The sequence below is a fragment of the Bos mutus genome, chromosome 28, assembly GCF_027580195.1.
Source record: "Bos mutus isolate GX-2022 chromosome 28, NWIPB_WYAK_1.1, whole genome shotgun sequence".
In the NCBI taxonomy this organism is placed as follows: domain Eukaryota; kingdom Metazoa; phylum Chordata; class Mammalia; order Artiodactyla; family Bovidae; genus Bos; species Bos mutus.
The window spans coordinates 20,600,777-20,849,242 of NC_091644.1; the positions used below are offsets into that span (position 1 = coordinate 20,600,777).

A 248,466-nucleotide genomic window follows, 5' to 3' on the forward strand; every position below is an offset into this window, starting at 1 on the left:
ACATACAAAACTATAGTGGAACAACTTTCTTTCCTAGAACCCACAGACACAGCAACTGCAGTTCAATTACACTGTGAAGTTTGCTGCCCACCACATGTCCTAGGAAGGGGCCTTTTTTGGTGCCTCTAGTTACCATGCTCACTTCAATCCATTGCCTAAAATCAAGACTTATTTTTTGTACCTACTTTGACTTCACATCACTGGGAACAAACCTACATGGCTTCTATCAATGAAACCATTACAACTTCAGGCTATCTCAGACCCACAAAAAGATTCATTCAATGCCATCCCAGCATTAACTTGTGGACTTGCAAAGGTCTAATGTGTTTAAGTGTATGCTGGGCTAGAAGGGCCATATAGGAGGAAGCAGGAACAAGTGCCCCTTCTACACTATTAATATGACTAGCACAATGTTCTGAAAGCCCTTCAGTATTATGTCAAACCCTATAGTTTCCACAGTAATATTTCTGATGAATTCTAGTCACCACTTACAGATCTAAGCAGCTAAGACAATTCAGGCTCTCAGTAGCCTCTCAAGGGTCAATTATCACCTGGATGAGAGAAAACTCACTAAGGTTAGCCTGGTCTCTTCCAACCACTGAAGATACAGCTTTTCTGCTGGACTTGTCAGCTGTTCTACTTAGGTATCTAAACAAAATGTCTTTATTATTTGCTACGTACAATTAACATTATCTTTTTCCACCAAATTCTTTAATGCCTGTGAGAACAGATATCCACAGGTAAATTCCCTAATACAGTTACAATAAATTTCACCCATATTTTAATAAGCAAACTCATCCATGTTTTAATGTATTTCAAATGTCTTCCTTTAGCAGAAAATTAGAAATTTCCAAACTTTTTATTTTGTTCTCTAAACAAATGCTGCTTTTCTGACCAGAAAAGAAGTGACTGCCTCTGGATTACAGCACAACACAATTGTCACTGTGGCAGAAATTCCTGTTTTTCCTCCTTTTCTCAGCTAAGAACCTGTGGCTCATAAAACAAAGGCACGCAATATTTTCCTCTCACCTGAAGCACAGGCAAGGTACCCGAGAGGTAAGACTCTTCGGATTGTCATGTTCTTTGCTCCTGTGTAAAAGTTCACGTCTTCAATGGTGCTGAAAACGGATCCTAAGATTTACCAGAAATGTAAAAGCATCTTCAAATGTCTTTCCTCCTGAGTCTACTTTTGACCAAAGTCCCTAAAGCTTGGTCCCTTAGCAAAGGTACAACTCTATATCCTGGCCACTCTTGTGGTTTTAAGAGAGGATGATTTGCTCAGGGGTACACAACTGATGAATTGTTCTCTGCAAGTCATATACTTGTACAAGGGGTGAGGTGCAGATGTATGGTAACAGGTGAAATGCTACAGAGAAGCCCTTAGGGTACACAGCATGGGCACATGAAAAGGGCATCAGCTAATCTGTCCCACCTACTCCAGCCTACCCAGTTCAGGGTCTTTACATGTTTCTTATGGGAGTGAGAAGTGTATAAAATCTAACTATTGCTATAATTATCTTTAAAGGATTTTTTGTGCTATTACATTTTGAGGAGTAATTTCTAGGACGTAGGGAAATTCAGAAAAAAATATTAAAATCTTAGTGTCTTAAAATGACTGAACCAAGCATTACAAATGCAAAAACAGGTATCCAGAACATAAAAAAGATGGAAAAACAAAATTAAATGTTATCACAGACTTATTTTGTTACCTGATTAATTTTTTTGGCTTGGTCAATGTTGGTTGGTAGAATTTAAGAATAGATTGCATGTCTCCCTCTGATCAAAAACCCACAAGAGTTTAGAAAGACAGAAACAAGTTCCCTTTACCTCATTTTCACTAGACAATTTCTCACTTTCCACTTCCAGTTTACCTTTAAGCAATAATATAATGCAAAGATTTATAGTTTTTTCTCCATTCTTCCATTATTATTTTCAATTAACTATCTCTGATAAACAGACTTTATGATTTTTCTTTCAAAATCATACTGTATTAAAGAACTATATTCTTCACTGTCTTTTAGTTAAAAATTATCTCCAAGATTTCCACCTGAGAAAAACTTTCTATTCTATAATGATTAATCTTACTGTAAAGAAACAGAACCACTTATAGAATAACTGTACAGTTACAGATCAATCAGTGGTTCAACTTCACAGAAGTTCAACCAACCATTAAGAGAGGAAAGAGTAATATATGGTTAAAAAAAAATTAGTTTGAAAGAACTTCAGGTATTTTAATCTATTTCTTAGTGAGAGCTATGTGGATTACACTTAGCTTAATATGTGTGTAACAAGGTACTTACATTCTCATATTAAACTGTAGGAACACCAAATCATCATTCTAGCAAAAAAAACATAAAAACTCTAGTATATATTTCTATGCCAGTGAAACATTCCAGGAACGGTTATTCATATACAAATAAACTGATTATTTGCTAAAGCTGCAATTCAGCTTTTAGTGTTACTTCAAAGACATGTCATTTTGGGACTTCCCTGACAGTCCAGGAGTTAAGACTCTGTACTCCCAATGCAGGGGCAAAGGGTTTGATCCCTGTTCAGGAAAACTAAGATCCCACACACTGTATGGCATGCCCTCTCCCAAGCAAAAGACCAGAATTTATCCCTACATTCCTTTAGACCTAAGTTTTTTTCAACTACTGACATTTTGGGCTGCATAGTCTTTGCTGGGGTGGGGCGGGCAGCAGTGGCAGGCAGGATATGCAAAGTAGGATATTTATCAAAGTTCTTGGCCTCTAACAAGTAGATGCCAGTAGCACTCACCCAGCTGGGCCAGGTACAAATGTCTCCAGACATAGCTAAATGTCTTTTGGGGGCAAATTAACCCCCTGTTGAGTACCATTGCTTTAGAGTGTATCACATTTCCTACCTTTTCACTGAATTAGTTAATAAACTCTTATGTATCTAAAATTCTGAAGGAGGTACACAGACTAATAAAAATAATATTTTTAATTAAATAAGACTTAAGGTATCATACTGACATCCACTGGCTCGATACTAAATTGTACATGTGACATATACTGCATTAAAAAAAAAAAACCTCAAAATTAAAAGTAATATACATGCTATTCTGGGAAACTAAAACAGTTAACATTAACATCAAAACTATGTTTTATGTAAAGCCTAACATATATAATAACATAATTATTATTTTCTCAGTTTTCAATGTACTGTCTTTTGGATGAATTAAATTTTTAATAAATGTTTTTACAGTCTAGTTAGGATTTTAGAACAAGTAAAAAAAAAAAAGCGTGCTCCAAAAAACTTGCAAAATTGAAGCACCACGCTATTTTCTGACTTATATTGAGGTTTTAAAAGGCTAGTATCTTTCGTAAAAACTAGTAATGATAATGTTATAAATAAAATCACAACTTTCCAGGTTTTTAATAAATGACATCTGTAATTAAATACTATTGTCAATTAAACTGATGAACTTTATTGGGGTTAAAACTATAACAAAGTTCATCCTAAAACATTTTGCAATGCAAAATTATCTCACTCAAGGAGTGTTTAATAATTTGGATGCCAGGAATTACAAGCAATTTTCAAAAACAAAGACTCACATTCATAAAACTTTATACATCATTTGAACTGACAGATATTTATACTACTAGGATCAAACGTGCATCACTTTCATTCTAGTATCATGATTTTATATATTACATTATTCATCACCATTCTTTGTCACTACATGTATTTTATCATACATTTGCACCATTCTCCTTAGATTTCTGATCTTTATCTTCATTCTTCCCATTATCCTATAAAATATACAAAGAAAAAGTATATTTTATTAGGTTCTCTTAGATGTAACTTTAAAAAAATACCATCAATAAACAGAGATACTCCAGATAGCCCATTTCACCATCTATGGAAAAATGAACCCTTGGGGAACTATTTGAAAGAAATCTCGCAGTTCTGTGCAGAATGACTTTTAGTATTTGAGAAAGCCATATAAGTCCTAAGAAATCAGAGGTTCTCAGGAATACATTACTAACAATAATACAGTCCTTGAAGTGGAGACTTTTTCCCCCCTTGTTCTCTGAGGGAGACCCAGGCTAAAGAAGGTCTCTCAATTACTAAAGTTAGTTTACAACGGCACTAAGTTACTAGATTAGTAAATCTTGTTTATAAAGAAGTCTGCAAACATAAATCATGTTGACATCTGAAGTAAGCTCTAGGAAAATACTATCTTTGGAGAAAAGGACAGAATACTACCACTAGTTTCTGTTAGAAAAGCCACTAAGAGCTTAATAATATTAAATTTTCCAGAGATAGGCTTTTCTGAAAAAGAATAAACTATGAAAATGTTGAAGGTAAACAATAGCTAACCTTCTTAAGAACAGTGTGGATTTCATCCATTACTGTGGATAAGTTTCTGATTGTCTTATTCAGTTGGTTTTCAAATTGCAAATTCATGTTTTCTGAAATCTTTAAGTTTTCTTGTAACTGACTAAGGTCCTTTTTAACTTCTCTAAGTTCACCAGAAAGGTTTTTGTTAGAAATCTCCAAATTTAATATGGTTTTTTCATCTTTATCTGTCAAAAAAAAAAAAAAAGAAATCAAGTTCAAAATTCACCATCTTACCACTTAATATTTCCAATTTAACCTTGAGGTTAAAAATATTTAAAGTCAGAAGACTTAAATAATAATAAGTGTATGATTAGACTTAATAAGCGTATATAATTCCTTAAACTGGCCATAAGTGTCAATTTCAATAGCATAGCACAATGCAATGCTTCTTTGTAAAGAATCCGGCTACAATGTAGGAGACCTGGGTTCAATCCCTGGGTTGGGAAGATCCCCTGGTGAAAGGAATGGCTACACACTCCAGTATTCTTACCTGGAGAATTCCATGGACTGTATAATCCATGGGTCACAAAGAGTGAGACATGACTGAGTGACTTTCACTTTCACTCACAATCAGTTCAGTTCAGTTGCTCATGCCAGGCTTCCCTGTCTATCACCAACTCCCAGAGTTAACCCCAACTCATGTTCATCGAGTTGGTGATGCCATCCAGCCATCTCATCCTCTGTTGTCCCCTTCTCCTCCTGCCCCCAATCCCTCCCAGCATCAGCCTTTTCCAATGAGTCAACTCTCCACATGAAGACTTACAATACTCAGTTAAATTAAGCTTTACCTAAGTATTACTTCTAAAACCAAGTTCCATTTTTTAGATGATTGCACAGACTAGAAAAAGTAGCAGGAAGTGGTGAAAACTAAGCAGAACTACGGGAGGAATTAAAGGATACAACAGAACAATCAAACCTGAGAATACACATGAAGATCTAAGATTAATTCTCATTATTATGCTAAGCAATTTTACAACCTTTAACAGAAATAGTCAAATGTAAAGTTACATTATGTATCTACACTATAAAGTATGGATGGATATGCATGTGTACAGGTGTGCATATATGTGTGCCCACATATATACCCCAGTAGAGTGTTAAAAGTACCAACATACCAATGCTTTCCCTTACCTGTCTTTTCTTCTAGTAACTGCAGCTTTTGTTCCACTTCAGCTCGTACTTTTTCACTCTTTTCCAATTTTTGCAAGAGGCTTCCTACATCAACCATTGCACCGTTGTACACAATAAGGCCAACATTTTCTTCTACGTCTTTTGACTCCTGTTTTACTACTGGTGTTGGAAGTAACAATCTGTTTCCTATAATATAAAAGATACTTTTATTTTACAGCATGTGGGGTCACAGTTCTCTGACAAGGGATTGAAACCGTAACCCCTGCAGTGGAAGCATGAAGTGCCAACCATTGGACCTCCAAGAAATCCCTAAAAGATACCATACTTAAAAAAAAAAAAAGATACCATAGTTTATTATGTTATTTTCTTTTTAAATTAATAATACAGTTATAAAATGGCATGATCTTAAAGTAATATACTCAAACCTAGCATATCTTCCTGCAAAGCTTCAGATTCTTCATGGTTTTCTTCATCTTTTGAGGTGTCTGTTAATTTCCGGTAAAAGCAAGATTCACGGAGTACTACTTTATTAAGAAGCTTCTTTACCTGTTATGCAAGAAAGTAACCATATTTAAAAGATGAAAATAAGTTTTTGATTCTCCTTGAACTATGTTCTAATTTTCACATATGATGAACATTAATACCATTTCTCAGGTATCCACTAAAATTCAATTTGAGCACTTACGTTTTTAACTGTCTTCTCTAGAAACCTAAATTTCAAATTATCACTTGAAAAAAATTTTCTAAAAAAAAAAAAGCAACACTGAAAGAAACGCTAACACATACATTAAAGTTTATGTACAAACACACATATTACAGCATAGCCTGTGGTTCTAAAAAATGAGAGCCGTTCAGCAACTGGGGCCTAGTTAAGGCAATAAAAGGCACACCTATACCATGGAATACTATGCAGTAATAAAAAGAACAAAATGGGTCTCTATTTTCATGGCAGAATGCTGATGATACATTATTAAATGAAAAAAAGTCTCAGATATCACCAGAATGATTTCATGTATTGTTTATAAAACTGGAACTATCATATATAAACACATATGAGTTGCTTAAAAAAGATCTAGAAGTTTATATACTAGGCCAAAGGCATAGAATTAGACAGAGAGGAGACTTTTAACTGCTTACATGTTATTTCAATACTGTATTATTATGAGCCTGTATTTGCATTTATATTTCAAAAAGTCAAAGATACTAAAAAGAGAGTTATTTAAAAATGCTTTTCATTTCAAATATTTTAAGATAGATTACCTGAGCCCGAGAAAGATGTAGTCCAAGAGTATAAAATATTTCTTCCAAATCCTTTTCAAGAAGGTAACCACAATGGCTTTGATCAAAGTAAACAAATGCCATTAATAGATCTCTGTTAATTGTGATCATCTGAGTCTTCTCTTTTTCCTAAAGAAAATGCAGAAAATATAGTACATAATTTTAACCCCTGAAAAGTGACAAAATTTGACTTATTAAGTCATTGTCCATAATATACAAAAATATGAAAAGACCTTTGTCTCATCTTAGCTAAACTGAGTTGATCTAGTTACGTGTATGAAGAAATAAATAAAACATATTGATTATCTGTTGTTGCTGTTTACTCGCCAAGTTGTGACTTTTTTGCGATCCCAAGAACCATAACCCACCAGTCTCCTCTGTCCATGGGATTTTCCAGGCAAGAATACTGGAATGGGCTGCCATTTCCTTCTCCAGGGAATCTTCCCAACCCAGGGATCCAACCCACATCTCCTGCATTGGCAGGCAGATTTTTTACCACTGACCACTTAGGAAGCCCACTGATTATCTGACATATCTTTTCTCATTTAAAAAGACCCTGATGCTGGGAAAGATTGAGGGCAGGAGCAGAAGGGGACAACAGAGGATGAGATGGTTGGATGGCATCATTGACTTAATGAACATGAGTTTGGGTAAATTCCGGGAGTTGGTGATGGACAGGGAGACCTGGTGTGCTGCGGTTCAGGGGGTTGCAAAAGTCAGACACAACTGAGCAACTAAACTGAATACCAAAATACAACTGACTGAATTCTGCTGAGTGGTACTATAAAGATATACAAGCATCAATAAAGTTCATCACTGTGTTACATTTAGTAATAAGTATGTTTTATGTAAAAAATGGAAATCGTTGTGTTGTACATAAGAAACCAATAATGTATGTCAAACACACTTCAGTATTTAATACATACCTTATCTTTAGAGGGCCTCTCCTTGCAGTACCTATTAATATCTCTTTTGTCATCTCGTTTGTTTTCTTCCTCATCTCGATCTATACAGTAAATACAACAGGAGCAAAAGACTCATTTAGTAGATAAATTTCCAACTATCACACAGATTGAAAATACTTTTCTATTAATGATCAGTTTTCATAAGATACAACAGCAAAGAAATATATAAATAAAAATAGTTTGGATTTTATAAGAAACAATTATAGCCCTGAACAGGAAGAAACTTATAAGGAGACCAGAGGGAAGAAGAAAGTGGATTTTACTGATTTAAATACAAGGACTTAATTCAATAAGTATTGGGGGGATTTAGTTTCCAAAAATGAATGTATTTAATACAAAAAGATTGAAACTTAAAATTTTTTTTAAAAAAGAGCAAGTATATTTTCTTAAAGGAGAAACACCAATATAGGAATTCTAACTGCAGATGCATTATTGCAGAATAAAAGTGTATGTGAGAATTGAAACGTTTTTTCATAATTAAGAAGACCTAACAATGTTAATATCCAGATTTGCATAATAAAAGATAGGAAATCAGGTGAAAGTTAAAGCTCAGTTGTATCCAACTCTTTGCAACCCCATGGATGTAGCCTGCCAGGCTCCTCTGTCCATGGAATTCTCCAGGCAAAAACACTGGAGAGGGTTGCAATTCCCTTCCTTCTTCAGGGGATCTTCCTTACCTAGGGATCAAATCTGGTCTCCACACTGCAGGCAGATTCTTTACCATCTGAGCTACCATGGAAGCCCAGGAAATTGGATAAATTATTCTTAATAAATAAATAAACAGAAAACTGACAAAAAAGTAAACTCCTTTCTCTTACCTATCCATAGGCTACCCAGTTTTTGAAGACCTTGGCCACCACCCTCAGGTAAATACCATTACCACCTTGAAATTCAGCTAATATTAAACAATAAATCTGCTTATGGATTCAGTCCTTACCTCCTAAAATGCCTAGTTGAAGTCCTAAGCCCCTAATACTTCAGAATTTTTCCTTATTTGGAAAAATGGTCTATGCAGAGATAATCAAAATGAGATTATCAGAGAGGGCTCTAACTCAATGACTGGTGTTCCTAAAGAAAGGAGAAATTTGTATGCAGACACATGCAGACAGAAGACAATATATGAGAATATGGGGAAAAGATAGCCATCTAGAAGCTGATCAAAGTTGCCTAGAATAGAACCTTTCCTCACAGCCCTCAGAAGAAACTAACCCAGCCAACTCTTTCATCTTAGATTTAGCCTTCTAAATTAGAGGGGATTTTTTTGCAGATATTTAATGATCAACAATTTTAAAAGAAAATTTTAGTTCTAGAGGTTTCTGGATCTTTCAAATGGATCTCCATCAGAAAGCCCAGAGTAACAAAGGGTTTGTTGGTAAAATACAAGATACAGTAAACACAAGAAGTTGATTAGTCCTTAAGATACTACAGAGCTTATATTCATAAATAATTCACACTATATTCCCTTCTTGAACATTCACAATATAAATAAGCAGCTAAGAAATTCTATAGTAAAACGTGTTAACCTTTACTTTTAGCCCAAGTTTCCCAAATTTATTTGACCCTAGAATATTTTAGTAACCTTAATACCAGTTAATATTTTGGAACACTCTGGGAAGGACTGTCTTAAGTGAGAAGTTGTATGCAAACAGTAACAATGTAGAAAAATCTTTGTATTAAATAGAATACACATGCGAAAACACACATGAACCTTGATAACATTATGCTAAGTGAAAAGAAGCCCGTCACCAAAAAAAACCCCCACATACTGCATGATTATATTTATACAAAATGTTGTCTAAAATTGTGTATATATCAAAAACCAGTGAGTTGCATGTTTATAAGTGGGTGAAATGATTGATATATAAATTACATCTTAAGGTGTTATTAAAAAAAAAAGAAAACAGTGGGCTTTTCTGGTGGTCTAGTGGTTAAGAATCCGCCTTGCAATACAGGGACACTGGTTCAATCCCTGGTTCAGGGAAGACCCCATGTTCTGTGGAGCAATTAGGCCTGTGAGCCACAACTACTAACCTGACACACTGCAACTACCAAAGCCTGTGTGCAGAGACCCTGTGCTCCACAAGAGAAGCCACCGCGATACAACCGCACACTGCTCACCACTAGACAAAGCCCATGCGTAGCAATAAAAACACACCACAGCCAAAAAACAAATGAAAAATAAATGAAGAAATCTTAAATAAATAAAGGGAAACAGACAAATGTTCTAAAACTACTGGATTGTGGTGATGGTTTCCAATTCTATAAAGTTACTAGAAATTATTATATTGTTAAATTATTAAACTAAATTACATACATTTAAAATGAGTGAGTTTGTGATATATATCTTAGAACAGCAATTGCTAAGTCGCTTCAGTCGTGTCCAACTCTGTGTGATCCCACAGACAGCAGCCCACCAGGCTCCCCCGTCTTTGGGATTCTCCAGGCAAGAACACTGGAGTGGGTTGCCATTTCCTTCTCCGATGCATGAAAGGGAAAAGTGAAAGTGTAGTCGCTCAGTCATGTCCAACTCTTAGTGATCGCATGGACCGCACCAGGCTCCTCTGTCCATGGGATTTTCCAGGCAAGCGTACTGGAGTGGGGTGCCATTGCCTTCTCCAAGAACAGTAATAAGCAGTATTAAAAAAGAGAAAGACTATGTGTGTTTTTTTTTTTTTTTTTTAAGACTATGTGTTTTAAACCTAATTATTTCATACAAAGTACAGAGTGGTTCAATTGCTTGTTTTATTACCATGGATAAATTAATTTACTGCTAAGAGCTGCAGTTTCCTCAATTATGAAATGGTTAAGTATTCACTTTCATTTGTTCACATTTTACAGACATGACCCATTTTGAGTGTTTAACTTGAAAGGTGTCACTTTCGTAACCATCTCTCCAGAAACCTAATTTTAAAACATTTTTTAAAATTCCAAGTAATCACTGCTCAAATCTTAGAACATGCTGCGTATAAAAACTATCTGGTAATCTTTTCCACATCACTATCCCCTACCTACTTTTTCAATGACTACACAGAATTTAACTGCATGTCTATGTCAAAATGCATTTAAATAACTCCCTATTGTTTTACATAAGTTATTCTAGCAACTGTACTGAAAAGAGACTTTAGAGGAAGGGTATAGGGAGGGAAACCAGATAGGGGGCTATTAAAATAATCTAGGTATGGGCTGCCTTAGGGCTACACCAGTGAAAAAAACAGAAGTGAAACTGACAATGTTAGTTACTCAGTCATGTACGACTGTGACCCCAGTGACTGTAGCCCGCTAGGCTCCTCTGTCCACGGAGTTCTCCAGGCAAGAATACTGGAGTGGGTAGGGTGGCCTTTCCCTTCTCCAGGGGATCTTCCCAATTCAGGGATCAAACCCAGGCCTCCTGCACTGCAGATGGGATTCTTTACCATCTGATTCATCAAGGAAGTCTATAAAGTTGGTGACAAATGGTCTGATTCTGGGTATATTTTGAAGACAGAGGCAATATGACCTCCTGATAGTATGGAAATGGAATATGACCAAAAAAAAAACAAGGATGACTCCTAGATTTTAGCTTAATCAACTATAAGGATGAGACAGCCATCAAGAGTCAGAGGTCAGAGGATTTGTTTGTTTTCATATGGTGAAGAGGAAAAGCAGAAGTTCAGGATTAAGACATGTTTATTTTGAAATGTCAGGTAAGTGGAGATGACAAATAGGCAGTTGATATGGAAGAATAAGAGAAGCCTGATTTGAGATATAAATTTGAGAACTATCAATACAGGTAGATAGTATTTTAAGTCAGGAGAATGGAAAAGAACACCACTAAGGGAGTTACACAGCAGAAAAGGAATAAAGAAAACAACTAAAGAGAGCCAGGACATTCTGACACAAAAGAAAATGAGAACAATGTTCAGTGATTTAAGTAAAGCAGTGATTAAAACAATACTGGGAGAATGGGGGAGAAAAAAATGGGATTGTAAAAAGGGTTCATCTTCATTGAGCAAAGCAGGTAATGAAGATAAAAGAAACAGTGATATATGTATATCATATCACTGCTACTGAGTTGAATGTCTTTTCTTAGGCAACTTGAAGAATTTCTACTTTCAAATGAATCAGAAACACATACAAACACAAAGACAATATAAATAAGATAAAATATTAACTAATGAATCAACTGTTGGGTATAAGCTGTTCAACTTCTTTTGTGTTCCATTCTTTCAGCTTCTTGTATGTTTGAATATTTTCACCAATTAGAAGAAAATTAAAATGCTAGGCTAAAAAAAAAAAAATAGAGAGGCAAACCAAAAATACCTTAAGTAGTAATAATTCTCAGAGATAGGTATTACAAAGAAAACGTAATGATTTTCTCATTTGAGAAAAAAAAATTTTTTTTTTAAACGCCGCAAATCTACATTGAAACCAATAATCAGTGGTACTCCATATGTACTATAGAACTGGCATATATGATTAGTCAAGACATCTACTATAAAGCCTTTTGAGTTTCATTACTACCAGTGAAAGTCTATTATTTAAAACCTGGATAATAGATATGCAAGTGTTTCTTATTAGTCTTTAAACTCAATCTGAATGTGAGATATACTCTTTTGCTTAGATGATAGCCTTCATAATTTAAAAAAATACTAGAGTTAGTTTTCAGAGAAGGCAATGGCACCCCACTCAAGTACTCTTGCCTGGAAAATCCCATGGACGGAGGGCCTGGTGGGCTGTAGTCCATGGGGTCGCTAAGAGTTGGACACGACTGAGCGATTTCACTTTCACTTTTCCCTTTCATGCATTGGAGAAGGAAATGGCAAACCCACTCCAGTGTTCTTGCCTGGAGAATCCCAGGGACAGGGGAGCCTCATGGGCTGCCATCTATGGGGTCGCACAGAGTCAGACATGACTGAAGAGACTTAGCAGCAGCAGCAGAGTTAGTTTTCTAAGGAAGATTATAACCTTTTCATGACACACTTTAATACAGTTTTTAGGGAAAATTTTACTCAAGGTGAATAAGCATTAATTATATGTGGAACATATGACAGTCAAAACTAAACATTTCTTAAAACAATCCTCTCACCTAAAAATTACTAAAATAGTAGTTAATATATTAACAGTACTTAATATAACATACTCTCACCAGAGAATATTTTACCTTTCCTATTCTAAAAATTACCATAATCATGCATTTCAGTGATATGAAGTCACCAAACAAAAATTGTAGTTTTCACCCTAAGGGGAAATAAGTGAATCGTACCATCTTCTTCATCCTCAGCTTCTTCTGCTTCCATTGGATCATATTCATCTTGATTATTATCCTCTTCAGTTTCATCATCATCTTTAGAATCATCTTTTCTTTTATCTTCTTTCTGTAATTTAAAATGTCTTAAAATTAAGCAGGATCTCAAAATAACTAAATTCACCAAATTTACTTGAAATAGTATATTATAAATATCTTATAATAATGTACTTTTATCATTCACAACATACATAAATAAGCCATCATGCTATATACCTTAGACTTAAAAATAGAATAAACAAAACTAGTTATATATGCTTATGTAGGCTTAATTCAAAAGACTTAAATTTCTAATAATACACTAAAACTTTTTAGTTTGACTTTTATATTTCATTATTCTGATGAAATTTATTGTTCTATGTTACACTACAGAAGACTAATTAGAAAACTAAATCAATTGCTGGTCATACAAATAATTACAGACCTTCCTTTCATCCCTATCTTCTTTTTTATCTTTATCATCGCCTGATTTTCTCCGTTTGGGTTTTGGTTCATCAGTTTCATCATCTCTTTCTTCTTTTTTATCTTTTCTCTCATCTTTTTTGCTTTTCTTTTCCTTTTCTTTTTTATCCTCTTTCTCAGGAAGAGACAATAATGATTTGTATATTCTGACACCAAAATCTCTTTGAAGCATTTCATTGAAAAGCTCTGCAAATAATGAAACCTATAAAAAGACAAAACAGTAACCCAGCCAACTTAGTGAACAAATCCAGCAAATCAGTAATTTATCATACGATGACTTATCACATCCAAGAACTAATGGGCGCTAACAATAAATAATTAATGTTGATGATGCCAAGAAGCCTCAAAATCCTCAAAAACTCTTCTGAAGATATAAATACTGTGTTTAGTGTACTTTTGACCAAATAGTATAAAAAAATAATTGCATGACTTTATCATGTGTATCAACAAGATGTACTCTACAAGTTTTTATGAAATGCCTACGATGTATCAGGACTGTTCTTTAGCAATGTGAATACAGAAGTGAAGAAAGCAGATAAAAATCCTAACTCTCATAAGATAACTAATCTAGGGGGACAAAGTATGAAATAATAAAATCAGTATCAAATTATAATAAAAACAAGCAGGGTAAGAGCATAGAGAGTAATAAGAGTCCAGCCGGAGATGGCCTTTCTGATCAAGTGACATTTGAAAACTAATGTTAAATTCACATACAAAAATGACTTACATTCTAATGTTAGATTAAAAGGAAATTAAGGGGATATGTTAGATGGAGAGGAAAAAAATAAAGCAACATTTTGCTAGCAGATGTCTGTTTCTCAAATCAGTGTTTTCCACTGTATGGCATTAATTTGAGATCCTCTTACAGCATCCTTTAGATATATAGTGTATACATTATAAGTAGAGATATCAAAGACTATTTTTTTCATTAATTTATTTTTTAATGACTACTGCAGGAGAGGCACTATTAAGAGTTACATTTATGGCAACTGGTAATAAAAATAAAATCATATAACATATGATGTTTAAGGACACTGATTTACTGGAATTTTCAGTGTTTCAAAAACTGTAAACACTTTAATATTTGTTACATACTTTGCATCAAGATGAATAAGAATGCACTTCATGTTTAATAAGCTCAGAAGCCCTCTTTATTTGTTTATAAACATCACTTTTATCTTACCATCTGGTGGACAACGAATGACCTTCTGGGTCAAGTAGGTATGACTGATTTTTACAGTATAATTTATCAAATGAAACAATGTGAAATTTGTTGATAAGATACAATAATTGTACACAATTATAATTTCATATAGGCTATTTACAAAAGCCATATTTTACACCGTTTTGTTTAAAGAATGAACCAATCACTAACACAGAAAGAGAAGTGCATTTCAACTATTTTGAAAAATGACAAATTATGTTGTAAAGCTGCTCTAGAGTAATGATACAAAGGAACAGATTCACCTTGAAAAGATAAACATCAATTATTTTATCTCACACCAAGATCAGTCAGATGTAAAAGTTTCAATCCCACAAAATGGTATTTTAAATTCTACAGTAAATAATAAAGTGCTGCTACATTCCCAAGAGCAGTAGTTAGACATTATTGTATTATATGACCCCTGATATCCTGATAAAAAACAAAAAACAAACCACTACTTGTGAAGCAGTCGAAGAAAAACAATGATTGAACCTGCCGGACTGAGACTTTAGATCCAAGTATCAATTTATGGGAAACAGAGAAGGCAAACATTTAAACCATACCACAGGAATGCAATCAGCAAAACTGAGTTTGTAGGAAATGTCACCTGGTTGTTTTTCCCATAAAAAAATACACTGTAAGGAAAATTTTAAAAACAGAAACAATGAAGGAGGCCCTCAAAAGAGATTTGAGATATACTGACCAATCAAAATATATGAACCTTATTTGGACCCCAATTCAAATGTAAAACATTACCTCAAATGAATGTTCTTTATTATCCTCTAATCTGTAGTCCAAAAGTACACTCAAAGACATGATGCTACAATCAAACTTGCCACTTTTTGCAGCCCAGTTTGGATGTACAACGATAGCCGGCTCATCAGGCAAAATATATCTTCTTTCCCGACGCTGGCGTTCCAGTTCCTCTTGACGTTTTCTTTCTTCTTCCTACATATTTGAAATTTTAAATAATGGTTAAACTTCCACATACATTATGTATCATACCAAAAGAAAAAGGGTGAATTTCTAACAATGATAATACCAACTTTAAGGGCTAAGAAGAGAGTGAAGTTCAAATTTACTAAAGAAGATAGCCACTTTTACGGCTCCTAATTCTCTTTTTCATTTTCCAGGGTAAGCTGCTGCCTTCTAAAGAGGGAAAAGACACCACAAACCTGTATTACCATCATATAAATCAGGATATTCTGGGAAAATGGTGGCAATCCCCACATTTAAAAAAGAGACAGTATAATCTAGATACCAAAATCAAAATCCATGTATATTCATAACAAAATGAAATGACAAAGGTATTTCCACAAACCCCAATATACAAGTAGGAGGGGAAAAGTCACAAGATCTAAAACATCTATGTGTTACTGACATCTGTGTAGAGGGGAAGCAGAGGAAGCAATGAGGTTACCTGCTGAATCTAAGAATAGGAAAACCATAAAACAGGCAGTGGAAAGCACAGCAGGTAAATTTAAAAATAGTAGCTGAAACTAGGAAAAGGTGAGTGAGTACAAAGGGTCAGTGTTAAGATCTAAAATGGCCAAGGCATTCTAGGCCCACTTGCAAAGCTGATTTATCAAGGCACCCTTTCAGCACAGGCCAAACTGAGGAGAAACTTCTGGGAGCAGAATCAACAGTGAACAGTGCAAGAATAAAAGAGAGAGAATAGAGACGTGGGAGGAAAAGGTCCAGATAAAATCTCAGCAAGACACCACATATTTTTTGGCAGAACAAGAAAATAACAGAACATAGAGCTCTATAAAGTCAGAAAAGCTATCTGAAGCAACCTCCTTCTAACAAACTTTAGAGAAACCACATTCACATAAAAATTAGCAACAGAAATGTACTTTGGTCAAATTCCATGCAAAGTTATTACTGGAAAAAAAAAAAGGGGGTGAGAGAATAAGGAGCAGAATCCCGTCTCTGGCAGACAATGAAAGTGGACCAGAAGACATGGCCAAAAGACAGATAAAAAAAACCTTAACTGACTATTTTAAAGTGTGCTAAAAGACATAGAGAAAATGTTACAACATATGAAAGAACAACATGAGTAAATATTTTATTTTATTTTATGAGTAAATATTTAAAAGTAGAAAATGAGGTGACAGAATTTAGGGAACAATCAGAAAAGAGAGTTCCAGAAATTTAAGAATAAAGTAAAGGAATAAAAAAGCAAATGAACTCAACAGGTAATGCCTTATTTCCTCTAAAATCAGGAACAAGACAAGGGTGACCACTTTCACCACTACTATTCAACACAGTTTTGGAAGTCCTAGCCACAGCAATCAGAGAAGAAAGAAATAAAAGGAATCCACATTGGAAAAGAAATAAAACTCTCACTGTTAGAAGATGACATGATCCTCTACATAGAAAACCCTAAAGACTCCACCAGAAAATTGCTAGAGCTAATCAATGAATATAGTAAAGTTGCAGGATATAAAATCAATACACAGAAATCCCCTGCATTCCTATACACTAACAATGAGAAAACAAACAGAAATTAAGGAAACAATCCCATTTCAATGCAAAGAATAAAATACTTATGAATAAACTTACCTAAAGAAACAAAAGACCTATATGTAGAAAACTATAAAACACTGATGAAAGAAATCAAAATGACACAAACAGATGGAGAAATATACCATGTTCTGGGATTGGAAGAATCAATATAGTGAAAATGAGTATACTACCCAAAGCAAACTACAGATTCAACGCAATCCCTATCAAGCTACCAATGGTATTTTTCACAGAACTAGAACAAATAATTTCACAATTTGTATGGAAAAACAAAGAAAAAACCTTGAATATACAATGGAGAAAAGACAATCTCTTTAAGAAGTAGTGCTGGGAAAACTGGTCAACCACCTGTAAAAGAATGAAACTAGAACACTTTCTAACACCATACACAAAAATAAACTCAAAATGTATTAAAGATCTAAATTTAAGACAAGAAACTATAAAATGCTTAGTGGAAAACATAGGCAGAACATTCTCTTGACGTAAATCAGAAGATCCTCTATGACCCACCTCTCAGAGTAATGGAAATAAAAACAAAAAAAACCAAATGGGACCTAATTAAACTTAAACGCTTTTGCACAACAAAGGAAATGATAAGCAAGGTGAAAATATAGCCTTCAGAATGGGAGAAAATAATAGCAAATGAAGCAACTGACAAAGAATTGATCTCAAAAATATACAACAGCTCATGCAGCTCAATACCAGAAAAATAAACAACCTAATCAAAAAGTGGGCTGAAGAACTAAACAGACATTTCTCCCAAGAAGACATACAAATGGCTAACAAACACATGAAGAGACGCTCAACATCACTCATTATCAGAGAAATGCAAATCAAAACCACAATGAGGTACCATTTCATGCCAGTCAGAATGGCTGCCATCAAAAAGTCAACAAACAATAAATGCTGGAGAGGGTGTACAGAAAAGGGAACCCTCTTACACTGTTGGTGGGAATGCAAACTAGCACAGCTACTATGGAGAACAGCATGGAGATTCGGTAAAAAACAGGAAATAGAACTCCCATATGACCTAGCAATCCCACTGCTGGGCATACACACCAAGGAAACCAGAACTGAAAGAAATACATGAACTTCAATGTTCATTGCAGCACTGTTTACAATAGCTAGGACATGGAAGCAACCTAGATGTCCATCAGCAGATGAACGGATAAGAAGTTGTGGTACACATACACAAAGGATTATTACTCAGGTATAAAAAGAACTCATTTGAGTCAGTTCTAATAATGAGGGGGATGAAACTGGAGCCTATTATACAGAGTGAAGTAAGTCAGAAAGAGAAACACCAATACAGTATATTAAAACATATATATGGAATTTATAAAGACAATAATAACGACCCTATATGCAAGACAGCAAAAGAGACACAGATATAAAGAAGAGACTTTAAGACTGTGTGAGAGAAAGCGAGGGTGGGACGACCTGAGAGAATAGCACTGAAACACACATATTACCACATGTAAAATAGATGACCAGTGTGATGCATGAAACAGGGCACTCAAAATCAGTGCTCTGGGACAACCCAGAGAGATGGGGTGGGGAGGGAGGTATGAGGGGGGTTCAAGATGGGGGGACACATGTACACCCATGGCTGATTCATGTCAATGTATGGCAAAAACCACAATATTATAAAGTAATTAGCCTCTAATTAAATTTATTAAAAAACCAAATAAGATAATGTCTTAAAGAGAAAGGGAGGTAATATGGAAATGTTAAAAATCAAAGAGAAATGAAAAAGTGAACAATATTGAGGAAGCAAAAAACGTAAACACAAGACATCAGAATTCCTTAAAGAAAACAAAAGTGAACAGAACAAATAAAAAATTATTACTTGACACAACTTGTTTGTTCATAGCACTATTATTCACAACAGTCAAGAGACAAAACCAAGTATTTTTGCTACCATGAGCTCTGAGGTATCTACTAGAGATGAGCTTCAGGTACAACGACAAAAGGATTAGTTGTAAGCATTAGGTATATAGTAGTAAAACCAAAATTAAGTGAGCATTAAAAGAGAGTACAGTATGTATGCTAAATGCTAGGACAATATATTTATAGGACATTTTTTAAATGGGGAGAAAGCAGGTATAGGAATAGGAAATTCAAAAATATACTTAAAGTAAGCAAGACTTTAATACTGGTGGTGGGGCTACTAATATTTTATTTGTATTGTGTATCTGTATATATATTCACAAGCACTGGCAAAAAAAAAAAAGTTGACAATTTGAGCTTCAAAAGGAGAAGAATCACAAGGAATTGAAACCCATTAAAAATGTTCAAATCCATGTATTCATAATGTTTAAAAACAAACAGGTAACCATCTGAAGATGCGGGGAACCAATTCACTATTGTAAAAACTGGATAAACAACAACAGAAAAATAGTGCTTGATGGAGCAGCATATATACTACATTAGTATGGCAGAGGAATGCTGCAAATTCCTGAAACCTTTTTTTTATGCCACTGTGCCATATATGGGATCTTAGTTCCCCAACTAGGGATTGAACCCATGCCCTGTGCAGTGGAAGCGCAGGATCTTAACCTTTGAACCACCAGAGAAATCCCAACATTCTATATTTTAAAAAGAAAGAAAACAATCAAGTACTGATCCTGCCTTTTTCTGCATGAATTTACCAAAAGGCAAATACCACTGCATAACCAAAAGAGCAGATGAGAGGAATATGTGAAAACAAAATAAGAATTATAATACCACCATTTTTAACCTCAATAAATCAATGGATTTAGGATTTGAGCACTACTGCCCACTAACATCAAAAAGTGAAAATCTGCTTTCTTCTGTTGCTGTTCTGAACAATTCAATTCTAAAGCAATTCCTACAAGCAAAGTAGGTGTCTACAACAGGATTGAGGTTGATGAGAAAAGTTTAGAGCTACAATGGCCCCGAGTAGAAGAGCTGCCCAGTTATCAGGCACTGATATCCAAATGAAGCAAGGAGGGCATCCATACAGAGAAAGTATAGGACAAGAAATAAGACTAAAGTGGAATAAGGAGGATACACAGATTGGAGAGGGAGTGTGATATATAACTAAGGAAATAAGCAAATCCATTAAGTATAATAGAAGGTATGTTTCTCATTATTGGGGAAAGGAGTTAAAATATATAGAAAGAGAAAACCAGAACGAAGTCTGTGATGTTGGAGTAGGACTAGAGTTATTAGTGTAAGCTCTTCACTTTCAACGTACACACCACAGTAAATACGATGTACCACTCTTCACTAAAAGGTACCAAGGCTTCCGGGGGAAATGGGTGACTTCAGAAACAGTGCAGAGATAGTAATCAATGAGACTAAAACACTTTATATCATAATGCAAAATAAGCGAAGTCCTCAAAAGATGACACAAGGCTATTTGGAAGAACACAGAAGTCAACCTGAAATGCCTCCTGCTGGCCAACTCTGAGATAATTCCACTATCAAATCTACTATTACATCCATAATCAAATTTCTCCAATTATCTCAAAAATACTGTTAATGGCTTCCCCTCCTCCCACCCTGATCCAGGGTCCAGTCAAGTTTCACTCAATGCATTCAGTTGTCATTATTAACCTTCTTTAAACCATTTTTCTACTTTCATCACATGAACATTTATGAAACGTTCCGACAAGCTGCTCTGTAAAATTTCATACATTCTAAATCTGTTTCCTTACAATTAGATGAAGGTAAAACATTTTTGGTAGGAAGACTTAATAAATAATGATGTGTACTTTCACAATACATTCCATTAGTACACACATAATGTTGGTTTATCCAATTACTGTTGGTGTAACACACTTCTGACAGCCCCATGTTTCAAATTCAGAAAACACCCGGAAGTTATTCTTCTGGGCATATAAGACTGAGGCACAAACAAGAGTGAATAAACTGTCTCTGAGTCTTAAGAACTGTGATGCAATCAAGCACACAGCTTTAAAGCAGCAAAATTCTCAGACAAGCACTTCATCAAAACTCAATCTCTGAACTTAATAGCTCTGTCAAGCAAATTTTCTTTGATTTTTTAATATCTAAAACATTATTATTCATTAAGAGGAAGGATTGAAAACACCTGACTTATAGAAATCATTCAAATGTCTCTCAAGTGAAGAATGAATAAACACTGATACACTGATGCTGTGGAATATTATTTAGCAACTAACAAGAACTACAGAAACACACAATAAAAATGGGTGAATCTCTAACGCATTATGTTAAATTAAAGAGGTCAGACTCAAAAGGTTATATAATTCCATTTAAATGATACACTTGAAAAGGCAAAACTATAGGAAAACAAATCAGTGGCTTCCAGAGGCTGACCAGGTAGGAGAAGAAAATGCTTACAAAGAGGTATTAATATAAGTTATTTTTAGGGGATGACAGACCTTTTTTATATATATGATGACTGTGATGGTGGTTAAACGGCCATATGTATGTGTCAAAACTTGCACAACTTTTCACTAAAAGGATCGATTTTACTATTATGTAAATTATATCTTAATAGAAGTATATACACATACATATTCAAAGAACCCTATAAACCAATATTAAGTGTAATAGTATTGAAATGATTTAGTATATACCTCTTTATCATCTTCAGATTTTCTATCATCCTCCTCTTCCTCTTCTTTCTCAGATTTCTCTAATTCCTTTTGTTCTTCTTTTTGCTCTTCTACTTTAAGCTGTTTTGTCAGTCGGGCTATTAACTGGGATTTTAAGCCTTTGGAACTAAGAGCTCGACTTTCTAATTCTTTTCGGAGATCATTTACCTAAACATACACAGCATAAAAACACAGAAAATGGAAATAGGATCATGAAACAAGGAATCATGCAATTATCTTCTGTATGAGTTTTTTAAAAGTTTTGGTGAAAGGGACCCTTGTACAGCTCATAAAATATTTGTAAAAATGCAAACTGACAGAATTATTTTTTTAAGTAATTTGCAACATATTTTAAGATGCTTTCAAAGAAGTTAATGCTCTTTGACCTAGAAATTCTAGTCTCTGGGAATTTACTCTAAGGAAATAATTTATAGACAAGAAAAAAAATTTGTTATACATTCTTTGTCATAATCCCTCCATCCAAAAATGTGAAGAAACAAAATATCCAATAAGAGTATTAATACATAAGGAAAAAACAGTACATCATTTGAATGGAACAGTATAAAACATTTAAAAATAAATTACATGGGAAACACTATTATTAATTGAAAAGGATGAGATGGAAACTTTTTGATACATTATTAGAGCCAAGCAAACACTTTATACCCAGAAAAAATAACAGAAGATAATACATCTAATTTTTAAGAAAGGTTGCTCTGTTTGAGTGACAGGCTTGAGTCATTTTTCTTCAATATTTTATGTATACACTAATTTTTAAAATAAGCATGCATAATATTTATAGTCAAAGAAATACAAATGTTTTAAACTAAGAAACAATAGAGAAGCCATCAGTTAGACAAAAATTTCTTTGGGCTGCAGGCTTAATCTAATCTTCTGAATCTATAGGATTCTATATCAAACCTGATGTTGAGGAAAACTGATGTTGAGGAGTAGTGCAAGAGTGTCAAAATTATGATATATATTCTCTACTAACTAAAAATCAATGTTGGCTTAAAAACTATAGTTTCATAAGAAAAACTCTGATTTTGCTGAGGACAGAAGTTAACCAAAAGGTCAGCTTTTATATGTTAATAAACAGAAAGCTGCAAAAGCAATCAAGTTTCTGATCTACGTAGAATTTATATATGTGACTCTCTAGATCTACATCCACAGTACAGACTCAGAGATGCAAAACGGTCAAAAGATAACAGGTCCAAAGACCTTGGGAAGCAAAGAAAAACTCGTTAAGTATCAATCAAAGATTTTCAAAACAGGGTCTTATATTACCTTCCTCCTAGTTCAGATGCATTTTGAATCCACATTTTACTTTTAAATTCATTTAAGAACTGGATAATCTTTTTCTATGTTTCATTCCTTCTCCTGGAATTTAAGTAAATTAAATGCAGAAATTCCAACTCTTGGTCAGTTTCCAAATCAGAAAACAATATTGCTCACACCATACACATATGCGTATTACATTCACCAGATACTGGCTGAACTATTTAATTTTTGCACACACAAACACAACACAGAATTTTATATTTAACGAGTGGACTTCATTTTTAATGACTTATATCTGAAAAACTATTGTCTACAATATCCTCTATTCCTGTTCATAGATTTCTAATTAAATATCATTACTTTCAAAGTTACCTTCATTGTCTTTGGGTCAAGTTTAGACCAATGGGTAGGAGTGGAAATTTCTTTAGCTTCACCATCATCCTTCTCTTCTTCATCCTGATATACAAAGTTAAGAACAGAATTACTATTCTGAAACCTTAAAATAAAGGTTAATTAATTTTTAAAAGTCTGTTGCTGATCTGTGCAAGGTCACAAATGTTTCAGATTGTCTTCTCCTAAAGTTATTATTTAGGCAAGTCCACGTACATACATTCTACCACTTTTAACTGATCACAAAGACATTCATCAGCCAATCAAAGCCAGATCTGTGAAACACAAAAGGGTGATAAATTACAACACAAAGGATATCAGGGATGCACAAACACTGCCGGTTCTCCACTAACCACACAGTGTGTGATCTTGCCCCAATTTTCAAACCACCCAAAGTTAAGACTGATTTAGTCAGACCTTTCAAATGTACCAAAGATGCCGCCACATAGCCTGAAATTTCAAATCTCTCAGACTTGTGGTTGTCCAATTTCAAATATCCATGACTAGAAATGATGACCGTGAAAGAGAAAATTTTTTAAATTTTAGAAAATGGCAAAATGTTTAAAATGGCTTAATACTGAATCTTGCTCAACAACTGGTCCCAGATTCCAGCAACTAGACCTATGATAAAAACAAAATTCTGTGCAATTTAAGCACAACTTATTTTCCTTTGAGGTCTCAGCACTCTTAAAGTTAGCATAATAGACAAATTTTTTTAAGAGAAAAGAACATACAACTATACTGCTGAAAGCTGGATTACCAGTCGCTGTTACCAGTTATGTTCCTCCATGTGTGTTTGTTATGTAGTGTGTGGTGTGCATTTGTGCCTGTGTTCCTGTGCCTGTGAGAAGCGGAAATAGAAAAAGGGATTAGCGTTCAGTGCCTGTTCTCCATCAGCCTCCTTGCGTTCACCCTGAAGCTTCTCGACCAGCTGCTGCTTGTATCCTCGGGAGAGGGTTTCCCACTCTGAGCGGGTGGGAAGGCAATGCCAAACATCCGGGAAAAATAAAACCACTGTCTCCACATGAGCTGGAACTGTACGCCCCTTGTGGGTCTCCTCAGGGCGATGGTAGCGAATCTCTGCAAAACGGTACCTGTTGCAAGGGAAGAAGCATGTTGGAAAAAAAATTCTAAAATACATTTTAAAGACCCTAGTTCACTTGTAGCACATCAAGTAAAGAAATTTTGCTGCAAGAACTTGAGGTTGGTCTAAAGAAAAAAAAATTATAGAAGCCATAGTTCCTCTTTTGGTACATTTGTACAATATTTTATGGTTAAAAGAATATGTTCCCCAAGGCATTGTCAAGTTTGATTACAGAGCTACCCATATTTTAGAGAATACCTGAAGAAGCTGGATAGCTGTTCAGATTTCATGTGCTAAAAAAAGAATGTTCTCAATTAAATCACAAGAAATACACTAAAATACACAAGACAAATAAGCCTCAAGAGAAAATATGGCTGAACAAAAATAATCAGCAACTACATCATTTTATAACAAAAGAATTATAATGAAATGAAGTTCTCTCTTGACGATCTTCTCCAGCTATGCATGAAATGAAAAATATTTTCAACATACATCCAACTTCCAAAGTACAGCGTAACAAAACATTAATATTTTCAGTTTATTTTGATTAGTTCTTAATCCTTTTCCCCCAAACATTTTTGGCACCAAATAAACTTTTGCTACAAACGAGCATTTTCCTTTGAGATTATCTGCATGATCAAGATTGCTAAAATACGGGAGGGTGGGGGTGGGAGAAGGCTGATGGACAAGAACATCTACATAAACTATTAGAAAAACCGTTCTAATCAAGAAATGAATTAGTACTTACCATTGTGTGCACACACTTAGATCAATGCCTGTCAGAGCCTTACAACAACGAATAGCAGTCTTAATCAACACAAAGGGGTCTTTTTCTGGGTCTGGTCCATCCAACGAAGGAGACCAATGGCCTCCAATGGCCATGGCTTCATCCTTGCCTTTCATGCCCACTAAAAACTAATTTAAAACAAAGAATCATTTACATGTATTATGTAACCTGTCAAATTACAAATTAAATACTTGAAAAGGAAAGGAACAAACCTTTCCAATACCATTTTTACTACCTCTGGTATCTGTCAGTCAAGGAAGAGTTCAGTTCATCATGTTCCACACTGCATTTCAGCAATGGAATAGGATTTATACATCATAACTCATCCTTCTAAAATATTTCCTCAGATAAAAAGTTCTTTTAAAGAAAACAAGCTATAATTCACACTTTAAGAGCATCCAGATACACTAAATCCACTAAGATTTTATTATGCTTCAAATATATAGTATCAAAACGACAGCTGAACTAGCGACATATAAATAAGATACAGCCATAATCTGCAATGAGAAAAACACCTCCATCATTTACTGCTGTAACTATATTAAAATAAATTATAAAACAAATCAACAAAATTTAAAAGGTAGTATTTTTAAATTTTATATATGGACAGAACTAAGCAAAGTAAATATACACCTAAAGTTAAAGTAAATCTTTCAGTTTACCTTAACGAGTCTAGCAGGATGCTGAAATCCATCTCGAAGTTCTTGTGGGTCTTCAGCAAGAGCACATGACTTATGATACAAATCTTCCATACTAGGGCTAGCCATCAGCATTACCTATTACAGTCAAATAATTCAATCCTGTCAAAAGTCTAAAGTAATGTAAAAAAATGAGAAGCACTACTAATTATCCTTCCATAACATTTAGCTGAAGTTTTTTTTTTTTGTAAAAAATGGAAAATGCTACAGCAGAAATGGTATTGGATATCTTATAATTATATAGGTAACTTTGGAAGAAAAGGCGTTTTGATCTATGTTTATCAAATAGCAGAAAACTACTGACCATAAGCAATATACTCAATGTTATCCCAAAGACTAAAATATGGTGCATTTACCCAACAAAACATTTTATCTGGATCTATCAGAAGCCATAGAACATTTCAAAAAGCTCAATAAAATGAACTTCATCTTCACATTTTATAAGGTTCAAAATGTTGACGCAGTATCACAGTTTTACAGCTCAAGAATTAAAGCAAAAAAGAGGTTAAATTACTTTAACAACCAAACAATCAGGCAGACAAGAAGAAAACACAGGCTTTCAGGTCTTAAAACATAATACTTTCTGAAGATTAACTTCACATACACTCTTAATACAAATAACTGCTCAGAAATTTTAGCCGTGTATCACAGAATACAAACCTTTGCACTGTATAAATGATCAGCATCTGGTGGATCAAGAATGGCCATATTTTTTTCTAAGGACTCTACTTCTCTGTGCATTACATAGAAATTGCAGTAATTTCCCAGCTGAAATGGTCTTGACAAAGGGAAAGCATCCACCCATGTAAACTGAGCATCAAAAAAGTCACTAGGTATATATAAATTCTGATAACGGCGCCTTAGTTCCATCATGTCACAACTAGGACTGAAAAACAGACATAAGTAGTGAATAAAGTGCCTCTAACACCAAAGATTATGCAAAGATTCACTCAATTCTAAAGCTATAAATATATAATTTGACACAGTTAAAAGCCAGTTGAAAATGAATAGTCAACTATTAACGAGCTTTACATTTATATAGAAGCATATGAAAATGTCATTTTCAAATACATTTATTTACAGTTTTGAATAAATAGCACCTACGTGTTACCTTCTTTATTATTTGTGTATAGCTTAAAATTCACTTAGAGAAGACCCTTTGAAATAACTTCAAACCAAGTTCCAGAGCAGATCTGAACAAAATCAATTCTGTTTCAGTTGAAGCTGTATTTTTGAGAAAATTATGGTTCATACAGAATGAATACAAAGAAGGGATAAGAATAGCACCAATGAGTATGACAGCTCCTCCATCAGGCTTATACAGTATAGAAAAAAATAAAATCTTTATTTCTTCGCATCTCTATACCTCTCTATTTAATGATTAAGATCCATACCTGATTTATTATGTAAAGAGAGGATAAGTTTCTTGTCTTTTAAATGTAACATACTGTATTTATTTTTAAAGGATGATTTCCTTTTTCCTAAGAAACAGAACATTTAAAGGAGAGACACTCAAAAGTAAATCAATCTAGTAAAAAGGCTGAGAGATAAGTTAAAAACATAATGAAAAGTGGAAAATACCAATAGTGTGTAAGATAAGATTAACTACACTGTCCTTTTAAAAAACAGAAAGTACAAAATGTGAGCTCTATGTATCCACAAGGATGTCTTTTCATTTGAAACCTAAAATATAGAATTATAAGCTTGTTACTACAGTTGTTGACATATTTGGATAAAATTTTGCTGTCAAAATATAAAAAATGTGGTTATCTGAGTGTTGTTATTGTTTTTTAAAAGAAGTGTTACAAACAAAAACTGTAATAGTTTTAGTTTTCCATCACTAGAATCTCTGAAGTCATGTTTTATCCCACAGGAATAAAATCTATAAATGAATGAAACATCACCACTTCTTGGCATATATCCCCTATTATAACCACATTACTACAAGAAAATCTTGATTTCCACAACTACCGATGAGAAGAAAAATAGCAACTCTAAAATAACTTTTATTTGTAATGTGTTCCTCTGATATCTGGGAATTTACTTCAAAGTGAGGAAGTGATACCATGAAGATTTAACTTGGAAGGATAAAGACAGCTGCTCAAATTACATCCTAAGTATCAATTCCTCCCAGAATAGCAATTGAGCTAGGAACAGATGAGTTTAAAAGCAGAGCTGCTCTAGTTAATCTGGACATGTGGTTTTGTTTCAAATGAATTCCTCTGAAATATGCAGACATATTTTTAAAATATACAAGTAAACAGGAGTAACAAGAAAACTAATAAAATTAAGAATCGTTAGTGATTTTACCACATGCAAAAGTAAATGAACATCATCTACCTAACAACTAAGCAAAGTCATCAAGCAAGACTTTGGGGGCATGGAGTAGCTTAAACACTACCCTGGTTTACTCAATATAAAACTGAATAAGTAGAAATTTTAATTTTTGTAGGTCAGTATTATGAACACTTTGTCAAATGGAGCAATACCCTCTCAAGACACTGAACTACATAGTTATTTGTTCCTATGTCAAACAGTTTTAAACACTTTCACTGATTCATTTCTTATTTTACTGTAAATTTGCTTTTACCACCTGTTAATTTATCTTATACACAATTATCAGTTCCAAGGCTTTGAGAGGATTCTTCCCTTCCTTTAGAGTAGATTAGTCATTTATCAATTTGCCTCTTTATGAATTACAATTTTGCACCTATTACCTAGTTGGCCACCACATCCCAGCCATCACTATCTACAACTGCCAAACAATGGATTAAGTGCTTTACTTACATGAAATCAGCCCAACCTCACAATTAGTTCTGGATAGTTAATATAATTTCCATTTCACAAGTGAAGGTTAAAAATTCTTGCTAACTTTCCAGTTACTTCTGATTTCAAAAGCTAAAATACGTATATATGTATACACACATATGTGTATATGTTATATGTCTGTTAAGTACATACACAGAACCATGTTTCTATTACACTGCACAGCCACAGAGAACTTGAAGTAACTGGTCAGTACTGTATCATTACTTCATCATACACAATGAACTACGCATGACCTTAATAAAGTCATCAATAAACTAGAATCTTAAATAATTTCACTTTTAAGGAACAACTTCATTACAGAGGGGCTGCCTTTTTCAATAGCTAGTACCTATAATGAGTGTATGAAAATAATGCAATCTTGCAAAGAACATAAATGCTAATTCAAATTGCCTTTCTGCTCTTATGTAACTAAGAACTAAATGTTATGAAATCAAAATCATACAGAAAAAAAATTCTCTAAATGTAACACATTCCTCCAAATTACAAAAAGTACAAAATTAGTAATTTAAGAAAACAATGGGGAAAAAAAGAACTTACCAATCTAAAGAAAACTTTGAAAACTGAACTGTGTAACGTGGGACAACACGTCGGACTCTCCGAGGTGACCGTTCTCTCTCTCTCCGAGGAGATCTCTCGCGGGAACGTTTTCTCTGAGGAGATCTTTCTCTGGATCTACGTCTTTCTCTTTCTCTTTCACGACTTAAAGCAAATTTTTCTAAAATTACTTTTTCTAGCATTATCAAGGAGTTCTTTAATGAAGTAAATTTAATATGTATAAGCATACGTATAAATATAAGCAACATTTCACGGTGTACATTTTAAAATAACTTCTTGAACACTGTGGTAAAATACACACAATATAATAATCTATTTTAATCATTTTGAGGTTTACAGTTCAGTGGCATTAAGTGCATTCGTTCACACTGTACAACCATCACCACTATCAAAAGTATACTTCTAAAAACATACCTTCGGTCATCTTTTCTGTTGGGCACTTGATCCCCTCTGTCATTTCTTCCTGAAAATCTGGATGGTGGATCTAACCTTCGTGCTGGTTGTGGCTGTGAAACTATACGAACAGGAGGCTGCAATAAACCAGCTTTAAAAGATACAGAAAAATATATTTTAACTTATTTAAATGAAGTTTAAAAGCATCACTGGGTTAAATTTTATATAGAAAAATTTGGCTTTTAGGTTTTGTGACCCATAAATGGTAAATGCCAGGGATGATTTGCACATTTATATATTTTTAAACTATCATTTAAAAGTGTAGAAACCATTTTCAGCTCAGGGACCATACAAAACCAGGCCACAGACCAAATCATAGGGCTACAATGTGCCAATCTCTGACCTACAGATATTAAAGCAAAGACATTAAAAAACAACAAACCCTTGTTGTTGGCTACACAAGACATTTTCGCAGCACCAGAGTGTCATCCAGACATTTTCAACACAGAGAAAAACCTTTATAAAAAGAGATCTACGACCATCACTTTGACCAAGTAATCCACCACCTATAATACTGGAAGACTCTAACAACATTCCCCTCCTAGTATGATGCAGTACGAATTAGAAAACATCACCTAAAATGTGCCAGAAGCCTTTAGACCTAACTTTTACTTTATAGTTTATATGGCAGAAAGAGGAACAAGGTAAAAATCCCACAAGGAATCCACACAATTCAGAATAAAACATTATAAGAGAATTTACAAGTCAACTAGACCAGTATTTTAAAAAGTCAATGCTATAAAGGAAGAAAGAAAAAATGGAAAACTATTTTGGAATAAAAAGACTAAAGAAACACTGTTGTTGCTACTGTTTAGTTCCTCTTTTGCAACCCCATGGATTACAGCCTGCCAGGCTCCCTTATCCATGGGATTTTCTAGGCAAGAATACTGGAGTGGGTTGCCATTTCCTTCTCTAGAGAATCTTGCTGATTCAGGGACTGAACCGGCTGTCTCCTGCACTGCAGGAGGATTCTTTAATTACTGAGCCACCTGGAAAGCCCAAAGTAACATAACCAGATACAACACATGAAACGTGACTGCCTTTTCATTCAGGAAACAAAGAACAACCTTTTTAAAAGAAATCTGCGAGACAACTGGGGGTGTCTAAATATAAATAAAGTATTTAAATGCTTTTTTTAGAAGTGACAATAGATTGTGGTAATAATAGGAAAAGATTCTCTTTAAGGAAAGGCACACTTACGTTAATGGGTGAAATGTCAAAATGCCTACATCATGAACATACACTGCAATGTTTTCAGAAAACAAAAACTAGAAACAGTACATTTACCAAAGAAAAACATAAATTGTACAATATTCATACAATGGAACATTATCCAATAATGAAAACAAAGAAATTAGAGCCACATAAAACAAGAAAGTATGAAAAACTTTAAAATATAATGAACAAAATTCTTATAAAAAAGACTATATAGACAATCACATATGTAAAATTCAAAAACAGGCAAGGCTGAAGTATATTACGAGCATACATACTTAGAGTAAAACTGTTAAAAAAGAAAAGGAGTTAACTAATAATGTACTTTTTTACCCAAGTAATGATTACATGGGTGTTTATTCAATAATAATTAATTAACTGCAATCAGTTTTATAAATGTTATGTTTGTGCCAATTTACAAAACAGAAAATGCCACAATTACATTTAAAAAAATACCAATTAAGTAGACTTCTGCAAAAGTTAAGACTATCATTTTTAGTATTTTTGGGTAAGAAAACTGGATGCTACTGCTGCTGCTGCTAAGTCGCTTCAGTCGTGTCTGACTGTGTGACCCCAGAGACAGCAGCCCACTAGGCTCCCCCGTCCCTGGGATTCTCCAGGTAAGAACACTGGAGTGGGTTGCCATTTCCAAGAAACTGTATAGAGTTACAAATTATCAATTTGCTTCAGAAAATTTAAAACAGTTCATTTGTTTGATACACTATTGTTCAATGAGTGAGGTGCTGCCACCAGACTCTACATACATATACAATGTCATGTTTTTAAGAAGTCTCGATACATTTTCCTCTATAAAAACACTTCCTGATCGCTATACAAGTAGAAATTCTCTACAAAAGATATTTAACTTTATTTTTAGGTATTCTACTAGTCCCTGCTTTTTTTTGTAATTAGTAGCATACTCTCATTATTTTAATAACTGAACAGCTAGGTTTTAGTCTGTAATACCTTTCTGCTGTGGTTGCTGTAATAAAGGCTGCGGCTGAGTCTGCAACAGTGGTGTAATAGAAGCCGCTGAAATCTGTGCCTGCAGCAGTGACTGGGGCTGGGGCTGAGCCTGAACACCAAATGTTGTCTGTGGTGCAATTGGCTGAAGTACGGCAGGAGGAGTCTTCAGTAAAGGTTGAGTTTGGGACTGATTCTTAACAAAAAGAAATAACATTTTAAAAAACAAAGAAAAATCTGTGTAAATTGGAAGACTCAATAACCAAGTTTTTAGAATACTATTTTATATACCTGGTTTGGTAGTGTTTGAATTCTTTGTGCATTCCATTTAAAAGGCATATTGGGATTATACGTAGCTTCAACCAATACTCTGTCACCCACTTGGGGGGTTTTCCCTTTGACAGCACTGAAAAAAAATTAAGTTAAATACAAACACTATTAGAATAAATTCTACCAAAAGATTTATATGTTAATACTAAACACTGTAAAGTACACCAGAAATAGGAAGCCTGAAAATCTCTTTTGAAAAGTAGATACACCTCTGAGACTTAAGCAGAAAAATATAGAAAACAGGAGACCCACTTAAACAGAAAAATCTTACACAGCAATTAAACTTAATATTTCAAAGCACTTCTAAGAAGTTCATTAGAAGTAATTTGAAATATCAAAGGAAATACATATTTCCTGCAACCACCACTACATGAACAGAATAATAATTCAAATCCATTAGTTTATCAATCATTTAATCCTATTTTTTTTTTCAACTAAGTAAAGTGAAAGTGAAGTCGCTCAGTCATATCCGACTCTTTGCAACCCCATGGACTGTAGCCCACAAGGCTCCTCCATCCAATGGGATTTTTCAGGCAAGAATACTGGAGTAGGTTGCCATTTTCTTCTCCAGGGGATCTTCCCAACCCAGGGATTGAACCTGGGTCTCCTGCATTGCAGGCAGATGCTTTACAGTCTGAGCCACCAGGGAAGCTACAACATTTTACATATATGTTATCATGAGGTATGTCAAACAGAAGATTAAATTTTAAAAAGTATATGATTATTTTAATCTTAAACCTTACTGTAAGTCTGTTCATTAACAGCTAGAAATGTAAACTCACCCCTATAAAACATTTATAAAGAATTCACAAGGACTAGAGCATTCAATAATCAAAAGAGATCTTTCATCACGTTCTCCATCAAAAAATGCCACAGGTACAGGTTGAATTATTAAAGCAGAAAACTATAGCTAAACCACAATTCCATGCCCCAGCTAAGCAGGTGTCTTATCAAAATACTTAACGCTAGATACAAGCAGCCATCTGCCAACAACTAATTAAGTTTACCTAAGCTGAAAGAATACATCTTCATCCACAAATCCAAACGTATCGTGTAGTTTTGTGACAGCCCCTGTAAAAACACGCTGTTTCTGAGGTTGTGTTTGTTGCTGACTGGACCTTGGTGTTGGATATGATACAGTTATCTGAGCTGCAGGTTGAGGAGTTGACAAGCTAAGGCTTGTAGGCAGTCCAACAGCTGGCTATAAAACAAAATCAACATCAAATTAAGGTAAGGATTACAAGTAGTCTAGAAATAAAAAATGACTACTTAAAACTAACTCAAAATTCTAAAAACAATTTAATACGTAGGTACACCTTGAAGACGCAACTCAAGTCTGAAAAAAAAATTTTTTTTTTAATCAATTTCATGATTAAGTTCCCTCAGATGAGTGCTTTTACAGGGAAGTTTCAGGGGAAAAAAGCCACCATAGTGTAATGAGTTTTAAAAAACACTGCTTATTCTAGCCCCCTCTTAGAAACTCAAAATCCATAATAGCACAACAAAGACTCAGGAAAGTCCTAGATAAGTGAAATGAGGCAGAGAGAGAGATACAATTACGTATGATCTCACTTTTATACATGCAATCTAGAAAAACCAAAGAACTCATAAAAACAGAAAACAGACTGGTAGCTGCCAGAGGCGAGTCTGCTGGGACAAATGACAGTACAACCTTCCAGTTAAACGTAAGTTCTGGAGATGTACGGAATGGTAACTATGGTTAACAATACTGTATCATACATTTGAAATTTGTTAAGAGAGTAGATTTTGAAAGTTCTCATCACAAGAAAAAGAAAAATTCACTTATGTGAGGTGATACATGTTAACTGATTGTGAAGATCATCTCACTATACATATATATGATATTAAATCATGCTGTACACCTTACACTAATACAATGTCATACGTCAATTATAACTCAATAAAACTTGAGGGAAAAGGTAACAGTTTCATTGGTCTTTTCTGGCATAATCAAGCATGAATAACAACATATTATTAAAATTTCTATATATAAACAGAAATAAAATCATTAAAAATAAAGGAATAATCATGATTCGACTCAAATTCCATAATTCATTTTACACTTTCCCAATAAAGCAAGTCTCGACGTTCTACAATTGAAAAATAATAGGTGAGTCCAGTTCTATAATTAGTAAAGGAACTCGGCATCTCTTAAAACTACAGCCATGAAATTCTCATGACATTTCTTTAACATCCTAAGACATATTTTTTTTCTTTCAAAACTGTGCCATTCAGTTTGTGTGACTGCAGTTCCTTGAACAAGGATCAAAACCTGAACTCTCAACAGTGAGAGCACAGAGTCCTAACCACTGGACAAAGGGAATTCCTGGTTTTTGCACCTTTAAAGAATTATATACAAGGAAAAAAAAAATACGGGTACACTTTGGAAAATGCTATTCTAAGAAAAGGCTTCCCTGGTGGCTCAAACGGTAAGAAGTCTGCCTGCAATGCTGGAGACCTGGGTTCGATCCCTAGGTTGGGAAGATTCCCTGGAGAAGGGTATGGCAACCTACTCCAGCATCCTTTGCCTAGAGAATCCCCACGGACAGAGGAGACTGGTGAGCTACTGTCCCTGGGGTCACAAAGAGTCACACAACTGAGCAAGTAAGCACAGCATTCTAAGAGGCTAACTTTTATACCTTTTCTATTTAGTCTGGAAATCCTACTATTGAAGACTGAAAATAGGATATATGTGTTAATCAATTTTAGCTGTGTTTTTCCTTTTTCTAACTGCACTGCAGGGCATGTGGGATCTTAGTTCCCAGACCAGGGATCAAACTCGTAACCTCTGAAGTAGAAGCTCAACTTAACTACTGGACCACCAGGGAAGTCCCAATTTTAGCTTCTTTATAAAAACAAAATGAGGCTGATTTCTCAACCGAAGTGTACTTTCTTAAAAGTAACAGATTCAACATTGTGAAAGGTACAAAAGGTTACAGAGTAAAAAGTTTCTCTGCTCCTTTGCCATCTAGTTCCCTATCCATGGGGCAATCACTGTCCTCAGGTATTATTACAGGTTCTGCTTTCTTAACAGCTGCGTACATCAGGGGCCACTGAACCGAAATTCAAGGACCAAATCCAGCCCACAGCTTATGATGTTTATACAACTTACTAGCCAAAAATGGGTTTTACATTTTTTATTTCTTTCAAAACTGTGCCATGCAGTCTGTAGGATTGTAGTTCCTCGAACACGGATCAAAACCTGAGCTCTCAACAGTGAAAGCATGGAGTCCTAACCACTGGACAAAGGGAATTCCTGGTTTTTGCACTTTTAAAGAATTATATAAAAGGAAAAAAAATATGCAACATAGACCGTAAGTGGTCCACAAAGCCTAAAGTAGCATTATGTATCAAAAGTTAACAAAATTTTTAATGCTGCTGAAAAATTAAGTTGATAATGCATTACAATAACTTTCCTATAATAAAGTCAAATGAAGATATAACATATACAAAAAAATCCCTAAAAATAATTTAAGCTACAAAGAAAATGTAAAAGCCAAAAAATCAGTATTAAATTTAAAATAAGGCCTCATATTTATTCAAACTAGATCATAGTAGGATCAGCAATCAAATAGCATAAAAGAAAAAGCAAAACAATGCTTTATTCAACATTATTTTGCTAAACTATTATGTGACTCCAACAAATATTCATTTTTAAATACTGAAAGAAAACCCAGAATAGGAATAAAACTTTAGTCTACTCTGCATTCAGATATTCAAAAGAAATAAAGTAATGCCAAACTAACCTGTGTTAAAAGGGTCTGCTGAGGTTGCTGTAACTAAAAATAAAACAAAAACCAAACAAAAACAGGAGAGAAAAAAGATAAGGATCAATTGGAATTGCTGTTTCACAGATGCTTTACAAAAGGAAAAATTTCTATTAAATGATTATTCTAACTAAGAAACAGATAAAAAGTAACAGAAGTCATCAGAGTGAGGTTTCCTACAAGTATTTGTAACAACTGCAGAAGACCTTAAATATAACTCATTCAATAAGGATCAAGGTATTATTTTTGCTATTTCATAGGAATAACATCCAGAAAAAAACCCACAAGTCCCTAGTGGGGGAAACCTCCGGTTATGTCCCACATTAATTACCATGCTACAGAAATGATTCAATATCATCAGTATGCTATCTATATCAAAAATATTACTTGCTAGATGTCTAATTAATATATATATAAAACTCCATAAAATGAGAAGCACTTCCTCACAGTCAGATTTGCCAAAGATAAAGGACCACACATTCTGACAGAGTTTTGACAGCAATAACAAAACAGAACATTACCAGAAAGCAAAAGGAATTGCTAGGAAGGGAGAAATTTTAAATTTTTCTTCTGTGGAAGAAAAGTAACTTTATGAAGTTTCAGCACTGTGTTTTTTATTCACCATCAGGAGGGTCTCCAAAGAAATACTTATCCTTGGTGCTCCTTCTCCCTGTCACGTTTCAACATTCTTAAGCTGCCCAGCCTGGAGTTTTCTTATCATGCTCTAGTGCCCCAACAGTACTAAAGAGTATATAGCTAGGAGAGCAGGCATCTCCTGATGATGCTTAATAACTTGAGGAAAAGGTCTTTTTTCCTACTGGTTAGGTAAGCAGTCTGAGGAAGGCATGGGCATCATTTCTGAGCTGTGGACATCCTGAGCAGGGTAAGATTTGGGCTTAAGTAAGATTTCTCTTGGGACATCATTAATGTTTATTAGCTTCTAACTAGTGTTTTAAGCCCAATGGTAGAATCTGAAGATCTCAGTTCTATTCATGACTTTTTATTCACTGTGACTAATAATCTTCCAAATAAATCCTTACTAGACTTAAAAAGCTAGGATAAAACAATCTATATGACATTTTAACTCAAAACAGTATAAACGTTAAATCTATCAAATTTCTTTTTCTGAAAGTTAAGAATGGATAAGTAATGGCAGTTTTTAGGGCAAAACATTTGAGTATTGCCATTTTGATGTGGTTCAAAACAACACATAGGCTTTGATAATGTATTTCCTAACTACTAAAGTAAGTCTAAAGGCAGACTTTCTACTTTGCTTGATATGTTTTTCCTTGGGTTCTGTTTTTCTTACCATCATAGATATAATAACCCTCGAAGATGATGATTAGAGTATGAGCTTGGGGAAAAGGAGCCAAAGAAACTTATTTTAGTCCAAGTAAGGTGCTTTCAAATTGTTCAACTGTGCCCTGGGAATAGGGGAACTACAACGGGAGGCTTCCTCCCATTTCCAACACTATTTTTATATTTTACATACTGGATTTCAATATACAATTTGATTGGGGGTGGGGGAAGTAGGGCTCCATTGCTTTAAATAAATAAAGGCTGAAAGTCAATGGTCTGTCTAGGGTTTAGGCTTCAAATGGGAAAAAGGAGCTTTTCATTTTGACATGTAGTCTAGTACAGGACACAGGCCTGAAGGCTTCAAACAGGAGTATTGGGCCAAAGATTCATTCAGAGTGATTCATTCAGAGTGACTCTTTCCAGATTATCTTCTACATGCTTTCATAAAAACATGTGACAAAGACTGGCTGCTGGTTTAGGATTTGAGTTTTCAGGACCTCTCTCCTAGCTTCCTCTCCCTTGGAGACATTTCTTTATACCTACCACATTTCTTCCACTCCAGAAGAATTCAAATCACACATTAAGGTTACTGAGGGGAACTAAAATCTGTGTAAGTTTAGTTGCAACAAATGACTTTTTAAAAATCAGTTTTTAACATGGAAAATATAAACTAACCTGTTGTTGCACACTATACAAGGCCTGCTGAGGTTGTGAGTATTGCTGGAAAAAAGATTTAAAAAAAAAAAAAAAAGGATATTAGTTTTAGTCATTCTCAAAAAGCAATATACACACACATACATTCAAATATATAACCAGCATTACACTAAAAAGGAATTTTCTAAACAGCTACACTTCATCTAAAATAAACAAAATAGTGATTATTTATACTTTCAGATTCATCAAGAATGAAATTTTATTCAAATAACTAAGCTATACGGACTTTAGAATTTTGACTCTGCAGCTACACTTCTGTTATGTCCTGAGCATAAATAATTCTTATCATGAGAAAAAAATAAGCATAATGTAACTCCACAATTACTCACTCCTTAAAATGTACAAGTACCTACCCTTGGCTACTCAGATTTGAAAGTTTTCTATGTCACATTTTAAAACCTAAACATTCACCTGTTGCAACGCAGCTGCTGCAGCTGCGGCTTGTTGCTGCAATGCTGCAGTTTGAGTTAACTGATAGTTTGCTGGGGTTTGTGTAGTAAGGCCTGCTGCTGCCAAGGCAGTTTGCTGTGTATAAATGGTAGGAGATGCTCCAAGGAGAGATGGCTGCTGAACACCCAATGCAGCTAAAATGAGATTAAAAAAGGGGGGAAGGAAAAAAAAAAGTCAAGATTATTTGAATCCTTTCCAGGAATTTTCAATGAGTGCTTAGTTATGCATTACAGTCTGCCACTGCTTAGTGAAGGAAAAAAAAAAAAACTAAAGAAAAATTTCAGTAATGCCTCACCTCAGATTCCAATGGCTTTAAATATTTGTTCAAGTCATGATAAATACAAGAAAAACTTAATCTATAAAATTAAACTACAGAATGAACCCAACCAACCTCAGCTAGACCAAGAGGCTAAAGTACCCTCAAGAAATATTTTCAGGAAGAGCAAAAAATATATTATCTTATTTTACTCATCTAGAATGTACAGTTTTACCCTCAAGCAGATTAGAATCATACATTAAGGACAGTGTTGCTGGAAGTGATCCACCCTTAAAACATCCTACTATCAAGGATGTTTTCATGTATTTCTTGTACTTCAACTCTGTATTAAAAAACTGTAAAACTAGCCAACAGACGATAGGAACAGTTTAAACACAAAGCTAAACTGCAGTCTAGCACTGCCCTTCCCAAAACTTTATCTCCTAGAATGATGACTTGCTCCCCAGGACATTAAGTTTGGAAAAAAGGGGTCCAAGGTTTTAAAAGTTAACGCAACAGCAAAGTACATGTTTTTACTGCAAGAATCCTCAGAACATTTAATATGCCACTAAGCACTGTGAATCTCAAAAGAGGTCACCATAAAACAGTATTTGCTCATGGAACACTCCCTTTTCCAAAGCATCTTGCTTGTATCTTAGAGTAACCTGAAAAAAGTGCTGCTCAACAGCTATTAGTTAGTAACTGTACAGAAAGAACAATACTGTGTCTTACAGGAACAGAACAGAGACCATTTATGAATTAACCAAAGCACCTAGTCTAGAATCTACCAGAGAATCTTTAGACCTGTGATGCTCATCATCAATCTTGTTTAAAGTGTCCAGATTAATTCTATTTAAAAATAAAGCAAACGAACAACAAAGTGAGGCAAAAACAAGCAAATCCCAGAAATCATGTTTGGAATTCATATAAATTACACATTACTCCTTGATAAAACATGCTTTTTAAAAATTAAAAAAGAATGAAGCAGGTGGGGGAAAAAACCTACTGCATGTCCTGAATACACCATCCTAAACCCTTACAACATTAATATTTTATTCTCTTTGTTTTTAAGATAAGTCAGATGCCATAGATGGGTAAAAAGGAGAAACCAAGACTAACAAAATAAAGAGAAGTGGGGAATGTCTTAACACCAATGCAAATTCAAAATGAGGTTAACTGCACTGAGAATGGAAAGAAACGTACAAAACTACAGCACAGGTTCTAACCAGTAGACCCTGTTAACTTCTGGAACTGTACATAAAAGTGCAGATAAGAAAGTGTAAAGTTTTAATCAGATTTTCAAAAGGGTAAGAAACCCCAACAAGCTTAAGAACCACTTTTCTAGGATAACAGAAGCAAAATTCTCATGTAAACACAAGAAAGGTAGAGAACAAAGGAAAAATTAAAAATTCAATTTGATGTTCTGTATTTGACAAAAGTAACCTCTTGTGATTCAAATCATACCTGCATCTCCTTCCCCTACGTGAGCTCTGACCTCTGATTTACTGTTTCACTCTGCTAGTACCAATGTCCAGAACACTGGAAAGTATCAATAACTATCACAGTAAAAGGGCTCACAGCCAGTATCTCACAAACAGCTCTTTTTCCTACAGCTTTTCTAGGTGTTCTAGACTCTGACAACATATAGCAGCCCAGCATTAAGTAGGTGGGATGATAGCTGATATCCGTAATCTCTTTCCACTGTTGACAGTCAATGTGATGAATTAGAAACTACAATGCAGACTGACAGGTACCGAAAGGCTCAAATGCTGAGAGAAATTTATGGGAAGAAAATTTACATTCTAGTAGCTGCTGCACACTACTAGCTAGTTAATTCAAACTTTGTGAAATCATTGTGCATAGGTTGTGGCTTTTATATGTCTATATAATATTGCTCTTTTTAAAATCGTTTGAGATTTTAAGCTCAATAAAGTACATTTCATTAAAATGTATTAATCCTCCTCTCTTTTGTAGCTAGATCTAAGAAGCTATCCTTGAATATTTTTTGTATATAGCATTCGCTACTCTTCTGAATTGAATAAAATCAATATTCTGCATGATAATTCTACAGCTTGCAAAGAACAAAGGTATGAATCTCTGACTTAATCTTTCTCTCTCCATAAGTGGCCTAACACTTATCAGTTGGAGATTTTTTCCAATTATCCACATTGGAACAGTCTGTTCATTTATCTGTACCTGATTCAAAATGACTGTTGAGGTCTCATGATACATCTGAAACAGATACACTTATAACCATGTATCAATACTTCCACAGACCTATGAAATAAGCCCTAAATGACCGAAGGTTACCAGAAGTTAATAACAAGGACAAATGTAAAATATATTATTTTTTTAAATGTAAAATCAGTTTCATATGATGGAAGTATTCATTTTATGACATACCAGTAGTTATCATATATTGAATACCTGGGAACACACCATTAAAACACATAAGAGAAACCTGTCCTGTTTGCTGTCCCTTTATCTTATCAAACTCACAAATTTAAAAAATTCTTATTATCTTTATACCTATCTTTACTAAGATGAGTCACCCTTCCGAAATAGTAAAATTCAAAACTTCATATGTGAATATACACATATACACATATACACATAACGGAATCACTTTGCAATACATCTGAAACAACACAACACTGTATATTAACTATACGTCAATTAAAAAAATAATTTGGAGTAACCTTAAAAAAAAAAAAAAAAAACCTTAATAAATTGCATTAAAGAAACAAACAAAAAAACTTCAAACTGATCCAAGAAACTTCACTTTCTATCACCTTCTGCAAAATTATTTAAGGCACTGGTCAAGCAATGCTTTATCCTTTGAAATTACCATATATCAATATATGTTCAAAAGCGATCTTACACCTTATGGAGAGAAAAAGCAATGTGGGAGAAGACATGGAAGATTCTTCTTATAACTTGTAGATTTACTAAAACAATATAAACCCAAATTTTAAATCATGTGAACAAGTCTGCTAAATGTCATCTTCAACTCAACATCCTTCCTAAGACGTGATCCTCACAGAAATCACAAACCTTTTTGATGCCTCCATGCACAGATACTCACTGGTCGATGTATTGCTGTTGCTTCTGAGACTCTATTCTAAGCCCATAACGTACCCAAGTAACTGGAAATATTCATTACCTTTTTTCCCCCTTCATTATCTTTTAAGAATTAGAAGGCATTAAGAATAAGAAATTAAGACAGTGAAAGGTACAAACTTCCAGTTATAAATAAGCCATGAGCATATTTTAAAAACTGAGGCATAAAATAGTATTTTAAATGTAATATATTCTAAATGTTGTAATCTTCTATACTAATCACATTTTCAATAAGCAGCCACCAGCCATACATGTCTATTTCAATTTAAATTAGGGAAAATTAAACAAAATGAGAAATTCAGTCTCTCAGTCACATTAACCACATTTCAAGGAGCAAGGGCTCAACAGCTACATGTGGTTAGTGGCCACCATATTAGATAACGAAGACATATAATGTATCCATCATCACAGAACAACCCTCTCAGGAAGTTAAAGACACTATATGCAATGTCACATGTCCATCCTTGAACGACTCTGAAATTTAGTTTTCAACTCCATTCCTTTCAAAGAGTTTTCTATTACCCAAAGTTAGTACTCAAACTTTCAAAGTCACTTCTGAAACATTTTCAGCTGTAAGAGACCAAAATTATTTCCCAGATCATAAAACAAATAGTTCAAGCAAAGTCACTAATGCATAAACATGAGTTGCCCACTCAATTTAGGATAGAAGGATGGAGTACTCACTGGTGTGTAGCTTATAGTATGTTAATAAAAATACTCACTGGATGAGAGTACAAGTCATGCTCAGAGATGAAGGAAAAAAAACATACTAATGAGCCTAAGAGTTTATGTACATTTTTTTACTCTTAGAACAATGTTTTAGAGACAATTTCCTATTACATAGCATTAGCAGTGTTTAAAAAGGGCTAGCCCACACCAACGGCAATCTTCCCTTTTTTTCAGGGGGTGGGGGGAAAGCATGCTGGCTTGTAGAATCTTAGTTCCCCAGTCAGGAATCAAACTGGGGAGTGAAATCACTGAGTTCTAACCACTGGACAGCCAGGGAATTCCTTCAATCTTCAATTTGTACCAAATGAGTTGGATATATCCAACTCTATCAAGAGATAACTAATGTAAGTATACATAGCACATCAGCCATTATTTGTTTGAAAAAGACCATGAATCTTGCAATTTAACAATGTGAGCTCCTGACTCAAGAGATGGGGATTTTAAGACAACCAATGGGTCAGATTAAAAAGGAAGAAAAAATGAGGTCATATTTATAACAACATCGTAAGTGTTTATTAACAGATGAACAGATAAAGATGTGTGGTACATATACATACACAATAGAATATTACTTAGCCATAAAAAAACCCAAAATCTTGCCTTTTCAGCAATATGGACAGACTCGAAAGGTATTATGCTAAGTGAAAAAAAGGCAGAAGAAAAAATACTGTATATCACATATATGTGGAATCTAAAAAATAAAACTAGTGAATGTAATAAAAAAGCAGAGTCACAGATACAGAGACTAGTATCTAGTTCTGAGGAGAGGGAGGGAGGGGCAAGACAGGGCAGGGGAGGGGGAGATGCAACCACTGGGTGTAAGGTAACACACTGCAGCACAAGAAACAAAGTCAGTATTTTGAAGTAACTTTAAATGGAGTGTGATCTTAATAAAATTTGTAGAGGGGGGACTTCCTGGGGGTCCAATGGTCAATACTCATGATTCCAATGCATGGGTTCAATCCCAGGTTGGGGAACTAAGACCCACAAGCTATGTGGCCCAGCATAAATAATAGTTTGTACAAAAAAATGTGTTTAAATGCAGTCACCTTCAAAACAACTGTATTACTTCACTTGTTAGAGCACCACATAATCACCATGACTTCATCACCATACACATGGTCAAAGAAATGGGTGAGAAAATATGTCCTGGAATTGGCTAAATCCACCCAAACGTCTTAATACTGTTGCAATCATATACATATACACATACAAATACTTTGAGTCAAATATACTGAAGATACTCCTATATCACTATAATTTATCTAAGGGATATTTAGAGATTCAATCAGTGACTTACCAGCTATCCCTCTCAATGTCCCTTGACACAATAGAAATTGTTTAACTTTCAAACCTAAAAGCTCTGGCCCCAGTTATAACTGTCACTGAATATGTAACACAGCACTTCAACTACAAAATGGAAAAATAGGGTAAATTTTAAAGACAAGGGTAAATATTAAAAAACAAGTATTTCAGAATAGGAAATTTAGAAACGAGGCTGGAAATGAGCTGACTCATTTGAAAAGACCCTGATGCTGGGAAAGACTGAGGGCAAGAGGAGAAAGGGACAACAGACGATGAGATGGTTGGATGTCATCACCGACTCAATGGACGTGGGTTTGGGTGAACCCGGGAGTTGGTGATGGACAGGGAGGCCTGGCGTGCTGTGGTTCACGGGGTCGCAAAGAGTCGGACGCGACTGAACTGAACTGAAAAGAACAGAATAATGGAAGAAGCAATGAACCACATTCTGAGGTCCTAACAGCAGACTCTTCTGTGACTTTCTCCTGATAAACTTCATCACTCTTCTAGGCCTCAAATTCTTTATCTGTTAGAGAAAGATGCTGAGACAGAATCTAGTTCAGGGCCCATTCTGTAATTTAGATAGAAATCATGCTTTAGGAATAATTATCACATCTGACAGATACACTGGAGGTAGGGGGGAAAATAGTTAACTATCATATCTAGTAAAAGAGGAAAGCAAATTAAAGCAATTAGAACTTAATGAAGAATAATAAATATAGAGTATGACCAAATGACAGATGGGGAAAAGAGCATCCTGACTTAAGTGAATGTTATGGTAAATCATGTGCTTAGTCACTCAGTCGTCTGATTCTTTGAGACCCTATGAACAGGGGCCCTCCAGAGTCTTCCGTCCATGAGATTCTCCAGGCAAGAATACTGGAGTGGACAGCCATTTCCTTCTTCAGGGGATCTTCCCAACCCAGGGATCGAACCTGCATCTCTTACGTCTGCTCTATTGGCAGGCAGGTTCTTTACCACTAGTGCCACCCGGGAAGCCCACATCACAGATCAGGGTATAAAGTTTGGGGAAGGGTATGGAAGAGCCTGAAAGTCAGGTGAGAGACCTTGGCATAGCTTATGTAAGCAAGAGAAAGCAGTTATGGATCAGTCATCCAAATGTGAAGTACAGAGAGCCTAAAAGTAAAAGAGAGGAATACATGTGAGGCATTTCAAAGGAGAAGTCAAAGTTTGATATATGTTTGAATATGGGGAGTAAAGGAAAAGAAAATTAAAGATGACAAACTTGAAATTATTAACTCCTTAACTGAACAGCTTCCTAGGTGGCTCAGATGGTAAAGAATCTGCCTGCAATGCAGGAGACTGGGGTTCAATCCTAAAGTTAGGAAGATCCACAGGAGAAGGGAATGGCAATCCACTCCAGTATTCTTGCCTAGGAAATCTCATGGACAGAGGAGTGGGCTACAGTACATGGGGTTGCAAACAGTCATACACGACTGAGCGAATAGTACAGACACAATTGAAAAACAGCATCAAAATTAATCAGAAATAATTCAAATACTGAGCTTCAACTTTATGACAGATTTTAGCAATTAAGTGCTAGTGTACATACTTTTACTGAAGTTTTTAATCTTAGATATGTCATCTGTCGGAGAAGGCAATGGCACCCTACTCCAGTACTCTTGCCTAGAAAATCCCATGGATGGAGGAGCCTGGAAGGCTGTAGTCCATGGGGTCGCTGAGGGTCGAACATGACTGAGAGACTTCACTTTCACGCGTTGGAGAAGGAAATGGCAACCCACTCCTGTGTTCTTGCCTGGAGAATCCCAGGGATGGGGAAGCCTGGTGGGCTGCCGTCCATGGGGTCACACAGTCGGACATGACTGAAGTGACTTAGCAATGTCATCTGTGTGAATGCACTGAAATGTTCAAATCACTGTTAGCTGATTCCAGAGTTAAGTACAAATGCAAGACAATCTTGCTAGAAAATGGAATAGCAAAGCCATTAACTGAACATAACCTTAAGTCATATACTAAAAAAAAATAGCAGTAATTTTTTTATATTGCTTTCAGGAGAAAATGAGTCAGATACACAGGCACAAAGATCAAAATATTTTCATTTGAATTGAATTTTCAGTTAACCTTTTTCTGTTGTGTGACCACGATTTGATTGACATTGACCTCTGATACTAATATATCTGGCATATTTCAATGCATGCATTTTTTTTTAACTAGAATAAAATAGGCACCTACACTACTATCCTGATTAAGTTCTTCTGATGCCCTCTCTGCTGAAATTGTTTTTTATCAAATTGCATTTGAAGCTTACAGGAGAAAATGTAAAGCCTTATATATATATACTGGGCTGAAATTCTCCATTGAAATGAGGTGTAAATAAAACCATAATTGCCTTATAGTTGAAAAAAGTTCAACTTAGAAATTAGCTTGACTCTGAGAATCAATTCTAATAAGATAATGATTAGTCACAAAGGCTTGAAAATGAAGGCTAGAAAATATCAAGCTTTCAGGAAACAGCTCAAAATATGAAAGTGAAAGTCACTCAGTCGTGTCCAATTCTATTCGACCTCATGGACTCTCCATGGAATTCTCCAGGCCAGAATGCTGGAGTGGGTAGCTTTTCCCTTCTCCAGGGGATCTTCCCAACCCAGATCGAACCCAGGTCTCCCACATTGCAGGTGGATTCTTTACAATTGAGCCACAAGGGAAGGCCAAGAATGCTGGAGTAGGTAGCCTATCCCTTCTCCAGGGGATCTTCCCAACCCAGGAATTGAACTGGGGTCTCCTGCATTGCAGACAGATTCTTTACCAACTACAGAACATAAAAATTTCAATAGTTTAATAAAAACATTTAATAAAAACACTCACTAGAGAACCTACTCCAGGATTTTTGCAGGAAAACTAAACATAGATGCTAACAAAATACTTGCCTAGTTAGTTACTAAAGTCATGATGCATCAATAAAATATCAGACTTTGAAAAACTATGATTAATGACAGGTCCCAGAAAAATCCATAATTTCTTAGAGCACAAACTGTTTACACAAATCCCATTATTTACATTTGAAATCTCTACTGTCAAATATGGAAAAGGAGGTCTATAATTACTACTGACTTTGACAAGTTTTAAAACCTTTATAGTCTCTCCTTTGCTCAGTTTCAAAATAAAAACAAAAGCACAGCGCATATTTAAGTAATTACAATATAGATGTTAAGAACTATAGACAATAGAAATTCACCATAACAGCTATTCTATAGGAACAATACAGATAAGAAATTAAAGCAAATTGTACACAGGAAATCAGGTAAACATGTTCTTTACCAAAATACCAGTACACATCACTTGTTTCTGGACACACAGTATTTGGTAATAATTCCTGTTTTATCAAACTTAAGTCATTATCAGGTTCCCCACTGTTTAACACAGAGAAGAAACACTTGGATACCAATTATAACCATTATTTCATATTATATTCAGTTGCTCATTTAATCTCTCAAATCAACTGTTGCTCCTTTAATATTTCAAATCAAAAGTAACTAAAATAAAAACCCTAATATATTCATTTCCTTAAAGAGAAAGGTCACCTACACAGCAAGATAATCATGTCGATCCAATTTAGAACATCAGAGTTAGAAGATCACAGTGTCTCTGCAACTGACCTCAAATAACAAAAATTTAAGTAAAATGCAGCAAAAACTAGTATCAAGTATATCATAAGTAAAATATATTCAAATTAACAGAATAAGCTGCAACTTTTCTGGGTACTCAGAGAAACTCAAAATTTCATTTTGTAAACTGAAGACTCAACCATAAGTCAAGAAATTGCAAAAAAAAAAAAGTAAGTCCTCCCAAAAACAATAGGAAGAAATGCTGAAATAAACACTTTTAATGACGTATTTTGTTACTTATTTTGAAAATGACATTTCGTAGGCTTTATTTTGAATACGTAAATACTTGCTCTTTTCCTTTACATCTATTTATTCTTTTCCTTTGCTTCATAAATTCTTTAGAGTTGGTTTTTTCACTTAAAATTCAAATACCTGAAAACCAGTCTTATAATTTTTCATAAAGTATGAATACATTTAATTTTAAATATAACTTATGAATACTGACACCTTAACATGCCAAATGAGGTAAACTAGAATGAATGAGTGGCTGCTAACCTCTAACATAACTAAACCAATTTAACGTTTAAAAGACTACATATAACTGTCCAAACTGCTGTGCAAAGCAGGTATTTCGCTAGCTGGTCTATCAATTTTTAAAAGAAGCTTCACAGATAATCTTAAAAGATACATCATTTGCAAATTTATATTAACAGTATTATGCACAGATTAATGCACACAGTTAAAACATATCCCAAATCCGGCATCTATAGCACATGTGTTCAGAGGAAGCCTGACCTGGCTGAGATACCGCAGTGGCTGTAAACTGAGTAGCCCATGGCGGATTCTTCTGTCCTCCAAACTGAGCCATGACAAAAGGGGAGGGGGGGACCTTCGCTTGTTAGTCTTCTACAGCAGCGATCTATTAAGAAAGGATCCACAGTTTAAAGTTCAACCAAACTACAACCATCACAAAAGTCTTATTTTAAAGAAATGTTTAATTTGTCAAGGACATCTTCGTAGACCAACTATAAATAACAAAGGGCACCTGAATGTCCGATATGCAGCAAAAACATTTTACATCAAATTAGTTCTCGAAAGTAGCCAATTTCAATACATGACATTAGAGGTTGACTTACAAGAAACGCACTTCCCTCATCGACTACAAACTGTCACATTTAAACAGAAGACCATCTGCCGTTTTCTTACCCAATTCTTAACAATAAAAAATACACAGCTTTACATTCAACAGAAAAATAGCCTGCTTGTTTCTTTTGGCAAAGGGCTGGGGGCTAAAAGTGGAAAAACCAATAACGGAAATTGGGACGAGACATCGAAGAAAGGTATTCAAGAGCATCATTTAAATAACGAACATTTCCTTACTTTGCAGACTAGGGAAAAAACTGGGGGCTCCTCTTCTCTCCCCTTCCTCGAGGAGAAAGACAGTTGAAACAACGGACGCCCCTTAAAGAACCATCCCGAAGACCCCTCCCCCCCCCAAATCCAGCCAGAAGAAGCGAAGATCTCAGCCCGCGCACTCCCTTCCCCCCACACCTCGGAGGGGCCAGAGCTGTGCCATCCATCTTCCTCCAGCCCCAGCTCCTCGCGGGCCGCAGACCAAGGGAGAGGGAATCCTCCGTCCCGGAGACTAGGCGAAATGCAAAGAAGGGAATACCGAGAGCTCCGGTACACATAAGCCCCCAGCGGTGCGGAGAAGCCTCCACTCCCCAAAACCCGTGCCGCCGGGCAAGGCTCCGACCCGAAGCCAGGAGGCTAAAGCCTCACCGGCTGGAGAGCGAGGAACGGCGGCCCGCAGCCCCTTCGAGCCTGCCAAGCAGAGGCCGAGGCCGAGGGTTGCCGGGGGCACCGGAGGGGCCGCCGGAAAAAAAAAAAAAAACCCGAGGCGGTGGGGGAGGGGCCGGCCGCGCCGGGCCTGCTCCGACCCGCACAAAAGGGACTGTGTTTCTCCCGTCCCAGTCCCACGAGAGCCCCACCGTCGCCGGCCTACGGACGCCGTGCTACCAAAACGGCCGCTCCCGGCGCTTCAGAGGATCCGACAGGACGTTAGGAACCCCGGCTCGGCCGCCTGCCGCTCCAACCGCGAGGACCAAACCTTCACCTGAATCCGATCCCAGTTAACACCGAAGCCATTTCAAACCCATCAGGCTTAAGCGCATGCGCCAACCTCCCCGTCTTCCTCCGCGCCTCTGCCCCCTCCCCAATCTCTCTGAGGAACGGCGCACACGGGCTTACGTTCTACGTGCGCGCTCCCGAGGTAGCCGTCAATGCGCTCACCCCTTTCACTACGCAACTGGAATCGGAGCTTGCCTAAGACGGGTTACCTTGCCACTTGTATGACAATGAGCCAACTGTCTGTATCTCTGCGCAAGCTCAAAGGAAGAAGCTTCGCCGAGTGTGGGAAGGAAAGAATCGGGAGTCATGTGATCCATGAGCTCGCCGCCATTTTCGGGGGTTTTTTTTTTTTGTAGTTCAGGTACGTGGGAGAATGACTATATCCAGTGACATCTTCCTAACTTTGAAAAAATTGAGATGAAATTCACTTAACATATAATCCCATCGGTTAAGTATTTTATTGTACAATTCAGAGGCTTTTAGCATTTACATAAAGCTGTGCAACCACCATGCGTCCAACACTTGAAAAGAACTCCTACCCATTTCGCAGTTCCTCCTTAATCCCAGCGCTCTCCAGCTCCAGGCAACTACTAATCAGCTTTCTATGGATTAGCATGTCCTAGACATTTCCTGTTAATAGAATCATACTGGGACTTGCCTGGTGCTTCAGTGGCTAACATTCCAAGCTACCCATGCTGGGGTCCCGGCGTTCGATCCCAGGTGAGAGAAATAGAGCTTACACGCCAGAAGACCCATTACAAAAAAAAAAAATTATACAGGCTTTTTGTGTGATTACTGTATGGTGTCCAAGGTTCCTCTTGTAGCGTGCCTTAGTACTTCATTTTATAGCTAAAACGATTACTTTATATGAACAGTACCATATTTTGTTTATCCATTTGTCAGTTGATCTTTGGGGTTGCCTCCACTTTGGGGCTACTATGAATAATGACGCTGTGAACATTCATGTAGAGTGTTTGTTTAAACTCCTGTTTTCAATTCTCTTAGATTATACCTAGTAGTGCGATTCTGGGTTATCTGGTAAATTCTATGCCTAACTTGTTGAGGAGTTGCAAACTTGTTTTCACAGTGACTACACACATTCACATTCCCACGATTAACAACGTTGAGTATCCATTCTTTCCAATTATTTAGGTCTTCTTTTAGCATGTATTACAGATATCACAGTTCAATTTCTCACACTTTTCCCCGCTTTTTTAACTGCACTCTGCAGCTTGATGTAGCTTAGTCCCCCAACCAGAGATCAACCAGCGGTGGAGGCATAAGAGTCCTAACCACTGGACCACCAGGAAATTCCCTTGCATCTCCTTGAGTAAATGAAAGTTATTCACCAACTATTTCATTGTTCTTCACACTTGGTAAATGACCAAGTAAGGAGTGTGCTTTCATACTAAGTACAGGGGAAGTCACTGGGATGTTTTAAGCTGGGGAATGTCATGACCCAAGATTTTTGTTTTGTTGTTTGTTTTCTGGCCGCACTGTGCAACTTATGGGATCTGTTCCCCTACCAGGGAATCAAACCCATGAACCCTGATGTGGAAGTATGGAACCCTAAAACTGGACTGTCAAGGAATTACCCACAAGATCTGTTATTAAAAGATAACTGTTTTAAAGGATTATTCAGGTTGTTGTCTCAAAGAGCATCAATTAAGATAAAGGAGGGCATTCTCTGGCAGTCGTGGTTAGGAATTAGTGCTTTCACTGCCCAGGTTTCAATCCCTGGTCACTGGTCAGGGAACTAAGATTAAGGATCTAGAACCCGTTTCACTAAAGAAATAGTGACGAAGTGTCTATTTGGCCTAGAGAAGACTCAAAAAACCTGATAGTTGTCTTGTAGGGTACCTGTCGAGTTAGGATATTAGCTGAGCTATTTATTCTTCCATCCCCTAGAGTGTTGTTCAGGTCTGTCTGTACGTTCAGCATCTCTAATGTCTCCCTTTTAACCAGTCAGGAAGGAGGTAATAAATGTAGTCTCTAGCTGCCTGGAGAGGAAGTGGAGAAGGGGAGGTGGGCCAGTGGAGTAGTTTCTATCACTAGAAGGAAGACTGCTGGGATGCTACAGAGAAATAGGTTTCTAACAAGATGAATTTAAAGTAACTTATTTTTCTATAATATTTGCTGGAATATCACTAAAAACGTATTTGTTTTTTGTGTGTGTGTTTTGTTTTCTTTTGTTTTGTTTTGTTTTCATTTCGGATGGTAGAGAATCTGCCTGCAATGAGGGAGACCCGGTTTCCTTCCCTGGGTCAGGAAGATCGCCTGGAGAAGAGAATGGCTAGCTACTCCACTATTCTTGCTTGGAGAATTCCATGGATAGAGGAGTGGCAGGCTTCAGTCCCTTGGTTGCAGAGTCAGACATGACTGAGCTACTAACTTTTTAGGATGTCAAATTTAAAATAATGTTAGCATTCTGTGTTCAGAATTAAGTTTTATTAAAATAATGATAAATCCAAGGGAGGGCATGAGTCAATATAGAACAAGGTTGATTAACAGCTTTGCTAATTACTAGGGGTGTCAGCTTAACCACTTTAAGTTCCTGAATTCATCTGTAAAGTGGGGTTAGTAAGAGCCCTTACTTAATAGCATCACTGTGGGGATTAAATGGTTTAAAACGCAAGGGTTCTGCTACAGCCATCCTGATTTGGTTTTGAACCCAATGCATATATTTGGTTATCTCCAAATAAATCGTATAGTCCTGTGTAGTTAAAAATATGTGACTTTTATTGGATAGTAAATGTAAAAAATATGATTTTGAAGAGGAAAGAAAAATTAGACCACCAGGTGCAAAATAGAAGTATAAAATTTATTTAAAACCACCCACAAAGTTCTGTGTAATCAGGAATGATACAATTTGCAATAGTTTTTTTTTTTTTAAAAACTCATGACAAAGATTTAAAATATAATTTCAATTACAGTATTCATTTAGCCTTATTCAGTTAGAACAACTAAAAAAGAAACTTTATGCTCTAAATAAATGAGACACACAGGAAAATATAATAGACAATTTTCACAACTATCTTTACATGTATTTTTCAAAACTAGTACATTTCAAAGCATTTTGCTACATAAACATGAAATCATGTACAACTGCTGTGCACCAAAATTTAGCTTAATTAGGTCTTTCAAGTAACATGCAATCCCAACTCACAAGTCTTCAAGTACTGCTGGTAAGTGTTCCCTTGTTTGCAGAGTCACTACCTATTGATCCTGAATTGAAATCATCATAATGAAGATTATCTTTCCCTTCTACATGTTGAAGTGCTTTTATAAAAACTGTTCCCCCCATGTGTTAAGAGCCAAAAATGGATATTTGTGGGGTTTTAAAATCTTTACTAACCTATTTCATTGTATGGGATATTTAATACAGTAGGACAGCAATAGGTAAAATCTTCCAAAGAAAAAGATCAAAGATACAAAATAAATAGTAAATACACCCCAAAGAGAGGAAAACGTCAGCTGGAGACATAAATATTATTTTGTAAAATCGATAATTCTCTATTGGGAATTTAGTACTACTCTACTTCACCATGGTGAAGAATCTGAATATTTTGTTCCCACTAATGATAAGCATAATCGGTATCCTCCAAACAGATATTGATACACCTGTGAATCTATTTGGTAGGTCACCACATAGCATAAGAGAAAATGAAGAAACCGATAATCAATACTTTTCTTTCTGCTGAGCAGATTTTTGAGCTTCTCTTTAGGGAACACTACATGATTTCTTAGTAACCGAAAGATGACTATCCACCCAGACATGACAATACAAAAGCTGCCCTTTACTTTTACTACAAAATCATTCTGGAAAAATATTTCTCTTAAAGCACCTATCACAATGTTAGCTCATAAAAGTTAAAAAAAAAAAAAAAAAAAGACCGTATATCTGTTTTTTTTTTTTTAAAGAGCTCTTTTTGTAAAGTCATCAGGGATTTATTTAGCAATATCACAGAGAAGCATTAGGGTAGGCAATTATGGAACTGAATCACAAAAAATGTTATTTGACTATTTTTAGAACAGTCTGGACTATGTTTTTTGTTAGTAGCCCATAATATACTGATGAAGTAGCCCAACTTTCCTCTTTATAAAGAGCTTACTAAAAACTAGTACATCTTATTATTTTTCTTAACTCTCTGAACAAAGGTATATTTAACCTTTGACACAGATTTTACATGGCTGGAAAAGTAGAAAAAAAAAAGCAAATTCAAATAACTGGGAGACAGAGCTATTTCTGAGAGATGTCAACAATTTTACATGTTTACCATGAACGCCTGGGAACTAAAATAATCAGTTTACCCAGCACATTCCCTTCAACCATTTCAAATTACAAAACCATTGAATTTTGATTATGAGTTGTTGACCTTGTTTCCCTTTGTTTCAGTAGTATGGGGACATTCTTTAAACAAAACAACAACAAAAAAAACTTTTACAGGGGTAAAAATAAAGCTTCATTAATCTAAGCCCTAATACACAAGTCCTATGAATCTGACCGGACCTTCCAATATATGCATAAGAAAATAGCTGGCTAAAATAAATAGTGGAAACAAAATACTTCGGAAGCGTATTTTCTGTACAATAAGTAGACTTTGTATTATTCTTAGATTAGATCGGACAAAATATTCACTCAGTAACACTCTCTAAGTCATAGTTTATGGCAAAGAAATCTGTTCAGCAGTCTGCAATTATTACCTTAGTCTCAAATGAGTTGACTTGCTTTGTGATTAGGAGAAAGTCATTTGTTTTTCTTGCCAATCTGCAGCTTTATCACCGATAAGAAGGGAACATTGTTCTCTGTCCAACCATCAGCATTATGGAGAAAAAAGTGGCAGATAGGAAAGAGTTTGATAGCCTAAAACATTATAAAGTACAAGTATTATAATTCTTACTTCCATATTTTCTTTCAAAAGGGTTCCTCATTTTGAGTTGCTATTTTTTTGGAAAGAAACTGGTATGGAGTGAGGAGTAGAATCATTATAACGTGGTTTTGAGCTGGTAGGTGAACCCACAGGCTGCTTATAGGAACACAGTTCTTCCTTTCTGCCCCTTAACTTCCTCCACCTGTGCTCAGAAGAAAGCACTTCTGATGACTGAATTAAGAACTCTTCAGATTACTTTCAGTCCATTTAAAAAAAAACTTTTCGCATCCAGGTTATAAAACAGTTCCTATTATTGCCAACAACCAAATTCCAAAGGAATAAATCTACCTTAGAAAACAGAAACCATCCACAAAATTGAGCTGTGAGATAAGGAAGAAAACAGGCCAAAAAAAGAGAGAAGATACTATCTAGTCTATAGATCACACCCACTAATTCAAAGTCACTGGTCAGAAAATTGATAATTAGTATGATGTGTTACAGAGAAATAGCAAAGCTGGAGTGCTAGAATATCTAACTTCTCAAGCAACTTTTTGTAAAACATTCAAACACTAACAAATGAATTGAGGGTCAAACATCACTGGGATAGGTAAAGAGCACTTGATGCTAATCTGGGGGTTCCTAAAAACTGAATTTGCCTCTTAACCAAAAGGGCTGACTAAAAGCTTTTAATTCTTTTTGATATTATCCCAAAAAGAATTGATTGATGAAGTGATTTTAAAAGACAGGAAAAGACAACTGACCAAGTTCACTGCTATTCTTAAAATGAACCATGTGTATCTGTGTAAGGGACATACATGGGGGAATGAAGATAGAACAGAGAGAGTGGAAGCAACAGTCTTAAAGAAAATCAGAGGAAAGGACTAAAAACTGTAAAAAGAATGAAAGTACACTTGCTGACAATGTAGCTTCAGCAGTAAAATGAGAAAAGAAAAATAATACCAGAGTTTCTGCTCAAAGATGCAAGTTTATACCTAGCCAGATGGAGAAGAAACCAAATTACTTTCCAATATTATTTCTCCAAAAATGAAAATGTTTCTGAGAGTTGAGGTTTTTTGTTTTCTTTTTTTTTTTTTTTTTTTTTGTGGTGATTGAGAGAATGCTTTTCGTAACAGCTACTAGGACTTTTTTTTTTTAGGAAAACTAGGTTTATACTCTTAACCAAGGGTTTCCAAAGTTGCACTCAGACATAAAGGGGTTAAATCCGTTTATATATAACATTTACCTTAGACTAAGATTTATTTTAATTTAAGGGACATCTATGGCTGAGCAAACTAGAAGAAAATTTATGATCCAAGGAAGATCATGAACATCACAGTAGGGATGGGAAAGGAGTACAAACAAAAGAGAAATGATTAATGTTAGACTTTTACAGCTAGAGATATTAAACAGTGCAAAAGACAAACACAAGGTGAGACCCTCACAGAAGGGAAAATAAGCAGTGACAAATACACCTGGATTACCTGAAGGAACAAAACACATGCCCTTTGAAGTCAACAATGGTATTTAATTCGATACTGAGAAGAAACAGGCATTGAAGGGAAGTCGTCCAGATGCCGGAATGCAGACAATTAGTTTGTCAAGTTCATTATGGACAAGAAGAGTGATGTACTGCATTAAAACCAGCTCCACCATCTCCAAAATTAACATAAGAACTCACACTCTTATTTTATACACTAGAGAAAAGCAAAGATTCCAATGATTCTCAATATATTCCAAGAAAATACACAAATTCCACTTCTGATAAAGAACATACTGATTCTTTCCAAATTCTTTATTTCAGAGCCATAGATGGCATCTTTTTTTTTTCACTTGCCAAGTTAAGAATTATGTTTTATTCAGCGAAACTTCTAAGGACTTCAAGCCCATGAGGCGGTCTCTCAGATAGTTCTGAGGGACGGCTCCTGGCATCATTTTGTAAACCATTAGAAGAAAGCTCAACACGGAGCCTAATTTGGTTTAAATAAATCCAGACTTCTTCAGAAATCAGGGCACTGAATTCTATTTTGGTTAAGTGTGCCATATCACTGACATCAAAGTTACACAAGTTCAGTACATTTACGGGCAAGTTTAGGAGCTGTGCACAAAACAGTATTCTAACACACATAGACAGTCCCATCAAAATAACTAGTCTAGGACTCTGTTGTGAGGCCAACTATGCAAGAATGTGGATAGACTGTACAACTATGGCTAGGGAATATATACAATGGAAATATACTTTCCCCAATTATTCCAACCATTCAGTCTTTTATAACTCCCTTTATATGCCAAACACTTGTTCCAGGGGAAATAAAAACCTGTACTCTATCAGTACTTGATTTTCATTTATTGAAATAGCAAATAGGACAATTGCCACATTTTGTGAGATGAATTAACAGGACAGCTTCATAGGTAAAAGTCAGCTAGATTTCCCACAAAAGGCCCACAAAACTCTACAGGCAGGGAAATCTTGATTCAATTTCACTTCTTACCCTGAATTGCTCAGAAAAAGAACCCAAAAGCCATTTTATTTTGACTTGTACCAAAGATAAGATTACTTTATAGTGATAAAGTCCCCTGTGGGTGAGCAGATCAAATTTTCCTATAGTCCTCCTAACCAAAAAGTGGCCTTCATTTGACTGTTTAAATTTTATTTCCAAACATAATTGAACACCAACACTGACATCTGTCTGGGCCCCAGTGACTGGACTGTATGACTTCTAAGGTATCTTCCAGGGCTGTGAGGCCACTACTTTACCTTATTTCACAACTCTCATCATAAATTTCTACAAGAGATCAAAATTCCCAGTTGTACTAAATCTAGACAAAAAGGATTTCCATGCATCAGGAAGTTGTGAAATAGAAGGTAGCTATATATTAAAGGTCACATACAGCTACTGATTTACTGGGCACATTCAAAGGAAATGCTGTGCCCATTATTGGTGGAAGTTGTCATGCAATGTCATAAGTTCGTCCAAGATAAAAGATATAATTTAAGAATACTAAACTTAAATAGATTGGGGTTATTTTCATACATGCTGTTGTGAAATAAATGATAATCAGTAGGAATCCACTGAAGTAGTAACATTAGAAAGTAGGTTACTTCATATGAATTCGGTACCTCATTTACACAGCGGTATGCATTCAATTAACTATGTATTGGGGTTATGTCTTAAGTAAATTGCTTATGAATCTCATCTAGTTGAAATTCTATATTTAACAAATGAAATTATTTCATCCACATGCAGACTGCATAATAAGGAATGTGGAAGCGTATTTAAGACGCAAACATTTTGCAAAACTTTACCTATAGCTATACATTTTCAGCTAGCCTCAATTTTCAATATGTTTCAATCAGGTTTATGATATGATCTATTTGATACTTTGTGGATGAATTGAAAATATGAAGATGAGGCTGACAGGCACAAGAGAAAACTGTTTTCATCAATGGCCTGAGAGCCATTAAAGAGACATTGAAGGGCAACATGACATTTTGTAGGGTTCTACATCAAGTAGGAGTTATTCTCTCATTATAATTGGTAACTTTGAGACTATGATGAACAGGTTGGGCTAACTTAAGGGCCAAGTATAAATGAATTCAATTATCACACCATGAACAAAGGCAGAAGATGAAACATAAGGCTATAAAAGAGGTAAAGCAAAAGGTTTTACAGTAAAACGTAAGTGTAGAAATAATGTTAGATGACCAGTTTTCTGAGTGAAAATGTCATTTCAAACAAATTTATTTCCTTGCTTCATGATAAAGAGAATTCTAAAAACAGTAAAGCCAGCATACAATCACAATCCTGCAGGACATATAATAAGCATGAGCTTTGAAAAAAAATCACAGGGCACACAATGGGATGGTACACTGTGAAACCTGGGAAATAAAGAGTTCAACAAGGCAGGAATCATATGTGGTTCCCACCAAGGGGTTATCAGTAGAGGCAAGCCATTCATGGTGCTACTTACAATAAGAGAATGGAAATATTTTAGTTGAGATAGGGTATTTTCATGTATTCGTTTTGGTAAATTGCAACTAACTTCACAGATCTGAATGTTCCCCTACGTCAACAATGGTGTTTCAAGTTTAGATTGTTAAGGAATTTATTCAAACTTAGTGACAAACTGATTTAAGTAACTGCAGATGTATTACAGTGGATTGTTTTGAAGGAAATTTGCTGTTTTTGGAAAAAAAAAAAAAAACAGTACCTTTTGGGATTTTAATTCTTTAAGTTTACTACGTCAGGGTGGTGACTTAAAGAAAAACAAAGCTAATACTTAAATTTGGCAGACATTCAATGAGAACTGAATAGAGAATGGATAGACGGATGGATGGATAAAGGTTCTTACAACTTTATCCATTAAATCTGTTGAGGAAATAATTTCTGGTGGGACCTAAGGCCTAAAGTCTAAAACAAAATATCACAAGGGTGTATTCCTGATAGTCTAATACTAGTAACATCTTATTGAAGCAGCGGAAACAATAAACAATCACTTATTTATATACTTATATGTATAAGAAACCTTAGGCTCACAAAAATATACATGTTTTAAAACAGAAATCTAAGGCACACAAAATACTAAAACAAGTCAATGATTTACTCTATTTTACATATTCAAGAAGCAGAAATCTACTTGACAAGATGATGGTCAATCAATGGACATTTTGTTATTTACAATCCCTTCATATTCCTTTAGTCAAAATCAGTCAAAAGCTTGAAACTGATACTTTGCACCATATATTATTTTAATATAAGTTACAATGAGTTTTCCTTTAGATAGCTTGTTGGAACTGTTTGCTTTTGCACCAGAAATGTGAGTGTTAGCGGTTGTGAGCTTCCTATGGCATTTCCAAGGGAGAAGCACCAGTAGGTTTTCCATACTCCCAAGGAATCTGACACTTTGAATGTTGTAGCACCTCTGCATTTTAACAGAATCAAGTATTTCATTGAAATTTCTTCTTGTTCTAAACATTTTAATTGGGAAATCACTTTTGCTTTGCTATAAGTTGAGTCAATAAAGCAATGGGAAAAATAATGGGAGAGCTAAAATAACTGGAATGCCTATTTTCCTGTTACCTAGAAAAAGATAAGTTAACATTTCCCCAAAACAATATACTTAGATAAACTACTTTGGATTAGCTGTTAACGGACAAACCATGTTTAGGATACCATCCCTACTGTTTATTTAGAGTGTGTGTGTGTGTGTGTGTGTGTGTGTGTGTGAGGGGGGCAATGTGTGATGATGATGATGATAGGAAATTTACTATCAAAAAAATTTCTACAGGAATTTTATTTGTCTTCTGAACCAGAATGACTTTCAGAATGAATAAGGGGTAGATAAGGTTCTTGCCACATAATTTTTTAATTTTATCACCTTGAAACTTTAGAAGCATTTGACTCTTCAGAATCATCTTATGTCTCATCTCCTTTTGGAAACATCTTTTACGGATTATATTACAAAAGCTGGGGTAAAAGTAAATCAGGGCCATTGTTGCTCAATCAGAAGAGATCACTCTTATTTAGTTCCAAAGAAAAGTTAATCAATATTGGTGATATGCTTCCTAATTCCAATTTTACAGAGAATTAACAATTTTTGCATGATCTAACTATTTTATATAAGTAGCTAACCTTTGAATGAGAAAGGACACATTTAAAAAACACAAACCATATACATGATTAGGATACACATTGCAGTTAACAAGATGGAACTCTACACAGCAAGAATAAATGATTTCTCTTGTATGCAAGTATGCACAAACAATAGACAATAGGATTCTTATACTATACTATTTCAAGTTACTTTTAAAAATAGAAAGTGCTTTTAAAATATATATTTACAATTTATGAACAGCCTCCAACCATTACTAACAATAATGAATTATTTTATACAGGAGAAATATTTTAAGAGAGAAAACACTTCATTGGTTTATTTCAAAGGAATATGCCGATTTCCTAGCAATGATTGGAAGATGTTGGAACAATGGCACCATGAAATAATAAATCAGCTTATTTTTGTGTCGATGTGGTTAAGCACCAGGAGCTGTGTAGAGTTAACACTGTGTGTCTTAATTTTACATCATAGCACATGAACCTGTTAAAATCCTCTAAAAATGACTCGTTTCATAGTAAACAATTTAAAGCACCAAACTGAGTGATTCTATCAAGGTTAACACCTAACCAAAACATTTCTTTATGTATTTAAAACTATAAAACTTTAATTTTTGCTTAAAATGTGCACCTTCTACCAATTGTCAAAATATAGTCACAGTTAAGAAATACCCACCCCCAATTTTTTTTTAACCTCAGCCTTCAAATGGGTGAGATGAAGCTATAGTAAACGACAACATGACTTTCTTTTAAGAGCACCTTGAAAAAATACACTGCACTCGCAAAGGCATTAAGAAGGGGAGAAAAGCCTTCAGACCCAATGGTTATAGGGCCCCGCAACGTGTGTGAGAGCATAAGGGGACACAGTGACAACATTGTCATGGGTTAATGTTAACGCTTTGTGAGAAGGAATCTGGCTAAATTCATTAACTTCTGTGGACAGTTCAATACCCTCGTTAGCTGCCTGGTCTTTCTGTTCGGAGGCTTTAGTTTTCTTATTCTTAGCTTCTTTTGCCTCAAATTTAATCTTGTTTAGTTCGAAACCGTGTTGGGGCTTATTCAGGTTTTTGTGCTGGTAGAAGACAAGAGAGAGGCGCGTAGGGTGATTTCGGTTGGGGTGTTCAACAGGAGTCGTGGCGTGAAGCTCCCGCCGGGCGCACTCGATCAGAACCGAGCCGTGGGAAGGCGCTATAGCCACGCCGCCAACATTGGCATCCAGGAAGATGTGCTCACTGTCTGACCAATACTCAACAATGTGGGGCAGTTTATCCTCAGCAGGTGACAAGGGGTCGTCTGACAGGGGGTCGTCTGATGGAGGCTCATCTGCTTCAGAAGGCTGCTCGTCTTCTTCCACCAGAGAGGAAGCAAGCTCATGAGGAGAAGTAATGAATGGAGGCTGCTGGTTTGGCTGATTGGAAGTTAGCTGCTCAGATGGGCCAATGGGAGGCTCAGAATAACCCAGGGAATTTGTCATAGGAGTAGACAAGGTGGGAAGAGGAACCACTTCACTAGGCTGTGCAATTTCAGCGCATTCCCCAGCAGCTACATTAGCACCACTGTGTCTCGCAGAAGGCATTACGCAGTGGGGATTGCTTCCTCTTTCTGAAAACCCGTACGAAAGTGATCCATCATTCTTAAAAGGAGCTGTTGTGACCAAAGCAGTCTTAGAGGACCAGGAGAAGGCTGGAGCGAAGTTTGCCTCTTTCCCTGGGTGAGGAATGGACGGGGTTGGTGAGTAGCTTTTAGTGTTGTCCGAACCTTTGAAGATAAGATGGGGTTCAGTTTCACTTTTTATTTCAGGTTGCGCAGGCTCTGTTTTATTTCCTAAACAGAGAAAAGGACACCAAATGTAAAGATAAACATAAACTAATTTGGTAGTTGTTGTCTTTTAAAGATAAATACAAAGATGAATAGAATAAAACCAGATGATGGCAATGATGGTCAGTTTTGTTCTATTTAAAGTCTGACATATGCACACATTAAAAATTATAGGTGGTTTGGGTATGCTTTTTCATTCAATACATTTTTACTTAGAATTGATTACTTTGGAAATAATCATTTAAAAAGTCCACAAATTTAGCAGGATGTCCATTGTCTAAAATGGTACGATACTAGAAATGACCCTAATTGGCTATGAAGTAAATATTAAAACTATACATCAGAATGCAGTGCAGATGATAATATGGGGACAGCAGGTTTTCACTACCCAAAGAACTGTTTAGATACATTTTAGATATTGCATGATCAAATTTCTGAAAAAATTAAAGTAAGTAACAATTGATAAAGATTTCTAGATAGCAAAAGCATCATAACTGGCAAAGTTTATTGTTAAGCAAAAGGAAGTAACATAAATAAGCTATTTGTAACCTCAAAACAAGTGTATTTAAGCTGCATTTCTTTCTCACAAAGTAGGTAGCAATTTATTATGATGATGATATTGGCCAAAATGTGGGCCATCCACTCTGACATATCCATGCAAATCTCATATCAAATGGAAACATTTTTCTTGAGGACGTTCTCCTTTTCAGAAGTTCTAGCAAAATGCTTGAAAGGTGGAGCTTCCCTGGTGGCTCAGTGGTAGAGAACCTGCCTGTTCCTATCCATGGGTCGGGAAGATCCCTTGGACAAAGAAATGGAAACCCACTTCAGTATTCTGACCTGGGAAATCCCATGGACAGAGGAGCCTGGTGGGCTAGAGTTCATGGGGTCACAAAAGGAAAAAAAAAAAGTTTGAAAGGCAAAAGCAGTAGATCTTAAGAATCAAAAAACAGCAAAAGTAAAGTGGTGCTGTTTTAAAACAATAAAAAAAGAAGAAGAAAAAGCTCTCATGGGTTATATTACAAAAGAACAAGAAGTTATAGGGCAAATATTGTACATTTGGCTACTAATAGAGTACATATTTTAAAAGAATAACATGTAAAGATGCAATTGGGAAATGACAGAAAGGTGAAAATGTTATGACTGTCTTAAACAAGCAGCATGGAACCAGATATGTGAATCTTAAAATAAACCTAAGTATCTGTAAAGTGGAGCTACCAGCATAAAGGAATGATAATTCTTCCTCGCCTCTTCCCTAACTCTGTTGAATCTTTCCCAGTGTTATATAAAGTCTGCACTATCAGTTCTCTCATCTTAAAAAAAAACAAACAACTTTTCTTAAAAATACAAAAATCGAAGAAGTTAAAGAATACCTTGTAGCTCTGACTTTGAGTATCAGTTTAAATTCATAGTATTAGTTTTTTAGGCTCCCTAGAGGAATGGCTGATTTTAGATATGGGGCAGGATTATATAAGAGGAGCCTAGAACATCTTGTCAGCACAGAAAATTAAGGAAGTTATCAAAGACAATCAGGGTCACGACAAAAGAATCATCTTCTCTGAATAACACTCTTATTCAACTGCTTTCCTAACACCTCAACTTGAATGTCTGACAGGTATCTTGAACTTTTACCATGTCCAAAAGTGAGCTTCAGATTTCATCAGGGTAAACCTTTACACTTTTTTGGTCCACACTCCAGATTTAAATCTATCAGAAATCCCATTGATTCTACCTCAAAACATCTAGAATCAGACATTTCTCATGTCCTCCTCATTAGCCACTCTGATCCAAGCCTCATTGCCTCTTTCTTAAGTTGTTAATGGATAGCTTGTTTATCAACACCTTAATATTTCTCTGCCCCATCTGACTCTAGCTACAATCCAATAACTAGAATGTTATTTTTGAATCGGATCATAGCCCCTCTCTATGATGAAATATCCAGAAACCTTCCTCTCCCTCACAATACAGGCCAAAGTTTTACAGCAATCTACAAAGCCCAGGGTGAACTGCTCAGATGTCCCTCTTACCTCTCTGATCTCATATCCTGCTGTTCTACCCATTTCACACCTTGCTCCAACCATACATGTGCTCAGTCGTGTCTGACCCTTTGCAACCTCATGGACTGTATCCTGCCAGGCTCCTCTGCCCATGGAATTTTCCAAGAAAGAATACTGGAGCAGATTGCCATTTCCTATTCCAGAGGATCTTCCTGCCCCAGGGACTGAACCACATCTGTTGAGTCTCCTGCATTGGCAGGTGGATTTCTTACCACTGCGGTACCTGGGAAGCCCTCTGTGCGCCAATTATAATGGCTTTTTTGCTTATATCAAGTATTCAAGGTAAATTCCTCTCTCCTAAACTTTGCATTTGCCACGTCTGCTACCTGGAATGCTATTTCTCCAAATAAAAACATTGCGGATTCTCATATTCTTTAGGACTTTACACAAATTCCTCAGTCAATCCTTTTATGACAACCCTGTTCAAATGGAATTCTTTCAGAGCACTATCTCCCCTCTTATTCACTGCTACAGTACCTAGAACAGTCCAAAGTAGTGCTCAGTAATATTTATTGAATGAACTACTTAAACTGATGCTGAAGCTGACGAAGTAAGACTTCAAGGAAGTGATGTCATTTTATCTGTGTTGAGACAGCTTATTGGTTCACAATAGCTGGGGAACAAACAATAGGAACATGCTTTGGTTTTGTACTTTTTTTTAAGTATAAATAGAGGGGAAAAAATACCAAGAAATACTGATAGGTCACTTTCTGGTTGACTTTTAATTCTGGTAAGAATATGGAAATATACTGTGTCTTCCTTTGAATTCTAAATGAACTATATAAAAATAATTAGCTAGTTGGATTGACTGGTATCTGATCTAAAGTTTTCTTTCATAATGCCTCATTCTCAAAAGAGTAGCAAAGATGAAGCTGCAAAGGCCAAGTGCAAATGCAACTGCCAATGGAAGTTGCGCACAGAAGATTATCAGAGTCCATAAACCTTACCTAAAAGGGGCAGTGATGAAGCCTTACTATTGTTTGCCATTGAATTATTCTTCCGCTTGATTCGAGGAATAAATTTCTTTTCCACAGCCCTTATCTTATGTGCCAGAACCTCTGTCATCATCGCTGCTCTCTTCTTCCCAGAACGAGGAACAGGTTGAGTAAATCGCATTCTTTTTCTCTGGCGGGGTGCAAGGACCATGATGGCCCCAGATTTGATCTTGGCTTCCATTCCTTCCCTTGATCCAAACTCATCTGTGTCTGAAAGTTTATAAAGAGGAAGCACATGCAGCTGCTCATCTTGAGGAATAACACCAAATGAGCGGTTATCTTCTCGTGTTAAAGTGCAGACCTGATAGGAAGAAAACATGAAATGGGAACCAGAGATCCTGCACATTCATCACAGTTATTCCTACCTTCTTAGTGATTCCTACCTATTTATTGTTGCCATTGTGAAAGGGAACTATTTTCAATTGGTTACTGTGATAAGTTAATTCATTTTGGAAAAATATTTTATATATCAAGTTACTCAATGCTATTCAATATGAGTAACTTATCAATTGTTTTTAAGCAGACCAGTGTAATTTTGAGTTGATTTTCTAAGTACATATTATATGTGTTTATGCATTTTATAATATTTTCAATATGAAGGCTTCTTTGTTCTATTCCATCTTGTTCCACAGTTAATAGTTACTGAATTGTTCACTATCATCATATTAAATAGCAATGAATAAAAGATATTACTTCAGGCTACAAATCACACTATTTCTTACTATTTGAATAATGTCACATTCCTTGGTTAAAGGTGGCTAAATCATGAGGAATTTTCTAATTTGCTGTGATTTTCTCTATGATTTTTTTCACTTCTGCTTCTAAGTGAAATTCATCTACACATATATTACCCTGTCCTGTTTGTCAAGGTGAGTTTTTTTTCTCTTCTTCATTAAAAAATTTGGCAGATATTAATGAAGCAAAAGAAGCCCAGATTTCATTTTCTAACAGGACTTATATACCCCAATACTTTTAAAAATAAATTCGCTGAAATATTTTATCTGGATAAATAATTGTTCTGCTCCATTTTGATTTTAGTTAGGAGTATAACAGTAAGTCTGTCTTTTTCTTGGATGTAATATAGGACTTTTTAAGAAAACTTTGTCTTGGACTTCCCCAATGGTGCAGTGGATAAGAAGCCACCTGCCAATGTAGAGGACACCTTCTTCGATCCCTGGTCCAGGAAGATTCCAGACACCAAGCAGAAACTAAGCCCGTGTGCTTAGAGCCTATGCTCCACAACAAAAAAAGCCACTGCAATGAGAAGCCCACACTCTGCAATCAAGAACAGCCAATGACCATAACTAGAGAAAGCCAGCGCAAAGCAACGAAGACCAGCACAGCCAAAAATCAATAAATTTTAAAAATAAAAATTTTGTCTTGAATATAGCCAATCTCAGCCTTCTCTTTACTTTATAAGTTATTTTTGAGGTGGGAGGGAGGTTCAATAGGAAAAGGACATATGTTTACTTATGGCTGATTCGTGTTGCTGTATGGCAGAAACCAACACAATATTGTAAAGCAATTATACTCCAATGGAAAAAAAATTTTTTTCTAAATTATTTCTATTCATTGTAGAGAAATGAAAATACAGGGAAATGTATGAAATTCCTGATGTTGACACATAAAATTATATTTATCATAAATTAATATTTTAATGGTAATTAATTTTCAAATGTCATTAAAGAGCCATCAAAAATATACCCAATGATCTCAAAACAAAAATTTATCCAATGATCTCATTATTTTTCATTAAAACATTTCTTCCACAACTAAGATCTCTTCCTAAGACAGCAAAGTATTTTAAGACTGGAAACTGCAAGATTTGATTTCTCCAAGTTGATAGAACTTGATGGATACAGATAATGAAGTATGTTAAAGGTTTTTAAAGTCACATGCCTTTCTAAACATCTACTGCCACATTTACCATCAAGGCCTGAAACACTGAACTCTTTACGGTGTAATTTGTTAATAATTTTAAAATAATAATCTTTAGAATTGGAATATTTCATTTATAAATGTTTACTTCAATTTATTTGGTCACAGGGAGACTAAGAAGGGGACAAAGACAAGAGCATAATTACAAAGACCAGGGAAATAAGGAGGAAGAAAAGTTGGCAGAAAACTTTCAGTTCACGTTTTCAGAGGTGGGGAAATCTAGCATCACGCCAAGTTCTAGGCATGTGCCTCATTGCATAAGCAATAAGAGAAGTGCAAAGAACAAGCACTGAATAATACATAAGAAGAGAAGGGGAACCAAAACTTAGTTTGATTCTCAACCTAATCTAACCTGATCACTAATAATTATCTCTAATGAAGGAACTCATGGAAAATGTACTAGCCAAGCAAGATGTTGAATTACTCTTCAGCTAAGATTCATCTGGATGGATTCGTAAAATTTCAACATTTGAAAATAACATTAGTCTCAGAGACCAGAGTCAACATCAGTGAAAAGGCATGATACACCAAAAAAAAGTTATTTTTGCTCCTTAATCTGTTGCTGATAGACCGCACAGACCAAAGAAGGAAGGAAGACTGCATTTTGATGGATCAGACGGTACACTTTCAATCAAAGTGGAACAATCATAGCTCTGTCTTCAAAGAGGCCAAACTGGTATAGTTCAGAAATAGAGGCAATCACTCTCTGTTTTACTGGGTAAGAAGATATCTACTTAAAGCAAACTCATTTCCCTTATAAAAGGACTATTGCATGATCTCTCCTGAGATCTTCTCCTTACTTCAAATATATTTTGATTGATTTCATGCTAGAAGCATGTGATTGTTTTCCATGGCTGTAAACATAACAACCACATATATGTGCAAATATTTCTTCTAAATATTCCTACAAACTAGTATTAAGAACCAACATTAAAATTTTGGCACACAGTTCCCTCACAAAACCCCTGAAATACAGGGGAATTCCTTGGTGGTCCAGTGGTTAAGACTCCACGTTTCCAGTGCAAGGGAGATGGGGTCCTATCCCTGGTCAGTGAACTAAGATCCTGCAGCCCATGATGTGGGGCAACAAACAAACAAAAACCCATGAAGTACAGATGGCAAAAAAAGAAACATTAACTAGCTTAACTTCCTACCTACCAGTTTGATAGCCAAGAGTGGTAGCTTTGAATAACCATGTAGTCCTCCATCCCAACAAACCTACCACAATATATAATTTGAAACATTCAAAAAAATATTTCAGGCTGGTTCTATAACTTTTGGGGAGCACTGTTGATATCAGGATCTCAGCTTGAGACTATGTTGATGGAATCTTTAGAATTAAAAGCTACCCAGGTACATACCACTGTGCTCCCATTATTCATGTTGTGAATGTCCCTGTGGGGATGGGCACAGAAGTCTAGGCAAGCAGTGACCCCAGAGAAAGGACGACCTTCTTTCTTCCCAAGCCGACATTCTCGGGCAATATGTTCAAGCGCCACCTGAAGAGTAATGAATTACCCACAGTTTTAAGAGACAAAAAGAATCACCTTCAATAAAGATAAAAAATCACTTTATGACAAGTTTATAACTTAGTTACACTTATTATTTCAGAGATTTAGATTATCACAGTGATTGTGTAGTTTAGTAATATTCAAGGTAAAGAATTTGAGGCTATATGAATTAAAATGACAATCACTGAAGGCAACAGGAGGACACTGATACTTGGTGGCGGGTAAATAAGAAGAGTAGCCTGAAATATTTCATTAGGAGAAAAGACTAATATAGTGCTTTGATCATGCATCCAGTGTTCAAGGTCTATAACAACAGTATAGAAAGTCAATTTGTAACCGTTTAAAATGAAAGGTTAGAGAAGCACCCTGGTGGTCCAGTGGCTAAGACTCCAGGCTCCCAGTGCAGGGAGACCAGGTTTGATCCCTGGTCAGGGAATTATATCCTACATGCTGCAACTAAGACCAAAGATCCCATGTGCTGCAACCAGCACCCAGCCTAGCTAAATAAATAAATAAAATGGAATTGGAAAGAGACCTTGTTATTCATGATAATACAAATAAATATTTAATTTTTATCATATATTTTAAAAATATGCACCCCTGGTTATGTTTTTCATTTTTGTTTGTTTTTGGCATAGTTGCTCTGTTTGCAGGATCTTATTTCCCTGATCAGAGATAAACCTTTGCCCTCAGCAGTGAAAGTGAGGAATCTTAACCACTGGACCACCAAGGAATTCCCTGGTTACATTTAAAAGGTATTTTACACTTATTTCTACTTTGTCTGCTATATGATTTACCATTATTTTCTCCCAATGTATGGTTATCCTTTTCTTTTCTTTAAAAAATGTTTTCCCACCTCACTTTGATTGATTTTACTGACATACATAACATATGTAAGATTAAGGTGTACAATGTGATCACTAGAGACATGTATATGTTACAAAATGATTACCATAATAAGGTTAAACATAATTACAATTTTTTGGTGTGTAGAGGTAACATTTAAGACATAATTAAAACTTTTAAGTATAATACAATATTATTAAATATAACCAACAAGCTGTGCACCAGGTCTTATTTATCTTATTGCTGGGAGTTTGTACCCTGTGGCTAATATCTCCTGATCTCCCCCACTTCCTAATTGAATTAAATCTCATTGTGGATATTTAATTCAATTGCCATGAAAAGAAAGTGAAAGTGAAGTCGCTCAGTCCTTTCCTACTCTTTGCAACCCCAAGGACGGTAGCCTTCCAGAGTCCTCCGGCCCTGGGATTTTCCAGGCAAGAGTACTGGAGTGGGTTGCCATTTCCTTCTCCAGGGGATCTTCTCAACCCATGGATCAAACCCAGATCTCTTTTTTTGCAGGTAGACACTTTACCATCTGAGCCATCAGGGAAGTCCTCAATTGCCCTAATACTGTTTAAAAAAAACACTAGATAATTTTTAAAACTGTCAATAAAAGATCTACATTGAGGTAAAATTTGCAAAACAATTTCTGTTAACAAGGACATTGTTTAGATGTAAATTTCAACCATGTTTAAAAGCTCTATATAAGGTCCCAAAACATACCTGGTTTTGATAAGCAGCTGGAGCATACTGCTTATAAATTGGAGCTAATTCTGTAGCCAAACTCTGTAAATTATCTTCAAGGTTTTTTTCCTATAGGAAAAGACAGTCCATAAAAGTTGTTTCATAATTACATATGAGTGATGAATTTATATAACATATGAAAATGAATTATACCTCACTGCTGATATGTTCGTTATTGGTGCACAGTTCATACTTACCCTGATAAGCTACCAAAGAAAATGACATGATTGCTACCATAAATCTAAATTATTAGTCACTGTTATGCTTAGATTTAGTCTTTTGAAATTAGAAGTCTATGTTATCAGCTAATGAGAAATCTAACTGGTGTTAGAGGTAAGTTACAAAGCTGCTCATGTCACAACAAGAACCACATTTTATATTTATTCAATAGTAGAGGTCACTTGAAGTAAATCAAGACAACTTTCCTGGTGGCAAGTGGAGATGTGGAAGAATTCTCACAGTGAAACAAGGTTCTATAACAGAGATGGGAGAGCAACGCATATAAGGCACATACTGTGTATCAGATCCCCGTGCTAAGAGCTTCAAATATAATAAGTAGGCAATAGGCTGTCTAAATCCAGTGTTTTATTTTCTACACAGTAATGTCTACAAACTGAGGAAGATTTGATAGAACTGTGGAGAAGCCTTAACACTTTATCAAGATTCTGGGGTCTAATGATAGTAGAAACATGTAAGACTTTTTTCGAAGGACAACTGTCATGACAAGAGTAGTAAAAATGCCACTGATGACAGTATGAGGTATGGAGGAGAGGAAGGAGCCTTTAGTAACACTAGCTGGAAAAACATTGTGATAGTTTTTCAGAGATGATTGTATCCTAAATCAAATCAGAGATTGATAAATGATCAGTCACAAAAGACAAGTGATGAAGAACTGACAGCAATGAAGGGCTTCAGCGGTTTGAAGGTTTCTGTCTCATTTGTGATCTGGTAGATGAGGAAGGAAAACCTTCCTGAGGATCAGTTCACCTCTGGTATACAGCAAACTATTATAAAAGCCAAAGCCACATAGCAATGTAGACATAGGAAGTTAATTCTTGAGTGCTTTATAACAAGACCCAGTCTTGGCAACTGCAAAGCACCAGTGATAATCCTTTTAGTTTCCTACTCATTTCGGTTGGTGTGTTCATTGAAAAGGAAATTTATATACATAGGGTCTATATCTAAATTGCTCTCTTCTATTCATCTGTCTACTTATATATCTGTTACTTAATGTAGCTTAATAAATACAGTCAAGGAGGTCAGACCACTGACCAAAAAAAAAAAAAAAATCCTTCCTGGCTATATTGACACATAATTTGAGGAAAACTTCAGAATTACTACTTAAATGGCTAGTTAAAAGACTTTATTACATTTTATTGCACTTGGATATTGGGTAGGGTAAATTGTGTTTTACTGCTAGAAGAATGTTACGAATCATTCAGTGTCACTAGTCAGGTTGGGCAATTTTTTATCTTATGAAGTAACATTTCTTGTATACAAATGAAATAAAGCACGTAAATAGAAAAAATTAAAACATTTAAAGATGATTATTATTGAATGCAGGTTCTTTATCCATATTATAAAAATCCTTACTAACTGTTTCATTAGAGTAAGTGGGTGTATGGAGATTTCTTATTAGATCTTTACACAATGGGGCTCACACCCTACATCCCTCTGCCCTTCTCACCCTGTACCTTATCTCTCGGGTCATCATCTCCACATCAGTGCCTACAACTACCCACCTGCATCACATATTAACCCTGAGGTTCTTATTAATGACCAGACAGCCTCATTTGGATTTCTCTTAAGAATCTCCAAGCCAGGGCATCCAAACTGAATCGATAATCTGTCTTCTATAAACCTAGTCTTGTTTCACCACACCCTTTGTCAAGGAATAGCACCTAGTTTTAACAACCTGTCCAGAACTACTACTTATCATTTCTTCTCTCACAACCACATTCTAAGTCACTACTATCGCTTCTTTGGACTATTCTAAGGCAATGGCACCCCACTCCAGTACTCTTGCCTGGAAAATCCCATGGATGGAGGAGCCTGGTGGGCTTGCTAAGAGTCGGACACGACTGAGCGACTTCACTTCACTTCACTTCAATAGCTAGCCTATCTTGCTAAATGAACTCTTGGCCAACTCCAGTCCACAGAGCAGCCAGAGACATTCCATTAAAAAAAAAAAAAGGTATCATTTTATTACTCTCTGCTTTAACATTCTTCAATGATCTTCCCATATTCTTAAAGGCCACTCTATGCACCTCACTTTCCCTAGCCTGCTGAGCCTCACACTGGTCTTTTCTCAGTTCCGGAAAAGAGGAATGCTTCTTCCTGTATTATAAACACTACATAAACATTACTCATTGTTAATAATAACCATAAGCAAAAACTGATCGTCCATTTATTATATGAGTGTTATAGAATATGGCAGCTTCATCAGATAATTATTTAGAAAAAAATTAACTTTAATTTTAAGGTTTATTTTAAGGAAGAATTCACATCTCATTATCCAATATTCTGATCTTTGAACATGTTACCTTCTCATTATCAGGTATTTTATATGTCCTTTTAGTATAGTTTTCTCCCTAAAGGTCTGATAAACTTCTTGTTAGACTTCTTCTAAGGTATTTTATCTGCAAAAGACAGTGCTCTCTAGAGTGATTTCCCTCTTTTATTATAGTAGATGGGAACAAATAATTTTGATTAATCTTTAAAGGGATTATTTACTTATTCTGAGCTTTCCTGAAAGATGTTACATTCCTTGTATTATAGATACAATTAGAGTAATTCCTGTTGCTTTATTTTGTGTTTCCTATTTATCTTATATCCCAATTAGATATTATCTTATATCTCAGTTACATTTTTTAAACTAACCTTGCTGACTGAAGAATGGGTTTTTTCCCACAACTAGTTCAAAGCTTATAAATTATATTTGTATTCATCTAAAAATTTTTAAATATACACTTCTCAAATACATATTTCTGACAACATTTAGAGCAGTATTTTCCAAGCTGTGGGTCATGACTCTTTAGTGGGCTAAGAATTCAGTTTGGTAGGTCAAAACTAGAATTTAAAGAAATGAAATTTTATTTAAAAAATGTTTTGCTGCATCAGTGATCCTCAGCAATAACTATCAGATATTAACTTTTTAATATTTAAATATTATCTTTGTTATATGTAGTAAGGCTAAATGTTATTTTGTGATAGTTTTATCTATTCATTTCAAGATATATTTTTCCAAATAGTTACTTGTAGTATAAAATGTTTTTACACTCTTGGTCACAGCACAAAGCTTGAAAAACACTGATCTTGGAGTTAATCATTATCTAAATTCTCCCCACTCCAAACAAATCATAAAACATTGCCACACTTAATTTATATAGGTGCCCCACCCCCTCCCATTGCCTACCCACCCCTGATTTGAGAAGAGTATTGAATTATACTTATAGGTTGTTATTTCAATTAAAAAATGTAAGTACTCAACTTATTTAATTTAAACTTAACAATAAGGTTGACTAATTTCTTTGCTCACCATGGCCTCGTGTTCCGGACAGATTGGTTCCGGTTTCATATATCTTCTTTCTGGATTACGTCCTTTAGTAATTCTTTCATAGTAGTGCTGTGGGTAGTAAACTTACTGAGTCTTTGAAATGTTGGCAAATAGCTTTATTCATTGTTCCTACTTTGGCTGGGTATAAAATTCTAGGTTTTTTTTTAACAGTGAATTCTCTTTAGGGTGAGGGAAGGAGGGAGTCAGGGACAATTGGAATTTGGGTTGATAATTAAAGATTTTACCTACATTATTTAGAATTTTAAACTATTTTCTTATATATACATATACACACACATATAGTTACTATTTTGTCACTACGTTCTAATATTAATTTTTTACAATTTAAAAAAATTTAAAGAAATGTACTTATATATTAATAAGTATAATTCATAAGTAAAAAGGACACTTACATGTAAGGGAGAACTTGGATCAATTCTAAATCTTCTAGGACTTGGGCTTCTACCAAATTTGCAGCCATTGAAATACATACTCCATGAACAGCCAAAAGAGAAGGAAGCTCCACAAGTCTCTGGATCAATTCCTTGACATGTACAGGTACGACTGTAAGATGATAATTGCAAGGGAATGAACTGATAATGTAGGATAATACCTCAAACAGAACATTTCAGGTTCATATATATATAGAAGCAAGGATGGATAATGAAATTATTTTAACATATCTATTTCATTACTTATTTTATCTAAGGTAGTGTTAACAACACTAAGCTAATAATACTTGAACGTAACTAAAGCTTCAATTAAAATGTTTGTTCAAGATTATAAATCCAATAAAAGGCAAGAAACCATACAGATCTGGAATATATATAACCTTGTTTGATTTGGAGATATCCAAGGTAAGAAATAAAAAGCCTGGATTTTAATCATAGATCAGTTTCCTATCAGAATTTGAAAATTATAGCACCTCATTGGACTTAAAAATACATTTTTGAAAAATGATAAATAAAAGAATATAGAAATTTGATTTTGATCAAAACTATATTTGATTGTGAAAGTCAGGAAAATGCTGAATATGAAGAAGGAATAGTTCAATTATTCTAATTTTCACAAAGATAAAACATATACTTTAAAGGGAGCAAAAGATTACAATTACTTGAAAAGAAAAAAAATAAGATACAAAGAGTATCAAAGAAGAGAAACTTTAAATTGCAGAATTTCAAAGAAGTCAAAAAAGTAGAAAAATGTACTGTGTTTAGTCGCTCCATCACGCCCAACTCTTTGTGACCCCATGGACTGTAGGCCACCAAGCTCCTCTGTCCATTGGGATTCTCCAGGTAAGAATACTGGAGTGGGTTGCCATGCCTTCTTCCAGAGGATTTTCCCAACCCAGGGATCAAACCCAGGTATCCTGCACTGCAAGCGGATTCTTTACGTCTGAACCACCAGGAAAACAGGAATACTGGCTTCCCTGAGGATCTCCCAGGGATCTTCCCGAACTGAGAATGTAGTTTAGCTATTAACTATGAGACCTAAAATTGTCTCCTAAATAGTCAACATCACCAATGATGAGACAAAAAGACTTTAATATAGCTCTTAATATTATGAACCGAGTGTAATATTCTTGCCAATAATTCCTGAATTGAATTGAATCAGGAAGACAATCAAAAATTGAGCAACAGTTTGCAAAATTACCTTGTCCCTTTCAAAAACACAGTGCTATGAAACACTGAAAAAATATAGATAAAAGTACCAAGGAACCCAAAAGACAAAATAACTTATTCCATCAAAGCCTGGGTGGGAGAAAATTAGTATGCAGTACCTCATAGGAAAGTAGATGATATTTGAATTAGAGAATAGCATTTTATCCAAGTGAAATAGCCTGGTTTTGATAATTGTACTGGTACCTGGTACCTGATTTTGATAATTGTACTGATAATTGTACTGTACCTCATTCTCTGAAGTATTATTTAGAACTAAAAGTTTGCAACTACTTCACAAATTATCCAGAAGAAAGTATAGAAAAGAGCAGTAATGATAATGACATGTAAGCTTATGTGTATTGTGTGATTATTTGTGGAATTAGAAATAATGATGCCACAAATAGGTAAGGTAAGGGGTATATAAGAATTCATTGAAGTATTCTTGCCTCATTTCTGCAACTATAAATTAAAAAAAATAGGCTTGATCTACATTGAGTAAAATAGCATAAAACTTATTTATGAATTATTGGGAAAAATAAGCTTATATGTACACAATTTACAACAGTTTCTTTATATTAGAGGTATTACTATTATTATGAAGCCACACAATAAAGTAGATATATTAAAATTATATATACATATTTATTGGTATTAAAAAATAATAAAAAGCATAATGAAATGATTTTAAGCATTAAAAAAGTACTCTGGAAGATATACAAACAATCCTATGAGGAGGTTAGAGAGGGGATATTTTATAATTTGTATAACAACATTTCTTTTTTAAAAAAAGAGAACTTTTTGAGGAAAATCATACAAAACACTGTTGAAGAACACAAACACTTGAACAAATGAAAAGAAAAATCTTTTAATGGGATTGTAAGATTCAATATCAGAATAATGTCAGTTTATTCTAATTTAATCTAATCCCATTAAAAATACCATTAGATTTATCTTAAAACTAGACAAATTGATTATGAAGTTCATTTGAAAGCAGAAACATTTTTTAAAAAGCCTTGAAAAAACAAGAATGGTGAGCTAGTATAATGCCTCTATAATATACAGAATTCATAAGAAAAAGGATTTGATTTTTGTATAAACTTGGTATTTTGAGTCAAGGGGGAAAGAGGAACTCTTTAGCAAGTAGAGTTGTGATAAAAGGAAAAAAGAATAGAAATGAATCCCTTCTTCTCACTTCTGTCCAGCATAAATCTTAAATGATTTCTGTTTTAAAAATTTCTGATTTCAACAAGAAATAAAAGAAAATATGGGTGAATTATTCTAGAGCTCATGTGAAAGAAAAATGGTCTTAAATATCACAAAAAATTCAGATACAGTAAGGGAAAAGAGATATAATAAGTTACATTAAAAAAAAGTCCCTGAGACTGCAAGGAGATCCAACCTATCAGTCCTAAAGGAAATCAATCCTGAATATTCATTAGAAGGACTGATGCTGAAGGTGAAACTCCAATACTTTGTCCACCTGATGCAAAGAACTGACTCATTTGAAAAGACCCTGATGCTGGGAAAGATTGAAGGTGGGAGGAGAAGGGAACAGCAGAAGATGAGATGGTTGGATGGCGTCACCAACTGAATGGACATGAATTTTGAGTCAACTCCGGGAGTTGGTGAAAGACAGGGGGGCCTGGCGTGCTGCAGTCCATAGTGTTACAAAGAGTCAGACACAACTGAGCGACTGAACTGAACTGAACATACAAAACAAAGTCAATTTGCTGTACAGTTGAAATGAACAAATATTGTGAATCAACCATACTTCAATGAAATTAAAAAACTAAAACACAAACGGCAGATGCTCTTACCATATGAAAAAATATTCAGTCATAATATGAAATATGCAAATCAAAAGAAATTGAAGACATTTATCGGAGAAGGCAATGGCAACCCACTCCAGTACTTTTGCCTGGAGAATCCCATGGACGGAGGAACCTGATAGGCTATATAGTCCATGGGGTCTCGAAGAGCCGGTCGGACACGACTGAGCGACTTCACTTTCACTTTTCACTTTCACGCATTGGAGAAGGAAATGGCAACCCATTCCAGTGTTCTTGCCTGGAGAATCCCAGGGACAGAGGAGCCTGGTGGGCTGCCGTCTATGGGGTCGCACAGAGTCGGAACGACTGACGCGACTTAGCAGCAGCAGCATCCCCTATTAAATGGGCAAAATTCAAGTTTGACTACAATGAAAGCTATAGAAAAATGGATATTCTTTTACACTGCTAGAGAAAAATGGAAAATGGTACAATTCCTATGGAGAAGCTGATCCTTTATAGAAAAATCTCTCTCTTTCAGACTCCAGGGCTAAGAAGGATCAGGTGTCAAAACGGAAACAAGGGAAGAATTAAAGAGAATATCCTAAAATGGCCTTAACTCACTATGAAATAAAGTCTCCCTTCTAAGCAATGTTCATTCTTTTCAGTTGCATAATACCTAAAATTCTGTTCTCACCTATAATATATATATGTCTATTACTTGGTAGTCAATTTAACAAGATATAAAACTGATGTTAAAACAGTACAAAACAGATTTGATTACTTTTCATTGAGCGTGCATCTTCGGTCTGTGGGATGACCATTGTATGACTTGAGACTCTCGGTAAGCTGTGAGTACAATTTGTCAGCCATCGGGAGAGGAATGCCGTCCCATACCATGATGAGCACCACCATCACAGCTGTTGGGCAGTGGTGGCCTGTACGCTGTCGAACCAGACAAAGAACTTTCTCTTCGTCGCTGCTTCTTCTTAAAACCTGCCAAAACAGAATGTATACATTTATGGAAAACAAGAAACCTAATGTCAAACGCAGTGGATATTGCTTTTAAAGCGCTTCATCACTACATTCTAGTTTTTTAAACTTACTATTTCTTAAAGAATTGACGCCTATTAGGCCTTTAGCTGTTAGACTAGCTGCCTCCAAACAACTCATCACAGGGTATCCAAGGTTACTTGACTAACAAACAACAGGCTGAACAGAAATCTGTGGAAACAGTTTGTGTTTTATTTCACTGTTAACACAGTATTGCAAAACAGACAACAGAGAATCCCATGGAAAAGAGCCTAATTAACTCATCTGCTCTTCCATAATTGTCACAATAGGACAAATCTAGCTAAATGGAAATAACCTAGTACTCCCAACATTAAAAATAAACTCTGAGCACTGATATTTAGCATCTGAGGAAAACTGTGGATATTTGCCTTGGGCAAATGGTTTTGCCATATAAAAAACAATTCATATGTACATAAAGCAATATTCCTGCAATTTTTTTCCATGCTGCCACAGATAGTTATCATACCCATCTTAAGATTAAGATGTTCCAGCTGACAGACAATACAAATTATAAGTAATTGTGAATTTATCTTACACTGCATCATACACATGGGTAGCTAAAAAAAGATTCATAAGTATTTAAAATACTGTCCAGTGGTCCTAGTGTTTACTTTTGTTAATTACATTTAATTACTATGCTTAAAACTCCTTCCATATATCACATATTACAGACAGACTAATTAGATCAATCAGTATGTACTCAGTAAATGATGAAACTGCCCACCCCTGTGACGACAATGGAGCACCCAATAGCATAATTAATATTCCATTTTTGTTGCTATAATATTACAAAAACTTGAGATGAAACTTCTTAAGATGTTAGTTACCCAATATCACTTTCTTCTGTCACTCCAGATGGTTAACAATCATTGCTACCAAGGCATCCCTTGAGTAGAGTTGGCTTTAGGACCTTCCCCCTAAACACAATTATTTACATTAAAAAAATTTTCTATGTTTTTATGTCCTTTTACAGCCAAAAAATACATTTGCTTCCAAATAAGCTCAAATGCAAAATGATATTGTATCAAACAAAGTCACACCAGATAAACTTCATGCTGTCAAACCAAAAAGTTATAGTGCTAGAGTCTTTGTGTAGGAAATGCTAAAATGCTATTTATTCATTGTATTCATGCCTTTTCTAGATCTGTCATAGCTCTTTCAGTGAATAAAAGAAAATTAAGCAAAATGAGTCTGTAAAAGTTTCAATAAGCTGCTTAAGTATCACTATCTTATGGATATTTATGTTCACTCAAAATTCATATAATGAATGCCAAATCTAAACAATGGTATCAATAGAGCCTTTGGGAGATGCAGATGATTAGGTCATGAGGAGGAAGCCCTCACTAATGGCATCAGTGTTCTTATAAAAGAGACCCCTTTCTCTCTTTAGCTTCTTCTACCATTTGAAGACACAGGGAGAAAAAGGACCCACCAATCATGCTGGCACCCTGATCCTCAACTTAAAAACCACAGAACTGTGAGAACTGAATTTGCTGTTTATAAGCCATCCATTCTGGTATTTTCTCTAGTACTCTAATCAGAGTAGGACAAATATTAAACTTCTATGAAATGTTTGAAAATTATAGAAATATTATTGAAAGAAATTAAAGAAGACCTAAATAAATGGATATACTATTTTCATGGAATAGTAATTATTATAATGATGTTAATTTCCCCAAAGTTTGTTGCTAGATTTGATACAATTCCAATCAAAGCCCTACTAGAATTAGTTTTGTTTGGGCATGGAAATGGACAAAGGTTTTGCAAAGTTTATATGGAAATGCAAAGGACCAAGAAGTGGAAAAAAAGGAACAAAGACAGAAAAAATGGTTAATCAAGTATCAAGACTGATTGCAAAGATATGATAATTAAAACAGTTTAGTATTGGTGCAATAACAGATAAGGAGATCAATGGAATAAAACAGAATGCAGGAGAGCCATATATATGTGGTCACTTGACTATGACAAATGATACTGCAGTCCAATGCAAAAAGTAATCTTTTCCACAAACTGTAGTGGACAGACATCCATATGGGGGGAAAAAATGAATCTTGATGCCTAATTCACACCAGTAACAAATTATACTGTGGATCTAATAAGTTTTTAGAAGAAAATACCTTCATGACCTTGGAGTGGCTATAATATTTTAAAACAGATCACCAAATTTAATAATTCTAAAGGAAAATGTTAAGAAATTGGAATATACTAAGAACTCCTGTTTATCATAAATATTAACTAATAAAGGATTAAGAAAGCATAAAAGCAATCAGTACAATGGGAGACATATCTGCAATATATATAAACAACAAACTATTTTTACCCAAAATATATAAAGAACTTCCTCAAATGAGCAATAAAAGCAAAACAGAAAATTGGCCAAGAAAGTTAAACAAACAAACACAACATCCAAACAGATGATGAGCATATGAAAATATGCTCAACATTATTAGTCATCTAAGCACTACATATGTGAATGGGGTTTTAAAATGGTTTAACTGCCAAGCAAAACAGTATGAAGTTCCTCAAAAAATTAAAAATAGAACCGGCAGTCATATGATCCAGCAATCCCACTTCTGAATATATACCAGAAAGAAATGAAAATAAAGTCTGAAACAAATCTTTGCATTCCCATGTCCATTTCATCACTATTCACAAGAGCCCTGAGGTAAAAGTGATACCCAAATGGTCATCAATAGATGAAAGGATAAACAAAATATTGTATATGCACACAAAGAATAGACACAAAAAGGAAGGAAATCCTGTCACACACTGCAAATGAATGAACCTTGAGGACATAAGTCAAAATGAAATAAAACAGTCATGAAAAACCAAACATTTTAGGAGTTATCTAAAGTAGTCAAATTCATAGAAACATAAACTAGAATGGTGTTAGGGGCAAGGGTGACAGACAAATAGAGAATTGTTTAATGGGGACAGAATTTCTTATTCGCAAGAAAATGTTTGGGAGATCTGTTTCAGAACAATGTGAATATATAATACTACTGAACTGTACACTCAAAAATGATTAAGATGGTACATTTTTTATTATTGCTATTTTACCACAATTTTTTTTTAAAAAAAAAGGAAAGGAAAGGAATGAAAAAGAAAATGTCATGTTGAGAAAGATGTACATTATTGCAACTTGTACATTATTCATGAGAATGCAAAAACAGATAACCATTTTGGAAAACTGTATTGACCCAAGCTGCACATAGGCAACACCCCCACTATCTCCTAGCAATTCCACTTCTAGGTATAAAACAAACAGAAATATATTTTTGTATTTCCCAAAGACAGCACCACTATTCATGACTACCTCAAACTGATAACAACACAAACATTAATCACCAGAGAACAGCTCAATAAGATGAGAATTCTCTAACAATGCTTAGTCTCACAATTATACTGCTATGAGATAGTTGATATATGCAGAAGACCACATACTGCAAGACTGCATTTACATAAGGTTCAAATTAGACAGGATTAATCAATAACAGTAGGGGGCAGGAGAGTGATTCAGAGGGGCAAGTAATATTGACTGCTGGTTACACAAGTTTGTGCACTTTAGAAAACTTGTGATTGAAGAATTTCTGAAGTCTTCTGCATGTATGATATACTAAAATAATGTACTTAAATCTAAATTTAAAACAAAAACCCAAAACTGCTTAGTCACTTACTGGCTCATGACACTGTAGCAAGTTTCTTAACTTTGCTATAGTAGCACAGACATAGGATCTAATAAATATTAGCCACTAACTTTTTTTGCTTTTTTAATGCATACTTGGCTCCTGAGAACAGAACTCAGCTCATGGAAGACTCTCATTAAATATTTGTTGAACGAATGGTTAAAAACCACAAAAACCCAATGTGGTTGGATTTTATAAAACTTTCAAAAACAAGTTATGCTATTAATAAGACAGAATCTCTCATTTCAGAAACAGTCCAACAAACAGTCCAAATTTTAAAACATTTGGCAAAAATCACATTTTTTGGTAACTGGAACAAAATATTAATTGGTGAGTGGTTGAAGCCAGGGTCTCACAACAGATTCACTTTACTTTTTATTTATTTACCGTGGCCAAGCACCATGTGGGATCTTAGTTCTCTGTCTAGGGATGGAATCCTGTGCCACCTGCATTGGAAGCATGGAATCTTAATGACTGGACCTCCAAGGGAGTCCCCAGAATCACTTTAGATGGTAAATGATGTGTCCAAAATCTGAGTAATGTAATGTTCATGACTACTGTCCTGTCATTTTTAATAGTCTTATTTTATGACATGCAAGTGTTATATCTTATGAAACATCATACATTCTTTTAGTACTTGTGCTAAAAACATACCCCATACTGAATACTGCCACTTCCCTTTCACTTCTCACTTTCATGCATTGGAGAAGGAAACGGCAACCCACTCCAGTGTTCTTGCCTGGAGAATCCCAGGGACGGGAGAGCCTGGTGGGCTGCCGTCTATGGGGTCACACAGAGTCGGACACGACTGAAGTGACTTAGCAGCAGCAGCAGCAGCCATTTCCTACTCCAGGGGATCTTCCTGACCCAGGGATTAAACCAGCGTCTCTTGAGTCTCCTGTATTGGCGGGCGGATTCTTTACCACTGCACCACCTGGAAAGCCCTCATGGATATTACCCTTCGTAAAAAACTGAAAAAATAGTTTGCCACCAGAAATAAGCTAGTATTGGATTGGCAAAAAAAAAAAAAAAAAATCATTCAGGTTTATCTGTAAGATTACATGGAAAAACCTGAAAGAACTTTTTTGGCCAAGCCAATACAATGGCAATTCTAAGATTTTTGGAAAACCGGTCTACAAAGTAAAGGTGTTATTTAAGGAAGAATTCTGCCACTTGCAGTCATATCAAGTGGACCCTGTGATTATAAACCTCCCTTCATTAAATTAATATACATAATTGGTTCAATTTCTGAGATAACTTCTTGCTCAGTTTTTAAGATGTAGCTCAAAGGTCAACAGCTCATTAAAGTCCTTCCTGTACCCACCAAAAGTTGCTCTCAGCTACTTCCCTCTCTGCTCCCTCTAAAAGCCATTCTCAAGCAGGCGAGTGATAGGGGATTAACTAGCACACATGTAGTCATGAACAAGATCACCTAAGAGGGTATATTATAGACAGCCTGACGTGAGCTGGTGAAGAGTGATGGGGGAGACCTGTTTTTCCCCTAGAAACCAGGCGAAACTTCCCAGAAGAGGGAGTAGAACCAATAGTTTGAACTGCTTCAGAAAGGTTCTGAGGATTTAGACTTTCTTTGGCAGATAAAGTATCAGTAGTAATCATTGGGATAGTGCTGAATAGCTCCAGAAGTGGCGATAAAAGATCAGTCTGATGATCATTAGGAAAAGATTTCCTAGCTATTTCTATGATGGAGTCCCCTTCTTCTGGATTATCAATTATTCTGCTTCAATAGCCTATCTATGTACAGCTCTGAAATGCACATTCTAAACTATTTCTGTTAACTTGGTCTGGATGGGATAACCTATTTAAATTCTAAACTGTGAGCTTTTGAGGCATGATAGACCATGATCAAGAATAATAATCTCAGATAGTCTAAATAACCTCTGACCATCTAGTAGGTTTAAGGCCACTCTGGAGAGAGAAGACTGCTCTGAGAAACAAAGTTACTGTTGTAATTTATGAGAAAGCAGCTGTAGGTAACAATTTTTTTATATTCTTAAGACATAGAAGAAAACAAAAAATATGGAAAGAAAAATCTCAAAAATGGAGGGCAGTTTCTACATAGCAGTCAAGCTTGACTTCTAGCCATAGTACATTTACATGGGTAATAGAATTACTTAAGTAGTTTTTTATTCCCCTGACTCCAAAATCCAGAGAATTATATACACACTCTTGCTTTGCACAAACAATAAAATAATAATAATGTTGATGAATAGTATGCTTGCATTTAATTATCTTCCATTATAATCATTGGAGAAGGAAATGGCAACCCACTCCAGTGTTCTTGCCTGGAGAATCCCAGGGACGGGGGAGCCTGGTGGGCTGCCGTCTGTGGGGTCACACAGAGTCGGACACGACTGAAGTGACTTAGCAGCAGCAGCATAATCATTAATTTACCTTATAGTATAGCCTAATAATTATATAACTGTTCTTTTGGAAACACAGCATCTTGTTTGTTGGGTCAGAATTACAACATTTACTGGTACCTGCAGATATCTGAACAAAGGCTAATCAAACTATTGTTTCTGAAAACTAGAATTAAAGGTGATTTTTTAAACATACTTTAAAAACAAGTATTATTATAATTGGGAGACAATTATTTTTTATACATTTGAGTCCTCCTAGGAAACTCAACAGAGGGCTTCCCTGTGGCTCAGACGGTAAGTAAACTCCAGAGAAGCAAAACTTTACTGGATTTTTAAAGAGAATAACACAGGTGGCTACTTATAAATTTTGAAGACTCAAAGGTTTAATATATACCAGCAATAATCAAATAGAAATTTGGTTTACAGCTTCAATTAAACATTAAATTAAATATAGCTGTGAGGATTATCTTAAGGGAAATGCATGTAAGTAAATCTTAATTAAGTTGTTCCTAGATGGAAGGTCAGACATTAAAAGATTTTTTAGTCACCCATCTATTCCCTATTGTACATATACTTAGTTTCTGAAAGTTCATAGGAAAGAATAAATGAACATTAAGTCATGAAAAAGACTTTTTACATATGAAAGATAAATGTCCTTTTAAATTTAAAAGTTTTCTGCAAAGCTATAACAAAAAACATAGTACCAGCCTAGGAATGGTATTCCCTAATGGGTCAATGACCAACAGCAGAAAACAGGGGCAAATTTCCTGGTGGTCCAGTGGTTAGGACGCCAAGTTTCCACTGCAGAGGACACAAGATCAATCCCTGGTCTGGGAAGTAAGACTCTGCATGCAGTGAGGTGCAACCAAATTAAAAAAAAAAAAAACTTTTTTAACCAAATACTAAATCAATACATAAAATTATAAGAATACGGGAGACACTATTTTTATAGTATTAGGGTGGAAAAAGTTTTCACAGCAAGATGAAAAATCTTTAAGGCACGTATTAAGTGACGTAAGTTTGACCTGCTAAACATTTCAAGCTCCTATAAAATAGGTCTTCCCTGGTGGATCAGACAGTGAAGAATCTGCCTGAAATGAAGGAGACTTGGGTTCGATCCCTGGGTTGAAAAGATTCCCCTGAAGAAGGGAATGGCTATACTCCAGCATTCTTGCCTGAGAACTCCATGGACAGAGTAGCCAGGAAGGCTACAGTCCAAAAGAATAGGACATAACCCAGCAGCTAACACTTTCACTTTCATACTAAGATAACTGTCAGATCACTAAAACTAAAAGAAAATCTAGTATGAGATAATGGCAAATATATGATAAAGTGTTATTTATAAAAATACAAAAAATAACATCAACAAAAAAAGGCTATGAAGAGTGAATTCATAGAAGAAATAAAAATGGATAATAAATATATAAAGAAACCTAATTTTACTACTTAAAATGCAAATTTAATCAAGGTAGTTATTTTTAATTGCTAGTTAACAATGACAAAATAGATTTTTCACCAGTAGATTAATATATTTTTTCTATTTAAATGTTTCAACAATAAGAAAGAGATTTATTCTTTATCGTGAATTAAGAATTTGGTGATGGTGAAAACCAAGACAACCTCGTATAACAATTATCCTCCAATTAAAATTTTTTTTTAAAAACTGGGAAAAATTTATCCATTTCCAGCAATTTTTTTCTTACAGTAAACTAGTTCTTTGATGTCTATTTTAAAAAAAATTTATGATAGTGAATTCAAACCACTCCTGAAGAATTGAGCTATATATTCCATTTCAGTATGCAGAGAAGCAAAATCTCACGACTAGTTTCTGCTAAAAAAAACAAAACAAAACAAATCCTATGTTCACTTAATCAAACATTCTTGAAATTTAGGAAGTTGGAGAATTTGACTTCACTCTTCTGCTTAACATACTTCAGCAGGTACCCAATTTTTAACATCCTAAGTCTTCATTTGGGTATACTCAAAATTGCTAAAAATCATTATCTCTAAAGGAGAAAACTAAGATGTGTTTCAAAATTTTAAATTGTTTTGAAATTTAATATGGAGTTTTAATTTTCTACGTGGATACAAATTAACACTGAATTTAATTTTACTGTTATTTTATTGTTCTTTTTAAATTTTTAAAAAATTTTAATTGGAGGATAATTGCCTTACAATATTATATTGGCTTCCAGCATACAACAATGTGAATCAGCGATAAGAATACATATGTCCCCCTATTTTTATTACACAATTTAAAGAAAGGAAATTAAATAGTCCTTGTAATATTAACCTTAGCAGTAAAGATTCGAAGGTAACTGCTACTGCTAAGTCACTTCAGTCGTGTCCGACTCTGTGCGACCCCATAGACGGCAGCCCACCAGGCTTCCCCATCCCTGGGATTCTCCAGGAAAGAACACTGGAGTGGGTTGCCATTTCCTTCTCCAATGCATGCAAGTGAAAAGGGAAAGTGAAGTCGCTCAGTCATGTCCGACTCTTAGCGACTCCATGGACTAAAGCCTACCAGGCCCCTCCATCCATGGGATTTTCCAGACAAGAGTACTGGAGTGGGGTGCCATTGCCTTCTCTGCGAAGGCAACTAGGTTCCTGCATAAGCTCAAACAAAAATCCATGGTCCGCAGAATAGACTATAGTTAAAGCTAGGAGCAACATTTATGTCAAGTGTGGCTTACATTAATTACCCAAGAGAGATCACTTTTTGAGTTTATCCATAACCGTGAGAGAAAATTAGAGTTAAATTTTCAATACAAAATGATGGAGGCCGTCCCCACCTCTCAAAACCCAAAATCATCCACTGATTAAGACCTTTAAATCTTTCTTCTCTTCCTTCCCTTCCCTGTTCACCTGAAACTACCACAGCCTTGTAAACTGACTATGTGCTATGCTTAGTTGCTCAGTTGTGTTCTACTCTTTGCGATCCCATGGACTGCAGCCCACCAGGCTCCTCTGTCCATGGGATTCTCCAGACAAGAATACTGGAGTGGGTTGCCATTCCCTTCTCCCAGGGATCTTCCCGACCCAGGGATTGAAACTGGGTCTCTTGCATTGCAGGCAGATTCTTTAAAGTCTGAGCTACTAGGGAAGCCCCAGTAAAAAAATAAGTAAAAAAATAATAATAATTTAAATATGTCCTATATATTATAGCTAATGAACTTCAACCCCATTTTTGGAGGGATGGTGGTGATTGGATGCATGAGAGGTTTTCTTGAGTTGGTGTGATGATTTATTTCTTAACCTGGATGATTTGATTTTGTAAAACTTCAGTGGCCTGCACACTTATGATTTGTGTAGTTTTGTGTATTTTACAGTTCAATAAAAACTTTCCTTAAAAAATGAATTCTATAAGCAAGTCAATTAGTTCAATTTAGTGACTCAGTTGTGTCTCACTCTTTGTGACCCCATGGAGTGTAGCACGCCAGCCTTCCCTGTCCATCATCAATGCCCAGAGCTTGCTCAAACTCATGTCCATGGAGTCAGTCGTGGCATCCAACACTCTCATCCTCTGTCGTCCCCTTCTCTTCCCACCTTTAATCTTTCCCAGCATCAGGGTCTTTTCAAATGAGTCAATTCTTCACATCAGGTGGCCAAAGTATTGGAGTTTCAGATTCACCATCAGTTCTCCCAAAGAATATTCAGGACTGATTTCCTTTAGGATTGACTGGTTTGGTCTCGTAGTCCAATAGACTCTCAAGAGTCTTCTCCAACACCACAGTTCAAAAGCATCAATTCTTTGGCGCTCAGCTTTCTTTACAGTCCAACTTTCACATCCATACATGACTACTGGAAAAACCATAGCTTTGACTAGATGGACTTTGTTGCCAAAGTAATGTCTCTGCTTTTTAATATACTGTCTAGGTTGGTCATAGCTTTTCTTCCAAGGAACAACAATCTTTTAATTTCATGGCTGCCGTCACCATCTGCAGTAATTTTGGAGCCCCAGAAACAAACTCAGTCACTGTTTCCATTGTTTCCCCATCTATTTTTCCATGAAGTGACAGGACCAGATGACATGATCTTAGTTTTCTCAATGTTGAGTTTTAAGCCAACTTTTTCACTCTCCTCTTTCACTTTCATCAAGAGGCGCTTTACTTCTTTGCTTTCTGCCATAAGGAAGGTGTCATCTGCATCTGAGGTTATTGATATTTCTCTCTCCTTCATTCAGCCAGGCATTTCGAATGATGTATTCTGCATATAAATTAAATAAGCAGGGTGACAATATACAGCCTTGACATACTCCTTTCCCGATTTTGAACCAGTCCGTTGTTTCAGGTCTGGTTCTAACTGTTGCTTCTTGACCTGCATACAGATTTCTCAGGAGGCAGGTCAGGTGGTCTGGTATCCCCATCTCTTTAAGAATTTCCCACAATATGTTCTGATCCACATAGTCAAAGGCTTTGGTTTAGTAAATAAAGCAGAAGTAGATGTTTTTCTGGAACTCTCTTTCTTTTTCTTTGATCCAACAGACGTTGGCAATTTGATCTTACTATAAACAAGTAAGCAAACATAAAAGTAGTTCTAATGGTACATTGGTAAACAGTAGTGAAGAAAAATGTTTTATAACAAAAAAAGAAAGAACAGTGAAAAGGTAAGTCAGTACCAACCCCTCTGGTGTTTGCCCAATTTTAATCACTGAAGTATTAAATGGTTTTTTTCACATTAGCAAGATTTTGCAGATAGTAGCCAGCCCATGACTGCCTGTTTATTATTCTGACATGGTAATACACATAGAGTGCCTGATCTGGGCACAGACATAAGCAGCACTGTGGTGTAGCTTGAAGACAATCAAGGCAGGTTAAGAGTCAAAATCTTGGAAGAAAGGAATTCATAAAAAGGGAAGTCTTTGAAGATATGTGTTTAAATCAAGGCAAGATGGTTTTAAAACCTTTAGATACATCAGCTTCATTTACAAAACACCCTAAAAACTCTGATCACTTCACACCCAAGTAGGCAATAAAACATTCAGTAGTACACATTGTCACACCTGCTCTACTGACTAATAACAATCCTAGGTAGGGAAACCCATGAACTTGGTTGGGCCAGGTGTGAATTTCTCAGCATTTGAGTCATTTATAGTAAAGGGCATTAACAGAGCTTAGTATATTAAAGAAACTATATTGCCCTTTCCATCAAAATTTACTGAATAACAAGATATAACTACTTCCTGCCAAGACACAAAATGACAGAAGGAAGAGTTAGAAACGTCTGTCAAAAATTAACAATTATGGGAAAGTGTTAAAGACCACCTAGCAAAGAAGAAAGATTTTGAAGAAAAGATTAAAACTGTTTTTAAGAACAAACGCAAAATATAGTGAGATTGGCTTAGAAAGTTCTGCTCCCAGTTAGAATATGTTGTTAGGCTTCCTGTGTGTGACCTAACCCCAACAACTCCCTTCAAGAAAAGAAGGCAAGTGCAGCATGATAAAAGTAGGATAGAATTCAACCACTAGGGACTTCCCTGGTGGTTCAGTGGCTAAAACTGCATGCTGCCAGTGCAGGGGGCCTGGGTTGGATCCCCGGTTGGGGAACTAGATCCAACATGCTGCAACTGAGACCAGTGAAGCCAAAAAAAAATTAACAAATAAATATCTTAAAAAGAATTCAACCACTATTACCACACGTAAGTCTGCACACACATGAGAAAATATACATCAAATCACAAAATGCTTGATTTAGGTTAATGTTTAATATCAAATACAGGACAAATGTAAAGTATGCAAGATGAAAAGTAAGTTTAAGGCAATACTATATATATATATATATATATAAATTCTGCAATGCAACCTAAAAATTCTATCAGTGGTGTTGAAAAAGACTCTTGAGAGTCCCTTGGACTGCAAGAAGAGCCAACCAGTCCATCCTAAAGGAGATCAGTCCTGGGTGTTCGTTGGAAGGACTGACGTTGAAGCTGAAACTCCAATAATTTGGCCACCTGATGCAAAGAGCTGACTCATTTGAAAAGACCCTGATGCTGGGAAAGATTGAGGGCAGGAGGAGAAGGGGACGACAGAGGATAAGATGGTTGGAGATGGCATTACCAACTCAATGGACATGGGTTTGGGTGGACTCTGGAAGTTGGTGATGGACAGGGAGGCCTGGCGTGCTGCAGTTCATGGGGTCGCAAAGAGTCAGACACAACTGAGTGACTGAACTGAACTGCATTACTGTTATTCTAGAGAAGGGATGAAAGAAAGGAAGAATCATCCAAAATCCTACCACTTAACTCAGCCACCTTGCTCTTTTGGATCACTTAGTCAAGGGGAAGCCAGCTGCCATGAGTATACCTTCATGCCTTGCTGGTTTAGTTGGTATGTCTTGTCTGACTCTTGAGATCCCATAGACTGTAGTTTCCCAGGTTCCTCTGTCCATGGGATTTCCCAGGCAAAAATACTGGAGTTGGAGTGGATTGCCATTTCCTTCTCCTTATGCTTTGTTACTTAAAAGCAAGTAAGTAAAAAAATATCAAACAGATACAGATTAACAAACCTATGTAAATTATCAGTGTCAAATATTGGGAACCAATCCTTACTCCTTATTTCTACAAATGTGCAAGGTATGATGTAGGGGCAAAATACAAAAGCACAGTAACCGTACCATAAGGAAATATAAAAGGTGGGGAGGTGGTTCTTAGGGTCTCTGAGAACCTAGCAATGTTGTATTTTTCACCAGGTAGTAGCTTGTGTGCTCAGTTGCTCAGTTGTGTCCGACTCTTTGTGACCCTGTGAACTGTAGCCCACCAGGCTCCTCTGTCCATGGGATTTTTCAGACAAGAATATTGGAAAATGGGTTGCCATTTCCTTCTCCAGGTAGTAGCTTGATGTGTATTCAACTTATAATTATAGGTAAACTCTAACTTTATTACCTTTTTTCTTGAAATATTCCATAATGAAGAATGTTGGTGTTTAACAGCATTATTTTGTGAATTAAGATCTACAGATTAACGTTTTTTTGCCTTTTTGAGAAGCTAGAGCTAAGGAAGATAGTTACATTTTATAATGTCAATGTAGTATCTTAAACATATTGATGCGGGTTTACCTGATAGCTCAGAAGCTAAACAATCTGCCTGCAGTGAGGGAGATGGGTTCTATTCCTGGGTTGGGAAGATATCCGGGAGAAGAGAATGGTTACTCACTCCAGTATTCTTGCCTGGAGAATTCCATGAACAGAGGAGCCTGGCGGGCTGCAGTCCATGGGGTTGCAAAGAGTCAGACCCAAGTGAATGACTGACACTTTCACTTAGCATATTGATATTTTTAGTGAAGAAGTGATACTGAATTTTATGAATAGCCTGTCTCCAAGATGCCCCCAATCATCACCACCACCTAATATTTTGTCTCCTTATAGTCCTCTCCTACACTAAATAAGGGACAGCTATGCAGCAACTTCTGAGGTTAATGTCATAAATGACATTGTGGCTTCCTTGTTATATTTTGATTGACTCACCCTGGGGAAAAATAAACTGCTATGACTGAGAAAACACTTAAGAAGTCCTATGATAAGAAAGTGAGTCTTGGGACTTCCCTGGCAATCCAGCGGTTAAGAATCCTTCTAGCCACCTATTGCATGACACATGGAACTCTGCTCAAAGTCATGCACCAGGCTGGAGGGAGAGGGATTTGGAGGAGAATGAATACACACATAGGTATGGCTGAGTCCCTTTGCTGTTCACCTGGAACTAGCACAGCATTGTTAATCAGCTATATGCCAACACAAAATAAAAAGTTCAAAGTTTGGGGGAAAAAAAAAGAATCCGCCTTGCAGTACAGGAGACCTGGGTTCCATCAAAGGTCAGGGAACTATGGGACAACTAAGTCCTCATGCCACAACTAGAGAGTCCGAGCACTGCAATGAAATATTCCACATGAACAAGTATCCCAAGTGCTGCATCTAAGACCTGACATATCCAAATAAACAATATAACTAAAGCCTCCTGCAAATGACATGGAAAGTAGACTCTAGCAACTTCCTCTCCAGTCAAGTTCTGAACTGATGAAGCCCTCTTCTGGAAGCACCCTCCTAAGTTCCCACAGACAGATTTCTGACTCACAAAATTGATGAGAAAATAAATGTTTGTCGCTCAGAGCTACTAAATCTGAGTAATCTGTAAAGCACCAACAATAAAGCTCATCAATAATACTTAAATAAGCTTAAAAGTGAAAGTGAAATCGTGTCTGACTCTTTGCGACCTTGTGGACTGTAGCCTACCAGGCTCCTCTGTCCATGAGATTTTCCAGGCAAGAATACTGGAGTGGGTTGCCATTTCCTTCTCCTCAGAATGCTCTTTATAAAACATAAACCAGATAGATAACATGTGTGTGTGTGTGTGTGCATGCGTGCATGTTCAGTCCATTAAGTTGTGTCCCACTCTTTGAGACCCCATGGACTGTAGCCCACCAGACTCCTCTGGCCATGGGATTCTGTGGACAAGAATACTGGAGTGGAGACTTCCCTGGTGGACCAGTGGCTAAGACTCCATGCTCCCAAATCAGGGGGCCCGAGTTCAATATCCAAGTGCCCCAATTAAGATTTGGTACAGCCAAATAAATTAATTAACAGTTAAAAGAATACTGGATTGGGTTGCCATGCTCTCCACCAGGGGATCTTCCCGACTCATGGATCAAACCCGGGTCTCCTGCAACTCCTGCATTGCAGGTAGATTCTTTACCACTGGAACACGAGGGAAGTCATAGGGATTTTAAGATATCCCAAGTTAAAATACTTGAAAGATTTCATATTCATGGACTAAAACTCACGATGGCCTAATAAAACCACTTAGGCTATTGCTTCTGCCAACATTTCACATTCACTTGTTTCCATTCTCTACCTCCTTTACTTCACTAGATTTCTGATTATTAAAGAATGTACTGTCTCCCTCAACCTTTGTACCTGCTTTTTTCTCTGACTAGGAATGTTCTTCCTTATGCTCTTAGGGGTATTCTTTGCATACAAGCCTCCTTCTTGTCACTCAGTTCTCAGCTTAAAAGTTCTCTCCCAAAGAGGCCTTCCCTGATGACCCTTAAGGAGAAAACTCTGGAAGGTCTCTACTAAAAAGAGGAAAAAGATAAGTAAATTTAAATTTGGAATTACTTTATTAGAATAAGCGTATTAAATGAAAAAAAGAATTTACTAGTTTAAATTTTAAAGGAGAATATAAATTTGTCATTATATATTATATGATTGTACACCTGAGATACACAAGAGAAATAAATTGAAAAACAGGAATCATGTAAACTATGGGGAAAAAAACACTACAGAAGGACAAAGAAAGACATCAACAAACAGAAAAGGATAGCATGTAGGGTCAGAAGACTAAATGTCAAAAATGTAAATTCTCCAAATTCTCTCGCCAATGATTTCAATCAAAATATCAAAAGAAATTTATTATTACAAAGACACTGGTGATTATAAACTCATATGGAAAAATAAACAAGGCAAGAAGAGTAAGGAAATTGCTGAAGGATTAGCTCTATCAGATATGAAATACATTTTTAAACCCAAATAATCAGAATAAGTTGATTATGATGCAAGAGAAACATAACAATGTGGTAAAATACAAAATCTAAATATGAACAAATATATCAATAGGAAGTAGATGAACAATTATTTAGGTGAGTAGTGTTGTTTAACTGGGTAGTCAGTTGAAAAAATATAAGTTGTGACTAACATTTTACATACAAGAGGAATAAAATAAGTAGGTGTATGAAAATGAAATAAAAAAAGAAAAATGAAACCATTCAAATATTATAAAAAGAAAATGTGAAAAATATTTATAAGCTAGAGGTTGTAAAAGTTTTTCTAATTAAGATACACTAAAGTCATAAGCAATGGCAACCCACTCCAGTACTCTTGTCTGGAGACGCATGGATGGAGGAGCCTGGTGGGCCGCAGTCCATGGGGTCGCAAAGAGTCAGACACGAATGAGCGACTTCACTTTCACTTTCCAGTTTCATGCATTGGAGACGGAAATGGCAACCCACTCCAGTGTTCTTGCCTGGAGAATCCCAGAGACGGGGAAGCCTGGTGGGCTGCCGTCTATGGGGTCGCAGAGTCAGACACGACTGAAGCAACTTAGCAGCAGCAGCAGCAGCAGAGCCATAACAGCAAAGTTTTTCATTAAAAATTTAACTTAAATTTTCATCTCATTTAAAATTCAGAATGTTAAAAAATATGACAAAGAAGGACTTCCTTGGCTGTTCAGTGGTTAAAACTATGCTTCCATTGAAAGGGGCTTGAGTTTCATCACTTGTCAGGGAACTAAGATCCCCCAAATTTAAAAAAAAAAAACAAAAAACAAAAAAAGCAAACAGAAAACATATTTGCAACTTATCACAAATGGTTAATTTTCTAAAGAACCTTCTATAAAAATCAATAGAAGCCAAATAACGCAACAGAAAAAAATGGACAATGTGTATTATTTATTACTTTAAAATGTTTTGAAACAACAACTTTTTCAAGAGTGAATAAAATATAAAAATCACTAAATCACCGACTTGATGGACATGAGTTTGAGTGAACTCTGGGAGTTGGTGATGGACAGGGAGGCCTGGCGTGCTGCAATTCATGAGGTCACAAAGAGTTGGACACGACTGAGCGACTGAACTGAAGTGAAACAGTGTTTAGGTTTACCTTCATCAAAACTCTTACATGCGGTGATTGACCTGTTTGGGTTTATGTTGTGGAAAACCATGTAACTTTCACAGCTGAGTTGACAGGAGTGTACACAGCAAGACAAGAAGCTGATCCTTGGGAAACAGGACTTCACAAACACTGACATCATCCTGCTCCAAGTCACCTCAAACACTAACATGAAGGAAGCATCAGGGAAAATTCTACACTTCTAGGGAGCATTTCAGAAAATTTTAGTTCTTGAGAAGCAAGATGACTCCAGGAAACACTCGTGTTACTACAGAGTAAGCGAACTTTAGTCCAAAATGTGTTTGTGATAGCTGATATGTCTCAGGGCCAGTTTCTTCCCATCTACACAATGAAATGACTGATAAACTTTAATTCACACTTGTATCCCCAGTATCTAGCCTGGAGCCTGCCAATGAAAAGTTCTCAATAAATACAAGTTCCTTCACTTACCTTTCTCATCCTAAAATTCTATTTATCTTCCAAATTCACCCACACTGAACAAATTAAAGGCAGGTATCTTATTTGGGACTCAATTCTACTGCACAAAACAGAAAACTTCCTAATAGGTTTTAAAGACGTGAAAACCAAAAAATTCTGTTATGTTAGAGAAATCCAGGTTTAAGAAGCCTGAGGATGGGACTTCCCTGGTGGCCCAGAGGTTGATTCCGAGCTCCCAAAACAGGGGGCCCAGGTTCAATCCCTGATCAGGAAACTAGATCGTACAGCAGTTCTACTGGTATCAGAGATGCAGGCTCCTTTCGTCTCCCCATCCTAAAATATATTTTCTATTATCAAGTCAATTCGTAGTATCACATGATTTCTGTATCTCCAACTATTGAACCCATGTTCTATAGATGATGAGGGAAAGGAGACAGATACAAAAGAGTACATTCTGTATGGCTCTAATTCTATAGAAACTATCTAAAAGATCTTTATAGACATGGAGGTTAAAATAGTGGTTATTATACATGGAGTTACCAATGGGGAGCAGGCAAAGGGAGCCTTCAGGGGTGCTACAAAGATTTACATCGCTGTCTGGAGTAGTGTTATATGTGCAGAGAATCACTTGATATTTTGACAAGACTATGCACTCCAAATAGACTGAGGAAACTGGAAGTATTCTAACACACTTAGTGTTCACGCCCAGTTCTTGTGCTATCACTGCTGTCACCTTCCAGAGGTTGGTTGAAAAATAACCAAGATAGGGATTTCCCTGGCATTGCAGTGGTTAGGATTCCCTGTGCTCCCACTGTAGGGAGCATAGGTTTGATCCTTGGTCAGGGAACTAAGATCCCACATGCCAGATCAAAAACAAAAACAAAACAAAGACATACAGTTTTCTAGAAGAGATGCAGGTGCACCAATCGTCTTGCTTCAGGAATAGCCAGGTCCAAACCCTCTTTTTTTTTTTTTTAATGTTTTTTTGTTCTTCTGAAATGGGCATAAAAATAATGAGTTTTATTTTTCCAAAATCTTAAGAGTCCCTCTGTGGGGATTAATGAGGCAATGTATGTCATGTACTTAACATGGTGCCTGATATTTAATGAAAGGTAGTGGTTACTGTTATTATTTATTATCATCATGATAGTCGTCATTACAAATGATAGGACAGGATCTCAAATGATCCTTTAGTGCAAATTTCCAAAGAAACTGGTCAACATACTTGTAAATGTGAATATCTTCCTGAAAATATACATTTGGCTAGGCAGGTAATGACATTGTTTCTCTGTTGAGAACTTTCAAAAGAAGCTAAATCCAGTTCTTACCTCTGATAGCACCACAGTTTTAGAAAACTCAAAGTAGTTATAGAAATAATTTTGGAAATATATTGTAAAATTTTTGATTTTGCCTTCAATATTGCATGACCTTCATTAAGGTGGCCCCATGAAACAAATGGGCTTTCCTGGTAGCTCAGCTGGTAAAGAATCCGGCTGCAATGCAGGAGACCCTGGTTCGATTCCTGGGTTGGGAAGATCCCCTGGAGAAGGGATAGGCTACCCACTCCAGTGTTCTTGGGCTTCCCTGGTGGCTCAGATAGTAAAGAATCCACCTGCAATGCAGGAGACCTGAGTTCAGTCCCTGGTTTGGGAAGATCCCTGGAAAAGGGAATGGCAACCCATTCCAGAATTCTTGTCTGGAGATTTCCATGGACAGAGAAGCCTGGAAGGCTATAGTCCATGGGGTTGCAATGAGTCAGACATGACTGAGCAAGTAAAACACATACATATATATTTACTTACTATTTATTTATGCTGTCTAATTATAAGAGCACTCTACACTCTCTAAAAAGTAACAATAATAACAAACAAACAAAAAAAACCTGGTAAGAATGATGACTCTAGATCACTACATACAGATTAGGAATGCCATACCCTTTTGTTCATTAATATAAAAAGCCCAGGCTAAGACAGATAGCTTCCTTATTTCCTTGGGAATAAGGGAAGTGGGTATTTTCCTAGTCCATGTTTTCATGGAAAAAATTACTGACTTAGTTTTTATGTAGAGTAAATCCATTTTGGAAAATGTATAAGTACAAAATACTTACCCACTTAGCAACTGGACACCCATTAGAGCTTTTTCCTTCTTTCCCCGTGTACACTACTATTTCTATCCTTACTGCATTTCCTTTTTGACCATACCTAAGTATGAAACACAGTGAATGGAAAATCATTGAAATAAACTTTTAACATCGTTATGGGAATAAGATTTACAGAAGCACAAAAATCAAACACTCCTCATAATAATAACTTTGTTAAAAATGTACTTGTGTGTGGCAGATATTTTTGTTGTCCAGTTCTATTTACTTGTCCTTAAGGATCACTTTTTAAAAAAATGGCCTGGCTCCAAGACAAGCAAAACCAATGTGAATGTAGTGTTGACAAAGGTAATTTTAACTATTTCTATGATTATACAGTAACAGGAAAATAAGTATGTCTGCATTTAACAAAGACAGCCTTGCTTCGTGAGGGTCTTTATTGAGTTCCCAATGGCTCATGTGAATGACTTGGCAGGAACACCAGGACACTGGGCTTTTCCTGGGTGCTAAGAAACATCCAACTCATATTCCTGAAGGTTTTCCATTCACCTCCTATTTGTTCCCAGAGAGTATATCTCTGCATTGAGTTAGGTCCCCAATAATCAATGATTTTAACAGGGAAGCATATTTCCTCACCTATTCTCCATGATTTCCCTGACAGCAGCAACACTTGGTCCTGCCCCAAGGTGTGTATAATATGGGCCTTTGTCTTTTTGTATAACTCGATCTGTGGAAGGAACAAGATTATTAGACCCAAAGCTTTACAGAATTGCATAGGGGCGCGGAAGAGCTAGTTTTACTTTTTTTTTTTTTAAATTCAGAACAATGAATCTTGACAAGATTTTGGTAAGCTTTAGTAATTAAAAACTGGGACAACAGGCCCTGGAGTGTAACTTATCCCTTTTTTCTGCTCCTAATTAATCCATTCTTTCCTGAGAATCAGAGGAGGAAAAACATATTTTAAGTTGTGGTTAACATTTATTCTCAGATCTTCTGCTTTTAAAAAGACCTATAAAAATTGAGGTACGAAATTAAGTTATCCTAGAGCAATACATCTTAAAAGCTTTGCCTCAGAATCCTATTAAAATTGAGCCCCCCCCAAAAATTGAGCCCAACAATTGCACTGCTAATTTATTTTACTACACACATGCATAATTATTTATAATGCACGTGTACACAAGAATCTTCATTGTTACAATAATATGTAATATCAAAAGAGAGAAAAATGGAATCTTCCAATTAAATAATAGTTAAAATTTAGGGTTATTTATACAGTGGAATATGATACAGCTATTAAAACAATAGCATTTACAGACATTGAAAAATCCAAGTTAAAAAGCAAGCTGTAAAAGTAGTATGTTTTAAAAGCCTTAAATTTTGTAAAACTTATAAAATTTTTTTTTACAAAAAAATTTTGTTAATATTAAAATCACTAACAATATTAATTCAATAGAAAAATTGTAACAGCTAGTTTCCTCTAAAAAAAGTTATTCGCACCACATTTCTGTACCATTTGAGTTTTTGTGAGTATGAATTAAGTACTTCTTAGAAAATGTCGTTTTTAATTTGGCCTCTGAGAATCATGTCTAACTAGAATCATTGGGGAATGCATGTCTACCTACATCAGAAGGCTATTACTTACCATTTTAATTGGATATCCAATAAAACATAGGATTATTTTTGTGGCTACTTAAGCAAGATAGCAGTGAATAATTTTTTATTTATTGGTGATCTAGGGCAGGACTTCCCAGGTGTCTCAGTGGTAAAGAATCTGCCTGCCAATACGGGAGACATGGATTCGATGCCTAGGTCGGGAAGATCCCCTGGATAAAGAAGCAGCAACTCACTCCAGGATTCTTTCCTAGGAAATCCCATGGACAGAGGAGCCTGACAGGCTACAGTCCGTGGGGTTGCAAAAGAGTTGGACATGACTTAGTGACTAAACAATACAACAATCTAAGGCAATGGTTCTTAATCATGGATGGTTTTGCCAAAGGGGATATTTAGCACTATTTTGAGTTATGACAACTGTATGCATGTATGTGTGTGCGTTTTTGCTAGCTAGTGAGAAGAGGCCAGGGAGGCCACTAAACAGCCTACAACAGATAAAGCAACAGGTAACAAATACACAGATAGCAAAGAATTACCCCACCTAAAATGTCAGTAAATTTGAGGAACACTAACTACCCTAGTTTTGCTAGGACATAACACTTTCTTAGAAATCCTTTACCCTTGGATATGATTGGGATACTTTACCCTCACTTGGGATGATTTCTGAGTCTGCTCTTTTGTTTTTCTTTTTAAATTCCCATCTCTACACAATGAACACAATAATCTCAAATGGAACAATTATAGGAAAACATGTAACTGACAGTGTATTATTACATAGTTCCAGGTCCACTGCAGATACTGAATAAACTTTGAAAGCCTGGCTGTCTCAATTCCTACAATGTTACAAGATAGTATGTATAAGGAAAGAGTTTTCAAACTAGCTAATCATCTTATCGAAACTATGTATAGGGTTAAATTAGACTAGCTCAGGTCTATAACATATTTATGGCATTTTAAAGACTTCTTTTCCATGTTTAATGACTTATTAAAAAAAAAAAAAGTCTCTTTTTCAGATTTTTGATGCAAGAGGATGGAAGTTACAAATACAGCCTCTGGAGTTGGAACTGCCTGTCTTTGAATTCCAGTTGAATCATTTACTAGCTATGAACTTCTCTGATTCAATCTCTTCACTTATAAAATGGGGATAATGAGCATTCCCTTTGGTGGGTTTTTGTTAATATAACAAGTCAAGGATGCAGCAGTTATGAGACCTGCAGGGAAAGATCTGGAATCTGAGCCATTATCATTACCACACTCTCCTGTCCTTGGTCTGAGAATCTCTCTTTCCCAATTCAACCCACTCAGACAGCGCTGTCACCCCTCCAGACTGTCCGACCCTTCTAAAAGGCTCTTCATTCTGAGAGGAGCCTATCTTTGGTGCCTGGCATGAGGTAGGCTGTCAAAACAGTGCTGAATGATGGGCAGAAAAATGGAAGGATTCATTTCAGACTATTAAATGCACTTTGAATAATCAAGAACTGAAAGTAATTGTTATACTTCACTATTTTTTCTATTGTGGTTAAAAAAGTATATCAGAATGATATACTTACTCCATCCTTCCAATCAGTCCTTTAAGTACCCATTCTTGAATCTACCAATGAATCATTTTCTTCTTGACTGGATTAGCAATTACACAGATACTTTTCTTATGGTTATTTAAGTTATATATATATATTTTATGTTCTCTGCATACATGTTTAAAATGTACAACTTAAAAATACTTGATTTTAAACAAAAGGCCTAAGGGTTGAAATTTTTCTGAATATAGGAAGAATAAACTGTGATAAAGTATTAAGGGATTCATTCTTATGATGTGCACAATAAACAACTTGAGAGACATCTAGCTTGAGCGAACTCCAATTTTCCACTTAAGAAAGTTTCTGGAGTACCAGTTGCATTTCCCATTTATCTGAGCTGCATGAAAAAAAAGGTCCCACAGAAAAATGGATATAGAATTATTTAGTCCATCCTAGCTAGAATATGAATGGGGCCAAAATGTCACATATAAAAACACAAATCAAACTTTATTTGATAATGACTTGAGGCAATTAAGGCAAAAAAAAAAAAAAACACACATGCATACACTTACCAAGACAGTTGCAAGTAGGCAATTCAGAATCTTTCGTTGTGGACACAAGGGTTTTTGTAGGATTGGTAAAGAAGTTCATCGCATAATCATTAAAAGTTTTCTGTGCACTGTTTATTGGGGAAAATTCTGATGTTCCAACACTAGATGAACAGACATCCTCTTCATTTTTGGTAGAAACCACTGTAATTCCACCTGAACATACTACATTTAGGTTCCTGAGAATTTGTGCTGGGTCTGGTAAAGGGGTCTCATGAGAGATACCAGGAAATGTTGGCAGTCTCTGATGCATGAGTTGGTCTTTAACATCCTCTTGGAACTGTCTTTGGTCACTGCCATCCAGGACATTAGCACACTGGTTGGTTGGAGAGGCTGGCTGGAGTAAAGGATGAGCTTTCTGATTGACATTCACTGTTGGCTGTACCTGAGTATATGCATTTTCTGAAAATGCCTGCCCAGTGGATTCTGTTTTTAACGGGATTATGGGGATAGAATCCAAGGGTTCAACCTTCATCTTTTCCTGTGCTAATTCAGGATAATATCTCTCAAATTTTATCTGAGCAAGTGGAGGAAATAATTTTTTGTGTTCTAATGCTGAACTTGTTTGAGTCAGTGGTTTCCATACTTTAGTTAGGGGAGGAATTTTTCCCAACAGAATGGGAAAATCGTGTGGACCAAATTGACCAAATCTTTGAAATTTAGATGCTATCCAAATGTCATGTAATTTACTATACTCATATGACAACTGTTCCTGCTTTTTCTGGTCATTTTCTTGACAACTTATGACCATGTGCTTTTTTTTCCGTCTATCTCTTGATGGAGTAGATTTTGTCTTTTTCTGGATTGTGTTCTTTTGCTTTATTACTGATGAGCCTTGATTATTTTGAACACTGGAAGGTGGTTTCTGTGGTGGTGTGCCCATCTCCTGGTTATACTTTTGCTGTACATTATATGCAACAAGGCTTGTTGGTGTACTTTCAACTTTTTTGTCCTCTGGTTTCACATAATTGAATTTAATCATTGATGCAAGTTGTGTTAACTGTGCGGCAACATCTTCTTCTATTTTACTGTGAACTGAATCTTGACATGATGAATCATCCTTTGAATCCAACTTGATGCTGTTGTCCAGTGACTGGTTACAATACTCTGATTTGCTAGTTATTGTGGTCAACTGCTGCAAATTCCTAGAACTGTCAAGAGAAATCCTACCTTGTGGAATATTTTTATTGGTATCAGTTTTAGATGAATTTGAATTTGGTATAAAAAGTGAATTTGTGACGGTTGAATTTTCCTGTGCCTTTGTGGATGCTTGGTCACTAGGTGAGCTGTTGTGTGACTTAGAAATGCTATTTTGGCCATTGAACACTACAGCATTGCACGAGCTTTGCTTTTCCAAAGACGGACAGTGATGAAGGCTCTGTGACTCCCCTTTTAAGTTTGGGTCTTGGAAGTCTTTTCTCACAGAATACAGAATAGCTTTACAGCTGCTAAGCAAACTAGCTGTTCTCTGTTCTGTTTCTTCATCCTTCTCTGACTTTGATGGAGAGGAATTTTCTGATGGGGCTTCTGAAAGTTGTGTGAGAGCTTCTATGGCCACTACTTGTTCTAGTGTTAATCTCCTATCTTTCATTAGGGATAGGAGACTTGGTTGAAGTGTTGATCCTTCTTTTAGTTCTCTATTTGCTATAATTTCTAGGGATTTTGGTTGATCACTTTCATTGTGTATAGTAGTATGACTATTTGAGTTGCAGTTCACAGGATCTGGGAAAGACTTACAATTAAAGCCAGGCTTCTGAATAACCAAAACATTACTCTTCCCCTTGAGATGATCACAGCTCGCACTAGAAGCAATGGTGCTCATGACATTGTTATGGTTTGCGGTGTCTTTCAGGAATTTATAAGGATTGTTTTCAAATGCCTTGCCAAGTTCTTCAATGTTGATTTTTTTAAAAGACAAATTTGTTTCAGTTGGTAAATAGTGTACATTTTTAATGCCATTTCTTACAGTTTGTGCAAACAATTTTTGAGGTTCAAGGAGGTCAGTAAGTAGAATTTTTTTCCTGTCATCTTCAGAGTTTTTCAAATTTTCAACTTCTGTTTTAATTGTATTAAATTCTCCTTTGACATGATCAGTTAAGTGTGATTTCTTGTTTTGTGTCCAATTCTCCACTTCAATACCTGTCATACTTTCTTCATTTTTAGTTACATTTTCTAAGGTACATGAATTCAATTCCAATCTCTGTTCTTCCTCATGAGCACAACTACTGTATTCCATGGATTCTGACTTGGGGCCATTTACCAGTTTGTTGTCAAAATCTGCCTATAAAATAAACACAGAAATTACTCATATAATCTACTCCGATACCTGAGGAAGAGTTATAAGAACTTTACAATTTAAAAGCAACTAAATGTGAAGTCCCTGAAAACATTTTCACTTTTTATATTTTCTAATAATTTATGAAAAATCAATAAGGGGAAAAGAAAAAAGAGAGGTAGAAACCATTATAATCCCATGCCTGTTAATGTTTTGGTATACTCATTTTTTCAAAAATAAAATTTTTTTACAATTAAAAAACAATTGTAAAATATTTTCACAATTGGTGTCATGGCAACCCTCTCCAGTGTTCTTGCCTGGAGAATCCCAGGGACAGGGGAGCCTGGTGGGCTGCTGTCTCTGGGGTCTCGGAGAGTCGGACACGACTTAAGCGACTTAGCAGCAGCAGCAGCAGCAATGAGCAATACCTACTATTTCAATGCAAACTGTAATGAGACACACACATACAAAAAAATCATACATCATCATAGGTAAATCTATGGCTGGTTCACGTTGATGTAAAGCAATCATCCTTCAATTAAAATAAATAAATTTAAAAATATATAAATCATAAATACTTATATAGCTTGCTGAGTTTTCACAAAACTGCTATGTACCCAAATCCCACCAAGAAATTTACATCTAATAAACAAGGTCCTACATTATTGCACATAGTATATTTAATTTCTTATGATAAACCATAATGGAAAAGAATATAAAAAAGAATTTATATACATATAGCAAACACTTTGCTGTACAGCAGTTACACTGCAAATCAACTATATTTTGATAAAAAAAATTTTTAATTAATTTTTAAAAACTTATCATCATCACTCCAAAACCAAAGCGTAACCACTGATTTGGCATCTTAGATTTCTTTTGCTTATATCCATACTTTATACAACTGACTTTCTTTTACTCAAAATTTTGTTTGTGGTAGTTTTCCATGTTGTAAAGTATAATTGTAATCCATTGATTCCTCCTGCTATACAGTAATTCATTAATTGAATATACAATGTATTTTTGTGTTCTACTGTAGACGGACATTCATTTTTACGTTTTTGGCTACAACAAAGTACACTATAACATATTACTGTTATCTTTTGGTGAACTTATATATACATGGGGTGGAGGGAAGTGCTGGATCATTCAGTGTGTGTATTAATATATGTGCATGCACCTTCAGCTTTAGGAGACAGGCCAAATAATTTTCTACAGTAGCTATCGATATATACTCCCACAAGAATTATTAATATGTTTCCATTTTTATTAACAATTAGTTCACATTCTTATCAAAACTTAGCATTTTCTGTCTTAACACATTAACCATTAGGGTGAGTGGGTAGTGACATCCCTTTTTAAAATTTTTTTGAGATGAACTTCCCATAAGATAAAATTCGTCATTTTACTATTTCAAGTTGTATAATTCTGTGATTGTATACACAATATTGTGCAACAATCACCTTTAATTCCCGAACACTGTCATTGCTTCTGAGAGAAACACTGAACTCACCAAGGAATCAGTATTCCCCTCTTTAATCCGTATTTTTTGTAAACCTTGAAACAAGGATTTCCCTGGCAGTCCAGTGGTTAAGACTCTGCACTCTCAACGCAAGGGGGCACAGGTTTGATCCCTGGTCAGAAAACTAAGATCCCGACTGCCGCACAGTGCTCATCCAAAGTTATACCACAGGATGACACAAGAGGGGACATTTCTGTCAGGAGTAAATAGAAAATAATCTTTATATTTAACATGGTGCTAGATGTTTTAGTCAATGCCTGAAAGACAGTAAAATCTAAATATAAAAATATTGAATAAATGATTATATAATTGACTCTAATAGAAAAACCAAGAGTATTGACTAAAAAGAAAAAAAGATTCAGAGTTCAGAGTTCATATCTAATTTCCTGTCAGGGTACAGGTTACATAGGCTATGTTTAACATGTCAAAATTCATTTCAAAAATGCAATATCATATATACATTATCCTATATGTATATTACATACACATAACAACTTTTTAAAAATAAATAAGATAGCCAATTTTTTTAAAGCAATATATAAAATTTTAATATTAAAAGGACTAATAAGTTAAGCATTCGGGTAAATAAATTAAGAGAATAAGTTCAATAATATTTAATATTATTGTTAAAATGCTGGCATTTGTAAGCAGCAGAGAAAATTATCAATTTCTTAATAATGACAAGAAAGATGTTTGATCCTTATAACATGCAACAAAAATTCCAGATATATTAGTAATTTAAACAGAAGAAAAACTAGAAAATAGGAAAAATCTTCCAAAGCAAGAGCAAAAAGTGGCAAGCCATAAAAAAAGACAGAATCCTTTGACTACATATAATATTAAGACTCTGAAAGGCAAAGACACCATAATATGCTTTTTAAATTGCTGATCACAACCTGAGTTCCAATACCAATTTCATGCTTTGTAACAAATGCTTTTTTAATAGAATATTAAAGAAAAATAAGTATACTATATTTAGTAAAGATAAGTATTATCATAAAAATCTTTTATGTATGGTTTTGTGTCCATGTACTGAATAATGATGTAAACTGTATTTACTTCCTGATATGCATAGCTACTTACAAAGGTAGGAGAAATATTGTCAAAATTAAAGTGAAAATTTCATTGAAAAATTTTTATATTGAAATTTTTAAAAAATCAAGTGACAGACTGGATAAATACAAGATATATAGTTACTGTTCTTAATGAAAAAAAAATTTCTGAGAAATTAAAAAGGAAAATGACTCAATAGAATACTGAGGAAAGAACAGGCATAAGTACTTCACTTCGGTGGAAATCAAAAGGATCAAACTCTATCCAACTTCTTACTAGAAGAAAATGAAAATAAATGCAATCCAAATTGCAATAATAAAATGTAAGCAAATCATAATGCAATATAACATTTAGAGAAAATACGAAATAAACCCTCATATATTCACATTGTGAATTAATGTGCAGTCATTACTCAATGTATCAATCTAGTGATTGCATGGCAAGTTATTAATAATACATCATTAACCCAAAATAATGTGTGATAACATGTGATAAATTAAAATATCTTTTAATTTAAAATATACAAACAGTACGAATTCCCTGGCAGTTCAGTGCTTAGGACTCAGCACTTTCACTGCCTTGGCCCGGGATCAATCCCTGGTCAGGGAACTAACGTCTCACAAGCTTTGCTGGCATGGTAAAACAGAAAGTACGTCCAAATAATGTATTCATCACAAAGTGGATATAGAACGAACATACCTCAACATAATACAGGCCATTATAATAAGCCATAAGCCCAGAGCTAACATCATATTCAACAGTGAAAAGCTGAAAGCATATCCTGTAAGATCAGGAACAAGACAAGGATACTCGCTCTTACTACTTTTATTCACCATAGTATTGGTAGTCCTAGACATGGCAAACAGACAGAAAGAAGAAATAAAAGATGGCTAAAGATATCACATCAAAAGATGTTCAGCATCACTAATCAGAGAAATGCAAATCAAAACCACAACTAGAATTCACTTCACATCAGAATGGCTATCATCAAGAAGACCACAAATAGCAAATGTTGGTGAAGACGTGGAGAAAACAGAACCATTACACACTGTTGGTAGGAATATAAATTGGTGCAGCCACTATGGAGAACAGTATTGAGGTTCCTCAACAAAGTAAAAATAGAATTACCACATGATCCAGCAATTCCACTCCTAGGTATTTATCTAAAGAAAATGAAGACAGTAATTCAAAAAGATACATACACCCCCAATGTTTATAGTCGATTTTTTTTTTCAAATCAATTTATTATTATCCTGACAGCTGGCATCATTAATACTTTGATAGAAACCACTTAAAATTAGCCAAACATATAAGATAATCACATGCAGAAGATATACAAAGTATAACCATTTAAACGGAGAAGGCAATGGCAACCCACTCCAGTACTCTTGCCTGGAAAATCCCACGGATGGAGGAGCCTGGTAGGCGGCAATCCATGGTGTAATAGATATAATTTGTACTTGACCATAACTTCTGTACCCAGAAATGATTGTAAAATTAAAATCTAAGATAAAATCTGTATACCATATACTTTGAGTGCTTTACATCTTAGAAAACAAAGGTAGTCTTTCACTGTTACATATTTAGTGTCTCCGGTGAGTTGAGAGAAACACCATAAAACTTTGAATTTTTGTGCTTTTCTCTTATTAACCATTGTGCATGCTGTGGTGCTCTGAGGTAGGTCTGGTGAAGGTCCATGAGACAAGGCTTTAGAATTTCCAGCGGATATCCAGTCTTTTATACTAATGAGTCAGGCCAGCTTTGTCTCATGGCTGTGTAGACTGCTAAATGAAAGACCACAGTGGTGATAACCGATGGCATATATTTTAGATATGAGTCAGCGTCTATTCAGAGAAGGCAATGGCACCCCACTCCAGTACTCTTGCCTGGAAAATCCCATGGACGGGGGAGCCTAGTAGGCTGCAGTCCATGGGGTCACTAAGAGTCGGACATGACTGAGTGACTTCACTTTCACTTTTCACTTTCATGCACTGGAGAAGGAAATGGCAACCCACTCCAGTGTTCTTGCCTGGAGAATCCCAGAGACAGGAGAGCCTGGTGGGCTGCCATCTATGGGGTCACACAGAGTTGGACACGACTGAAGCGACTTTGCAGCAGCAGCAGCACCAGTGTCTATCAAACTTCGCTCTCACAAAAGCACTGCTAAACTTTCAACTTTGCCTTTTGCAGGCTGCTGATGCAAAAAGTACTGGGTAAGAAGCTGATTTATTGTTTGTACAGCTAAGTCAAAAGCAAGGACTTTCAAGACTAGGTGCTCCATTCTCAGAACCTGTTTCTTGATACAAGTGTCATCTGTAATGTATACAAATTCTGCTACTTCTGGGGGTCTGTATCTTCAAACTTTGAGGCTAACAGCATAGCAGCAGTGCCCCTAAGTTGAAGTTTTCCTCTCAACACAGACATGGATGAAAGAAACCTATCAAGGTAGTTCACAGTCAAATGCAGGGTCTCATTTTGTAGTATATTCTTCTCCTACGTCAGCTAACCAGCCTGCGAGGATAGCCTTCATACTGTTAGTAATGTCTGGCTGTTTCTTCATGTAACCCATGTTAGGCTTACATTTAACCCCCATTTCCTAAGGTATGTGTGAACATCCTCATGGTAGTCTGGTACTTCATTAACATTCCCTGGCTTTTCATCTTCCAACACAATTGATGTGAACATAGTATGTGGTGACTGCAAACTACAATCCACGGGGTAATCAAGAGGTACCAGTGGTTTTCTTGGTCCTGGTAAAGTAACAGCCAAGACATCTTCACTTTCTGCTTTTTTAGATTCAGTTGGCCTCTTTTGCATCCTTCTGCTTCATCTATATGAATGGTAAAGGCAGGCTGTTTACTGTTTAATTTCCAGGGAGGAACAGTGATATGCTCATCATTTATAGGAAGATCCTTAAGAGGTGCAACCCATCAAGTGTTAGGCCTCTGGGGTGCTGGACCCCGCGAGTTTCCGGCCTTCAGTACCACCAGCCCACCTGGTCGGGGACTGCCTCCTTCTCAGGGTTGATGTTCTCCCAGTCCTCCTGGAATGCTATCCGCTGCAGTGTTAGCGCCGAATCCGCCTAGCGGGCCAGTGGCCGGGGCGGGGAGCTGCCCACCATCACTGGGGCGCGGTGGTTCAGCCCTGCGCCAAGCAGCTTGCACTGCATCCCGCAGACCCCCTGAGGAACTCTCCAAACGTACCCCCGTGGCAGCCTGAGCCAGCCTGCTCGCCCACCCAGGGGACCGTGTAGGAGCAACAAAGTTGCTAAAGGCGGAGGCAAGCACTGCCAGGCCTGGAGGGGCAAGGACGCCTCGGAAATGAAGCGAGCCTGCTAAAGTAGCCCGTTCTTGCAGTTCAAATGTATAGCAGAAATTATTTAATAGCCAAGATATGGACACAAACTGCATGTCAATCAACAGATAAATGGATAAAGATGTTGTTTTATTATAGAAACTGGAATGTACTCAGCCATAAAAAGGGATGAAATTTTGCCATTTGCAACAACATGGATGAACTTGGAGAATATTACGCTTAGTGAAATAAGTCAGACAGACAAATACTGTATGATATCACTTATATCTGGAATCTAAAAGATAAAATGAATGAATTTAACAAAACAGAAACGGAATCATAGATATAGAGAACTAGTGGTTACTAGCGGGGAGAAGAATGGAGGGGAGGGTCAAGTTGGGGTAGGGAATTAAGAGATACCAACTACTATGTATAAAATGAATAAGTTAAAAGGACCTAGTATACAGCAGAGGCAATGTAACCAATATTTTTTGTATTTTTTCTTCTTTTGTAACCAATATTTTATAGTAACTTTAAATAAAGTAAATAATCTTTATAAAAATTTTGCATCCTTTGTCGTATACCTGAAACTATTATTTTAAATAAACTATTCCTCAATTTAAAAAATACATAAAATCAACTTATTTAAATAGATAAAATCTAAATAAAGTATATATAGGTTTGTTTTTAAAAAGAAGTGTTGAAAAGAAACCAATTTATTTGCCATTACTATTTAATCTTGAATACTAACACGGGGAAGGAAAGAGCAATCCTTAGGAATTGTACAACCCAGGATGTGCTACTTAACCTTAACTAAACCTTAACTTAAAGTTTTCTCTTTTTAAGAGATCATATATGATTGTGATGGTAATTAAGTGAGATAACTGTCAGATAATAACCGACTCAAGAGCACAGTGACAATGAGCTATCACTAAAAGAGAGTATAATTTCATCACAACAGTTATAATTCCAAAGCCATTAGCTCTATTCTAATATAGTCATTACCTGCAATAACTCATTTAATCTTCATACAACCCTGACATAGGCACTGTGGAAAGATGCTCAACATTAAAAGAAATGCAAATTAAAATGACATTTTTCATTTATCAGAATAGCAGTCAAAAAGTTTGACCACCTAGACCCTTGGACAAGCTGTAGGGAAATAAACTCACATATTGCTGGTGAAAGTACAAAAGGGTGCAATCTCTATGGAAGACAATTTGGCAATAATTATCAAAATTAAGTGCAACTTTAATACAGCAGTTTGAAATTTATCCCAGTTATACTTGCATATAACTACATGTTTTGACAGCTTTGTATATTTAAACAAATAGCTGAAAAGATTCCAATGTCCATCTGTAGCAGGCTAATTCAATTGTGATATAGCTATATAATGCCTTGAAACCATAAAAAAGGATCAAAAATTCCATAGCTAACAGGAAAAGATTATATGTGAGATACATTTTGTATAAAAAGAAATAATATACACATTCATATTTGCATAAAGTTACTCTGGAAGAAACTAATGGTGAATAGAAAGAGTTTAGGAGCAATTCTTTATAGTGAGGAAACAGCAAAGGTTTATTTAGGCCAGATATGATTAAAAGCTATTTTGACTTTTTAATATATTTCCCTTAAAAGTAAACCAAAATTGACAAAGCACTCTATGCAAAGACTTCTATGTATAGTAAGTGAAAGAAATCTAAATGCAGAATAGTTTATGTAGTATCAAATTACAAACAAATTAGAGCATGAGGAAGAATGCAGAGTACATATTTTTTTATAATATTTGTTTAAGGTATTTTAGGAAAGCTACATACAACAGTCAACATTTGTCTTTTAGAAACTCTACTCAGTGGTATTCTGATAAAGGTTTAACAATCAACTTGGGAAGTGGTGGGGAGGAAGCCCTATTTTGTAGGGTTGGCCAATTTTTGTGGTGCCAATCCACTATCAAAGTGACCAACTAAGCAAGAGTTGGGAAGAAATGCACACACGTAATAAGCTGGAAGGAGCTGTTTCCATGACATCACCAAGAGCGTGAATCCAACTACTTGAAACAGGCCCCAGTGGCCACAGTTTTTAATGATGATTTTATTGGCATTTAATCTGCCTAGGTATAGTGTATTTCCTGAACATCCATCTTGAAGTGCAAATTATTGGGTTGGCCAAAAATTTCTTTTGGGTTTTTCTGGAAGCTGTCTGTTACGGCAAAACCCAAATAACTACCTACCTGTGTTTGTGTCTCTTCTCCTACCCCAGCCCCTCCCCCACAGTTCCATTCCTGTCCTCTACTACTCCAAAAAGACCCAAGGGTACAGTTTAAAAGACAGTAAATGATTTCAAAGTCCCCTAGTTGTCTGTCTTCCATTCAATACCCATCCCACGATTACAGGTTGCGCGTACTCTGAACTAACAGGAATGTTGAACTCCTGAGATGAGATCTGGATCCAGTAGTTCCCAAGCTATTGCCATGTTCTCATTTTTCCACATTCCTATCCTCAGGACACTTATACCTAATTTTGCAGGAGCCAAATGGTACTGAGGAAGTCAAATGAAGCCGTTCACTCGTGTCCGACTCTTTGCGACCCTAGGGACTGTAGCCCACCAGGTTCCTCTGTCCATGTGATTTTCCAGGCAAGGATAATGGAGTAGGTTGCCGTTTCCTTCTCCAGGGGATCTTCCCGATGCAGGGATCGAACCTGGGTCTCCCGCACTGGGGGCAGACGCTTTACCATCTGAGCCACCAGGGAAGTAGGAAAGAGGGCTTCTCTTCTGAAAATTCTGACTCTGCCCTTTGAACAGGATCTGATTGTAGCCCTCCCAACACATGCTCACATTCCATACGTGCTGTATTTCCTACATCCAGAAACAGGTACCCAGACTACATGAAAAAATAAAAACTTTCAAAGTATTTTCAGAGCTTTGGTCCAACAAGACTATGACCTTTACTATACAGGTAAATCAGTTTGTTTCTTAACCTAGTTTTCATTTTTTTCCCACCCCTTATTACAGAAGTCTTTTAAAACATTTTTTCCCTAATATTCCTCCCCAGAAGATCTTAATACCTCCCCAAAAGATCGTCATATCATAGATATAGTGTGTATGTGTTTACATACAGTGACCTCATTGTGATATCTTAAGTTTTTTCAACCCCTCCCCCACCAAGAACCAATCTTTTTCACCTCCTTGGAGGAAAAAGCAATTTTAAAAACTAACAAGTAGAGCAGCAAGAGCAGCCCACAGTGTATTTATCCCTAATCAGAAGAAATACCTTCCAAGTCTGCTTTCTCAACCTGAAAACTGAGCATATGAAGAAAAACCCAAGGAAAAACCACTGAGGCCTCTGTTAAGTTTGACTTTAAGAAAACACAATCATTCCTGATACTGTATTTTCCTCTCTCACATTCCCTTTAAAATACACCAAGAAAAAGATGCAGAGGTCAGCCCTGCTCTCCAACCTACCACCAAACAATGCTCACCACAACTGCTTGCTAACAAAATCAAATTTAAGTCAAAAGTAAAGACGAACCAGTGACTCACCAAAGATCCACCTAAGGAAATTCTAAAATAAGCATTTAACACACACATACATCAAAAATATCCTCCTTCAAAGGGGATCTATTTTATTTTATTAGAGCAGTGACATTATCTACTCCAGAATCCCAGCCATTAATTTCCCCTTTTCCTTTTTTAGGCATAAAAAAGGAATATCTGCCCTACCAAGATTTGTAACCCTAACATTCTTTTTTAGTTTTGCCTCTTATCTGTTTCTCCAGTTTGCCTACAGCTACCCAGTGAGGGGTTTCAAAGGCCACAGATAGGCAGGGCTGGGTGGGTCAGCCGGATGAGAGGGAGCATAGAGACTGGATGACTATACACCCCAACCTGTCCTACCTTGGTGCCACAGGGCCTCATGGTTTTTCCAAGCTTGTGCCGAATGGGAGCCATGGAAGAAACTACAGATGTTTCTCAATTTTCTCCTTCAGATCCAGAAGCCAGATCCAAAAGCTTTCCTAAAGTTTTCATTCTTAACCCCCAAAACTCCACCCTCATTTGGCCACAGGGTTTTAGAATCCACAATAAATCCTTTACTTGGGGGTGGGGCAAAGGAGGAGACTTAACTAAAGGGAGGGACAACTTCTATTTAGTCAAAAACCAAGCTAATTGCAAATGAGTTCCAAAAGTATAAACCTAAGAGCTAAACCTCTCTAGCCGTAGATGACCTTGTCTTAGACCACCTCCTCAGAAGCTAAGAGCCAGTATAATTTATTCCTAGTCAAAAAGATAAAAATCCAGAACTTCCCTGGCGGTCCACAGAGCTCAAGTTCAATTCCCTAGTCAGGAAACAAAGTCCCCACATGCCTCGAGGCATAGCAAAAAAAAAAAGTATGTAAGACATTAAAAAAAAAAAGAAAGAACGATAAGAACCCCCTCTCTGGTGGCAAGGCTAAAAGCACTAAGGCCAGGACTGTCTGTCAATAAGAGCCCATTATGGTACCTCCCTCAGAAAAATGATGAAGAAAATTGAAATCAGCCAGCCCACCAAGTACACTTGCTTCTCTGGTGGCAAAAACAAAATGAAGAGACAAGCTTTGGGGATCTGGTTCTGTGGTTCCTGAAAAGGTGGCAGGTAATTCCCAAACCTACAGCACCACTTCTATCATGCTATAGTTTGACTGAAGTAACTCAAGGTCCACCGTTCATAACGTTGCTAGCCTATAATAAATGTGTTAATTCACGTAAAAACAACAAAAGACAAAAAAAAAAACCCAAAAACTCAGACTCCAAATCTGCCTCAAGCTATCAACCCACTAAATCCCCTCCTCATTCAATTATCTTCAGGGGTTACCCCTCAAGGTTATGAATGACTTCTGAACTGCCAAATCCAAACATTCCTTAAATATCACACACCTACTCTGCTCTTCTGTAGATCCCCAAGGGCATTCTCTAATGACACTAAAATCTAGATCTCCCCTGGAGCCCCTCTGTCCCTTGAATGTCTGTCCCTTGGCTGTAGGTGTGTCTCCCAAGCCTGTTCCTTAGAAGATTCTAAATCCACTGCCTTTTTGTTCTTCACACTTTTTGTGAACAACCCTATCCAAGCTTAAAATTAATAACCAACTCTATGTTCAGTGTGTTATTCTTAACACTTTTTTACATACCCTAACTGTTCCATATATTTTTAATAATGTGAGCTTTCCCGGAATGAAAATGGTAACTCCCCTTTCTATTGCTTACCAACCACATGGCATAAAGCTCTATAGATCCCTTTTGCACCTCAATTTCCTTATGATAACTCAACTTACACACACGACTATATATAAAATAGATAACCAACAAGGACCTACTGTATTGCACACGGAACTATACTCAATAATTTATAACAACCTATAAGGGAAAAGAATCTAAAAAAGAATTGCACCTGAAATTAACATGACATTGTAAATCAACTAGTATTGTTGCTGTCCAACTCTTTGCGACCCCATGGACTGCAGCACACCAGGCTTCCCTGTCCTTCATCATATTCAGCAGCATGCTTAAACTCATGTTCATTGAGTCAATGATGCCATCCAACCATCTCATCCTCTGTTGTCCCCTTCTCCTCTTGCCTTCACTCTTTCCCAGAATCAGGGTCTTTTGTAATGAGTCAGCTCTTCGCATCAGGTGGCCAAAGTATTGAAGCTTCAGTTTCAGCATCAGAACTTCCAATGAATATTCACTATTGATTTCCTTTATGATTGACTGGTTTGATCTCCTAGGAGCTCAAAGGACTCTCAAAAGTATTCTCCAACTTTACAGTTCAAAACACTAATACTTAAATTAAAAAACAATAATTTCTCAGGACTTAAAAAATAATTTTAAAAAGATAAATAACTACTGTATAGCACAGCACATACTACATCTATTTATCCGTCTGTGAGTTATAGCAGAACAGCATTACTCTTTAAATAAAATATCATAACTTAATCTCCAAATTCAGTATATGCACATAGGTTTCATACAGGGCTTCCCTGGTGTCTCAGATAGTAAAGAATCTGCCTGCTTTGCAGGAAACCCGGATTCAGTGCCTGGGCCAGGAAGATCCCTTGGAGAAGGGAATAGCAATCCACTCCAGTATTCTTGCTTGGAGAATTCCATGGACAGAGGAGCTGGAGGGCTACAGTCCATGGAGTCAAAGAGTCAAACATGACTGAGAGACTAACACTTTCACTTTTCACACAGGGTTCTCACAAATTATTAAGGAAAGGAGTGAAACTGGGACCCAATTTAGAGGCTAGTTCTTAAGGAAGCAGTCAGAGGTCACCGTCTATTTCTCCCACAAATATTCCTTGACCTATAAATCCTCTTCAGAATAACCCTGGTATGTTTTACTTTCTAGTATAACTTTTTCTTCAAATTTGTTAGTTTCATATAATTAGGAGAAAAAGATACAGTGAAAACTTCCTGGTATTAAGTAATACCATAATATGAATTGCCATATTAATTTTAAAAACAAAAGAAGAACGTACAAATTGCAGATTATTTAATCTGACCACAGTTTTTGCAAATGCAGTTTACATGCACTTTTTTGGGTTTGTTTGTTAATGGCACTTAAACTCTACTCAAGATTTCTGGAGATTAGTAACCCTGTTTTCCACTAGGGTTTAACCCCTGTCAAGTCACTCCACCTGGAATGTTCCCTCATGATCAAAGATAATATTCAAAGACCTTGCCTCACCTAACTCCCTCCAGAAGGCCATCAGATAACTAGCTAATTCATGATCCTATGAGGAACCAAGAAAGTTTTAGTTTTTGATGCATTCCACATTGCCCATATGCATGCGTGCACACTGGTGGCACAGTGGTAAAGAACCCTTCTGCCAATGCAGGAGACACGGGTTCAATCCCTGGGTCAGGAAGATCCCCTGAAGAAGGAACTGGCAAACCACTCCGGTCAGTATTCTTGCCTGGAAAATGCCATGGACAGAGGAGCCTGGTGGGCCACTCTTTGGGGTCCCAGAGTCAGATATGACTAGCCATGGACACACATCCAGGCTTATGGCCCACATGCCTTGGGTCTCTGCTCCCTTCCTCCAACATTTCCCTTTGAAGAAAATATGTCTATTTCAGTTTAGACTTTCTAAGAATAATAACATAATCTCCAAGAATACTGACTATTTATTCAGCACTTAGCTGGTGATGGTATGCACAGAGGTATTTATACATTCCTAACAAAAAAGTCAGAGAGCATTCTGGAGTCAAAGATCAGTAAATCTCTCCCAGCTACCTTCTTCCCCACGGCCTAGGACACACTGAAATCTTTTGTCTTGAGAAAACAAAAGCCTCCAGAAATATTTAGCTCCCACCCTACCTCACTGCACTGTTCACAAAGAATGTCATCCAAACTGCAATCACCTACCATGTACCTTCAACCCACTATAATTAGGCTTCTGCTCCCACTACCCGACTGAAACTATCCAAGATTCACCACTGTAGTCCAGTTGCTCACTTAAGATCCTCCTTTCAGTTCTGAGTCCATCATTTCAGTCTCCCTGGTTGGCTTCTTTCCCCACATATAAAGGATAGTATTTCCCTTTGTCTCCTCTCCATTCACCCCATTTACTGGCACACTTGCCCTTCAGTCTATGATTGCCTGCTGTTGATTCTCACATCAAGAAAAGATATTCCTCCTGAATGTGAAATTTATCCGCTAACTGGACATCTTTACCTGGCAGTTACAACTGAACCATGTCTAAAAGGGCTTCCCTGATGGCTCAGATGGTAAGGAATTTGCCTGCAATCCAGGAGACCCAAATTCTAACCCTTGGTCAGGAACATCCCCTGGAGAAGGGTATGGCTGGCAACTCCAATATTATTGTTTGGAGAATTCCATGGACATAGGAACTTTGGTGGTCTACAGTCAATGGGGTCGCAGAGTGTCAGACAGGACTGAGTGGTTAAAACTTTCATGTCTAAAAGTTAATGAATTACTTCATTCTTTGGGCTTGCTTTAACCCCCAAATCCACCTAATGACCCATGAGTCTTCTGAGAAGCCATTAAGTTGAGCAGTTCAGTTCAGTTCAGTAGACCCTTCCATTTATCCCTGTGTTCCCCATTCCTACTTCTTTGCCTCCGTACATTCATTCAAAATGCCTATAGAGACCAATAACAAGGCATGTATCCATCAAAAGTAGAGAAAAGGGACCAGTTCTTATGGAGCTCACATTTTAATGAGTGTTAGATAGCAAACATTGTCAGGACCTAAGCTACCCTGAGTGGATTAATCTCAGAATTCAGATTGGCTTGCAGAATATAGCACTCCGAAACCTTCATGCTGTTCTAAGGAAGCACTGTCCAATGTAAGTACAATGTGAGCTACAGAAATCATTTCAAAGCTTTTAGGAGGTATTTTCTTTAGGTAAAAAGAAGCAGGTAAAATAAAATTTAATATATTTCTGTTTAAGTCACCATAGCAAGCATATTATTTCAGCATGGAATTATTGTAAAAATTATCAGATAGTTTACATTTTTACATAAAACCTATGAAATTTAGTGTATATTTTATACTTAATGAACCGCAATTCAATGCTAAATATTCAATGATTGAAAGAAAATGCAGTGGTACCAAAATAAAGTTGTATTTTAAATTTTAAAATTAAAATAAAATAAAAATTGGTTTCTCAGTTGTCCTACCCAAATTTCTAATTATTAGACAATGCAGTTATTTATGGAATTCATTTGAAATGCAAATCTAATTGCTTTAGGCTATATTCCACACTGCACCTGGCTAAACAACAACATCACCCAAGGGGGTTATAGAAACCACACATTCTAAACTAACCCCTGCCTGGTTCCCTTAGATCTAAAGCTAAAAAGCCCATAAAGACTCAAAGAACAGCCTGGTAAAGGAAAGAGGGAATCAAGATTCCCCAGAGCAAAATTCACATTTTTCAGTCTAGCAAGCAAGGCCTCCAAGTTCCTGGCTTTGGGCCATATTTTACAGAATGTCTCTTAAACCAACCATTCTCCCCTACCCAGCCCTACCCCCCAGCCTTGCTTCCTCTAGGCTATTTTAAGCAGGCCTATGATCAAGTAGAACTTAACATAGAAAGCTTTTTGGTCTTCCAATTTGCCTCTAATAAAGAACTAGAGGAAATGTGACACTGTGGAATCAAGTATTTCTTAATTCCCCAGCTTTTTATATATTTTCTTCTTGCTGTTGGTGGTGGTGTTTTTATTTTTTTATTTTTTGGTCCACATCACAAGTCACGAGGGATCTGATCTCTCAAACAGGGATGAAACACTTTCCCAGATGAAACACTTTCCCACTTTCCCACATCAGTGGTAGCCCAGATTAAACACTGGACTGCCAAGGAAACCCCAGATCAAATATTTCTTTTTGTTTCAAATCAATTATTTCTTATCCTGCTGCCTCACTCAGATAAAAGGGGCTTCCCTGGTGGCTCAGATGGTAAAGAATCTGTCTACAATGCAGGAGATCCAGGTTCAACCCCTGGGTTGGGAAGATCTCCTGGAGAAGGAAATGGCAGTTCACGCCAGTATTCTTGCCTGGAGAATCCCATGGACAGAGGAGCCTGGCAGGGTACAGTCCATGGGATTGCAAAGAGTTGGACATGACTGAGGGACTAATGCACTCAGATAAAACCGAACACTCCCTTCTTTACTATCTCTGCACACATATTTAACACATCAATTGATTGCACTTACTTGTTTTGTTGTTCAGTCACTCCATCATGTCTGACTCTTTTGAGACCCCATGGACCGTAGCAAGCAGGCTTCCCTGTCCTTCATTATCTCCTGGAGTTTGCTCAACCATGTCCACTGAGTCAGTGATGCCATCCAACCATCTCGTCCTCTGTTGTCCCCTTCTCCTGCCTTCAATCTTTCCCAGAATCAGGGTCTTTTCCAATGACTCTGCTCTTTGAATGGTGGTGGCCAAAGTATTGGAGCCTCAGCTTCAGCAACAGTCCTTCCAGAGAATATTCAGGGTTGATTTCCTTTAGCATTGGCTCGTTTGATCTCCTTGCAACCCAAGGGACTCTCAAGAATCTTCTCCAACGTCACAGTTTGAAAGCATCCATTTTTGGTCCTCAGCCTTCTTTACGGTCCAACTCTCACATCTATACATGACTACTGGAAAAACAATAACTTTGACCATACAGAACTTTGTCAGCAAAGTAATGTCTCTGCTTTTTAATATGCTGTCTAGGCCGGTCATAACTTTTCTTCCAAGTAGCAATCATCTTTTAATTTCATGGCTGTAGTCACCATCTGCAGTGACTTTGGAGCCCCCAAAAATAAATCCGCCACTGTTTCCATTTTTTCCCCTTTTATTTGCCATGAAGTGATGGGATCATATGCCACAATCTTAGTTTTTTGAATGTTGAGTTTTAAGCCAGCTTTTTCACTCTCCTCTTTCAGTTTCAAGAAGCTCTTTAGTTCTTTGCTTTCTGCCATAAGAGTGGTGTCATCAGTTTATCTGAGGTTATTAATATTTCTCCCAGTAATCTTGATTCCAGCTTTTGCTTCATCCAGCCCAGCATTTCACATGATGTACTCTGCATATAAGTTAAATAAGCAGGGTGACAATATACAGCCTTGAGGTACTCCTTTCCCGATTTGGAACCAGTCCATTGTTCCAGGTCTGGTTCTAACTGTTGCTTCTTGACCTGCATACAGGTTTCTCAGGAGGCAGTAAGGTGGTCTGGTATTCCCAACTGTTTAAGAATTTTCCACAGTTTGTTGTGATCCACACAGTCAGAGGTGTTTGCATAGTCAAGGAAGCAAAAGTAGATGTTTTTCTAGGATTCTCTCGCTTTTACTATGATCCAACAGATATTGGCAATTTGATCTCTCTGGTTCCTCTGCCTTTTCTAAATTGAGCTTATACATCTGGAATTTCTTGGTTCACATACTGTTGAAGCCTAGCTTGGAGGATTTTGAGCCTTACCTTGCTGGCACGTGAAATGAGCACAGTCGTGCAGCAGTTTGAATAGTAGTTCTTTACTAATATGAGAATATTTATGTGAGACTTTCCTAGTGGTCCAATAGTTAAGATCCTGCGTTCCACTGCCTGGTGCATGGTCTCGAATTTAGGTGGGGAATTAAGATCCCACTGTGGTGTGGCCAAAAAAAGATTAAAAAAAAAAAGTTTGGAGAATTTTTATGTAAAGCTTGTTTGAGCTGCATCATAACAACAAATGTTTCAAAAGGATACAGGACTGGGTGAATAAAGTACCGTAGAATATGTCTGTACAATGGAATTCTAGGTATTCACTAAAGTAGCCTGTATTGCAATGACAAAATTTCAAAACATAGTATTAAAAAGGGCAGCTGAAAAATTACATATGATACAGTCCTCTGTATGTGTATGTGGAAAGTGTTAGGGAGAAGTATCTATGTAAGTGTAGATTCCAATCATCAGCTACCTTTATAATAAAGGTTGTAAAAATTCTAATTACATTAAAAATAGAAATAAAAATTCAGAAAACCACATCCAGGAAACTTCAGTATCAATAAACTTTCTATGAAAAACTGTCTCAGTGCTCGCTTCAGCAGCACATATACTAAAATTGGAATGATACAGAGAAGATTAGCATGGCCCCTGTGCAAGGATGACACGCAAATTCATGAAGGGTTCCATATTTTTATGGAATTTAGAAAGATGGTAATGATAATCCTGTATGCAAGACAGCAAAAGAGACACAGATGTATAGAACAGTCTTTTGGACTCTGGGGGAGAGGGAAAGGGTGTGTTGATTTGGGAGAATGGCATTGAAACATGTATAATAGCATATATGAAACGAATCGCCAGTCCAGGTTTGATGCATGATACAGGATGCTTGGGGCTGGTGCACTGGGATGACCCAGAGGGATGGTATGGGGAGGGAGTTGGGAGGGGGGTTCAGGATGGGGAACACATGTATACCCATAGGGATTCATGCTGATGTATGGCAAAACCAATACAATATTGTAAAGTAATTAACCTCCAATTAAAATAAATAAATTAAAAAAAAAGAAAAGACAAGAGTATATGTATATGGAAAAATAAAACAAATAATTTTTGAAGATAAAAAAAAGAAAGAAAAACTGTTTCATTCCAAAAATAATAAGTAAATAAAAATTAAGGACTTAATGGATATTTTTTGCAAGAAGACAAACAGGTGGCCAGCAGGTACATAAAAAGAAGCTAATCATTATTCACTATTAAAAAAACACAAATCAAAACCACAATGAGATACTACCTCAAATAAAGTAGTGGCACTATTCAAAATAGTCAAGGTAAGGAAACAACTTCAGTGTCTGTCAATTGATTAATGAGTAATGGGTACAAAAAATGTGGTATATATACAGAATGGGATTTTATTGTCTTTCAGTTCAGTTCAGTCGCTCAGTCATGTCTGACTCTTTGCAACCCCATGAACCACACCTTGCCAGGCCTCCCTGTTCATCACCAACTCCCAGAGTTTACCCAAACCCATGTCCATCGAGTCGGTGATGCCATCTAACCATCTCATCCTCTGTCGTCCCCTTCTCCTCCTGCCCTCAATCTTTCCCAGCATCAGGGTTTTTTCAAATGAGTCAGCTCTTCACATTAGGGGGCCAAAGTACTGGAGTTTCAGCTTCAACATCAGTTGAATCAGTTCAAAATCAGTTCAGGACTGATTTCCTTTAGGATGGACTGGTTGGATCTCCTTGCAGTCCAACAGACTCTCAAGAGTCTTCTCCAACACCAGAGTTCACTGATTCCTAGAATGTTGACGTTCACTCTTGCCATGTCCTGTTTGACCACTTCCAATTTGCCTTGATTCATGGACCTAACAGTCCAGGTTCCTATGCAATATTGCTCTTTACAGCATCAAACCTTGCTTCTATCACCAGTCCCGTCCACAAATGGGTGTTGTTTTTGCTTTGGCTTCATCACTTCATTCTTTCTGGAGTTATTTCTCCACTGATCTCCAGTAGTGTATTGGGCACCTACCGACCTGGGGAATTCATCTTTCAATGTCCTATCTTTTTGCCTTGTCATACTGCTCACGGGGTTCTCAAGGCAAGAATACTGAAGTGGTTTGCCATTCCCTTCTCCAGTGGACAACATTCTGTCAGACCTGTTCACCATGACCCGTCCGTCTTGGGTGGCCCCACGTATAGTCTTTAAAAGGAAGGAAATCCTACCATTTGCAACAACATGGATGAACCTAATGGGCATTATGCCAAGAGAAATATGTTACACAGAGAAAGATAAATATTGCATGGTATCATATATATTTATGGAATCTAAAAAAAAATCAAACACAGAAACAGAGTAAAAATTGATTCGTAGGAGCTGAGGCATGAGAGAAACAGAGAGAGGTTGGTAAAAGGGTACAGGCTTTCAGTTATACAATGAATAAGGTCTGAGGTCCTAATGTATAATTTAGTAACAATAGTTGACAACAATGTACTGTATAACTGAAATTTGCTAAGAGAATGGAAGGCTTTCCAGGTGGCTCAGTGTTAAGAATTTCCCTGCCAACGCAGGACACTTGGGTTCAATCTCTGGGTTGGGAAGATTCTGAGAAGGAAATGGCAACCCACTCCAATATTCTTGCCTAGGAAATCCCATGGACAGATGAGCCTGGTGGGCTATGATCCCTGGAATCTCAAAAGAATCAGAACGATTTAGTAATTAAAAGAACAACAACAAGAGAGTAAGATTTACATGTTTTCAGAAAGAAAAATGAAAAACAAAGGTAAATCTATGAGAAAGGGAAAGATAAATCCATGCTAATTAACTCAATGGAGGGAATACTCTTCACATTGTACACTTTAAGTAGGTTGCAAATCTATTTGTCAATTTTTTTGAGGTGGTGGAGGGAGAAAGCTACACTAGGTAATCTGTGGGATCCAACTAGTTTCCTGACCAGGGATTGAATCTATGCCTTCAGCAGTGAAAGCTCAGAGTCCTAACCACTGGACTGCCAGGAAATTCCCTTTATTTGTCAATTATACCTCAATAAGACTGGAAAAAAATCTCAGTAATAATTTTTAAAATGAAAATAATGTAATCACTTAAAAATGTCAGACTATAAAGAATAAGGATTGATAATATCTAGAGGTGATAAATTTGTTGCTCTTGGTTTAAGTTTAAATTTAGAGGAAAATAACTATCAAAAATTTTTAATTTACACCTCAGGTACATTATTTTTGTTTACACTTTTCTGGAAAATCTTTTGCCCATCTTTTGCATTTCAACTCACATTGCTTTTAGGTGTCTTGTGAACAATAGATCATTTATATTTTGTTTTATTTATTCAGTCTGTGGGATTTCTTTTAGGTTGGGTCTATATTTGTTAAATGGGTCATTTTTCTTTTCTTTTACTCTATTAATTTAAAAGACAGACTATTTTGATTTTATGACTGATTCCCTTTATGTCTTTAAACTCTTAAATTTAAGAGTACTATTTAAAGGATTTAAGAGTAGTGTCTTTAAATAGTACTCTTAAATCCATATTTCTCAATTTATTAAAATCATGATAGAAATCTACTTACTCTGACCCAACAAGAAGTACATAAATTTAATATTACAAGAATGAAGCCTCAAAAAAGTAATATAATACAATCTAATTTTTATAAAACCATAATTAATGTTAGTGTAGTTATAGGAACATAAACCAAATGTTTATTATTTGCTATGGAATTAGTGACTGGGGAAACATTCTTGTAATGAGAAAAAAATAATTTTATTCAAGAGAAAAAATTTTCTTTCAACTACATGCTCATCTCCCTCCTATGTATTTATACTATAGAAATTTACCCTTAAGAACTATAGTATTGAAGATGCATGCAGGAATGACAAAACTTTATATAGACGAGTAAAGAAATGATTATGCTAAGGGCAGGAAAGAAATTTCCTCTTGGGGGTTGGGAAGATGATGAGATGTTAGAATGATATGCACAGATGGTTGCAGTATTGGCAATATCCTATTTCTTAACCACTTGACTGGTGATTGACTGTTCTTGTACTAATTCTGAACTACACAAATGTCTTACATGAACTCTGCATGTATTATTTCAGAAGTGAAATTTAAAAAGCATATGGCAAAATGATAGCGTATGATACCACTCTCTGTATATATGCTTTTATATGTAACAAAAGTGATTTGAAACAATATGAGACAAATGTTAATAATGTCCATCTGGGTGAGTTGGAGGAGGCTCTTAGTCCATACAAACTCTATGTATACATACTCTATGCATACATACATATGTATGCTCTTATATGTAACAAAAGTGATTTGAAAGAGTGTGAGACAAATGTTAATTCTGTCCATCTGGGTAAGTTGGAGGAGGCTTATAGTCCACAACAAATAAATTTACTATTAAAGGAAAAGATACTTAAGTGTCTGCTTGGACACATGTTATTTGAAATAAAACATTAGCACTGGCATTGCCATCATTGTTTCAAATACTTCATAGGGCAAACAAAATGTCATAGATGAAAATGAAGGCATTACAAGGAAATGTAGACATTACAAAAAATAATAATAATAATTTAGAAGTCATTTAATGATATAGAGGAAGGCACTGCATTTTCCCCTTTCCTTTTAAGTATTTCTTTAACAATTAGAAACAGGCAAATTCAAATCTACAGCTCCATTACTTTTCAAAACCTCATAAACATCTTAAACATAGAATATAAATCAAATAAAGGAAAAGGAACACAAGAATAAAATCATAAATCAGAAAAAAGATTCTGAATTTTACAGTTTCCAAAAGACTGGTGTTACATGATGAAACGGGAAATCCTTAAGGTTTAATATCATCCACTAAGTATGGTTGTAAAGACTGACAACCAAATATAAGGCTTTTAATAAAAGAAAATGAAAAGAGCACCAGAAAATGATTTCCTAGTCTATGAACACTGATGGTTTTTTGTTACTGCTGAATTTTTCTCACCTCTCTTTTAAGGATTACAAAGTCACAACTTGACCCTAAATTTACCTCTCTGGCAAGCTGCCAGCTAGCCCTTAGTGGTCTGTTCCTAAACCAGTTTGATGCTTGCTAACAAATGAGATGACATCCATGGAAACTAATGGGAGTTTTGAGAACACAAGGCTCCAGGCAGGAAGAAACCTCAGCAGATGTTATACATTTGGACATTGATAATGAAGCAATTCCAACAAGGTCTCTGGGTATTCTACTTGCAAAATTGATTCAGACAAATCAGCTTGGGGATGAGCAATCAGAGGGACTAAAGACTGGATTAAATATGGTTAACAAAGGACTTTTACCAGGGACAAGCAATACTTGTCTCATAGAGATTTAAATGATATCTAAGACCTTTTAACTAATAATTAATTTTAAAACAGCAAAGAGCAAAATTTTAGCCAGTAATAAATGAGACTAATGCTACAAACTACTAAAAGGGAAGAAAATTTCACTGATTCCAAAACAACATAAAAATGTGATAATCATTTCAAAACATACACATATATCAAATTATCACATTACACACCTGTATGGATCACAATAAACTGTGGAAAATTCTGAAAGAGATGGGAATACCAGACCACCTGACCTGCTTCTTGAGAAATCTGTATGCAGGTCAGGAAGCAACAGTTAGAACTGGACATGGAACAACAGACCAGTTCCAAATAGGAAAAGGAGTACGTCAAGGCTGTATATCGTCACCATGCTTATTTAACTTATATGCAGAGTACATCATGAGAAACGCTGGGCTGGAGGAAGCACAAGCTGGAATCAAGATTGCTGGGAGAAATATCAATAACCTCAGATATGCAGATGACACCACCCTTATGGCAGAAAGTAAAGAGGAACTAAAAAGCCTCTTGATGAAAGTGAAAGAGGAGAGTGAAAAAGTTGGCTTAAAAGCTCAGCACTCCGAAAACGAAGATCATGGCATCTGGTCCCATCACTTCATGGGAAATAGATGGGAAAACAGTGGAAACAGTGTCAGACTTTATTTTTGGGGCTCCAAAATCACTGCAGATGGTGACTGCAGCCATGAAATTAAAAGATGCTTACTCCTTGGAAGGAAAGTTATGACCAACCTGGATAGCGTATTCAAAAGCAGAGACATTACTTTGCCAACAAAGGTCTGTCTAGTCAAGGCTATGGTTTTTCCTGTGGTCATGTATGGATGTGAGAGTTGGACTGTGAAGAAAGCTGAGCACCGAAGAATTGATGCTTTTGAACTGTGGTGTTGGAGAAGACTCTTGAGAGTCCCTTGGACTGCAAGGAGATCCAACCAGTCCATTCTGAAGGAGATCAGCCCTGGGATTTCTTTGGAAGGAATGATGCTAAAGCTGAAACTCCAGTACTTTGGCCACCTCATGTGAAGAGTTGACTCATTGGAAAAGACTCTGATGCTGGGAGGGATTGGGGGCAGGAGGAGAAGGGGACGACAGAGGATGAGATGGCTGGACGGCATCACTGACTCGATGGACGTGAGTCTGAGTGAACTCCGGGAGTTGGTGATGGACAGGGAGGCCTGGCATGCTGCGATTCATGTGGTCGCAGAGTCGGACTCAACTGAACTGAACTGAACACCTTAACCTTGTACAGTGTTATATGTCAATTATATCTCAATGCAGGGTGGAAAAAATTAATTTAAAAAAAAATAAAGTTTGATATTTTTGTACAGTAAAATAAATAAACACAAAACAAGAAAAATAAGTTTGTTAAAAATAATATATTGCTTCATGGAATTATCATGGAAAAAAAGACAAGTGTAGAATTCATCTGAAAAATATGAAAATGTCTGGCGGGAATAAACCCAAAGCTGAAATTCTAAAGAAGTGATAAAAAAGGATTTGCAGTGGCAGTAGGCAACAAATCATAAAACAATGTACTTGGTACTAGGAAACACAATGATACCAGCAAATACAATCATCTCCTTTACACATCCCAAGAAAAATTCACCTTGAGCTAAACTTACACATCATTATATGTAGTTCTAAGAAGTGAGAACCCAGCTACATAAAAATAGTGGAATCTTTCATGTCTGGCATTTTAAGATTATTTACATTGAAGTTTTATACATCTTACCCTTTGCCTGCAGTGCCAGCTGGGTTTTACTAATTATGGGACAGATACACCAGAGGCTAACCATGCTCTGATATAAAACCCTTACTACACAAGCTTAGTGGCTAAGTAAGTTATGAAGTGGCCATCTGTGTTTTCTGCTTAAGCTGCTGAGAGGATCTCAAGGTTAGAAGAGACTTTCAAGGGCATGGAGTCCATCTAGTAAGGCCAAGCACCAACTATCTGCAATTCCTCTATCAAGCAATCCACCAACCTCTGCTTAAGTGCAAACAGTAACAAGAAACTGTCCAGTGTGCCGTTTCGTCCCACCCTTCATCCATCAGTCCTACTTCATCCTGGGAACCTGATATGGCAAGTCTCCCTTAAGCCTTCAGTTATATATCAGTGATGGATTATACTCCACAGAATAGAACAAAGGGCTATGAGTCCTTTCTTTAGACTGAAGTAGCCATATACTTTCAAGACTATCCAAATTGCTCTCCAGAAAGATAGTGGTAGTGCTCAGTGGCTCAGTGTCTGACTCTTTGAGAACCCATGACTGTAGCCTGCCAGGCTCCTCTATCCATGGAATTTTCCAAGCAAGGAGGCTGAAGTGGCTTGCCATTTCCTACTCTAGGGGATCTTGCTGACCGAAGGATCAGACCCACGTCTCCTGCATTGGCCGGCGGATTCTTTACCATTTCAGCACTTCAGGGAAGAAGGAAGATAGTACCAATGTATTTTCTCACAGAGTGCATAGACTGTCCCATTTTAAGTCAAATTTTCCATATTTTCTGATCATGTTCTTTTAGCTTTCCAAATTCATATGGAAAGGAAAAAAGATAGAATAATGTATGCTTTTCAACTTATTATAGAGGCTGACCATTTAAAACTTATTTCTTGGACATTTATATTTCTTCTTTTGTGAAGCTGACAACTTACTACGTTTTTTTCTCCTTTATTTTAAATTTCCAGGCACCTCTATCGTTCCCCATAACATCATAAATCTTACTGATGTTATTTGTAAGTGCTCTTATTTCCAACTACTGTCAGTATTATCTGATGTAATCTACCTTATTTAGAAATTTGAACTCTTTTTAGACCAAGCATGAGGTTTTTATGCTATCAGGAAACATCTTGAACTTCAATTCCTCTTTTCTATGTTCTATTTATGTTTTAATCTAAAGATTAAAGGCCGATAAACAGCAAAGCTACAGGATAAATTGTCTCCTCTCTACAGTTAACAAAACTAAACACAAACTCTTACAAAAAAAACTTACGTCACCTTTAACTTTATTTTTTTTCATAGTTATTATAGGCTTAATGTTATCTGACATTATATAACATCTTTATAACCTATGCTGCTGCTGCTGCTAAGTAGCTTCAGTCGTGTTCGACTCTGTGAGACCCCAGAGACAGCAGCCCGTCAGGCTCCCCGTCCCTGGGATTCTCCAGGCAAGAACACTGGAGTGGGTTGCCATTTCCTTCTCCAAAGCATGAAAGTGAAAAAATAAAGTGAAGTCACTCAGTCATGTCCGACTCCTAGCGACCCCATGGACTGCAGCCCACCAGGCCCCTCTGTCCATGAGATTTGCCAGGCAAGAGTATTGGAGTGGGTTGCCATTGCCTTCTCCGTTATATAACATCTTTAAAAAGATAATTATATAACATCTTAAAAAATCTGTGTTCAATCAAATATGTTTACTTTAGCAATAATTATAATGATGAAAAAGCAGAAGCCAATTATTTCTCCTGAACAATAATATTTTCCTGACAATGCTATTGTAATTTGATAATGCTACTATTTTAGGTAATATATAAACTATTATTCAAAAATAAATTACAGTAAGACTTTCCTGGTGGTCCAGAGGCTAGGAATCTGCCTGCCAGTGCAGAGGACACAGGATCAATCCCTGATCCAGGAAGATTCCACATGCCTGGGGGGACAACTAAGCCTGCTCGCTGCAACTACTGAACTCCTGCACCTAGAGCCCATTCTCCCCAGCAAAAGAAGACACCAAAGGAGAAGCCCTTGAACCACGACTAGAAACTAGCCCAAATGCAGCAACAAAGACCCAGTGCACCAAAAATAAATAAATAATAAAATGTTTAAAATGAATACATTGTTATAATTAAAGCAGCTATTATAGAGCCATTTAATGGGTAACAATTGACAAGAACACAGCTATAACTAGAATGACTAAATAAAACAACTGACAAGCCAAATGTTGGAGAAGATGCAGAGCAATTAATAGTCTCATAATTTCAGTGGAAGAGTCTTAAAATATTAAACATACATCTACCCTACAAGCAATTCAAATTCTACTTATGCAAGACAAATGAAAATATATGTTCACACCCAGAAAAAGCCCTTGCATAAGAATGCATTGGCCTGAATGTAGAGAAATTGGATCTTTCATACACTGGCAGTTCCTCTAAGAGTTAAACATAGAATTAACATGACTGAGCAATTCCATTCCTAGGTATGTACCCATGAGAAATGAAAACATGTCTACACAAAAACTTGTAGTGAATCCACATATCGGCATTGTTCAGAAGAGCCAAAAAGTGGAAATAACTCAAATGGACCTCAGCTGGTGACTGAGTAAGTAAAATACGCTGCATGCATACAATGGAATATTATGCAGGAAGAGAGGAAGGTACGTGCTACAACATGGATGAATCCTGAAAGCATTATGTTAAATGAAAGAAACCACTTATAAAGTATGATCCTTTTTCTGTGAAATACATTATTTGGGGGGATAAGGAAAAGGTTCTAAAATTGATTGTGGTGATCCATGCACAACTGTGAGTATACTAAATACTCCCAGAAAAATATATTCTATAAAATTCAATATGTGAAAAAATTATAGAAAAGGCAAAATCAACCTACGGTGATAGAAATAAACCCAGTAGTTGCTTGGAGGGGGAGCAGATTAACTAGGAAGAGGTGCTGCTGCTGCTGCTGCTAAGTCACTTCAGTCGTGTCCGACTCTGTGCGACCCCATAGACGGCAGCCTACCAGGCTCCCCCATCCCTGGGATTCTCCAGGCAAGAATACTGGAGTGGGTTGCCATTTCCTTCTCTAATGCATGAAAGTGAAAAGTGAAAGTGAAGTCGCTCAGTTGTGTCCGACTCTAGCGACCCCATGGACTGCAGCCTACCGGGCTCCTCTGTCCATGGGATTTTCCAGGCAAAAGTACTGGAGTGGGGTGCCATTGCCTTCTCCAGGAAGAGGTGCTAGGATGACAGAAAAGATGGATGTCTTACTGTGCATTCATCAAAACTGGTTAAGTAATATTTTTAAGACCTGGGTATTTCACTGTATATAAAATACATTTCAAAAATAAGGCTAGGGACTTTCCCAGTGAGAGTCAAAGTTTTATTCCCTCACTCATGCAATCCCATGGATTGTAGCCTGCCAGGCTTCTCAATCCATGGAATTCTCCAGGGAAGAATACTGAAGTGGGTCGCCATTCCCTTCCTCAGGGGATCTTCCCAAAGCAGGATGTATCAAACCTGGGTCTCCTGAATTGCAGGCAGATTCTCTACCATCTGAGCCACCAGGGAAGCTGGTGGTCCAGTGATTAAGACTTCATGATCCCAGTGCAGGAGGCCTGGGTTCGATCCCTGGTCAGGGAACTAGATCCCACATGCCACAACTAAAGAGTCTACATGCTGCAACTAAGACCTGGCACAGCCAAATAAATAAGGCTGTTATTTAATGCCCACAAAACTACTAAGAGGATCTACCCTTCAGATGTGAGAGTAAGGAGGATTAAAGAAGGGAGGGACAATGAATACAAAGAACATTTTTCATTTTCTTCATATATTTCTTCTTTTTTTTTTTCTCTGTTCCTCCAAATTTATTCTTGTGCGAGGACATGCTGGGGCTTTTTTTCTTAAGAGCTTATGTTGTATGTTCTCTTCCCCAGGTCACCCCTCTAGTGGCTGCAGCCTTTCTCTCCCAGTCACCTGACTCATAATCGGCAGGATGTTTTGCGGGGTCCCAGCCACTTCTGGCATGGGAGGTGAGTATGGACCATGCTGGGCCTAGGGACCCAGAGGGCTAAGGCTTTGAACCTGCAGAGGCTGGGGGTTGCCGGCAGGCTATAAGTCCCAGGGGGTGGCCAGGGGCCAAGAGACCTCCTCCAAGTGGGGTCAGCTGGATGCAGAGATGACAGCTGTAGTGTGGCTGGACTTCTCTAGTATCTCAGAGTCCCGAAGCCAGGTAGATAGTTGAAAAGCATGTGACAGACCTTGTATGCCCACAACCATGTCATAAGCAAGGTGTGGTCACTCAGCTATAGGGGCAAGTAGCTGAGCAGGAGGGGTGGAATGGAGCACCAGGCCTCACATGCAGCCCCAGGACCCAGAGGCCTGTGCTCTGCTTGGGTCCCCTGCAGATTGAGGGGGCCCTGACCTCTGATAGAGTCCCCTGTAGACTGAGGGGGTCCTGTCCTCTGCTTGAGTTCCCCACAGATTGAAGTGTGCTGTCCTGCTCACATCCCCCGCAAATTGAGGGGGGACTGTCCTCTGCTTCTTCATACATTTCCTTCAAGATTATTCTTTTTTTGTAATTTAAAATTAGTTTAAATGAGTTCATTGGATTTCCTTTTAAATCATACTGATGTTTGTATTTTCTTGCTCAACAAAATTTTGACTACACTTTAATATTTGTTTCAGATCATTAATTGTACCTTGGGTGCTAGTATACTTTTCCTGCTATTCTGATAATCTATAAATATCACCTGGACGTAAAGTTTTGTAATTTATACACACCCTGAAAGATGATTAATGTAATTTATTTCCTATCTAGCTCACAATCAACAACAAAAAAAATTTTAATGCTACTTTGTCCTAGATTGAGGGAATAAGCTGTTACTGATTGACTGGTTATCTTCTATTTTACTTTGTCTCCACTGAGTTCCTCTGAGTTAGACTTCTCTCTTTTGCATTGAGTTTTTTGTAAGATAGGGTTGTGTGGAAGATAAGAGTGGAAAGGGCAAGATAAAGAAGGAATGAAGTCTGAGTCACATTCTCTTCCAATCCTAAACCTACTTAGCCTCATCATCTTCTCACTTCCATTTTTCAACATCCCAGATACTTACTATGCCCATATTTGATCATATAGTGACCAGAATCCAACTTTCTCAACCAAAATGAACCATTTGGTCACACTGTGCAATAGGACGTTAAATAGTCAGAGGCATTTTTCATTATTATTGAAAAGCTTCCTTCATTTAACCTCCAAAACTTAAAATATGTGCCATTATTATGTCCAAAGGAAAGTTAAGATGACTTAAAGATAACCAAATAAAATGTTCAGCTTAAAATGAAGTCCATCATAATTATATCAGTCAAGAAATATGAATGGATACTAAAAACTAAGAAGTAACAGAATGCTTACACAGTCTTAAAGCATCTCTACAGGAGAAATTTATTACAGAAGGAAAAAGGGTAATTTAGGAGAAACTTGGCAGATGCCACCTTAACCAAGAGATCAATGTTAAGAACATAGTTATGGAACAAACTGACATCATGTGCTTTCAGATATAAATTCACTGAAAAAAAACAAAAAAACAAAGAACTTCGCTGGTGTTTCACTGGTTAAGAATCTGCCTTCCATGTTGATGTATGGCAAAAATCAACACAACACTGTAAAGCAATTATCCTCTAATTAAAAATAAATAAATTATTAAAAAAAGAATCTGCCTTCCAATGCAGGGAACGCAGCTTTGAGCCTGAGCCCGTATGTGTACTAGAATGAAGACCTAGCACAGGCAAAATCAAAAACAAAACAACCAACAACAACAATAAAAACCAAAGCACTGCTAACTCACTTCTGTGGCATTCTTGTTAAAAATGCATAATCTGAATCTAATCATGAGCAAACATCAGTTCAGTTCAGTCGCTCAGTCGTGTCTGACTCTTTGCGACCCCATGGACTGTAGCACGCCAGCCTTCCCTATCCATCACCAACTCCTGGAGCTTGGTCAAACTCATGTCCATTGAGTCAGTGATGGCATCAAGCCATCTCATCCTCTGTTGTCCGCTTCTCCTCCCGCCTTCACTCTTTCCCAGCTTCAGGATCTTTTCCAATGAGTTAGTTTATCGCATCAGGTGGCCAAAGTAATGGAGTTTCAGCTTCAGCATCAGTCCTTCCAATGAATATTCAGGACTGATTTCCTTTAGAATGGACTGGTTGGATCTCCTTGCAGTCCAAGGGACTCTCAAGAGTCTTCTCCAATACCACAGTTCAAAGGCACCAATTCTTTGGTGCTCAGCTTTCTTTATAGTCCAACTCTCACATCCATTCATGACTACTGGAAAAAATTGAAACTTTAACTAGATGGATTTTTGTTGGGAAAGTAATGTCTCTGCTTTGTGATATACTGTCTAGCTTTGTCATAGCTTTTCTTCCAAGAAGTAAGCGTCTTTTAATCTCATGGCTACAGTCACCATCTGCAATGATTTTGGAGCCCCCCAAAATATAGTCTCTCACTGTTTCCACTGTTTCCCCATCTATTTGCCATGAAGTGATGGGACCAGATGCCATGATCTTAGTTCTCTGAATGTTGAGCTTTAAGCCAACTTTTTCACTCTCCTCTTTCACTTTCATCAAAGGCTCTTTAGTTCATCTTTGCTTTCTACCCTAAGTGTGGTGTCATCCAAAAATCTGAGATTATTGATATTTCTCATAGCAATCTTGATTCCAGCTTGTGCTTCATTCAGCCCGGCATTTTACATGATATACTGTGCATATAAGTTAAATAAGCAGGGTGACAATAAACAGCCATGACATACTCCTTTCCCAATTTGGAACCAGTCTGTTGTTCCACTGTTGCTTCTTGACCTGCATACAGATTTCTCAGGAGACAGGTCAGATGGTCTGGTATGCCCATGTCATTAAGAATTTTCCACAGTTTGCTGTGATCCACACAGTCAAGGCCTTTGGCATAGTCAATAAAGCAGAAGTTTTTCTGGAACTCTCTTGCTTTTTTGATGATCCAGCGGATGTTGGCAATTTGATCTCTGGTTCCTCTGCCTTTCTAAATCCAGATTGAACTTCTGGAAGTTCATGGTTCACTTACTGTTGAAGCCTGGCTTGGAGAATTTTGAGCATTACTTTGCTAGCGTGTGAGATGAATGCAATTGTGCGGTAGTTTGAGCATTCTTTGGCATTGCCTTTCTTTGGGATTGGAATGAAAACTGACCTTTTCCAGTCCTGTGGCCACTGCTGAGTTTTCCAAATTTGCTGACATATTGACTGAAGCACATTCAAAGCACATTCACAGCATCATCTTTTAGGATTTGAAATAGCTCAACTGGAATTCCATCACCTCCACTAGCTTTGTTCATAGTGATGCCTCCTAAGACCCATTTGACTTCTCATTCCAGGATGTCTGGCTCTAGGTCAGTGATCACACCATTGTGATTATCTGGGTCATGAAGGTCTTTTTTGGATAGTTCTTCTGTATATTCTTGCCACCTCTTCTTAATATCTTCTGCTTCTGTTAGGTCCACAACATTTCTCTCCTTTATTGTGCCCATCTTTGCATGCAATGTTCCCTTGGTATCAAATAAACCCATATAAGAGACATTCTAACTGAGGTATACTCTTTGAAAATGTCAGGCTGACAAGACTAATGAGATAGAACAACTGAATGCAATTTATAATCTGAAATTATTTTTGATATGCACTGCATTAAGGACAGATGGTGAATTTTGATCAGTAGATGGTAATAGTATTGTATCAATGTTAACTCCCAATTTTGATTATTGTATTATAGCTATGCAAGATGAGGTCTTTGTTTATAGGAAATACAAACTTTAGTATTTAGGGGTAAAGAAACCTCATCTTTACAACCTCAATTTCACATCTGAAATTACTCTCAAATAATTTAAGGGGGAAAATCTACATGAGAAGACATAAAACAAATAAGATAAAATGTTAACATGAGTAACCTAGGTGAATGGTATATGAGAATACTTTGTAGTATTCTTACAGCTTTTCTGTTGTTTGAAATTATGTCAAGGTATTTTTTTAATTTTAATGAAGCTAACAAGAATGAAGTAGGAAGATGAGATGCTTCCTCATTTTGGAGTTGAGCATATTACATGGTTTGACCAACAAATACTACTGAATTTTCTTAGTTGAAAATCAAAATAGAAAATTCTGGCCATGGGCAGCACATAAGTTAGTCTTGACAGACACTTTTTCACTAGAAATTATACTGAGAAGTTAGACTGTCCCTTATATAACTATGGCATGTCATGATGCACAGTATCTTAGAAAACATGGCCCAGGTAACTCAGCTTTCGGATGGTTCCAACTTGTTTTAATGAAGTGATCAAATATCAGAGGCTTTAAATAAACCCTGGATAGCTGGATTAAATTTCTGATGAAATGTTCTAACCTGCAGTGCAGCTATTTTATACTGTCTGTTAAGTGAGACATAAACGAGATTTCAAGTGTGCTGAGTGACAAAAATCATTGTTTTGAAATAGCTTCCTTTTGTTTTAATCTGCAAATAACATTCAGAATTTTATAAGTTTCATCAATAACCTGACTTCAAGCCAATAATAGTAGCTTTACAAGTGCTTCCCCATGGCTCTATAAATACCTCTGCTTCTTTTTTTATTTTTCATTTCTTTATTTCAGTTAGCCAATAATTAAGGCATCCCTTTCTCTTCCACTCCCTGCTACCACTTGGTATAGATGTGGCAGGTCAATTTAATCTCTGAGTTTAGCCAACCACATTTAGTTTTCCAATCTGCTAATCTCTTCTAATTAAGAATTTAGGATCCAATCCAGGAAGCATTGGACAATCTCCAACAAAGGCCCCAATAGTTAATGTAGATTGGATAACCTATCTGAAACCTGAAATTTATTGTAATTTACCCAGATGACTTGATCCTCAAATCAAAACATTTTACAAAAATGTGAAGAAAGAGAAGTAGTGTTCAAAATCACCAATGAAAAAACACTTACACACACAATGGTGGGAAGAGGAGATAAAGGAGTGCAAAGAGGCAAGACAACCAAATCCAAGACATGATCTAAGATTACAGGCTGGATCAGGAGGAAACACCTAAAAAGGATTTGTGGGGAGGGGAAGAACAATTGAGAAGATTTTTAAAGGGACAGTATCCTCTGAATCATTAAAGGTCTGCAGTATGATCATTGTATTGTAGTTAAGGAGAGGCATGCTGCAGTATTTATAGGTAAACTGTCACATGGCTCAGCAAAAAAAGAAAGAGTACTGATGCACAATGTGTTATTCTTTCATCTTTTTTGTAGGTTTGATTTTTTCAAATAAAATTTGAAGAATTAATCAAATTAAAAAAATAAATATATATATATCCTGATTTCCATAGCAATTCATTATCAATACTACCCAAGACTGGCTTGATGATTTCAGAAAGTGGTTTTCCTTACATACCTAGATGTCACTATAATAATTTCAGCAGTTCAGACCTAACTGACTGAAGTTAGGCCATAAAATGCATTAATTCAATCATTCATTAAACCAACAAGTATTGAGTTGTAGGTAGAAGGTATTACACTAAGACCGCAGAACATAGAGTTAAATGCTGCTCTAAACTTAAGAGGTTGACAATCTAGCTTAAAGAATAATAAAAGCAACTACAAATCTAAACACATCAATATTCTATAAAGGATTTTATTTGATATTAACAGTCATAACAAAAACAGTCATGATGTTGACAGCTATCATTTAATGAACATCCACTCTGTGTGGGATAAATTTAGTAAAAATTAAAATTAGGTAATCTGCTAAACAACCCTGTGGATTAGTTATTGCTCCCCCTTTAAAGATAATGAAAACAGTTCTCAGAGAGTTCAATTAACTTTCTCTCAGTCAAGCACCTGCCTTTGGGTACTGTTGATACACAAAAAAACACACAGTTTAAATTTTAAAATTAAAAAAAAAAATTTTTTTTTTAATGAAAAGTAATCAAAAGCACTAAATATCTTACCATATCAAAATTTAAATACTCAGGGACTTCCCCGGAAGTCCAGTGGTTGCGTCTCCATGCTTCCAGTGCAGGGAGCACAGGTTCCACCCTTAGTAGTGGACTACTATAGTGGAACAACTGCATCTTAGTAGTGGAACTAAGATCCCAGAAGCCAAGTGGCAAAAAGTCAAAAAATAAACACTCAAGAAAATTTCAGATTTGTGTTTTCCATTATCAGAGAAGTTACATCTAAAATAACATTAGTTAAACTTATTTCAAGAAATGGAATAAACAGTTATTAGATTTTCCCCCTTTCTAAAGTAGAATGAATACACAAGATGATAAGTATGAATAAAAATATTTTTCCAAGAAAAAAATATATTCAGATATTTAAGATATTTAAACTTTGTGACAATTGAGTGAGAGTGTTCTCATGTGATTCTTATCTAGAAGAAATCACGCTTAAGGCACATAACTTGCAAACAACACTATAACTTATATCCTGTTTCAAGTGCTCATCCTAGTCCACATTTTTCTTTGCAGCTGAGGCTTTTTTAACCTGTTTATTTTTAATTGATGGATAATTGCTTTACAGTATTGTGGTGGCTTCTGCCAAACATCAACATAAATCAGTCATAAGTATATGTATGTGCCCTCCCTTTTGAGCCTCCCACCACCTCCCTCCCCATCCCACCCCTCTAAGTTGTTACAGAACTGTCCCTGAATCATAGGGCAAATTCCCATTGGCTATATTACATATGAAAATGTATGTTTCCATGTCACTCTCTCCATACATCCCACCTTCTCCTCCCCACCACACCGTGTCTATAAGTCTATTCTCTATGTTTATCTCCATTGTGTAGCTGAATTCTATAATAGAAACTAATTATCAACTGTGAGATTATATTTCATACAGATGATATTCTAGTCTTTATTATAGAATTATTGATTCTATAAAATATATACATATAAAAAAGGGGGAAAGAGAAATTTAATATTTTCAAGGTTTAAAGTCTTCTTTCTGATACTTCTCATTTACAAAAAGCAGAAATGACATTTTTAAAAAGAAAGGAAAGGCTTTGGGGATATAAAGAAAGGGAATACATTGGTAAAAAAAAAAAATACACATTTTCCTAAAGGCTCACTTAATATTTTTAGTAGGATAAATTATATTTTTAGATTTAATAATAATACCACTGATTGAGAAATTTCTATGTGTCCAGCTATCCTAAGCAATGTAACATGCATTAAATAATTTGCTTATGTGTATAATTATCTTATGATCCTATGTGTATTTTTGTGTACTAAATTTAAAATTAAACAACACACAATATAATGTTTAAAATAAATAGTTTTGTTATTTAAACATAACTAACTTCCTAAACTAAGTTTATTATTTAACATCTGGTTCTCTAAAACCATGAAAAGAACCTATGCTTTAATCAAATTCATATATCACTAAATTATAGACATAATAAAACTGTACCATCTCTTAAATTTTTTCAAGTGCAGAAAGTCCTGTTTTTAGTTCAAAAAGGAATAAAAGTTAGTATTTAAAACTATGAAGCACAAGAACAGGTTAAAGAATGACACTGTAATCTTCTTTCTCTGGAATAAGCCAACTACAGTGGGCAAATCTTGCCATCACATCTTTAAAAACATATTTTTATGACACACTTTGAATACTGAAAGGCATTCCATTATCAAATTAACTACAACTTGAAGATGATTTCAGACACTAGTAAGGTTTTAACAAAAATTTAACTAACAGTTCCTATCTTGGCTCTTTTTCCCTATCTGTTGAGATGATATTCTAGCCAATACATGGAGAGCTATACAGTAAAGAAGGCAGACATCTGAAAACAGTACGAATCTAGCACTATCAAAACACAAACACATTATCAGATGAGCATAAGGATTCAAGACACAAAGCATATGTTCTTTTCTGAGCTCAGAAGAATTCAACAGACTTTTTTTGTAGCCTGAATGAAATTTTCTTCAAGCCTATTTACCCTACTTGGCTTCTATTCACTCTCATTCTGTTTGGGATCATTCCTAGAAATTACAAAATGGACATGAGTCTTGAATCACTGGGAATGTTCGTGTTCCAGTGATAAATGAATGACTTGACTGTGTGTGAGTTGGCTTAGTGAGAACTCAGCCCTGAAATCAGTCTCATCATCCCTGGGCAAAATGCTATGTTACAATTTCTGGATATGCAAACCAGAAGCCCCATGTGTGCCTTTGAGCGTGTGAATAAACATTGATGAATGAGCACACATCTTTGATAGTTTTTGCCAGCACATGACATAAGGAGGAAAATAAGGACCATGTGTTGTTGAATCATAAAGCTACATTCTTAAGTTTTATATGATCACCTTATATGCTAAGATTATCTTCTTCCAAATTATATGTTTGTGGGGTTTTCTTTTGTTGTTTTTTTTTTAAAGCTGGTATCCCTTTGCGAATACTCTTACCACTCACTCTGAATTTTTCCCTCCTGATGGTCTGTTATATTCAGATGTCTGGGATTCCTTGCCTGGGACTATGTAAGTCATAGGACTTCCCAGTGGTCTAGTAGTTAGAATTCTGAGCTTCAGCTGCACAGGGTAAAGGTTCAGTTCCCTGGTCAGAGAACTAAGATTTCACATGCCATGTGGTGTGGCCAAAATTTTTAAAACAAAAACGAAACACAAAGAAACTATCACTATGCCTCCCTATGCCCCCAATAACCATCAAGATCACTATAGGATGTCACTAAAATTTGCAGCGAGTTGCTGCTATAAGTCATAGAAAGTTACTTTATAACTAGACTTAAATCACTTTACCAATGATTTAACCAACTGAAACAAAGTTGTAGATAAGTGTGCAGAGACAAAGCTTTAGTAACCTTGTTATCTTTCATTTCTAGTAACTTAATGAGTTTTTAAGATAAACAAGGTAACTCAATTGTATCTAATTTGGTACTTTTGAACCCTCACTAGTATATGTAACAATTTACAAATGAAGGAAATAGTTTTCAAAGGTACCAAGTAAATTTCCCTAGGGGGTGTTTTGCTCTATCTTGGAAATTTTTTTGGTTTGTTTTTTTCCCTCAAAGTATATACCACAATTTGTAATTTAATAATTTGTTTTTTTTTTTGCCCTCAATCTCTTTGAGGGCAGGGATCACTTTGGACTTATACACCATTGTAGCCCAGCATTTAGTATGGGCTAAAAAAGTATCGACTGAATGTTAATAATACTGTTTTTCAAGAAAGAAGACTCATTGAGCATTAACTGTGTGCCAGGCAATGATGGTACTAAATATTTTGAATATCACTGTCATGTAAATCAAGATCACATATGAAAGGTGATTCATTTATGATTTGATTCTCCTTTTAAAAGATATTTCAAAAAGACTAATCAGTATAGCTACATGCCATTATCTTGTCCTTCTCTTAGTGAGACGTGTCTTATTTCCCCTCATTCCATACCTCCCTGCCCCCTCAACCACTTTTTTTTATCAGCATCATCAAGGAAGGAAGGAAGCAGTGAAGAGCAGGGCTGCCAGCACAGAAGCTAGCAGGAAGATCACTTGGTTTTCTTTTCTTTTTTTTCTTTTCTAAATCATTTGTAGACAATTTCCTGGTTTAATGTCCCCTGATATTTCTTTGTATTTGTTCAAAATATAATACTGTGATGATATTTTATAACCAAATAGCTAGAAAATGTTTCTTACCAGTCAAGAAATTACAGAATGAATAAATGCAGTTCACTCTCAGGGATACCCACACTTTTCATGCTGACATGATTTTAGGTTTTCAGATAAGTTGCAAAAATAGTATAGAGTTCTTATATAAACTTTACTCAACCCTGTCAGTGTTACTTTCTTACATAATCATGGTTCTGTTTTGACCCTACCATACTGTCCCTGTGGTCATTTAGTGATGCTGAATATATTTTATTTGTCCTTTCAGGTCCCCACTCCATCTTCTACATCCTCTTATAAGACACAGGAGGCTGACCAAGATATATCTCATTAGTAGGCTCCCTTGCTCCTTTTGGGTTCTGGTTGGGATAAACCAATGAAAGCAGCAAAAAACTGGAGGGCAGAGTATTTATTTCCATACCCACCTCCCCATGACTTTCTTGCTGAAGAAAGATCCCATTACCACAGGCCACTCAATAGAACAGTCCTGTTCTATTTAGCAACAGCTATCCTACCTGACTTTCTGCTCCCAAGCCCTTATCCCTTCAGGCCTGCTGCTGCGTCACTTTAGTCGTGTCCGACTCTGTGCGACCCCATAGATGGCAGCCCACCAGGCTTCCCGTCCCTGGGATTCTCCAGGCAAGAACACTGGAGTGGGTTGCCATTTCCTTCTCCAATGCACGAAAGTGAAAAGTGAAAGTGAAGTCACTCAGTCGTGTCCGACTCTTAGCGACCCCGTGGACTGCAGCCTACCGGGCTCCTCCGTCCCTGGGATTTTCTAGGCAAAAGTACCTGAGTGGGGTGCCATCCCTTCAGGCCTAGGAGGGGCAGTATGTCTGCTGTCCTCAGCCCTAGGATGCTTTGTCATCCCTAAATTTTTCCGAATCCTGCCCTCACCCTTTTTTAAAAAAATCCCTTTCTTAAATTCTCTCCAATATTTCCAACTAATTGTGCAATCTGATTTTCTCCAGACACAATGACTGACAACCTAACCAAAGTGATGTTGCCTTGAATTGACTTTTTCTAAGGGTATATATCCTTCTACCTCAAAACATAAAGCAATGGTTATTTACATACAGGTTTCTGCCAAGAAAAGTTCCAAACCATGCCTCTCATAAGTACACATTCATGAAACACGGCCTGGAATCATCTCATGCGCTTACCTTTCTCAAGAATCAAGCGAACAATTAAAGCACAGCTAATAAGCTATCATCTATAAAAATAACTCCAGTGAGTTAAGGCAGAAACGTGGCCCTCTAACACCAGTAGGGAATGAGTTTGTGCTGAGCACCCTAACCTCATCCCCCAGTCATTTGATACCCATTCTGGCCATGAGAGTACTTTGAAAAGAAACTGTGCTTTCAGCTAGAGGAAAATGCTCTCTTTAGTCAGGAATGTGAGATCACAATTTATAATTCTAAATATTGAATTATAACAGCATGAATACAGATTACCAATTCAAATAGATTGTTTAAAGATGAGAGGTGTGAGACACAACAGGCAATTTTAACCCATAACTGGATTCAGGATTTAGTTAGTAGGTTCACAGTAGGATGAGACAAGCTTCCCAGTTTCCTTAATCAGACTCTTCATTTATCCTGCTACTGCTGCTGCTAAGTCACTTCAGTCATGTCCGACTCTGTGCGACCCCACAGATGGCAGCCCAACAGGCTCCGCCGTCCCTGGGATTCTCCAGGCAAGAATACTGGAGTGGGTTGCCATTTCCTTCTCCAATGCATGAAAGTGAAAAGTGAAAGTGAAGTCACTCAGTCGTGTCCAACTCTCAGCGACCTCATGGACTGCAGCCTCCTCCATCCATGGGATTTTCCAGGCAAGAGTACTGGAGTGGGGTGCCATTGCCTTCTCTGTTCATTTATCCAACTACTTCCTAATAGATTATGAAGATGAAAATCAGTCAGGATACTTATAGGTAGCAACTACCCTGACCAAGAGCAAGGACTGAAGAGATTTGAAGACTTCAGAGGCCAGAATCCAAGGAAGAAGAGCAGCACTCAGGCATAAGGCCAAAAGCAAAACTGTAACCTGAAGAGTCCCATCACTGATCCCTGAGTAGCAGCTGACTGTAATGTTAAGGCCTCACCCATAAAATCCTAAATGGAAAGTTTTCCTTTTTCTCCAGCCTCCCTCCCGAAATGCAGATTTAGTTTTCTTAACATCTCCTTTAGGGTTATATCTATGCTTGAACTGGTCCAGTCCAGGTGCTGCTTCCAGCTGCGCTAAGAGATCAAGGCAGGCTGGAGGCCTCAGTTGGACAGGAGAGAGCGGCAGCATCCAGGGAACAACATGCCAACTGCCAAGCAACTACCTGACATGGGCTGCAAGACCTTCTTCACCTCCATGAATCTCCTCAGTGTGTACGGGGGCTACTTCTGCAGTGTCCGAGCCTACCACTGTTTCTAGCGGCACAGCTCCCAGCGCCGGGCTGCAGAAGAACGGAAGACCTCGGGAACCCTGTAGAACGGGCGGGCTTTTCCCCTTGAGCAGAGAAGCCCAAGGCCTGCTGTGGAAAGACTGCACCTGCAATCATTTCTGAGTCCAGCGGACCAGGGCCTTAACAGCTTTCGAACTCTGCTGGGGAAAAGTGCCCATGTTTTCTCTGATACGTCCACTTTGGAGAGGCTATCGAATCAAAACAGGAATGGGAGGGTGAGGCACACTTACTGACATTAAATAACTTGCCATTACAAAAAAAAAAAAATTCTACACTTGCTCAACTGTATTTTACACATATCAAGCTGAAATCTGAAAGTATCTTAGCATTTCTTCTGTGGTGCAGAGAAACAAAGCTTTCTTTGGAGAAGAACAAAAAGGTATGCCCAACAGAAAATTAAAGAAAACATTTTAAAATGTCAACATCAGAAAATCATTAATTTTTTTCTTTTTAGAGCATTTCCTTACTCTTGTACAACAACTGATAACTACAGAGGAAGTGAGCAACAATTTGGTTCTGCTTGTTGTGGCACATGAATATCAGCCACACACAGGCACTTATTTCTTTTTAAAAGTCAGAGTTCATTGCCACGATTCAAAAAAGCAATACACAGTATATTTACTTCTGGAATTTATTTCAGGTAACAGGACACCCACAGACTAACCAAATAAACAGAATTCAAGAGTATTCCCAAGGCCCAATTCTACCTCATAGCAAAGGGAGGTAATGACTTAGCTACCAGGGTTAGACCATATTAGTTTGTCCATGTGGTTTCCTTCCTTTCTTCTATGCCCCCTTCCCACCCACCCTCAACCTGCCCCCCCACCTGCCTCCCCACCTCACCCCCACCCACCCACACACACACAAATCTGAGGGCCATTTATAACAGCAAGACTCAAACTACTTCTCCCTTGAAGATTTTAAGACAAAATACCTGAGATGGATATACCCAATACAGCGAGCGTGAAAAGAGAATAAGATATACATTTAGGGATTGTAATGATATTCTTCTATAATTTGGGGAGGAGAAAAAATTAAAAGGAGGCAGGTGGATCAATATGCAGAAGAAAAACAGAGAAGGGTTTAATTTACCTTGAAAATAACCAGTATTCTATTTGTCTAAGCCCAGTGAGAATTTGTGCCAAGCAATTTCATTCATTTCACAGTGCCTAGCACACAACTGACTGTGCGGTAAATATTAAATAAATACTTGTTGGTTGATGAAAAATGTACATGGCAATGCTGTGTACACACAGGAAGCAGAAACTTGAAGTGGTCAGACAAATTAGAAAGCAATGTAAGGTCTGGTTCTGCATGTCAATAGCATTTTCAAGGTATACAACTGAGGAAACAGATGAGAAAAAAAAATGTGTCCCATCCATAGTTCAAACATGTTCTTCCTCTTTGAGTGCCAACACTTTATTTGCAAAAGAAAAACTAAGATTAGGATAAGATATTTTTAATTATATATACACAATATACTTTTAAAGACCAGTCATTTTATTGCTTAATATGTCTTTTTGAATTAAAAAGGTTGCCTGCTCAAGATACTTACATTCAGAATAACAACATACTACCTGAAACCTTTAACACATAAGCACCTATTTACTAGACTAAAGCTAGCCTTGAACTTTTAGTAGTGTATATGATTTTAAATTAACCCTGCTAAATACCAGACAAAGCTCATAACACAGACTGCTAGCTTATAACTGAATTAGGTAACTACTAAATACTCATTAGGCAAATTACAGAAAATAAAGGAAACATACTCATTCCTACAGCTTCATGAATGCCAAAATTAAAGATGATATAATGAGAATTTGGGATTAAGCAATTGTAATTTGGCTGTAAAATCTCAATGGCTTACACATTTTAAATTGAAATAAAACCTCTAAGCATCTTTTCCTTTAGAAAAATCACACATTTTAAAATAGTGTCTAATGGAAGGACTATTAAAACTACAATGGATCATAGCTGTCAACTTTAAATAGTGTCTTTCTCCTTAAGAGCTTAAGTTTACACACTGGTGCAACATCATAAATGCAGATGCTACAAAGAGAGCTACAAAAAAAGCCACAAATTTTATTCACAACACTTTGCATATAAAGTTTTCCTTCTGCAGACTTGTGTGGAGTTGAAAATAAAGGATGCTAATATGCACATTATGTAGCATATAAAAAGAGAGAAAGAAAGAGAAAGAGATAAAACACTTTAGTTGAGTGAAAATTCATATATCTACTGAAAATCTGGGAGAACTCATATCCACTGTACTCCAAATTTACCCCTCAGTGACAGAAAAATACTATATGAAATGGAAAAAAATTAAATATGATTTAATCAATAGCTGATTACCTTTAAAACTTTGGGCTTCTTTTCCCTCTGGGGCCTCTTGTTTTCCTTTACAACCTAAAAAAAATCAAATTGCAAAATGAGCCTCCGTTTAAGAGAAAAAAAAATTAGCTCCCACACCCCCCCCCCAAATTTTTTTTGGCTATTTCTCTATAAAACTACTTATCCCATCTAAAATCATCAACATGTTTGCTAGGCAGAACCTAAAGAGCTTATGTAAAATGTATACTTTAAAAGTCACTGAAAAAAAAGCCTTGCATAAAGATGAAGTAGGGAAATACCCTTTTTTCCCCTTAAAGTCTGTCTTAATTAGCCTCTGCATTCTTCACAGCGAAGCCCACGAGGTAGCCATCTTGCTTGCTTCTGCAGAGGAAGCCTCTACAGTGGAACAGTTCTGCAAACTGCTTTTTGGTATTATTATCATGGTGTTTAAAGGCAGCCCTGGCCTGCCAGCACTGTAGACGTGCTGGGCATGCCTTTTGCAAAAACAGCCCCACAAAGAGTGCAGCCAATGGCAATGCAGAGCTTAGCAACTCCAAAGTGATCTTCTCTGCCTAGCCTTCCTAGACAAAGGATCTCCTGTGCGGCTCCGCTCTCACCACAGGACACAGGCAGCCACAAGCTGCGACATGGAGTTCGCTGCAGAGGATCTGGTCCCGCCGAAATCACAGGAGGCTTCAGCAAAAACAATGCACACAAATCCCCAGGTCTCCACCATCGGATCGATGGCGGAGTCTCCCTGATTAGTAACCTCTTGGCGGCTCCGAGGGCAGGTCTGCGCGGGGGGGTTGGGGTGGTGGGGGTGCATGGCCCTGCCTCCAACATACAGGAGATATAACTGAGCTGAGGGGGGCATTTGGGCTTGCTGAAACTCTGGAAGGTATTGTGCATTTTTACTTTATAAGGCAAGGCTAAATATTGGCGATATTTAAGGCAGGGAGGTTATGTGAGGACACTGTAGGCTCAGCTGTTGGGCTGCGTGTCTCATTCCTCGGGAACCACACCTCTCTGCAGCCGGCGCTTTGCCCAGAAACACAGCAATTTGATTTCTGTCAATAAATGTCCAATGACAAAGGCAGATTAAAAAATAATAATAAAGCCGCTTAAAAGGAAAAGGACAGGATGAGGACAAGGGAAAGGGGAGGAGTTTTCAGAATACACTTGCCACTCTGAGTGGCTGGCGATTTCAAAAAGCTTTCTCTTTCTTGCTCTGGATGTTTCTGATGACCTTCATTTCCCCCAAGAAATTTGTCGCTTCCAGAAAGTGGACTCATACTTCTGGGACATAAGAAGCACCTTTGGCTCCTCTACCTTCCAAGATCTTCAACTGTCACCGAGCATCTCTCCACAAAGCTGCCAAGCAGGTCCCCACGTGGAGCCTGTCTGTGCACGGGCTGATGATCGGACACGGCCACTTGGTTCTCAGGGACTGGGAGCTGAGCCAGAGGTAGAACTAGCAGCCACCCACACTCAGCACACCTGGACTACCCCCCGCCCCCGACCCCATGCCGAGTGGGTGGCAGGCACTGGGAGAGCAAGACACCACAGTTGGAACTTGCCAGACTCTGGGAAGGACAGAGCCAGAGGAGTCTAGCCCCTCCCTTCAGCCCCTTGGACAAGTAATAATGGCAATAGACAAAGAACCAGGACAGCTGTTTGAGCTGGCAGGTCTCAAGGTCACTGCCAAAATTCGGTGCAGAGGCCAGTCACAGTGCCATCACAGCCACCTTGACAGCTGCACAGATCTCGGGAAGACAGCTTCAGCTCCATCCTCACAGGGCCAAAGTCTCAGCAGCACATTTGGGGGATTGGCAGGAGGGCCTCTCTGGCTGCTCTGCCAAAGATGGGTTTTCCACTTGCAGTTGGATTCAGAACAGATTCCCACAACCAGAAATCAGGAACAGAGTGAGGGCCGGAAAGCCTGTATTTCATCACCCTTGATTCCTAGCCTTTCGGTTTGCCACAAAAGCACGCTTTTCTAGTTGGAATGGGAAATCCAACATGCATTGTTTTCCCGCTTTAAACTACCTCACCCCCACCCATCCACCCTCAAAAATTTTAACAAATGTAAGAAGCAAGCAAAACCAGTGGATTGTAACCTAACCACGTTCACCACGGCAACTTCAAGCACACTGAGCCCACACTAAAAAGCTCTCTGTGGGGAATGAAGCAAACATGAAATGGGTCAAAAACAGGACCAAATATAACAGGATTTGAAAATGGGTGCAAAACCTTTTAGCCCTATGTTTCTTTCTCTTTGGAGGCTTGTGTGTGTGTGGTAAATTATAGAAAACAAAAAATGTTACATTTTTACCATTTTAAAGTGTATAATTTAGTAGCATTAAGTATATTCATAATATTATGCAAGTATCACCACTTTGCATTTCTAGAACTTTTTCATCATCCCAAGCACAAAGTGTATACACGAAGTTACTCCCTACTCCCTACCTTCTGTTAACTTTCTGTTCTACTTTGTCTCTATACATTTGCCTGCTCTAGGTACCTCATATAAGTAGTATCAAGCAATATTTGTTCTGTTGTGAATAACACTGGGTATGCAAGTATCTGTTTGAGTCCCTGCTCTCAATTTATACCTAGGAGTAGAAATAATGGATCTTATGAAAATTTTGATTAATTTTTGGGTGAGGAAACACCAAACTATTTTCTGCAGCCAAGCCACTTTTTTCTTTTTCTGCCATGTTACATTCCCATCACAGAGAAGGCAATGACACCCCACTCCAGTACTCTTGCCTGGAAAATCCCATGGATGGAGGAGCCTGGTGGGCTGCAGTCCATGGGGTCACTAAGAGTTGGACACGACTGAGTGACTTCACTTTCACTTTTCACTTTCAGGCATTGGAGAAGGAAATGGCAACCCACTCCAGTAGTCTTGCCTGGAGAATCCCACGGACGGGGGAGCCTGGTGGGTTGCTGTCTATGGGATTGCACAGAGTCGGACATGACTGAAGTGACTTAGCAGCAGCAGCAGCAGCATTCCCATCAACAAGACATGCAAGGATAATCCTACATTTATTTCTTAAAGTGTTTTCCATTTCAATTAAAGATTATGTCTCTCCCCTTGAATACCTGAATAAAAATTTTTAAAAGCGTGAACATTTTCTCAGGTTGATTGCTCATTGTTTAGTAAAGTGGTCATGATATATTAAGATATATATTTTTTTTTTCCCCTCATCATATGGCTTATGGGATCTTAGTTCCCTGACCAGGGATTGAACCTGGGCAGTGAAAACACAGAGTCCTATCCACTGTATTACCAGAGAATTCCCATAATTATATATTTTAAATAATTTCATTACCTGTGTGACCCATAATGTATGCCTCAATAAAATAAAATAAATAAAAATAAATTCAGGATCAGGGTGTTAGGTCTACTAAATATCCACACTGGTGAGAAGTTCATTTTTTTTTAAAGCCCCATGGGCAGGCATTTTCACTGCATGGGATACTCATGAAACTGCATAATACTCCACTTGATAACCTAAGCAAAACAAACATCGAAGGTCTGTGTGCAGTGTTCTGTAAAATGAATTAATAAATAAAGCCAAAGTTCATCCCAGCTAATTAGAGTTAATGGAAGTGATCATAGCTAACATTAACTCCAAATATCCAACTGATACTACACCATGAAAATCTGTACTTGTTTGAATACAGAATACATTGGTAGCCTCTACTGGTTGTGACCATCTGTTCTAAATCCTACACTTAGCGATTTATCCATCTCAGCTCAAGTCTTAGGTGATAGTGAGCTTTGATGGAGAAAATAATCAGAAATTACTTGCAGAGAAAGTGGAGGTCAAGAGAGCCATTTCCACTCTCTTATTATTCAGAGCAAAATGCATACAACTAGATCTTATTGAATGATAAATTCAGAAACTAAGAAACATGATGTTGTAGTCCTACTTATTCAGAACTGATTTTTGTTACTTAAGTCTATTTGTTTATTCCAACCTAACCCTAATCACAAGGAACTCATTGCATGAGTTGATATTTAATTTTGTAATTAACTCATGTGTACTAGGTTCTTTCAAATGTTACAAAATACTTCTATCTCTTTACTCTTAAAAAATCACATAATTGGAACTTCCCTTGTAGTCCAGTGGATAAAACTCTGTGCTCTCAATGCCGGGTGCCTGGATTCAATCTCTGGTCTGGGAACTAGATCCTGTACCCTGCAACTAAGACCCGGAGCAGCCAAATAATAAATATTTAAACCCCTCTCCCCCACCTCCCCAAAATCACATGATTACAGAGATTAAAAAAGAGTATCAGGGACTTTCATGGTGGTCCAGTGGTTAAGAATCTGCCTTGCAATGCAGGGGACACAGGTTCCCACATGCCAGGGGGGAACTAAGCCTGCGCACCACCACTAAAGAGGCCACATACGCGTCAATGAAGAAAGACCACACGTACAGCAACTAAGACTCAACACAGCCAAATAAATACATAAACAAAATCGGAGAAAATTTAGGTCATAGATAAATCTAAAAGGTGAGACCCAGAGAAGTGAAATTACTTAACTCAGGTTACATAGCCAGTTAGAACTTGAGCCTGAATCTAACCATCTTACACAGCTCTCTCTATAACTTCTCATTTTCAGTACTCAACAATAGACATTTATAAATATCTAAAAAAATAACCTTAAAGGAACTGTCTTCGAAACCATACCCTTCAGTATAAGAATATTGAATCATTATGTTGTACACCTGAAACTAATACTGTAAATAAATGATTTTTTAAAATCAATTATATTAAAAAAAAAAAAAAAGAACACTCACATGCATCATTTCTAGCCTAGAACAGCAGCTCAAGAAGGTTAGTATTTTAGGGGCTTCCCTGGTGGGCTCAGTGGTTAAGAATCCTCCTGCCAATGCAGGAGACATGGGTTTAATCCTTAGTCCGGGAGGATCCCACATGCCATGGAGCAACTAAGCCCATGTGCCACAGCTACTGACCTTGTGTTCCAGAGCCTGGGAGCTGTAAGTACTGAAGCCCCTGTGCCCCAAAGTTCCTGCTCCACAACAGGAGCAGCCACTTCAATGGAAGCCTGTGCACGCAAGTAGAAAAAAGCCCACACAGCAATGAAGACCCAGCGCAGCCAAACAAATAAATAATTTTTAAAAATTTTAACTAGTATTTTAAATTAACATTACATCAGGTGTACTTTTTAAAAATGTATTTTTTGCCCTCAGAGGTAAATCTATGAATAATTTCAAAATCCTACTTCTATTTCTAAACATAAGCAGTTCTGCACCCACAAGAAACTAGATATACAAATACTGACTAGGAGGAGTCTTCTAAATTAATCTCAAGAGTTATTCACTATGCCCCAATATTGACACCTCTGCAGCACAAAATCCTTCTAATATAAGCTATTGTCTCATCTCCCATGAAATCATTTTATATTTCTTTTCTTACATACTGTTGGGAGACTCATGGCTTTTGCACTGAAACCTTGGTAAGATATTCCAAGTACCATCTTTTGTAGATTTTCAATCAACAAGAATAAAAAAAGAGCAGCTCATACTTTAACAATTCTAATGGAGATCTTAAAATCAGTTTGATTTTATTTCATGTGCGAAATAAGAACCTGAACTGCTAACACTGGAGGTCTTCCTGGATTATAGGCACAGTCTTTCCCTGTGCTTTCCTCCCCCAGTTCCTTCTCTGAGGCTTATCTACAGTAGCCCTTTTCTTCTCTAAGGGGCCAGGTCTCCCTAGTACCCAACTGCATTCTCTCTAGCAGTCCTGCTTAGTGCTGGTAAAAATAACTGCTCTTCAATAGCTAGAACTAAGGAACAAGTGAACAAAAAGTGATCTTCTGCAGTTGCCAAGCAAGGGCAGTTGACAATGAGGTGAACCATAATGCCCAAGACTAAATGGGGCTGAAATATCACCTCGCCCCAATTTCTTCTCAACGGTTCTTCATGCTAACTTAAAACTGACAATCATACTCCCTCTATTACAGTCTAGATCCATAATTTGAACAGAGAAATCCAATAACATCATCTATGTGCTTTTTTTGTCAAAATCAAATCACAAAGGATGCTGTGATTTAGAAAAAAAATTTCCCCCTTTGTGAATGATAAGATGAAGTTTCCTTCTTATTATTGCTAGTCTGTCCTATATTTTATAATTAATATTACTTATTTATTTGCTTTTATGCAGTGTATCTGTAGACTAGGCGGTATACGAATAGAGTAATGCTTTCCATCCACTCATCCCTCCTAGCCTGTGTTTCAATGTCCCAGAGTTCAATTAACAGAACAGGGAAGCTGCCCTGAACTGAACTCAACACTCTGGAAATCTTTCTTTGTTTCTTTGTTTTTAAAGGAAGTTCTGTACCTTTGGGCTCCTTCTCTACATCATGCAAGAAAGCTGAAAGTTGACTCTAGAGAACCTTGTATCCTCAGTTTTTGATCTAACAGCAAAATCTTAAAAATATTTTGTTTCACTGAGAAGCTCAAAGCATTTACGCACATACAACTTGTTTTTTAAAAAGTCAGACCTAGGTGTCTCCTAAATTTAGGAAAATCAACCTCATTTGTTAATTCATGTTTTTACAATGAAATTCCCCAACTTAATAACCAAAAATCCTTAAAAGAATAGTGTTGTTTTATAAACAACTGTTGGGCACTCTCAATATGTACACATGTTCTGGGCTTGCCCTGCAGTCCCTCAGAATGTACCATCTCAGAAGACACATAAATAGATAGTTATAAAGTAGTATAGAATGGAGATGAGCCCAGAAAGCTATATAAGACTAGAGAAGTCTCCCTAGAGGATGTGACATTTATTTCCACTCAGACCAAAGGATAGGTAAGAAGTTGGTTAAACACAGGAGAGAAGAAAGGTGTGTGCCCCAGATGAAGGTAACAACATGTTCAAGGACACTGGGAGCACTGTGGCTATTGACAGTCACACTATGGGGAGAAATGTATGTAAATAGATGCACTACTACTTGGGCATTGTTGTTATTGTTCAGTCACTCGATCGTGTCCAAGTCTCCTGTACAATGTTACGAACCTCCGTCCACAGTTCTTTAGGCACTCTGTTTATCAGATCTAAATCCCTTGAATCTATCTGTCACTTCTACTGTATAATCATAAGGGATTTGATTTAGGTCATATCTGAATGGCCTAGTGGTTTTCCCTATGTTCTTCAATTAAGTCTAAATTTTGCAGTAAGGAGTTTCTGGTCTGAGCCCCCTAGTCTTGATTTTGCTGACTGTCTAGAGCTTCTTCATCTTCGGCTGGTCATTAAGCATGCATATGAAGAGATGTAATCAACCTTTAATTCTATACCATTCAGGTTTCAAATGTTTCTATTTCAACCTTCAACTTTCCATTATTGGTCCCTTCAAAACCTAACAATGATACTCCTGTTAAGTTGTTCATCACAAATGTCAGCTACCTTTTCAAGAGAACTAAGGGCTCCCCAGGTGGCTCAGTGATAAAGAATACCCCTGTCAATTCAGGAGACATGGGTTCAAAGCCCTAGGTGGGGAAGATCCCTGGAGGAGGAAACAGCAGCCCACTCCCATATTTGCCTGGAAAATTCTGTGGACAGAGGACCCTGATGGGCTACAGTTCAAGGCATTACAAAGAGGTGGACACAGTTGAGTGACTGAGCATGCACAAGGAGAAATGACTGGTTTATCCCAGATCTGAAACCCTTGTATTTTACCTGTTTAAAATTCCCACATATAACTAAGTCTCCTAATCAAAGAAAAGCAATATTTTGAAAATCAGTGTATGTAGGTTTTTGTTGAGATGAGGCCAGTTACTCCAGAAGGGTTAATGTCTTTAGTTTTTTAGCTAATTGACTAGAGTCCCACACAATATTTGGAGAAGAAAGATTTGTCTGCCTAAAAATGTCAGTCTTTCATCTGGGTAACTGGTTGTACTAGACAGATGCTTCTGATGGTTGGAGAAAGGGAAGTCCTTCCTTTGTTCATTCCAGAAATAGAACAGAGAACACCAACTATATTAGAGGCACTGCTTAACACCTGTGGAATCTCTGACTCAATGAATAACTTCTGCATTGAAATTAACTCAGGTAGAGAGAAAACACAGAAAACTTGCCATGGAACCCATAATATCTACAATTATAGAATGCCTAAAATTAGTCTTTTTCTGAAGTTTGTTTGACTTTCTTGATAGCCAAATACTGGGCACATCAGTTCTTGTTTAAAATAAATGATTCTCGATATTCTTAACAGAGACGTTTCTTCTAACTTGCGAGTACCATTTCACTGTCTGAAGGGATCCTTTTGGGCTTTTGCAATGTAAAGCCCTTTAGGAATACCTTGTGGGATCAGAAGGAGACATATTTGTCATAACAGGAAAACTAAAAGGTTATTTTTCACTACAGTGCACCTTAGATAACAGGTATGGAGCACAAACTTCTACCTGTGTTAACTGTGCAAGTTTAAATGAAAAACTTGTCTATGATTATCAGGACTGTTTTAACCTAACTGATTATAATGGCATTTCCATAGATACTCTTAACGACCAGTTGAGAAAATGCAATTTCCTCCCAAATCTGTTTGATTTACCTGATTTCAAAATACTTATTCAAAAGGCACAGTAGCTCTTGTTGTTTAAAATAAATGGCCCTTGATGTTTTTACTAGATATTTATAAGCTATGAATTGATATTTTCCTTGCTCATAACAACAATTCTTTCATGCACATCACTTGAGAGTAAGTCAAACTGCATTCATTGATGCTGTGGTTGTTTCTAACTTGATGAAATATATACCCATATTTTTATAGGGCTACTTTTGCTAATAATCATAATGAAGCCTTAGTGACTTGGTGGGGGGGATGACCAGTATACCTAAAAATTCCCTGATCGTAGCTATGCATGTGATGAAAGAAATTACTTTAGATTTTTTTGAAACAAAAATATTCTTTCCTCCAGGCCCCCTGTTCACCTTAAGATGTTATATTACACATAAAATATAATTTATTTTATATACTATAATAAAATAATAAAATATTTATAAAATATAATATATTTTACACATATTGTTAAAATATGATATTGTACAAGATCAGTATGTTCCTGTTGTTGCTGTTTGGTTGCTCAGTTGTGGCCAAATCTTGGTGACCCCATGCACTGCAGCACACCAGACTCCCCTGTCCTTCACCATCTCCCAGAGTTTGCTCAAATGCATGTTCATTGAATTGGTGATGCTATCTAACCATCTCATCCTCTGGTGGGATCCAGATCCCAGTGATGCTTATTAACTGTGTGACCTTGAGCAAGTTAGCCTCCCGTAGACTTTGTCCCCATGAGGGACAAAGCTGACATTAGGGTTAAATGCTATAATGGCTATGAAAAAGCTTATGGTATGGCAGCTGACTTCCAGGTGTTCCACAGAGAACAAGCTGCTTCCAGGTGTAGCAACAGAGAACAATGTCTGTCATTAATTAAGAAAACAAGTACAAATAAACAAGGTATTGAGCAGTAAAAACTCATTTAATATAAAAATGGAGGTATTCAAGCAAACAGTATTTCAGGACATTGGAACCTCTCCCAGATAAGTCTAATACTAACAAGATTTCTGATAGAGTTAGGGCATGCTAATTTCACCATGGAATATAACCTAATCTTACATTTATTAGTTTAAAAGAAAATGAGGGAGTTCCCTACAGCAAGTGGTTGGGATTTGGCGCATTATCACTGCCGTGGGCTGGGATCAATCCCTGCTCAGGACACTAAAATTCTGTGCTGGGGTGTTGGGGCGTGGGGAAGAGAATGTGAAACTGTCACTTCCAGTTGTAACAGAATTGGTAATTTGGAACAACTGCTTAAGACAAAGAAAAAATACACAAAATATAAAAACATTTGCATAGAGGCATAGAAGAGTGAAAAATTACCATGATAGTGTAGAATTAATTACCAGACCAGAATTTAGAAAGGAATGAGGTCCAGGGAGGGTAAAAGTTTCTTAAGGAGAAACTAAAAATGGAAAAAAAAAAAGAGCTAGAAAGATGGTTTAAAAGACTGTAACCTTTAAGATTAAAGATCTAAACATAAGACCAGAAACTATAAAACTCCTAGAGGAGAACATAGACAAAACACTCTCCGACATACATCACAGCAGGATCCTCTATGACCCACCTCCCAGAATATTGGAAATAAAAGCAAAAATAAACAAATGGGACCTAATTAACCTTAAAAGCTTCTGCACATCAAAGGAAACTATTAGCAAGGTGAAAAGACAGCCTTCAGAATGGGAGAAAATAATAGCAAATGAAGCAACCGACAAACAACTAATCTCAAAAATATACAAGCAACTCCTACAGCTCAACTCCAGAAAAATAAACGACCCAATCAAAAAATGGGCCAAAGAACTAAATAGACATTTCTCCAAAGAAGACATACAGATGGCTAACAAACACATGAAAAGATGCTCAACATCACTCATTATCAGAGAAATGCAAATCAAAACCACTATGAGGTACCATTTCACACCAGTCAGAATGGCTGCGATCCAAAAGTCTACAAATAATAAATGCTGGAGAGGGTGTGGAGAAAAGGGAACCCTCTTACACTGTTGGTGGGAATGCAAACTAGTACAGCCACTATGGAGAACAGTGTGGAGATTCCTTAAAAAACTGGAAATAGAACTGCCTTATGATCCAGCAATCCCACTGCTGGGCATACACACTGAGGAAACCAGAAGGGAAAGAGACACGTGTACCCCAGTGTTCATCGCAGCACTGTTTATAATAGCCAGGACATGGAAGCAACCTAGATATCCATCAGCAGATGAATGGATAAGAAAGCAGTGGTACATATACACAATGGAGTATTACTCAGCCATTAAAAAGAATACATTTGAATCAGTTCTAATGAGGTGGATGAAACTGGAGCCTATTATACAGAGTGAAGTAAGGAAGGAAAGAAGGAAAGTAAAGAAGGAAAAACATAAATACAGTATACTAACGCATATATATGGAATTTAGAAAGATGGTAACAATAACCCGGTGTACGAGACAGCAAAAGAGACACTGAGGTATAGAACAGTCTTATGGACTCTGTGGGAGAGGGAGAGGGTGGGAAGATTTGGGAGAATGGCATTGAAACATGTAAAATATCATGTAAGAAACGAGTTGCCAGTCCAGGTTCGATGCACGATACTGGATGCTTGGGGCTAGTGCACTGGGACGACCCAGAGGGATGGTATGGGGAGGGAGGAGGGAGGAGGGTTCAGGATGGGGAACACATGTATACCTGTGGTGGATTCATTTTGATATTTGGCAAAACTAATACAATTATGTAAAGTTTAAACATAAAATAAAATTAGAAAAAAAAAAGACTGTAACCTTGAAATTAAAATACAGAAGCAGTGGATTGGCAAACTCAAAGAGTTTAAATATTTGATTCCTGTCAAAAAATTATATTTTTGTAAAATGAGCTTATAAAATTCTTTTCTTAAAATTTTTATTGAAGTATAGTCAACTTACAATGTTGTGCTAGTTTCTGGTACATATCAAAGTGATTCAGTTTTTTATATGTATTTTTTCTTTTCCATTATAGGCTATTACAAGATATTGAATATAATTCCCTGTGCTATACAGTAGCTCCTTGTTAAAATGATCCTATAAGATTCTTATACAACATCTCTTTCGAAGTTTCACAGGCCTAAGATAGCAGCAATAAACTTAGCATGGCTATCTTCAACCAGTCCACATTTTGGTCCTGCTTCTCTGAACCCTCCAGGTTCTTTGCATTTTGATTGATGCCCTTGCTCAAGGACATGGTGGTTAAAATGAGCCCTTAGCATATAGACCAAAGGCTCTAATCCAAGATCAACTGTGTAGTCTTAGACAAGTTACTTGGCCTATCTAAGCCTCATTGTCTTATTTTATACATTGGTGGATGAATGTACATTTCATAGGACTATTGTAAAGATGAAGTGAGACAATGAGCATTTCAGTTTTTAATACAGTTCCAGGCACTTAGTATGTATTCAATACATAATAGTTGTTATTAACCTCTTTGGATGTCAGTGTTTACCACACACCAGTTTCACAGCCATGACTAGTATCATTCAATTAGACCAACATTTGCTTGATGCATATCAAATGACAAGCACCACACAATTTTTGTGCCCCCCCAAATTAACTTGTTTTAATCCTAATGCCTAATATAAAGAATTCGAAAGTTGGGCCTTTGGAAGATTCTTAAGTTATACCAGTTGAATTGAATGAAATTGTGGGGTCTCTGGGAGTCGGACATGACTGAGCGACTTCCCTTTCACCTTTCACTTTCATTCATTGGAGGAGGAAATGGCAACCCACTCCAGTGTTCTTGCCTGGAGAATCCCAAGGACGGGAAGCCTAGTGGGCTTCCGTCTCTGGGGTCGCACAGAGTCGGACACGACTGAAGCGACTTGGCAGCAGCAGCAGCAGCGCATTCTAATGGAGAAGGCAATGGCAACCCACTCCAGTACTCTTGCCTGGAAAATCCCATGGACAGAGGAGCCTGGTGGGCTGCAGTCCATGGGGTCACTAAGAGTTGGACATGACTGAGCGACTTCACTTTCACTTTTCACTTCCATGCATTGGAGAAGGAAATGGCAACCCACTCCAGTGTTCTTGCCTGGAGAATCCCAGGGACAGAGGAGCCTGTTGGGCTGCCATCTATGGGGGGTTGCACAGTGTCGGACACGACTGCTGCGACTTAGCAGCAGCAGCAGCACATTCTAAAAGAAGCTCCAGAGAGTTCCCTAGCCTCTTCCACCATGTGAGGACACAGTGAGAAGGCACCAGTTATAAACCAGGAAATGGGCCTTCACCAGAGCTATGAGCAGTGAATGTCTGTTGTTTATAAGCCACCCAGGCTGCAGTAGTTTGTTGTAGGAGTCCAAATGGACAGACTTGAAATAGACACTTCTCCAAAGATACACAAGTGGTCAATAAACACATGAAAGGATGCTTGACATCATTAACGAGAGAAATGCAAACCGAAACCATCCTGGAGTATCACTTCACACCCACTAGGAAGGCAATCACAAAAAAAGTCAGATAATAAGCTTTGATGAGGATGTGGTGAAACTAGAACCCTCATACATTGCTGGTTGAATCTGAAATGATATGGCTGCTTTGAGAAACAGTTTGGCAACAAAAAGTTGCCATAGGACCCAGCAGTTACACTCCTCAGAATATACACAGCTCCAAAGAAATCCCTAGCCTCTTCAACTCAGAAATTTCCCTAGCCTTTCCACACATATTTTTGTGTGAAAAAATATTTTCACACAAAAACCTGTACACATTTGTTTGTAAATGCATTATTCATAATAGCTAAAAAGTAGAAACAACTCAGAAGTCCATCAACTGATGAATGTTTATACAAAATGTGGCTTATTCATGCAATGAAAAAATATTCAGTCATGAAAGTACTGATAAATGCAATGACAAGGATAAAACTTGAAAACATTAGGCTAAAGTGAAAGAAGTCAGATACAAAAGACCAAATATTGTATGATTCTAGTTATATGAAATACCCAGAATAGACAAATTCATAAAGACAAAAAGCAGATTAGTGGTTACCAGGAGATGACAGAGGGAAAAATGAGGAGTCACTGCTTAATTATACTGGGTTTCTTTTTTGGGGCGATGAACACATTCAAGAAATAGATTGTGGTAATGGTTGCGCAACCTTGTAAATATACGAAAGACCGGGAATTCCTTGATGGTCCAGTGGTTAGGAAACCAAAGTTCCAGGCCGAGGGCATGGGTTCAATCTCTGCTCAGGAAATTAAGATCTTGAAAGTCATGTGGCCAAAAATAGATAAAAAATACAAAATATTATATAAATATAATACGTATTTAAATATATATATAAAACACCAGAAATGTCCCTAGAAAATGAAATTAGGTGAATAAAGAATGTAATTTAATTTTATGTTGCCTAGTAGACAAACCTCCCTGCAATTCTGTATCAACTCCTAAACAAGTTACTTACTCTGTCAAGAATGGAGGAAACTAACACACACACACACAAACACACACACTTCTCTCTAAACCTAAACTGGATGCTGCTGATGCTAAGTCGCTTCAGTAGTGTCCGACTCTCTGCGACCCCTTAGACAGAAACCCACCAGGCTTCCCCGTCCCTGGGATTCTCCAGGCAAGAACACTGGAGTGGGTTGCCATTTCCTTCTCCAATGCGTGAAAGTGAAAAGGGAAAAGTGAAGTCACTCAGTCGTGTCCAACTCTTCGGGACCCCATGGACTACAGCCTACCAGGCTCCTCTGCCCGTGGGATTTTCCAGGCAAGAGTACTGGAGTGGGTAAAAGTCCATGGCTTGCATGGAAGCAACCTAACTGTCCATCAATAGAGGAAGGGGTAAAGAAGATGTGGTACATATGTATAAGGGAATATTACTCAGCTATAAAAAGGAACAAAATGGTGTCATGTAGGTGGACCTAGAGAGTGTCACACAGAATGTAGTAAGTCAGAAAGAGAAAAACAAATACATATTCACATATATATGTGGAAACTAGAAAAATGGTATAGAAGACCTTATTTGCAGAACAGAAATAAAGACACAGACATAAAGAAAAACATGTAGACACCAAGTGGGCGAAAGGAGTCGGGGCAGGGACGGTGAATTGAGAGATTCAGACTGATATATATGCACTACTATGTTTAAAACAGATAAGTAATGAGACCCTACTGTGTGTCACAGGAACTCTATTCAATTGACATAGCACTGTAAAGCAACTATAGTCCAAAAAAAAATACCTCCATGACTTGAATCAACTGTGGGCTTCCACTGTCTTAACCTCCTACTTCCTCCTGCCTTGAACCTACTTTTGTACTTTAACAGAAAACTCACCACAAAATGGTGTTCTATATGAAATATGATATGAAAATTAGCTGTGTAGTGTGAATGTCTAGAATACAGCAGAAACACCAAAACCCTTTCATTATACAAGGACAAGAAAATAACTGTGGCATCATTGTCTGGCCGGAAACCATAATTATAATTCCGTATCACATGGGAATGGTGAAATCAATTCATTCATAATGCGTCTTAAACCTCTAGCAGGAAAAATGCATTTGCAGATACTGTGAAATGGCACGAGCTGGCTACTTCTGCAGACTTTAGCTGCTGCTGCTGCAGCTAAGTTGCGTCAGTCGTGTCCGACTCTGTGCGACCCCATAGACGGCAGCCCACCAGGCTCCCCCGTCCCTGGGATTCTCCAGGCAAGAACACTGGAGTGGGTTGCCATTTCCTTCTCCAAAGCATGAAAGAGAAAAGTGAAAATGAAGTTGCTCAGTCGTGTCCAACTCCTAGTGACCCCAGGGACTACAGCTCACCAGGCTCCTCCATCCATGGGATTTTCCAAGCAAGAGTACTGGAGTGGGGCGCCGCTGCCTTCTCTGCAGATTTTAGCTACTTTCCTCTAAAAAACCAGAGTCAAATAGCAAGAGGGAAATGGGTGAAAGTAATGAAATGGATAGGCAAATCTCCACAAGAATAAAACAATAACCACCACATTTAAGCATCCATATGTAGCAGGGACTCTTCCAGGCTCTTTGCAGACCTCAGCGCTGCTCCTCAGGACATCCCTGCTTCACGGGTCTGACTATCACAATGTTAAATCCATTCTCACAATGGAGGAACATCAGAACTCTTCATATAATTTAATCATAGTAACAGTTGTCAATTTCATTCCTGCCAAGCTGTAAAAGATTAGTGTGATTCTCTTGTTTTTATTTTGGAGGGTAGAAAATATTTCTGTGAAATCTAATGAAAGTTAAAGATCATCTTTCCAGAAAAACGCATAGAAAGCATATAATTTTGAGGGGATGGCATTACAGAGCACTGAAGTCCATCCAGATTAAAAACCTCTGCTGTAGTTCTAACTTTATCATTTTTGAAACATTATATGAAAGACAAGTGTTGGGATCATTGAAATTAGGATCAAATTAATCTTAGGAATTCTTGTCTAGCAACCAAAAACATGTGGAAAGTGTAGCAGGACTAAAGCACTAATATAATAATAAATTTAAAAATTCTGTTTTTTCCATAGTAGCTAAAAATACACCAAGTACCTAATCTGATCTGGCTAGTATCCAGTCATTAGTTAGGAGGTATGCTGAAATGCTGGCTCAAGCTCCATCTATGAGAGGGCGTGAAGATGTGTTTAGCAAAAAGAATGTAACAGAAACTTTAGTTTCTCATTTTTTGAGAAGGAAATGCACTTGATTTTCTAAAAACAAACAAACAAACAAAAACCTGTACTACAAATTTTAGGTTTCCAAAGGTGACAAAGGTTTAAGAAACTGTTGTGTGTGTGTTAGTCACTCAGCTGTGTCAGACTCTTTGCCACTCCATGTACTTTAGCTTGCAAGGCTCCTCTGTCCTTGGGATTCATCAGGCAAGAATATTGGAGTGGGTTGCCATTTCCTTCTCCAGGGGAATCTTCCCAACTTGGGGACTGAACCCGGGTCTCCCACATTGCAAGCAGAATCTTTACCACCTGAGCCTCCAGGGATGCCCCAATAGGCTTCCCTATTTAGGCAATAATAAATCATAAATTATTAGCAAAATACCCAAATTTCAGTTACGCTAATACTTCTAGCTTGACGTAAAGGACTAGTAGATTCCAGTGTCAAGAACACAATTTTAAATGGGAACCAAGATTTATACAGATAAAAAAAGTTCACTAAATATAAAATAATTCATCCAGTTATGAAAAATTATTTAGTGGGTTATGTTCATTATCCCAAAGGAATATTATACACATATTTTTAAAACCTTTACAGATTTTTACTTACAAGGGAAATGCTGATGATATACCAAGTAAAAATAAAAAGGAGAAAAAATTTTGCCCCAATCAACTTTAACGATGTGTGTGTGCACACATTTAGCTTTATTGTAACAAAGCAGTTTGTATACCTTTAACATTTTAAACTGAGATCATCTTTCCTTTCCAGTGAAACAAAAAAGAAAAATAATTTAAAACAATGGTATTTTTCAAATGTAGAAAAAATACTATATACTCATAGCGGAGAAGGTAATGGCACCCCACTCCAGTACTCTTGCCTGGAAAATCCCATGGATGGAGGAGCCTGGTGCGCTGCAGTCCATGGGGTCGCTGAGGGTTGGACACGACTGAGCGACTTCATTTTCACTTTTCACGTTCATGCATTGGAGAAGGAAATGGCAACCCACTCCAGTGTTCTTGCCTGGAGAATCCCAGGGACAGGGGAGCCTGGTGGGCTGCCGTCTATGGGGTCACACAGAGTCGGACACGACTGACACAACTTAGTAGCAGCAGCAGCAGCATAGCGATTGCCTCTAGATAATAGAATTAAAGTTTATCTTTTCATATTTGTTTCTTTTTTCTTTCTTTTTTGCTGCATGGCCTGCAGGATCTTAGTTCCTGGAACCAGGGATTGAAACTGTGCCCTTCGCAGTGAAAGCATTAGTTCTAACCACTGCACTGCCTCTTCTAAACTTTCTAAATGCAAATTACATCACTTTGATTTAGTATGTTTTATTACTTTTTAAATAAAACGTAAGTTCTTTATGTAGAAACTCAAACCATTTTAGAAAAATTTAGTCAAAAATTTAAAGTCATATATTTTTTAATATATCCCTCCTACATCCAAAAAATCCAGTCCTCAGAGGTAAACGGTTCCAATGTTTGGTTTGGTAGGCATGTATCCTTCTAGAATTGTTTTCCAAAATTCCATTTACAAGTAGAAAAATGTAATTTTGAGTTTTCATGGTCTTTTTTCTTTTGAATTTTGAGCTGTCTAAACTTCGCATCTTGGTATAACTCAAACTGCAAATGGACATGGCTGTAATTTTAAACAACACCAACAACTGCTTCTTTTTAACATATTTTTAAAGCACTGCTTACCTTCCTAAAAACATTTTTCTCAAGTCTTCTTCTTAAATTTCTATTATAGGTATGTCATGATTCTAATATCTTTGGTACTTGAAAATGACATATATAGGATAAACCCCAAAATTTTTGGAGTCCTAGTTGCTAAGATGATATAGTAAGGATATATGGAATATGATGGTTTACAGTGCACTTTTTTTTAAAGATACACTAGTATGTGACATAGGCTGAATCTTACATTTTTTTTATGATATTTCATTCATTCATTGAGTCATTTGTTCAACAAACATTTGTTGAGCACCTATTATGTGCTGGCACCTTCCCTAGCCTGGGCTTTGGCTTTAGAAGTAAACATTTCACCTCTAATCATTGCTTTCTCATGATCCCCTTCTTTTTAAAGCTTCTCTGGTAGCTAAGCTGGTAAAGAATCCTCTTGCAATGCAGGAGATCCCAGTTTGATTTCTGAATCAGAAAGATCCCCTCGAGAAGGGATGGGCTACCCACTCCAGTATTCTTGGGCTTCCCTGATGGCTCAGATGGTAATGAAACAATCAGCAATGTGGGAGATTTGGGTTCAATCAGTGTTCAGTTCAGTCACTCAGTCGTGTCCAACTCTTTGCAACTCTATGAATCGCAGCGCACCAGGCCTCCCTGTCCATCACCAACTCCTGGAGTTTACTCAAACTCATGTCCAGCAAGTCGGTGATGCCATCCAACCATCTCATCCTCTGTCGTCCCCTTCTCCTCCTGCCCCCAATCCCTCCCAGCACCAGGGTCTTTTCCAATGAGTCAACTTTTCGCATGAGGTGGCCAAAGTTTTGGAGTTTCAGCTTCAGCATCAGTCCTTCCAATGAACACCCAGGACTGATCTCCTTTAGGATGGACTGGTTGGATCTCCTTGCAGTCCAAGGGACTCTCAAGAGTCTTCTCCAACACCACAGTTCAAAAGCATCAATTCTTTAGTGCTCAGCTTTCTTCACAGTCCAACTCTCACAGTCAGTATTAATGGGACATAAATAAATCAGAAAAGAACAAGATTTCTCTTGTTGCTTACTCGTTGCAGACATGAGCTGATGCTAATTACCATAGAATTTCTGGATAATCATGACTTGAGCACCTAGTCTCATTATCAAGGTAATGATTTGAATTGCTTAGATTAATCTGAATCATTTGTTAGTTGTGTTTTATTTTACTATGAAATTAATGCAAAAATATTTGATTACCAGGTGTCACTTAGTGGTAAAGAACCCATCTGCCAATACAGGAGACAGAAGAGATGATAGTTCAATCCCTGCATCAGGAAGATTCCGTGGAGGAGTGAAAACCAATCCACTCCAGTATTCTTGCCTGGAGAATCCATGGACAAAGGAGCCTGGCAGGCTACAATTCATGGGGTCGTGAAGAGTTGGACATGACTGAAGCGACTTAGCGCACACACACACAATGCAAAAATATGTGATTTCTGGTTTTACTTGTGCCACATCCATTATAGTATCACAATGACAGCCTACTTTATAAAGAGAATGACTTTTGAAGCTTTGAAACAATCAACTCTTGAAACACTAATCTGGAATAATTAAAAAAAAAAAAAGTCAAGAAGCTAACCAGAAAGAACTGGGGACACAAGCTCTATAGCAATATAAACGTACCAAACTACAATGCTCACTAGTAAGTGACAGTATAACTTGGATAATATGGATATTAGATGAAGGTGTTAAGTCAGTTTCACATTTTTTTTCTGGATAAGATGGTCTACACAAAATGGCAAGGTAAGATTTGAACCATATTGACAAGATTCTAGAAATTAGCATACACTGATCAGAATCAGTCAAGATCAGCATGGTTTTGTTGACATACTTTTTTTTTTTTTTATTGAAGTATACTTGATATACAATGTAGTGTTAGTTTCTGGTGTACAGCAGAGTGATTCAGTTTATGTATTCTAAACATGTAAGGTTCCTAGACACCAAAGGCTCTTTTTCCTATGGTCAGCTCTGTGGTGAGGTATGCTACTGAAGACTCAGCAGTGATCCAAAGAGATTCCTTAAAGGCATATTTAAGGACATATAACATCTGCCCTCAATTGCAAAACTTGGTAGCAAAAATTTGTTCCATATGCCATATATAACACATGCCAAAATGAAATCCGGCTGTTTGAAAACAGTAAGAAAAGCAGTGGCCAGGAGAGGCCTGTCCCACTCCACTCCTACTAACATGGATAAAATAAAATCAAACAAGTATGTCAACCAATTCCGAAGAGACATCTCCAGAACCAGACTGTTCGCACACTATCCACTGGATAGTGAACAGCTACTTGTTCCATTTGTATCATATAATACTATTAACTTTTAGCCTTTCAAGTACAACCTATAGGTATTGCTATTTTTCCAGGTGCACTTTCTATTAGCTAGGAAGGTAGCATGGTAACAAATAGCACATTTATGGTGTTATCTAGTAGCTATTAATTTAACCAAGCATAGAATAACCCTTTAATATTTGGGGGGGTGGAAATCAATATTAACTGGAGTACGGAATTTCCTGGCAGTCCAGTGGTTAAAACATAGAGCTTTCACCATGGTAGCCAGGGTTCAATCCCTGATCTGGGAACTAAGATCCCACAAGCTGCCTGGTATGGCAAAAAAAAAAAAAAAAAAACAACCACGCACACACACACACAAAACTGGAATAAATATTGAGACTATTTCACCTTGGCAACCAATTCACAAAGTGCTTAGTCATTCAATTATTCAATTCATGTAATTAAAAGGTCAGTTTTCATTCTGATCCCAAAGAAAGACAATGCCAAAGAATGTTCAAACTACCATACAAATGTGCTTGTTTCACATGCTAGGAAGGTAATGCTCAAAATCCTTCAAGTGAGGCTTCAGCAGTATGTGAACTGAGAACTTCCAGATGTTCAAGCTGGATATACAAAAGGCAGAGAACCAAAGGTTTAATTGCCAGCATCCATTGGATCAAAGAGAAAACAAATGAATTCCAGAAAAACATCTATCTCTGCTTCACTGACTACACTAAAGCCTTTGACTGTGAATCACAACCAACTGTGTAAAATTCTTAAAGAGATGGTAATACAAGACCACCTTACCTATCTCCTGAGAAACCTGTATGTGGGTCAAGAAGCAATGGTTAGAACCAGACATGGAACTATGGATTGGTACAAAGTTGGGAAAGGAGTACGTCAAGGCTGTATATTGTCACCCTGCTTATTTAACTTCTACGCAGAGTACATCAGGTAAAAGGCTGGCTGAATGAAGCACAAGCAGGAATCAAGATTGCCGGGAGAAATATCAATAACCTCAGATATGCAGATAACACCATCCTTATAGCAGAAAGCAAAGAACTAAAGAGCCTCTTGATGAAAGTGAAAGAGGAGAGTGAAAAAGCTGGCTTAAAACTCAACATTCTAAAAATGAAGATCACAGCATACAGTCCCATCACTTCATGGCAAATAGACGGATTTGGCAAAATAGTGACAGATTTTCTTTTCTTGGGCTCCCAAAATCACTGTGGATGGTAACTGCAGTCATGAAATTAAAAGTTGCTTGCTCCTTGGAAGAAAAGTTATGACCAACCGAGACAGCATATTAAAAAGCAGAGACATTACTTTGCCGACAAAGGTCTGTATAGTCAAAGCTATGATTTTTCCAGTAGTCACATACGGATATGAGAGCTGGACCATAAAGAAGGCTGAGTGCAGAAGAATGAATGCTTTCAAATTGTGGTGCTGGAGAAGACTCTTGAGAGTCCCTTGGACAGTAAGATCAAACCAGTCAATCCTAAAGGACATCAACCCTGAATATTCACTGGAAGGACTGATGCTGAAGCTGAAGATCCAGTACTTTGGCAACCTGATGGGAAGAGCAGACTCATTGGAAAAGACCCTGATACTTGGAAAAACAGGATAGGAGGAGAAGAGGGCAACAAAGGTTGAGATAACATCACCAACTCAACAGACATGAATTCGAGGGAACTCTGGAAGACAGTGAAGGACAGATAAGCCTGGCATGCTGCAGTCCATGGAGTCACACAGCTTCAGACACAACTTAGCAACTGAACAATAAAGGTCTGATACTGAAAAGCACCCTCGCTACTTGTAAACTTCTTTCACTATTCAATAAATAGAATAATGCATGTGTCAATATGCTAAATCACAAATACATATAAGGAATACCTAGCCAAGGGCAAATTCCTAGATGACTATGAGTTACTAAGTTAGTGGTTTTAATTATCTGTATTTCTTAATATGGAGAACTGAACAAAATTAGGTAGAAGAATAACACTTTAACTCTTGTCCAAAGATATCACTGGGAAGACTATTATCACCTTGTTGTACAATTAAAATAAATCATTGGGAGGCAAAAACACAATTTCCGATCAAAAAAAGTAAATCAAAATTGCTTTTATTTCTCCCAGACATTATTATTAACGTCTTGAAAACTGGCATATACCTTTGGGGGCTAAGTATATTTTATAAGAAAAAATAATTCTGTTTTAAAAATGCGTATTTATTTCATATAAGCATTAATAACAATATTAAGATTTAAAAACTATAAATGTATTTTCTCTCTCTCACTCCAACCCTCAATAATAAGTAAAATAATTCTGATGTGAGGAACAAACAAACATATGAAATATATTTGCTTAAAAATATTCTTGGTTATCAAAGTAAATGGGCTTCAATCATTGATAAGCATGTAAAGTATCAAAAGTCTGGTATCAAATGGTTAAAAATAAAACAAATAGGTCTATATTGAAAACTATAAAATATTGAAGTAAAGTAAGACATAAATATAGTATGGTCATGAACTGGAAGATTCAATATTGTAAAAAATGTCAGTCTCTCCAAATTGATATATAGATTCAACAAAAACACAATAAAAATTTCAGCATGGCTTTTGGTGGAAATTTACAAGTGGATTCTAAAATTTGGGTATTCCCTGGTGGTCCAGTGATTAGAACTCTGAACTCTCACTGCCGAGGGTGGGTTGGATTTCTGGTCTGGGAATTAAGATCTGACAAGCCAAGCATGCCCGGTCCCGAAAAAAGAAAAAAAGTCATGGAAGAACAACCAAAAAATAGCATAAATAAATATTTTAAAAAATTACTGAAGGACTTATATTACCAGTCAGCAAGAGTAGCAGTAAAGCCTAATAATGATGCGGGTTTAGATACAAAGATAGAAAAAAAGGCCAATGAAAACAGTCTATAAACAGATTCAGAACTAATCAATCACCTGGTTTGTGACAAAGTTGATGCTGTAGTGGGGAAAGTACAGTCATTTCAGTAATGGTGCTGGTCAAGTAGATACCCAGATGAAGAAGCATGAATCTTGACTCATCTCTCACACAATATGCAAAAGTCAATTCCATATCTTCATACAGCTTAATGTGAATGGTTTTAAAAAGTAGCTTTTAAAGAAGAAAACAAAAGAAAACAACTTCATGACCTTGGAATTTGCAAAATATAGACAAAATATTCTTAAACAGGAAATAAAAAGTTATTAAAAAGTTACCATAAAGAAGAAGAGTGGTAAACTGGACTACATTAAAGATAAGAATTTCTGTTCATTCAGTACTTCCCTGGTGGTCCAGTGGCTAAGACTCCGAGCTCTGAATGCAGGGGGCCCAGGTTTGATTCCTGGTCAGGAAACTAGCAAACAGATCAAACTAGTCAATCCTAATGGATATCAATCCTAAATATTCATTGGAAGGCCTGATGCTGAAATGGAAGCTCCAATACTTTGGCCCCTTGATGCAAAGAACCGATTCATTAGAAAAGACCCTGATGATGGAAAAGTTTGAAGGCAGGAGAAGGGGAAGACAGAGGATGAGAATGGCATCACCGACTTAATGGACATGAGTTTGAGCATGCACCAGGAGACGGTGAAAGACAGGGAAGCCTGGCATGCTGTAGTCCATAGGGTTGCAAAGAGTTGGACGTGACTGAGCGACTGAACAACAGGGAGCTAGAACCCACATGCTGCAACTAAGACCTGGTGCAACCAAATGTATCAATAGTTTTTAGAAAAAAGAAAAGAATTTCTGTGCATTAAAAAGCACAGGGAGCTCCCTTGTGGTCCAATGGTTAAGACTCTGGGCTTTGACTGCCAGGCCTGGGTTGTATCCCTGGTTGGGGAACTAAGATCCTGCAAGTCTTGAAGTGTGGCCAAAAAATAAGAAGCACAACTAAGTGAAACATTGTCATAAAAAAGATAAAGATATCTGCAACTACTTATTCAACAAAGAATTTGTTTCAACAGAATATAATAAACTCATGAATTAGTACTAAAAAGCCAATTTAAAAGTGAATAAAAGTAGGACTTTCCCGGTGTTCCAGTAGTTAAGACTCCACGTTTCCACTGCAGAGGGTAGGGTCAAGGAACTAAGGTCCTGCAAACTGCACAGTGAGGGGAAAGAAAAAAACAAAAAGAGCTCAATTTCATTAGTCATCAAGGAAATGCAATGTAGTGATATTACTAAACAGCCAATGAAATTATTGAAACTAAATAAGACAGAAAATACCAACTGTTGGATAGGGAGCAAATAAAGAGTCTTATGGAGAAGGCAATGGCACCCCACTCCAGTACTCTTGCCTGGAAAATCCCATGGATGGAGGAGCCTGGTGGGCTGTAGTCCATGGGGTCGCTAAGACTCGGACACGACTGAGCGAATTCACTTTCACTTTTCACTTTCATGCATTGGAGAAGGAAATGGCAACCCACTCCAGTGTTCTTGCCTGGAGAATCCCAGGGACGGGGGAGCCTGGTGGGCTGCCATCTATGGGGTCTCGCATAGAATTGGACACGACTGAAGCAACTTAGCAGCGGCAGCGGCAGCAAAGAGTCTTAATTGGATCAACCACAGCAGTTTGGTAGTATCCATGAAAGTTAAACATATGCATATTTTATGACAAAGCAATTCCACTCCTAGGAATATAGTCAATAGAATGCATGCATATATTCACCAAAAGGTTTCCATAAAAATGTCCATAGTACCACTACGATGTTTGTCCTCCTGTTCAGTTCTATACTGTAACATTCCACTGTGCATTAACAATAGGATGGATAGGCAATATGACATATGACAAAATAGAATAAATATTGTTAATACATGATATTAACAAGAGAATTTCTGTATTGCGATATATACATACACTGGAAAATAACACTACAATGAGGATGAATAACTATAAGCAAGACTATTGATGAGTCTAATAAACATAATATTAAGAAAAGGTGACCATAAACAAGAGTGTACAACTGTTCGTTGCTCTATTAGAATGAACTTCCCTCAGAGAAGTGTTCCCGATTTTCTTCTCTGCCTCTCCATACACTGTTGGATGAGTAGGTCTATAATAGTGTGAGAGTTCAATATAAGGACAACACAACACATCTTCAGAATCAGCTTTGTCTGGAAAAAGGTGATATTTTGGCAAGAGAGAGCAAGTGATGATATGTGAAGCAAGAGATGATATGTGAATATCATCTAATATAGGGAAACTTTGAAATAAGATATGAACAGAAATTAATTAATTAAAATTGTATTTCAAATGAACAATATAACCACGCTGAAGGGTGAGGGTAGTGTGTGTGAGAGAAAGAAACACTAATTCAACAAAACTAATTCAACAAATGCATAGTCTAAATTTGAACACACCACTGACATTTCAGTAACAGCAATAATTTCTGTCACCAAGATCTTGGTTTCTAATTACCATTCTCTACTGAAAAGAACCAAGTTTTCTTGGATAACTGTCATTTCATCTAGGGCAGGATGGGAAATAGAAAACCTTGGAACATTTGTGACAGAAAATAATTATTCAAACAATGGTTGAAGGTGCTCCCTGGCCAAATTTGAGCATCAAAATAAGTAATGATAATAAAGAAGTATAATCTACTGAATATAACAAAAATCTACAAGTTCATGCTGAAATAAATATATAAATAAAGTAAGAAGAAAAAGCTCTTCCTTGGAGTTTAAACCTAGTTAATAGATTTAGAAGAAATGATGGAAACAGCATCAGCTTTTGACAACTATCAGGCAAAAATCAGCAGTGAATACTAAAACTGAAGAGTGAAAATTTGAGGGATAGCTGTGTATTTACAAGCCTCAATGTCCCTGCAAGATATTTATTAAATACAAAGTGAAAAATACTGATTATACCATGGAGACACTACCTTTAACCAAGTGATAAAAATTAAGATCATAGATAGTGGGACAAAGGACATCATGCCCCTTTTATAAGAAGGTATTCAAACAAAGATGCATAACCCAGATGAAGTCACGAGGAAGCATTAGACAAACCCAAAGTGAGGGACAAAATAAGTAATCTGCACTTTGTAAAAGTAGCAATATCATAAAATATTGCAAAAATATTCTAACTCCCCCCTAAATCTTTGTATTATACTATTCCATTTATATCAAACCCTGGAAAATACAAACAAGTGTACAATGATGAAAAGATGTTTGCCTGAAGAAAAGGGGTGCAGGTAGGGGTGTAGAGACTATGAAGGAATTTTTGGTGAGTGATGGATTTTGACTGTGGTAATGATCACATAGTGTATGTACATCATACTTATAAATTGCATACTTTGAATATGTGCAGTTTATTATATGTCAATTATACCTCAGTAAAGTTGTTTTATAAGTCTAAGGAATTACTACAAATTAACAGAGGCCAAAGGGATATTTTCTTATAGGCCAAATAAAGTCTGTGGGTTAGATAATAACAATGGTTCATTGTTAATTTCGTAATTTTGATAATAATATGTGAGAATATACTTGTTTTCAGGAAATCTATTCTCTAGTATGTCAGGATAAAGGAATATCATGTCTATGAGAAACTTAGTCTCAATTAATTCAGAAAACCTATTTATGTATATGGAGAAGACATATCTGGAAGAGAAAGGGCTTCCCTCATAGCTCAGTTGGTAAATCATCTGTCTGCAATGCAGGAGACCTGGGTTTGATTCCTGCATCAGGAAGATCCCCTGGAGAACAAAATGGAAACCCACTCCAGTATTCTTGCCTAGAGAATCCCATGGACAGAGGAGCCTGGCAGGCTACAGTTCATGGGGTCGCAGGAGTCAGAGATGACTTAGTGACTAAACCACCACCATGGAGGAGACAAAAAGAGATAGCACAAGGAACTCTTTTCAGTACTCTCTAATGGCCTAAATGGGAAAAGAATCTTAAAAAGAATGGAAGGACTTCTCTGGTGGTCCAGTGGTTAAGACCCTGTGCTTTCACTGCAAAACACATGGGTTGGATCCCTGTTTGGGGAAATGAGAACTCACATGCTGCATGGGGCAAGCCAAAAAATTAAATTTTTAAAAAGTTAAAAAAAAAAAAAAAGAGTAGATAGATGTATACCTGATTCATTTTACTATACACCAGAAACTAACATATTTTAAATCAACTATACTCTGATAAAAATTATTTTTTTAATTAAAGTGATACAATAAAATACAAAAACAATAAAATGTGTAAAACAGATAGCTAGTGGGAAGCTGCTGTACAACACAGGGAGCTCAGCTCAGTGCTCTCTGTGATGTCCTAGAGGGGTGGAATAGCAGGTGGGTAGTAGACAGGCTCAAGAGGGAGGAAATACACATTTATTTATAGCTGACTCAGATTGATGCACAGCAGAAACCACACAACACTGTAAAGCAATCATCCTCCAGTTTCAGAAAATGTTATCATTTGCCTGAAAGCTAAACTAAATGCTCAGTACTGCAATATTTCCATAAATATATTTCTATAAATCTGAATTATGCAAAGTAAAAGTTTTTTATGCAGGCCAAGAAGCAACAGAACCGTACATGGAACAATGGATTGGTTCCAAATTGGGAAAGGAGTACATCAAGGCTGTAAACCGTCAACCTGCTTATTTAACTTATACGCAGAGTACATCATGTAAAATGCTGGGCTGGATGAAGCACAAGCTGGAATCAAGATTGCCAGGGGAAATATCAATAACCTCAGATATGCAGATGACACCATCCTTATGGCAGAAAGTGAAGAACTAAAGAGCCTCTTGATGAAAGTGAAAGAGGAGAGTGAAAAAGCTGGCTTAAAAACTCAACATTCAAAAAAATGAAGATCATGGGTGGGCAGCCCTCAGCTGGACCGGTGGTTGTGTGGGTTGTAGTGCTGGGCGGTCTGCAGGTGCTAGCAAATCCCACCCAGGATGTAGAGTTAGTGGTGTCTAGGTAGTCGGAGAGAAGGAGGAGGCAGCGGTGAATCACTTATAAATGACTCCGAAGCCGGACATGGAGCCTAAATTCCAAGGTGAGAGAGTGCTGTGCTTTCATGGGTGGCTACTTTATGAAGCACAGGTACAAAATCTGCTTTGAGAAGTTAGCTGAAAAAACTACTGGTCGGATAATAATGAGATTTCAGTGATTGGTAGCTTTAGGGAGAGCTACCTTTTTCACAGATTTTCAGGTTCATAGTTCCTCATCTTCTCTTTATTGGTGTCTTACTGCTTGCTGAGTGGGTCACATACAGCATCCTGCCATTCATGTTACTGACCTGCTAAAGGCCAGTAGTTGGAAAGAGCATTTGAGTGGAAAGATAGAGGTTTGACTGTGGAAGCAAAATAGCATTGTTAGTGATTTGTGAGAAAATACTGCCAAAGTCAATTTTATTGGCAAATAGTTGGCTTAAAACTCAGCATTCAAAAAACTAAGATCATGGCATCCGGTCCCATCACTTTATGGCAAATAGATGGGAAAACAATGAAAATGGAAACAGTGACAGACTTTCTTTTCTTGGGCTACAAAATCACTGCCAATGGTGCCTGCAGTCATGAAATTAAAACATATTTGCTCCTTGGAAGAAAAGCTATGACAAAGCTAGACAGCATATCACAAAGCAGAGACATTACTTTGCTGACAAAGGCCCATATAGTCAAAACTGTAGTCTTTCAGGTGGTCATGTATGGATGTAAGAGTCTGACTGTAAAGAAAGTTGAGCGTCAAAAAATTGATGCTTTTGAACTGTGGTATTGGAGAAGACTCTTGAGAATCCCTTGGACTGCAAGGAAATCAAACCAGTCAATCCTAAAGGAAATCAGTCCTGAATATTCACTGGAAGGACTGATGCTGAAGCTGAAGATCCAATATTGGATCACCTAATGCAAAGAACTGACTCATTGGAAAAAACCCTGGGAAAGATTGAAGGCAGGAGAAGGGGATGACAGAGGATGAGGTGGTTGGATGGCGTCACTGACTCAATACACATGAGTTTAAGCAAGCTCTGGGAGTTTGTGATGGACAGGGAGGCCTGGTGTGCTGCAGTCCATGGGGTCGCAAAGAGTCGGACACAACTGAGTGACTGAACTGAACTGAAAGGTTCTTTTACAGTTTTTTAGAAATAAAGAATGTGGTACTTAGGAGAGTGTGAGCAATAGCCAATATATTGATTCACTCCTTAACAAATACTAGTATTTCCCACCCTGACAGACCTTGACCACAGTGGCCACACTTGCTTACCAGAGCAAGTTTACAGAAATAAACCACACACCATCTAAATTTCTAAAGCTGATTATTTGAGTTACAAATATATTCTTTTCATTCAATTATCAAGTATTTACTTAGCACCTATCACTGTAACAAGGCTAGAATGCACAAGAAAGACAAAGTTCCCTGGAAGTAAACCTGAGGAACATGCACAGATACAGGTGTTGCACAGGAAGCGGGGAGTGAAGGGGTTTTGTCAGGCAGGAAAAAGGAAGAATATGTACCATGAGCATGAACACGGAGACAGGACCATGCACAGTGAGCCTGGGGAAGCAGAAGCAGCTGGATGCGGCTGAAAGTTCGAGTATAATGTAAGAAGTGACATCAAATAAGACAAAAGAGGTCAGTCATATCAAGACCCTAAAGATCTCATATTCCATGCTAAGGAATCCATGCTATAGGCTTCACCTATAATTGGAAGGCACTATTTTCCATTGTTTTGGGTGAGATGAACCCCATATGCAGAAAAGCACTAATTGGATTAATCTAGGAGAAACAGCATTATAGAAAGAAAACTTGAATTGCACCTAAGGAGAGCTTGTTGTTCAACATCCTGACTTCCCAGCTGGCTGGTATGCTCATCCCACAATAGAAGTGCCATAAATACTTGCCAATAATAAAGAGAAAGTTGAAATTGTCCCAGTACGAGATAAATGCCTCAACAGCTGGAGCAAAGAAAATGGAGAGATAGGAGTGCTCTTATCTTGTAGACAAGAGATAACTAGAAGAATGAGAGAAAGGCCGTTAAAGATGACTGAGTTTTCCATTTAGGGTGACCATGTAGATGGTAAACCATTGAACCAAATGTGCAATGCCAGAAGAGGAGCAAGTTTAGAAAAGAGCAAATGTGTTTACACCTATTAAAAACAGGGTACCTTTGGCAACAATGTCACTTGGCAATGTTACAAATCAGGAGCTTACCAGTGAGATCTTTCTGTTACAAAAAAAATTGCTACTAAGTGTTTTAGAGATAAGTTTGTAAACTATTAAGTTACTGGCCACATTTTGATCTGCTCCCACATATGTGAAGTGAGGAGTCAAGATTATTCATTGCAGTAAGGTTTGTAACAAGTATTTTAAAAACACCTTAAATGTGGGATTTCCCTGGTGATCCAGTGGCTAAGACTTCTCACTCCCAGTACAGGGGGTCCGGGTTCAATCCCTGGGCAAAGAACTGGATCTCACCTGACACAACCAAGTGTTTGCATGCTGCAGCTAAAGATCCTGCTTGCCACAACTAACACCCATCACAGCCAGATAAGTAATAAATAAATATTTAAAACAAAACAACTTAAATGTCACTGATACACAAGGGCTTAAATATCTGATCTCTAGTTTATAATGGTTTAGTCAAACAGAAAGTCAGCATTTTTGAACAGATAATTTAAGTCCAGAATGAAATAGAAAAGGTTGCCTGAATTTAAGTTCATAATATTTGAATCTATTCTACTATACTCATATTCATAGTAGACTCAAAAAATTTCAAGTGAGTAATCTAAAAATCATAAAACACCACAGTTGACAGGTATTTAAATTTAAGCACGTTTGAGTATTAACCAAGCTCCATAAAATTCCTTTAAACAAAGTAAGTCAATGAATACTTTGACTACCTTAGTTTCATAACTGTAATAGTAAGTATGAGTGTTATTATGTATATATCATTTTGGACTTTACAAACAATTTTCGATTTTTGATCACCATTGAATCCCAACAATCCTGTGAGATATGCAGAGCAAGTGGAAATTACCTGCCAAAAGTTGAAGCGAAAATTCTATTATTGTTATACCTCCAAGGCAAAGTTTCAAGATAAAAGATAGAGACAATTTTATTCTCTCAAAAGAAAAGTTTATTTCCTCTGGTTCCTCAGGATGCAAGGCATTTAGTGACTTTGTTCCACTCCTAGTTTTTAAAAATGTAGCTTTCAAAATAAGACACACTAAAATAAGGCACAGTGGAAATCTTTCCAAAATGACATTTCATACAATTTCCCTATTCTCCATCAAAACCTATGATGGAAAAACTTAATGTTCTAGCTTTCTGAGACAAATTCTAAAAATAAGCTAATGTATCACTCAGTGTGCAAGACATGCCTCAGGTAGCTCCTCAAATTCCTCTAGATAACTTAAAGCAACATTTTACCAAAGCAAAAGAATGTAATACTGAAGCAAACTCTCCACATGGATTTCCCTGGTGGTCCAGTGGTTGAGAATCCACTTGCCAGTGGAGGTGACAAGGGTTCGATCCCTGATCCGGGAAGATCTCACGTGCCATGCAGCAATTAAGGCTAAGCACTACAGCTGCTGAAGCTGGTACATTCTAGAGTCCCTGCTCACTGTAACTAGAAAAAGCCTGCATGCAGCAACAAATACCCAGCACACCAAAACAGAATACAATTTTTTAAAATTATTTTTAAACAATAGTCTCCAGAGATCACTCTACCAAGTTTCACAGGTGTCCCCAGCCCTTTGGGTATTTGCTTACCTCCAAAGACACAATGACAGATGGCTTCTTTTTCAGTTCCTCACATTTCCTCTTCTTACAGATCTGATGGCTGTTCTTTCTATTCTTACAGTAAGTACATTCACCACAATTGGTCTTCTGCTGGCAGGGCTCACAGACCCCACATCGCTTTCGTTTCTTCTTTTCCAAGGTAGGTAGCAGAGTTGTGTAGGAAGGAGAAGAGGTACTAGCAAGTGGCACTGGCCTAGACACCACTGTGGTGTTGATGTCAACCAACCTGGTGGCGCTGATCTGGGAGCTCCCTCCTTCCAATGTGCTGGGACTCACCAGGGGGAGCTGGGCAATGCCCTGTGGAGCCGGCTGAGGTCCTCTCTCAGGGGCTAATGTGAACCCCTGAGTGTGAGCTGGCAGAAAGCTTATATGAACCTTCTTCTCATTTTCTATATTGTTCATAGGTATTACAGGAGGTACCAAAATTATCTCTGAGTTTGATGATGGTTGAGGAGTGTGACCTGAACCCAAAGGCAAAATCTGCATAGTGCCCGGGACCTCAAGCCCAGATGAAACAGTGCCCTGGGGCTCGGGCCATGCTGGGAGAGCATTACAGGTAGCAACTGGGTTAAGAGGGGCAGGAAGAAAAATAGGTGGGTCTGAGGCAGTACCACCACCCATACCAAGGACTTGTTGATTTAAGATAGCACCAAAGACCTCTCCTTGGACTGGAATAGCACCAGGAATCTCTGGTGGGTCTGGAGTCTCACCCAAAGGCTCTCCATGAACTGGGTTAGCACCAGGAACTTCCCATTGATGTGGGACAGCACTAAAGGCCTGTCCTAGGACAGGGGTGGTATCAGGAACTTCCTGTTGATCTGGGGTAGCTCTGAGTACCTCTTGATGATCTGGTTTAGCACCAAGGGTTTCTTGTTCTGAACCTGCCAAGAGGAGTTTTATTAATGAGGTAGGATATATCGACCCACCAATAGACAAACAGTTTCTAAGGTCCAACGCAGGTACAACCTTATTAAAGCTGGAGGTGGGGCAGCAATCATGTTCACTTTTGATGGGATCCAGGTAAGAATCAGACAGCTTAAGAGATTCTACTCGTGAACCCAAATCTTCTAACTGAATGCTGGGGTTTCCTTCAGAGGTAACCTTGAGGGCTGCTCTTTGGAGCAAAGGAACACAGACAGTGTCCTGAGCAAACATTCTAGGGGAATCACTGATATTATTCAATGTCTCTCTAGAGAATAGTCCTTCTCCACCACATGTCCCTTCCAGTGACCCAGAAAGAATCTCTGCTGCAGGGTCACTAGGAGTAGAGCAAATTATTTTGGAATCCTGGACACCTTGGGACCAAGACTGGGTTGTCTCTTGGCTCTCGTCTTTAATGAAAGATGCATTTTGTATGCCAATTAGCTTCTCTATGTCAGGGGGGACTGGGGGGTCTTGCATTGGGACTGAATCATTTTCTGAGTGCTTTACTCCCATGTCTGTAAGTACCTTATAATTACACTCATGTTGCTTTCCTAGATTCTTAGGTGGTGGAACTTTCTTGGGTCTGGCTATGACCATTGGGGGTTGGGAGAGTCGTCTGCTAAGAGAGGTGCTTCGCAGAGCCATTGTAAACCCATTGCAAGTTAAGGACTCTGGGTTCTGAAAAAGAACCTCGGTCCTATCCAAATTCATTCGTGCTGCTCCAGCTCTTGTCAGAAGGCTTCTGACTGGCACAGTCAGTTTGGGTTCTGTTTTTTTCTTAACATCTCTTTCTTGCACGAATTGCTTCAATTTTCCAGGGCTCACAGTCTTGACAGTCGCCACATTTTTGTTGGCTGGCTTAGATCCCTTCTTCAGTTGGTTGTTTTTCTTCTTGTTTAGATCTTCCCTCCTGACTAATTTGGAAGGTCTTGCGTGGCGAGATCGAGACATAGCTATGAAGTAGGAAAATCTGAAAGGGCATGAGGGACAGAGTCATTGGTCCTTTGGAAAGTCTCACTTCAGAAGAGAATCTGCATGCACCATGGTTGTGCTCAGTTGCACGAGGTTTTGGTCTGAAATAAAAAAAAACATTGGCAATGAGTCTTTTTTCTATCTAGTCTCTCATTTGAAATAGAATATTGGAACTTCCCTGGTGGTACAGTAGATAAGAATCTGGCTGCCAATGCAGGGGACACAGGTTTGATCCCTAGTCTGTTAAGATTCCACATGCTTTGGAGCAACTAATCCCATGTACCACAACTACTGAGCCCGAATTCTAGAATCCATATGCTGCAACTATTGAGCCCCTGTGCCTAGAGCCCATGATCCAAAATAAAAGAAGCCACCACAGTGAGAAGCCTGTGCACTTCAAGAAGAGTAGCCCCTGCTTGTCAAAGCTAGAGAGAGCTTGTGAGTAGCAACAAAGACCCAGCACAATGAAAAAACTGTTTAGAAAAGAAATGGAATATTCACTAGCAATTATTAATTAAAATTAAGAAACAATATTTACCACAAAACCAAAGTATAATAGACACAAAACATGCTAAAGTACCCTTTAAACCTTGGATTCACAAATAAAGCTCCTTTAATTTCTGTGACAATTGATTAAGTTAATGAAATTCTTTGAATAAGCTAAGCATGGGGGTTTCTTTAAATTAGAAGCCACAACTATTCTAGTTACAAGTAGTTTAAAGCTCAAACCTAATCTTTACAAATGTGAATATTTAAAAGTTACCTCTTTATCCCTTAGTTCCCCAACCAGGTGGCGAGGGAAGGAACCAGGGCCACAGCAGTGAAAGCACAAAATTCTAATTACTGGACCACCAGGGAATTCCCCAAAAGATACCTCCTACACCCTTTTCTCAGTCCATCACTACCCAAGCAGGGTATTGCCTGTTGGACAGCAAAGCTGCTAAAGCCAGAGGAAGAAGAGCTTACATTATCCAGGAAACTCTACTCCTGGAGACACAATAGTATTAATAGCATATTTCAGTTAACAACCTAAATTTTTCAGACATGTTTCTAATAAGCAGCCATGTTTAAAAAACAAATTGACTATATGAGGATCTTATCTAGTTTGTTTCACTTTTTCTATTTCATATTCAGTGCTCCAGTGGCACCCCATTCCAGTACTCTTGCCTGGAAAATCCCATGGACGGAGGAGCTTGGTAGGCTGCAGTCCATGGGTCACTAAGAGTCGGACATGACTGGGCGACTTCACTTTCACTTTTCCCTTTCATGCATTGGAGAAGGCAATGGCAGCCCACTCCAGTGTTCTTGCCTTGAGAATCCCAGGGATGGAGGAGCCTAGTGGGCTGCCATCTATGGGGTCGCACAGAGTTGGACACGACTGAAGCGACTTAGCAGCAGCAGCAGCAGCAGCTCCCATTTCACTTGGTTTATGTTTTCCAATTTCTCCATCTCTTCTTTTTTTTTATATTCTTTTTAAAGCTTTTATAAAGCATAGTAGAAAAGCTCTTGTGTGTGTGTGTGTGTGTATATATATAAATCATACATATAATATATACCTTTTAGAAAACTTATGAATTTTTGCCTAACTAAAAAATTTATAACATTTTGAGTCCAGTTGTTTGACTTAGCATAAACAGAATGCTAGATTTCTAATTTAAAATAGACATGCAGCAAACAATAAAAGTTTACTGTATACCATAGGGAACTATAGCCAATATCATATAATAATCTGTAAAATAACTTCAAAAATAATATGTGTAACTGAATCATGAAAAAGAATTCTACTTTTTGAAATTTAGTAATGTTTCTATTTTGACAGTTTTTTTCTAAATGTTCTATGGACATCTAATAGCAACATATGAGATACAAAATTTTAAATATATTTGTGTAGGATATAAGATTAATATAAATAGAAATCTATTATATTTAAATTATTAATGACATCATTCAAGATACTCTTCTCATTTTTTCTACACTTGATAAAAATATTCTCAGAGAAATGTTAATATGTTGCACTATGATTATACATATATTTATTTTCCCTTGTTTTTCTTCTGATGTAGCTTTATTTATCCTTGTTTCTTTGTTGTTAGGTATCTAGAGGTTTATGATGTTTATCTTCTTTGTGAATTGTACTTTTTACCATTAAAAATATTCATTTAAAAATAAATAAATTTAATTTAGAATCTACAAATTTTTAGTTTTATACACACACACAAAAACAGCATAAAATCTGGGGAGTTAGTATCACCAGATTAGGTTACAAATAGATCTCATGGGTCTGTAAATATCTGAGTACCTCCTCAGCATAAGGAAGACATTGTCATGGGGACTGTCCACACCCAGAAATGATGTCCCTCTTTCCTCCTTCACCCAACTTAATCCAAAGACTGCTGGTTCTAGGTTCTCCTTGGTGGCCCAGTAGCTAAGACTCTGTGCTGTCAATGCAGGGGGCCAACATTTGATCCCTAGTCAGAGAACTAAATCCCACATGTTGCAACTAAGGGTTCAAAAGCTATAACTAAAGATCCCACGTGCTGCAACTAAGACCCAGTGCAGCCAAATAAGTAGATAAATTAAAAATCCAAAGAAACAAAGACTGATGGTTCTAAAGCCCTTCTACCAAGGGTCCCAAAATTTTCATGCTGAATATCTAAGCAAGGAAATTGGAAATAATCAGAAAATGAGATAATACAAACAATAAAGAATAATAAATCAAGCAACTATTATTTGAAAGTTCAGAAAAGAGGAGAAAATGAAAGGGGACTGGCCAAGAACCATCATCAAATTGCACTGTTGTCTCCTCAAATGGCCTGACTCTGACCTCAAAGAGATGGGAATACCAGACCACCTGATCTGCCTCTTGAGAAACCTATATGCAGGTCAGGAAGCAACAATTAGAACTGGACATGGAACAACAGACTGGTTCCAAATCAGGAAAGGAGTACGTCAAGGCTGTTTATTGTCACCCTACTTATTTAACTTATATGCAGAGTACATCATGAGAAATGCTGGGCTGGATGAAGCACAAGCTGGAATCAAGATTGCCGGAAGAAATATCAATAACCTCAAATATGCAGATGACACCACCCTTATGGCAGAAAGTGAAGAGGAACTAAAGACCCTCTTGATGAAAGTGAAAGAGGAGAGTAGAAAAGTTGGCTTAAAGCTCAACATACAGAAAACTAAGATCATGGCATCAGGTCCCATCACTTCATGGCAAATAGATGGGGAAACAGTGGAAACAGTGGTTGACTTTATTTTTCTGGGCTCCAAAATCACTGCAGATGGTGACTGCAGCCATGAAATTAAAAGACGCTTACTCCTTGAAAGGAAAGTTATGACCAACCTAGACAGCATATTGAAAAGCAGACACATTACTTTGCCAACAAAGGTCTGTCTAGTCAAGGCTATGGTTTTTCCGGTAGTCATGTATGGATGTGAGAGTTGGACCATATTCTCCGGATGTGAGCGCCGGAGAATTGATGCTTTTGAACTGTGGTGTTGGAGAAGACTCTTGAGAGTCCCTTGGACTGCAAGGAGATCCAACCAGTCCATCCTAAAGGAGATCAGTCCTTGGTGTTCATTGGAAGGACTGATGTTGAAGCTGAAACTCCAACACTTTGGCCACCTGATGCAAAGAGCTGACTCATTTGAAAAGACCCTGATGCTGGAAAAGATTGAGGGCGAGAGGAGAAGGGGACAACAGAAGATGAGATTGTTGGATGGCATCACTGGCTCAATGGACATGGGTTTGGGTGGACTCCAGGAATTGGTGAGGGACAGGGAGGCCTGGCTTGCTGCGGTTCATGGGGTCACAAAAAGTCGGAGACGACTGAGCGACTGAATTGAACTGAACCAAATGATCATCAGTCTGTGGTGAAATGAGAAAAAAAAAGAGGCTGAGTACACCTGAAACTAACACAACATTGTAAATCAATCAGTGAAAAAGTGAAAGTGTTGGTCTCTTTGTCATGTCCTGACTCTGCGATTCCATGGACTGTAGTCTGCCAGGCTCCTCTGTCCATGGAATTCTATAGGCAGTAATACTTGAGTGAGTTACCATTTCCTTCTCCAGGGGATCTTCCCCAACCCAAGGACTGAACCCGGGTCTCCTGCATTGCAGGCAGATTCTTTCCTATCTAAGCCACCAGGGAAACACAAATCAACTATATTTCAATTTTAAGAATAAAAAGAAAAAAAAAAGGCATGTAAAGTTTTTCATAAGCCTGAATTAATTTAACTAATGTCTTCCTTTTTCTCTTATTAAAATTTCCTTTCTAAATATATAGAGTGCTTCCCTGGTATCTCAGTAGTGGAGAACCTGCTTGCCAATGCAGGAGACAGGGGTTTGATCCCTGGTCTGGTAGTATCCCACATGCCTCGCAAGCAGCTGAGCCTGTGTGCCACAACAATTGAGCCTGTGATCTAGGACCCAAGAGCCACAACTACTGAGCCCATGAGCAGCAGCTCTGAAGCCTGCTCACCCTAGAGCCTGGGCTCCCCAACAAGAGAAGCCACAACAAGGAGAATTCCCAGCACCACAGCTAGAGAGTAGCCCCGCTTCCTACAATTAGAGAAAAAGCCAAACAGCAATGAAGACCCATTCTTAAATTCTTAAATAAACAAAATTTATTTTAAAAGTAGAAAATTCCCTGGTAGTCCAGTGGTTAGGACTATGTACTTCCATTGCAAAGGGAAGAGGTTGCATCCCTAGTGTGGAAGGTAAGATTCTGCAAGTTGCATGGCCAAAATAAAAATTTTTTAAAGTAATAAAAGTCCTTTTTTTGTGAAAAGGTGGAGATGGGTTTTTTTCTTTTCTTTTAAAATTATTACCTGGTACAGTAAAAATTTGACAGTGCTCTACCATCCTCAAATTTTGGTTTTGTTTTGGTTGTACTTTTTTGATCCAGGTAATCCTGGGATACACTATTTGGTTTTGTGGCTAGAGATGGTGTTGCATTAGAAAACCCTCCGTTTCAAGCTGTGATCACCAGCTGTGTCCTTCAGCAAACTATTTAACAGGAGTCAAGTTTCCTGTGTTTGAAATGAGGTTGTTTGGGGGAACCAATGGGCTTCTCTGGGGAAAACCTAGTGGTAATGGTTTCATCCTTTTGATATCTGAGGTAAGAACAAAGACTTTGAAAATAGATGTGGGTTCAATTTCTAGATCAGAAACATTATCAGCCATGTGATTTTGACAAATTCCTTGGTCTCTCTATTCCTCAGTTTACTTACGTATATTAGAATAAGAAGCATAATAAGAACTTTCCTAGCGGTCCAGTGGTTAAGACGGCACACTTTCAGTGCAGGGGTCATGGGTTTGATTCCTGGTCAGGGAAATAAGATTCCACATTCCTTGGGGTATAGGAGGAAACAAAAGCATAATAGTACTGACTTTACTGGGTTACTACGAGAATAAAATGAGATGATCTATGAAAAGGCTTAGCACAGAGCTGGCATATAATAAATGTTTTATAAATGAGAGCTTAAAAAAAAAAAAGTCTGCCTACAGGCCAATATACAAAAAAAAAAAAAGAGAGAGAGAGAGAAAATAAATTTAATAGTAGTTATCATTATTATAGAACCAATTTAATTCTGAGTCTGCCATATCCTGCAAAATAAGATCTAATTCTTTTTTTTCTGTCTTCACCTAACACATTGTAGGCCACACGCTATAATAAAAGATCTCAGAGCACAACATTTAGAGTTAAAGCATTGAGCCTTTAAGAAAGATTTTTAAAATAGACATTAGTGATAACATTAACCACAAGAAAAACAGCATTTTGATACATCTGTGCTAAATACAAATACTAGGCTAAATACAAATCCACTTGAATTCTTAGCATTTAAGCTTACTGCTTTTCCTCCTTTCTTAAAAAAAAACAAAACAAACAAACAAAAAAAACTAGCTCTTTTGCTGTGAAAAGCTGTAGGATATTTTCTCCAAAGACCACTGGTTTTCACACCACCATTTTTAGAAAACAAAGACATTCCAATTCTAATCTCCAGAAAGTCAGCAATCTTTATAAGGATGTATTTTCAGATAATAAAAAGCAATCCATCCCATTCAGTAGAAATTCAGAAATTCAACAATATCGGTATAAGCATACTTTATGTCTTATATCGGGATTACATGGCTAAAAATTATTAGGGGCATATAATCTAAGTACTGCAATCAGTCATGAAAATTAAAATTTGTATGCTGAGGCAAGTAATCTGTATATGCCAGAGGGTGTCATGGGATCTGCTTTTGAAAGTAGTTTATAACTTGATCTCTGTCTCATATATTCTTTTATATTTTTTAATGGAAGTGCTTTAGAAATTCAGACTTGTAATTAAGATAATGTTTACCATTCAAACCTTATCTCCTGAAAAAGAGCCTGTCAAGGAAATGGAAAAGGTATGAGCAACAGGGATTGGAAAGATGTGGCCTCTTTAAATGATAACAGCATTTTTATGAGATCCCGAAAGAGGCCAATGACCCCTAAAAACCCAACTGCAGGAAAGAAACCACTGGGTACCACTCAGCTAAAGAAACAATCAGAAACAAAATAAGGACTCCCACAAGATCTTAATTTTATCACTTGACTCCACTGATGAAATGTAACCCCTTTTGTGATAAACTAAGTTATCCCCAGGGCTGAACTCTGAGAGGAGAGGCAATAAGCTTTTTCCGAAATTTGGGAGGTGGGGCGAAGGGAGGGAACCTATTCTATTATATAGATTCATATTTAAATATGGAATTTTCTATACATCTTATTTCCTTATTAATTTATAAACATTATTAAATGCTTTATTTCATTTTTGGGGTGCTTTATTTTTTATAGAGTACTTAAGTCATAGAAAAATATATTTACAATTGAATACTAATTCCACTTCCGTTTTTCATTTCTGATGAAAACTGACATTTCAGTATTTCTCAAAAATCAGCTTTATTCTACTCTAAAGTATATCCTAGAGTCTGAGTGCATGGAAGTAGCTACAGGATAACATGATTGGAACAGAAAATAAGAGAATTATGTCCTTGTTATCAAACATACCTAGGAGGTCCCAGAGGGGGCCTACATGCAATTAATTGATACTATCTGGTGAGCTCTATGTTCCTGGAGGAGAAAACAAAGCAAAATGAAACAAGCAAAACTTCCAACAACTGTGGGATGCAAAGCATCACTTGGGTAACTAGTATTTTCAGCAGAGGGCATCAAGATCCCCAACCCATAATAATTTCCCCCCCCTAAAGTGTCCTTGTGACATAAGGGACTGGAGTTGGAGTAGTACATGAGATCTAAACATTACTGCCCAGGAGATAAGGGCCAACTTATAATTTAAAACATGCAAAGAGATTCTAGCCCAAAATAGAAAATCGAAGGTTACAGAGAAAGTAGAGAAGAGGCTAGATCGGGTCCCAGGGCCTATGTGTATATCTGCTAATTATTCACACATAATTTAAACATAGCTAACCAAATTGATCAACAGGATCAGACTTCTGCCTCAGTATTATTTGAGTTTACTAAGTAGTCTTTCCCTAAAGAAGCCTTAAAAAGGGGAGATGGGGGGAAGCAAAAACAATTTCTGATGCAATCACCTTGCCTAGAAACTGAAAAGCTGTCTTCCTAAACTGTATCAGTCGTCTGTAAAGGACAATATTGACAGTACTGTGATAGAAAAATCTTCTCCCACCTACATCCCTCCTCCTTCTGGATCTCCTAGTCCCCTGAGGCAGGAAGTGGCTGAACTGATGTAACCATCCAGCCCACATGTCAATTTAAAATTATACTGCAATCCTTCCCACCACCAGTAGTGGCCAAAAGAGTGGTGAGTATTTGCATACATAGAGCTAGTTTCGAAAGAAACTCTGATTTCATAGTCACTCCATTCAGCTTCTTAGAATTTAAAGGCTGCTGCACTTGACTGAGAAATACAAGACTTAAAGCATTTCTTTTTAAAGGGCACCACTTCGCTTAGTTTCCTCCAGTAACTAAGTTCTGAAGGAAAAGGAGGTGGGCGGGCTGCTTGTAGTTCCTAGATAGTTTTCTACCACAGGAAGTGTGAGAGCTCTCCGCACATGGAAAGACTGTGGAGGGAAACTCAGTAGAATGCCAGCAGATTTAGTCAAAGTCTCCTTCCATATGTAAAACACCCTTGCTGCCCTGCCGAGAGCGAGGGGGAAAAAAAGCCAAAAAGGGCCACAGAAAGGGAAGGGATAAGTTAAAATGGAAAGAGAATGACCCCGCCAATAACAAGAAAAGCATAAAACATGTTGAGAAGAAGAGGGAAAAGCAGAAGGAAGAAAATGTCTAAAAAAAAAAAAAGCAAAAAAGTAGAGGAAGGGGGAAGAAACATGTAGCAATAAAGCTAGAATATAAAAAGACAACTGGATCAAAACACAAGACTAAAGTTAGAAAGATGGAGGGGTGGGAAAAGAGATAAAGAGTAGACGAAGGAAAAATACAGAGGCAAAGAAGAAGGTGGGGGAGGGGAGGGACAAACAAGATAAAGAGTGGAGGAGGAAGAGAAACAAAGGGCAGGGACAGAGGTGATCCAAAACTCCAACCCATCAATTCTAGAAGATCCGAGCTGGGAGCCATAGTTAACCTTCGGTTAAATGGTAAGCGGTGATCCAGGAGTTCTTAATATGAGCTACTAGTCTTTGCAAAGAGATAGGGAGAGTGGATACTAATAACTCTCATACTTGATTCTGAAGTTTATTTGAAATAATAACATGGTTTTAAACACTGTCATACATTGACAACCAAGCTAATTAAGATCTCTTAACTGGGGAGTGAAGGCACTTGGGTTTCAACCTGTGTAACCAACACAAACCAGTAAAATCAGGAAATTCACTCAAAATCAACGTTACCTGAGGCTTTTAGTTCTTAGAAACAACTCTGACTAATCCCCAAACCTCTCCTTATCTGCATAACCCACCTTGTTTAACTGTACGCATAAATTCCTAATATGTCTTAAAAAGTTCTCGCCCTAACCGGTTCACAAGCACATTTTCCAAACTCATTTTGGCATCCTAAGTGAGGCCTAAGGAGGCCGACATTTTTAAATTTTACTTTATAACATTGAGGAGAGGGGAGGTGGAAAGGATGGGCACTTTGCAGTTCAGAGCGGACCTGAGGTTGCTGCCCTGTAGCGCCGCCCTTAACCGTCTGGGTGCAGCGCTCAGACTAGACTGTGCACCTAATCGACTCCTCGCTCAAAATCTTGAAACACTTTTCAAACATGTACTTATAAACTGATCATTACTGTATTATGCAGCTCATTTTGTGCTCAAGAGTGGAGCCGGGGAGTAGGGGAAGAAGCAATGGGCGAGTTGGAGCTGGGGGAAAGACTCCCACTTCAAGTAATATTTATTCTCTTGTTGATACATTAATTTTTATTGGGTCAGAAATGCCCAATTTGTGTTCCCCATTACAGTGGGAGGTATACTGTGAAGGGCCAGCAACTTCCCGACCGCTTTTTTGTAGAGACTGCGCACAGCCCTTAGTAGCTGAATCGCTTTGGGAGTGTGGGTGAGAGGGAGGGAAGGAAGAGAGGAGAGGGAGTGAGGAGAGGGAGAGAGACCTAGCCCAGTCTCTTCCCGACACGTGAAGTGGCGGCGGTCCCTGGCACCCCCAGACCCGGCCCCTCACGTGCCGTCCGAAGTGTCCCGGCACCCAGCTCGGCACATCTCCCACCCTAGGGCCCCACTCCAGGATTCCGTGCTAGTGATGCGACGGCAAGCCGGCGCTTTCGGCGACCGAGAGGCGCCCGTAAGGGTTTTTAGAAGGCCATTTTGACAGAACACTATTCTATTCCCTACTCCCTTCCTCCCGGATCCGCAGAACTCCAGGTCAACCTCTGGCAAGCCTCTCCTGCTACCTCCACTCCAAAATTTTCGTCCCTGAAGCCTCCTCCCCGAAAAGCTCAGGGAAGGCAAGTGCCAAATGTTCTCCCAACGAACTGGCCCCCTGTATTAGCATGGGGGAGGAAGAAAACTTCTTTTCGGGACACACTTGAGTGTGGGACAGCCCGGGTTCCCCATCCGAAACTTGCCCTAACTCTTCGCTCTCCTCAGCCCGAGGCGCTCAGACCTCCGTTTCTCCTCTGAGGGGCATCAATCACGGGCACAGTCGGGGAATCACCCCCTCCCAAAGCCACGCTTGCCCTCCCCGCAATCCTCCCGTTTTCAGCGGAGCCCGGGGTCCTAGCCTGAGGCGCTGGGCTCTCCCCACCCGGCGTCCCAGCCCGGCCTCAGGGCAGGCGACCGCGTCCTCTGGCCGGGGGCATTGTTTACCACCCGCAACAAAAGCGCCCCAAGCGGCCTTGGGTGGGGGGTCGCCGCAGGGAGTGGGCCCATCCCTGCGACCCCCGCGGCCCCGCGGACACGGAACCCCGGCGCACGTCCAGCCCCAGCCGTGCACTGCCCTTCGCAACCCCTTCCGGCCTCCGCGTGTGCCTCCCCAGACCCCTGCCCTCTGTCCCTCTCCCAGCTCACCACTGGCCCCCTCAGGCTCCGAGGACTGCGCGCGTTCCCCCGGCTCCAAGCCTGCAGCAGCCCTCGGGGAAACTTTCCAACTTGCGATCGTCCCCACAACTTCGGAGTCAGGGGCCCCGGCGGGCGCGAGGGGCGCGGGAGGGCCCCGGGAGGACACCTACCGGCTGCCTGGCAGGGTCAGGGCCCGAGCCCCCGGGGTGGGCGACTGCTTCCCAAAGGTCCACAGCGCAGAGGCAGGTAGAGTTGCATGACTGGGGCGGGGCAGGGGGCGTCCGGGGGGGCAGACCCGGGAGCAGAGGGCCCAGCGGCTGCGCGCACAAAGCGGCGCGGGAGCGGGCTGCGCTGCCGCTCCCCGCCAGGTCAGCCCCCCGGAGCAGCACTGTCTCCCCAGGACAGACCTCAGGGAGTGAAGCTGGGGCTCTGCCTTCCCTGGACCCTGCTCTGCTGAGCGAGAGGCAAAACGCGAGCTGGATTTCCCTAAACTGGAGCTGGACTCTCCTGTGGACCCTTACCCCTCCCCTTGGCCCTCTTCTCTCCCAACCATTTTTTTTTTAAAGGTCAAAGGAGAGTATTGGAGAGGGAAAACGTTATCAAGATCTTCTTGTCATGATATATATATGTTTTTTTAACTAGGTACTCTGGGGCTGACAGAAAAGTTTTGGGGTCTCTGAATTGAATGTTTATAGATACATTAATGGGGATGCGAGGTCAGAGATGCCACCATTGAGCAATATTTGGGTCGCAAGCAATGGAAAACTGCCCTCAGCACCTTAGAGAGAAGCCAGAGAAGGGTTGTGTTCCCTTGACTCAGAGCTTGATGTCTCAAGGATCATCATAACATTTTTGTTCGTTATTTGCCTTTGTGCATTGGTGGTATTCATTTTCCGGATGAAGAAGACATAGGAATAAATAAGTTTTCATCATTAAGACGAATAACCAGTGCCAGTATACCAAAAGTAAGACTGACTGGGGCGTTCCAATTTCTCCCGAAGTGTCTGATGGGCTGTTGCTTCTTCCAGCAGACAGTTATTAAACAGACATGGGAATCTAGATCTTTAACGGAGTCACAGTGGTAAGGAACATAGAAATCATTCCTTCCAGGTCAAATTTCAATGGAAGGGAAAAGACTACTTGTATTGCCTTCCACACCATTCTATCCTTATCCTGAACATAATTTTTATTCTTTGTTATACCTGCTTTAATAAACATAACCAGATTGTTCTTTCGAGAAAGATTCCTAAACTTTCAAACTTTCTCACTGATTGATTCATTCAAATTTATTCTTGAGCTAGGAGCTGGGCATACAGAGTTTAATGCAATTTGCTTCCTACCCAGGAGTGACACACATTCCAGGTTTGCAAGCAGAGCAAATGAATGGCTCCACTGCAGTATTTTCAGGGCTACAGTCAGATAAATACCTTGATTGGAGAAAGAAATGTGGTTTTTAAAATAAAACTTCTGCAAAAATGCCACTCTTCTTAATGTTTGCGAAAGCCTAATTGTCAGTATCTTGTCAGAAACAATCTCCTAGGACCGAAATGAAAAGAATGTTGGGAGAGTTTGACTCAAAACTTAATTTTCTTAAAGAACAAAGGGAGAAAGGCTATCATGAACTAGCAATATCCTGGCTTTTGTCAATTAATTGAAATGATTTACTTTAAAAGGTATTGAGGGGCTTCCCTGCTGGTCCAGTGGCTAAGACTCCCATTGCAGGGGGCTAGGGTTCGATCCCTGGTCAGGGAACTAGATTCCCTGTGCTACTACAAAGATCAAATATCCCACATGTCCCAGCCAAATAAATTATTTTAAAAAGAAAAAGAAAAGCTATTGAGATGGAAAAATCACACAAAGATATAGAGAAATGTCCAAGACAATGCTTATTCTCTCCATTTCATAAACATTATTTGAGTCCATACTGTGTGCCAGGCACAGTTTCATACTTTGGGGAAACAGCAGGAAGCAAACTGAAACCTCTTCTCTAGTGGTGACTTGGTGCTTGTATTCAATAATGGAGTATTCAATAATGGAGTGGGGGCAAGGAGAATAAAAGCTAGAAAGCAGAATACACATAATGTGTTAGATGGTGATGGTGAGAGTGGGAGGAGGGAGAAGGAGAGTAGGGGACACTGAATCCTGGGGAAAGCTGCAATTTTAAATCCAGCAATCAGCTCATGGAATAGATCTGAAAGAGATTAGGGAGAAAGCTGGGGGCGGATTTTATGCTTAGGAAGGAGCAAATGCAAAGGCCCTGAAGGTGGGTTTGTATCTGTGGTGACAAAACAATTTCACTGTATTTCCCAATGGTAGAAAATTGGAAACTGGAACTTCCCTGGTGGTCCAGTGGTTAAGACTCCACTGCAGGGAATGCACGTTTGATCCCTAGTCAGGGAACTAAAATTTCACATGCCATGTCCAAAAAACAAAATTCAATTAAAAAATCAGAAACTGAGTAACAGTCCATTAAAAACAAGGGAAAAAACAAGATAGATAGGTCCCGATGACCAAGTCTGAGACAAGTTTGAGTTTGGAAAAGAGGTTTAGCTTGGAAAAGCAAATTTGAAAGTCATCAGCATGTAGATGACAATGAAAGTCACCTTGGTATCTGAGACTTAAAACATAGCCCTAGCAACATCTGGTTCATTTGAACCTGTTAGAAAAGGGGTCTGATAATTATAACAGACACTAAAAGGTTGAATAAATTGTGGGAAACTAAACAATAACATGGATCTACCCAAAGAGAAGGAAAGAAAGTGCAATTCTTTCCAGACCTCAGTATCAAAGAATAAATGTTTAAGCAATTTCCTACTATCCTTACCCATTCTTAATAACAAAGCAAGAATTCCAGTCTTATTTCCAAAAACCTCTCTAGAAGAGAGAGGTGAAAATAAGGTAGGTATAGGATCTTTGCTTATGTAACTTCCTAAATACATAACTGTAATTTCAGTTTAGTTGCCCTGTTTACTAATTAACTTCACTAATGTCCTCTATTGGCAAAAAAAAAAAAAAAATTTTTTTTCTATTGGCAATTTTTTTTTAATTTGGCAGAACTAACTGCTGGTGGAGAACTCTTACACATCCATAAAAGTAAAAATTGTGCAAACAACTAAGAAAGACAGACTTACTATTCTCTATAAGGAGAACAGGCGTGGATGGATGGATTGATAGATGATATAATGATATAATAGTAGCTAGGAAAGAGTTAATAGTCCCTTGGTGATGTGGGACACTAACTACAATCAGAGAGGTCCTGGAAGAGCAGGGGAGGATGGGCAAGATAAACCTGTGCTAATAGGTCAGCATCGAAAAAGATGTAACGCTATCAATTCTGCTAGAAGTCCAAGAAAGCACGGAAAACCTAGAGTTGAAAGACCCAAGGGAATTCTCAGAGAATTTTCATGGAGCAGGTCTGCAGGAATTGACATTTACTTGTCAGTTTACTGGCAGATGCAGACCCAAAATCTTTTTCTCACTCAAGTTTCTAAACTGTATCAAAGATTGTCAAGAAAACATAGGGTACATATAACATATGGTAGGTACAAACCAAAAGACACCTCAGTTGAGAAGGTGGTAGAGGAAATCAAATTGATATTCTGAAGGAGAAAAAATTTTAGGCTTGCCAAATTGGTTTTGGAACTGGTTTTGGAAGGAAGTGGGAAAATTAGCATACCTTCACAGTAACTATAGAGAATGAAGATATATTCTAGTTATGATAATGAAACAAGATCTTTTATTATATAGTCAGCTTCCAAAAGAACCATATCCTTTGGACTTTCCTGACAGTACAATAATTAAAACTCTGAGCTCCTATTACAGGGGGCGCTGGTTCTATCCTCGGTTGGGGAATAAAAGATCCTACATACCTAGAGTTGTGGCCAAAAAAAAATTTTTTTTAATTAAAAACTAAACATATCCCAAATCAAGAACTATCTGAGTGTGGTCAAACTCAGTCTGTTTTGGTAAAAACTCCTTCCCTACTTCTATGACAAAATTCAGCCATTTTCCCCATTTATGCCTTGTCCAGCAACTTTAATGATAAACTTTCCAACCCACTAATTCATTCATCCTCTTAACCTCTCCAGAATTTAACCTATCCTGGAAGCATCCTGATTTGACTTCTACATCCACATCATCCATTTTCTCTACTGTTTGCAAACAGCAGAATTCTGTGAGGGCCTTAGACAGCTTTGACATCATAAGACCTAAATCTGCATTAGGTCTTTATTTCTCCTCAGCAATCACTATTTTGGGAGCTTTTGAGTCTCTTCCTGCCATGAGATCTGTTTTAAGCCTTTATTTTCTTAACCTCCAAAGCTGTCCACAGCCCAGGCTGTCAAGAGAGGCTCTTGATTTCTTTTTTACTTCTTCCAGTTTTATTGAGATATAAATGACATATAGCACTGTATACCTTTAAAGTGTGCAACATAATGATTTGATTTATACACATCATGAAATGATTACCACAATAAATTTAGTGAGTAAGTTTTATCGCATGTAGAGGTACTTCCCTGCTAGCTCAGACAGTAAAGCGTCTGCCTACAATGCAGGAGACCCAGGTTCGATCTCTGGGTCAGGAAATGGCAACCCACTCCAGTATTCATGCCTGGAAATCCCATGGACCGAGGAGCCTAGTGGGGTACAGTCCGTGGGGTCACAAAGAGTCGGACACGACTGAGTGACTTCACTTTCATTTTCACTTTCATGTAGAAACAAAATGAAAGAAAATTTTTTTCCTTGTGATGAAAACTCTTACAATTTACTCTCTTAAATTTTACATATGACATATAGCAGTGTTATATTGTGTTGTACATTATATCCCTAGCGCTTATTTATTTTATAATCAGAAGTTTTTGTACATTTTGACTATCTTCATCCAATTCCATCTCCCCCCACTCTCCACCTCTGATAACCACAAATCTGATCATTTTTTATATGAGTTTCTTTGTTTGCTTATTTATTTTTGAAGTGTAATTGACCTACAACGGTCTGTTAGTTTCTGGTCCACAACACAGTGATTCAATATTTCTACCTATTACAAAATGATAACCACAATAGATTTCTTTTTCATATATAGCATTTTAATTATTTGGCTGTGATGGGTCTTCACTGCTGCGTGGGCTTTTGTCTAATTGTGGCGAGTGGGAGCTACTCTCTAGTCGTGGCTCATGGGCTTCTCACTATGGTGGCTTCTCTTGTTGGGGAGCTCAGGCTCTAGAGCACGCAGGCTTCAGTAGTTGCTGTGCAGGAGCTCAGTAGTTGCGGCTCCTGGGCTCTAAAGCACAGGCTTGACAGTTGTGGCGTGGGGGTTTAGTTGCTCCATAGCATGTGGGATCTTCCCGGACCAGGGATCAAAGCTGTGTCTACTGCACTGGCAGGCAGATTCTTCACCATTGCTCCACCAGGGAAGCTCTACAATCGATTTCTTAATTACCTCTCCCTCCCTTCCTGAACAGTACTGTTTCCGTCCTTACCTGAAGTTTTTTCCCCTGTTACGTGGCCGTCCATTTTCTTGTGCCCTTCAGCCTAGTCTCCATGCTACTTTATTGAAGCATTTCTACATTAATGAATCCTTCTTTTTAGTCTCTTCAGGCTCTTCTTCACAAGTACCTTCTTGTCTACTGTCTAGAGGTCTTCCATGTTTATCATACTTAGGACATGCTTTTGCTTTGTCTTGCCTTCCCGTCTATCTTTAGCCCTATTTCTCTCCATGACAAATTCTATTTCATGCTGTTTCCTGTTCCTATAACAGCTATTTGTTTCTGAGTCCACTGACTTACTCTCCTGAAGTTACATTCACAACACAGCTTCTTCATTCCCTTTTTTCATCCCCCCCCCCCCGCCCCCACTCTCGGAAAAGGCAATGGCACCCCACTCCAGTACTCTTGCCTGGAAAATCCCATGGACGGAGGAGCCTGATAGGCTGCAGTCCATGGGGTCACAGAGAGTTGGAATGACTGAGTGACTTCACTTTCACTTTTCACTTTCATGCATTGGAGAAGGAAATGGCAACCCACTCCAGTGTTCTTGCCTGGAGAATCCCAGGGACAGTGGAGCCTGGTGGGCTGCCATCTATGGGGTTGCACAGAGTCGGACACGACTGAATCGACAGCAGCAGCAGCAGCAGCCCCTACCCTACATTTTGAAATTTCTCATCCCTGGAATTTTGTGACACCTATAGGCCATCCTGGTTCTTCTCCTAGAAGTCCAACCAAAATGCCTTCACCATCTTCTTCCTCTGGCTACTTCCTTCTTCAGAGCCCTCTTGGCATTGCAAACACTTTGGATCTCCTGGTCCAGCCAACTTCCAAAGCTGACTCTCCAGCCCTGAATGTTTTGCTCTGTGGCTGCAGTCCATTATCTCTGACCCCTGAAGCCGTGTGCTGTGTTCCTCATCTCTTTCTTTGCATTTTCACCCGAGACATGCTGGGACCTGCTCTGCTCTGCTCTGATACTTGTTTCTCATTACATCACACGTGGTGACTTCTACCTAGCAGGCACATTAAAGCCACCTGACTGAATTATTTCCAAATGTTTCCTTCCTCCCTTCTGAGAATTCACTTAAGGCTGTTGATAATTTGGCGAGTCTCTTCTAAACAAATGTACTTTCTCTAGCATTGTGAATAGAGGGGATGGAAAAGTTGGGACAGATACAGGTCTGCCTGGAATGTCCTTCTCCCTCCTGTTCTCTCCTCTCTTTCCTCTATATTACTCTCAATCTTGCCAGGCTGGCACACTTATCTTCATCCCTCAAAACCCAGCTCACAAAGCTCCTTGTCTATGAAACCTCACATAATAACCGAGGCAGAATTAAGAGCTTCGTAGCTCTCTCAACAGTGCTTCTGCAATAGTCCCATATCTGTCATAGTACTTCTCTCTCATGCCACCCCGTTACTAAACTGTACATCTCTCAAAGGACTTCTCTTCCTTTTCTATATTTCCAGTGCTAGTTCCTGGTCCACACATAGTGATTCAGGACATAAAACAAAGCAGACACCCAATATTTGTTAAATGACTCTCAAAGGTCCTATCTAAACTATCTAAACGCTGTGACCACAATTATGTAATTCTCTGTGCGAGTGCTAAGTCATTTCAGTTGTGTCAGACTCTTTGAAACCCTATGGACTACAGCCTCTATCCACGGATTCTCCAGGTAAAAACATGGGAGTGGGTTGCCATACCCTCCTCCACGGGATCTTCCCGACCCAGGGATCGAACCTGAGTCTTTACGTCTCCTGCATTGGCAAGCAGTTTCTTTACCACTGGTGCCACCTGGGAAGCCCATATCATTCTATATGTTTGTACAAAAGAGGCTAATTTCTTGGTAATCTTCACATTGTCACAATACCTTACACATGGCAGAAAATGTAAAGTGCTAAGCAGGGACACTGTAGGTCCCTTTCCCATCCCCTCTTCATAGATATAAGATGCATTTCAAAAATATCTATCGTTGCCTTAAAGTTTGCTAAAGCCTTCACCATCTGAAGACTTCTATTATTTAAAATCCACTGATAACTCAGTTCCTCTAGAAAATTGTTCTTTTTTAAAAATTAATTTATTAATCAGTTTATTTGAATGAGCTGAATCTTAGTTGTGGCATGCAGGATCTTTGATCTTCATTGTGGCTTGTTTTTTTGTTTGTTTGGGTTGTGGCATGTGAACTCTTAGTTGTGGCATGTGGGATCTAGTTCCTGATCAGGGATCGAACATAGGCCCCATATATTGGGAGCACAGAGTCTTAGCCACTAGGCCACCAAGAACCCTAGAAAATTGTTCTTGAACAATCCTACTAGGGAATTCCCTGGTGGTCTAGTTGTTAGAACTCTGTGCTTTCACTGCTGGGGCCTGGGTTGGATCCCTGACCAGGGAACTAAGATCCTACAATCTGTGAGTGGCCCAGCCAAAAAAATTAAATTAAATTAAAAATTAAAATTAAAAAAAATTAAACAGGAAATAACCCTACCAAACATACATAACCTCAGAATTATCTCCCCTCCTCAGCATTCATGAAGAATAGTGTTGAACTTCATTACTTTATACTCACTGATAATGTGATTTTGACACTGTTTATTAGTATTATCTATGTACACATTTTGTTTCCCCAACTATGTGAAAACTTCAGAGTAAGACTCATATCTTCTATTTCTTTTGTGTCCTATCTCTTTAGAGAAACTGATACTATAATACCCTCAATAAATATTCCTGACAGGCCAAATATTGACTGACAGAGCAATTGGATAATATATCCCATGTTATCTTCTCAGTGAAAAACACTAAGCAAATCCATCAGTGTTATTATTGCTCCAGTGTGTGAATAATATAATTGCTACTGTTGATTGAATACCATCTTTACACATTATACTATACTTTCTAAACAAACATGGCTTTAAGTTGCCACGTAAATGCCCTAGACTTCCAAGTTTATCTCTCTAGCCTGACTCCCATTTTTGAGCTCCAGACTATTTTGACTTAGATCCTTCACGGACTTTTTAAACTCAACATTTCCAATATTACATTACTCTTAAAACACTCCTTACCACTGACTTCTATACACACTTTCAACCCCCGCCCTACCCTGCCTCTACCATATATCTAGCTACTCCTCCATCTTCTTTACCAGCTCATCATTCTCCAACTGGCCATTAGGTATTACAGTTACTCAAGGCTGGGGCTTCCTTGGTGGCTCAGACAATAAAGAATCTGCCTGCAATGCAGGATATCCAGGTTTTATCCCTGGGTCGAGAAGATCCCCTGGAGGAGAGAATGGCAAACCACTCCAGTATTCTTTGGAGAATCCCATGGACAGAGGAACCTGGAGGGGTACAGTCCATAGGGTTGGAAAGAGTCAGACACGACTAAAGTGACGTAGGACGCACGGACACGCACAAGGCTGAGTTCTAGGTTCTCTCTCTCTTTAGCTTGGACTTAACTAATATTATATTTTCAGCCCAGACTGCTCCATATATTCACCTCTCCAGTATCTCCTCTTAGAGGTCTCTGAGGCCTCTGCGTACTCCATATGTTGCTACCAAGCAACTCATTCTCTCCCCTGTCCTTTCACTTTGCCCTAGAGTAATAACAAACTGATCCTCTCCCCGTGATCCTTGCCTCAGTGAATCCATCCAGTCATATAACCAGGAACCTAGGAATTAGCTTTGATATCTCCCTTTCCTCAGTCCTTTTACTGAATCCATCACCAAGTTCTATCCCTTTCATCACTTCAGCATGTCTCAAATCCATCCACTTCTGTCCATTCCCATGGCCTTTACTCTAGACCAATTGCCATGTTTTGCAATAGTGTACTCACACCCACTTTTGTCCTATTTCATTATCTAAGCCACAGGCAGAATGACCATTTTGAAATATGCCTCACTATGTTAGACACAGCTTAACACTGGCTTCATGTTGCTTCAGGGATAATGTCAAGACTCCTAAAGTGGCTACAAGGCTGCCAGTGGCTATAAGACTTGACCTATTTTTCTACCTCATCTTCCATCACAAATATCCTAGTTTTTCCCACTCCAGCCTCAATGGCTTTATTCTAAAATTGCAAGCCAATAATTCCGTTCTTGTAAACCAGTGAATTTCATTGGCAGATATGTTTTATTTTAGGCAAAGCAAGCACTTTACAGTTCTTTCGTTTAGCAGCTCCCTCTATTATCTTACCAGGGAAGGCAATGGCACCCCACTCCGGTACTCTTGCCTGGAAAATCCCATGGACGGAGGAGCCTGGTAGGCTGCAGTCCATGGGGTCGCTGAGGGTCGGACAGGACTGAGTGACGTCCACTTTCACTTTTCACTTTCATGCACTGGAGAAGGAAATGGCAACCCACTCCAGTGTTCTTGCCTGGAGAATCCCAGGGACGGGGGAGCCTGGTTAAACGAGCCAACTTAAACGACTGAAGCAACGTTTAAGTCGTGTCCGACTCTGTGCGACCCCATAGACGGCAGCCCACCAGGCTCCTCTGTCCCTGGGATTCTCCAGGAAAGAACACTGGAGTGGGTTGCCATTTCCTTCTCCAGTGCATGAAAGTGAAAAGTGAAAGTGGACGTCACTCAGTTGTGTCCGACCCTCAGCGACCCCATGGACTGCAGCCTACCAGGCTCCTCCGTCCATGGGATTTTCCAGGCAAGAGTACTGGAGTGGGGTGCCATTGCCTTCTCCGGGCTATTATCTTACACATTTGTCAATATAAGTGACCTGCCTGAACCCTGGAGGGGCATAGTATGGTAGTGCATTTGAAGTTGTGATTAGTCCCTTCAAGACCCCAAACTCTTCTACCATTAGCTCTGATTCTTTTTATATCTTTTATATCTAATTGTAACGACATTGAGATAATGCAGTTTGTCTTCTGAAATACTCAGAAAATTCTTACTCATTTTTCAAGGCTCAGTTCAAGACTCTAGCTTTTCCTAATGTTCCTCTCACCACCCCATCCCAATAGACCTGGCCTCTCTCCTCTTTGTACCTTATAATACTTCTTGCACACCCCTAATATTGGATAGATACTGACAAATTGTACTTTTTGTGTATACTTTTTTTGGAACAGCTTGCTCTCTTGCAAAAGTCTTTGTAGGAATTTTATCTGATTTTTATAGCTTGACCATCTAACATAATGGCTGGCATACAGTAGGTGGGTGGTACATATGTATTGGTTGGATGAATAATGATCTGTTCTGCAGGTCTATGGGTACGAAGGAAATGAAAGGAATATAGCACATACCATAGCACTGTGGTAGGTCCTTTGCTGAAATGATCTTATTTGATATTCACATCATATCTCAGGGGAAATATCACTCATCTTTTACAGATTAAAAACTGAAGATCAGACCTTTATTGCCTTTAAGATCACTTACCTGTTAAGTAGAGAAGCAGACAGTCATGTTTCTGTTTGTTTTCACTATACTGTATTAGAAATTTAAGGTACATCTTTGGTGGACTGTAGAAAAAGACCATTAGAAAATGTTACTTTTCATTTTTTGGATACCTGATCACTAATGCCATAATTAAAAAAAAGCCACCGTTTCCTAAAATTCCTGCTTTCAAGAATTCCCTGGTGGTCCAGTGGTTAAGATTCTGTGCTTCCACTGCATGGGGCATGGATTCAATCCCTGGTCTGTCCCTGGTTGGTGAAATAAGATCCCACATGTCACGAGGAGAGGCCAAAAGAAAACAAAAAATCAAAATATATAAAATATTGTACAATGAAATGAAAGGTGTAAGACCCGCCCCCTTCCTTCATGCATTCCACTCTACAGAGGTAATCTCTGCTGACAGTTTCTCGTGTATCCTTTCAGAAATTATTATGATATTTCTTCTAATATACTAAAATGCTATACTTTATATACATATAAAAGAAAATGTGGATGTTTAATTTCATGTGAAGTTGTATAGCATCTAAAATATTTTAAATTTTGTTTATGGATACATTCTACTAAAAACACAAAGATCATGTTGCATGAGTGCCAAGTTGCTTCAGTCATGTCTAACTCTTTGCGACCCTTTGGACTGGAGCCCACCAGTCTACTCTGTCCATGGGATTTTTCAGGCAAGAATACTGGGGTGGGTTGCCACGCCCTCCTCCAGGGTATCTTTCCGACCCAGGGATGGAACCTAGATCTCCTTCAGCTCCTGCATTGCAGGTGAATTCTTTACTGCTAAGACACCAGGGAAGCCCAGATTATATGTTATACATGGATAAATTATGTTGTCGTTATTCAGTCGCTAAGTCATTTGTGACTCCATGGACTACAGCATATCAGGCTTCCCTGTCCTTCACTATCTCCCAGAGTTTGCTCAAACTCATGTCCTTTGAGTCAGTGATGCTATCCAACTATCTTATCCATGGAAATTATATATGACTCCAAAGTTATTTAAGTTATAAGGCATCTCTGATATATGATGCTTATTCCTGGTAAAAATAACTAAATAAAAGTTAATGATCTGTGGTCTAAAAGAGACTAACGGAAGACTTAAAAAGACAACTAAGGTTCATGACAATGTTTGTTGAAATGGGGCCTCCTCTGGAAGTTTTTGCACTGCAATAAGAAGCTTGCACACAGCAGCTAGACAGTAGCCCTGCTCGCCACAACAGAGAAAACCCTCCTGCAGCAAGGAAGAGCATGTTCCCCACAAGGAAGACCCAGCGCAGCCAAAAAAAATAGGGGCCTCTCTTGGATTTTGGGAAGCTTGGGTTGGGGTGGGCAGTGGGCAGGGATGACCCCCGTCTGCAGCTGGCTTAACCTACTCAAACTTGGTGTATGACTGGGTGAAGGTGGCCATCCTCTTCAGCGTTGTCAACACCATGGTGCACCTCGACCCCTTGGATCCCCAACAGGCTCCCCAGTGTATCACAGTGCTCTACACTTTTTTTTTTTTTTTTTTAGTGCTCTACATTTTTGAGGAGATGCACTTTGACCTTGGCATCAACGATTGGCTCTGCAAGTGTGTATATGACCACATTGTTGGGGAGCACTCTGCAGTGATCCCAGAGCAGCTGGCCACTGGGGCCACATTTGCCATCACCACTCTGTGGCTTTGTCTTATGATATTGTCTACCTGTGGTCATGCCTTAACTGCTTTGGCCTCAACTTTGAACTCTGGGTACAGAAGCTGGCAGAGTAGGGGCCTCTAATGTGAATCAAAGCCTCACGTTTGGAGCAGATGTTCTGCAGGCTCTGAGCTATCTTTGGGGCCATGCACTTCTAAGCCATTATCGCGTACAACCTTGTAAGCCTGAACAACCTTGAGTTCACAGAGCTGGTCGCCCAGTCCCTGCTACTCACAGGGTTCCCAAAGACCATGCTAGCTGTCCTATTTGTCACCTACTGTGGTGTCCAACTGGGGAAGGAGCCAGAACAAACCCTGGTGCAGGAGGAGGAGCAGACGAAGGAAAAAGAGAAGCCGGAGGAAGAGGGAGGAGAAGGAGAGGTCCTGCTCAGCTATTCCCGATTCCAGGTCGAGGCTAGGCCAATGGGCCTGACCGATAGAATAAAAGACTTTTCCACCTCTAAAAAAATAAAGAAAAAAATGGAACATTGATTTCTCCCTGTTTCATGAAAAGCTGGGGTATATGTGGGGTGGGGTGAAGCTTTCAAAGATGACTTTTTAGGTAGTTATTGCTATATTCACTCTATATGGTATTCACATATTATCCATATTTTTAAATAACTTTTGCCAAACATTTGGCCTTTGGTATTTTGTGTATTTTCATCTTTACTGTTTCTGCTGTAATTCCTATTCCCTTTCTGTGCCTTAAACCTGTCCCTCTTTCTGTTTTCCCTCTTCTGTTAATTCTCCATCAAGTCTCTTAACCGCCCTAGCAAAACCTGAAGCAGTTTTGACTTATCCTATGCCTTGCCTTCCATATCTAATTTCTTACCAAGCACAAAAGGTTCTGTGTTTTCCATCTATTTTCTTTCTGATCATGTTTTCATGCTCTCACCAACTCTTTTGTCTGGAAGATTGCAAACGCTTCCTATCTCACTTCTTTACTGTTGTATCTGTCAGTGTCTGTCTTCCCAATTATCATGTTCATCTTTTCCAGATTGATTCTTCTAAAACATAGTTGTTATCAGTTTCTCATTAGCCACTGAATTGAACCTTTAGCCCAAGATTGAAACTGTTCGTGATATAACCTTGACTTATTTCTCTAACGTCATTGGTCAGTGGTCTGCCATACAAATGTTGGGGAGTCATGGAGAAGGGGTGAAGGATCCTAAAGCAGGCAAACTGGATAATTCTTTGTTTTTTGAACGAGTTGAGCTTCCTTATGTGTGTGTCTGTGCAACCTGTGTGTATATAGGTATGTGTGTTTGCCCTGGATGATGTTTAGCTTGTCAAAGGACAGTTCAATGACCTCCTTCCCAGGTTCAGTTCAGTTAAGTCACTCCGTCCTGTCCGACTCTTTGTGACACCATGGACTGCAGCACACCAGGCCTCTCGTCCATCACCAACTCTCGGAGTCCACTCAAACTCATGCCCATTTAGTCGGTGATGCTATCCAACCATCTCATCCTCTGTCATCCCCTTCTCCTCCTGCCTTCAATCTTTCCCAGTATCAGGGTCTTTTCAAATGAGTCAGTTCTTCACATCAGGTGGCCAAAGTATTAGAGCTTCAGCTTCAGAATCAGTCCTTCCAATGAATATTCTGGACTGATTTCCTTTAGGATGGTCTGGTTGGATCTCCTTGCAGTCCAAGGGACTCTCAAGAGTCTTCTCCAACACCACAGTTCAAAAGCATCAATTCTGCGGCGCTCAGCTTTCTTTATAGTCCAACTCTCACATCCATACATGACTACTGGAAAAACCATAGTTTTGAATAGACAGACCTTTGTTGGCAAAGTAATGTCTCTGCTTTTTAATATGCTGTCTAGGTTGGTCATAACTTTTCTTCTAAGGAGTAAGCATCTTTTTATTTCATGGCTACAGTCAACACATTTTGGAGCCCAGAAAAATAAAGTCTGTCACTGTTTCCACTGTTTCCCCATCTATGTACCCTGAAGTGATGGGACCAGATGCCATGATCTTAGTTTTCTGAATGTTAGTTCTAAGCCAACTTTTTCACTCTCCTCTTTCACTTTCATCAAGAAGCTCTTTAGTTCTTCTTTGCTTTCTGCCATTAGGGTGGTGTCATCGGCATATCCTTCCTGGGTGACCTGTGACAAATATGATCGGTCTTTCTTCTGTATCCTTACTTTTTACTTGTGTATATTTATTTTACTTTTAGGTTCACATTCATCCTCTGAAATAGTATATTAATCTAGGGAAAGGATTAGTTTTTCTCCATTTCTTTAGCCTCTGGCCACTAGATGCTAGATATTCTAGAAGTGAAAGTCATAGAAAGAGTTGGTCTTTAAGTAGAGCCATCATTATTTACTATCTATTCAGTGTCAAAAGACATAGCAAACAAACAAAACAGATAATTCCTACCTTCATGGAGCTCACATGCTAGTGGGGGGAGACTGATAATAAAAACTTTTTACAGGCTTCCCTGGTGGCTCAGTGGTAAAGAATTCACTTGCCTGTGTAGCAGACATGGGTTTAATCCCTGGTCCAGGAAGATCCTACAGGTTGCAGAGTAGCTAAGCCCATGCACCACAACTACTGTGCCTCGGCTCTTATTGTGGTTCAGTTGCCAAGTTGAGTCCGGCTCTCTGTGACCCCATGAACTACAGCATGCCAGGCTTCCCTGTATTTCACTATCTCCTTGACTTAGCTCAAACTCATGTCCATTGAGTCAGTGATACCAATCCAACTATCTTATCCTCTGTCACTCCCTTCTCCTCTTGTCCTCAATCTTTCCCAGCATCAGGGTCTTTTCCGGTGAATCAGCTCTTCGCATCAGGTGGCCAAAGTATTGGAGCTTCAGCTTCAGAATCAGCCCTTCCAATGGATATTCAGGGGTGATTTCCTTTAGGATTGACTGGTTTGATTTCCTTGCTGTCCAAGGGACTCTCAAGAGTCTTCTCCAGCACGACAGTTTGAAAGTATCAATTTTGGGAGGCTCAGCCATTTTTATGGGAGGCTCAGCCATTTTTATGGCCCAACTCTCACATCCATACATGACTACTGGAAAAACCAGTAGTGCTCTGTAAGAAAGTGAAAATGTTAGTCGCTCAGTCATGTCCGACTCTTTGCATCCCCATGGACTGTAGCCTGCCAGGCTCCTCTATCCAAGGGATTCTCCCGGCAAGAATACTGGAATGGGTTGCCATTCCCTTCTCCAGGGGATCTTCCTGACCTAGGAATTGAACTGGGGTCTCCTGCATTGCAGGTGATTCTTTACCAGCTGAGTTGAGGGGAATCCAATATATATATTTAATAAGCACTGATAAGTATCATGACAAAAAACTAAAGGAGAGAAAAAAGAAGACAAAAGAGACAATGAGCTTCAGTTCCCTTCTTTTCTTCTGTTCCCTCCTCCCTCCCTTTTTTCTCTCCCCTCCTCCCCTCTTTGCACAGGGCCCCTGGCCATGAGATCAGACTCCCAGGGTTCAGTGCCATCTGCAGGCCACTGACCAGGCTGAAGGACACCAAACTGGGAGGATCAGTTCTGAGGCAGGAGGGCCACATTAGTGACTTAATTTAGCCAGAAGGCTGTGGGCTTCAGTGCTTGAAAATATCTAGTCACCTTGGTCCTGGGGCAGCCCTGCTGGATCACTGCCCCTCAGGGCCCAGTGTCCTCACCTGTAAAACAGGCACAAGAGTCATTGGTTGTCTCCCTGTCTCCTCCCTGCCCCTCCTGTCTCCCTCTCAGGTCCCAGGAGACTTGGCTTTTGGCTCCCGGCCTCAGGGAGAGCACCTAAGACTGAGTTCCTGGTGTTGCCTTGCTGAGGCCCACAGAGCATGTCTTACTCCTGGAGCAAGGGGTATGGGCGGGGAGAACTGCCTCAAATTATGAAGAGGCTCCAAGCTCAGAGGAGGAGGGTATATTTATCAAATAATCACAAAGCTGGGCTTCCAGACCGGGCACCCACCTTCCAGGAGTCACTGGGTCACCACTGTAGTGACCTCTGCACGCTCCCCTCCCCCACACCTCAGGGAAGCAGCACAGCTTTGAAGAAGGTTTCAAGGACCCTCAAGAGCCCCTCATCCTGCAGTTTTCCATCACCCCTGCTCCAGTGGTCTGCCTGTATGCAGCAAACTCTCTTTGATCACCCCAGAGCAAGACTCCAGCCTCCATGACCTTCTCTGAATTCCTAAGGGCAGAACAGTTGGGAATCAAAGGAGAAGCAGCCAGGAAACCACCTGAGGCAAGATTAAAGGGACCATTGAGGTTCATCAAGATTAAGGAGATCCAACCACCACTGCACACACCCTAATTTTGTCAGCAACCTCACCCCTTTGAAACTTTACAGAAGAAGGAATGAAGACTGTTACTGCCTTGATCCTTATCACATACCCTTGCCTGACTATATAATCTCTACCTAGGCTTCCATGGTGGCTCAAAAAGTAAAGGATCCTCCTGCAATGTAGGAGACCCGGGTTCGATCCCTGCATTGGGAAGGTCCTCTGGAGAAGGGCATAGCAACCCACTCCAGTATTCTTGCCTGGAGAATCCCCATGAACACAGGAGCCTGGTGGGCTACAGCATAGGGTCACTAAGAGTTGGACATGACAGAGCAACTGACATATATCCTCACCAGGCATGGAGGCACAGTTCTTGAGGCACTAGCCTACTATGTTCCCCCTTTACTTGGAAAAGTAATAAAGCCACTCTTTCCTTTTCGTCTTAAAAAAGGAAAAGAAAGAGAATGAGTTTTGGTAGGGGTGAGGGTGAAGTGGGTAGTAATTTTAAATATTACAGTCAGGAAAAGCCTCCTTGAGAAGCTAGCTGTTCAGTCTTCCAGTCGTGTCCAACTCTTTGCAACCCAATGGACTGCAGCATGCCAGGCCTCTCTGTCCCTATCTCCCAAAGTTTGGGAGTCCCAGAGTTTGCCCAAGTTCATGTCCATTGCACCAGTGATGCCATCCAGCCATCTCATGCTCTGATGCCCTCTTTTCCTTCTGCCCTCAATTTTTCCCAGCATTAGGGACTTTTCCAATGAGTTGGCTGTTTGCATCAGGCGACCAAAATACTGGAGCTTTAGCTTCAGCATCAGTCCTTCCAACCTCCCTGGTGGCTCAGGTGGTAAAGCGTCTGCCTATAGTGCGGGAGACCCAGGTTCGATTCCTGGGTTGGGAAGATCCCCTGGAGAAAGCAATGGCCACCCACTCCAGTACTCTTGCCTAGAAAATCCCATGGAAGGAGGAGCCTGGTAGGCTACAGTCCATGGGGCCACAAAGAGTCGGACACAAAAAAAAAAAAAAAAAAAAAAAAAAAAAAAAAGTTAAAAAACAAAAAAAGAGTCGGACACAACTGAGCAACTTCACTTACTTACTTAGCTTCAGCATCAGTCCTTCCAATGAGTATTCAGGGTTGGTTTCCTTTTAAATTGACTGGTTTATCTGCTTGCTGTCCAAGGGATTCTTAGGAGGCTTCTCCAGCACCACAATTCAAAGGCATCAATTCTTTGGCGCTCTGCCTTCTTTACAGTCCAGCTCTCACAACTGTACGTGACTACTGGGAAGACCATTGCCTTGACTTTATGTACTTTTGTTGGGAGAGTGATGTCTCTGCTTTTCAACACACTGTATAGGTTTGTCATAGCTTTCCTGCCAAGAAGCAATCGTCTTCTGATTTCATGGCTGCAGTTACCATCTGCAGTGACTTTAGAGTCCAAGAAGAGAAAATCTGTCACTGCTTCCACCTTTCCCCTTCTATTTGCCATGAAGTAATGGGGCCAGGTGTCATAATCTTAGTTTTACTCAGAGTTTTAAGCTGGATTTTTCACTCTCCTCCTTCACCCTCATCAAGAGGTTCTTTAGTTCCTCTTCACTTTCTGCCTTTAGGGTGGTATCATCTGCATATCTGAGGTTGCTGATGTTTCTCATGCCTATCTTGATTCCCCCCTTGTAACTCATTCAGCCTGGCATTTCCTATGATGTGCTCAGCGTATAGGTTAAATAAACAGGGTGACAACAGACAGCCCTGTCATACTTCTTTCTCAATCCTCAACCAAGCAGTTCCATACAGGGTTCTAACTGTGGCTTCTTGACTGGCACACAATTTTCTCAGGAGACAGTTAAGATGGTCTGGTATTCCTATCTCTTTAAGAAGTTTCCACAGTTTATGACCCACACAGTCAAAGGCTTCAGCGTAGTGAATGAAACAGAGGTAGCCAAAGATGGAGAAGCTGTATACAGTCAGCAAAACCAAGACCTGGAGGTTGACAAGCTTACATATGTATAAAATCTGAAGCAGGAGATTGGAGGAAGTTACATGGAATACCTAGGGGTAAAGAAGTACAGGTAGAAAGAACAGCTTGTGCAAAGCCCTGGGAGAGGCATGCCAGGTATTTATGAGGAACAAAGAAGCCAGTGTAACTGAAGGAAGCTCTAGGCATTGAGGTCAGAGACATAACAGTAAACCATTGTAGGAATTCCCCAAGTGATATGCGAAGCCATCAAAGGGTTTTGGGATAAGATGTGACAAGATATGCTTTAGGTTTTAAAAAACTGATTTGATTGCCATCTTGGGAATAGATAGTAGGAAGCAAGAGAAAGTAGGGAGAGTATTTAGGAAATTAGTCAAGATTTATGGACTGACGATGGAGTTGTGATTTAATGAAATGAGAAAAGGTTGCAGGTGTAGCATGTTTGCGAAGAAAGATGAGGAATTTAGTTTTGAATATGGCAAATAGATGTGCTTCCTTGGTGGTTCAGTTGGTAAAGAACCTGCCTGCAATGCAAGAGATCGCCTGCAATGCAGGAGACCTGGGTTGGATCCCTGGGTCAGGAAGATCCCCTGGAGAAGGAAAGGGCAACACACTTCAGTATTCTGGCCTGGGAAATCCCATGGATGAAGGAGCCTGGCAGGCTACAGTCCATGGGGTTGAAGAGTTGGACATGACTTAGTGTTAAACCACCACCAATGGCAAATAGATGCCAATTAGATGAATGAGTGGTGAAATGGGAAATATGAATCAATACAGTTGGAGAGTGAGTGGGAAGGGCTGGAGATTGGGAGTCATCAACCTATAAAAAGGGAAAGTTAGTCACACAGTTATGTCTGACTCTTTGCGATTCCATGGACTGCAGCCTGTCCCACTCCTCTGTCCATGGATTTCTCCAGGCAAGAGTACTGGAGTAGGTTGCCATTTTCTTCTCCAGGGATCTAACCAACCTGGGGATTGAACCCAGGTCTCCCACATTGCAGGTGGATTCTTTACCAGCTGAACCACAAGGGAAGCCCCATCAACCTGTAAATGCTATTTAAAATTCTTATGGTGGTGGGTTAGTAACTAAGTAGTGTCCGACTCTTGCGATCCCATGGACTGTAGCCCACCAGGCTCCTCTGTCCATGGGATTTCCAGGCAAGAATAATTTAAAACTCTAAGGTTGGGTAAGATCTCTGAGAGTTGTGTGTAGTAACATCTGTAGGTTGAGTAGTTTAATAGTAGCCAGCTGAGTAGAGAAGAAATAATTGGCTATTTAAAGTCACTAGACTTGTCAGTTATCATGTGTATAAACTTTCCATCTTGGACCTGGACTCAGTTTTGGAGTTGAGGGCCATTATGTGATAATTTAAATCTATAAGGTATGTTTCATTTGAAATGGAAATAGATGAGAAGAGATACCAGTACAGCTTACAGGACAGAAAAAAAATACATGTTAGGACTAGGAACCAGACAATTTTGCTAGTTATTTAATAAGAAAGCATAGATCTTTCTCTTTTTGGATATATAAAAAAATCTTATGGAAGTTTTTCTTGTACTTTTTAATTGTAATAAAACATACTTCACAAAAAAATTACCATTTTAACCATTTTTAAGAGTACAATTCAGTAGCATTAATTACAATCACAATGTTCTGCAACCATCCACACTTTCAGGGCCTTTAAATTCTTCACATTAGACAGGCAAATTATAAATAATGATAGTATTTTCTGGTGGAAATTGAGTATTAGGAAGATGGGAAAAACAAGTTTGAAATCTGAATTCTTCATTAGTGATAAATGTTGGCTAGAAAGACTGCAGAGGCTTATCCATAGAAAGAGAAATGGGGGACCAGTGTCAAAAATAGGAAAGGTTGGAGTAAATACTAACAAAAATCTTAATAGATACTCTCTGAGAGGATAAAAGTTCAGAACAACTTTGGTCACAGTGAATAGGAATAAATTTTGGTCAACTTGAAGTTGATGAGGGATGCTCAGAAAGAGAATAGTGCCGGGTAAGGGGTGGTTTAAAAAGACAGTCTATAATGCAGTGGGACCAGGAAGAAGAAACTTGGAAGTTCCTGGGAGTTTAGGAGTTGGTGGGGAACAGGGCGGAAATCCAGAGCTAAGCAGAAGGCACAGATTCAGAAAGTCCTGGCAAAGCAGAAGTATTTGCGTAATTCCTAGGGCCCCAAAGAGAGATCTTGCTTTAGCAATTATTTCTTTGGCAGAGTTGATGGGAATGGAATTGAAGCTTAGTAGGGGGTTGCTGCTGCTGCTGCTGCTAAGTCACTTCAGTCGTGTCCGACTGTGTGCGACCCTATAGACAGCAGCCCACCAGGCTCCCCCAACCCTGGGATTCTCCAGGCAAGAACACTGGAGTGGGTTGCCTTTCCTTCTCCAATGCATGAAAGTGAAAAATGAAAGTGAAGTCGCTCAGTCATGTCTGACCCTCAGCGACCCCATGGACTGCAGCCTTCCAGGCTCCTCCGCCCATGGGATTTTCCAGGAAAGAGTATTGGAGTGGGGTGCCATTGCCTTCTCCTAGTAGGGGGTTAGAGAGGCAGAAACTGAGGCTCATTAAGAAGTTCAGAAAAGGCAGAACTGATTTGGTGAGAAAGAGTGTGCAATGTGAGTACAATTCCATAAGTTCCTGGAAGGCGTGAAGAACCGAAATTTGGTTCTGAAAAAGGTTCATTATAGGGAATTCAGAAGGCAGCCCGATGGACGGTTACAGCACGGGAGAGAGCTTTCTGAGGCGGCGGGTTTGGAAAGGATCTTCTCCCCTGGCCATACTTCCCTTCTTCTCTGTAACAGAAGAGGCCTGAAAAGCGAATCCAGAAGTAGGGACGCGGGGTGAAGCTGGGTGAAGGGGAGGCGCCCTGCCGGGGCGACTCCCCCAGCGGGCCTTGACCCAGGCCCCGCCCCTGGTATACGCAATCAGCCCGCGTCGCGCGGTGCTGCCCTTGGTATTCCGCCCCGCCCGCGCGGCGGTCGGTGCCCTGTCACTGCCTGCTCCGTCCATGGCTAGGGCCCTTGGGTTGTAAATTGACGACCAAAGCTCCCGACGCGGCCCTGGTCCTGATGGCGGCGGCGGCGGCGGCCCTGGCAGCCACCGAGCCACCTCCAGCGATGCCGCAGGCGGCAGGAGCCGGAGGGCCCGCCGCCCGCCGAGACTTCTACTGGCTGCGCTCCTTCCTGGCTGGAGGTGGGTGTCCCCCTGGGGGACCTGGCAGCGCGCGGAGTGGCCAGGGCGGGATCCCGGGCAGATCGGGTGTAAACGGCCGAGATGACATTCTTCAACTCTGGCTGCTCCAATGCCCAGCCAGGTGTTTGCCCAACCTGCTGTAATCTCTTTCTAATAATTACTGGACTAGTGACAGCAGGATTCTGGGGAGAAACGGCCTCGAGGATAGGCTGGGGATGTGGAAGGGCATAACCAGGCACCCATTCTTCAAGTTTGGATAGCAGGGAAAAGAGGGGAGCCCCGTAAAGGAGCCCAGGGTTTCAGTGAAACATGCTGGGCACTCCTCTCTTTTATAGAGACTGCGCACTATCGAGTGTAGAATTGGATTTTGCTGTTTACTTAAAAGCAAGCAAGCAAACAAACAAACAAACAAATACTGGAAGACAGCTGTTTAAGAATGACTGGGAAATTGTGCAAAACTGTCTACAACCAAAACTGGTTCCGGTGGTTCTAGCAAACTGTGCAATAGCTACTTGACATGTAGCTGGTGCAACCCTACTGTTGGTGTGACTGTGGGGCCGGAAGTTTCATGTTATCTCTCAGAAATTTCTTCTGCTTTCCCATAAAGAGATGTTTCAGTCTCTACCCTCTCTTAATTGACTGGGTTGTCATCACTTAATCATTTAAGGCTGGGACTTTTTAAAATTTCCACATCATAAGCACTTGTAGAAAGATATGTGTACGTTGCAGTAGTATTAATAATTATTTTGTTCTGCTGATAAAAACGGAGAAGGCAATGGCACCCCACTCCAGTACTCTTGCCTGGAAAATCCCATGGACGGAGGAGCCTGGTAGGCTGCAGTCCGTGGGGTCGGGAAGAGTCGGACAGGACTGTGACTTCACTTTCACTTTTCACTTTCATGCATTGGAGAAGGAAATGGCAACCCATTCCAGTGTTCTTGCCTGGAGAATCCCAGGGACAGGGGAGCCTGGTGGGCTGCCGTCTATGGGGTCGTACAGAATCAGACACGGGACTGAAGCAACTTAGCAGCAGCAGCAGCAGCTGATAAAAAGGTCATTATTTATACAAGGAAATATTTGAGTGCCTGCTCTGTTTCTGTTACAAGCTTAGTGTACATCAGGGAACAAAACAAGGATCTTAGAGTTTATATTGGTTGAGGACTTGTGGTGAGAAAGACAATGAACAACATGGAAAAATAAGTTGTACGGTGTATTAGAGATGACGAGTGAAATGGGAAGAAGTGAAAAGGACAATGGGCCAAAGAAATGGAGAAGCTAACTGGTACAGTATTAAATAGGATAATTTGTGGTACGTCTCACTGGAAGAATGACACAAGCAAACTTGAAAAGGGGATGGAGTTTAGCAAGTTGATTTCTAAGGTGGAGCATTCCAGGTGGAGAGAAAAGCTAAAGCAAAATCTTCAAAGTCAAGGAGGGCCTTATCACTCAAGGAACATCAGTGAGACCTGTGCAACTGGAGCCAAGTGGTATTGATGGGGGAAGGAGGTTAGAAAGTTAAAGGGGACAGGAAGTGAAGGGTCTTGCAAACCATTGTAAAGATTATGAATTTTATTGGAGTGAAGTAAGGAGCCATTACAGGTCTGTAGTAGAGAAGTGACCTGATATGACATGTTTCCAAAGGATCACTTTGGCTGCTCTGTGGAGAATAACTGTAGGGATGTAAATATGGGAGATGGGGGGCCAGTTTGGTGGTTTTTGCAATAATTCAGATGTTAGATGATGGGTACTTGAATCAGGTTAGTAGCAGGGGAGGTGGTGAAAAATTATGATAATCTGAATATGAAAAGAATACATGGTTTTCTGACAGGTTAGAGATAGGGTAAGGAAGAGAAGTCAAGGGGGACTTATTTTGGTCTGAACACCTGAAAGGATGAAGTTGAAACAGGAAGCCTGTAGTTGGAACAGCTTTCATGATAGTGGTAGGGAAAGATCAGGAATTCAGTTTTGGGCATGTTATATTTTGTGATGTTGACACTGGAGTCTTGGTACCATGTAGGCCAGGTTAACAACTAGGACTCTCATATGCTACTGATGGTAGTGCAAATTGGTACAGTCACTTTGGAGAACTGGTTGTGTGGTTATCTATGAGCATTTGTATACCTGCAGTTGATCCAGCTATGATCCAACAGTTCCACTCTGAGGTATATACCCAACATATGTATTTATGTTCTTATCTTTGATATTCATACTATCCCTAAAGCAGAAGCAACCTACATGTCCATCAGTGTTAGAATATATAACTGAAATATGGTATTATCATAGAGTGAAATACTAGTAACACTGAAAATGAGTAAATTCCTGCCTCACCAACAATGTGTATGAATCTCACAAGTGTAATAATGAACAGGAGGAAGCCAGATACACTCACTACATACTGTGTGATTGTATTTGTATAAAGCTCAGAAATAGCCAAAGCTAAATTCATATTGTTGGAACTCAGAGGACATTTGGTTGTCTCTGAGAAGCAACAAATAGTGATTTGAGTATAAGAGAGGGACTTTTGGGAGACTGGTAATGTTCCATTTTTTTGATTTGGGTGACGTTTCTCTGGATCACGAAACTAAGATCCCATGTACTGAGAAGAGTTCGCATGCTGCAATGAAGATCCCCTGTGTGGGACAGCCAAATAAACAAATCAATATTAAAAAAGGAGTACTTACCTCAGAATGTAATTGTAATGATTAAATAAAAAAGTACCTGTAAAAGCCTAGGCACAGTGCCTGTGGTTGAATCTCTTAACCTAGTAACTCTTACAAAGGAAAGCATACTTGTTTTTTTGCTGATGATTAGCAGTGGTCTTTGGCAAATATCTCAAGTTGCTTAAAATGAAGATAAAGGCTACTTGACCTAACTCAGTGGACTTTTGTAATGATTAATCGAGCTATAAAGTAATATGATGAACAAGATATTATAAAAGAAACTACTTATTCGGCAGATTCTAAATAATTTTTATATGGTTAATTCATAATGACTGGGAAAATAACAAACTATTCTGAAACCAAATATACCCCAATGCAAATTATTTTTAGTTTATCCTCAATTTTGAGTGACCATGACTGTTACTTCCATTAGTTCAGATAAGAGAAGCTTGATATAGAAGCTTACATGTGGATTTAATATTTGAGTACAAATAGGCAACTTATTTCTGGATATCTCAGAATATGGATTTTAGTACCAGTTACATGCTGAGCTATTAAGTAAATGTGTGTGGATTTTAAATGATTTTGTCTTACATTTTAAACAATTTTGTAAAGTAAGATTCATTCATTCATTGAGTAAATAGGTATTGAGTACCTGCTGAATGCCAGCCCCTGAACTAGTCTCTGGGGATGTAGTAGTGAAGCAACTCAGGAAATTCCAGTACTCTTTTATCTTTCTTAATAAATATGTGATGATGAAGATAATCATAGAAAAAGACACCAAGGACTTTTTTTGTCCATCTTTTTATAATAGTAAAAACTCATTTGGTTGAGTGCTTGCTACATATAAGGTACTTCACCAAAGTGTCTTTAGTCTGTTCAGGCTTCTATAACAAATATACAATAATCTGGGAAACTCATAAGAATAAACTTCTTTCTCCAAGTTCTTGAAACCAGGAAGTGCAAGGTCATGGTACCAGCAGCTATCTGGGGAGACCCCGCTTCATCATAGCTGTCAACTTCTCACTGTGTTTTTACACAGTGCAATAAGCCAACGATATCTCTGAGGCCTCTTTTTGCGGGGGATGGTGCTTGTGGGATCCTAGTTCCCTGACCTGGGATGGAACTTCTGCTTCTCTCAGCGGGAGTACAGAGCCTTAAGCACTGGACCACCAGGGAAGTCTCTCTGGGGCCTCTGTTATAAGAGGATTGGTTCATGCATGAGTGCCCTAATTACCTCCTCTAATACCACCTCCCACCTCTAAATACCATCACTAGGAATTAGTTTTCAACATACAAATTTTCAATTCAGTTTAGTCGCTCATTCATGTCCGACTCTTTGTGACCCCATGGACTGCAGCACACCAGGCTTCCCTGTCCATCATCAACTCCCAGAACCTACTCAAACTCACGTTCATTGTGTCGGTGATGCCATCCAACCCATCCAACCATCTCATCCTCTGTCGTCCCCTTCTCCTCCCACCCTCAATCTTTCCCAGCATCAGGATCTTTTCAAATGAGTCAGCTCTTCGCATCAGGTGGCCAAAGTATTGGAGTTTCAGCTTCAGCATCAGTCCTTCCAATGAACATTCAGGACTGGCTTCCTTTAGGATTGACTGGTTGGATTTCCTTGCAGTCCGAGGGACTCTCAAGAGTCTTCTCCAACACTACAGTTCGAAAGCATCAATTCTTTGGTGCTCAGCTTGCTTTATAGTCCAGCTCTCACATCCATACATGACAACTGGAAAAACCATAGCCTTGACTAGACGGACTTTGTTGCCAAAGTAATGTCTCTGCTTTTTAATATGCTGTCTAGGTTGGTCATAGCTTTTCTTCCAAGGGGCAAGCGTCTTAATTTCATGGCTGCAGTCACCATCTGCAGTGGTTTTGGAGCTCCCCAAAACAAAGACTCTCACTGTTTCCATTGTTTCCCCATCTATTTGCCATGAAGTGATGGGGCTGGATGCCATGATCTTATTTTTCTGAATGTTGAGTTTTAAGTCAAATTTTTCACTCTCCTCTTTCACTTTTATCAAAGGCTCTTTAGTTCTTCTTTACTTTCTGCCATAAGGGTAGTGTCATCTGCATGTCTGAGGTTATTGGTATTTCTCCTGGCAGTCTTGATTCCAGCTTGTTCTTCATCCAGCCTGGCATTTTGCATGATGCACTCTGCATATAAGTGAAGTAAGCAGGGTGACAATATACAGCCTGGGTGTACTCCTTTCCCAATTTGGAATTTTGGGGAACACAAACTGTATACAGCAAAAAGTCTTTATATATTATCACCTTAGAAGCATGCCAAGCTAGTAGGACTGAACTGGATTCTGATTTATGTTAAAGCCCATGTATGTACTTTACTCTCATCAACATGTCTGCACAGTGGCATGTGGTGGGGACAAAATACATAATTGCTGGATGACTGAATGTAGTAGTGAAGGGACCCACAAAGTTCCAGTACTCTTGCATCTTTCTTAACAAATATGCAATGATGAAGAGCTGAACATAATCATAGAAAAGACACCAAGGACTTTTTTGTCTACCTTTTTATAATAGTAGTAACTCATTTGGTTGAGTGGTTATTACATGTAAGGTACTTCACAAAAATGTCTCAGTCTGTTCAGCCTTCTGTAACAAAAGTACTATAATCTGGGTAACTTGTAAGAATAAACTTCTTGTGCTGTAAATGAATAACGGGATTTTATGGGTTAAATTTGGTTATTTCTATGAGAAGTCATCCAGAAGAAGATGTTTCAAACAGAGTCTTGTAGCTGTGTAAATACCTCCAAGTGTCTGTCCCATCACCACATTTAGCAAGATTCCAGTGTTCATCAGCAATTAAGGGGCAGATTTACACTCTTTGAACTTATTTTCAAGCCTGACATGCTCAATTATTAAGTTATAGAGAATGGGAGCCAATCGTCTTCATATCTCTGCTTCTGGGCAGTTCTATTTGTGGGGATCAAATGAGAGATTAGAGTTTGCTAGCTGAATCAGTCAGTTCAGTTCACTTGCTTAGTCATGTCTGACTCTTTGCAACCCTGTGGACTGCAGCACGCGAGGCTTCCCTGTCCATCACCATCTCCCAGAGTTTACGCAAACTCATGTCCATTGAGTCGGTGATCCCATCCAACCATCTCATCCTCTGTCTTCCCCTTCTCCTCCAGCCTTCAATCTTTCCTAACATCAGACTCTTCAACGAGTCAGTTCTTCGCATCTGTTCAGTTGTGTCTGAATTTATTTATTTTTTATTTATTAGCCAAATTTGTTTATTTATTATTTGTTTATTAGCCAAATAAATTTAATCATGATTTCTGTTTGGAAAGAAATGGTATGCCATGTCTTCCTGATCTTTTCAAATTTTGTAGGTATTGCTGGATGCTGTGCCAAAACAACAGTTGCTCCCTTGGATCGAGTAAAGGTTTTGTTACAAGCTCACAACCACCATTACAGACATTTGGGTGAGTTGACAGATGCTGAAGATAAAAATGAAAATGTTATCCTTTTGCTGGCTTGGTTTCTAGTTGTGAATTATAGCGGAAAGAGGACACAAAAGGGAGTTCAAGTTTGGAGGCAAATTTGCAGGAGATGTAGCTGTTACCATTTTAATATTTTCATTTGTGATAGTGGTTATGTAGTTATCATTTTAGGGTACTAATGTACTCTGAACTAAAATCTTTGAATCATTTAAGTAATTACTACATATTTGTTTATGGAGATTAACAAATCACATCCTTAACAGACACACTTAACAGCTTAGCTTGATTAAAAAAAAATACAGTTAGTGATACAGATTAGGTTGTTCCTTTAAACGCTTAAGTGTGTGTTGTAGATACCTTAGGACAAACAGAATCCAGTGCAGTTAGTATATATTGATAAACTTGCATTGTTAAAGAAATATCAAGTCCTTAGTTGTTCCTTACAGACATAAAAATCAGCTATTTTAATTAACTTGGACACTCTAATAACATATCATTGGTGGAAATAAGAATTTTTTATAGCTCTTTTTGGAGGGCATTTTGATAATATGCATCAAAGTCTTGAGAAGACAGGTCCTCTTTGGCTTTGCAATTCTAGTTCTAGAAGTTGTTTTAAGAAAGTAATCAGAAATATGCTCAAAGAGGTATATACAAGAATCAAAGTATTATTTCTGTTGGTTTAAAAAATAAGAGCCAACCAAAATGTTTAATAATAGAGAATTGGTTAAGTTAAATAATAAGTATTATTTAAATAAATAAGTCCATATTATAGACTCTTTTGCAATTATAAAAATTATAAAAGAATATTAACTGACTAGGAAGGATGTTTATAACAGTTAAATGAAAAAATATTGCAAATGATCTAATGACATTGCATTTTGTCTAAGTAAATGTCTGTTTAGAGAAAATGCTAGAAGGAGAAATATGAACATTAAGTGCTTAATTTTCAATGGTGAGATTATAGGTAATTTTTTTCCTCTAAGCTTATTTGTAATACATATTGAACATATATTAACTTTTAGAGAGCAAAAGATTTAAAACAAAAAAATTAATGTGGACAGACACCGAGAAAAAGGTTAGGTCAAGGCAACTAACTCATAACACTCCGTTGCTTTTACAGTTTTATGCTTCAGTGATGTATACTCTGCATAATCTATCCATCATTTTATAAGAAGGATATTTAACAGAGTGAATAATTCAGTTATTTTAACAATTGGGTTTTTAAAATGTGATTTTATTTTTATTTATTGTGGCTCATTTTATTGTCAGTAAATAAATCTGCTCTTTAAATTGAAAGAAAAAAATTGCTAATATCTCCGTGTCCTACTGCTCACTCAGGTATAGAAAGAATCAGATATTTGAAATTGTTGAGAGACTATATATAAAACTGGAAAGGAAGGAAATGATTTTCTTTTGTTGTCTAAATTGAGGATGAAAGGAGTTATATTACTCAGTATCTGGTGGTGTTTAACAATGACCCAACATATGAATGTCTGAGCAGTATTGTTTCATTCCTTTAAACTTCTCCCCATGCTGATGTATGTTGTTTTGTTTCCTGATTTGTAATCATTAGGTTACATATTCACATTAGATTTCACGCTCTACAGGGCTGCATGCCATGGGTTGCAGTGTACCCTACAAGGCATTCAGAATTTGAAATAGAATTCCTGGAATGCAGCAATGAACATATTGGTGTACTTTCATGTATCTTTGAAATATACAACCCCCCCAAAAAAAAGTGTTAGTGGCTTTTTAATTTATTTGAAAAATGTTGTTGGGCATTTTATTCTAGATGCCTCCCTTTTTACATGCATAAGGTAGTTTTTAAGCTTTGCTTAAATTTAAAAGCAAACATGATTTTTCACAAAGATGAAAAAGATATGCTATTGAATAAGACTTCCACTTTAGCTTCTTTTAAAAAGTGTATAGCATTACTTCCAAGGCATCAAAAACTTTATTTTGAATCAAAATTATTCTGACCAAATGAAAAACAAGGGTTATAACTAGAATTTCTTTTTCCCCAATTTGCAATGAGTGTAAGGAATTTTTTTCTTGTAATATATTGAAAATCTTTGACCTCCATTTAACTTTTTATAACCAATGTGATATAAAAATAGGGATTTGAATCATAATAGGCTTATTTAAAAATCCTCTTAATTTTGCTGTCTTTATGTTTTATTTTTATTTTTTGAATGTACAATATTTTCACAAGTTCATAATTCATAAAGTATAAAAGCAAACACCTTTCTCCCTCTTTATCTCTTCATTAGAATTAAGCATTTTTATAATTTTCTTCCATTTCCCTTCAGAGGTTATGTGTATATACACAAGCGTATGCTTATATTTTATTAAATGTTCCTTGCAATTCTAGCTTGATAAAAATAAGAAGGATATAGAAAAGGATCTAAATAACACACAAGCTTGATATAACATAGACACAGAAGACTTTGCACCCTACAGAGAATATATATTCTTTCCAAATATGCTTATAACACATGCAAAAATTTGTTCAGTGTTATACCATAAAGAAAAATCTCAATTTCCCAAAGTAATAATAGTACAGAGTATAGGTTGAAGGAGAAAAAACAGTGTAATTATCTCAAGGGATATTTAAATGCCATTTGAAAACATTCAACATCCAGTGGTTTTTTTTTTTTTTCCCTAGGTGAGATGTTTGTGAAAAGCATATAGCTGGACTTGGCCTTTTAACAGAATTTGAGAGTCTTTGGCTTTTAACAGAAGAATTTATATAATTTAGATTTCTTTTTCAATTATAGATTTGTGTTTTCTGTTCATTGTGCTTTTCTTGTGTCCTCCCCAGCCACCCTCCCTTGCTCTTTGTCTCCTGATTTCCTTTTTTTGAAAGTACTCTATTTCACTTCTACTAATTATTTCTCTTTAAATATTTGTAACAAAGAGTCTTAGAGAATAATTTAATAAACATATTTGGAGCCACACAGAACTTCAGAAATAAGCATTATCAGTACAGTTGAAACCTGATCTATGCTTCCTGTTCCTGCTCCGTGGCCATTGTTCTAAATTTAATTACCCCTAAATTGTTAAAAACACATTTGAGTATCTTAAACTGAGCTTAATGTTAGTCTTCTCTTCCAGCAGGAAGGTGTTTTTGATAGATCTTAGGGGTGGTGTCTAAATATATTTAGTTTTATTATTCATATATTTTGGAAGAACTTTATGTATTATATGTATATATGTTTATATATATAAATAGAATTATTTTAAATAATTAGTTCACTTAGATATCTGTTTATTAAAAATGCTTTAGGGTTTATCTTTTCTTGGACATTAATAAGTACCTACCAGTTTTAATTTCTGGGAAGAGATCAAAAGGTTTCTTGAATTCTAAACTTTGAAATTTACCTTCATATTTGATAAAATTTTTGTTTGGAAAATTTGGAAGGAAACTTGAACTTAAATAGTTTAATGATATAATTTAAATAGTTTAATAATGGAATGTAGAAGTCTGTACTACAAACAGAATTAATGATTGGTATTATTGGAATAATAAACATCAATATGTCAGACCAGAAGTTAGTCTTTTATCTGTACTAATTGAAGTATACTATTAATAAAAATTTGCCCTGAATTTAGCTTTTTTTTTCACTTTTTATTATAGAAACTTTCAAGCATACAGAAGTAGAGAGAATGATATAATGAGACCCAGGTTTCCATTACTGTACTTCAACAATTAGCAACATATGGTCAATTCCATTTCTTATACCATTCCCCCTCTCCACTGGCATATATTTTAAGTTAAGCTCCAGATATTATTCCATTCATAATTGCCTCAGCATACATCTCTAGACTAGAAAGACCACCCCCAAAATAATAATAATAATAATTACGGGCAGACACTTTAACCTCTGAGCCACCAGGGAAGCCCTTATTAACATATAATATTCATTAAATGTTCAGATTTCCATGGAAGTCTTGTCAACTTTCTTTTTGTTTTTACACTTTGTGTGTTTAATCAGGATTCATATGACATCATATGTTACAGTGTTAGAATTGGTTGATATATTGCTTGTGGCCTATAACATTTTCCTATACTTCTTTACTTTTTTCCTGTTTATTTATGGGGAAAGAAAACTGGGTTATTTATCCTATAGAATCCTCCATGGTCTGAATTTGGTTATTATGTCCCATGTTATTTTTAGAAATTAATTAATTAACTAATGAGTGAACTAACCACTGGACCGCCAGTGTCCCATATTATTTAGTGTCTTCTTGTATCACCCACATTTTCTGTAAAGTGATAGTTAAATCTAGACTTTGATTGGATATAGGTTCATTTTTTATTTATGGTAAGAATATATCATAGGTGGTGCTGTGTACTTGTGTAAATAGTTTTTAATTTGTAGGTTTTTTGTTTCTTTTATTAGCAGTTTCCTGCTTGAACAAACCACATATGTATCTGGGTCAGTCTAGGAAACCTTCTTCATCCTTCTAGATACCTAGTCATCTGCATTGCAATATCTGGACTTTGAATATAATTTCTATTAATTTTTTGGGTTATTTTAGATTTAATTAACAGTTTACCAAAACTTGTAGCTATTCTTGCTATGTTTTACATGTTTACATGCTGTGCTAGTCACTCAGTCATGTTCGACATGTTTACATGAGGAATGTTTGTGTTATTTGGACATATGATGTATTTTAAGTAGCTTTAAGTGTTATACAGAAATTACTATTCATGTAATTCGTCAAGCAAAATTACATCATGAATGATAGCATAGTAATTTTTATCTGTGATTGTCATGAAAATTTGGATTTAGGTAGTTTTCTCTGTTGTAATAGTATTTCTCTTCTAAAAATCTTTCTGAAAATAGGAGTATTTTCTACATTGCGTGCTGTTCCCAAAAAGGAGGGATACCTTGGATTGTATAAAGGGAATGGTGCAATGATGATTCGAATTTTTCCCTATGGTGCAATCCAGTTTATGGCATTTGAGCAATATAAAACGGTACTTGAACTTTTATCTTTTTTTTTCCTCTTTTATATCTTTGAATAGCATACTTAGTTGTCAAGGCATTTGCTTTGGCCTTTAATGTTACTTTGGATGAATGGGTAAAGTAATGCCTTTTTGAAGGAATAAGACTTCTGATAATTTAAACTTTTAAGTATAACTTGAGTTTGGAGTTATCTGTTTCAGAATTGTTAGTCATTTTTGACTAGATTGTTTGTGTTCAGACTTATGAAGAAGAGCCAAGTGGATAATAGTAAATCCGTAAAATATCAATAGCTTTTTGATGTGCTTTTTGTTTCTCAGTTGTAGGAGAGGAATAATTGAGCCTTTGGATTTTCCTAATAAATAAAATAGTGAACCCATATTGTGAAAGTCTGTTTTTAAGTGACATTATAAGTTAACACCTTTCCCCATGTACTAAGTTTCTCTTCTCTGCCTGACTGAAAGTTTATCCTCTCAAACATCTTAGTGTAGAAAGGGATTAAATGCATTACATCACAGGGTATCTTAAAATGAAAAGTAAGCAGTAGAGATTGGGAACAACATTCTAACCTAGTCAGACAGAGAGTCAGTGCTATTATATCAAGACCTCCATAAATGCTTCATTTACATTTTATTCCTACTAATGCCATTCACACTTTAAGTATTTGTGGTCATCAGTGTGTAGTATAGTATATTTGGCAATATTGTTTCTGTCAAAGTGCATAATCAGAGCAGATGCTACAGAGGAAATTGTTGTTTAGTCGCTAAGTCGTGTCCGACTCTTTTGCGACAGAGGTTGCGACAGAGGAAATAACTGACCTCCTTTTGATGTGATATAACACTGCTCAGCTTTATATAATTGTGCTCATTTCACTCACATTCAGTACTAATTTCCTTTTTTTTTTTTTTTAAAAAGCTAGTTCTAAAACCCTTTTGAAAACAGTCTTTATCATTAAACAGTGAAGTTGGCAGCATTTAAGAAATATCTCATTTAATTTGTTGTTTTTGGTTTCTAGCTAATTACTACAAAACTGGGAGTTTCTGGTCATGTGCACAGATTAATGGCTGGATCCATGGCAGGTAAGGAGTGGGTATATTTTATTTCTGCAAATTAATTTCCTGGTATGTGTGACATTGATCACATAGCACACATTTGTTATCTTCCTATGCTCAATTATGCAAGAAATCATTTATATCCCAACTCAGAGGCTTTTACAGTAGGAGATGGTAAGGAGTAGTCTGCACTTAAAACTATGTGAAACATATGTTCCCTTTGACAGATCTACTTCTGGAAATGTGTATTTTTTTCTTTCAAAAATTTTTTTAAAATTATAATGGCTATAGTAATACATATTCCTATACAGTGAAAAATAGTTCCACTCCCTGGAAGCAGTCATATTATTAATAGCAGTTTCTTATGTTATGCTTTTTTCTAATACTATTCTATAGGATAAGAACTTTTCTTTTACAGTTATCTCAAGACTCTGTCCTGTATCAGTACATAGATCTTTCTTACTTTTGTAAATAACTGTATTGTATTTTAAGGTAAGAATGTACCATTATTAAGACCACGGGAAGGTGATATATCAAAATCTTAAATTTTTGTGGATATCACAAGGTTTATAGGATTTTGATTTTTTTTTGGACCTAGATTTACAGTGTGCAACCTGACCTACCTTATCCATAGTTTTGCCTTATCCAATGTTTACTTAGTTCTTTTTTACTTCTGATAGGCTGACCCCAGATCAGTAAGTAGAAAAAAATAACCAGGAATAGTGTTCAAAATGTTCAGCAAAACAACTGTAGAGATGCTAAAAAATAGGGCAGGTTTTGAAAGCCTCCAGTTAACTTTTTCATGACTGGATCAGGAAATGGTATGTGGTGGTGGTGGGAGTTCTGGTTATGGGAGAGGACTATCACAGGCATGATGGGGGCAGATCTTGGGAGCTGGAGCAACAGCTTTCTGTCAACTGGTATTTCACACTGGCATGACAGTGCTAACATGTATTGTGCACTTTCTTTGTACTGGTCACAGACCTGAGTACTTGTAATCTTTGGGCACTTGACATGTAGTTCAAAGAACAATACTATGAAGAAAGTGCTATGATTATCTCTCATTTTACAGAAGGAAAATTTTAATAAAGTTTTCAAATCTTATAATTTATCATTTCTAACATCATTTAAAAAATTTTTTGTCTCTTAAATTTTATAAGTGACTGGTCAAACTCTTTCTTTCAGGGTTGTAGGAAAGATGAAGTAGGATTATGAGTTAAATCCTGCTTTGTATTATTTTCTTTTCATGACACTTGATTACTGATGGAATAGCATGTTCATTTGGTGCTTTCAGCTTCATTTTTCTGAAATGAAAGTCATCTTAACATCAAAATTTCACTATATACTGGAAAGTAATAATAAACCAAAGGCACTTCAGTTATAAATTATTTAAAGGCTTTGGCTGTGCTAGGCCTTGTTGCCGCAGTCTTCTCTGGTTGTGGTTCGCAGGCTTCTCACTGCGGTGGCTTCTCTTGTTGTGGAGCCGGGCTGTTGGGCAGGAGGGCTCGGTAGCTGTGGTGCACGCAGGGGCTTTGTTGCTTCACAGCATGTGCAGTCTTCCTGGACCAGGGATTGAACTCGTGTCTCTTGCATTGGCAGGTGGATTCTTTACCCCTGAGCCACCAGGGAAGCCCCTCAATTATGTTTTAATTTTAATTTATTATTATTATTTTGGCTGTTCCAGGGCAGGTGGAGTCTTAGATCCCTGACCAGGGATGGATCCCTCACCCCCTTCAATGGAGGTGGATGGTCTTAACCACTGGACCACCACTGAAGTCCAGTGTGGTATTTTAAAAAAGCATTGACAGAGTCATCATGAAGTGAATCAGAACTTAGTTGAATAACCTCAAACTTACTTTACAGCGCAGTATTGATTTTTGTTTGAACAATGTAAGATGTCATAATCTTTTCTCTACTTAGGGCTTCATAATTTTATACTTCGAGTGAAGGGTAAAATATGATTATCAGAAGAATAGTTCTCACCTCCCACTTATTCCAAGGATAAATAAACATATTTAAAATCTTCAGGGATTTTCAAGATTTATCAGAGTACGAAAGTACTAAAAATTTTCTTGCTAAATTCTAAAGTTTAAAATTACATTTAAATCATTGAGTTGCTTTTAGAAATATCAGACAACAACCCCTGCACACTCCCCCAAAATTTGTAATTTTTAAACATCCTGGTTAAAAGATTTTGTTTTTCTTTAGGAAGATTTGATTAATTGCTCAAATTCAAAAGAAACACACCATATAAAAACATGCTGAAATCAACTGGCTGAAAAATTGTAAAACTAAATCATCAGTTGAGTATTATAGTAATCATAGGCATTGTTTTTACCATTCTCTGAGGTATAGTTATGTTATGGCAGCTCCTCAGCCTGACTTATAGTGTTACAGCTTTTAAGCTAATGCCTCCTTTACCTTTACAAATTTCTGGATGACCTCATTTTCTACAGAGTTTACTGTAGAAAAAAAATTTTGGTCACTTTGTTAATCCATTTATTTCATGTTAAGCCACTTGAAGCCAGTAAGAAGACAATGAGAAGGCTTGAGGGCATGTAAGAGGAAAGAAGAAATAAATGAAGTCTGGGAGAGCAAATGGGAGAGGAAAGACAAAAGTGATCCAGATAGGAAGCAGAAAAAAAATACAGGAGTTGTAAAAGTTTACAACTAAAAAATAAAATGAATAGTGATGATTTGGATAAATAAATTCTAGCAAAATCTGATGTTTAACCAAGTTGTGTCACTATGATCAAGCCTTAAAAAATGGTCAGTTTTTAAATTCTTTTCTATAGTTGTTAAACTCCTTAATATGAACCATTTCAATAAACATGAAACTTGTTTATAGAAAATCTCTCTTTATTTTGTTAAAATTTCCCTTGTAAAAAAAAAAAAAAATTTCCCTTGTAAAATATTTAGCACAAGCTGCAAAAAATTAAACCACGCTGCAAAATATGTAGTTTTTAAAATATCTGGATAATAAGATATTTGCTGTGAATTAAACATGGTATTACCGCCAAACCTTGTCTTAGGAACATCACATTTGCACTGTATTGGTTTAGATTCAGACTTAAAAGAGGCCATTTAGAAAAGTCACTGCCTGGACTGCCAGACATGACTAGTTTGAATACCAATAGATAAAAAAAAAATGTTAAATAGTTGGGAAATGAATAGCTTGAAAACAAATAGCTCAGATGGAGAGCTTAAAATCAAATTGACTGAAATGAAGGATTGACATTTCCAACAACTGGACTGCTGGAATTCTTCTTCTTTTTTAAAAAATAATTTTATTTATGGCTGTGCTGGGTCTTTGTTGCTGCAGGAGTTTTTCTCTAGTTGCTGCGAATAGGGGCTACTCTTTAGTTGCGGTGGGCTTCTCATTGCGGTGGCTTCTCGTTATGGAGCGTGGGCTCTAGAGCCTGGGCTAAGTGGTTGTGGTGCACAGGCTTTGTTGCTTTATAGCATGTGGGAATCTTCCTGGATCAGGGATCAAACCTGTGTCTCCTGCATTCTGGCGGCTTCTTTACCACTAAGACACCAGGGAAGCCCTGACTGCTCGAATTTCTGAACTAAAAATTTCAATGTTAGAAAATATTAAGTAAATGTTTGAGAAAATGTAATTATAGGGAAGGAAATATATGTTGTGATATGAACCAGAAAATTTAGTCTCAAATTGTACTCTGTCATACAGAAACTCTGTGGATTTGGTCAAGTCTTTGGTGCTTTACAAAAATAGAAGACTATTTTTAATTTAAAAAGTAACTCATACATCAACTATACTACAATAAAGAAGATAAAAATAAAAACTCAGCTTGTTAGTTTATGGAATTTTTTATAAGTCATATGTTGATAAAAATCTAGGACTTAATAACTAAATTAGCTTAACAAGAGATTTTTATCCCTAAAACAAATTGTTTCTATTACTTTGGACATTATATTTTTATTATGTTTAAAGTGAAAGTCGCTCAGTCATATCTGACTACAGTCCATGGAATTCTCCAGGCCAGAATACTGGAGTGGGAGCAGCAGCAGTAGCCTTTCCCTTCTCCAGGGGATCTTCCCAACCCAGGGATTCAACCCAGGTCTCCCGCATTGCAGGCGGATTCTTTACCAGCTGAGCTATCAGGGAAGCCCCTTATTATGTTTAGTCAGTAACAAATTTATCTAAATATTATATATTTTTCAGATTTTTTTTTCTGTCATGCCACAGGGTATCTTAGTTCACTGATCAGGGATTGAATCCAGGACCTTGGCAGTGAGCGCATGCAGTCCTAACCACTAGACCACCAGGGAATTCCCCTTACTTAAATTTTAAAAAGAAGATACTGATTATGCTTTGAATTTTTTTTAAAAAGTGCCCTTATTTTATATTTAAAAGAATTCTTTGGGTAAGTTAAGCATATCTCCATTTTAGGATTAGAAAAAATAAGTAAAACATCAAATGTCCTGCCTACTGCTACGGAGATAGTCAGTTTTTCTTTTCTGATATCTTATCTGACAAGTAATAGAATTTTTAAAATACTCATGATCCACTAACACTGTAGTCTTTTGGTGCTAACATTTTAACTTCACAGTGGCAAGAATTTGAAAAGATGGTTTTTAGCTGATGAAATTATTATATAATTCTGTCAGTAATATTACCTTTGATTTCATTGGGTTTTCATCATTACTATATAATTTGAGACATTACTAATGATAGGATCTGATCTGATATATATATAAAATGATTCTTACACATTTTAAGTTTCTACTTTCTTTTCAGGTATGACAGCAGTTATCTGTACTTACCCTCTTGACATGGTTAGAGTACGCCTAGCATTCCAGGTGAAAGGGGAACACACTTATACAGGAATTATTCATGCATTCAAAACGATTTATGCAAAGGTATTTCATTTTTACTTTTCTTGTCTATAACATGCCCTTTTATACTTAGGCAATTATTTTTAATGTTATCTAAGTAGTTTTTCTTTTATAATTATTAACATTAATAATAATTATGAAAACATATCTGTGTTTTAGTGTGGGTCCAGGATAATATATCCATTATAATGTATGCTTTTGTTCTTTTGCATTTGTCATAATGAGCTCAATGTAATTTTACTTCTAATTTTTCTTCATGCAAAAGGAAGGTGGTTTCCTTGGATTTTACAGAGGCTTGATGCCTACTATATTAGGAATGGCTCCATATGCAGGTATGTTTTACATTTGGCAACATCTTGCGTTTTTCATTTTGTTGTAGGAATGATTTTAAAGTTGAGCATTTATTATTTAAGCCCCTAATCTGTCCAGAATTGCTTTTTTTCCTTTCTAAGGATAACCATTGATTAAATAATTTCTTCTTTTCCCAGTGATCTGTAGTGTCACTTCTTAAAACAATAATAGAGTGCAGTTTTATAATAAGTCCTTACATTTGGTAGGACAAGTCCCTTGACCATATGTTTCTTTTTTTTTGAGTAATATAAGGACTGTAGATATCTTGCTATTCCACATGCATTTTAGAATCATTTTTTGATGTTGTACAAAAGTCTTTGTTGGAAGTCTGAATGAAATTGCATACAGAGCTTCGACATTTTTTGTTAGATATATTTATAGACACCTTATAAGCTTTGTTGTGTCTTTTACAAACATTATGTTTTAAGTTTATTGCTTGATTTAATTTTTATATGATTTTATAGCTAGCCATTCTACTTGTTGGTATTATAGCCAGTTACCATGTAAGTGCTTTGGATTTCCTGTGTGCACCATCACATCCTGTGCAAATAACATCATTTTTCTCACTTCAGTTCAAATCATTATTTGTCTGTTTATGTTTATCTTGCTGTACTAGCTAAGGATCTACAGTGCATCAGTGAATAAAAGTGGTGATAGTTGGCGTTTTGGCTCATTACTGAATTTTAAAGGAAATGTTTCTAGTATTTATTTAGCCTAATGTACTATTTATCAGGTTGAGGTAGTATGGTAAGAATTTTTATCTGAACTGGTGTTGAATCTTTTCAGACACTCTTTTCTGCATTTACTGATATGATAAGTTTTTTCATTTAATCTATTAATTTGATGAATGACTTTAATAGATGTTCTAATGTCAGCCCAAATTGGTTATGATACAGTGATCTTTTTATATCCTATTGGGTTCCATTCACTAATTGTTTTTAGAAGTTTTACATCTATATTTATGAGTGAGGTGTGAGATTAGTTTGCAATTTTCTCTTCTTGAACATCCTTGTGTGGTTTGGGTATCATGGTTACATAGGTCTCATAGAATGAGTTGAAGAGTATTTCCTCATTTCTATCCTCAGGAACAATTTGTATAAAATTATTAGAATTATCTGTTTCTTGAAAGTTTTTATTGTGAGATGATTTTTAAATACTGGTTTAATTTCTTGAATGCTTATATGACCATGTAGGTTATATGACCATTTAGGTTTTCTGTCTCTGTGAGTGATTTTTGGTAATTCATACCTTTCTTTACCATTTTGAACTTGACTGTTTTGTGTTTGTTTTCAACTTTCTTGGCAAAAGGTTTTCCTTATTTCTTCATATTTTTTTCACATCTGCTCTATCTGTAGTTCTGTTGTTTTTTTATTTCTTTTATCGGTTATCTGATTTTATAAAGAATCAGTTTTGGCTTTCTTTCTCTTTTCTAGTCTACCTTTATTTTCCATTTCATGGATTCTTGTTCATGCATTAGTTATCTCTTTTCTCTTGGGTTTATTCTTCAGTTGTGTGCTTACCTCATTAATTTTTGGCCTTTGGGTTTTTCTCTTTAACTACCTGCTTTAGTTTCATCCTTTGACTTTGTTATTTTATTCATTTGTTTTTACTTAAAATTGGAAAATTTCAAACATATTCAAAAACTGGCAGTAGTATAATGAGCCACCGTGTACCCATCTAACTTCATAGTGGTCACCTGATGACATCTTGTTTCATCTATTCCCATTCCTTACTCTCTTCACCTTTTACCCCCAATTTTTTTAAAGCAAATTCACTTTATTATATTTCACCCACAATATTTCCAGTATTCAGCTCTATGCTTTTTTTTTAATGAGTATAACCACAGACCATTATGAAACTTTTATTTTTACATTCTTTTTAAAAAATATATTCTTTTCCATTGTGGGTCATCATAGGAGTTGAATACAGTTCTCTGTACTACACAGCAGGACCTTGTTCATCTGTTCTCTATATAAAAGCTTGAAACTGCTAACCCCAGCCTCCCTTCCGCCAGCCCCCTCTCCCCTGGGAACTACCAATCTCTGTGTCTCTGATTTTGTTTCTTGGATAGGTTCATTTTGTCATATTTCAGATTCCACATAGAAGTGCTATCATATGGTATTTGTCTTACTATTATGAAGCTTTCTTAATGTTATCTAGTGTATTGTCATTGTTCAAATTCCCTGAATTCATAATTTTTAAACCTAGACCCAAGTTAATATTTGCCTGGGTTATCTTTCTTCATCCTTTCATTTTCTACTTTTGCATGTTTTTGTTTTAGGTATTTATTTTGTAATCATCATATAGCTGAATTTTTTTTAATCCTGTCAGTAAAATCTTTAATTGCCAGTTAGTCTACTTAATGGTTGTTGTGATTATTGATATATTTGGATTTGTTTCTTTACCTTGATATTGATTTCCTCTTGTTGTTTTTCTTTTTATGTTTCTTTTTATTCCTTTCTTGTTTGCTTGTTTTCCTGAATCCTTACTCCCCCAATTTTTATAAATATAGAAGTTTATTTGCCTCCTCCTATGCCTGGTGGTCTTTGTTTATTTAGTTTGTTATTTCCTGTGGGTTTTTTTTTTCTCGGGTGGTCTTTAACTATGAGTTTCTATTACCTTTTTTTTTTTTTTGCCACATCACATGGCAGGTGGGATCTTAGTTCCCTAACCAGGAATTGAACGCATGGCCTCTGCACTGGAAGTGTGGAGTCTTAACCACTGGACCACCAGGGAAGTCCAACATGTTACTGGATCTTAATTTGAGTTTCTGACCCAGTGATTCCATCTTCTCAAGGCCCAACGGCAGGATCTGTCTCAATGGCTTGACTGTTAGTATCAAAACGTAGAGTCACTCCACTTCTGTCATGGGCCACAACTCCCAAGTGGACCTCAGATTATATTTTTGGAAGGTGATGCTGCTAGGGATTCCTAGAAACTAGGGATTCCTTTCTGTAAGCCCAGCAATGGATATAGTTGTTCTATAATGATGAAGACTTGGAATACCTTCATTGCCATTATGCTGAAATAAGAAAGCTTTACTTTTTTTACTATATGTTCTTCTCTTTCTAATTTTTTATTCTTAGTTTTATTTTTGAAACATTTTTTACATTGTTATTGTTTGTACATAATTTTGTTTCTTAATTTTTCCAGTTTCCCAAGTCTTTTTCATATTTCTGAATACTATTCACATTTTTAAAAAATCTGTCATATTTCACTGAATACCATTCTACATAATTTAGGTATTTCAATTTTTTTCTTGTGTTTAATTTGCTATGAATTTCCTTTTTGTGACCTATTTTTGTAGTTAAGGTTTCTGTGTTTAAGTTTGGTGAGTAGATTTCCCAAATATAAAAGTGTATGAGTATTCTAAAGTTGTATATCATCATTTTTAATACTATAAGTTCATAAGAATTTTTTATAAAGAATACATGCATATATTGAGTTATTATTCTAGACTGAATTTTTGTTAGGGCTTATTTGTTCTTAAGGTTAAGTATTTTTTTAAATATGTTTTTAAAATTTAGTAGATATCAAGATTTCTTGAGTAATGTTTAGTTGATAGGAATGCTTGAATTTTGCTTATTTTTTTTAACATATGACTTTTAATGTTTCTATTATAAAATAAATCATGTACATATTCAGCCAGTACCAACTGCACATTATCAATAACTTAACTCAGTATTAATTAGATTCCATGTGTCTTCTGAGTCACTCATTGTCATAGCTATTCCTTGAAGACAAAATTAGACACTGAATGAAATAATGCTTTGTCACTTCTAAATTTGTTGCCTCTTCCTTACATTATCATCATTATTATAAATATGTTATATTTAGTTAAAATTACTAATCATTAGTTTAACTTTTACTTATGTGAAATCTTGCAAAACTGTTTAATTCTATTCATGTTTAAGGTGGCATTATACTCAACAACTACCTTTATTCAGTGAACTGAACATTATACTAGTGCGTGAAAAACCAATGCTATAATTTTTTATAGGTGGTAATTTTGTTGTCTTTAGGTTATTTATAAACATTAATTAAATCTTTTCATCTTAGATTAAGCCAAATATCTGAAATCAGGAAATGCATAGTTAGTTCCTTGAGTTAATTGGTTATTATGTAAGAATGGTGTCTTCTCACAGCTTACATTCTGTTAAGCATCGTGGTGAATTTATATTTTGTCTTTCAGGTGTTTCATTTTTTACTTTTGGTACCTTAAAGAGTGTTGGGCTTTCCTATGCTCCCACCCTTCTTGGCAGACCTTCATCAGACAATCCTAATGTCTTAGTTTTGAAAACTCACATAAACTTACTTTGTGGAGGTGTTGCTGGAGCAATAGCACAGACAATATCGTAAGTTTCTAATCAACTTAAGTCAAATACGTTTATCCAAGCCTGATTTTTAGCATTGGTTAGTTATTTTATTTTTTTCTAATAGGTTATTAAAAACAGGATCCCTTGAAAAATATAAATATTAATTTAATACATTTTTCCAATGTACCTGCCCTTAAAGCGTATTATAAATAACTTTGTGCCAAATTGACCAAATTAGTTTGAACCTACTCAATTTCTGTGGATTTTAAAAGAAAGGAAAAGGAAAGCTAGAAGGAAACACTGAGTATAGTCTTCAGCCATGTTTTCTTATGAATTTGCCCATATGAGGTTTCTGAAATCTGAGCCATTTATCGAGTATGTGTATATGTGTGTGTGTGTAGGCACAATTTTTCTTGCAGTAAATCTTAAAGACCTGCTTTGTGCCAGAAACTACGCTAAGCACTGGGATTTTCACTAATGGAAGAACAAAACTGTTGCCTCAAGAAGCTAATACTCTTATTGAGACAGTAGCAGTCAAGGGAACTCTATATTAATATAAGTTGTATTAGGGACATGGGATTTCCCAGGAGGCTCAGCTGGTAAAGAATCTACCTGCTAAGCTGGAGACCCAGGATCCATCCCTGGATCAGGAAGGTCCCCTGGAGAAAGAAATGGCAACCTACTCTAGTATTCTTGCCTGGGAAATCCCGTGGACAGAGAATCCTGACGGGTTACAGTCCACTGGGTCACAAAAGAGTCGGACATGGCTTAGCGACTAAACAATAACCAGTTAGGGACATAGATGAATTAGGTGGAAAGTGTAATGGAAAGGTGGCTTCTAAGAATTTCTGTAGACCAAGAGAGATTGGATAGATGAGATAAAATGAGGCTGGAATACTATGAGGCAGGAACATTTCAGGAACAGGAAGAAGGAAAGATTTCTGTGACTGAGGAGTATCCTGAAAAACAGGAAGACAACAGGAAGTACTAGAGTCACAAAGGCTCAAAAAAAATAGTATCCAATGGAAAAAAGAAAAGTCAAAGTAGGATAAGTACTGAAAGGTAAGGTGTTCATTGAAGTTTATGATTAAGGATTACTTTTGTGAAAGCAGACTCAGTATACTTTGTAGGAGCAGACTAGGTTGAAGGTAAAGAAAAAAAGTGTAGTTTACTTTTAGAAATATAGCTGTGGAACCTTGTTCATTTGGAGAGAATGCTCACCTCTAGCTATTCTGTATTCTCTTCTTGGTTTTACTGCCCTTTTCTTTATTATTTACTTCCAATTTAGAGCCTTAAAATCTGTCTTCTCTTTTCCACTTCTCTTTGTATTCTACACGCATTGACTCTTACAGATCCAGTGGCTCTTCTCAGTTCTTTTATCCTCTTTCTAATTGTTTTGTTTCCTTGGTTTTTGTAAACAGTGCCCTCTCTTGGCCATCATCCTCCCACCTTTCCCTTTTCAGGTATCTTGCTGATTCCTGTTTTCCTCCTCCTCCCTATCTGTGCTGATACTGTTAAGACCTTGCCAGACTTTAGTCCTTTGCTCTTCCTGTAAATATCTAGAGTAGCTCATCTATCTTTAAGGATTCAAAGGTCAACCTCTGTACAGATAACTAATTCTATTGAAATCTTCATACCGGTTCCCTCTGGTAACCTCTTGAATATTTCTACCTGGACTTCTGTCGTCAGTGCAAACTCCATAATTCATATACTACGTTCTTGTTTTCTTTTTTGTGCCCGTCCTTAGCCCCCAACTTTCCTATTGTTACTGATAACCATTAATCTTATAGTCCTGATAATACCTTGAAATCATTTTTCACATTGCACATATCCAAACAGTTTTGCAATTTTTTACGTAAGAACATTGCCTGGAGTGTTGTTTTCTTTCTTTCCCATTGTTACTTCCCTCGTTCTGATCCTTGTACTTTGTCTCCTTACTTTCTCCCTATTAGTCAATTTCTTCTACCCAGACACATCTTCTGCTTAGAGACTGAATTGTTCAGGTTGAGGTTTTGGTCCCTTTATTCCCCACAAAATTTTTTTATCTCTCCACCTCCCATTAAACGATAGTTCGTGGGACTGCTCTGGCAGGTGCCCAGGTTTGATCTCTGATCAGGAAACTAGATCCCATGTGCTGCAACTGAGAGTTCGCATGTCCCAACTAAAGATCCTGCAACAAAGGTTGAAGATCCCACGCGCTGCAACTAAGATCCGGCACAGCCAAATAAATAAATGATTTTTTTTTTAAAGATAATTCATGGAGGGGAATTCCCTGGGGGTCCAGTGGTTAGAAGTCTTCACTTTCACTGCAGGGGGCATAGGTTTGTTCCTTGGTTGGGAAACCAAGATCCTGCAAGCCTTGAGGCAGGGTCAAAAAAAAAAAAAAGATTGGTAATTAATGGAGATGCTATTGAGATGTATAACACACTTCATCTATTACTAATGTTATTTCTTAAGCTGTTTGGTTGGTATATGGGTGGTTTTTAAATTATGACTATTGCATAGTAAATTTAAGTGTATATAGAAGTATATACTTATTTTTCTCATATATCACTATGTGTATATTATATATGTATTTATAACATGTGTGGCTCAGCTGGTAAAGAATCCACCTGCCATACGGGAGACCTGAGCTCAATCCCTGGGTTGGGAAAATCCCCTGGAGAAGGGAAAGGCTACCCACTCCAGTATTCTGGCCTAGAGAACTCCATGGAGTGTATAGTCCATGGGATCATAAAGAGTTGGACCTGACTGAGCGACTTTCACTTTTATTTATTTATATATATATATATATGAATGAGAGCTTTGAATAGGAAAGTAGAAAGCAGTTTTATGGTAGGGAAAATGTCTCTAAGACTCAATTTTCTTAACATTGAGATAAGAGTACCTGTCTCATGCAATTATGTAAAGATGGGATGAGATGATATACTTTATCTTGCTTAGCACAGGACCTAAGTAGTCAATATTAGCCCTAAAAATATGATTTAAAAAATGACCTGAGTCTTACTCCAAAGAGATTATTTTTGTATATTTCATTTTAGACAACCTAAAAATTTGTAAGTTGAGGTATAATTGACATATTACTTTCTGGTGTACAACATAATGATTTGATACTTGTATATATGGCAAAATGATCATGACAGTAAGTCTAGTTAACATTTGTCCCACCATACGGAGTTACAGAACCAGGCAATCTTTCCACATAAAATTACCTCTGTCCTCTCAATACAATCATCTGCATTGTTAATTTTCGCCCTTAAGGAGACTTTTTGTTGGCCTGCTGTATACAAGGGCACTTGCTGAATGCTCTTAGGGTAGTGATTCTTAACTGGGGGTGGTTTTGCCTCTAGTGGATGTTTAGTAATGTCTGGAGACATTTTTGGTTGTTACAGTTGGGGATGTGCTACTGGCACCTATTGGGCAGAAGCCAGAGATGTACCTACACATCCTACTGCCCAAGACAGCCCCCACAACTGAGAATGGTCCAACCCAAATGGCAGTAGTGACAAAGTTAAGAAACCCTGTCTTAGGGTCACAGCAGCGGAAAGTACTCAGTTTATTTCTTCAGGAAGTGCATTTCACTTTCCTTTGGGGAATAAAGAGAACTTGACATTGGGTGATGAAAGAGAAGAATCACCAAACCCAAGAGAACCACTTCTGCAAAGGGCAAAGAGACCTCGGTTTTGTTATTTGGTTTTATTCATGTGCCTATATCCTGACTCCCAGGTTAGACAAAATAATCAGAGAATAGGAACACATTATTTCCTAGCATACATGGGACTTTGTATTCAATAATTGCTGAGTAGAAAATTAAAAATCGTTTTTAAGTCCTTCTGTCTTTTTCTTCTTTTAGCTACCCATTTGATGTAACACGTCGGCGAATGCAGTTAGGAGCTGTTCTTCCAGAATTTGAAAAGTGCCTGTAAGTTCTGCATTTGTCATTGTTCAATTTCTTTAGGAAATGTAATGTGTAAAATAAGTAGGGAGATAGGACTGTGATCTCATAAGCAGTCTAGAGATTTAATTTTATCTCCCATAGTGTGCTTTGGTTAACTTTATAAGAATTTAATCAGGTCCTAATCCTCCTATTGGGTTTCCCTAGTGGCTCAGACGGTAAAGAATTTGCCTGCAATGCAGGAGACTCGGGTTCAGTCCCTGGGTTGGGGAAATCCTCTGGAGAAGGAAGTGGCTACCCACTCCAGCTCCAGTATTCTTGCCTGGAGAATTCCATGGCAATTCCAGGCAGAGGAGCCTGGCAGGCTACAGTCCATGGGGTCGCAAAGAGTGGGACATGACTGAGCAACTAACACTTCACTTTCAATCCTCCTATTAAAATTTTATTTTAGGGAATTCCCTGACAGTCCAGTGTTTAGGACTCAGAGTTTCACTGTGGGGGCCTAGGTTCGACCCCTGATTGGGGAACTTAAATCCAGCAAGGCATGAAGCCAAAAAAAAAAGTCATTTTAGAGCAGCTCTGTTAAGTAGAAATATTATGTGAATCACATGTAATTTAAATTTTTTTGGTAACCACATTTAAAAAGTATTAAAAGAAACAGATGAAATTGTTTTAAAATATTTTATTTAAACCAATATATATAAAATTTACCAATATATATAAATATATATATATATATAAACCAATATATATAAAATTTACTTATTTTACATCATTTTTATTTATTTATTTAAATTTTTAATCCCTTAAAAAAATACTACATATTTGAAGTCCAGGGGATATTTTACACTCAGGGCACATTTCAGTTTTGGATTTGCCACTGAGTTTCATGTACTCAGTAGCCACATATGGCTAGTGGCTAACACTATTGCATAGCATAGCATTATAGAATTTTCTATAATTTATAACTTTTGAATCATTCTGTTTGGTGACGTGTTGTCCCTCAGGGAAAGAGCAGAATATTTATTCAGGAACTTGAGTTGCCTTTATTCACCCAAAAGATTTTTTTGAAGATTTCAGCCCACATTGCATATTGAAAGAGAAAGACAAAGCCCAAAATGTTGGTTTGAAAGGAAAGAACACTGAAACAAGAAAGTCTTCATTGCTGAAATCTGAAAGACAGTCCTTCAAGCTTTAGTACTATAACATCTACTCATTATAGCATACAACTTGAGCAGAAATGAGAGCTTAAAGGGCAACTGTTCATATATCCTTTAAAAAGACTACATTAGTATTTCAAATATTATTATGAAATTGTGTTGCTAGTAAATGTCACAGACATAATACAGACAAAATATATTGTATTAATGAACCCCAAAATTCTATGCCTAATGCTTTGATCTTGTTCGGAATGAATTGCTGTTTTATTGTGAATTTTCAGCTTGTTTTAACACTTGCTTTCCAAAGGCTACTCAAGATGGAATTTTAGCTTCTTTTAAAAAAATGCTGTTATGATTCTGAAGTTGTCTGTTCATGACTGGGCATAAAGGTGTTATCATTTTATCTTTCTCTTCCAGTACCATGCGAGAGACTATGAAGTATGTCTATGGACACCATGGAATTCGAAAAGGATTATATCGTGGTTTATCTCTTAATTACATTCGCTGCGTTCCTTCTCAGGCAGTGGCTTTTACAACATATGAACTTATGAAGCAGTTTTTTCACCTCAATTAAAAAAAATCATGATTTCTTTTCCTTTATAAACTCTCAGAGGGAAAAATAAAATGTTAATTTAATTTGGGGGAGAACATTACTTGAAGGGGGATATTTACCCTGTCACAGGAACCACTGGTATTTTAGTACTTGATTTTTCTATTCATCACAAATCAAAAGTGCTTACTATACTTTTTGATGCCAGTAGTTATATTTTAGAACATTGCAAAAAAAAAAAATTCCTAAGCTGATGCTGGTTAATCAGTAAGGTTATTGGAAACCATTTTAAAGTGTTATTTGAAAGTAGAACTAACTTGAATTCAAGAGGTTGCCATTAGTTTTATTATGCTATTCCAAGCTTTTAATTATAATCATGATTTTCAAAGACTGTAATATTGGTTTTTGTTATTATAATAAACAGGCTTGGTTATATTACAGCAGAATGATGAGAACTGACATTTTAAGTTATATGAAACATAGGTTAGAAGCCAGCATTGAAGTATTATTCATATGTCTCTTCTCATAATTCTGCTCCACTGGATAGAAGGACAAACACTTTTTCTCTTCATTTTTGATAAATATTGTATTTAAAAAGTAGCCATGTAGACACTCATCAGTAAGTCACGAATTTTCAGGTCTTGCTCAAATGTCATTTCCAGTTTCTGAGTGATTTAAGTATGTTTTTAAATTTCACTGTATTTCCCAAGGGCAGTAATAGTAAATATTGAGTATCTTTGCTCTCAAAACAAATTAGCATTATAGATTTGTTTTTGTTAGATGATTTGGTGTATGTTAGAAAATTTATTTAAGTGGACTGTGAAATATCCATTAATATAGATGTGAATGTTGAAGAATGTTTCCGAGGTATTATGTTATGACACATCAACTAGTTCTTCCACATAAAGTAATTTAGTGCAATATAAACTTAAGTAGAAATGTAAAACATGAGCTCAATTGCTATCCTTTATAGTATAATGGTTTAAAATGTAGGAATTCCATTTATTATGTTCAGAGTACTTTTTTATGTTTTATTGTAAGCATGACAAAAAATGAGAGGGGAACAGTTATAGTTCTCTCCTCCAAAATAGCAATTTGTAGAGTTAATATGATTTTTAAGGCATTAGAAAACTAAGTTGAAAGTGTTATTTTTGTTTCAGTTTTTTTTTTTTTTGCATAAAGATTTCTTGTCATATCTTGGTGAAATTATATGAACTGGTTTCATTTTCAAAGTCTTTATTTTACAATAAATGTTTATCTTTGTATGATTTATAAGTATACCCACAGGTGTACATGTGTTCCTAAAACTATTTTGTATATTTTCATTTGTGGGCTACACTGTAGCTAAATACTGTTATCAAATCTCAAGATAATTTAAATGTATAAAATAAGTATCTCAGTTATGTTATCAATAAAGGAGGACTGCAAATATTTTTTTAAATAAAAATTTGCATTCTATATCTGTTACAGAGTACCTAGGTTATTAAAAATAAATTTTATTCATATCTCAACAATTACTCCTCTCTTTTAACTATTTACACTATTGAAGCATAAATAAACATAAGTGGTCAGAATGGAAGAATACTTGAAATAATGACAGTATTTATATCTAATTTATTTCAGATCGATAACTCAAAGTGAATCTTGATTGATTATCTTGCATTTGAAGATCGACTATGTCTGTTTTGATTGCCATTGTAATTCTTTTCTTGCCTTTTGGTGGGTACAGCGCTCTGGTCTATGGAATGGGAGAGTGATTTTGTCTAGGGATCGATGAGTGATGTACCCTTCCTAGCTCTTAATGGTGGCCTGTGTGGAGATTGAAAGTTTAGTGGTGATATATATATATGTACACACACACACACACACACATAGTAATGTCTTATCCCATTTTCCCCTGGGTACTCAACATTCATTTATTCAGCACCCACTGTGTGCCAGGGATTATGTCAGCATTTTGTGGGCATACCTTGAGATGTCTCTCAGCGGTCCTTACAGTGTGGTTTGGATTCCCAATAGCATCTATCTCTGGGTACTACACTGGCGGGGTATGTACCACACTTTTTGGTTACTGCGTGTTTACTTATGTTCTCCTAGTTGGTTCTCTCATGGGCAGAGTCATCCCTTCATCTCCTTTTAAGGAGCACAGTGTATGGCACCATAGTAGTTGTTCAGTGATGTTTACTGATGAGCTAAAGGAAGGTTTGGTCCCTGTTTTTGGAGAAAATGTTCTAGTAGGAAGAAATGAGGTACTACTAGTGCAAAGAAAGAACAATTTATTTTATTTATTTATTTATTTTTTTACCGTACGAATGACCTTTATTGTTTGCAGCGGGAAGTGGAAGAGGGGATATGACAGCTCCGGCTCTTGGGGTGGCTCCACAGACCAGACCACACTCCAAGAAAGAACAATTTAGAAAGTTTTTTTTTTCCCCCCCCACAGAGATGTCTTGCTGCTAATTTGAGCCAGGATGAATGGCAAATAATAAAACCTATATTACATGAATAATTCATCACCTTGCAGAATGGGCCGATGATATCTGACACACTTATATAGCAACCATATATTTAAACACTTCCTCACATCAATTCTTTGAATATCAGACACTGTTAGGCACTAGGAATCAATGACAAATGATGAGTTGTGTATTTCCTGAGGATTTACTGTGTTCTGTTGCTTATTTTAAGCACTTCAGATGCCTTAACTCTGTTTCTGCAACAATACTGATAAGAATGGTACTATTAAATACTCCTTTTTTACAGTTGGGATGATTGAGACCCAGGGAGATCAAGTAACTTGTCCAGGTTCACACAATAAGTGGTGGATCTACGGTTCAGATTCAGCCAGTCTGAATCTGCAGCTTAGCCTATTAGACACGATGCTAGTAGACACACTAGTATCCTTCCTATTCAGGTAAAACTCTAATATGTCAAGAAATACAAATCAATTAATAGAATGATTACAGTTTTTGGAAAGTGCCTTTGTTGTTTTCCCCATTCTTGAAATTGGTAATTTATGTTCTTTTTAGTTACTGGTTTAGCTGGAGTCTTTTGAATTTTCTCCATTGTCTGAATTTTTTGTTAATTTCTGTTTCTAAGTACAAATAATTGCTGATAGAGTAGAGTGATCTTTGTAAAAATATAATCAGGCAGGGGCTTCCCTGGTAGCCCAGTGGTGAAGAGCCTGCTGCAAGTTCAGGGGATACAGGTTCAGTCCTGGTCCTGGAGGATACCACATGCCATGGGACAACTAAGCCACAACTAACTGAGCCTGTGCTCTGGGGCCTGTGAGCCACGACTATGAGCCCGTGAGCTGCAACTATGGAAAGTCCTTGAGCACCTTGAACTCGTGCTCTGCAACAAGAGAAACCACTGCAGTGAGAAGCCCAGGCACCGCAGCTAGAGAGTATCCCCCACTTGCCGCAACTATAGAAAGCCTGTGTGCAGCAATGAAGATTCAGAGCCACCATAAATAAACATAAATCCCTTAAAACAACAACAACAACAAAACCCCATAATCAGGCAATTTTATTCCCCTGCTGAAAACCTTCCAGGGCTTCCCATTGCATTTAGAATAAAAGACAAAATCATTACTAGATCTTATACAGCCCTGTAAGTCCATCTGCCTTGTGTCTACTCCAGCCCTGTTTGCTGCTACTCACAGCATGTTGTGAGGAAGCTAGGCAGTCCCTGTAGAGGCTGGCCTCAACTTGCCAGCCATTTGAGTAAGGCATCTTCAAAGTCGATCGCTCAGCTTCCTGATGATGCTTTATGGACAAAGAAAAGCTTTCCTCACAAAATCCTGCCCAAAATGAAAATTCATATGCTAAAAAAATGGTTGTTTGGTGGTTCAGTGGTTAAGACTCCATGCTGCCAATGCAGGAGGTATGAGTTCAATCCCTGGTTGGGGATCCAAGATCCCACATACTGCATGGCTTGGCCAAAAGATTAAATAAATTTTTAAAATGATTTTTTTTACATAGATTAGATAATCATAGCAGGTATTCATGGAAAGCCTACAGCTAGCATCATATTTAATGCTGAAATATTAAATGTTTTCCCCCTGAGGTCAGTAGAAGGCAAAGATGCCCAGTGTCAGAACTTCTGTTTAACCAGTGAACTTAAGTAAATGATGGAGAAGGAAATGGCAACCCACTCCAGTATTCTTGCCTGGAAAGTCATGGACCAGGAGCCTGGTAGGCTACAGTCCATGAAGTGACAAAGAGTTGGACACGACTGAGCGCTTCACTTCACTTAAGTAAATGAAGTTAAAAACAAAGATCAGAGGAAGAAGTAGAACTTCCTCTATTTGTAGATGACATGATTATTTACATAGAAAGTCTTAATGAACTACTATTATCAACTTCTTGCAATTACTAGCAAGGTCTCAGGATATAAGGTAAATTTTAAAAACTATTTTTATATACTAGCAGGAAGCAATTGAAAAACAATCCCATTTAAAGTAGCATAAAAATATAAAACATTTAAATTTAATAAAATATTAATATACAAGAGTTTTACATTGATAATTACAAGATGTTGCTAAGAGACATTAAAGGAAATATATATAAATGGAGAGATAAACCAGGTTTATGAGTTAGAGGTCTCTATATTTTAAAGAAATCAATTCTCAAATCGATTTTTAAGTCTAATGCAATCTCAATTATACTTCCAATAGGCTTTTTGTAGAAACTCACAATTTTTATACTGTGTACAAATTTTTATACAATTCAATTTTTATACAAACTCATTCTAAAGTTTGTATAAAAATTTAAAGGACCTAGAATGTCCAATGAAGGAGGAAATGGCAACCCACTCCAGTATTCTTGCCTAGAAAATCCCGTGGACAGAGGAGCCTGGTGGGCTGCTGTCCATAGGGTCGCACAGAGTCGGACACGACTGAAGCAACTTAGCGTGCATGCATGCATGCATTGGAGAAGGAAATGGCAACCCACTCCATTATTCTTGCCTGGAGAATCCCAGGGACATAGGAGCCTGGTGGGCTGCCGTCTGTGGGGTCACACAGAGTCGGACACAACTGAAGTGACTTAGCAGCAGCAGAATGTCCAAAGCAATCTTATAAATAGCAAAGTACCTGTCTGTATGACTTACTCTACAGCTGTAGTAATCATGACAATGGGGTGCAGACACAAGGATTGACAAACATCAGAAGAACAGAATTGAGAGTCAGAAATGGACCAGCATTTAATTTGATTTTTTTCTTCAACAAGATGCCAGAACAATCCAGTGGGCGATGAGAAGTCTTTTCAGCAGGTGCTACTGGGAAAACTGGATATATACATGGTTGGGGGAAATGGAGTGGGGGGGAATCATGACTCATTCTCTACCTCATACCACACACAAAAATTAATTTGAGATGGATCATAGACCTAAACGAATAAACTGGTGAATTTCAAGAAGAAAACAAAGGAGAATATCTTTACTTCCTCAGTTCAGTTCAGTTCAGTTCAGTCGCTCAGTCGTGTCCAACTCTTTGCGACCCCATGAATCGCAGCACGCCAGGCCTCCCTGTCCGTCACCAACTCCCGGAGTTCACTCAGACTCATATCCATCAAGTCGGTGATGCCATCCAGCCATCTCATCCTCTGTCGTCCCCTTCTCCTCCTGCCCCCAATCCCTCCCAGCATCAGAGTCTTTTCCAATGAGTCAACTCTGCATGAGGTGGCCAAAGTACTGGAGTTTCAGCTTTAGCATCATTCCTTCCGATGAACACCCAGGACTGATCTCCTTTAGAATGGACTGGGTGGACCTCCTTGCAGTCCAAGGGACTCTCAAGAGTCTTCTCCAACACCACAGTTCAAAAGCATCAATTCTTTGGCACTCAGCCTTCTTCACAGTCCAACTCTCACATCCATACATGACCACTGGAAAAACCATAGCCTTGACTAGATGGACCTTTGTTGGCAAAGTAATGTCTCTGCTTATCTAGGTTGGTCATAACTTTTCTTCCAAGGAGTAAGTGTCTTTTAATTTCATGGCTGCAGTCACCATCTGCAGTGATTTTGGAGCCCAGAAAAATAAAGTCTGACACTGTTTCCACTGTTTCCCTATCTATTTGCCATGAAGTGATGGGACCAGATGCCATGATCTTAGTTTTCTGAGTGTTGAGCTTCAAGCCAACTTTTTCACTCTCCTCTTTCACTTTCATCAAGAGGGTTTTAGTTCCTCTTCACTTTCTGCCATAAGCGTGGTATCATCTGCATAGCTGAGGTTATTGATATTTCTCCCGGCAATCTTGATTCCAGCTTGTGCTTCCTCCAGCCCAGCGTTTCACATGATGTATTCTGCAAAGAAGTTAAATAAGCAGGGTGACAATATACAGCCTTGATGTACTCCTTTTCCTATTTGGAACCAGTCTGTTGTTCCATGTCCAGTTCTAACTGTTGCTTCCTGACCTGCATATAGGTTTCTCAAGAGGCAGGTCAGGTGGTCTGGTATTCCCATCTCTTTCAGAATTTTCCACAGTTTATTGTGATCCACACAGTCAAAGGCTTTGGCATAGTCAATAAAGCAGAAATAGATGTTTTTCTGGAAATCTCTTGCTTTTTTGATGATCCAGCAGATGTTGGCAATTTGATCTCTGGTTCCTCTGCCTTTTCTAAAACCAGCTTGAATATCTGGAAGTTCACGGTTCACGTATTGCTGAAGCCTGGCTTGGAGAATTTTGAGCATTACTTTACTTCCTAGGAGTTGGCAAAGATTCCTTAGGTCACAGAAAGTGAAAAGCATAGATGAAAAATGGATAAATCAGTCTTGATATAGATGAAAACTTATGCATAGCTAAAGATCTTGTTACTGAACTGAACTTGGGTCTCCTCACCTGTGCAGTAGAGCCACTGACACTGTGTTGTGGTGAAGGAAAGTGCAGCATTTATTATAAGATGCTAATACAAGAAGACAGAGAAGGCGATGGCACCCACTCCAGTACTCTCACCTGGAAAACCCCATGGGCGGAGCAGCCTGGTAGGCCACAGTCCATGGTGTCGCTAAGAGTCACATACAACTGAGCGACTTCACTTTCACTTTTCACTTTCATGCATTGGAGAAGGAAATGGCAGCCCACTCCAGTGTTCTTGCCTGGAGAATCCCAGGGACGGGGGAGCCTGGTGGGCTGCCGTCTATGGGGTTGCACAGAGTCGGACACGACTGAAGTGACTTAGCAGCAGTAGCAATACAAGCAGAATGGGTGGCTCTACTCTAATATCCCAAAGTCCCTGAAAGCGTTTCAGCAAAGCATGTCTTGATAATTTTATACGAATAAACATGAATATGAAAGATACCTTTAAAAAAAAATTCATTGGAGTATAGTTGATTTACAATGTTGTGTTAGTTTCTGCTGTATAGCAAAGTAAATTAGTTTTACATATACATATAGGTCATTACAGAGTATTGAGTAGAGTTCCCTGTGCCATACAATAGGTTCTTAATATCTATTTTTTCAAAGTTATCTATTTTACATATAGTAAAGATTATTTTTGAGTTGGGTTATACCCATATACAGTATTTATTTTTTACTCATTTCTGTATATTTTAAATATTCCATTGCATATTATTTTTTTTTCAATTTAAAATTATTTATTTTAATTGGAGGCCAAACATGAATCCACCATGGGTGTACACGTGTTCTTCATCCTGAACCCCCCTCCCACCTTCCTCCTTGTACCATCCCTCTGGGTCATCCCAGTGCACCAGCCCCAAGCATCCTGTATCATGCATCAAACCTGGAGTGGTGATTAGTTTCTCATATGATATTATACATGTTTCAATGCCATTCTCCCAAATCATCCCACCCTCTCCCTCTCCCACAGAGTCCAAAAGATTGTTCTATGCATCTGTGTCTCTTTTGCTCTCTTGCATACAGAGTTATCATTACCGTCTTTCTAAATTCCATATATATGCCTTAGTATACTGTATTGGTGTTTTTCTTTCTGGCTTACTTCACTCTGTATAATAGGCTCCAGTTTCATCCACCTCATTAGAACTAATTCAAATGTATTATTTTTAATGGCTGAGTAATACTCTATTGTGTATATGTACCACAGCTTTCTTATCCATTCATCTGCTAAAGGTGGTTTTTAATTGTGTATGCAAAGAAATGGATTTTTAATTCAAAAATTAAAAAATAAAAGTAAAAGAAAAGTGAATAGGAGTTGAAATTAGATATAGGCTTGATAAAAAATTCTTTAAAGCAGGTTTCCTCAGGAAGGTGGCTAAGAGAGTAAGTTCCATCAAGGTAACATTTTCAGGATGGGAGGTGCTGGGTCACATTACAAGCCTGGGAGCTATCTGATAATGAGGGCCAAACTGATAACAGAAGAGAATGCCCTAGAGAATGTAAGGTGGCTCTAGTGGTAAAGAACCTGCATACCAATGCAGTAGACTCAAGAGACAGGGGTTTGATACCTAGGCTGGAAGATACCCTGGAGGAGGAAAATGGCAATCCACTCTAGTATTTTTGCCTGAATTCCACGGACAAGAGGAACCTGGTAGGCTACAGTCCACGGTGTCACAACGAGTTGGACATGACTGAACACACACACACACACACACACACAATGTAAGAGTGCTTGGGATCTCCTACACACACACAATGTAAGAGTGCTTAGGATCACATACACACACACACACACACACACAATGTAAGCGTGCTTGGGATCTGCTACACACACACAATGTAAAAGTGCTTAGGATCACATACACACACACACACACATACACACAATGTAAGAGTGCTTGGGATCCCACTGTACAAGTGGAGGGACTGTCCACGAATAGGAGGCATTACTGAAAAAAATGGAAAAAGGTTATAAAACAGGGAACAGATAGATATAGCCATGGCACGATGAGGAAGTTCTCATCTGACAGTTTGAATTTTCTCAACTGAGTTTTTCAGAAAAAAAAAAAGGAGGAGAGGTGTTTTTTTTTTTTTCCCAAAGAGTGAAAATTTCCAGATTCAAACAAGGGAAGCCTGAGTTTGGACAACAG

The 248,466-nt window shown here is 37.5% G+C and overlaps 3 protein-coding genes, 1 long non-coding RNA gene, 4 other non-coding genes and 2 pseudogenes across 18 annotated transcripts; 5 read left to right on the forward strand and 5 right to left on the reverse strand.

Moving 5' to 3' along the window:
• Window positions 1–2,946: 2,946 nt before the first annotated feature.
• Window positions 2,947–49,904, reverse strand: CCAR1 (cell division cycle and apoptosis regulator 1). 7 transcript variants are annotated; one of them, XM_070364854.1, is made up of 26 exons: window positions 49,647–49,852; window positions 49,207–49,300; window positions 48,451–48,574; window positions 38,623–38,795; window positions 38,173–38,217; window positions 36,178–36,210; window positions 33,418–33,611; window positions 32,372–32,486; window positions 32,084–32,276; window positions 29,864–29,993; window positions 29,432–29,593; window positions 26,726–26,951; window positions 26,030–26,143; window positions 25,329–25,495; window positions 24,380–24,590; window positions 23,479–23,562; window positions 21,808–21,993; window positions 15,449–15,640; window positions 13,451–13,690; window positions 12,985–13,096; window positions 7,704–7,783; window positions 6,760–6,906; window positions 5,925–6,045; window positions 5,500–5,685; window positions 4,348–4,553; window positions 2,947–3,776 (listed from the first exon to the last, which is right to left on the reverse strand). In XM_070364854.1, exons 3-26 carry the CDS (start codon window positions 48,521–48,523, stop codon window positions 3,717–3,719), a joined length of 3,450 nt encoding a protein of 1,149 aa, XP_070220955.1. In that variant the 5' UTR covers window positions 48,524–48,574; window positions 49,207–49,300; window positions 49,647–49,852; the 3' UTR covers window positions 2,947–3,716. The 7 variants fall into 7 exon arrangements, with proteins under 7 accessions (XP_070220955.1, XP_070220957.1, XP_005907376.1 ...); XM_070364856.1 differs by having other exon boundaries at window positions 49,772–49,808; XM_005907314.3 differs by lacking the exon at window positions 49,207–49,300 and having other exon boundaries at window positions 49,772–49,904.
• On the reverse strand, window positions 25,627–25,691 carry LOC138986163 (small nucleolar RNA SNORD98). Its single transcript, XR_011463061.1, has one exon. It is a non-coding gene; the product is annotated as a small nucleolar RNA SNORD98 (small nucleolar RNA).
• Window positions 49,905–52,605: 2,701 nt separating the features above from the next.
• Window positions 52,606–190,580, reverse strand: TET1 (tet methylcytosine dioxygenase 1). Of its 4 annotated transcripts, XM_070364497.1 has the most exons (13): window positions 190,372–190,580; window positions 177,796–179,822; window positions 145,875–145,928; window positions 101,188–103,504; window positions 98,124–98,214; window positions 97,497–97,590; window positions 77,942–78,153; window positions 74,144–74,294; window positions 73,713–73,799; window positions 70,154–70,243; window positions 68,435–68,572; window positions 65,088–65,436; window positions 52,606–62,089 (listed from the first exon to the last, which is right to left on the reverse strand). In XM_070364497.1, exons 2-13 carry the CDS (start codon window positions 179,698–179,700, stop codon window positions 61,077–61,079), a joined length of 6,501 nt encoding a protein of 2,166 aa, XP_070220598.1. In that variant the 5' UTR covers window positions 179,701–179,822; window positions 190,372–190,580; the 3' UTR covers window positions 52,606–61,076. The 4 variants fall into 4 exon arrangements, with proteins under 4 accessions (XP_070220598.1, XP_070220599.1, XP_070220600.1 ...); XM_070364498.1 differs by lacking the exon at window positions 73,713–73,799; XM_070364499.1 differs by lacking the exons at window positions 177,796–179,822; window positions 190,372–190,580 and adding an exon at window positions 146,471–146,605.
• LOC138986067 (uncharacterized) lies at window positions 61,855–66,520 on the forward strand. Its single transcript, XR_011462962.1, has 3 exons — window positions 61,855–61,996; window positions 65,175–65,240; window positions 66,220–66,520. It is a non-coding gene; the product is annotated as an uncharacterized lncRNA (long non-coding RNA).
• Window positions 107,649–109,194, reverse strand: LOC102272707 (cyclin-A2-like; annotated as a pseudogene).
• On the forward strand, window positions 120,915–121,021 carry LOC138986166 (U6 spliceosomal RNA). Its single transcript, XR_011463062.1, has one exon. It is a non-coding gene; the product is annotated as a U6 spliceosomal RNA (small nuclear RNA).
• Window positions 143,375–143,548, forward strand: LOC102278007 (cytochrome c oxidase assembly protein COX14-like; annotated as a pseudogene).
• On the reverse strand, window positions 152,061–152,194 carry LOC138986155 (small nucleolar RNA SNORA36 family). Its single transcript, XR_011463055.1, has one exon. It is a non-coding gene; the product is annotated as a small nucleolar RNA SNORA36 family (small nucleolar RNA).
• Window positions 190,581–207,819: 17,239 nt separating the features above from the next.
• Window positions 207,820–207,891, forward strand: TRNAY-AUA (transfer RNA tyrosine (anticodon AUA)). The gene has a single exon. It is a non-coding gene; the product is annotated as a tRNA-Tyr (tRNA).
• Window positions 207,892–211,920: 4,029 nt separating this feature from the next.
• Window positions 211,921–240,918, forward strand: SLC25A16 (solute carrier family 25 member 16). 2 transcript variants are annotated; one of them, XM_005907317.3, is made up of 9 exons: window positions 211,921–212,170; window positions 218,196–218,288; window positions 223,157–223,290; window positions 224,292–224,355; window positions 229,091–229,212; window positions 229,454–229,520; window positions 233,732–233,894; window positions 237,709–237,777; window positions 239,328–240,918. In XM_005907317.3, exons 1-9 carry the CDS (start codon window positions 212,047–212,049, stop codon window positions 239,482–239,484), a joined length of 993 nt encoding a protein of 330 aa, XP_005907379.2. In that variant the 5' UTR covers window positions 211,921–212,046; the 3' UTR covers window positions 239,485–240,918. The 2 variants fall into 2 exon arrangements, with proteins under 2 accessions (XP_005907379.2, XP_070220679.1); XM_070364578.1 differs by lacking the exon at window positions 223,157–223,290 and having other exon boundaries at window positions 212,131–212,170.
• Window positions 240,919–248,466: the final 7,548 nt, after the last annotated feature.

What these genes read in the sequence shown, in the direction of transcription:
- TET1 (XM_070364497.1), bottom strand. Translation starts at nt 179,700, where the DNA reads ATGTCTCGATCTCGCCACGCAAGACCTTCCAAATTAGTCAGGAGGGAA. An exon ending in GGTGTCCAGTTGCTAAGTGG is followed by an intron (nt 78,154 to 97,496) that starts GTAAGTATTTTG and finishes CTGTTTTGGCAG; the next exon opens with GTTTTAAGAAGAAGCAGCGA. An exon ending in TTCATCACTGCCCCTTTTAG is followed by an intron (nt 62,090 to 65,087) that starts GTAAGGTTTATG and finishes TTCTCTGTTTAG; the next exon opens with GAAATAAAACAGAGCCTGCG.
- CCAR1 (XM_005907314.3), bottom strand. Translation starts at nt 48,523, where the DNA reads ATGGCTCAGTTTGGAGGACAGAAGAATCCGCCATGGGCTACTCAGTTT. An exon ending in CACTGCGGTATCTCAGCCAG is followed by an intron (nt 38,796 to 48,450) that starts GTCAGGCTTCCT and finishes ATCTCATTTTAG; the next exon opens with CTGCATTGGGTGTTCAGCAG. An exon ending in ATCCTGCTAGACTCGTTAAG is followed by an intron (nt 25,496 to 26,029) that starts GTAAACTGAAAG and finishes GTTTTAAATTAG; the next exon opens with TTTTTAGTGGGCATGAAAGG.
- SLC25A16 (XM_005907317.3), top strand. Translation starts at nt 212,047, where the DNA reads ATGGCGGCGGCGGCGGCGGCCCTGGCAGCCACCGAGCCACCTCCAGCG. An exon ending in CCACCATTACAGACATTTGG is followed by an intron (nt 218,289 to 223,156) that starts GTGAGTTGACAG and finishes TTCTGAAAATAG; the next exon opens with GAGTATTTTCTACATTGCGT. An exon ending in CCAGAATTTGAAAAGTGCCT is followed by an intron (nt 237,778 to 239,327) that starts GTAAGTTCTGCA and finishes TTTCTCTTCCAG; the next exon opens with TACCATGCGAGAGACTATGA.